This window comes from Hemitrygon akajei, chromosome 17 (genome assembly GCF_048418815.1).
Source record: "Hemitrygon akajei chromosome 17, sHemAka1.3, whole genome shotgun sequence".
NCBI classification, from domain to species: Eukaryota; Metazoa; Chordata; class Chondrichthyes; order Myliobatiformes; family Dasyatidae; genus Hemitrygon; species Hemitrygon akajei.
This window is the reverse complement of record NC_133140.1, coordinates 18,705,462-18,975,724: the sequence shown is the minus strand read 5'-3', so window position 1 is coordinate 18,975,724 and position 270,263 is coordinate 18,705,462. Positions and strand designations below refer to the sequence as shown.

General features: G+C 42.4%; 3 protein-coding genes and 1 non-coding gene across 7 annotated transcripts; 3 read left to right on the top strand and 1 right to left on the bottom strand.

Moving 5' to 3' along the window:
* Positions 1-28,678: 28,678 nt before the first annotated feature.
* Positions 28,679-133,177, top strand: wdr59 (WD repeat domain 59). 4 transcript variants are annotated; one of them, XR_012101874.1, is made up of 27 exons: positions 28,679-28,759; positions 33,901-33,950; positions 34,939-35,074; positions 38,506-38,591; positions 39,221-39,301; positions 41,598-41,635; positions 43,382-43,470; positions 50,483-50,599; positions 50,692-50,769; positions 51,416-51,575; positions 54,857-54,936; positions 56,808-56,943; positions 58,522-58,649; positions 59,318-59,482; positions 64,072-64,167; positions 72,450-72,615; positions 73,381-73,450; positions 76,067-76,220; positions 84,547-84,680; positions 91,227-91,308; positions 104,929-105,041; positions 106,416-106,566; positions 107,531-107,603; positions 117,180-117,303; positions 119,051-119,193; positions 128,053-128,216; positions 130,174-130,278. XR_012101874.1 is itself a non-coding variant. In XM_073069737.1 (27 exons), exons 1-27 carry the CDS (start codon positions 28,706-28,708, stop codon positions 130,407-130,409), a joined length of 2,997 nt encoding a protein of 998 aa, XP_072925838.1. In that variant the 5' UTR covers positions 28,679-28,705; the 3' UTR covers positions 130,410-133,177. The 4 variants fall into 4 exon arrangements, 3 of the variants coding, with proteins under 3 accessions (XP_072925838.1, XP_072925837.1, XP_072925836.1); XM_073069737.1 differs by lacking the exon at positions 128,053-128,216 and adding an exon at positions 80,150-80,206 and having other exon boundaries at positions 130,174-133,177; XM_073069736.1 differs by lacking the exon at positions 128,053-128,216 and having other exon boundaries at positions 64,072-64,098; positions 130,174-133,177.
* Positions 80,198-266,618, bottom strand: LOC140740521 (Y+L amino acid transporter 2-like). The gene is made up of 10 exons (XM_073069739.1): positions 266,607-266,618; positions 257,697-258,263; positions 253,814-253,939; positions 226,597-226,738; positions 219,023-219,146; positions 216,389-216,492; positions 210,815-210,911; positions 182,424-182,573; positions 175,734-175,917; positions 80,198-80,328 (listed from the first exon to the last, which is right to left on the bottom strand). Exons 2-10 carry the CDS (start codon positions 258,226-258,228, stop codon positions 80,219-80,221), a joined length of 1,569 nt encoding a protein of 522 aa, XP_072925840.1. The 5' UTR covers positions 258,229-258,263; positions 266,607-266,618; the 3' UTR covers positions 80,198-80,218.
* Positions 143,822-169,995, top strand: slc7a6os (solute carrier family 7 member 6 opposite strand). The gene is made up of 6 exons (XM_073069740.1): positions 143,822-144,101; positions 145,017-145,277; positions 149,770-149,889; positions 168,142-168,360; positions 169,012-169,141; positions 169,848-169,995. Exons 1-6 carry the CDS (start codon positions 143,943-143,945, stop codon positions 169,886-169,888), a joined length of 930 nt encoding a protein of 309 aa, XP_072925841.1. The 5' UTR covers positions 143,822-143,942; the 3' UTR covers positions 169,889-169,995.
* Positions 158,505-158,611, top strand: LOC140741014 (U6 spliceosomal RNA). The gene has a single exon (XR_012101990.1). It is a non-coding gene; the product is annotated as a U6 spliceosomal RNA (small nuclear RNA).
* Positions 266,619-270,263: the final 3,645 nt, after the last annotated feature.

Below are 270,263 nucleotides of genomic sequence, written 5' to 3'. Positions count from 1 at the left end.
TGAAGGCAGAGGGTAAAATTAATGCAGAAAATACTGGGAAATCTGGAAGGAAAACCTGATGCAGTCTGAAAGAGAAATGCAACTTGGGAGATTTGCTTTCTAGCAGGACAATGGCCCCAAGCATGAAACTAAAGCTAGACAGGAATGGCTTAAAAGCAACAAAGTTAATGCCCTGGAGTGGCCAAGTCAGAGTCCAGACCTCAATCCAACTGAGAATTTGTGGCTGGACTTGAAAAGGGCTGCTCACTCACGATCCCCATGCAATGTGACTTTGACACGAAAGAAACTTTCTTTGTTGATCATTGTCAAAAAAAAGCAAAATTAAATCCACTGTGATTCAGTGTTATAAAACAATAAAACATGAGAACTTTCAAGGGGGGGTGAATACTTTTTATAGGCTCTGTAAGTAAATAAATAGTACTGAGAATATGAGTTGTCGTATCTTTGAGAGTAAGTCCAGAGGTTGTGTTAGCGATCATTTCAGTGTTGTGGTGAGTGAAGTTGTCCACGCTGGTTTCAGGAGTTTGATGGTTGAAGGGTAATAACTGTTCCTGAACCTGGTGATGGTTTCAGACCCATGGACCCTGGACCTTCTGTCAAGTGGCAGCAGCCAGTAGAGATCATGGCTTGGATGGTGGGGACCCTTGATGATGGAGGCTGCTTTCTTGCTCTTTGTCAATGTGTTCAAGGAGCAAGTAGAGTAGGGGGCTAAGGAGTGCAGGAAGCTTCACCAGACTGATTCCTGAAACGGCAGAGAAGAGAATGATAAACATGCCCCATATTCACTCTGTTAGAAGAATAAAAGATTTCAGTGAAACCTGCAACTTTCTGACCAGGTTAAGATGTTTAGGAATAAGACATGGAGAAATTTCTTCACTTAGCAGGCTGTGAAGACAAAAATCTCTGAATACACTTTGAAGGAAATTGATTGATGGACAGTAAACGCATCAAGGGCAGGGGTATTTAGAACTAAGAAGATAAATGATAACATCAAATAGCATGACAGACTGGTCGGGTCAAATAGGCAGAAATACAGTATTTCTCTATTAACGTTTGCAATCTGAAGTGGAATTGAAACCAACTGGTTCTACAACAGGCAGTTAAATAATTTGGTTCTGGTTTCTTTTCCTATCTGAATTAAGGGGGTTGTAGAAGCAATTTTTGGCTGCTGGTGTCACGAGCGGACATGGAATGGACCCAAATGCAGGACGCAGGCACTGAAGTACTAGGGGTAGGACAGGATGGGGATGCCATGGCATGCAAGGGGAAATGCAGGTGGGGCTGGATCCCGGAGGTCAGACAGGCAGGGCAGGATCCCAGAGTTCAGGCGAGGCAGGAGGATCCCTTGGGCGGGGGCATAACTCCTGGGCAGGGCCGCCTCCCAGGCAGGAACACAGAGGCCCAGGCAAGACACGGAACACCTGGGCAGGTGCAGGCACAACCCGTAGGGAGCAATGGGTGGAAAGGGTCGGAGTCCTCAGGGCGGGCCGCATCCTGGGCAGGACTGCCTCCCAGGCGGAGACACAGAGGCTTGGGCAAGGCGCGGACACTTGGGCAGGTGCGGGGCACAACCCACCTGAGGTGAGGGGTAGGAAGGGGACCAAGTCCCCTCGCTGGGCAACAGCAGACAGCCTGGCTTCCCCAGTGGAGGAAAGGGACAGGAAGGGATAGAACCACCCAAGGGGTAACTGCCGACAGAGGCAAGGGAGCTGGGTCCAGGGTGAACAGCAGGACAACCGGGAAACACCGGTAAATAGGGAGAAGCAAGCAGACAGCTCGGGCAAGGAGAATACAGCGGAACAGTGGGACCAGCACACACGAGAGAAGCAGGAAAACAAGACGAACCTGGACAGAACCGACACAGAGCAGGACAGAACCCAGGCAGGGAAAACAGGGTACGGAGCAGGTCAGAACCCAGGCAGGGAAAACAGGGTACGGAGCAGGTCAGAACCCAAGCAGGGAAAACAGGGTACGGAGCAGGTCAGAACCCAGGCAGGGAAAACAGGGTACGGAGCAGGTCAGAACCCAGGCAGGGAAAACAGGGTACGGAGCAGGTCAGAACCCAGGCAGGGTAAACAGGGTACGGAGCAGGTCAGAACCCAGGCAGGGAAAACAGGGTACGGAGCAGGTCAGAACCCAGGCAGGGAAAACAGGGTACGGAGCAGGCCAGAACCCAGGCAGGGAAAACAGGGTACGGAGCAGGTCAGAACCCAGGCAGGGAAAACAGGGTATGGAGCAGGTCAGAACCCAGGCAGGGAAAACAGGGTACGGAGCAGGCCAGAACCCAGGCAGGGAAAACAGGGTACGGAGCAGGTCAGAACCCAGGCAGGGAAAACAGGGTATGGAGCAGGCCAGAACCCAGGCAGGGAAAACGGTACGGAGCAGGCCAGAACCCAGGCAGGGAAAACAGGGTACGGAGCAGGCCAGAACCCAGGCAGGGAAAACAGGGTACGGAGCAGGTCAGAACCCAGGCAGGGAAAACAGGGTATGGAGCAGGCCAGAACCCAGGCAGGGAAAACAGGGTACGGAGCAGGTCAGAACCTGGGCAGAACAGGATACAGGGCAGGCCAGAACCCAGGCAGGGAAAACAGGGTACGGAGCAGGTCAGAACCCAGGCAGGGAAAACAGGGTACGGAGCAGGTCAGAACCCGGGCAGAACAGGATACAGGGCAGGCCAGCAACCAGGGCAGAACAAGATTCGGAGCAGACGAACCAGGTACAAAGCTGGTTAAACCAGCTTCGGAGCAGGACGAACCCCCCCCCAAACTAGGCTCAGTCCCCGAGCCCCTTATAAGCATCTGCCCCCTAATAGGTGACAGGTGTACCTCCTTAAGCCAAGATGATCCAATGGCTCCAGGTGACAGGAGGGCTGTCTGCAAGGCCCAGAGTCTGGAGTCCGTGGACCGGAGCAAGACCCGGAAGGTGGGCTACAGACCGGACCCTAACAGTACACCCCCCCTCCGCCAAAAGGGAGCCTCCTGGCGACCAAGGAGGGTCTGTCGGGCTAGGGACGTTACAGGTGGGTGGGGCGGGAAGTGTACAGGCTGGAGAGAACCCCTGGGGTCATGAGAACTAGACTCCAGTGCCTGCATTGCTGGGTCCATGTCTGGGGGGGTGGGGGGTCATTCTGTCATGAGCAGACATGGAATGGACCCAAATGCAGGACACAGGCACTGAAGTATTAGGGGTAGGACAGGATGGGGATTCCATGGCATGCAAGGGGTAATGAAGGCGGGGCAGGATCCCAGAGTCCAGGCAGGCAGGGCAGGATTCCAGAGTCCAGGCAGGCAGAGCAGGATTCCAGAGTTCAGGCAGGCAGAGCAGGATTCCAGAGTTCAGGCAGGCAAGGCAGGATTCCAGAGTTCCAGTGAGGCAGGGCAGGATTCCAGAGTTCAGGCAGGCAGGGCAGGATTCCAGAGTTCAGGCAAGGCAGAGCAGGATTCCAGAGTTCAGGCAAGGCAGAGCAGGATTCCAGAGTTCAGGCAAGGCAGAGCAGGATTCCAGAGTTCCGGCGAGGCAGGGCAGGATTCCAGAGTTCAGGCAGGCAGGGCAGGATTCCAGAGTTCCAGCGAGGCAGGGCAGGATTCCAGAGTTCCAGTGAGGCAGGGCAGGATTCCAGAGTTCCAGTGAGGCAGAGCAGGATTCCAGAGTTCCAGTGAGGCAGAGCAGGATTCCAGAGTTCCGGCGAGGCAGAGCAGGATTCCAGAGTTCCGGCGAGGCAGGGCAGGATTCCAGAGTTCCGGCGAGGCAGGGCAGGATTCCAGAGTTCCGGCGAGGCAGGGCAGGATTCCAGAGTTCCGGCGAGGCAGGGCAGGATTCCAGAGTTCCGGCGAGGCAGGGCAGGATTCCAGAGTTCAGGCGAGGCAGAGCAGGATTCCAGAGTTCAGGCAGGCAGGGCAGGATTCCAGAGTTCAGGCAGGCAGGGCAGGATTTCAGAGTTCCGGCAAGGCAGGGCAGGATTCCAGAGTTCAGGCAGGCAGGGCAGGATTCCAGAGTTCCAGCGAGGCAGGGCAGGATTCCAGAGTTCCAGCGAGGCAGGGCAGGATTCCAGAGTTCAGGCAGGCAGGGCAGGATTCCAGAGTTCAGGCAAGCAGGGCAGGATTCCAGAGTTCAGGTGAGGCAGGGCAGGATTCCAGAGTTCAGGTGAGGCAGGGCAGGATTCCAGAGTTCAGGCAGGCAGGGCAGGATTCCAGAGTTCCGGCGAGGCAGAGCAGGATTCCAGAGTTCAGGCGAGGCAGAGCAGGATTCCAGAGTTCAGGCAGGCAGGGCAGGATTCCAGAGTTCAGGCAGGCAGGGCAGGATTTCAGAGTTCCGGCAAGGCAGGGCAGGATTCCAGAGTTCAGGCAGGCAGGGCAGGATTCCAGAGTTCCAGCGAGGCAGGGCAGGATTCCAGAGTTCCAGCGAGGCAGGGCAGGATTCCAGAGTTCAGGCAGGCAGGGCAGGATTCCAGAGTTCAGGCAGGCAGGGCAGGATTCCAGAGTTCCAGCGAGGCAGGGCAGGATTCCAGAGTTCCAGCGAGGCAGGGCAGGATTCCAGAGTTCCAGCGAGGCAGGGCAGGATTCCAGAGTTCAGGCAGGCAGGGCAGGATTCCAGAGTTCAGGCAGGCAGGGCAGGATTCCAGAGTTCAGGTGAGGCAGGGCAGGATTCCAGAGTTCAGGCAGGCAGGGCAGGATTCCAGAGTTCCAGCGAGGCAGGGCAGGATTCCAGAGTTCCAGCGAGGCAGGGCAGGATTCCAGAGTTCCAGCGAGGCAGGGCAGGATTCCAGAGTTCAGGCAGGCAGGGCAGGATTCCAGAGTTCAGGTGAGGCAGGGCAGGATTCCAGAGTTCAGGCAGGCAGGGCAGGATTCCAGAGTTCAGGTGAGGCAGAAGAGCCCCCTGGGGCAGGCACATAACTCCTGGGCAAGGCCACCTCCCAGGCAGGAACACAGAGGCCCAGGCAAGACACAGACACCTGGGCAGGTGCAGGCACAACCTGTAGGGAGCAATGGGTGGAAAGGGTCGGAATCCTCAGGGCGGGCCACATCCTGAGTAGGACCACCTCCCAGGCGGAGACACAGAGGCCTGGGCAAGACACAGACACCTGGGCAGGTGCAGGGCAAAACCCATCTGAGGTGAGGGGTAGGAAGGGGACCAAGTTCCCCCACTGGGCAATGGCAGACAGCCTGGCTTCCCCGACAGAGGCAAGGGACAGGAAGGGACAGAACCACCCAAGGGGTAACAGCAACAGCCTGGCTTACCCAACAGAGGCAAGTGAACAGAAGCGAGCTGGGTCTAGGGTGAACAGCAGGACAACCGGGATACACCAGTAAATAGGGAGAAGCAAGCAGACAGCACAACAGTACAGGCAAGGTGAATACAGCAGAACAGCAGGACCAGCACACACGAGAGAAGCAGGAAAACAAGACAAACCTGGACAGAACCGTCACAGAGCAGGACAGGATTCAGAGCAGACAAACCAGGTACAGAGCCAGTTTAAACCAGCTTCAGAGCAGGACAACCCCCCAACTAGGCTCAGTCCCTGAGCCCCTAATAGGTGACAGGTGTACCTCCTTAAGCCAAGATGATCCAATGGCTCCGGGTGACAGGAGTGCTGGCTGCAAGGCCCGGAGTCCGGAGTCCGCAGACTGGAGCAAGACCCGGAAGGCGGGCTCAGGACCGGACCCTAACAGCTGGGGACAGAACCTGGTGGCTAGGAACTGGCCCAGTGTATTGGGCTGATAGCTGAGACAATTTTCACACTGATGTAGTATTTCAGCATTGCCTTGAATTCACCTTTTTTCAGATTGTATTTTCAATTATGGTATATGTTGCAGATCTTTCATTTCCAATTTTTCAATTAAGTCTGCTGAGTAGTTGGGAAGTATTAAGTCATTTGAAGAAACAAAAAATTGTCATAACCACAGACTCTGCCAAGGAGCCTGGGAGCCCTTGTCGGTGGACATTAGGCAACCACGCTCGTGAGCATGCACATTCCGACCAATTAGTGTTTCATTGTGGTGGTGTTTAACTCCCTTCCTTTTGCTTCAGTCTTGTTGGCTGGAGCGAAGCATAGCGACAACAAGGCTCTCTGCTTCCTTGGTCCCCATTAAAGGAAAGAAGATCATAACTTTGATTGAATCGGCAAAGGACTGATATTAGTTTAGTATTAAATTACTACTTCTGAGCCACAGTGATGGTGTAGATTTTAGTTTGAGAGTTTTATCAAGTGACCTTGTCCATGATTTTTTCCCTTCTGCTCTGTATAGTTCTTATTAAAAATCAGTAAACAGCTCATTCTGCTGTTGTGTCTCTCACTCTGCACGTGGACCATAGCCAACACTGTGTCAGCAAGCCAAGACCACTAAAGTGGACCCTGCAGAGAGAGGGCAGCTGAAATCGACCCTGAATTTCACTGGGCAGGTAAAAGAGAAACAGAAGTTAGTAGAGGCTAGGTTTCAGAAGTGGTTGGTGCAGTGTGACGGGTACTCACAGAGTGGCAAGCCCAGTCTATGCTGAGTTTGTTGAGGAGAAGTTGAAATCAATGGAGTCTGGGTTGACAGAAATGGCTCACACACTGCAATAATTGTTTTCAGAGCAGCAAACCTAGTCTGACCAGGAAGAGCAGATAATAGCACTTGCAGAAATAGTTCAGCAGGTCACTACAGATAGCCAGAATCAGGGAGTAGCCATTCTCACTGCCGCAGCACAGCAGGTCACCACAGACAACCAGAATCAGCCATTACCGCTCACACTGCCACAGGTTCTTGGATTGGGAAGGATATGGGTCTTGGGTTCAGGCTCATAACACCTGGACAAGTCTCACACTGGGGACTTTCAGCCTTGAGAGCTGCGTCTAGGGAGAAGACCCTGCCACAACCATGGACTCTGCTGGGGAGTCTGGACACCCTCGCAGGTAAAGAGCTGAATGTGGTCAACAATCACACTTGTGTATGTTCCAGCCAATTAGTGTTTCATTGTGGTTGTATCTAACTTCCTTCCTTTTGTTTCAGTCTTGTTGGGTCTTGACAGAAGCATAGTGATGCCAATACTCTCTGCCTGGGAAAGAAGATTTTAATTTTCATTGACGCTGCAAAAGAGCACAATTAGTCTAATAGCAAGTTAGTACTTCTAAGCTGCAGTGATGGTGTAGGTTTTAGTTTGACAGTTTAAGCTAGTGGTCCTGTTGGCCTAGTGTTCACTATTATTTTCCTTTGGTTCTGTACGGTAGTTATTAAAACTGTGTGAACTGCTCACTCTACCACTGTGTCTCTCCCTCTGCGAACACCATTACCCAACACTTTGCCCATCACCCAACACCGTTTCAGAAATATTTTAAGAAATGGGGAAGAGGTGTATTCTTTGTGATTTGATCTTTAGACAGTGCTGGAAGGGCTGTTCAGTTATACTTTCCTAACACAGTTTTAAAAATGTTGTTAGGTTTTAAATTCTTTCTTCAAACCACATATTTCTGTTATTTAATTTTTATATATGGATAATTCTCCTTCATATTGAGCTTGCAAACACTCAGAAATGCTATTTCTAGCAGAGGTGACATCCTGACATCCCCTCAGGTGGATATAGAGAAGAGCCAAGAACATCTATTTATTCATCATCACTCGCTTTTCATTATTTGAAGGTACTTGGATTTAATTTTTGAGGTTTACTAAGGAGAAGGATATTGAATTGTGTAAGGTAAGGGAAACAAGTAGGGTAGTTATGGAAACTATGATGATTAAAGAGGAGGAAGTACTAGCGTTTTTAAAGAATATGAAAGTGGATAAGTCTCCGAATCCTGACAGGACATTCCCTAGGACCTTGAGGGAGGTTAGTGTAGAAATAGCAGGGGCTCTGACAAAAATATTTCAAATGTCATTAGAAACGGGGATGGTGCCAGAGGATTGGTGTATTGCTCATGTTGTTCCATTGTTTAAAAAGGGTTCTAAGAGTAAACCTAGCAATAATCGGCCTGTAAGTTTGACGTCAGTGGTGGGTAAGTTAATGGAAAGTATTCTTAGAGATGGTATATATAATTATCTGGATAGACAGGGTCTGATTAGGAACAGTCAACATGGATTTGTGCGTGGAAGGTCATATTTGACAAACCTTATTGAATTTTTTGAAGAGGTTATTAGGAAAGTGGACGAGGGTAAAGCAGTGGATGTGTGACTTCAGTAAGGCCTTTGACAAGGTTCCACACGAAAGGTTAGTTAGGAAGGTATTAATATTGAAGTAGTAAAATGGATTCAACAGTGGCTGGATGGGAGATGCCAGAGAGTAGTGGTGGATAACTGTTTGTCAGGTTGGAGGCTGGTGACTAGTGGTGTGCCTCAGGGATCTGTACTGGGTCCAATGTTGTTTGTCATATACATTAATGATCTGGATGATGGAGTGGTAAATTGGATCAGTAAGTATGCAGATGATACTGAGATAGGTGGCGTTGTGGATAATGAAGAAGGTTTTCAAAGTTTGCAGAGAGATTTAGGCCAGTTAGAAGAGTGGGCTGAAAGATGGCAGATGGAGTTTAATGCTGATAAGTGTGAGGTGCTACATTTTGGTAGGACTAATCAAAATAGGACATATATGGTAAATAGTAGGGCATTGAAGAATGCAGTAGAACAAAGTGATCTAGGAATAATGGTGCATAGTTCCCTGAAGGTGGAATCTCATGTGGATAGTGTGGTGAAGAAAGTTTTTGGTATGCTGGCCTTTATAAATCAGAGCATTGAGTATAGGAGTTGGGATGTAATGTTAAGATTGTACAAGGCATTGGTAAGACCAAATTCGGAGTATTGTGTACAGTTCTGGTCACCGAATTATAGGAAAGATGTCAACAAAATAGAGAGAGTACAGAGAAGATTTACTAGAATGTTACCTGGGTTTCAGCACCTAAGTTACAGAGAAAGGTTGAACAAGTTAAGTCTTTATTCTTTGGAGCGTAGAAGGTTGAGGGAGGACTTGATAGAGGTATTTAAAATTATGAGGGGGATAGATAGAGTTGATGTGGATAAGCTTTTTCCATTGAGAGCAGGGGAAATTCAAACAAGAGGACATGAGTTGAGAGTTAGGGGGCAAAAGTTTAGGGGTAACACGAGGGGGAATTTCTTTACTCAGAGAATGGTAGCTGTGTGGAACGAGCTTCCAGTAGAAGAGGTAGAGGCAGTTTCGGTATTGTCATTTAAAGTAAAATTGGACAGGTATATGGACAGGAAAGGAATGGACGGTTATGGGCTGAGTGCAGGTCGGTGGGACTAGGTGAGAGTAAGCATTCGGCATGGACTAGAAGGGCCGAGATGGCCTGTTTCCGTGCTGTAATTGTTATATGGTTATATGGTTTAAAATGAATGGTCCTAGTTACCACACAACCCAGTTTTGTCCACTTCCATAATCTATCAATGTCACTTTTCAATTTTCTGCTCCTGTCTACAGTAGACACTGTGCTACCTAACCTGGAGGCATCAGAAAATTTGTTCAGCTCTCTATTTCTGCAATGTTCAGTGTTTCCCCAATTAGAATGGTGCACCATCAATGGAAGTGCTGCGGATTTTTATAAAATCCTCTGTAGCCATCTGGATCAGTAGGCACCCACTTCTCCTCTGAGTCTTCTCCCCAATGTCATCAGAAAATCACTCCACAAAACTTTTGGTGACAGCGCTCTTCCTAGGTCCTGTTACCCAGACAGCATGCCACTTCCAATGTGACAGTGGAGGTCTACCTGCACCACCAGTGTTCAACAACAAGATATTATGTACTGGGCAGCAGGAAGAAGGGAGAGGGAGATAAACTAAGATGGTGGCTAACCATGAAGTTTTGCATTAGAATCGGATTTTGTAGACAGCAGTAAACAAACAATACTGGTTGTTAATAGCACATCTAAAATAATTTTGAAATAAAATACAGCTATTTAGGAGTCAGAAGAATAAGAAAAAAATAGATTCTATGTTTGCAAAAAATAAATATTCAGTGAGAGACTGTCCAGCGGTAACTAAGAATGAACTATTTTTAATATTTACTCAACTTGAATTGACAAGCCCAATTTTTCTGGAAGTTCAGCATGTTTCTATCATGTAGGAATGAAAGGTTCAGATTTTTCATGTGTTTGAGGGTTGAAGCTCTTGTTGACATGTTATTATAACAAAGGTTCTGGTCCAGCCGGGCAAATGTGAGATGAACTTTACTACTACCACTGCAGACTGAAATGCTGTCTAATAGCTTTGAGTACATATTTACACTGCAAAGCTCAGTTTAATATGTGTTAGGACATATTCTGGAGTTAGCAACTATTAATCTTAACAGCATACATGCTTCTGATTTGAATGTGATTTGCAGATTGAATTAAAACACTCAGAACAACGGGCTTCCTGGAGCTGTAGGGTGGGGTCAATCACAAACAAATAAACACTTCACTTAGACCTCAGATGCCAGCAAGGGTGTCTCGAATTACGATGCCTGCTGCTCATTTTTGCTAAAGAAACACTTCTCCATCCATTATCTTCAGTATCTCTCCAGATACTTCGTTCATTCCACAAAAATGATTTATTGCAGATATACTAAATAAATATGAAAATTCATTGCTCCCGTGATGTATAGGGTAAATTTAAATTGTTTTTATTTATTAATTTTTCAGATTTTGAGCTCAGCTGATAAAGCTTGACTTTAATTTGCTGTTGAGCTTGGCAGATTATTTCAGGGAACTTTTAACAGTCAACCACGTTTGTGTGTCCGGAGTCACGTATTGGCAGGACCAGGCGTGGACAGCAGATTTCCTCCCATGAAGGCATGAGTGACCGACCAGAAGGGCTTTTACAACACCGGCTTTAAACTGATGTTGCAAAAAAAAAGTTTTGTAGTCATTATTACTATGACTAATTCTTTTGAGAATGCCTGATTATCTATCAGAATTTAAACTCCACAGAAGTCATTTCTCTTGCTAATCATGGCCTCTGGATTACTAACCAGTAACTTAACCACTGCACAACAGTTCCTATTTGCAGTTTTAACAATAAGGAAACAGTGCTTGCCATTATCACACTGTGAACTGATTCAACATCTGCAGTGAGGACATGTAAATAAGAAAATACAGAAGTTAACATCAGTGGTTTCCTGCTCTTATGCAAGATGTGGTATTCTGCAGCCTTGTCCGCTGTTTTCTCTGGAAATGAGAGATTTGCCAAAATCCAGCTGCTGAAGAAATATTTTTACTGACAATTACCCTGAAAAAATGTTACATTTTCCTACCTTGGCATGCTGGGTATGAAACTTCGTCAAGTTTCAAAAAGTAAGAGTGAAGCCCAAGACCTTTAATGTTAAATACATTCTTTTTTTTTGATGCAGGTTTGGTTGCAGAGTCAGTTTTTACATAATTGCCTCTGCATGGCTGTACTGTTTGGTTAGCAAAAGGGAATATAGATCAGAATTATTCTCTTTTATTATTGGCTCATGTCCTTGGAGAAATAATAGGCTCCGATTTCTGTTCCAGGATAAACTATTTTTACTGGAGGGTTGCTAATAGAGCTGCTGTCTTACTTCACTAGAAACCCGGGTTTCATCAGGTGCTCTCTGTAACGAGTTTATATTTTGTCCAATTTGATGCTCAGCAACTAAGATGCTTGTCAGTGATGCCCAAATAAAAATTTAAATTGTTGTTTTGCAGAGTGAACTTTTATTAAACAGTTGATGTATGTCTCCAGCAAAAGTCTCCGTGGCTGGGAGGTTTACTTGGGCTATAACAGCACACCAGGTTTTGTTACTTATAGAAACAGTGACTGCTTAAAGAGTAAAAGAGACAAGAGTGCACATTGGCCAGCTGGAAATTGACACCAGAGAGGTAGTAATGATAAACAAAAAAATGGAGGATGAGCTCAATAAATATTTTGTATCAGCTTTTACTGGGGAAGACACCAGCAGCATGCCAAAATGTGAGTGTCAGGGGGTAGAAGTGAGTGAAGTTACTGTTTGAAAGGAGAGGTGCTTTGGAAGCTGAGAGGTCTAAAGTCACCTAGACTCTGGGCTCTGAAAGATCAGCTTTAATTGTCACATGTACATCAAACCATACAGTGCAGTGTGTCAAACAGGACAAACACAATCCGAGGATGTGTGGGGGCAGCTCACAAGCATCTCCACGCTTCCAGCACCAACACAGCGTGCCCACAACTTACTAACCCATACATCTTTGGAATGTGGGAGGAAACTGGAGCACCCGGGGGAAACCCTCATGGTCCCAGGGGGAACATGCAAAGCTCTTTACAGAGAGCGGCGGAATTGAACTGAGGTTGCTGGTGCTGCAGTAGGGTTATACTAACTGCTACACTGCCATGCCAATTGTGCAGATAGAGATTCTGGAGGCAATAGAAGTGATGTTTTAGAATCAATAAATTCTGGAATGGTTTTGGAGGACTGGAAAATTACAAATGTCACTCCACTCTTTAAGGCAGAGAGGCAAAAGACAGGAAATTATGGGCCACTTAGCCTGATTTCAGTGGTTGGGATGATATTGGAATCCATACTTAAGGATGAGGTTTCAGGGTACTTGCAGGTACATGATAAAATAGGCCGAAGTCAGCATGATTTCCTTAAGGGGAAATTTTGCTTGACAAATCTGTCGGAATTCTTTGAAGAAATAACAAAAAGGATGGTCAAAAGAGAATAAGTGGATGTTTACTTGGATTTTCAGAAGGCCTTTGATAAGATGCCACTCATGAAGCTGTTAAACAAGTTAAGAGGCCATGGTATTACAAGAAAGATACTACCATGGACAGGAAATCAGTTAACTAGCAGGAGGCAAGGAGTGGGAATAAAGGAGGCCTTCTCTGGTTGGCTGCTGGTGACTAGTGGTGTTTCACAGGAGTCAGTATTGGATCACATTTTATATTGTGATCTGGATGATGGAATTAGTGGCTTTATGGCCAAGTTTGGAGATGATAAGAAGATAGGTGGAGGGTAGGTAGTGTTGAGAAAGCAGGAAGATTGCAGAAAGACAGGTTAGAAGAATGGGCAAAGGAGTGGCAGATGGAAAACAGTGTAGATAAGTGTATGGTCATGCAGACATAGAATATTTTCTAAACAGGGAGAACATTCAGAAATTAGAGGCACAAAGGGACTTGGGAGTCCCAGTGTAGGATTCCTTAAAAGTTATCTTGCAGTTTGAGACGGTAGTAAGGATGGCAACTGCAATGTTAGCATTCATTTTGAGTGGACTAGAATGTAAAAACAAGGATGTAATGTTGAGACTTAAGGCATTGGTCAGAATCAAATTTAATATCACCTATATGCCGTGAAATTAGCTTTACTGCAGTAGTAATAAAAAACTATAAATTACAATAAGAAATACATATTTAAAAATTACAACAAATAGTGCAAAAAGACCGCAAAAATGTGAGTTAGTGTACATGGATTCATTGTCCACATTTGGAGAACTTTGAGCAGCTTTGGGCCCCATATCTAGGAAAGTATCTGTTAACATGGGAGATGGTCCTGAGGAGGCTCATGAGAATGATCCCAGGAATGAAAGGGTTTACATATAAGGAGTGTTTGTTGGCTCTGAGCTTGTACTCACTGGAGTTCAGAGGAATGTAAGGTAGGGGAGGTTATCTCATTAAAACATACTGAATATTGAAAGGGGTAAATAGAGTTGTTGGAGTAATGTTTCGAATAGTAGGAGAATCTGGGAATAGGAGGCAAAACCTCAGAACAGAAGGACGTCCCTTTAGAACTGTGGTAAACTATGTATACCTGTCTGGACATGCCCCTCTGCTGACTGCTCCTGTGGCTCCTCCCACAGACCCCTGTATAAAGGCGATTGGAGGCACTGCTCCTCCCTCAGTCTCCAAGATGTCATGGTTCCTTTTGCTGCTAATAAAAGCCTATCGTTCACCTCCCGTCTCTGAGAGTTATTGATGGTGCATCAATTTTATTAGCAGCAATTTTAAAACATGGAGAGCATTTTACGACCAGACCGATTGGATCTCGACCCACAATCCCAGGAAGCTGGCGACACTTTCGAACTCTGGCTAGCATGCTTCGAATCGTACCTGGAGGAGATTCATGTGACCGACCCTGCCACAAAGCGCAGGGTTCTCCTCTCCAGAGTCAGTGCAAAGGTCTACTCCATGATCAGAGACCAAACAGACTACCAGGGTGTGATAGATGCCCTCAAAAGACAATACCAGCAGCTGGTGAACACCATCTACGTAAGACATCGCTTAGCGACACGGCGGCAGTGGGCCGGAGAGTCGAGCGCTGAGTTTGTCCAGGCCCTACAGACACTCGTGCGGGCCTGCGACTGCAGGGGACTGACGGCGGAACAGCATGCGGAGCTGCTAGTAAGAGACTCCTTCGTTATGGGGATCAGGTCAGTGTACATGCGCCAGCAGCTGCTGGAACACGCCGATCTTACCTTACATTCGGCAATCGAGCTGGCCAACATGCTGGAGGCCAAGTCCAAACCACGAGCGGGGTCGAGCAGCACCGTGTGTGAGGCATGGGGGTCACCATCTTGGTTGCCGCCATCTTGCTTGCCCGCCGCGTGCGAGGCATGGGGGCGGCCATCTTTGTCAGCGCCACCTCGCCCTGCCTCCGACCCACAGGTACTTACTGGGCACCAAGATGGCAATGCAACTCTGGCCTCCATGACCCTCGACCAAAGCGCTCCACACCAGCTCGCGAGGTCAATGATGGACATCCTGGTGGAGGGGCACAGGACTAGCGCCTGTTTGACACGGGCAACACTGAGAGTTTTATTCACCTGGACACGGTGCAACGCTGCGGACTCGTGACACAGCCGGTAAGCCAGAGGTCACCATGGCTTCTGGGTCGCATTCCACAGACATCCGGGGGAGGGGGGGGTTGTGTAGCGACACTGGTGGTGCAGGGCACAGAATATCGGGACTTTGCGTTACTGGTCATGCCTCAACTGTGTGTCCCTGTGCTATTGGGGCTCGACTTCCAGAGCCACCTGAAAAGTGTGACAATGGAGTATGACAGGCCCCTCTCACCAATCACTGTCAGAAATCCTCAGTTCTGTGGGACTTCGTCATATACCCCGCTACTGACCACACACACACCGACCCGCACATCCCACCTAGCACCATGCCAACAGCCGCGCTACTGACACCACTTGCAGCCTCTCCACCCTCAAGATCCCTCCCCCACCGCTGTTCGCCAACCTGACCCCCGACTGTAAACCTGTGGCAACTAAAAGCAGGAGGTACAGTGCGGGGGACAGGGCCTTCATTCAGTCGGAGGTGCAGCGGCTGCTCAGGGAGGGGATCATTGAGCCAAGCACAAGTCCTTGGAGGGCCCAGGTGGCCGTTGTTCGGACCGGGCAGAAAAATAGGATGGTCGTGGACTATAGCCAGACCATCAATAGGTTCACGCAGCTTGACGTGTACCCACTACCCCGCATCGCGGATATGGTCAATCAGATAGCTCAGTACAAGGTGTACTCGACCATAGACCTGAAATCCGCTTATCACCAGCTCCCCATCCGCCCGGAGGACTGCCCCCACACCGCCTTCGAGGCGGGCGGCAGGCTCTATCACTTCCTGCGTGTCCCATTTGGTGTCACAAATGGTGTCTCTGTCTTCCAGAGGGAAATGGACCAGATGGTGGACCAGTGCCAACTGAAGGCCACGTTCCCATATCTGGATAACATCACCATCTGCGGTCACGACTGGCAGGATCACGACACCAACCTCCAACGATTTTTCCAAGCGGCCAAAGCTCTTAACCTCACCTATAACAGGAACAAGTGTGTGCTCGGAACCACCTGACTTGCTATCCTTGGGTATGTCGTGGAGAACGGGGTCATTGGCCCTGACCCCGACCATATGCGCCCCCTGTTGGAACTCCCTCTTCCCACCACCCTCAGAGCCCTCAAACGGTGCCTGGGCTTCTTTTCCTATTACACCCAATGGGTCCCTCACTACACAGACAAGGCCCGCCCCCTGGTCAAGTCTACTGCATTTCCCCTCTCAGCCGAGGCCCGCGCGGCCTTCAGCCGCATTAAAGGGGATATTGCCAAAGCAACGATGCATGCAATGGATGAGACCATTCCCTTCCAAGTAGAGAGTGACGCCTCCGACTTCGTGCTGGCTGCTACCCTCAATCAGGCAGGCAGGCCAGTAGCATTCTTCTCTCGTACCCTTCAAGGCCCTGAAATTTGGCACTCCGCGGTGGAGAAAGAAACCCAGGCCATAGTGGAAGCTATTAGGCACTGGAGGCACTATCTCACCGGCAAAAGGTTCACCTTGCTGACCGACCAGCGCTCAGTTGCGTTCATGTTTAGCAACCAACAGTGGGGCAAAATCAAAAATGATAAAATTTTGAGGTGGAGAATAGAACTCTCCACCTACAACTATGACATCCTGTACCGGCCTGGAAAGCTCTGGAAGGCCCTGATGCCCTATCCCGGGGAGCGTGTGCCAGAGCGCAGCACTGAAGGACCATGCAGATCTTTGCCACCCGGGGGTCACCCAACTTTACCATTTTGTGAAAGCCTGGAACCTGCCTTACTCCCTTGAGGAAATCCGGATGATGACCAGGGACTGTCAAGTCTGGGCTGAGTGCAAACTGCACTTCTACCATCCTGAAAAGGCACAACTTATCAAGGCCACCCCACCCGCCCCTTTGAGTGACTAAGTGTCGACTTTAAGGGCCCCCTTCCCTCCACCGACCGCAATGTCTACTTTCTCAACATAATCAACAAGTACTCGCGGTTCTCCTTTGCCATCCCCTGCCCCGATACCACTGCCACGTCCATCATAAAAGCCCTGCGCCAGCTCTTCACTCTGTTCGGATATCCCTGCTATATCCACAGTGATAGAGGGTCCTCCTTTATGAGTGACGAGCTGCGCCAGCACCTGCTGGCTAGGGGTATTGCTACTAGTCAGACCACGAGCTATAATCCCCGGGGAAATGGACAGGTGGAGAGGGAGAATGCCACGGTGTGGAAGGCCACACTCTTAGCCCTTAGGTCAAAGGGTTGCCGTTCTCTTGCTGGCAGGAGATCCTCCCCGAGGCACTCCACTCCATCCACTCCCTGTTATGCACGTCCACCAATGCCACCCCTCATGAGTGACTCTTTTCTTTTCCCAGGAAGTTTGCCATTGGGACCACCCTACCGGCTTGGCTGATGTCCCCAGGGCCAGTGCTGCTCCGGAAACATGCGAGGAGCAATAAATACTCCCCGATGGTTGAGAGGGTTCACCTACTTCATGCGAACCCCCAGTATGCCTACGTGGTCTTACCTGATGGGCGGGAGGACATGGTCTCCGTCCGCGACCTGGCACCCGCAGGAGTACCAGACCCCTACCCCAAACACTCCATGGTGACTATGAACCCCGTACCCACCGATGTATATACCCACGAGACACCGCGTACACCAAGCCCTACACAGACTCCTCACGACACTCCCTTACCGAGCGCCACGCACATGCATGAGGGATTACTGATGCCTAACGGGCTGGCACCTCAAGTCAGGCCAGAACCAGCACAACCACCGTCTCCAGTGCAATCACCACCGTCACTGGTGTAATCACCACCGGTGCTACATAGATCGCAGCGACAGACTCGACCACCTGATAGACTTAACCTGTAAATATACGTAAAAAACTTCACCCCGTGGGGACTCTCTTTTAAAACAAAAGGGGGGTGAATGTGGTAAACTATGTATACCTGTCTGGACACGCCCCTCTGCTGACTGCTCCTGTGGCTCCTCCCACAGACCCCTGTATAAAGGCGATCGGAGGCACTGCTCATCCCGCAGTCTCCAAGATGTCGTGGTCCCTTTTGCTGCTAATAAAAGCCTATCGTTCATCTCCCTTCTCCGAGAGTTATTGATGGTGCATCAAGAACATTGATGAGCAGGAATTTTTTTAGCCAGAAGTGGTGAATCTGTAAAGATAGCTGTGGAAACCAAGTCATTAGGATAGATAGGTCCCTGAGGCCTGATGGGATATACCCTAGGTTACTACAGGAAGGGAGGGAAGAGACTGTTGTACCTTTGGTGATGATCTTTTCACCTTTTGGCCACAGGAGTAGTACCATAAGATTGGAGAGCAGCAAATGTTATTCCTTTTTCAAGGTAGCATAAATAATTCCAGAAATTATGGACATTATTATGGAATTATGGTAGGCAAATTATGGAAATTATGGTAGGCAAACTATTCTTAGAGTCAGGATTTACAAGCATTTGGAGAAGAATGGCTTTGTGCCTGACGATCCTGATTTAATTCTTTGAGGAGGCAACAAAACAAATTGATGAAAGTAGAGCAGTGAATGTGGTGTATATGGATTTTAATAAGGCATTCAACAAGGTTCCCCAAGGTAGGCTCATTGAGAAAGCCGGGAGGCATGGGATCCAGGGAAACTTGACTGTGCAGATTCAGAATTGGCTTGCCCAGAGAAGGCAGATAGTCGATGGAGTGTCAGTAGCCAGTGGAGTTTCACAGGGATCTACTCTGATCCCTGCTCTTTGTGATTTTTTATGTGACTTAGATGAGGAAGTGGAATGGTGTGTTATTAAGTTTGCAGATGATACAAACTGCCGAAGGGTCTCCTCAGCCTGAAGCATTGACTGGACTCTTTTCCATAGATGCTGCCTGGCTTGCTGAGTTCCTCCAGCATGTTGTCTGTGTTGCTTGGATTTCCAACATCTGCAGATTTTCTTGTGTAAATGATAAAAACGTTGGTGGAGCTGTGGACAGTGCGGAGGTTTAATGTAGTTTGCAATGGGACATCAATATAGGTTACAGAGCTGTACTGATGGGGCAGATGAAGTTCATTCTGGAAAGCTGTGAAGTGATTCACTTTGGAAGGTCAAATTTGAAGGCAGAATACAGGGTTAATGGCAGGATTCTTGGCTGTGTGTAGGAACAGAGGGATCTTGGGGTTCACGTCTATGGATCCCTCAGAGTTACCACGCAAGTTGATAGGATAGTTAAGAAGATGTATGATGTGCTGGTCTTCATTATTTGGGGAATTTATTTCAAGAGCTGCAAGGTAATGTTACAGCTCTGTGAAACTCTGGTTAGACCACACTTAGGGTATTGTGTTCAGTTCTGGTTGTCTGATTATAGGAAGGATGTGGAATCTTTTGTGAGGATGCAGAGGTTGACCAGGATGCTGCCTGGATTAGAGAGCATGTCTTATGAGGAAAAGTTGAGCAAGATAGGGCTTTTCTGTTTGGAGCGGAGGAGGATGACAGGTTACTAGTTAGAGATGTACAAGATGCTCAGAGGCACAGAAAGAATGGACAGCCAGCACCTTTTATCCAGGGTGGAAATGGCCAATACAAGGATATATAGTGTACAAACACGGCTGTGCTGTCCCAGTCCTGTTCACCAGACCCGGAACACCTTCTGATGAAGTGTTGTCCGTTTTACCTGCCGTGGGGGATTTCAGCCATCATTTTGGTACTCTTCACCTCAGACCAATGTCAACTAAGCTCTAAACGAAATGAGCGATGTGATCAACAGGCATGAAACAGCACATCCTGAAGCCTTTCCCATAATTCTGGGGGATTTTAACCAGGCCAGCTTGAAAAGGTCTCTAAATAATTATTACCAACAAATCACCAGAGAAATCAACAGACTGGACCACTGCTAAACCACCTTCATGAGTGCTTACCGTGTTACCCCACATCCTCATTTTGGAAAGTTTGATCACCTGGCTGAACTTTTACACCCCGAGTATAGGCAGAGATTGAAGACCGCAGCATCAGTAGTGAGGACCAAGAAAGTACAGACAGGGGAGATGCAGGAGAGCTTACAGGACTGCTTTGAATAGGTGGACTGGACTGTATTCAGGGATTCATCTTCGAGTCTGAATGAGTACACCACAGCTGTCACTGACTTCATTAAAACCTGTGTGGACGAGAACTTACAGTACATACCCAAATCAAAAACTATGGATGAACCAGGAGGTTTGTAGTTTGTTGAAGGCTAGATCTGTGACATTGAAGTCTGGTAACCCAGATCTGCACAAGAAAACCAGGTATGACTTGCAGAGGGCTATTTCAAGAGCTAGGAAACAATTCTGAGTGAGGTTGGAAGCGACATTGGATACATATCAACTCTGTCAGGATTTGCAGGACTTTACTTCCTACAAAGTGAAACCCAACATCATGAATGGTAGTGATGCTTCACCTCCAGACGAGCTCAATGCCTTCTACGCCTGCTTTGAAAGGGAGAACAAAACCACAGTTATGAGGATCCTTGCAGCACCCAACGACCCTGTGATCTCTGTCTCAGAAGCTGACAGAGGCTGTCTTTCAGGAGAGTGGACCCTCACAAGGTGGCAGGCCCTGGTAAGGCTCTGAAAACTTGTGCCAACCAACTGATGGGAGCATTCAAAGATATTTTCAATCTCTTATTGTTAGTCGGAAGTTCCCACCTGCTTCAAAAGGGCAACAATTGTACCAGTGCCCAAGCAGAGCAGTGTGAGCTGCCTTAATGACTATCGTCCAGTAGCACTCACATCTACAGTGATGAAGTGCTTTAAGAGGTTGGTCATGGCTAGAATCAACTCCTGCCTCAGCATGGACCTGGACCCACTGCAATTTGCCCATCACCACAATCTCATTGGCTCTCCATGAGGCCTTGGATCATCTGAACAATACTAATACCTCTGTCAGGATTCTGTTTATTGACTGACTGTGTTTAATATCATCATTCCTATGGTCCTGATCAAAAAGCTACAGAACCTGGGCCTCTGTACCTCCCTCTGCAATCAGATCCTAACTGGAAGATCACAATCTGTGTGGATTGGCAGTAACATCTCCACATTGTTGCCAATCAATGCTACCACACCTCAGGGATGAGTGCTTATCCCACTACTCTACTCTTTCTATACCCATGACTATGCAGCGAGGCACAGCTCAAATGCCATCCATGAATTTGCTGATGATACAACCAGTGTTGGCAGAACCTCAGATGGTGACAAGAGGGCGTACAGGAGTGAGATATACCAGCTAGTTGAGTAGTGTCGCATCAGAAAGGGTAAGATAAGGGAACACACACCAGTCCTCATAGAGGGGTCAGAAATGGAGAGAGTGTGCAATTTCAGGTTCCTAGGTGTTAGTATTTCTGAGGACCTAACCTGGACCCAACAATATCACATGGTAGACTTATTCAGAAAGTCAGAAGGCATGGGATCCAGGGAAGTTTGGCCAGGTGGATTCAGAATTGGCTTCCCTGCAGAAAGCAGAGGGTCGTGGTGGAGGGAGTACATTCGGATTGGAGGGTTGTGACTAGTGGTGTCCCACAAGGATTGGTACTGGGACGTCTACTTTTCATGATTTTTATTAATGACCTGGATGTGGGGGTAGAAGGGTGGTTTGGCAAGTTTGCAGACGACACAAAGGTTGGTGGTGTTGTAGATAGTGTAGAGGATTGTTGAAGATTGCAGAGAGACATTGATAGGATGCAGAAGTGGGCTGAGAAGTGGCAGATGGAGTTCAACCCGGAGAAGTGTGAGGTGGTTTTCAACTTTGGAAGGACAAACTCCAAGGCAGAGTTCAAAGTAAATGGCAGGATACTTGGTAGTGTGGCGGAGCAGAGGGATCTGGGGGTACATGTCCACAGATCCCTGAAAGTTGCCTCACAGGTAGATAGAGTAGTTAAGAAAGCTTATGGAGTGTTAGCTTTCATAAGTCAAGGGATAGAGTTGAAGAGTCACGGGGTAATGATGCAGCTGTATAAAACTCTGGTTAGGCCACACTTGGAGTACTGTGTCCAGTTCTGGTCGCCTCACTATAGGAAGGATGTGGAAGCATTGGAAAGGGTACAGAGGAGATTTACCAGGATGCTGCCTGGTTTAGAGAGTATGGATTATGATCAGAGATTAAGGGAGCAAGGGCTTTACTCTCTGGAGAGAAGGAGGATGAGAGGAGACATGATAGAGGTGTACAAGATATTAAGAGGAATAGATAGAGTGGACAGCCAGTGCTTCTTCCCCAGGGCACCACTGCTCAATACAAGAGAACATGGCTTTAAGGTGAAGGGTGGGAAGTTCAAGGGGGATATTAGAGGAAGGTTTTTCACTCAGAGAGTGGTTGGTGCGTGGAATGCACTGCCTGAGTCAGTGGTGGAGGCAGATACACTAGTGAAATTTAAGAGACTACTAGAAAGGTATATGGAGGAATTTAAGGTGGAAGGTTATATGGGAGACAGGGTTTAAGGGTTGGCACAACATTATGGGCCGAAGGGCCTGCACTGTGCTGTATTGTTCTATCTATGTAATATCGATACAGCTATAAAGGAGGCAACATATTGATTATATTTCATTAAAGGATTGAGGAGATACAGTGGTACCATGGAGAGGATTCTGACTGGCTGCACCACCGTCTGGTATGTGGCGGGGACTACTGCACAGGATGGAAGTAAGCTGCAGAGAGTTGTTAAATTAATCAGTACCATCACAGGCACTAGCCTGTGTAGTATCCATGACATCTTCAAGGAGCGGTGCGTCAGAAAGGCAGCGTCCACCACTAAGGACCCCATCACCCAGGACATGCCCTCTTCTTATTGTTACCGTCAGGAAGGAGGCAAACACTCAGCGATTCAGGAACAGCTTCTTCCCCTCTGCCATCCGATTTCTGAATAGACATTGAACCCACAAATACTCCTTTTCTATTTCTGTTCCTGCACTACTTATTAAATGTGACTATTTACTATACAGTGGTTTCCTTTCCTCTCCTACATCATATGTCATGTTATTCCTAGTTTTATCCCAAGCTTCCCTCACTCCTGCCACCCTTCAGAATTCCACTCTCCCACCACCCTTTAAAAATCCCGCCCCAGCTCATCACTCTTTCCTGCTCTCAATAATCTTCAACATTCCACCCTGTCTAAATCTACTGACTCTTCTCTCCCCAAAGGTGAAAGTGTTGGAATTAGCTCTCTGGTCCAGTCAGCTGGAGAACCTCATTTCCACTGGTAGGGCCACCAATTCCCATGGCTTTTTGTCTCCTCCTTTCCAAAGGGATCAGGGACAAGCACGGTCCCATCTTTAGTCGGCACTGACCTGACCTATTTGGGGTTATGTGAAATCTCAAGGAAGAAAAAATCTGCAGATGCTGGAAATCGAAGCAACACACTCAAAATGCTGGAGGAACTCAGCAGGTCAGGCAGCATCTACAGAAAAGAGTAAACAGTCGATGTTTCAGGCCGGGACCCTTCATCAGGACTGGGGAAGGGTCTCAGCCTGTAAAGTCGACTGTTTACTCCTTTCCATAGATGCTGCCTGGCCTGCTGAGTTCCTCCAGCATTTTGTGTGTATTGCTGAGGTTATCTAAATGCTGGGTCATGGAGAATCCCCAATATTGAGACAAATGCTGGAGAAATTCAGCAGGCCAGGCAGCATTTATGGAAAAAAAATACAGTTGATGTTTTGGACTGAGACCTTTTGGCAGGACTGGAGAAAAAAAGTTAAAAGGTGGGCGAAAGGAGAGAGTGAAGCACAAGGTGATAGGTGAAACTGGGAGGAGGAGGGATGAAGTAAAGAGCTGGGAAGTTGATTCGTGAAAGAGATACAGGGTTGGAGAAGGGGAGAGTCTGATAGAAGAGGACAGAAGGCCATGAAAGAAAGAAAAGGGGGGAGGAGCACCAGAGGCAGGCAAGAAGATAAGTGAGAGAGGGAAAAGGGGATGGGATGTGGTGAAGGGGGGGGGGGGTGTTTGGACACTCATGCCATTGGTTGGAGGCTTTCCAGACGGACAGTAGAGGAGACTACAGATTGACATATCGGAATGTGAATGAGAAGTGGAATTAAAATGGGTGGCCACCCAGTATGACTTTCTGTATATTGGTGAGACCCGACATAGATTGGGAGACCGCTTTGCTGAGCTCCTGTGCTCCGTTCACCAGAAGAAGCAGGATTTTCCAGTAGCCACTCATTCTAATTCCACTTACTATTTCCATACGTCAATCCATGGCCTCCTCCATTGTCATGATGAGGCTATATTCATATTGGAGGAACAGCACCTTATAATTCCGTCTGGGCAACCTCCAACTTGATGGGATGAACACTGATCTCTTGAACTTCTGGTAAAGCCTCCTCCCCCTCACCATTCCCCATCGCCTTTTCCCTCTCTCACCTTATCTCCCTGTCTGCCCATTGCCCCTCTCTGGTGCTCCTCCCCACTTTTCATTCTTCCGTGGCCTTCAGTTCTCTCCTTTCAGACTCCCCCTTCTCCAGCCCTGTATCTCTTTCATCAATCAACTTTCCAGCTCTTTACTTCATCCCCCTGCCTCCCAGTTTCACCTTGTGTTTTTTTCTCCCTTCCCCCACCTTTTACATCTACTCCTCATCTTTTTTTCTCCAGTCCTGCTGAAGGGTCTCAGCCTGAAACATCGACTGTACTTTTTTCTGTTGATGCTGCCTGACCTGCTGTGTTCCTCCAGCATTTTGTGTGCGTTGCTTGGATTTCCAGCATCTGCAGATTTTCTCTTGCTTGAGACTAATAATCTATTTGTTCATCCTGAAGGTTAACAAGAACATTTGGGTGTGGCCAAATGATTTAATGACACATCCTTGACTGTAAGACAATAAGCTTGTCAAGAACATAATTCTGCTCCTATGTTTTATGGTCTTGTGTATGAACTTTGTCAAATGCTGTGACATTATCTCACGGCTTATGAACTTAACCCCTGAATAATGAAGACCAACACACCATGACGTTTGGTTCACAAGATGCTGAGAAGTGAAAAGGTAACAGGACAACTGTCACTCTTTAAGAATAGAGGAGACAAAAGAAAGGAAATTATAGGCCAGTTAGCCTAACATCTGTGGTTGGGAAAGTGTTGGAATCCATTATTAAGGATTAAGTTTCCGTGTACTTGGAGACTAATGATAAAATTAGTTAAAGTTAGCATGGTTCCTGCAAAGGGAAATCTTGTCTGACAATTTGTTAGAATTCTTTGAGGAAGGAACAAGCAGACAAAGAAGAGGTAGTGGATGTCATTTACTTGGATTTTCAGAAGGCATTTGATAAAGTGCCCCACATGAGGCTGCTTAACAAGATAAAATCCTATGGTGTTACAGGAAAGATACTGGCATGGATAGAGGAATGGCTGAGGGGCAGGAGTGTAGCGGAAAAGGTATTACTCGGACACAAAGGAGATTGCTTTTGAAAGTGTTTATTATAACATGATATGCATCATGGAGAGCTCAACCTCTTAAAGCAGAGTTCTTGAGACTCTCCCCGAGTACACAGACTTTTCTCATTATATAGACATAGTGTATCTTATCAAAAGCTTCCAAGCACATTTGTGAAATACAGCATGCAAGCAGATAATTCCTTTGCTTAATAATCATGTCTTAGCACAATAAAAATATATATATAATCAGGTTACTGTTTTCTTTATCTATTCAAAGCTACTTCTGCCTACAATCTTGAAGCCAGGACAATTACACAGTTCAGCTATTAAAAAAAACAGAACATCACGTGATTTTGCTTTGATTACTCCCTCTCAAGCTAGTTAGCCCTTTACAGCAGTCGTGCAGAAGCAGTTTAAGTGTGCTGTGAAAAAAAACTCTTTAACTCCTTAGTATCTGGCTAGTAACAAAATTTCTTCCACAAGGAGGCAGTGAGTGGGAATAAAGGGGACCTTTTCTGGTTGGCTGCTGGCGACGAGAGGTGTTCCTCGGGGGTCAGTATTGGGTCTGCTGTTTTCACATTGTTTGTCAATGATTTAGATCATAGAATTGATGGCATTGTGGCAAGTCTGCGGATGATACTAAGTTAGGTGGAGGGGTAGGTAGTGCTGAGGAAGCAATGCGATTGCATCAGGACTTAAACGAATTGGAAGAATGCCAAAAAAGTGGCAGATGGAATACAGTGTTGCAGACATCCCACCTCTCCTGGAAGCATATTGCTAGCGGCTCCCTGATGCCTGCAAATTATATACGATATCCCAGAAATTGATTTTTTTTGACAGCGAGTGAGGGGGGGGGGGGGGGAGGGAGAGAGGGAGAGAGAGAGAGAGAGAGAGACGTAGCGAGAGAGTGACAGAGAGAGCATCCTTTCTTTGTGCTAAGTAGACCTATCAGTTTTCTCTGTGGGCGGGCTTTACAGTTGACCCTTCTCTCTCTCTCATTGTCCATCAGTTCAGTTTAGTGTCCCGCAGCGCCATGGCAGAGTGTTCCAAAAAGAGAAAATATAAAATGTATTTCTCCCCAGACTACACAAAAGTGTACCCCTGCCTAATAGGGGTCAAAAATAATGACAGTGTTGCTCACTGCACTGTTTGCAACAGTGACTTTTCTATTGCCCATGGTGGGTTAAATGACTGTAAAAGACATGTTGAGGTGATTTTAACAGGTGTCATTCATTCATTAGCATAGCTAACGTTATTTAAGCTAGCTGGCCAGCTGCTAAGGAGCTACTCTATTGATGTCTTACATGATGCGGCCAAACTCCCTGTAGACTTTCTTAAAGTTGTAATAGAATAAAAAAAGACTCCATGATAATATAAGTAAATACGAGGGGTGATTGATAAGTTTGTGGCCTAAGGTAGAAAGAGATGAGTTATTAACTTGAAACTTTCTGCATAATCACTCAAAGATTGAACCATGGAACGAGAGCTGTGTAACTCACCTCCTTCTACCTTAGGCCACAAACTTATCAATCACCCCTGCTGTGGACATTTTCTGGAGGTCCAAGATCTATACGCTTCACGACCATTGTATGTGTGTAAATGTAGGAGGGGACTATGTTGGAAAAAAAATGGGCTAGGTTTTCTAAAATTGACTCCTTCTACCTTAGGCCACAAACTTATCAATCACCCCTCATATTTTAATGTCATATTTTCTGCATAAGACAATATAATAAGGATACACCTCATGCTTTTATTTCTTCTAGGCACCACAGCATATCAGGGAGGCTAAGCGCAGGGAAGGCTGCTCAAGTATTTCACAGTTCTTTTCAGCAGAAAACCAAAGTCTGACAGAGAAGGTCACTAGGGCTGAAGTGTACTTTTCTTCTTTCATCGTTAAGCATAACCTGCCATTCCAGGTGTGTAAGCACACAGGCAAGCTATTCAGGAAAATGATTCCTGACTCAGAAATAGCAAAAAACTATGCCTGCTCATCAACCAAGACAGCAGCTATTGTGAGCATGGCACTGGAACCTGAATGTTCAGAGGATCTGTACAAGCTCATCTGGACAGAGAAAAGGCCATACAGTGTTTTGGTTGACGAAAGCAATGATATCATGTGTGAGAAGGAATGTGCCATTTTAGCCAGGTACTATAATGAAACACAGGATAAGGTAAAAGTTGGATTTATAGACATGCCAGTGTGCAATAATGCCAAAGCTGAAAACATATTCAACTGCATTGCATTATCCATGCATGACAAAGGCCTTGAATGGTCTAATTGTGTAGAATTTAGCAGTGATGATTGGCAAAAACAACTCTGTCTTATCAAGAGTGAAAGCACAGGCCCCTCATATTTACAGCATTGGCTGTCCAAGTCACCTGGTCAACATTTGTGCCAAAACTGCTGCTAAGGAGCTCTCAATGTCACCTGAAGAACTGCTCATTGACATCTACTCCTACTCTGAGGAAAGTTCCAAATGAAGAGAAGACCTAAAACAGTTTCAAGTGTTCTGCAATGTTGCCCAGCAGAGAATACAAAAGCATTGTCCTACACGCTGGCTTTCTTTAGGAAAAGATTTGGACCATCTGCTACACCAATGGCCAGTCTTTATTTCACATTTTGAGTCCAAGAGTGAGAATCAGAAGTCATCTCATATTCAGAAGAGGCTGAAAGACCCCCAAATGAAAATATACATATGCTTTCTCCATAAAGTCTAACAATGTTTTGACAAATTCAATTTGATTTTTCAAAACAAGACACCTATCCTCTTCAAGTTGGCGAAGCCAAAGGTATTGAGAGAACAGAACATTCAGGAGTGTTGTGTTCTTTCATAATCAAATGTCCTGTACTGTATACATACACCCTTGGAGATCAACCGGGGGTGGGGGTGGTGCTACCTCTCTGAAATTTGTTTTTGCAGGGTGGTATGTCTGGTGTTGGGAAATGCATGATAATGCATTTTGGTAAAAGGAACAATAGTGCAGACTATTATCTAAATGGGGAGAAGGTTCAAGTATCAGAGATGCAGAGGGACTCATGCAAGCCTCCCAGAAGGTTAATTCACAGGTTGAGTCTGTGGTAAAGATAGCAAATGCAAAATTGGCAGTTATTTCAAGAATAGAATATAAAAACTAGGAGATAATACTTTATAAGACACTAGTCAGGCCACAGTTTAAGTACTGTCAACAGTTTTGGGCCCCATATCTCAGAAAGGATGTGCTGTCATTGAAGAGTCCAGAGGAGGTTCACGAGGATGCTACTTGGAGAAGTGACCTTTTAGAACTGAAAGTAAGGACGACTTTTTTTTAGCCATACAGTGGTGAATCTGATTAATTCTCTGCCACAGACTGCGATGGAGGCCAAGTCCGTGGTTGTATTTAAGGCAGAAATTGCTAGATTCCTGATTGGTCGGGGCATCTCGGGATATGGTAAGAGGGCAGGTGTATGGGGGTTGAATGGGATCCGGGATCAGCCCTGGCTCGATGGGCTAAATAGCCTAATTATGGCCCAGCGAAGCTGTCCCAACAACCCCTGAGCGCCTCTCGGCCGCACGCGCCCGGCGCACGTCGGGTAACGGCTACGCCTGTGACGCAATTACGCCGTGTTATTGTAGGTCTCCGGCTCCACGACAATGGCGGCTCGCTGGAGCAGCGAGAATGTGGTGGTGGAGGTTAGGGACTCGCAGGTAACTCTACGTCCAGCAGCCGCGGGCGCCCTTGGGGCTTTGGAAAGATCGTGTCTGCGGGCGCTGTGGCTGACTGGCTGTGGGAGCCCATGACGCCAAAAGAGTCGCAGGTCCGGAGATCTCTAGTGTTTGGGCCGGGTGAAAGAGCGCATGCGCGGACAGCGCTGCCCGCCCTCCTTCCCTTAAATTGGCTATTCACTTATTGGCAAGGTGGATTTAATTTACAGATTGGCTTTGTTTTAACTTGAAACTGGACATCAGTGTGGCCGTGATATATAAAATCTGCTGCATTTGGGGTGCTTCCTTATTCCTGTCGCCTTCTTTAAGAAAATAATAACCGATACTCCTCAGAACTTCTGGGTCAAGGCAGTAACCAGCAGGTTACGGTAATCTTAGTGACAGGCACTCTCGAAAACATGAGCAGGGAGGGCAAACACGCTTTTCATTTTCACTGCAGACCTCAGCATGAGAAATAGAAGATACTTTTTGTATTTTTCACAAATTGAAACAGTTTGGGTGATACAGTTATCTTGAGAAGTTAACCTCCCTCCTTTTAGTTCATACCTGATTAAAAAGGCCTGTATGACACTAACTGTAAACCTGAGCTACTATATACTAGGGGTTGATGATATGTTAAAGTGACTATGGTTTTAAACACTACTGCTTTGATGTTCTGAAACGAGAGTAATTTAAAATAAAACCTGAGTAGTTTTATCATGCAAAAAGTGCAGTGTATGATGGGTTGTCTTGGGGGAAATGCACAAAAACTGAACTGTGGTTTAAGGTCCAGGAGATCTTGTGGATGCCACACAAAATGTTGGAGGAACTCAGCAAGTCAGGCAACTTCTGTGGAGGGGAATAAATAGTCATTCCTGGTGAAGGGGTTTGGACTATTTATTCCCCTCCATAGATGCTACCTGGATTATTGATATCCTCCAGCATTTTTGGGTGTTGTTCAGTGCTGTAAGGCATGTGCTGCTAACTTGGGAGGAGTGATGACTACATGGTGAATAGTGTGTTAGTGCTCCAGCTCCTGTTTTGGGGGAAGTGATCCCTGCAATAAACACTGAGCTGCTATCCAAGTTCAAAGTACATCATATTTTATACATCCCTGAGATTTGTCTCCTTGCATGCCTTACGTTTGTGTTGGGAAAGCTGTTGGAAAAGATTCTTAGAGATAGGATCTATGGGCATTTAGAGAATCATGGTCTGATCAGGGACAGTCAGCATGGCTTTGTGAAGGGCAGATCGTGCCTGACAAGCCTGATAGAGTACTTTGAGGAGGTGACCAGGCATATAGATGAGGGTAGTGCAGTGGATGTGATCTACATGGATTTTAGTAAGGCATTTGACAAGGTTCCACACGGCTTATTCAGAAAGTCGGAAGGCATGGGATCCAGGGAAGTTAGGCCAGGTGGATTCAGAATTGGCTTGCCTGCAGAAGGCAGAGGGTCGTGGTGGAGGGAGTACATTCAGATTGGAGGGTTGTGACTAGTGGTGTCCCAGAAGGATCTGTTCTGGGACCTCTACTTTTTGTGATGTTTATTAACGACCTGGATGTGGGGTAGAAGGGTGGGTTGGCAAGTTTGCAGACGACACAAAGGTTGGGTGGTGTTGTAGATAGTGTAGAGTATTGTCGAAGATTGCAGAGAGACATTGATAGGATGCAGAAGTGGGCTGAGAAGTGGCAGATGGAGTTCAACCCAGAGAAGTGTGAGGTGGTTTTCAACTTCCAGGGATCTATGGACATGTACCCCCAGATCCCTCTGCTCCTCCACACTGCCAAGTATCCTGCCATTTACTTTGTACTCTGCCTTGGAGTTTGTCCTTCCAAAATGTACCACCTCACACTTCTAAAAAGGGTACAGAGGAGATTTACCGGGATGCTGCCTGGTTTAGAGAGTATGGATTATGATCAGAGATTAAGGGAGCAAGGGCTTTACTCTCTGGAGAGGAGGATGAGAGGAGACATGATAGAGGTGTACAAGATATTAAGAGGAATAGATAGAGTGGACAGCCAGTGCTTCTTCCCCAGGGCACCACTGCTCAGTACAAGAGGACTTGGCTTTAAGGTAAGGGGAGGGAAGTTCAAGGGGGATATTAGAGGAAAGTTTTTCACTCAGAGAGTGATTGGTGTGTGGATGCACTGCCTGAGTCAGTGGTGGAGGCAGATACAGTAGTGAAGTTTAAGAGACTACTAGACAGGTATATGGAGGAATTTAAGGTGGGGGATTATATGGGAGGCAGGGTTTGAGGGACGGCACAACATTGTGGGCCGAAGGGCCTGTAATGTGCTGTACTATTCTATGTTCTATAAACCAAATAGAACCCATTAAAAACAAAACAAGACAGTCAAACTTTTGTCAAAGACTTGTCAAACAAGTGGGCAGAGAGAGAAAATCAAATTGTGTAAACAACAAAAGCAAGTTGAGTGTATTGAGAACTGAAGCTCACAAAGCCAGGCGTCACTGCAGACGATCCAGAAGTCCACCAGTTGCAGGCCACGGCCTCCGTCCAGCACAGAGATGAGCAAACCCGTTGGAGCAGTGAGTCGAATCAGATCGTCCCTCGCGTCTGACCCCAGCACCCTGACGATTTCAATCTGGGCCAGCGCTTAAATTGTCCAAACCTCAGGCCATTCCTCGCTCTCTGCCACTTCAATATGCCCTCAGGCTTGGGCACCACCACTTCAATTCGGCCCAGTACCCGACCTTCCAATTTGGCTCGGCTTTTAAATCGATCAAACCTCAGATTTTTCCTTAACTTTGCCTCAGCCTGGCTGTGCTGCATTGAATTGCCTCTAAGTCCAGTCCAGCAACTCTAGTCTGGACATGCAGCAACCGTCCTTCCTCTCTCAGATCCCACACCACAAAAATGCCAGGTCGTACAGGTGATTCAGCTCAACTTCGACAGGGAAACCACAGGCCACTGTTTGTAGTGATCGTTTACCAGAAAAATTGTGAATAGCTTTGTTTCAGTGCTAAACTTCATCAGTGTTGTCTTAAATCTGTCACCAAGACTGATGAAAATAATGAGCGTATTTTAAACCTGAGCTGCTAAACTACCGGTAATTGTAACACAGTTACCATTTTGTTGTGGGTTTCCGGCTTTTCATTTTCACTGTAATTGCACTTGTTGTGTGACTGTGGAAGCAAAGTCAGTTACGATTGTACAGTGTAGTTCATATTAATCTAGCGTGTTTTCAACAATCCACATGTATTTCAATGCAGAGATTAATGTATTGAGTTCTAATTGGATTCGAATGATCCTGATTAAGTGGAGAGAGATAGTTAGATGGCATCTTTAGCCACCTTTAAGCATTTTAGTGGGAATTCAATATTCTTGTAGTCTTTCTAGGAACCATTATTGCACAATACAAAACAGTGAGTTGTTTCCCTTCTGATAGATCAAAGTATCAAAAGTAAATAATTATTTTCTTTTTATAGAATTGCAGCAGTCTTTTGGCTGTTGCTTTGAAATTTATTACTTAGAATCAGGTTTAGTATCACCCACATACAGTATGTCATGAAATTCATTAACCTTTTTGAGCTGAACTAAGGGTCTCCAATTAATTCAGACCTAACTTTCCTCATAAGGTAATCTGACAATTCTGAGTGGCGTCATAGAACACTACAGCATAAATGCAGGCCCTTTGTCTCCACGAGTCCACGCTGACCCAGCCAGTCCCTGTTTCCTGCATTTAGCTCATGTCACTCTTAGTACTTGCTCTCCATGTACTTTATTAAACGATATTGTTGTGCCTGCCTCATTCACTTCCTTTGCCAGATAATTCCATGAACTCACCATCCTTTGCATGAAAAACTTGCCCATTAGGCCCCTTTTAAATCTTGCCCCTCTCACACTAAACCTTGGCTCCCTACCCTGGGTTAAAGACTGTTGCCATCCACCTTGTCTACACCTCTCATTTTAAACACTTCCATAAGGTCACCTTTCAGTAAAGGCTAACCTTTTCCTAAAACATAGGCCTGCAGTTACCTGAGTGAATCTTCTATCTAAATTGCTTCCAATAATAATCTTTCCTTGAATGGAAAGCAAAAACTATGTAGTTCTCTAAATACAATCTGAATGTCAATGTGGTAATACTTCCCTTTTTACCTAAGCCCACTTGAATTGTTAGCATTCTGCTAGATTTCCCAGTTACACAGAACACCTGTTTTTTCCTTCCTCACATCAATGCAGGGGAATGTTCAGAGGTGACTAAAGTCAATTCATATTGACAAAGGGAGATTTAATCAGAGGCATCAGTGGTTAAACCAGTTCATATATTGTGTAAATTTTAAAAAAATCAGGTCTGCATCAATTTCTGCCAACTTTAGATGGCAAGATAACAGAGATTCACTGTTACGTTTAAAGAGTTGGGGCAAGGGGGTAATTCTTGCATTTGGAATGACAAAAGAGGGGACATTAATTGATCAGGGAAAAATGTGAATGCGGACTTGAACTGAGTGTTTCCGATTCTTTAAATGTACTTTTCCAAAAGAATGCTGCACTTTTGGGGTTTCCATCTTCCAGGTTTGATGATAAACCAAGGGGGTTTTCTATTCTTTTCAATGGAGATTAATGGCACTTAGAGGAGTAGGAAACTGTCAAATATTTATCTCCTATTCAGCGACATTCTTTAGAGGTGATCTGATGATTATCACATTGCTATATTTGGGACATTGTTACGCACAAATGATCCTTTTCCAATGTTCGACAGTCACTGTAATTGAAAGGCAACTTCAAAGAAATTGGCGATAACACCTAGCAGCTCAGGCAACCATGGTAGAGGGAAGCAGAATTAATGTTTTGAGTTGATAAATTTTCATTAGCTCCTATTCTGACCTATTGATTAATTTCAACATTTATTGTTCTATTGCAGATACCAGAAATCCAAGGTATTTTGCAGTTGTAGTTTAGATATATTTTGGGGAAGTCTTAAGTTAGTGAATGGATCTAAATAGATGCGTCTTTTTTAAAATAAGCGGACCAGGTTCATTTGTGAATTGGGGTTGTGCAAAGCAATAGAGCCCAAAATTGGCATAATATTGAGAATTGATGCTTTGTAAGTGTTATAGATTTTGGTTTTTTTTATTGCACTTTTGTTTAAAATGTTAATTTGTTTTTTTTTTACACATCAGGCAACTGCGATGTCTGTGAACTGTCATGGCCAACTTGCAGTGCTCTCTGGGTAAGCAAACCAGCAGGAATAGGTAGCACCTGAATGCAAATACCTTTGTTCCATCCTTCTGTATGTCCTCAGGGATTTGGAATGACTACCAGGCAGCTTTGTATCATTGGGCATATACAGCAAAGGATACTGGAATTGTTCTTTGTAGCTCTGTTGATGTTCTTGAGTATTATTTCAAACTAAAGTTGTATTACATATAACAATAAAATGAACAGCAGAACAACAGGTAATTTTCCTCCAAACCTTAAAACAAGTATGTGGTGTTTAGTGTCCATGAGAGTATAGGGAGCGCTTATGACAAGAAGGATTCCATTTGGAATTTGTACAGCAAGACCCCTAGTACATTATCTTATACATGACTTATCACTCACATGATTCTGCACCCACCTACACAAGGAGCAATATATGCCACTAAATTAACAACAAGCAACATGATGTGGGAGGTATGACTTAGGGTAACCTCATGTGGTCTTATGGCGAATGTGCATACAGACGAACAGGAGGTTAGGATTGAACCAGAATCATTGCTTGATTATGATTAAATTCTTTTTGGCCAAATTGTGTTGAATTTTGGGATCTGTCTGGCCTGGCTTATATTGTACTGGAGTTTCTTCCCAGTGAGTAATCCACAGCAGTCCTTGCTACCGCTACAACTCAAAAGCATCTGCAAGGAGGTGTATTTCATTTTTGCTGCTTGCTGTAAATACTTGATATCTGGTGAGCAGTTCTCTATGGGATAATACAGAAATGTTTGAGGAAGTTAAAACTACAATTCCACTGAAACAGCATATGAGGAATATTAGTTGCTGTGAATCAGAGTTTCCCAGAACAGTGGGAGTCTTTGTGCTGCTATGCTAACCATAGTACGTTGAGGTCTGTTACTATTTACGGTGATGGGTGAGAGGTTGGGATTGGTGATGTGGAGAGGGTTTCCTTTTTGTGGATGAAACATATTGGTTAATCAGTAGAAATGTTGACTTCTTTGTAGGCGCCGCTTCTTGTATGTTATAAATTTAGATGCTCCTTCAGAAGTACCAAAAAAGATTGCAAGGCAGAGTAAGTGGGACATTGGGGCCGTGCAGTGGAATCCACATGAGACCTCCTCTCACTATTTTGCAGCTTCAGTAAGTAGCAAATTACATTTAACTCTTTGGAAATGCTGGAATGTAAAATAGTAAATTTAAAATATCATTCTTCATCTTTGTTACAAAATTAAAAATAAAACTAAATGATGTAGTTTTATAGAAAATGCTTTAAACAGATCTGAAAATACAGGCTGAGTACCCCTTAAATGAATTCCAAATTCCAAATTTTTTTTGAGTGCTGACATGACATCACTAACAGAAAATTCCATTAGATGCTGGGAAAGTTCCCAGGTGACAAGCATGACAGACAGTTCTGAGAAGTGACTGGCCTCACATATGTAATGAACAGAAGTTACTGAAAAATAGAAAAACACTGCACAAAGTGAAAAATTAAGATCTCAGTTGCATATAGTCAGAGTGAACATGTACTGCTTAATGGTATACTGATCATGAAACAGGCAAAGATCTATCACAATGAACTGAAAATTGAAGGCAATTGTGAATAATCAGTGGCTGGTTGCAGAAATTTAAGAAGAGGCACGACATTAGATTTTTAAAGTATTACTGATAAAAATCTTAACACCAGAACTAGTCTATAATGTTGATTGTTATATAACTTACATAAAACCAAAAAATATGTAAAATACAAACACTGTGTACTGTACTTGCCATCGTAAGTGGAGACTGAAAGCCTGCTGTGTTTGTTATTGTTCAACAGCTGATTCAGGTATTCTCCCAATACTGTTGTGCTGCTTTTGTTACCCTGCACACGTTATATTTTCATTATATTAATGGTCTGTACTAATTTTTACATAAACAATGTAAGGCAAAGACTAATTTACTGGTAGTGCATAAATTCATAGTTGGAAATGATGGTGATCCCAAGTTATCATTATATGTTCCAAAATCCAAAAAAAAATCCAAGATCCAGAACTCTTCCTGCCCCAAACATTTTGGATAAGGGTACTTAACCTGTACCTGGTACTTTTGGCTGTCTCACAGTTAGTGATGGGATTAAGGCTGGATGGCAAAATGGGTAGAAACAAATAGACAATTAGCTATCTGAAGAAGAATAACAGTGCTTAATTCTCAGCTGGAATGTTGTGGACATTTTTGGGAATATAATTCATGGAATATATAAGGGTTTACAACATTTACATATTAGTATTTCTAGAATGTTACATTGTTTGGGGTTTCTTCCTTGTGAGACTAAAAATATTATGATTGTATTGGATTAGTGAGGTGTAAGGTGATTTAATAAAGATTGTAAGGCAAGAAGAGATTTACACTGAAAATAGCTACTTTTGATGAGTGGATCATTAAATAGAGGTTATTCCAAAATATATAAGGGGAAGATGTGACGATTTAAAGAACTTAATGGTGTGTAGATGTTAAAGACTCTATGAAAATATGGTGGAAATTGATTTCATAAGCAATATTCAGTGATTTGAAGATTAATGATGAGGAGCCTGCAAGGTTACATGTAAAGTGAACATTCTGGAACTAAGCACACCTGTCTTTCAAAGATCCATAGTTTCCATGATCAAAATGTGACTTTTTATCTATTTTGATACTTAAAAGAATTAGAGTTAAATTTTTTTATTTTTTTGCAAGCTTATTGGCCAGGTAATACAAATGCACTTTCAAATACCTCCAAATAGAACATGTAGAGCATAAACACAGCACAGAACAGGCACACGATGTTGTGCCGACCCTTTAGCTGACTTCCTCTTTCCTCCCACATAGCCCTCCATTTTTCTTTCACCTCTTGTAACGATATCTCTACTACTTCCAAACCCTGTAATAGAGAGGGAATAGTTGCTTTATGTATTTTTTCTAGAAGTTTCACTAACTGTGGTCTTGTTGGTCTAGTGGAAGTCCAAGGAAAGATGTAAGAATCTCTGTAAATGTTATTACAGTGCACTGGATTGATGGATTCTGGGCTTGTGTTAACTTTTCTCAATATGGGTCAGTAATAAAGCTGCAGCATTAATGTGATGCATGTTCAAAACATACCACATGGATAATATTGATTTTATGGCTCGACACACAAGAGACTGCAGATCTGGAGCAACAAACAATCTGCTGGAAGAACTCAGTTTGTCAAGCAGCATCGGTGGGATGATGGAACTGTCAATGTAATGTTTTAGGACTGCTTGGTCCACTGAGTTCCTTCAGCTAATTGTTGATTTTTGTACTTTTGCTTCATTGATTTGGCCATTTGTAAATGAGCACTTTTACGTGTCTGACAACAATATCATTTTTTATTTGCCCATTCTTCTGTCGCATTTATAAAGTAATTGTCTTTGAAATCTGTGTTTCCTGTAGAAATACTTGAAAAGGGATTTCAGATCAAATGTCAGTTGACCAAATATTTGTGAGGCTGGAATCAGGTTTAGTGTTGTTTTGAAGAATGGGGAAAGTAAGTCAGGAGTCTAGTCATTTTTACTCCCAATTTTTCAACTGATAGGAAAGGAAATTGAGAGGCTGGCAAGCTGTTTTGCAAAAGCTGGTGTTTGAAACTAAGCAAGAGAATGGGGAAGTGGGAGGGTTAAATCACAAGGAGATTGGGATATATTTTGAGGAGGGGAAGGATGTGTAAATCATATGGGAGGGGAGGATAAAAGAATAAATTTCTGAAGTTTGATCAGGGGACTGGAGGCTGAAGTTTGGAGATAAATAAGGATGAAGTGTGGAGTTGGGTAGTTTTAGAAGAGGTGGTAGGTTGTGGAAAGATAGCATGAGGAACTGATGATAGAATTCTTGTCCCCTGTGACCCAGAGGTTTTATGAAATTGAATATCAGTTGTTGCTTCACCTTGAGCACTGAGTTTTCTGATCTTTTTAAATTTGGCCCCTGCAGTTAAATCCACATGTTGCTAAAATCTGAGGTAATGCATTATTGCTTGAATGTTATAACTCTGTCCTTGGTTGGATTGGATTTATGATTCAATATAAAGTCTTGCTTGCCTTCACTATCTTCCCTCTGCCCCCTCCCAGCCTATATTTTTGGTAGCTGTGGCTTATTCATTGTCTTTGTACAAATGATGTGGTCTGAGCTTATTTATACCAACAACAGATTAGCAAGAGTTTTATACACAATTTGAAAAAAACACATAGATAATGGCAGAGTGAAGAGCATACTTTGTTTGAATAATATATCATATCAAGTCTAAAGTTCATTTTCTCCCTTCATATCTCTCATCACAGCTGGGAAAAACAGTCAGAAGATCCTATCAGTATGTGCAATAAAGCTAAACATACTCTAATTTCAAATGCATCAGTCATAACACGTGTGTAAAAAGATACTGTTCATTTGAAAAAGTAAAATTATTGGAAGATATGGCTGGTTGTTCTCTGTTGTACACTGCCAGTTAAAAACTCGTTCTAAAACTATTTTGATAGAGAGAAAGTTTTGATGTATATTTGTCTTGTAGTTATTGTGAAATGACATTTGAATGTTTGTTTCAGTGTAATCAACGGGTGGACCTTTACAAATGGCTTGATGGAAATGGTGAGATCCACACTTCACTGCAAGGTCATACCCGTGTTATAAGGTATCTTAATAAAAATAATGTCCACTGCATAAGTAGTGTAGATATACTGTGTTGGCTTTCTTTCCAGATACAACCAGTAGTTAGTTGCTTGGGTCAATTGTCTTAAGCTTTTATTTTGGCTTCTTGAGTAACCAAAATCACATTATTAACATTTCCCAGCATTAAAGAACTTTTGTTTATTTTCTCCTGCTAATCTTTTATCTCCCAACAAAAAGTTCTCTGGCTTTGAGCAATCTCTGACAAAGGAATTAAAAATTGTTCTTGGTGTCTGAGGCTATAACCCCTGTCAGTATACGATTTTGTGTAGGAAAATATGCATTATTTGGCATGAAGATGACAATGTTTTTTGACAAATTGTAATATATGGCATGTGACAGAAAATGATCTATTCTCCCACTATGGGATCTACTTAGTTAGCAACATTAAAAGTAGTGAACTGTGGAAGAGATGATTTCCCTATTGGAAAAAGATACACTATTACAATTCTATTTAAATTTTATTCTGCTATAGAACCTGATTGTAAGCTTGTAGAAATTCTTTTTTCTCTAAAATTGATCACTTTTCTAGAGCCTTGGAAATCCACATAAATCTAAGTTAGCGTGGAATTTTTGTTTCACTTTTGATTCCAGTGATTTGGAGTGGTCGTGGTTTGAACCGGAACTACTTGTTACAAGTTCTGTTGACACCTACATCTACATTTGGGACGTCAAGTAAGTTCATGGCTTTGTTCCTGTTAACAGAAAAAAGGAGACTTATTTTCTTGTTCTAAATTATGAGCACATTTGGGAAATTTGTTCTGCTCAGTAAAGTTTTGGGTATACTTGCTTACTCACAACATGATAATAATTGGAATTCTAAGTAATCTATTTTTGTTAGAAAGTAATTTGAAATAATTCTGAGAGATTGCTTGAATTTAGTACTGTGTAAAGTATGTATTGGGGATTTTTAGCCTGCTTGCTGTAAGGGAAGAGAAATGCAGTTACTATTACAAGAAAGAAGGTGCTCAAAAAGCTGGAAGACCCATGGATACACAAGTCACCTGGACCAGATGAACTGCACCCTAGGGTTCTGAAAGAGGTAGTGGTAGAGATTGTAGAGACATTCGTAATGATCTTTCAAAAATCATAGACTCTGGCATGGTCCAGAGGACTAGAAAATTGTAAATGTCATTCCACTCTTTAAGAAAGGAGGAAGGCAGCAAAAAGGAAATTATAGACCAGTTAGCCTGACCTCAGTAGTTGGGAAGATGTTGGAGTCGATTGTTAATGGTGAGGTTAGGGAATGCTTGGTGACATAGGACAAGATAGGAGAAAGTCAGTGTAGTTTCCTTAAGGGAAAATCCTGCCTGATGAACCTGTTGGAATTCTTTGAGGAGATTACAAGTAGGATAAAGAGGAAGCAGTGGATGTTGTATATTTGGACTTTCAGAAGGCCTTTGACAAGGTGCCACACACGACGCTACTTACCAAGTTAAGAGCCCATGGTATTACAGGAAAGTTACTGGCATGGTTAGGGCATTGGCTGATTGGTAGGAGGCAGCAAGTGGGAAGAAAAGGATCCTTTACTGTTTGGCTGCCAGTGTCTAGTGGTGTTCAGCTGTGGTTGGTGTTGGGACTGCTTTTTATGCTGTATGTCAATTATTTAGATGATGTAATAGATGGCTTTGTTGTCAAGTTTGCAGATGATGTGTAGATTGGTGGGGGTAGGTAATGTTGAGGAAGCAGGTAGGCTGCAGAAGAACTTAAGACAGATTAGGAGAATGGGCAAGGAAGTTGCAAATGGAATACAGTGTCGGAAAATGCATGGTCATGCACTTTGGTAGTAGAAATAAATGTGCAGACTATTTTCTAATAGTCTGAAAATCCAAAAATCTGAGATGCAAAGGGACTTGTGCAGAACACCCTAGAAGTTAACTTGCAGGTCGAGTCAGTGGTGAGGAAGGCAGATGCAATGTTAGCATTCATTTCAAGAAGTCTAGAATTTCAGAGCAGAGATGTGATGCTGAGGCTTTATAAGGCACAGATGAGGCGTCACCTTGAGTGTTGTGAGCAGTTTTGGGCTCCTCGTCTAAGAAAAGATGTGCCGGCATTGGAGAGGGTTCACAAGAATGATTCTGGGAATGAAAAATTTATCATATTAGGAATGTTTGATAGGTCTGGGCCTGTACTCACTGGAATTTAGAAGGATGGGGAGGAGATCTCATTGAAAACTTTAGAATGTTGAAAGGCCTAGACAGCGTAGATGTGGAAAGGATATTTCCCATGGTGGGGAAGTCAAGGAAAAGAGGGCACAGACTCAGGAAAGAGGGGCATCCATTTAAAATAGAGATGTGGAGAAATTTCTTTAGCCAAAGGGTGGTGAATTTGTGGAATTTGTTACCACAGGCAGCTGTGGAGGCCAGTTTGCTGGGTGTATTTAAGGCAGAGCCTGATTAGGTTCTTGATTGGACACGGCATCAAAGGTTACAAGGAGAAGGCTGGGGAGTGGAGCTGAGGAAGGGAAAAAAAGATCAGCCATGATTGAATGGCGGAGCAGACTTGATGGGCCAAATGGACTAATTCTGCTCCTGTATCTCATGGTCTTATGGTCTTGATGGCAGAGGCTGATATAACAACTATAATCCTGTCTAATTATGGGATTGATGTGAGGGATTTGAAATTTGTACCGCAGGAAATGTATCCCTATGTCTTTTTACCTCTCTTCAAAATTTTCCTTAAAATCTGCCTTAATATCTAAAGTTGTGGTCACTTACTCAACCATCTGATGTAACTTTGTTTGATTGTGCTTCTGTGAAGCCTCTTGAGACCTTTTGCTATGATGAAGGTGCTGTTTAAGTACAAATTGTTATATTATTATCAAGATATTGGTATTCATACTTCTCATTCACAGCAAACTGCCAGGCTTAAGTTGTAAAGTTAAGATTTGTATTCATTCATCTGAATGCTAAATGATCATTTTTGTCGTTATGGTTGAGTCTTATGATCGAATGCTTTTTTCTCTCTTTAGAGATACACGAAAGCCATTGGTGTCATTGTCAGCTGTCGGTGAGTTTTCTGTACTGATGCACCAACAAGATGGAAACATGGGAGATTGCAGATGCTGGGATCTGGAACAAGGAAAATAAATTGCTGGAGGATCACAGAAAATCAGGGAATGTCTGTGGAGGGAATGGAGTGCTTGACATTTCAGATTGAGAGCCTCCATTAGCCCAGTTGGAGTCATATGGAGGAGGGGGATAAAACTGGGTGATGGGAGGTGAGAGTAAGGTATAGAAAAATGAAGGGTGCAGGACCAAAATGGGTTAGTAGGAAAGGGAAAGAAATGTGGGGAGCAATGGGTAAGGGTTAAACAAAATTGGATAATTCCATGTTCGTGGAATATGAGATTTCCTTCAGTTGTACCTTTGGCCTGACCCATGCCAAGTGGAGAAAGTCAAGAATGGACAGGTCAGTGTGGGAATATGAAGGGAAGTTGCAGTGGCATGTGACCAGCAGCTCAGGTGACCATTGTGAACAGAACATAAGTGAACCAGTGGCTGAGTCTCTGCTTGTTATCAGTGATGTAGAGAAGGCCACACCCAGAGCACTAAACACAGGTGCATGCTGGGAAGGTGGATTTATCATATGATGTAGAGGAGCAGAAAATAAGAGGAAAGGGACAAATGGTTAAACAGGAACATTTGTATTTGAATATGGGTTAAATGATCAACTAGAACAAGATAGGTCAATATCAATTCATATAGAATGCTGGAGGAAGACAGCATGCCTATAGAGAGGAATAAACAGTTGATGTTTTGGGCTGAGAACCTTTACCACAGCATTGACTGTTATTCCTTACCATTGATGCTGTCTGACTTGCTGAGTTCCTCCAGCATTTTTTGTTTATTGCTCTGGATTTACAACATCTGCACAAGCTCTTGTGTTTAATATCTATTCATTTAGGCATGAAATAATCGAATGGCATGTTCAAGTGCAAAAAAGGTTTAAAAATAATTTAATATTAATTGACTACCTGTCTCTCATAATTCCCCTGCAGCTGGAAGAGAGTTTCTCTTTATTTGGGCTATCATATTCTGTATGACTTAATATTTCTATTAAATCCTTGTACCTTCTGTGCTGTGTGGGAAAATAATGTCAGCTGATTTAGTTTTTAATGTAACTGAAAAATGGTCTGAAGGAGGAGCTGTGCTGAAAATTGGATACAGTACTTCAGCTTAGTCCTAACCTATCACAAACTGCCATGTATATAATTCTGTGTTTTTATTTTTAAAGGAAAGGATCTCCCAATTTTTTTGAGTAGCCAACTTGATTTGTTTCCTATCTTCAATAATTTCAATGTGTAACTGAGATATTCTACTTCATTTTCCCAGCTTAATTACTCGTCTTATTATTGTTCTGTAATTATTTTTTCAAAGTGTAGGTAAACTGATTATTTACAAAGAGAATTTGGTCATCAAAGTTTAGTTCAATCTTTGGAGAAAGTAATCTCTAATCATTGTTAATTCTGTGAACCAGAAATGATGTTTGTGTTCCCCAAGTGATTAGTGCAGGAGAGTTTTCTCCATTAGATAAGGTAGTGTGGTTAAATCCTTCAAGGTGTTTTTATCGGTTATACGGGCGGGCCTCACTTTGCCAGTGCTGGTCTGTGCAGGGTTGATGCAATGGCTGTTGCATTGTGAGAAGGATGAATATTCTTGTGTGTTGGGTTAAATGATATAGGTGAAGAAGAATTGTGATTTAGTTGTGTAATTGGCTATTTAGGTCTCCTTTTGTCTTTTCCATATTATACAGCTGGAGCCTCTCAGGTGAAATGGAACAAAAAAAACTCCTGCTGCTTGGCAACAAGCCATGATGGAGATGTCCGAATCTGGGACAAACGGGTGAGTGATGTGAAAGGTAAAAGTCTAGTTTTGGTGCTGTTAATTTTGAGAGACATTGAGCTTGTGTGCATGAGTAGATTTATTGTAGAAAACCACTTGTGCTGTTTGAATTACATTTCTTGATAACCCTTGATAGACCCCTGTGACTGATAGAGTTCACAAGTGCAGTGACTTTGTTCTGGTATAGCCCATTTGCCAATGGAGGAAAAATCTACAGCACAAGATTGATTGGTCTTAATTAATCTAGAAGTTGCAGCCTGAGAACTTTGTTTAAAGGCATTTCTTAGTGAAAGGATTAGAAATACATCCTAACCCTAACCCTGCACTGCACTGCATGGCTTCTATGGTATATATGATTCATCCTCAGAGTAAACAATATCATGACTAAAATTTGGATGGAAATTCTCAAGTGTTTCCAGTCTCCTATTTGTGAGTTTGTGAACTGAAAAGAGGTCCAAAAATTAAAACAAAGAAGTAACTACTTTAGAAATAGACCTAGCTTGTTGAGAATATAGGGTTTTGGTGGACTTTACATCTGAAGTTTTAACCATTAGAGGAAATGTTTCTAACTTGTCACAATTATGTGCTTTTTATGTTGATGATTTGATTGGAGCAGCTAAATAGTGCAGAACAAAACAATGAATGAATTTACCTGCAGGTAAGATTATGGATCTTGAGGACTTAAGCAAACTTTAAGGAAAATTAATAATTGACTGATTTCAAAGGAAAAAGAGGGAAAAACCTTTTTACCTTTTTACCTGTGGCAAAATCATATATTTGTGATATTGTTGGTGGAAGCGACCACGGCATAATCTTTGTGGGGGACAAAGTTCTGTCTTCACATCAGTGATGCTCTCTGTCAATCCATGTGGCAGTGTAGACATGTTAAATAGCATGTAATCATAGTATATGTAGCAACTCAACAGTGAGGTGTTGAGGACCATCAGAAGCTTTATAAATATAGATCACCATCATCTGAGACTGAAGGCTCACTTGCTTTTACTCTTAAGCCAGGGGGTCAGTGTGGTTCAATGAGTATGGCATTCTGGGAACAACGCCAGGCAAAGCTGAAAACGATAAAGTGAAGCTGCAGTAAAGGACTACCTGTGTGCTGAATAGCAAAAGCAGCGAGCAACAGACAAAACTAAGGAGACTAAGAACCAATAGATCATTTCTACCACATTTAGTTATGAATTGTAGTGACAGTTATGCAGCTTTAAGAGGAGGAGGCTGTACTAAAATCCCCATCATAAACCAGTGCTGAAGAACAAGATGAAGCATTCCCAACTATAATCAGCCAAAGTAATTGAATTAAATTGTAATTAGTTTGATTCACTCCTCACTGAGCTGCAGCTTGATGACTTTTGGCTCATACGGGAAAATGAGAGGTGATAGATAGGAGCTGCAGGGTGGTAGTCACCCCTCGGTTGCAGGAGGCAGGTAACTGGGTGACTGTCAGGAGAAAGAAATGAAATGGGCAGTCAGTGCAGAGTACCCCTTATTATCGTTTCCCGCAATATTAAGTATACCACTTTGGATACTGCTGAGGGGACGGCTTACCTGGGGCAGCCACAGTGACCAGGTCTCTGGCACTGAGTCTAGTGCTGTAGCTCAGAAGAGAGGTAAAGAGGATTTCAGTGGTGATAGGAAATTCTGTAGCCGGAGGCAAGATTTTGTGGACAGGATAGAGACATCCAGATGGTATTGCCTCTCAGGTGTCACATCAGGGATGTTTCAGATTGGGTCCATGGCATCCTATGGGGGGGGGGGGGGGTGGAGAGGGGGAACAGCCAAAATGCCAAAATACTTGGTGTATATTGGCAGCAATGCCGAAGATAGGAAAGGTGAGGAGGTCCTGAAGATCAAATTTAGGGAGCTAGGTAGAAAGCTGAAAAACAGGACCTCCAGGGTGGTAATCTCGATTGCTGTCCGTGCCATGTGCCAGTGAGGGTAAGAATTGTATAATTTGGCAGATGAATGCACGGCTGAGAGTCTGGTGCAGGGGGAAGGGGTGCAGAGTTCTTGATCATTGAGATCTCTTCTGGGGAAGGTAAGACCTGTACAAAAGGGACGCATTAGACCTGAACCCAAGAGGGATCAATATCCTTGTGGGCAGGTTTGCTAGAGCTGTTCGGGAGGGTTTAAACTAATTTGGCAGGTGGATGGGAACTGGAGTGATAGTGCTGATGATGAGATAGTTTACAAACAGTGGAAGTGTGTAGTGAGACTGCTAGCAAGGAGAGACTGATGATAGCGCAAAATTGCAGTCAACAGGATGAGTTGCAAAGTAAAAGACAGACAAAATTGAAAAGGGGGAATGCAGGACTGAAGGTGTTATTTTAATGCGTTCAGTATATGGAATAAGGTAGATGAACTTGTAGTACAGTTACAGATAGGCATATATAATGTTGTGGGCATCACTAAAGCATGGCTGAAATATTATAGCAGGAGATCACAGGTTAAGCGTGCACATTGTATCAAAAGGATAGGCAGGTAGGCGGGAGGAAGCATAGCTCTGTTGGTAAAACATGAAATCAAATCATTAGAAACAGATGACGTAGGGTCAAGGTATTGAGTCATTGTGGATAGAACTAAGAAACTGCAAGGGTAAAAAAGACCCTGAAGGGAGTTATATACAGACCCTCAAACAGTAGTAAAGATGTGGTCTACAAATTACAATGGGAGATGTAAAATGCATGCCAAAGGGACAATGTTATGATAGTCATGGGGGATTTCAATAAGCAGATAGATTGGGAAAATCAGGTTGGTGCTGGATCCCAAGAAGGTGAATTTGTGGAAAGCTTATGAGATGGCTATTTAGAGCAGCTCATGGTTGAGCCCACTAGGGGACCAGCAATTCTAGATTGGGTGATGTGCAGTGAGCTGAAATTGATTAAGAGAGCTTAAGGTATAGGATCCCTTAAGGTAAGGTGATCATGATATGATAGAATTCACCTTGCAATATGAGAAGGAGAAGTTGATGTATCAGTATTACAGTGGAGTACAGGGAATTGCAGAGACATAAAAGAGAAACTGGCCAAAATTGATTGGAAACAGACACTGGCAGGGATGATGGCAGAGTAGCAATGGCTGTAATTTCTGGGAGCAATTCAGAAAGCGCAGGATATATACATCCCAAAAGGAAGAAATATTCTAGTCAGGAAGATATAACTGTGGCTGACAAGAGAAGTGAAAGCCAACATAAAAGCCAAAGAGAGCAAAATAAATTAAAAATTAGTGGGATGTTAGAGGATTGGGAAGTTTTTAAAAACCAACAGAAGGCAACTAAAAAAGTCGCAACAAAGGAAAAGACAGATTATGAAGGTAAGCTAGCCAATAATATTAAAGAGGATACCAAAAGTTTCTTCAGAAGCATACGTGTAAAAGAGAGGTAAGAGTAGATATCAGACCCTTGGAAAATTATGCTGGAAAGGTAGTAATGAGGGGCAAGGAAATGACAGATGAACTGAATAAATATTTTTCATCAGTCTTCACGGTGGAAGACACCGGCAGTATGCCGGAAGTTTGTGAGTGTCAGGCCAGAAGCGTTTGAAGTTGCCATTACTATGGAGAAGGTTGGTCTGAAGGTAGATAAGCCACCTGGACCAGATGGTAAGCACTCAAGGGTTCTGAAAGAGGTGGTTGAAGAGATTGTGGAGGCATTAGTAATTATCTTTCAAGAATCAATTGATTTTTGGCATGGTTCCTGAAGAATAGAAAATTGCAATTTTTACTCTACTGTTCATGAAGGGGAGGAGGCAGAAGAAAGGAAATTATAGTCCAGTTAATCAGACCTCAGTGGTTTGGAAGACGTTGAAGTTGATTGTTAAGGATGTGGTTTCAGGATACTTGAAGGCACATGATAAAATAGGCCAAGGTCAGCATGGTTTCCTCAGGGTTTTCAAAGCTTGCAGAGGGATTTGGACCAGCTGGAAAAATGGGCTGAAAAATTGCAGATGGAGTTTAATACAGATAAGTGTGAGGTATTGCACTTTGGAATGAAAAACCAAGGTAGAACATACAAGGTAAATTGTAGGGCACTGAGGGGTACAGTAGAACAGAGGGATCTAGGAATACAGATACAAAATTCCCTAAAAGTGGCGTCACAGGCAGATAGGGTAGTAAAGAGAGCCTTTGGTACATTGGCCTTTATAAATCAAAGTATTGAGTATAAGAGTTGGAATGTTGTGGTGAGGTTGTATAAGACATTGGTGAGGCCGAATTTGGAGTATTGCGTGCAGTTTTGGTCACCGAATTACAGGAAGGATATTAATAAGGTTGAAAGAGTGCAGAGACAGTTTACAAGGATCTTGCCAGGACTTGAGAAACTGAGTTACAGAGAAAGGTTGAATAGATTAGGACTTTATTCCCTGGAGTGTAGAAGAATGAGGGGAGATTTGATAGAGGTATATAAAATTATGATGGGTATGGATAGAGTGAATGCAAGCAGGCTTTTTCCACTGAGGCTAGGGGAGAAAAAAACCAGAGGACATGGGTTAAAGGTGAAGGGGGAAAAGTTTAAAGGGAGTGTGGAATGAACTGCCAGATGAAGTGGTAAATGCTTATGAAAAACTTGGACAGGTACATGGATGAGAGGTGTATGGAGGGATATGGTCCAGGTGAGGGTCAGTGGGACTAGGCAGAAAAATGGTTTGGCACAGCCAAAAAGGGCCAAAATGCATGTTTCTGTGCTGTAATGTTTCTATGGAAAATCTTGCCTGACAAATTTGTTGGAATTCTTTGAAGAAATAACAAGCAGGATAGACAGAGGAAGATGTTGTGTACTTGGATTTTCAGGAAGCCTTTGACAAGGTGTCACACACGAGTTTGCTTAACAAGTTAAGAGCCCATGGTTTCACAGTAAAGGTACTAGCATTGATAAAGCATAGGCTGATTGGCAGGAGGCAAAGAATGCAAATGGAGGGAGCCTTTTCTGGTTGGCTGCTGGTGACTAGTGGTGTTCCACAAGGTTCTGTGTTGAGACTGATTCTTTTTACATTATATGTCAGTGACTTGGGTGATGGAATTGATTGCTTTCTGGCTAATTTTGTTGGTGATGTGAAGATAGGAAGATAGGTGGAGTGCAGGTAGTTTTGAGAAAGTAGAGAAACTACAGAAGGATTAGACAGATTAGGAGAATGTGCAAAGTGGCAGATGGAATACAGTGTCAGGAAATGCATTTTGGTAGAAGAAATAAAAGGGTAGACTATTTTCTAAATGGAGAGAAAGTTCAAAAATCTGTGGTGCAAAGGGTTCCCCTAAAGGTTAATTTGCAAATTGAATTGATGGTGAGGAACATGAATGTGACGTTAGTAATCATTTTGAGAGGATTAGAGTATAAAAGCAAGGGCATAATGTTGAGGCTTTATAAACCACTAGTGAGGCCTTACTTGGAGTATTGTGATCAGTTTTGGCGCCTTAACTAAGAAAGGATATACTGACATTGAAGAGAGTTCAAAAGAGGTTCACAAAAATGATTCTGTGATTGCAAGGCTTGTCATTTGAGGAGTGTTTGATGGCTCTGGGTCTCTACTCACTGGAATTCATAAGTATAAGGGGTGACCTTATTGAAACCTATCGAATGGTGAAAGGCCTTGATAAGAGAGGATGTGGAGAAGATTTTTCCTATAGTGGTGAAGTCTAAGACCAGAGGACCGGTCTCGAATTGAGCTGCGTCCTGCTAGAACGGAGATGAGAAATTTCTTCAGCCAGAGAGTGATGAATCTGTAGAACTCGTTGTCACAGGGAGATGTAGATTCCAAGTCATTGGGAATATTTAAGGCAGAGGTTGATAGGTTCTTGATTGGTCAAGGCATGAAAGGATAGAAGGACAAAGCTAGAGATTGGGGTTGAAAGGGAAAATGGATCAGCCATGATAAAATGGTAGAGCAAACTCAATGGGCCAAATGGCCTAATTCTGCTCCTATATCTTATGGATATCATGAAATTGCTTAAAGCACCAGATACAGTAGAGACTTATAGAACCAGACAACATTACAGCGCTGCTATTGAAGAGTTGCATTCCAGGACTATTTGTATCTCTAAATGAGGGTGTTCCCAACCTGGGATTTATGGACTCCTCGGTTAATGGTAAGGGTCTATGGCATAAAAAAGGTTGGGAATCACTGCTCTAGACAAACTCCAGTACAGTTGTAACTTTTGCATCGATGTAATTGGAAAATTGTTCTTGTTGATATGTCAGATATATCTTGCTCAAAGAACTTCACTGTTTTCTCAAATTACCTTCCTTTGATAATAAGATCAGAAGGAGAGAGTTCACTGATGACTGCACCATATTCAATCCCTTTTGTAAGTCTTCAACAAGTGTCTGCATGCAGTAAGCTTTAGACAGTATTCAGACATGGACTAATAAATGGCAAGTGACATTTATGTTACAGAAGTGCAAAGCAGTAAGTTTCTCAGATGAAAGTGTCCAGTCACTTTTTAACATTCATTACCATTGCTAAGATACCTTCATCAATATTGTGGGGATCACCTTTAATTAGAAGTCCTATGGACCAAGCATATAAATACCTTTGCTACAAGAGCTGCTCAGAAGTTGAATCTCCTACACTGAGTGATTCATCTGATTCATCAGGACCATGATGAAATGCTCAATTGTCTTGATGACTTGCAGTGCCAACAATTGAGAAGAAGCTCCACATTGTGCAGAAGAAAGCAGGGTGCTTGATTGGGACTGCATCAACCACATTAATTATTGGAAAGATTACCAGAAGCAAATATCATTATTAATACTGATTGGGGGGAAGAAATGTACAGGTGTACAGCAGGGGATGAATGTTGCCTACTACACTTGTACTGGAAAATATGATCTCTGCTGATCAGTCTGCTTCTCCAGAACAGAGAGAGTGTGTAGAGAATGCTAAGGGAAATATCCAAAACTGGACAAAAGGTGATGTAAAACCTTTTGAAGATTTCTGTCTGAAACACAAGCTTTATCAGTTACTTCAAGCAAAATTTATACAGTACCACCTTTATTGCTTTTCCCTAGAAACCTAACACAGCCGTAGAATATATAGCTGCTCACTTATCAAAAATCCATGGGCTGGATTGGCACCCAGAGAATGAACACATCTTTGCTACTTCAAGCCAAGACAACTCAGTCAGGGTAAGTCCTGAATCCTGTAAGTTCTTGGTTTTTATTCCATATGTTAACACAGTGGTACATAAGTCATTTTCTCTCTTTTTTCTGATCTGCAGTTCTGGGATTATCGCCAGCCACGGAAATACCTAAACATCCTCTCATGCCAAGTACCAGTGTGGAAGGCTCGTTACACAGTAAGGAATTTTCCCAATTTGATGTCAGTGTTTGAAAGGTGGATACCTGTAGATCTCTTCCCTATTAATTTTGATATTAATTATATTAAGTTTAATTGTGTATTTAGAACATTAATGAATTTGCATTAGATTTTAGCAGTCAGTGATAAGCTGTTAAGATATAAAAAGATCATCCCAGTCATGGGTAACAAGCGTTGGTGGAATATAAATTCATTGAAAAATTCAATTGGGATTTTTGGTTTGTTGCTCTTTTCGTACCTGTTTTTTTATCTATCTAATTTAGATAATAGCTTACAGTGATGGCAGCTGCTTGGAGATTTTTTAAATTCAAGAGCAGCTGTGGGTAGCTTTTAATTCCTCTTGCCTTCTCTCTGTTGAGAACAAGTTACTAATTAATACTTCCCTTTCATAACACAACAGAAAGCACAACTTGCCAAGTTTCCTGGAGATATTTTACTTAAGTCTTAATAGAAGACTGAAAAGAATAAACTTAACTAATAACGGAACATTCATTGCTGCCAAATGATATGGTAGATACTGAAGAGATTTCTGTGTGTGAATCTTAAGAATGCCATTTTCCTTTTAGAATTAACTGTAGTTTATAGCTAATAAAATTCTCATTAGAATTGCTTTCTATCCTTGGTAGCCTTTCACCAATGGCTTAGTGACAGTGATGGTCCCACAATTACGTCGTGGTGAGAACAGCCTTCTACTCTGGAACATATTAGATTTAAATGTTCCAGTCCATACCTTTGTTGGGCATGATGATGTGGTACTTGAATTTCAGTGGCGTAAACAGATGGAAGGTAAGAGCTCCAATGCAAAAACAAATGGCTCTTAATCCTCAGAGGAGATTTGGTCATTTAATTTGTAAGATACCTTTGATATTTTGTTTATTAATCATTTAACTGTTTCCACCATGATCTATTTTGCTTTATGTCTCCTTTATCTTGAGCTTGGTGGAAGCTTACAATTCAATCCAGCAAAATAATCTGCATCAAGCCTCTTGTGTATACTGAAGACATTTATCTCTTTTGATTCCTCTACTGCTCTTATGCAATTAGATTTACTTCTCTATTGCTGAGTATTCGATGAGGAGTAGTTCTTGTAGCTTACCACAAATCTACAACCTTCATCCAAGAAGCAAAATACTGCCGATTCTGGAAATCTGCTCTAGATACCAGAAATACTTAGCAAGTATGGTGGTATTTGTTCAGAAACAAAAAGAATCAGTGTTTCTCATGATTAACCTTTATTCAGTAATACCATCACCAAAAAAGGCCCATTCTACACCCAGACTATTTGCGACCTGTGGATCTCACTGAATGTTCTCTATTGTGATTGCCTCATCCTCATCCTCAATCTACTGCGCCGATGCAGTCTTGCTTATTTCTGTGACGTTCTGGCCACCTTTTTATCTGTTTAAAAATCAGATGCCCACTTCCTAGTCTACCCCAAGTCATATTCACTCTAAACCTTCTCAGTGAACTTCAACACTTCAGGTTTACTAATTCCTTTTTTGTACTATGTGTGCACACTATTTTAGTAATCTCCTAAATCCCCATTTAAGTTTTCTTTCTTTTGACTTCTATTTCAATGGCCATTATGCAATAATTCCAACACTGAACTATTGCTCTTCTGCTTACTGTCCTTTTACCCGTACACTTTTGAAAAATCCCACAATGTAAAAACATCACTAGATAAATGCAAACTGGTTTAGTTTTCCTAGGTTTATGTATTTCTACAGCTAGTGAGTTGCTTGTCTACAATTAAAATAAAAATAGTTTTATGTTGGGGCTCAATTTATGTTGTTTTACTTAAGACGGGGCTCCTTTTTTCCCATTTTATGTACTTTAATAATATTAAATACTTGTAGGCTGGATATAGTATAGTCAGCAGGGACAAAAAACTTCATTTGTTATATAACCTAAATCTAGAAGAATTATCATTGAAGTTAATGAGTAAGATTGTTCATGTTCTGTAACTTGATTCTTGTATACCAATTTGCTATACTCTCGCTTTACTTGAGAACAACTGTAGTCGTTATCAAAAGTACTTTGTTAGGATTATTTACCTTTAATGAATTTACTGTTAAGGTTTTAATTTGGGTATAATTGGGTGGTCATTAGAGAGAACAGTAGGATTTGAGAGTCCTATAAAATACAGTCTCAATGAACAACATGAAAGCAAAATGATTCTCTAACTCATTGTCTTAGAAAAAGAAACTAGGATAAATCCATGAATATATGTTCTAGCACTGTTAACATTTGAACAGTTTTAAAATCTGAACTTTCATTTGGGGTCTTGTAATGTCTTTGTGCAATTTTAAAGATTTGCACTTTGAGCATTGTACTACCTAAAAAACCCATTTCCAGAAAAGTTGGGATGTTTTCCAAAATGAAATAAAAACAAAAATCTGTGATATGTTAATTCACGTGAACCTTTATTTAACTGACAAAAGTACAAAGAAAAGATTTTCAATAGTTTTACTGACCAACTTAATTGTATTTTGTAAATATACACAAATTTAGAATTTGATGGCTGCAACACACTCAACAAAAGTTGGGGCAGAGTTAAAATAAGATTGAAAAGTGCACAGAATATTCAAGTAACACCGGTTTGGAAGACTCCACATTAAGCAGGCTAATTGGTAGCAGGTGAGGTATCATGACTGGGTATAAAAATAGCATCCATCAAAGGCTCAGTCTTTGCAAGCAAGGATGGGTCGTGGCTCACCCCTTTGTGCCAAAATTCGTGAGAGAATTGTTAGTCAGTTCAAAAGAACATTTCCCAACGCAAGATTGCAGAGAATTTAGGTCTTTCAACATTTACAGTACATAATATTGTGAAAAGATTCAGAGAATTCAGAGACATCTCAGTGCGTAAAGGGCAAGGCCGGAAACCACTGTTGAATGCGCGTGATCTTCAAGCCCTCAGGCGGCACTGCCTAAGAAACCGTCATGCTACTGTGACAATTATAGCCACCTGGGCTCGGGAGTACTTCGGAAAACCATTGTCACTTAACACAGTCCGTCGCTGCATCCAGAAATGCAACTTGAAACTGTATTACACAAGGAGGAAGCCACCCATCAACTCTATGCAGAAACGCTGGCGAGTTCTCTGGGCCTGAGCTCATCTCAGATGGACCGAAAGACTGTGGAACTGTGTGCTGTGGTCAGATGAGTCCACATTTCAGCTAGTTTTCGGAAAAAACGGGCGTCGATGAAAACGACCATCCTGATTGTTATCAGCCAAAGGTGCAAAAGCCAGCATCTGTGATGGTATGGGGGTGCATCAGTGCCCATGGCATGGGTGCGTTGCATGTATGTGAAGGTACCATTGACTCTGAGGCGTATATTAGGATTTTAGAGGGACATATGTTGCCATCAAGGTGACATCTCTTCCCGGGACATCCATGCTTATTTCAGCAGGACAATGCCAGACCACATTCTGCACGGGATACAACAGCATGTCTTTGTAGACACAGAGTGCGTGTGCTTGACTGGCCTGCTGCCAGTCCAGATCTATCTCCTATTGAAAATGTATGGCGCATCATGAAGAGGAGAATCAGACAACGGAGACCACGGACTGCTGAGCAGCTGAAGTCTTATATCAAGCAAGAACGGACAAAATTTCCAATTGCAAATCTACTACAATTAGTATCCTCAGTTCCAAAACCATTAAAAAGTGTTATTAAAAGGAAAGGTGATGTAACACAATGGTAAACATGCCACTGTCCCAACTTTTGTTCAGTGTGTTGCAGCCATCAAATTCTAAATTTTTGTATTTACAAGATACAATTAAGTTGGTCAGTAAAACTATTGACAATCTTTTCTTTCTACTTTTGTCAGTTAAATAAAGGTTCACGTGAATTAACATATCACAGATTTTTGTTTTTATTGCATTTTGGAAAATATCCCAGCTTTTCTGGAAATGGGGTTTGTATATGCAAACACTATTCTACGAGTTTCTGCAATTCATCTTCTGTCTATATGAGAATTTTTGGTTATTTTATTCATGATAGTTATAGATACATGGAATATTTTTGATGGATTTGGATCAAACTCTATTCTCTGATCTGCTGTAGATATGAAGGACTATCAGCTAGTTACCTGGTCACGTGACCAAACACTACGGATGTGGCGGATTGATACACAGTTACACAAGGTAGGTGGTGTTGCACTTATTCAGATAGGGTAAATTGACGCAGTCACCACTGTCAACTATTCCTTTAACTTAACAATAATTGGCAGCTCCCTTGGTGTAGAAAGTGTTCAGAAAGTAGTTTTACAAAGGCTAAAGGGTCATATTAGATTTCTCTATTGACAAGATTGACATTTTGATCTTGACTTTATATTGCATTTCTGTGCTTCACTGGAGGGAAAAAAATCATAGGTGATAGTAGGCAAGCAAATTCCATTTTAGGTTCAGTTGTTACTTCATTACTAACGAGACATGAAGTCACAGACTGAAATTGAAATTGGTTGTATATAGTAAACTAAGATATCACTCAATGCTTATGCATTAGGTTATATTGAGCATACTATGTGGCTTATTTAATAGTTGGAATGTAACAACACATTTAAGTGATGTTAATGTATAAAGGAAATCTTGAGTGATTATGCTTATTAAAGCTTTCCTCATAAACATAAGGATGGAGTAACATATAACTGTAAAGTATCATCTGTCTTCAATGGTATCGCCCATGCCTCTGCTAGTTGCTGGTAAGTTCATGTCCCACTTCAAGGACTTGAGCACAATTGAGGCAGACACTACAGTAGTGACACAATTCTACATTTTTGGAGGTGCAATCTCTGAATGAGGTAATAAATCGTAGCTACAAGTGCTTCCTTAAGTAGACATAAAACATCACATAACACTACTTCGAATAAGAGTTAAGGGAATTATTCCAGATGTCTTGGCCAAAATTTATTCAATATTAGTATTTGGCTGTTGTTAGATAGTTGTTCATAGGGGATTGCCTTATTTCGCAATTGAAATGGGGTAGATGGTGGGTTGGCAGGGTTTGATTGTGTGGCATTTGTAATGTGGAGTCTATACATTCGGCCCTCTTTATCCGCGATGGATTGGTTCCGGGACCCCTCGCAGATACCAAAAAATGTGGATGCTCAAGTCCTTTATTCAACCTGTCTTAATGCGGTACAGCTTAGGATCCAGCGGAACCCCAGACCTTATTTAACCTGTTTAATTGTGGTGGACATTAGGACCCAGTGGCGGAGCTCTGAATCTGCAGCATTTCTGTTCACGAAAATAATCACAATCACGATTGAAAATAAAGTGGAAATAATAAATTGATCGGAAAGAGGTGAAATGCCATCGGTCATTGGAAAAGTGTTAGGCTACAGTCGGTCAACGATCAGAACAATTTTAAAGGATAACGTGAGAAAGGCCCTGCCCCGATGAAAGATACAATTATTACTAAGCAACGCAGTGGTTTAATTTTTGGGTTTTTGGATTTTTGATCCTTCACATCAACCTAGTGGAGAGTGCACTAGGGAGCGATCTGTCACTGGATTGAACTCGGGAGCTTCCGTTCCCAAGCCCGGTGCTGACACATACATTTTAACTTTTTTATATGCATAGAAAGGTAAAATTTCTACTCTATACTAAGACAAACATTTGACAACTGACGCTAAATAATACTGGATGTACTTGTTCCGACTTACTTAGTAAGAGAACTTCCGAGTTTTTCGATCCCAATTTGCGATAACCTACGCACATCCTCCCGTATACTTTAAATCATCTCTAGATTACTTATAATACCTAATACAATGTAAATGCTATGTAAAATAGTTGTTATACTGTATTGTTTAGGGAATAATGACAAGAAAAAAAGTCTGTACATGCTTGAACAACAAGTGCTGGAAGAGCACTTCAGGGTTTTGTGGCTTAGCAGTTGGTTGAATTTGTGCATGTGGAACTCGCTAAGGAGGGCCGACTGTAGTTGTTTGTTTTACTGGTTGAGTTTTCAATGCAACTTCCACAGAATGAGGTCTTGATCAGCTATTTTGTTCCAGCTCTGTGCAAATGACATGTTGGATGGGGAAGAATTAATTGATGGTGTTTCCCTGCTCCCAGAGACAGACAAATCCCTTCATTCACAGGATACAGATTCTCATCCAACAATAAATCATGTGAACGAGGAGGATGAAGGTAAAGTAGTTGCTAACTTCTTATTGGACTTTACAATTCTATGCCTGTTTCTCTGAACCACAGCCTCACAAATTGGAAAATGGAAAGATGAAAACTAAAAGTTAGCACTGAAACTGGTTAAGAATATTAGAAGCTAGCCTGTATAATTTCCTGTTCCTATCTGAACTATTCTTGATCTTCAATTATTTGCCATTGTTCAATTGTCATTCAGATGTGTCCTTTGTACACTATCAATTGGAAGTACAAATGTCTTGCTTTGTATTGGAAGGACAGCAGAATGTGAGATTTAAAAATATTTGTCTTATTTTGCTGTAGTTTAATCATCTTCTAGCCTTTGGCTATCTTGAGTCTGGCTCAGGTTGCTGGCCAGTGATAATATAAAACTGAGGAAGAAATACCAGCTAACTTAGTAGATAATATCGATGCAATGCTCCTCGGACAGGATGAAGAGATCAATACTCCCCAATGCCATTCGGCTTTACAATTCAACCGCCAGGAGTAAGATATGTTAAAGTGCCGGGGTTAGGACTCAATGTATTTAAGTAAACTACTTAAGAACTTTTTAAAAGCTATTATTAATGCTTTTTGAGAGGGTGATTTTAGATGCATATCATATTTTTACTGAGTTAAGTATTGTATGTAATTAGTTTTGCTACAATAAGTGTATGGGACATTGGAAAAAATGTTGAATTTCCCCATGGGGATGAATAAAGTATCTATCTATCTATCTATTGTTGAATTAGAGTGTTTTTTAATCTGATATTTTACTGTGCACATGTCTGCATTGTTGGCCTTCCAATTATCTCAGCATGCATACATATATCAGTCTCTAAACCTGCAGGGGTATCATGTTTGGAATTTGAAAAGTGATATATCTTTGCTGCACTGATTAATTTACAATGTGGTCAACTGCAGTGGCTTACTAAAAGTTCTTGATAATGAGCTGACATAGTAGCAGCTATGATAATGAGCAATAGTCATGTTGGGATTTTATAATCTGTATTGTAGTTTTAACATTTAGAGGGTGGAAAAGCTGATCTAGGTACACTGTCTTCTCAGCCTTTTTTGATCAGTGCATTTTACATGTTTTAAAATTTGAAAGCCAAATTAGGAAAAGGAAAACTTAAACATGGATTACTGCAGATATTTTATTTCTTGACCATGTCCTGAGCATCATTCTCCTGCACTGTGCACTTGGAAGATTTGTATCTATATTGGGTACTTGTTTCTTTTTCCAGTATTTAGAATGTTAATTTTATACTTAATATTTGGTTTCGGTGGCCATTTTAAGCATCTATATAAGGATTTACCTGTGAATTTGAGAGGTAGGAATATTTCAGTAATAAAATTTACCAATTAAATTTCTATTTTATGTTTATGGGCCGTCTACCATAGGCATTCATTGTTTATCTTCCTTTCAAATTAAGGCACATGTCTTGCTCACATCTCTCTTCCACTGCTTTTTTTGAGTGAGGCATAACTGTTCCATGTTGTTGGTCACCATTTTTGTTCTCAGCCTTTAATGAGTTATATACATTGTTTTGGACTATAGTAACTCTCCATATCCCTTTACTTCAGCACTGAGGGAAGATTTTCATAATCATGCAACCATCAATTCTAAACCAGATTACCTTGGACTACCGCAGACATTGCAACAAGAATTCTCATTGGTTAATCTGCAAATCCGCAATGTGATGGTAGATGAGGTATGATTGAAAGCATTGATTCATTGCAGTAGTGATTGGGCTGACCTCTAATCTTCCCATGCCCAACTCAATCTCAAGTAATAGTTCTTAAAATCTCATTTGACAAGGATATATCTATTTTAAAGAAGTTGAAGAGTTTTTAAATTTTTATTTTCCTTTTATTCTGAAATGTATGTGTTGTTGTACAAAATATGTAAGACACTAATGGAAGTACATCTTATTGGACGTACCTGCAGAGAGCACTGTTTTAAAGAATAAGTCAGTGGACAGTTCTTTTTAAGAATTAGATTTTGAATTTAGAAGTTTAGATTTTGGGAAATAGGTCATGGTTTAGAGGAAGGTTTATGTTCATTTACATTCTCCTTTTTCTTCACCTCCACATTCTGATCCACTGACTCTTTTGTTATGGATAGCCAGTTATTTTAATCAAATGGCTTTTGGAAATAAGGATATAGAATGTGCTGTGCCCTTTGTATATCCATATATAGGCTTCTTCAAGTACTGAGTTACTATTTCCAATTTTAATGAAAATTTTCCCTTCAAGAGTGGTGTAAGATATATTCCATTTTAGGTATTAAAATTTTAACAAACATGTTTTTTGATTGTTACAATTTTAATCTTTATGTTGGGCAAATAATACAGTGTTACAATGTTTCTTGTGGGTACAGATGGATGCTATAAATCGCAATTGCACAGTCTCAGTGCATTGTGGAAATTTACGAGTGAAGATGGTCGTGATATTTCCAGTACAGTACCCAAACAACGCTGCTCCTTCTTTCCAGTTTGTCAACCCCACCACCATCAGTTCCAGCATGAAGACTAAACTCCTAAAGGTAAGTCAAGGGTGAAATTAGTTAATCTCATAGGGACTGAAAGTAGGTGTCTATATTCCACGCCACCCACTTCTAAATGAAAAATATTTTGTGAAACAGTTGTAAATACATGCTTTAGCTTGTATACCATTCAAGTACAAAGCTAAGTTTCTGTCTCTGCCGTTTCTGATGGATAAGATGAAGTGTATGGAGCTTTTCTGGTATTCTATCATCACAAAACAGCTTCATCTCTGCACTTTTTTGGGGGGCTTTGCTAATCACCAGATGGCTGCTTTTGCATATAAGCAATCAAGGTAATTCATTGCAAGTAAAATAGAGTCAAAGAGCCACAGAAAAGTACAGCACAGAAACAGGCCCTTCAGCTCATCTAGACCACACCAAAAGATTTAAACTCTCTGCTCCCTTCGACCTGCAACAGGACCAAAGCCTATCATCATATACCTATCCAAACTCCTACCATCATGAACCTATCCAAACTCCTACCATCATGAACCTATCCAAACTCCTACCATCATGAACCTATCCAAACTCCTACCATCATGAACCTATCCAAACTCCTACCATCATGAACCTATCCAAACTCCTACCATCATGAACCTATCCAAACTCCTACCATCATGAACCTATCCAAACTCCTACCATCATGAACCTATCCAAACTCCTACCATCATGAACCTATCCAAACTCCTACCATCATGAACCTATCCAAACTCCTACCATCATGAACCTATCCAAACTCCTACCATCATGAACCTATCCAAACTCCTACCATCATGAACCTATCCAAACTCCTACCATCATGAACCTATCCAAACACCTACCATCATGAACCTATCCAAACTCCTACCATCATGAACCTATCCAAACTCCTACCATCATGAACCTATCCAAACTCCTACCATCATGAACCTATCCAAACTCCTACCATCATGAACCTATCCAAACTCCTACCATCATGAACCTATCCAAACTCCTACCATCATGAACCTATCCAAACTCCTACCATCATGAACCTATCCAAACTCCTACCATCATGAACCTATCCAAACTCCTACCATCATGAACCTATCCAAACTCCTACCATCATGAACCTATCCAAACTCCTACCATCATGAACCTATCCAAACTCCTACCATCATGAACCTATCCAAACTCCTACCATCATGAACCTGCCCAAACTCCTACCATCATGTACCTGACAAACTCCTACCATCATGTACCTTCCCAAACTCCTACCATCATGTACCTACCCAAACTCCTATCCTCATGTACCTACCCAAACTCCTATCCTCATGTACCTACCCAAACTCCTATCCTCATGTACCTATCCAAACTCCTATCCTCATGTACCTATCCAAACTCCTATCCTCATGTACCTATCCAAACTCCAACATCATGAACCTACCCAAACTCCTATCCTCATGTACCTATCCAAACTCCTATCCTCATGTACCTATCCAAACTCCTACCATCATGAACCTATCCAAACTCCTACCATCAAGTACCTGCCCAAACTCCTACCATCAAGTACCTGCCCAAACTCCTGCCATCATGTACCTGCCCAAACTCCTGCCATCATGTACCTGCCCAAACTCCTGCCATCATGTACCTGCCCAAACTCCTGCCATCAAGTACCTGCCCAAACTCCTACCATCAAGTACCTGCCCAAACTCCTACCATCAAGTACCTGCCCAAACTCCTGCCATCATGTACCTGACAAACTCCTACCATCAAGTACCTGCCCAAACTCCTACCATCATGAACCTATCCAAACTCCTACCATCATGAACCTATCCAAACTCCTACCATCATGAACCTATCCAAACTCCTATCCTCATGTACCCATCCAAACTTCTACCATCATGTACCTGCCCAAACTCCTACCATCAAGTACCTACCCAAACTCCTACCATCAAGTACCTACCCAAACTCCTACCATCATGAACCTGCCCAAACACCTACCATCATGTACCTACCCAAACACCTATCATCATGAACCTACCCAAACTCCTACCATCATGTACCTATATTCAAACTCCTATCCTCATGAACCTGTCCAAACTCCTACCATCATGAACCTCTCTAAACTCCTACCATCATGAACCTCTCTAAACTCCTACCATCATGAACCTCTCTAAACTCCTACCATCATGAACCTACCCAAACTCCTACCATCATGAACCTACCCAAACTCCTACCATCATGAACCTACCCAAACTCCTACCATCATGAACCTACCTAAACTCCTACCATCATGTACCTACCCAAACTCCTATCCTCATGTACCCATCCAAAGTCCTATCCTCAAGTACCCATCCAAACTCCTACCATCATGTACCCGCCCAAACTCCTACCATCAAGTACCCGCCCAAACTCCTACCATCAAGTACCTGCCCAAACTCCTACCATCATGTACCTGCCCAAACTCCTACCATCATGTACCCGCCCAAACTCCTACCATCATGTACCTGCCCAAACTCCTACCATCATGAACCTACCCAAACTCCTACCATCATGAACCTACCCAAACTCCTACCATCATGAACCTGCCCAAACACCTACCATCATGTACCTACCCAAACTCCTACCATCATGTACCTACCCAAACTCCTACCATCATGAACCTATCCAAACTCCTACCATCATGAACCTATCCAAACTCCTATCATCATGAACCTACCCAAACTCCTACCATCATGTACCTATATTCAAACTCCTACCATCATGAACCTCTCTAAACTCCTACCATCATGAACCTCTCTAAACTCCTACCATCATGAACCTCTCTAAACTCCTACCATCATGAACCTACCCAAACTCTTACCATCATGAACCTCTCCAAACTCCTACCATCATGAACCTCTCCAAACTCCTACCATCATGAACCTCTCCAAACTCCTACCATCATGAACCTACCCAAACTCTTACCATCATGAACCTATCTAAACTCCTATCCTCATGTACCTATCCAAACTCCTGTCCTCATGAACCTGCCCAAACTCCTGCCATCATGTACCTGCCCAAACTCCTGCCATCATGTACCTGCCCAAACTCCTGCCATCATGTACCTGCCCAAACTCCTGCCATCATGTACCTGCCCAAACTCCTGCCATCATGTACCTGCCCAAACTCCTGCCATCATGTACCTGCCCAAACTCCTGCCATCATGTACCTGCCCAAACTCCTGCCATCATGTTCCTGCCATCATGTACCTGCCCAAACTCCTGCCATCATGTTCCTGCCATCATGTACCTGCCCAAACTCCTGCCATCATGTACCTGCCCAAACTCCTGCCATCATGTACCTGCCCAAACTCCTGCCATCATGTACCTGCCCAAACTCCTGCCATCATGTACCTGCCCAAACTCCTGCCATCATGTACCTGCCCAAACTCCTGCCAAAATGTACCTGCCCAAACTCCTGCCATCATGTACCTGCCCAAACTCCTGCCATCATGTACCTACCCAAACTGCTGGGGCTCCGGCAATTTCTGCATTTGCCTCCCAAAGGGTCCGAGGGAACACCTTGTCAAGCCCTTGGGATTTAACCACCCTAAGTTGCCTCAGGACAGAAGCCCCTCCTCCCCTGAAATCTGTTTAGGGTCCATGACATTGATGCCACTTTGCCTCACTTCTATAGACTGTGCTCTTAACAAATCTATAGAATCCCTTTAGTTTATGCTTTACCTTGTTGCTAGAGCAGCCTCGATGTCTTCTTTTAGGCCTCCTGGTTTCTTTCTTAAGTGTTCTCTTGCATTTCTTGTACTTCATAAGTGCCTCATTTGTTCCCACCTGCTTATTCCTGCTTTGTACCTCCTTTTTTTTTAATTAACTTCTTGAAAACCAAGGTTTCCTATATCTATTCAATTTACCTTTTATTCTGACAGGTACATACAAGCTTTGTACTCTCAAAATTTCACTTTTGAAGACCTCCCACCTACCAAGTACACCTTAGTCAGAATATTGTCTGTCCCAATCCACACTTGCCAGATCCTTTCTGATACCAACAAAATTAGCCTTTCTTCAATTTAGAATCTCAATCGGTGGACCAGACCTTTTTGCCTCACTGGACGAGATCTCCAGTTTCCTGTATCCCACACCTTGGTTGTAACTACCTCTCTTTGTGTCCTGTTTATAACCACCTCAGCCTCCCGAATGATCTGGAGTTCATCTAGTTCCAGCTCTCAACTCCTGAATGTAGTTTGTTAGAAGCTACATCTGGATGCACTTCTCACAGGTGTAGTCATCCATCTTAAGTAGACAATAATGTGTTATATAAATACTTGTAAGTGTATGTACATTACTGGCCGTGCATCTTAGACGACTGAAGTGGCATATCTCTGGTTGATTTCATGTGTGAGTGTTTTCATCCATCTTGTTTGTGTACCTCTACCATTTTCTTTCTTTGTATTTGTCACTATTACTGATGATTAAGTTGTGTATTTTGTGTGTTTCTGAGGAACTACACAACAAAGTATGTTTTTCTATGTAAGTTAGTATCTGTGTTTTTGTCTTGTATGTCATAGGCATGATCTACACAGTTCTTTTGCTTCACTGTGAATTTTATAAGCATGTTAATTTCTGCGACAGATTCTGAAGGACACATCTCTCCAGAAGGTAAAGCGAAATCAGAGCTGCTTGGAACCCTGTCTACGCCAACTGGTGTCCAGCCTGGAAGCCATTGTGGTCAGAGCACTTTGTGTTATATCATTGTTCATTATTGTATGGGAGATAAAATTATTTAATACTTTGAAATTCGAAGTAGCTGAGTGCAGTTGTGCATGAGACAGTGTCACAGAATGAAAAATCACACAGAATTAGAACAATACAGCATTTGCACCAATCCTACATTATTTCCATTTTTTCCACGTTTTCATCAACTTTCCCCAGATTCTTCCACTCATCTTCAAACCTACTATTATCTACACATGTACATCAGTTCTAAAGGGACATCTCTCTGCACTTGTGACAATAGTAAACCAATTTACCAAAATTAGGAGCAACTTAAAATGACCAATCAACCTGTGCCAATCTGCACATATTTGGCCTGCACACACAAAATTAAAGGGTCATGGCCAAAAACATCAACTGTTTATTCCCCTCTGTAGATGCTGCCTGACTTGCTGAGTTCCTCCAGCACTTTGTGTGTGTTGCTCAAAGTTTCCAGCATCTGGGAGGAAACCTGAGCACCCAGATGGACACAGGGAAAATGTGCAAGTGTCACACAGATAAGACACAAAGTCAGGATTGTTTGTTGGACTCTGGTGCTGTGAAGATGAGCCACAGTGCTGTTCTAAAATTGAGGATGAATTGCCCTATTTCAGTTCTGTAGGCTGAGATGTGTTTGTTAAGACATCAGTGGGATCTACATGTTATGCCATATGTGGGTCAGGAGTTAGTTAATGGTGGAGGGGGGTAAGTAAAGCCCTTCCTACCATTGCGCACATCTACATGGAGCACATCAAAAGAAAACAGCATACATCAGGGACCCCCACCATCCAGGTCATGCTTCCTTCTTGCTGTTGCCACTAGGAAGAAGGTATAGGAGCCTCAGGACTCACATCACCAGGTTCAGGAACAGTTATTACCCTTCAACCATCAGGCTCCTGAACCAGAGGCGATAACTTCACTTCCCTGTTACTGAACTGTTCCCCACAACTTAAGAACTCACTTTCAAGGACTCTTTTTGATATTTATTGCTTATTTATATATTATTGTTATTATTTTTTTTTCTTTTTTTATTTGTACAATTTGTTGTCTTTTGCACACTAGTTGTACACCCAGTTGGTGCAGTCTTTCATTGATTCTGTATTGGTTAATGGATTTATTGAGTATGCCCGCAAAACTGAATCTCAGGTTTGTATATGGTAACCTATATTTACTTTGAACTTTGGTTTGATTGGTGAGAAGTACCTTCTTGCTTCCTCCTTTTGCTCCAATCAAAGAGGTTCAAGGTGCTTAGCATGTTCCTGGATGTTCCTTCTCCATTTTGAGGTGTCATGGTCCAGGAAATCCCACAATACAATGAGGATAGAACCATAGAACATTACAGCACAGAAACAGGCCTTTCGGCCCTTCTTGGCTGTGCCGAACCATTTTTCTGCCTAGTCCCACTGACCTGCACCTGGGCCATATCCCTCCAAAACCCTCTCATCCATATACCTGTCCCAAGTTTTTCTTAAATGTCAAAAGTGAGCCCGCATTCACCACTTCATCTGGCAGCTCATTCCACAGTCCCACCACTCTCTGTGTGAAGAAGCCCCCCCAATGTTCCCTTTAAACTTTTCCCCCTTCACCCTTAACCCATGACCTCTGGTTTTTTTCTCCTCTGGCCTCAGTGGAAAAAGCCTGCTTGCATTCACTCTATCTATATCCATCATAATTTTATACACCTCTATCAAATCACCCCTCATTCTTCTACGTTCCATGGAATAAAGTCCTAACCTATTCAACCTTTCTCTGTAACTCAGTTTCTCAAGTCCTGGCAACATCCTTGTAAACCTTCTCTGCACTCTTTCAACCTTATTAATATCCTTCCTGTAATTCGGTGACCAAAACTGCACACAATACTTCCAAATTCGGTCTCATCAATGTCTTATACAACCTTACCATTACATTCCAACTCAGTACTTTGATTTATAAAGGCCAATGCATCAAAAGCTCTCTTTACAACCCTATCTACTTGTGACGCCACTTTTAGGGAATTATGTATCTGTACTCCTAGATTCCTCTGTTCTACTGCACTCCTCAGTGTCCTACCATTTACCTTGTATGTTCTACCTTGGTTTGACCTTCCGAAGTGCAATACCTCACACTTGTCCACATTAAACTCCATCTGCCATTTTTCAGCCCATTCCTCCAACTGGTCCAAATCCCTCTGCAAGCTTTGAAAACCTTCCTCACTGTCCACTACATCTCCAATCTTTGTATCATCGGCAAATTTACTGATCCAATTTGCCACATTATCATCCAGATCATTGATATAGATGACAAATAACAATGGACCCAGCACTGATCCCTGTGGCACACCACTAATCACAGGCCTCCACTCAGAGTAGCAATCCTCCACTACCACTCTCTGACTTCTTCCATTGAGCCAATGTCTAATCCAATTTACTACCTCTCCATGTATACCTAACAACTGAATCTTCCTAACTAACCTCCCATGCAGGACCTTGTCAAAGGCCTTACTGAAGTCCATGTAGACAACATCCACTGCCTTCCCTTCATCCACTTTCCTGGTAGCTTCCTCAAAAAACTCTAATAGATTGGTTAAACATGACCTACCACGCACAAAGCCATGCTGACTTTTTCTAATAAGTCTCTGTCTATCCAAATACTTGTAGATCCTATCTCTTAGTATTCCTTCCATTAATTTACCTATTACTGATGTCAAACTTACTAGCCTATAATTTTCCGGCTTACTTTTTGAGCCTTTTTTAAACAACGGAACTACATGAGCTATCCTCCAATCCTCCGGCACCTGACCCATGGATATCGACATTTTAAATATTTCTGCCAGGGCCCCTGCAGTTTCAACACTAGTCTCCGTCAAGGTCCGAGGGAATACCCTGTCAGGTCCTGGGGATTTATCTACTCTGATTTGCCTCAAGACAGCAAGCACCTCCTCCTCTTCAATCTGTATAAGTTCCATGACCTCCCTACTTGTTTGCCTTGTTTCCATAGACTCCATTCCAGTTTCCTTAGTAAATACAGATGCAAAAAACCCACTTAATATCTCTCCCATTTCTTTTGGTTCCATACATAGCCGACCACTTTGATCTTCAAGAGAACCAATTTTATCCCTTACTCTTAACATACCTGTAGAAGCTCTTAGGATTATCCTTCACCCTGATGTCAAAGCAACCTCATGTCTTCTTTTAGTCCTCCTGATTTCTTTCTTATCTTCTTACTTTTTTTATACTCCTCAAGCATCTTATTTCCTCCCTGTTGCCTATACACGTTATACATCTCTCTCTTCTTCTTTATCAGAGTTCCAATATTCCTCAAGAACCAAGGTTCCTTATTCTTATTCATTTTGCCTTTAACCCTGACAGGAACATACAAACTCTGCACTCTCAACATTTCTCCTTTGAAGGCCTCCCACTTACCAATCACATCCTTGCCAGAGAACAATCTGTCCCAATCTACGCTTTTTAGATCCTTTCTTATTTCTTCAGATTTGGCCTTTTTCCAGTTTAGAACTTCAACCCGAGGACCAGATCTATCTTTATCCATGATCAAGTTGAAACTAAAGACGTTACGATCACTAGAACCAAAGTGTTCCCCTTGTTACGTAACCCCGTAACCAAGTAACTTACCAGCATAGATAGATGGATCAGCTGAGTCGGATGCTACTATTTTCAAACGTTTTATTCGAAAAGGGCACAAACGTATGGTTAATACAAAACATTCAGATCATATACATCGTCAAACTCAATCTAAAACACCGGTGTAACCATAATCAATCAGAAATAAGCTCTACAGTTGTCTAGGGGTTAATACAGAGTCCAATTGAAATATAAAGAGTCACTCAGAAGTTTGCAGGCTTTTCCCTTTTGGGAACCGCTGGGGTTTTCACGTTGTAGAGAGAAAGAGATGATTTGGAAAAGATAAACACTTGCCCGTCGTCTTGGCAGAGCAAATCCTTGGAATCAGGGGAGCAGACTTCCCCGTTGTTAGCTAAAAGCAGTCTTTCGTTGGTTCTAGCCACAGATTCAAAAGTTGGAATCTAACGCACGTGGCTTCCTTCAGAATGGCTTCCCGCTCCCACGGGAATCGATATCGTGCTTCCTTCGTCTCCTGGGTGCGTCTGAGGGTTCCCCCCCCTCAGACCCTCCTTTATACTTCTTCACGGGATCGCAGGTGTCAATCAGGTTGCAGGTGATGCGATCTCTCTCTCAACCAGCCCACTTTGCCCGAGGGCTTTTCACGTGGTCTCCATGAGACAATAGTCAAGGTCACCTTTATTCTGCTTCTTGGGAGAACGTGGTCTCTCTCTCTCTCTCCCATTTCCCTGGGTCTATTCAGCACGTCCCTTCCTCTTTTGGGTCAGCTGACCCCCCTCGACTCGGGTTCTTGAGATTCTCACAAAGGAGGGGGCCGATGGCATAACACCCTACACACACTTCTGTCACTTGCCCTAACTCATTTCCTAATAGGAGATCTAATATTGCATCCTCCCTAGTTGGTACATCCATATATTGATTTAGAAAACTTTCTTGAACACATTTCACAAACACTAACCCATCTAGACCTTTAACAGTATGGGAGCCCCAGTCACTGTGTGGAAAATTAAAATCCCCTACAATCACAACTTTCTGTCTCCTGCAGTTGTCTGTTATCTCTCTGCAGATTTGTTCCTCCAATTCTCGCTGACTATTGGGTGGTCTATAATACAACCCTATTAATGTGGTCATACCTTTCCTGTTTCTCAGCTCCACTCATATGCCCTCAGTAGGCAAGCCCTCTAATCTGTCCTGCCGAAGCACTGCTGCAATATTTTCCCTGACTAGCAAAGCCACCCCCACCCCCCCCACCCTTCATCCCTCTGCCTCTATCACGTCTGAAACATCGGAACCCTGGAACATTGAGCTGCCAGTCCTGCCCCTCCTGTAGCCAAGTTTCAGTAATGGCTATGATGTCATAATTCCACGTGTCAATCCAGGCCCTCAGCTCTTCTGCCTTTCCCACAATACTCCTTGCATTGAAATATACACACCTCAGAAGATTATTACCACCACACACAACCTTACTATTTGTCATTTATTTTTATCCCTGTTCCACTATCTACTCTGGCACTCTGCTTCCCATCCCCCTGCAAATCTAGTTTAAACCCTCCCCAATAACACTAGCAAACCTCCCTGCCAGTATATTGGTCCTCTTGTAGTTCAGGTGTAACCCGTCTCTCTTGTACAGGTCCCACCTACCCCAGAAGAGGTCCCAGTGATGTAGAAATCTGAAATCCTACCCCCTTCACCAGTTTCTCAGCCACATGTTCATCTGCCAGAGAATCCTACTCTTACCCTCACTTGCACGTGGCACAGGCAGCAATCCGGAGATAACTACCCTCGAGGTCCTGTTTTTCACCTTCCTACCAAGCTCTCTGTACTCACTCTTCAGCACCTCCTGACTCTTTCTACCTATGTCATTGGTACCAATGTGTACCACGACGTCTGGCTGATCACCCTCCCATTTCAGAATGCTTTGCACGCGATCAGAGACATCCCTGACCCTGGCACCCGGGAGGCAACAAACCATCTGGGAGTCTCTGTCACGACCACAGACTCTCCTGTCTGTACCCCTGACAATGGAGTCCCCTATCACTACCGCTTTCCTCTTCTTCCTCCCTCCTTTCTGCACTGCAGAACCAGACTCAGTGCCAGAGATCCGGCTGCCACAGCTTGTCCCAGGTAAGCTATCCCCCCTAACAGTATCCAAATCAGTATACCTGTTCTGGAGGGGAATGGCCACTGGGGAACCCTACACTACCTGCCCTTTCCCCTTCCCTCGCCTGACAGTAACCCAATTACCTGTGCCCTGTTCCTTAGGTGTAACTACCTCCTGGAAGCTACTATTTATAAACTGCTCAGTCTCCCGAATGATCCGGAGGTCATCCAGCTCCAGCTCCAGTTCCCTAACGCGGTCTGTTAGGAGCTGCAGCTGAATGCACTTCTTGCAGGTATCGTTGTCAGGGACACCGGAGGTCTGACGAAGGGTCTCGACCCGAAATGTTGACTGCTCCTTTCAACGGATGCTGCCCGACCTGATGAGTTCATCCAGCTTGTTTGTACGTCTTGATTTGACCACAGCATCTGCAATGTACTTTTTACACCGGAGGTCTCCCTGACTTCCCACATCCAGTGCCTGTTTCAGGACTCCAGTGTTAGTTATCCAGATGCGTAGTCCACCTCCAGAGCTGCCAGATGTAATGGAGTTCCAGTGCTGTTTGACTTGGGACAAGACACCTATCCTGCTGATGGACATGAAGAATTTGTGGAGATGGTGTTGATCTGACTTTTCCAGTATCTTGAAATATTTGCTTTTGGAAGTCTGTGTTTCTGAAGTGCACAGAAGGGTAGGGATCAGTGCTTCCAAATAGACATGAGTGTAGTGTTAGGTTTGAGGTTTTGATCTTAGGGCATTCAGTGATTGAATTGTTGTATATAGATGATGTCAATGTTTGCGTGCCATTGGATGCTGAGTTCCAAGTTATTGTTGACTCTCTTACTAAACTTATAAGAGAATAGGCTTTGCTTTAAACATCTGTCAACTTGCCTTGTATATACAGCAACATCTTCCAGCAATAATGATCCAAAATGAGATGTTGGAAAATATAGTTCTCACTTCATATCTCAGGGCAACTTCTCATGAAGGTAAACGTATTCATGATGAAATTATTCTGGAACCAGGGTATGAAGATCAGGATATCAAATCTGGCAGTGACAGACCATTGATGCATTACTGTAGGTCAAGTCTTTGTAATATATCCAGTCATATTTCAGGAGCAATACTTCCATGTTCCATCTGGGTCACCTCTAAACTGACGGCATGAACTTTGATTTTTCTAACTTCTGGTAATTACTCTCCCCTTCCCTTCTCTTTTTCCATTCCCCATTCTGGCTTCCCTCTTCCCTTCCTTCTCTTCTCATCTGCCCATCACCACTCTGGTGCCCTGTCTTTTTCCCTTTCTCCCATGGTCCATGCACCTCTCCTATCAGATTCCTTCTTCAGCCCTTTACATTTTGTACCTATCATCTCCCATCTTCTCACTTCATTGCCCATCCCCCACCTTCTTCCTCACTTGGTTTCATCTATCGCTTGCCAGCTTGTACTACTTCTCCTCCTCCCCTCACCTTATTCTGGCTTCTGCCCCCTTCCTTTCCAGTTCAAATGAAGTGTCTGGGCCCAATATGTTGACTGTTTGTTTCACTTCATGGATGCTGTCTGATCTGCTGAGTTCCTTCAGCTTAAATCATGGGCCTATTTGCTGCCTTGTGTTGCTGAAAAAGAATCACATTTGTGCCAGAATACTGAGTTCTATTAATGTTTTCTCTCAGTGGATAGCATCAAAATTAACTTTGTGAACATTTTGTCAGTGAAACTTAACAATTTGCAGTTTGGTTGTCATATATCAACAGGAGTACAATGATGTTTCTGAAATGTATCATTTTATTTGTTTCGGTGTTTGTAGAAATAAATATGTTAATTTATAACAACTAAATAGAAACTGCAAGAGTAGTGTTTTCATGTTATACAGACATCCCACCCTGCAAATAGAGTAGCTCCTTAGCAGCTAGCCAGCTAGCTTAAATAACGTTAGCTATGCTAATGAACAAATGACACCTGATTTTACTTTGGACAGCTCCCCCCAGAACTCATTAACTGGCAAACTTTTGTAGTTTGGCACCAGTTCTTCAAACTCACCTCAACATGTCTTTTACAGTCATTTAACCCACCACCACCATGGGCAATAGAAAATACACTGTTGTAAACAGCACAGTAAGCAACACTGTTATTATTTTTGACCCCTATTAAGCAGGGGTACACTTTAGTGTAGTCTGGGGTGAAGTACGTTTTATTGGAACACTTTTTTGGAACACTCTGCGCTGCGGGACATTGAACTGGTGGACAATGAGAGAGAGAGAAGGGTCAACTGTAAAGCCCGCCCACAGAGAAAACTGATAGGTCTACTTAGCACAAAGAGAGACTGATCAGAATGCTCTCTCTGTCACTTTCTCGCTACATCTGTCACTCACTCTGTCTGTCTGTCTCCCTCCCTCCCTCCCTCCCCCCCCCCCCCCCCCCCACTCGCTCACTCTCAAAAAAATCGATTTCCAGGCTATTGTATATAATTTGCGGGCTTCAGGGAGCCACTATCAATATGCGGGAGACTCCCGGAACTTCCGGGAGAGGTGGGATGTGTGTGTTATATGACTGTCATTGTAACTATGTTCTTTAACTCCTAGAATCAGGACACCAATGGCTCTGCTAACTCACAAAATCCATTTGTCATTGGAAACTCTGTGACTCCGCCACTGCCAACTTTCCCACGAGTTACGAACACGTATGGTTCCTATCAAGATGCAAACATTCCTTTTCCTCGCACTTCTGGAGCACGCTTCTGCGGAGCTGGTTAGTGAGGATTTAAGGGCAGCACTGTGAAATCAAACCCAATAGAGCATGAATTTAAAATGAAAGGAAATTTTAAGTGAGATTTGAAGAGGAAGTTTTATACGCAGAGAATGGTTGGTATTTGGTATTTGCCCCCAGAGAAGGTACTAGAATTAGGTACAATCACTATATTTAAGAAGCATTTAAATAGATATTTTAAGAATAGGCAAGGCATAGGAACATTATGGTCCTATTTTGAGCAAATGGGATTACAGTAGGGATGGGGAAAAAGATCTGCATGGATGTGGTGGGCCAGTGGACCCACTTCTCTGCTGTAACATGTTTCAGATTATCAAAAGGAGTGCCATTTACATCTGTTGTACTTGTAGCCTTACTGTGAGAAGATTGATAGCTTTCAACATCTTGCTATGTACAACAACTGGTATACCCCGTAAATTCAAGGGTTTACTGTACCTCCTGATACATCAGTTTTTGCATAATAGAGTGTTCTTTGGCAATCTAACCCCTTTATTAGTTAGGGGAGACTTGTTTTCACATTTGCAAAGAGTAGACTAATGCCTGCCAGTCAAAAATTCCCAAGATGTCAGATGATTGGTGATTTCTGTGGTACTTCCTAGCGGAACAGGTCAGGGAAAGAGAAGCAAATAAGTCTGGAGAAATTTGTCAAAATAAGGATAAAAATAATGTAATTTCGGTCTGTTGTTGGCTTGCATGTTGGTTCAAATTCAAACCTTGACAAAATTTAAGTGAATTTATGTTGTTTAGGTTATCTTGTATACTTCATGAGACCAATGACTCTTCATCGGACTGTGTCTCCAACAGAACCCACACCCAGGTAAAGAAGGATTAATATCATTACCTTACATTTCAGTCATTTATTTCAGTAAATGAAGCGTTGAACTTCTATTGTTGCAGATTAGAATCAGCTAGTTGTAATGATAGGATCTGTTCCAGAGGTGCTGTTTTCTCTAATAGCACTGAACCTCAAAGTGACATGTGTTTGAAAGGTCAGGCACAGCGAGGCCAAACAAGCTGCCCAAACTACACAAACAGTCTGTGGGTGATTAAGACCAGAAATGCTAGAATGAGTCCTAAAAATCATTTTTTTCATGTTCATCAGATTAGAAGTGAATAAACAATGCAGAGGGAAGTACCTTGAGAGAGGAGATGATTATCATGGAAGGAAGTTGACCAGTGAGAAACGAGTGCCCTCTGTACATTCCTCACTGTTGGGAGCCCTGTAGCTAAATGTCTATTCCAGTTAGAAATTCATAAGCTATTTACAGCAAAAAATGAAATGTTTCCCATTTTGCTATTGGAACTACTCTTGATTTCTGCAATAAGGCACTGAGCAATAAAGTGGCATGCATGAGCAGAAGCAGCCTGCAGGGATCCTGAGGTGAGGTTTCTGAGATTGCTTGTGATTTTGATTTCCAATTAGGGAGCAGTCTGGGCTTTTTGGTTTGATTGCAAGAACAAATGCAAGTGCCTGCAATATTTTCTGATAATGCTATATTTGACACTGCCTTGCTAATTGCTGCATTGAAAAGTCAGGAATAGCCCTACTGGCAAAAAGATTTTTTTCCTATTTTTGGGTGAATATGACTTCAACATTCCCAGGAAGAGAGACAAAATTCCCAAAGCTACAGTCATTTATGGAGGGTTCTGTTGTCCTTACCCTGGCTTCTTTCTGCAGTAGGTTAAGAGTTGTATGTGAATGCATTTACTTTATTCAATATGATGAAACCCATTGATAAAGGCAGAGCAGTGGATGTGGTATATATGGGTTTTAGTAAGGCAGTTGTCAAGGTTCCCGATAGTGGACTCAAGAAGTAAGGAAACATGGGATCCAGGGAAACTTGACTGTGGATTCAGAATTGGCTTGTCCACAGAAGGCAGAGGGTGGTAGTAGATGGAGGGTATCCTGTCTGGAGGTCAGTGACTTGTGGTGTTCTGGGACCCATGCTTTTGGGGATTTTTATAAATGATGTGGATGAGGAAGTGGAGGGTGGCTTAATAAGTTTGCAGATGACACGAAGGTTGTTGTAATTTACAATAGGCTGTCGATAGGATGCAGAGCTAGGCTGAGAAGTGCAGATGGAGATCATTCTGGAAAAGTGTGAAGTGATTTATTTTGGAAGGTCAAACTGGTAGGCAGAATGCAGGATTCTTAGCATGTGGAAGAACAGAGAGATCTCGGGGTTCTCATATGTAGATCCCTCAGAGTGTAGCTTAAGTTGTTAGGGTGGTTAAGAAGGCATATTGTGTGTTGGCCTTCATTTGTTAGGGTTTGAGTTGAATAGCCCTGAGGTACTGTTGCAATAACTCTGTTTAGACCACACTTGGAATATTGTGTTCTGCTCTGTTCATTATAGGAAGGACGTGGAAGCTTTAGAGAGAACGCAGAGAAGATTTACCAGGATGCTGCCTGGATTAGATATCATGTCTTATGAAGATAGGTTGAGCAGGCTCAGGCTTTTCTCTTAAGAGAGGAGGAGGATGAGAGGTGACTTGATAGAGGTATACAAGGTGATAAGGGGCATAAGGGTTAGATTGCAGAGGCAGAAACATTTTCACAGGGCAGAAATGGCTAAACCAAGGGGGCATAAATTTAAGGTGTTTGGGGGAAAGTATCAGGGAGATCTCAGAGGTAGTTTTTTATACACGGAGAGTGGTGGTTTTGTGGAATGTGCTGCCAGGGATGGTAGTAGAGGCAGATACATTGTGGACATTTAAAAGACTCTTAGATAGGCACATGGATGAAAGAGAAATGATGGGCTATATGGGAGGGGTTAGATTGATCTTGGAGTGGGTTAAAGGATCATTAAAAGATCATTCAATAAAACATTGAAGACTGAAGGATCTGTACTGTGCTGTATTCAATGCTCTATGTTCAATAAGGCTGTTGTCTATGCATGGTTCTTCAGAAGCCTATGCAGGACCCTCTTACCCCCTAGGGGTACTGGGTACTCCATTCTACTATCATTTTATTTTTGCATTTGTTTTTTGCCAACACCATCCTATACTGAAAGAGTGTTGGTTGCTTCGCTTGTAATGCATTAAGGACTTCCTTCTGAGGTCAGAACTGCAAGGAAAGTGCTCCACAATTGTAAAACTTGACCTGTTAATGCCTGACCCTGAAAGAGAAAAGCATTACATGTGATTGCTATTGCTGTTCTGGAGTAGATTTCATAGATTTTAAGATTTTCTTTGTAGTGGAGCTTCTTGAATTAGTATTGGGGATATTGTTAATGTTAAGGTAATGCTGGGAGAACAGGGCATTTGTCTTTCTGGGCATTGCACTTTTATCAGCTAATCCTTTTGCTGTTCTTCAGGCCAAAAATGCTTATTTCTTCAATCTTGTACCTGTGCCAATGGCCAAGATCTCTTTCAAGATGCAGTTTATTGATTTAAATGCTGCTCATCATAGAACTTTGTATTTTATGTTTAGGTCACTCTCAGCACTCTCTGCATATCACAGTGGAGGAATCACACCAATGAAGATTCGTACAGAGTCACAGAGTAACTTGAGATTATATAGTGGGAGTCCAACGCGCAGTGAAAAGGAGCTGGTGTCCATTAGCTCCTTCTATTACAAGGAGCGAGTGAGTAGATAACTATCTGTGACCAGTCACACAATTTATTACCTATTGCCTTTATTTCAGATACCATTCCCTGCTAAGGCCTTGTAGAGCAAGAGTTTCGCGCAATGTGGAACTTAATGTGCACTGCGTGATGATACTTCCAGTGTCACATGACTGAGCTATATGCTGCTGTAGCTGGCCATTCTGCTGCTCCGAGTTTTCTTGCTAGACTGGTTTCATAATCATGGCCCAATTAGTGACTCGTTCTTTTATGTTTGGCTCTCCAGTTCTGAAGTCTCAGCAAGCCAGTTGCTATACTACAAATACATTTTTATGAGTAACAAACCAGGTTTAAGAAAAGAAAAGTGATGTAATGGAATTTTATTGATTTAAGACCATTATATATCCAGAAAGGGATAATTAGTCAAAATCAGATAAAAATGGCAAATTGTGTTTTAAAGTTATGCCCTCAGTTAATAACCAGACCATGGTCTATTATTTGATACATGTCAGTGTTCTTTATTTTTAACAGATTGAAGATTAAACTGCTGCTTTGGTCAGTGGCATGCCAGCACAAATGGGGGCTTGTTATTTTTGTGGTTTTTGATTTGAATCAGAGGCACTCTAGGCAACTTCCTAAATTAGATGTTCTCTGTGAGAACTTTCTTGTCTTTGATAATTACACTCAGGTCAACTTTGCTTTTCTATACCTCTCTTGTAAGATTAGTGGTACAATTCATGTGTTAACTCTGCTTTAATGTTGTGATTGTGAGTTCCTGATCTAACGCTACATCTTGGATGTGACAACAGGAGGGATTATTGATTGCAGATGCATGGTAGTTATAATTTGTTTATATGTGCACAATGTATTGAACAAATATTGTTTCACTTGTTGTGCTGTTATCCATTGCCTGCTGTGTGAACTAGGTTGCCTTCCCTTTAACCCTCTTTTAATCCTTAACCTGGATATTCATGCTTGTTTGGATGCTTTCGTTTACAGCCTCACTGCTAGTCATTTGGCCTCCACTTCCTGCTTGTGCATATGTTGAATGATGTCTTCAAATTCCAAAGTGCTTTCACAGGAAATGTTTTGGTTCTGCGAGCTGACGATTTACAAATCTGACTGGCAGTATCACATGGAGTTTATAAACTAAACTTCCAATATTCCAATGTAGGAAAACAATTAACCATTCAGGGTGCAAAGTGCATAAATGAGGTGTTTGTATTCATGCATGGGATATGTCTGTCATTGGCAGGACCAGGATTTTATGCCAATTTCTGATTTCCCCGAGGGGTAGTTGTGATCTTCCATCTTGAACAGTTTTGCACCCTGCCCTTTGATGAATTGTGGTGTTGAACTCCAGGAATACAGGTGATAGCGAAGAATTAATCTTGTATTTCCAAGTCAATATGCTGAGTGACTTGGAGAGGAACTTGGAATTGGTGGCATTATCAGACAGTTGCAGTCTTAGGATGAGAGTTTATTTAGAAACTTTGGCATTTACCTGCAAATTATTGATCTCCTTGCATTATATCTGAGTAAAATCTCATCACACTTTCTGTGTCTTACGGCTTCAGGTAGTTTGATGATAGCCACGTTATTTATGTTGCTAGCCCAGTTAAGTTTCTGTTCAGATATGATCCCAAAAATATTAAAAGTGGGGGATTTGATGTTGACATTTATGAGCTCAAGGTGGAAATCAGTTGCTTCATTATTTGAGAAATTGTGAACAGAATTGAGTAATGCATTTTTCAGTGCTGATCTTGCAATTGAGAGAAGATGGTTGATGATGGTTGGTCCAAGGAGACTGCTCCATCATTAATGTTGTGGGACTAGGATGATTAATCCCCATATATTGCAGCCATCTTGTTTAGAAACAGGAATGCCTTCAGCCAGTGAAGAACTTTCCTTTTGATCTCTCTTGGCTTCTTCATGCCACACTGAGTCAGATTCTGCAGTTGTATGAAGAGCAGTTATTTTTACTTTGTCTCAGGAAATTAGCTTATTTTCTCTTATTTGGAACAACATTACACTGAGGTCTGGAGCAAACTAAGGTTCTGTTAGCACTATTGTAGAAATTTTCATGAGTGAAAGCAAACTGATGGGGTTCATGTTTGGAGCATTGATGGCCGACTTTCTACCATCAAGTAAATGTCAGTGCTCTGATTTTTGTGGAATGATGTGGCTAGAAGTAAGCCATGGGCATTAGAAATAGGTCGCTGTAAAGGCTCAGAGGTTTTGCTGAATCCTATGCATATAGAGTGAGTGAATCAAGTTTATCAGAGCCTGAAACCTGTGATGTGGGACCTTGGGAAGAGTCACAGATGGACCATCGACTAGGTCCTTTTGGCTTAAGAGTTTTATAAGCACCAGCCTTCTGTGCTCTTTTGCTTGGCCCTGCCATTGTTAAGGATGAGAATGTTTATGCAATTTTCTTAATACATGTCTTTCATAATAGATATAATGGGATCACAGTGCTCTGATCTAAACTGTGTGTAATGAAATCATTTATCTCCGTCTGTAGCTTACAGCTTCCACCGATTAGCTTCATCAGGTTAGCACTTAATTTTATGTATGTCTGATGCTGCTCCTGGCATACGTTTCTATGCTACACATTGAATCAATATTGCCCCCTCCCCGCCAGTTTGATCATAGTTGTAGACTGATGGATATACTGGGCCGTGAGATTATAGGGTGTGGTGAAATACTGTTGTTGCTGATAGTTCAATGTCAGTGGATGCCTCGTTTTGAACTGCTGATTCATTTGTCAGTATATTCTGTTTGTTACACTGGTGGTGATATGCTGTGCTCTGGGGAGCGTAGGGTCAATGTTAGACAGTCTCCATAAGGACTGTGAAGCAGTTACAGTTGACAGGTATATGGTACATCAATGACTGGTAGATTAGAGTAGATATTTATTCTTTTTGTTTGTTCACTCACTTGTTTGTTGTGAGATCAATCTGGCAATTCTCTCCTTGATGCTGGACATTAAAAAAAACCTCTGGTATATTTTAAGCCCTGGTACTTGCATTATTCTTCCAAGTTGATTACAGTGTAAAGGGACAGTGATTCAACAATTGATAGAGAACAATGGGTGGTAATATGGTAATAACCTGGTTTCCTTTGCTGAAGCTTGAAACGCTGTAGGGTCTGGAGTCCACAAGAAATCCCAACTTGTATCAGATTGTACAATTCTTTGCCACCAATTTGTTAAATCTCTCCCCCTGAAGCAAGTCATAGGCAGGTATGATGATGGAAAAACCAAGAAGGTTGGCTGAAAGTAATGATTCTGTGAGTATCTCTGTGTTGCGTAGTTGGTTGAGCGCTCTATACACAGTTATCACAATTTTAGTAGAAGTCCCTAGGTGTGGGGGGGGGGGGGGAGTTTGTAAGGTTTGCTAGTCTGAATATGCCTTTGTCTTGGCACAATTGATGGTGTGGAGTGGTCCCTTCATTTTTATTCTTGATAACAAGAACATGTAGTGTCTCAGGTGAGTGAAGACTATGGTTGTGGGGTGTGAGCATTTAGTGCAGATGTCAGCGGTTAATGAATTTCACACAATATCTTTGAAATCTGGTCTGCTTTAAGTTCATCCATCTCTCCTGGGAACATTTTGATGGAAGATAGAGTGTGGCTGCTTTAAGCTTGTTGTGCAAGAGAAACTTCAATTCTGGAAACATCAGTTGACTGATGAATTTACCTTCATGCTGCTTTATAGTCTTAGTTGTACAGCTTGGGTCTTAATTTTCTATAGATTAGAAACTGACCTATGTTGTTTTTTATAGCTACCTTTTCCCTAAGTGACACTTATGAAGTTTATCTTTTCCGTATGTTTCATTTATTGTGTGTGTGTGTGTGTGTGTGTGTGTGTGTGTTTTTCTTCCTGTTGAGTTTTTTTTATTTTCTTGGTGTTTCTTCTTTATGTTTTGGCGATGTTCATACTTGCAGATGTCTCCTCTCTCCAACTGGCGGCGCTGGTCCATTCAAGCCACTAATGAGTTCCCGGTACTGTGCACATTACCATCCTGCATTTGCGCCTTTGTGACTCTGGGATGGCCAGTTGCCCTCTATCGAGTAACAATTCACCAACAGCCAGCTCTTTCCGCAGAAGGACCATGTAGAGATTCCTACATTTGAATGAAACCAGACAGAATGGATCAGTGGACTATCCAGTTGTAATAGGTTCCAGAGTTGAGCTGTTACACTTACCTGAGCTCTACAGTTATGAGTTTCTTAATAACAAGTACATAGGAAGCCTTGGTTGTGATTTTATTTTTTTCCTTTTCAATCCCAAGGATGTGAAGGACAACTGTAACATTTTAGCTTCTATTCAAGTTAAAGATCACTTATTTCAATATGAGTGAAAATTCTTAGTTGTTCTCCTGATTGAATTGAGATAAGGTGCAGCTGGCCATCCCACTCTTGGGCAGTTCGAAACAACCCCTGCTTTTCACACTAATGTTTTTTCCTTTTGTATGAATTTAATTCCATTAGATAGTTGCTATGAATAAGTAACTGCATGATATGCATGCTGCTGACTGAGAGCTGGACTTTTACTATAAGTACATTTGTTTAAAGACTACATTGTTCCATGTACTCTAGGAGCATTTCTTAGCTCTGCTGTATCAGAGACCCAGTTTTCTTTTGATACCTGCCAAAATTAAATTTGTATTTGAAATCATTCATTCATTCTTTAAATGTGTAAGTGTTCATATGAGCCTTTTACATGCATTTTAGTGAAACTGAGCAGTGATGGAAGTTCAAGACATTGGTTTGTGTGTGAAACTGCATATTCATCATGTCAGTACTTGGTATCAACTGATGACAAACCAAGACCAATGGAGAAACTTCATCCTCCTTGTTGTGTATATTGTGAAGAGTTCACAAAAGTATTCCACAAATGCTCTTAAAGCTTTGAATCACTAGGAAATTACCTGGCTGTGTTGAATCCAAATCATTTATTGCTATTGCTGTAAAGAAACAAATTCTTAATTTGTTTTTCACTCAAACCCACCACTTTGGTTCTTATGTTCAATTTGATGTCTGAAGAACAAGAAACAAATTGCTGGAAAACTCAGTGGTCAAGCAGCATTTGTGGAGGAAAAGGGATAGTTGATATTTTGGGTCATCACCCTGCATCATGACTGAGGGTGTAGAGGGAAGTTAGCCAATATGTAGAAGTGAGATGAGGCGGAGGGTAGAGATAGAGGCTGGTAGGTATCAAGTGGAAACAAAGAAGGGGTGGGGGTAGTAGAATTAGGCAAGTGGAACTAGGAGAGGGAGAAGGTAGAGACAGAGTCTTGCAAACAAAATCCTATAAGGGAGATGCATATAGATCTCTCCAGGGTTGTTTAGATCCTTGGATTGTGGTGAGAGAGGAGGTGAAGGGACAAATGTTGCACCTCTTAAATTTGCACAGGAAAGTGACCAGGGATGATGAAAGGGGAAAGATTGAGCAGACCAGGGAGTCACAGAGAGTGCTCCTTGTGGAAGGGGGTGGGGGTAGGAGGAAGTTGGGACTGATGGTGGGTATCCTGTTGGAGCTGGCAGAAATGGCAAATGATAATACGCTAGGTGTGGAGGCTAGGGATGACTGTTTGAATATCTGTGTATAAGATGTGCTCACATCTGAAAAAGGTTGTCTAGATATTACTTTATATTCTTGTTGGGACTGACTGGAATTACTGAAGCTGAATAATTAGTATCTTAGTTTGTGGCATGATTCCTGCATTTCATGCAGATTAAGTGTACTAGGCTGGGAATCATTAATAGATCCGTTTCTATGGCTCCAGACCTGAAATGGACTTCAGATACCAGGGGGTAATGTTGTCAGATTTGTTTTGATGTTTTTCAGGGATCCTGCCAATCTCATTTCTTCTGAAGGTATTGGCTCTACTCTTTCCACACCGCAGTCTTTTGAGTTTCCAAATCAGTTTTTAATGATTTTGCAACTACAGCTATTTGACAGGCTGAATAATTAAATAATATAACTATGAACATAAAACCTGTACCTGAAATTTCACTTCTTTAAAGATTATACTTAAATATAGTTGTACCTGTTTATATTTAACTCTACTTTATCCTGATCAGATATTCCCCTTCCAAGATGCACTTCAGACTTCTCTCTCTCTCTCTCTCTCTCTCTCTCTCTCTCTCTCTCTCTCTCTCTCTCTCTCTCTCTCTCTCTCTCTCTCTCTCTCTCTCTCTCTCTCTCTCTCTCTCTCTCTCTCGCTCTCTCGCTCTCTCGGTCTCTCTCTCTCTCTCTCTCTCTCTCTCTCTCTCTCTCTCTCTCTTTTCCCCCCCTCCCCCTCCCCTAACTCTATTATTAATTTACACCTCACTCTCTAGGACAAGTGTTTACAACCTTTTTATGCCATGGGCCCCTACCATTAACCGAAGGGGGGTGGGACCCATATCACTTCCTCATTTTTTTCTGCATACAGGCAGTCCCCGGGTTACGAACGAGTTCCATTCCTGAGTCCGCCTTTAAGTCAGATTTGTACGTAAGTCGGAACAGGTACATCCGGTATAGTATTATTTAGCATCAGTTAGTCAAACGTTTGTCTTGGTATATAGTATATATTTTACCTTTCTATGCGTATAAAACACTTAAGAAACATGTATTTCAATAATTAAACCACTGTGTTGCTTAGTAATAATTGTAGCTTTCATCAGGGCAGGGCCTTTCACATGCTCCATTATTCTCACTTTATCCTTTATCCTTTAAAATTGTTCTAATCATTGACTGACTGTAGCCTAATGCTTTTCCTATGATCAACGGCGTTTTACCTCTTTCTGATTGCTTTATTATTTCCACTTTATTTTCAATCGTGGTCGTTTTCCGCTACGGAACAGAAACACTGTGGATTCAGCAGCAGTTGTGGGCGGCGGTAGCTCCCCCAGGTCCTAAAGTCCACCCGCACTGGGACAGATTAAATGGTACAAGTGGGAGCAGTGCTGACTGGAAAAGGGAGATCAGGGTGAATCTTGTTAAGAAAAATTTAAGCCAAATACAAAGTTATACACTCAATATAGTGTTAACGGCCACGTGATCTGACTTAAAATGGCAGATGCCGACTAATTTTTAATATAATAGGCTTTATGGCAGGCCGTTCGTAAGTACGAGTTGTTTGTAAGTCGGACGTTCGTAACTCGGGGACTGCCTATATTTCTGTAATTTCCTTGCAGATTTTCTCCTCTCTTTATCTGTTCTGGGATATTAAATGCTTAATCTTGCCCATTTTTGATCCATCTTGCATTCTAAATTTATTCCACACATATGTGATAGGGTGAAAATTTGAGATACACTGAAGGCTATTACTGTAGAAGCAAGCAAGTGGTGCCACAATATAATCGTGAAGATGGGTTCAGGATCAGTCAAATAAGGAATTTGGAATGAGACCTTAGAATAATTGGAATTTCAGGCTCAGCTTGCATAGCAAGGCTCATCTGCACTTTTTTTAATGACCACTGAATGATAAAACAACAACTTAGGTACAAGGACCATGATTACAGTCCATGTACACTGATTTACACTGTAGAACTACCACTGTGCAATACATACATAAAACCTCCAAGTTCCTGGCTCTTTAAGCTAAAATCAGACAATCCCTACTGATGGAAATCAGCATTTTATTTGTGTACATAGCTTAATACATAATTTATCTTATTTTCATTTGGATACAATCGGTTTGAATCACTGGGTTTAAATAACTATCTGGTTCAAATAACTACAAACATTGCACTAATAAAAAGCTTTTAATTGCACTTCAGGCTTCAGCAATTATTTCCTTCTCAAGCTTTGTGAGTAAAAACAAATAAAATATTTCCTTAGTTTGTCATGGACTTTACCTAAATTCTGTCAAGAACGAAGTGATTCCTTTTGGCAGATGGACATTGAACCTGTGAGTCTCAAAAGGAGCATGGTTGACTTCCACATTTGTTCCAATAATTCTGTGGGACTCTCATTGTGGACAATTTAGTTCATGGAATTTCCAGCGTTCAGTCTGCAGTTGCCAATCCAAGAATGAGTACTGAAAATTCTAGGGGTTTCTCCAGTGGATATTCCATTTAGATTAGAGGCAGGATTACAAACTTTATTAAAGATTTCCCTGTAGTCAGCAAAAGAATGTACAGAATAAAACCCGGTATTATACATGGGGCTAATTGAGATTCAGAAAATTGTTTAAGCTTTCAGAACTCACAAAGCCCAGAGATTTGTTTAATTTCCAATGACTTTAGCATTAATTTCTCAAAATTTTATTTTAATGAGTGTACTGTGATAATGATGCACCTTCTTTGAAGTAATTTTGCAGTTAATGTTGATAAACTTTTTCTGTTCACAGAAATCACGTCGATGGAAAGGAAAACGAGAAGGGACTGATACAAACAACCGACCAATTAAGGCTGCAGGGAAAGTTATCATTCAGGACATCTCCTGTCTTCTTCCAGTACACAAGTCATTGGGGGAATTGTACATGTAAGTGTCAAAGACATTTATCATTGCATTAACATATAAACCTTTCGGCTAGAACAACTTGTATGCATTTCTGGATTTTCCATCACTTTCTCGAGCAGCTGGTGATGGCATTAACTGCTGGCTTTGCCAGCAATATCTACATCCTGAGATTGAATTTCAAAAAGGAATTGGGAATAGATGTTCCAATTGAGTGGTTCCTCCTTTACGAGGCACAATGTTTACCATCCTAATAATTTCAGCCAATATTTTTCTAACGTCTTTCATGACTCAAACTCTGATTTTGAGGTTGAACATTGCATGCAGTGTTGCAGTATTAATATTGCCTCAGTGACAATATTAATATTTTCCTGTTCTATTTCCTTGGATTTGCTTCCATTAGTCTGTGTCTCAGTATCATAAAAACTTTGTACTTCACCAGCCCTAGGATACGAATTCTTGGGCTATGATGCAAAAGGGACAGTATTGGATCTGCCACTTGTTATGTACAGTGCCAGATATTTGAATCTACTGGCTATGGTGGATTTAACTAACTACCATATAAGGTGAATTTCTAGTTTCTAGTCCCTAGTCATACAAATGCTTTTTACAAAGGTTGCCTGAAGATCAAGATTTTCAGTTGCAACCTTCACAGAACAGCTTTGTCAATTTCCTTGTGTAAAGCTAAGCAGATCCTGGCACTGTCAGATCTCAGCAGTTAACTCTCTCAAAAGGTATTATAATACTACAAACGACACTCTTCAACTATAGGGAGCTGATGCTCCTGAATGAATGGATGGAAAGCAAGAAGAGTGTTTCCAGTGGTCAGTAAGTCCCTCTTCAAGAAGATGAAGAACTGTGCCCACAAAAGGCATTTTCCTTGTGTTTGGAAATAAGACCATAAGACATAAGAGCAGAATTAGCCATTTGGCCTATTGAGTCTGCCATTTGATCATGACTGATTTATTTTCTATTTCAACCCCATTCTCTTGTCTCATACCTGTAACCTTGATTCCCTTCCTTAATTTTTTAGCAAATGTGCAGTTGCTGGAGAACAAAATTGAGTACTTCAGGGCAAAATTGCTGTATCATAGAGAAACGAGGAATTGTTGTGTTCTGCATTTTACTGAGACATATGCAAGATACAGCAATTGGACCTGTTGTTGGTCGAAATAGAAATGGTGATAAGTCGGCATATCAGAGGGAGGTTGAAAATCTGGCTGAGTGGTGCCACAACAACAACCCAATGTCAGCAAGACCAAAAATATGATTATTGACTTCAGGAAGAGGGGATTGGAGGTCCATGAGCCAATCCTCATACGGGGATCAGAAGTGGAGAGGGCGAGCAACTTTAAGTTCTTCAGTATCATTTCAGAGGACTTTTCCTGCGCCTAGTACATAAGTGGAATTACAAAGAAAGCATGGCAGTGCCTCTACTTCCTGAGAAGTTTGCAAAGTTTCGGCATGACATCTAAAGCTTTGACAAACTTCTGTAGATGCGTGGAGGAGAGTATATTGACTGGTTGCATCACAGCCTCGTATGGAAACACCAATCCCCCCTTGAACAGAAAATCCTATATAAAATAGTGGATATGGCCCAGTCCGTCAAGTGTTGTCCTGGGAAAGAAGCATCCATCTTCAGGGACCTTCACCATTCTTCTCTCTGCTGCCATAGGAAGAAGGTACAGCACTCTCACCACCAATTTCAGGAACAGTTATTACTCCTCAACCATCAGGCTCTTGAATCAAAGTGGATAACTTCACTCAATTTCACTAGCCCCCATTTCTGAACAGTTCTCACAACTTATGAACTCACTTTCAAGGTCTCTTCATCTCATGTTCTTGATATATATTGTTTATTTATTATTATTATTTTCTTTCTTTTTGTATTTGCACAGTTTGTTGGCTTTTGCACGCTGATTGTCCGCCCTGTTGGTGGATCTTTTATTATGGTTAATGGATTTACTGAGTACGTCTACAAGAAAAGGAATTTCAGGGGTGTGTCTGGAGACATATATCTACCGTAGATGTCGGATTATAAGCCGCTACTTTATTCCCACATTTTGAACAGCTTTGAACACTGCGGCCTTTACTACGGTGCGGCTAATGCATGGTTTTTTTTCATGCCGCCAAAAACATTTTGCCTCGTAACAGTAGACCAATAAAATTGATGAGTAGTTCACAGAGGTCCAATGAAATTGTACGATAAATCAAGCGCACTTTCACAATTAAATTATTGTAAATCAGTCATTTGTACTCACCCTCATCAACATGGAAAACACTCGAAGAAAAGCATTGTGCTGCCTTTATGGCAGTTATTTAGTTTATAATATTTTCGCTTAGTAATTCATTTGTTAGTATTTTCTAGTTAAATTTAGAAGTACTACATCCCGGGATACTATGACGTCACATCTGGTTTCGCCGCGTCTTGTGGGAAATACTGGTTTGCGATAAACGGGAAGGTGGGGGCATTAGACCCGAGCGAGAACGCTGCTTTTAAGTTAAAGGCGATCAATAACTTTTCCTGGTAGGCTGCAGTATATATTTTTTTACCAGTCGTTAGGAGATATTGGAATGTATACGCAACGTAATTTGTGTGTTACCGATACGTATGTATATTTAAAAGTAGCCGTGTTACAGGCACGGTTCGAAAAAAAGCATTTGCAATATGTATTTGTTTATGTTACCATATGGATTTAATTAAAAGTTAAAAAATCCTCACGTGTAATATCTTTCTGTGTAAATATCTCATATTACAACGTGGGACACCTGCGGCCTAAAATCCGGTGCGGCTTGTACAAGTACAAAATTGATTTTCTTTCTAAAATTAGAGCCAGCGGCTTTTAATCAGGTGCGCTCTGTAGTGCGAAATCTACGGTACTTTGATAACACTGGACAACAAAGATTTTGTTTCCTGATGCACTTTGGGTGCATCTTATGAACTTTGGATTGCTGATCTTGAAAATGATTATGAAATTTCCCTATCATGCACCACTTTTTTGAAATTGTCAATATTTATTATTTTAATTCATAATTCAAGTCAATTTAAATGTTACTCACAATGTAAGCTGAAAGGTTTTCTGTCCAAGTATGCTTAAGCAAGGTGGATGCTGCAAGGCAGAACAGGTTTTAGAAAGGCTATAAATATCCATGAAGGATTTTGATATTTGAGACAAATGAAAAAAGATCTAGTGCTTTCCTGGCGTGTATGACACATAAACTCGGGCTTCTAGCCGGGTTCAAGTGTTGATTTTAATCTGCTTAATGATTCAGAGTGGCAAACAATGAGGTGAAATTCTTCCCCTTAGAGGTATTTGTCACTTTGAATCATTGCATAGATTAAAATCGACATCTATACCTGGCCGGAAACCCGAGAAGAGTTTATGTGTAAGAGCAAGAGGATAAGACGTGAGAGAATAGGACCAATCAAGTGTGACAGTGGAAAAGTGTGTATGGAACCGGAGGAGATAGCGGAGATACTTAATGAATACTTTGCTTCAATATTCACTACAAAAAAGGATCTTGGTGATTGTAGGGATGACTTACAGAGGATTGAAAAGCTTGAGCATATAGACATTAAGAAAGAGGATTTGCTGGAACTTTTGGAAAGCATCAAGTTGGATAAGTGTCTGGGACCAGATGAGATGTACCTCAGGTCACTATGGGAGGCAGAGGAGGAGATTGCTGAACCTCTGGCAATGATCTTTGCATTATCAATTGGGATAGAAGAGGTTCCGGAGGATTGGAGGGTTGCAGATATTGTTCACTTATTCAGGAAAGGGAGTAGAAATAGCCCAGGAAATTATAGACCAGTGAGTCTTATTTCAGTGTTTGGTAAGTTGATGGAAAAGATCCTGAGAGGCAGGATATATGAATATTTAGAGAGGCATAATATGATAAGGAATAGTTAGCATGGCTTTGTGAAAGGCAGGTCGTGCCTCACGAGCCTAATTGAATTTTTTGAGGATGTGACTAAACACATTGATGAAGGTAGAGCAGTAGATGTCATGTATATGGATTTCAGCAAGGCATTTGATAAGGTACCCCATGCAAGGCTTATTGAGAAAGTAAGGAGGCATGGGATCCAAGGGGACCTTGTTTTGTGGATCCAGAATTGGCATGCTCACAGAAGGCAAAGAGTGGTTGTAGACGGGTCGTATTCTGCATGGAGGTTGGTGACCAGTGGTGTGCCTCATGGATCTGTTTTAGGACCCCTTCTCTTTGTGATTTTTATAAATGACCTGGCTGAGGAGGTGGAGGGATGGGTTAGTAACTTTGCTGTTGACACAAAGGTTGGGGGTGTTGTGGATAGTGTGGAGGGCTGTCAGAGGTTACAGCTGGACATCGATAGGATGCAAAACTGGGCCAAGAAGTGGCAGATGGAGTTCAACCCAGATAAGCATGAGGTAGTTTATTTTGGTAGGTCAAATATGATGGCAGAATATAGTATTAGTGGTAAGACTCTTTGCATGTGGAGGATCAGAGGGATCTTGGGGTCCGAGTCCATAGGACTCTCAAAGCTGCTGTGCAGGTTGATTGTGTGGTTAAGGAGGCATACAGCATATTGGCCTTCATCAACCGTGGGATTGAGTTCAAAAGCCAAGAGGTAATGTTACAGCTATATAGGACCTTGGTCATAACACGCTTGGAGTACTGCGCTCAGTTCTGGTCACCTCACTACAGGGAAGGATGTGAAACCATAGAAGGGGTGCAGAGGAGATTTACAAGGATGTTGCCTGGATTGGGGAGTATGCCTTATGAGAATAGGTGGAGTGAACTCGGCCTTTTCTCCTTCAAGCGTTGGAGGATGAGAGGTGATCTGATAGAGGTATACAAGGTGATGAGAGGCATTCATTGTGTGGCTAGTCAGAGGTTTTTTCCCAGGGCTGAAATAACTAACATGAGAGAGCACAGTTTTAAGGTGCTTGGAAGTAGGTACAGATGAGATGTCAGGGGTGAGTTTTTTGTGCAAAGTGGCGAGTGTGTGGAATGGGCTGCCGGTAACGGTGGTGGAGGCAGATATGATAGGGTCTTTTAAGAGACTCTTGAATAGGTACATAGAGATTAGAATAATAGAAGGCTATGGGTAACCCTAGGTAATTTCCAAAGTAAGTACATGTTTGGCACAGCATTGTGGGCCGAAGGGCCTGTATTATGCTGCAGGTTTTCTATGTTTCTATGTCATATATGCTGGGAAAGCACTCGATCCCTTTTCATTCACCTCTATGGGGAGGCTGTTCACCACAATATTCGTTGCTTTGAATCATTTCGTAGGTTAAAATCGACTCTTATAGTCAGCTGGAAGCCCAAGAAGAGTTTATGTGTTTGAGACAGATGACTCCCAGGATAACTGTGCATTTTTGTTGGTCCACAAATCAAACAGGTCATTAATGACAGGCAATTTGAAGAACTTCTAGTGGGACCAGAGAAAGTCGCATGGAAAGCATTCAAGGATGTTCTTGAAATTTTTTTTGGCAACTACAGAGCACCAAACTACATGCAGCTGGTTGACAACATGCTTCAAGCACACAAAACCATGAAATACAACATGTCACTAAAATTCATTTTCTGCATTCTCATTTAGACTTCTTCCCTGAAAATCCTGGCCCTGTCAGTGACAAGCATGGTGAAAGGGACATTGTGGTAATGGAGAAACAGTATCAGGGCAATTGGAATCCAACAATGCTGGCTAATTATTGTTGGACACTTAAGTGAGAAGCCATTGAGTACAAACGAAAATCAACAACAAAACATTTTTAGCTTATTGCAAAACGTCAGCACCGTTATACAATTAAATGCATTATATTCACTAAAAATTAATTTCTTTTTTCTCAAATTCCCATGTGATACAAGTAGTCTGAAATTATATTTGTGTTCAGCTTCAAGTGGTCTATCATAAACAAAAAAAAATTCTGAGGAAGCAACGCTTCTGAAAAAATTTATTGTTCAGTGTAATAAATTTACTTTGAACTTTGAGTAACTGAAAGTGCATTTCAATTATTCCTCCACTAGGGGTCTTCCCATTTTACTTTGAGATTTTGTGATGACAGAAACTGGGGTAAAGTTCTCACTAATATTTTATAAGCTTTGGACATCTGAAAGCAATTACATTCAAATAGCTATTTTGGAAACGTAGTGACATCGTAACAAAAGTATAGTTTAAAGCTCTAGGCAGAGTCAAGGTGTTATCAGTTCTGGGTTCCAATTAACAGAGGTGAATGCATTGTAGTTACTTGGGCTGTAGTACAATCCATTGTGTGGAACAGATATCCGACTATTTACTGAGGCAAACTTGAATATTATACAAGCCTTTCTACACACTGGCTTGGACCTTTTCATTATAACTTGAGATATTAATGGAGCTGGAAAATGAAAACATCAGCAAAGAACTTAAATCATACCATTTCGATGGAGAGAAGATAACTGTTGAATTGACTGGATGAAATGTATTCCAGAGGCTCTCATGTAGTGATGTCCTCTATAATGAATGGCTTTTGATAAGTATTTTCAAACAAGTGTTTTACTTTTCATCTATTTGGATTGTTCTCACATTCTTACCATTCTCTGTAGACTGAACGTGCATGACATCCAAGATACTTGTCAGAAGAACGCTGCTGCAGCTTTGTCAGTTGGGCGCAGAGACCTTGTTCAGGTACTGAGCCTGTAAAACTATTCCACCTAATAAATGTGTTTCTACAAAAGAATTTCAACATAATTTCCATCTATTGATTTTAAGGTGACTTATCTGCTGTTTCCTAGATTCCTTCTATTTTCTTTCCGAAATATAATTGTTAAAGTTGAGATTACAGGTAGTCCCCAAGTTACGAACGTCCGACTTACGGACAACTTGTACTTACGAACCGAGGAAGGAGAATGCCGTCCGCCATTTTAAGTCATTGCTGTTGACACTTGTTGAGTGTTTAACTTTGTATTTGGCTTAAGTTTTTCTGAGTAAGATCCACCCTGACTCTTCCCCCCCCCCCCCCCCCCTTTCTGGTCAGCTGGTGGCGCAGTGAGGTCAGTGCTGGGCTGGAGAATGGAGGTTTCCGAGTTCGATCCAGTGACAGACTGCTCCCGTGCCGGGTTGATGTCGATCCAGTGACTCCCGTACCATCCAACCTCGTAAAAAAAAACACTGCCACCTCCAGTTTAAATTCCCACATGGAATATTGTGGATGATCAAATACCCAAACCCAGCACAGCCCCCACTTATCCCATTTAGCCTGTCTCAGTCGGTGGCCCTTAGGACCCAGCAGACCTCGGGAGCCGGCAGAGGTCGGGACCCGCTGCCTGCAGTGTTTCTGTTCCATTGATGGGAAGCGATTGCGATTGAAAATAAAGTGGAAATAATAAAGCGTTTGAAAAGAGGTGAAACGCCATCAGTCATTAGAAGAGTGTTAGGCTACAGTCGGTCAACGATCGGAACAATTTTAAAGGATAACGGATAAAGTGAGAATAATGGAGCATGTGAAAGGCCCTGCCCCGATGAAAGCTACAGTTATTACTAAGCAACACAGTGGTTTAATTATTGGAATACACATGTTTCTTAAGTGTTTTATATGCATAGAAAGGTAAAATATATACTATATACTAAGACAAACATTTGACTAACTGACACTAAATAATACCGGATGTACTTGTTCCGACTTACGTACAAATCCGACTTAAAGACGGACTCAGGAACGGAACTCATACGTAACCCGGGGACTGCCTGTATTGTCAAGTGCACATACATGTGCAGGTGTAATGAAAACCTTACCTAAAACGGCATCACAGAAACAGATTTCACGAGAAAAATATAGAATCATCATAAATCATGCAAACTTTTTACAAGAAAACTGGATTAGAACAAAAACAAGGTGTCCTTTTAGTGCAAAGTAGTCGTAGTGTTGTAAACTGTAGTGATTTGGGTTATGCCAGTTGGTTCAAGAACCAAATGAAGTATCTGTTTTGGAAAATGGTGTGCTGTGGGATTTGAGGATTCTGTACCTCTTGTCTGATGGCAGCTGTGGAAAGATAGCATGGTCCAGGTGGTGGGGATCTTGGCCACTTATTAGGTACATCTGTAAACATGATCGTTAATACAAGTATCTAATCAGCCAATCATGTGACTAACTCACTGCATAAAAGCATGTAGACATGGTCAAGAGGTTCAGTTGTTCTGACCAAAGAAATGTGATCTAAGTGACTTTGACCATGGAATGATTGCTGATTCCAGGCAGGGTGGTTTGAGGGTGCTCTGGTTTCCTCCCACATTACAAAGGTGCGTAGGTCAGTGCATCAATTGGCCACATGGGTCCAACTGGGCGGCATGGTTCATATAGAGAATAGAGCAGGGGCTAAGCACACAGCTTTAAGGTGCACATGTGTTGATGGTCAGAAAGGAAGTGAGGTTATTAACATTCCTACTGATTGAAGTCTTCTGATGAGGAAGTTGAGTATCTAATTGCAATAGGAGGTGCAGAGAACCAGATCTTGAAGCTTGATGAGCTTGGATGGGATGATTATGTTGCATGTGGAGGTGCAGTTGATGAAAAGCAGTCTGACATACACGTTTCTGTTCTTCAAATAGTGCAGGGAAGAGTGAAGAGCCAGAGAAGTTGCACCTGCTGTTGATTTATTGTGGTGGTAGCAAATGGGAGCAGATCGAGGTAATCTCTGAGGCAGATGATTCATGCCGTAACAAATCCCTCAAGTCATTTCATTATGAGTCAGAGTCGGGGACTCCTCCGGAGTACTGGAGGCGGTGTGGCATGGCATCCATGCTGGAGTTGTTGCTGTTCCACAGTGTTCGCTCAGCAGAAGGCAAGCTGTATTCTGCTTGACTGCAGACTGCGGCAACAGTCATGGACTCAGAGTCTTGGGCTATATATTTTTTTGTGTGACTGTACTTTACTGTTATATATACTTGCTATCTTGTATGTCCTATATGTGCCTTGTGCTCTGTAAGACTGTTGGTACTATGTTTTGTAACTTCACCCTGAAATAATGCTGTTTGGCTGTATTCATGGATATTTATGTACAAACTTGAATGTGAACTTGATCATGGTTGATGTAAGTGCCACTGGATGATAGTCACTGAGGTAATTCACACGTTTTTGAGCACTGGTACAATGGATGTCTTTTTGAAGCAGGTGGGAAGTGAGAGGTTGAATATGTATAAGCAGCTAGATGCCGTGGTCCATGTAGGAACCAATGACGTGGATAGGAAGAAGGAGGAAGTCCTGCAAAGAGAGTTTAGGGAATTAGGTGCAAAGTTGAAGGACAGGATCTCCAGGGTTGCAATCTCAGGATTGCTACCCGTGCCACATGCTAGTGAGGCTAGAAATAGGAAGATAATGCAGCTAAATACTTGGCTAAGGAGTTGGTGCAGGAGGGAGGGCTTCATGTTTCTGGACAATTGGGCCTTGTTCCAGGGAAGGTGGGACCTGTTCCGACGGGACAGGTTGCACCTGAACTGGAGAAGGACTAACATCCTTGCAGGAAGGCTTGCTAGTGCTGCTGTGCGGGGGGGGTTTAAGCTAGATTTGCAGGGAGAGGAGAACCAGTGTGTTAGAGCAGATAGTGAGGTGGAGGAGGATAAAGGTCATGCGAGAACTGCAAGTATAGTGCATGGAGTAAAGCCAGATCTAACATATAAAGAGGCTTTGAGGAAAGAGAAGCAGAATAAAGGGTGTAAAGGTAGTAAGGTAGAAGGGCTAAAGTGCGTGTACTTCAATGCAAGAAGCATCAGGAACAAAGGTGATGAACTGAGAGCTTGGATACATACATGGAATTATGATGTAGTGGCCATTACAGAGACTTGGCTGGCACCAGGGCAGGAATGGATTCTCAATATTCCTGGATTTGTGTTTTAAAAGGGATAGAGAGGGGCGAAAAAGGGGAGGAGGAGTGGCATTACTGGTCAGGGATACTATTACAGCTACAGAAAGGGTGGGTAATGTAGCTGGATCCTCTTTTGAGTCTGTATGGGTGGAAGTCAGGAACAGGAAGGGAGCAGTTACTGTATTGGGAGTATTCTATAGGCTCCCTGGTAGCAGCAGAGATACCGAGGAGCAGATTGGGATGCAGATTTTGGAAAGGTGCAAAAATAACAGGGTTGGTATCATGGGTGACCTTAACTTCCCTAATATTGATTGGCACCTGATTAGTTACAACGGTTTAGATGGGGCAGAGTTTGTTAAGTGTGTCCAGGACAGAATCCTGTCACAGTATGTTGACAGGCCGACTAGGGGGAATGCCATACTAGTTCTAGTATTAGGTAACAAACCAGGTCAGGTCACAGATCTGTCAGTGGGTGAGCTTCTGGGGGACAGTGACCACCGCTCCCTGGCCTTTAGCATTATTATGGAAAAGGATAGAATCAGAGAGGACAGGAAAAATTATAATTGGGGAAGGGCAAATTATGAGGCTATAAGGCTACAACTTGCGGGTTGTGAATTGGGATGATGTTTTTGCAGAGAAATGTACTATGGACATGTGGTCGATGTTTAGGGATCTCTTGCAGGATGTTAGGGATAAATTTGTCCCGGTGAGGAAGATAAAGAATGGTATGGTGAAGGAACCATGGGTAACAAGTGAGGTGGAAAATCTAGTCAGGTGGAAGAAGGTAGCAAACATGAGATTTAGGAAGCAAGGATCAGATGGGGCTATTGAGGAATATAGGGTAGCAAGAAAGGAGCTTAAGAAGGGGCTGCGGAGAGCAAGAAGGGGGCATGAGAAGGCCTTGGTGAGTAGGGTAAAGGAAAACCCCAAGGCATTCTTCAATTATGTGAAGAACAAAAAGATGACAGGAGTGAAGGTAAGACCAATTAGAGATAAAGGTGGGAAGATGTGCCTGGAGGCTGTGGAAATGAGCGAGGTCCTCAATGAGTACTTTTCTTCGGTATTCACCAATGAGAGGGAACTTAATGACGATGAGGACAATATGAGTGAGGTTGAAGTTCTGGAGCATGTTGATATTAAGGGAAAGGAGGTGTTGGAGTTGCTAAAATACAATAGGACGGATAAGTCCCCGGGGCCTGAGGGAATATTCCCCAGGCTGCTCCATGAGACGAGGGAAGAGATTGCTGAGCCTCTGGCTAGGACCTTTATGTCCTCATTGTCCACGGGAATGGTACCAGAGTATTGGAGGGAGGCGAATGTTGTCCCCTTGTTCAAAAAAGGTAGTAGGGATAGACCGGGTAATTATAGACCAGTTAGCCTTATGTCTGTGGTGGGAAAGCTGTTGGAAAAGATTCTTAGAGATAGGATCTATGGGCATTTAGAGAATCATGGTCTGATCAGGGACGGTCAGCATGGCTTTGTGAAGGGCAGATCGTGTCTAACAAGCCTGTTACAGTTCTTTGAGGAGGTGACCAGGCATATAGATGAGGGTAGTGCAGTGGATGTGATCTACATGGATTTTAGTAAGACATTTGATAAGGTTCCAGAAAGGCTTATTCAGGAAGTTAGGGATCCAGGGAAGTTTGGCCAGGTGGATTCAGAATTGGCTTGCCTGCAGAAAGCAGAGGGTCATGGTGGTGGGAGTACATTCGGATTGGAGGGTTGTGAGTAGTGGTGTCCCACAAGGATCTGTTCTGGGACCCTTACTTTTCGTGATTTTTATTGACGACCTGGATGTGGGTTAGAAGGGTGGGTTGGCAAGTTTGCAGACGACACAAAGGTTGGTGGTGTTGTGGATAGTGAAGAGGATTGTCGAAGATTACAGAGAGACATTGATAGGATGCAGAAGTGGGCTGAGAAGTGGCAGATGGAGTTCAACCCGGAGAAGTGTGAGGTGGTACACTTTGGAAGGACAAACTCCAAGGCAGAGTTCAAAGTAAATGACAGGATACTTGGTAGTGTGGAGGAGCAGAGGGATCTGTGGGTAACTGTCCACAGATCCCTGAAAGTTGCCTCACAGGTAGATAGAGTAGTTAAGAAAGCTTATGGGGTGTTAGCTTTCTTAAGTCGAGGGATAGAGTTTAAGAGTCATGAGGTAATGATGCAGCTCTATAAAACTGGTTAGGCCACACTTGGAGTACTGTGTCCAGTTCTGGTCGCCTCAGTATAGGAAGGATGTGGAAGCATTGGAAAGGGCACAGAGGAGATTTATCAGGATGTTGCCTGGTTTAGAGAGTATGCATTATGATCAGAGATTAAGGGAGCTAGGGCTTTACTCTTTGGAGAGAAGGAGAATGAGAGGAGACATGATAGAGGTATACAAGATATTAAGAGGAATAGATAGAATGGACAGCCAGCACCTCTTCCCCAGGGCATCACTGCACAAGAGGACATGGCTTTAAGGTAAGGGGTGGGAAGTTCAAGGAGGATATTAGAGGAAGGTTTTTTACTCAGAGTGGTTGGTGCGTGGAATGCATTACCTGAGTCTGTGGTGGAGACAGATACACTAGTGAAATTTAAGAGACTACTAGACAGGTATATGGAGGAATTTAAGGTGGGGGGATATATGGGAGGCTGGGTTTAAGGGTTGGCACAACATTGTGGGCCGAGGGCCCTGTATTAGTCTATGTATGAAAGTACTTCACCAGTTGGTCCACACAAATCTTTAGTACTCAAACAATCTGGACCAGGCACCTTTGGTGGATTAATCCTCTTGAAGGATGCCCAGGTGTCTGCCTCAGAGACTGAAATTAGTATTGGAGTATTTTCATCTGGATATGTGCCAACTTGTGTGGATGTGTCACAGTTCTTTCTATCAAAACGTGCATAAAAGGCATTGAGTTCATCTAGGAGTGATTGGTCATTTACGCTTACGCTACGCAATCTTGCTTTGAAGGAAATAATATTGTGCGAGCCCTGCACAGCTGTAGAACATTCATTAATATGTAACATTAGTGATCCACCAGCGCACTGACACCTCTCTTAACCAGTAACTAAATATATGCAATGTATCTGCCTTTTCTCTGACGTAGAGTCACTCTGCCATTTCATTGTCACCTCCTGTGATTTTGTACAGCTTGTCACTGAACTATTCTGTTTTTAATCTGGCCATGTTTAAGTGCCTGTAGCTCTGAGACCTTGGCCTCAATACCTCTTTGTGCAATTGGATTCTGAATTTCCTCACTTGTAGACCCCAGTTAGTTAAAATTGGCAAAAACAGCTCCACAATCACCATCAGCACCGGTGCACCACAGTGTTGTGTGCATAGCCCCTTGCTCTGCTTGCTTTACATCTATGACTGTGTAAGCACAGTACAGCTCCAACACCATATTCAAGTTTGTTGATAACAGAACTGTTGTGGGCATATCAAATGTGATGATGAAACAGCATACGGGAAGGAGATTGAAAACTTGGCTGAGTGGTGTCAGAACAATAACCTCTTACTCAATGCCAGCAAGAAACTGATTGTAGACTTCAGGAGAGAGAAACCAGAGGTCCATGAGTCTGTATTCATCGGAGGATCAGAGCTAGAGAAGGTTAGCAGCTTTAAATTCCTTGGTGTTACTATTACAGAAGACCTGTCCTGGACCCAGCATATAAATGCAATTGTGAAGAAAGCACGACAGCACCTCTAATTCCTTAGGAGTCTGTGGAGATGTGGTACGTCATCAAAAACTTTTACAAACTTCTATAGATGTGTAGGGAGAGTGTATTGATTGGCTGCATCATGGCTACACTAATGCCTTTGAACGGAAAATCCTACAAAAGAGTGGATTTGCTGTCATAGGAAAGTAGCTTCCATGATCAGAGATCCTCACCACCCACGCCATGCTCTTTTCTCGCTGCTACCATCAGGTGGAAGGTACAAGTACCTCAAGACTGGCAACACCAGGTTCAAGAACAGTTACTGCCCCTCATCCATCAGGCTCTTGAACAAAAGAGGCTAACTATACTCATTTGCCCATCCATTGAGATGTTCCCACCAATGATCTCACTTTAATGATTCTTCATCTTGTTATTTCATGTTCTCGTTATTTATTGCTATCTATTTATATTTGCATTTGTATGTTGTTGTCTTCTGGTTGATCTTTCTTTGATCCGGCTATAGTTAGTACTCTATAGGTATGCCCGCAGAAAAAAATGAATCAGGGTTGTATGTGGTGACATATATGTACTCTGATAATAAAATTTACTTTGTACTTTGAACTTTGCATTCTTAGGAAATTTGTATAACAATGTAATTTTTCCAGTTTTTTGTGTCATGACCAATTAGGTTCCCATTGAGACCTGAGTCATCAATTCTTTATCCATTTTTTCCTCTTCCTTACTCAAACTAGACCCATTCTAAATTGTATAAACAAAAGAAAATCTGCAGATGCTGGAAATCCAAGCAACGGCCACTAAATGCTGGAGGAACTCGGCAGGCCAGACAGCATCTATGGAAAAGAGTACAGTCAATGTTCCAGATCGAGACCCTTCCGCAATTCCTGCTGAGTTCCTCCAGCATTTTGTGTATGTTGCCTAAATCATTTTATGATGTTTTGACCTCTCTCAGACATTTGGCTGTACAAATTCAGTACTCTTCAAGTTTTATACTCTTTTGGTGCCATCCTAGCCTTAATTACTTCTCAGAGAAATTTCTATCCTCCCTGTGCTCTCAGGCATACTTTGAAGGGCTGCTGGAGACAAGTGGACTAGATACAGTGTTAGAGCAATGGGAGATATTCATCAAGGGGATGGTGAGGGTTTAGATTCTGGAAATATGAGGAAAGGAACCTAAAATTCTTAAGTTAGCCAAAGGAAAGGAAATTTATTACAGATGCTGAAATCCCAGCATTGCAGAGAGCCTAGAGGAATTTAGCAGGGGAAAAGAGGGTGCTGGTAAGATTAAGGGAAACCTGAAAACTTTTTATAAAAATATAAGTGGAAACGGGGCTGTAATGGAAAGAGTTGGAGCCAAAAGGGTAATCATGGTGTAGAGGAGGAGTACAGGTCTACTTCTTATTGAATATATTTTGTCTGACTTTACACACGTGGGAAGCAATAAACATTGTTTTTAAGGATGAAGAGTAATAAATAAGGAAGATATTAAACAGCCTAAAATTTCTAAAAATGGATAAATTGTCAGGCTAAGTTGAAATATTTTCCAGGTTCTTGAAAGAGAAGATGCTCTGATTATTTTTGAATGCTTTTTGGGGGATAGGTATAGTGCTGCAGCACTGGAAGATTACTGACACCAAATCCTTGTTTTAAAGGAGAGAAAGGCTACATCAAGTAATCACAGACCATGTAATAGTAATGTTCAAATGACTGGAATGATAACTGAGTAATAAAATAAATTCCCATTTAGAAAGGCACAGTTTAATCAAGGACAGTCGTCTTCAATTTCTTAAGGAAGATCTTGGGTTGAAATGTTTGAAGAGATACAAGGAAGATCAATGAAGATTGTATAGTTGATGTCAACTACATGTGTAGCTGTAAATTTCCTGTGCAACACTTCTAGTTCAAACATGCATATTTGTAAACTACCTTATGAGCACTCTCCTCCCCATCTCTAATCTCTCTGCGGTAATTTAAAAATAGAAAATACGGGAGCTGGTTGTTCAAGGAGCACTTAAGACCGTAAAACCATAAGATATAGGAGCAAAATTAGGTCATTTGGTCCATCAAATTTGCTCTGTCATTTCACTATGTTTGATCAAATATTCCTCTCTGCCCCAATCTCCTTTCTTCTCCCCGTATCCCTTCATGCTCCGACCAGTCAAGAATCTATCAACTTCTGCCCTAAATATACATGAAGGTGTGGCCTCCACAACTGCCTGTGGCAAACAATTCCACAGATTCACTATTGTCTGACTAAAGAAATTCCTCCTCATCTCTGCTCTAAAAGGACGCCCTCTATTCTGTGGCTGTGTCCTCTGGTCTTAGACTCTTCTACCATAGGAAACATCTTCTCCACATTCACTCTAACAAGGCTTTACACCATTCAATAGGTTTCAATTAGGTCATCTTTCATACATCTGAATTCTAGTGAATATAGGCCCAGAGCCATCAAACACACTTCATATGACAAGCCGTTCAATCCTGGAATTATTTTCGTGAATCTCCTTTGAACCCTCTCCAGTTTCAACACGTTTTCTAAGATAAGGGGCCGAAAACTGCTCACAATATTCCAAGTGAGGCCTCACCAGTGCTTTATAAAGTCTCAACATTACATCCTTACTTGTATATTCCAGTCCTCTTGAAATGAATACTAACATCACATTTGCCTTTCTCACCACAGACTCAACCTGCAAATTAACCTTTAGGGAATCCAACACAGGCAACCCCAAGTCCACTTGCGCCTTAGTTTTTTGTATTTTCTCTCCAGTTAGAAAATAGTCAGCCCTTTCTTCTATCCAAGTGCATGACCATGTACTTCCAGTCACCATTTTCCATCTGTTATTTCTTTGCCCATTCTCCTAATCTGTCTAAGTCTTTTTGTAGACTCTCTACTTCCTCAAAATTACCTGCCTCCACCTATCTTCTTATGCTGCAAACTTTGCAACATAGCCAACAATTCCATCATCCAAATCATTGACATATAACATAAAAAGTATCAGTCCCAGCGCAGACCACAGTGGAGCACCACTAGTCACTGGCAGCCAACCAGAAAAGGCTCCCTTTATTTCCACTCTTTGCCTCCTGCCAATCAGCCACTGCTTTATCCATGGTAGAATCTTTCCTGTAATACTATGGACTTGTAGCTTGTTAAGCAGCCTCATGTGTGGCACCTTGTCAAAGGCCTTCTGAAAATTCAAGAACATAACATCAACTGATTCTCCTTTGTCTATCCTGTTTGTTATTTCTTCAGACATTTCCAACAGATTTGTCAGGCAAAGGTTTTCCTTGAGGAAACCATGCTGACTACAGCCTGTTTTATCATGTGCCTACAAGTACCCTGAGACTTAATCCTTAATAATCAACTCCAACATTTTTCGAACCACTGAGGTCAGACTAACTGGCCTATAGTTTCCTTTCTTCTACTTCTCTTCCTTCTTCAAGAGTGGAGTGACATTTGCAATTCTTCAGTCTTCTAGAACCATTTCAGGACCTAGTGATTCTTGAAAGATCATTTCTAATGTCTCACAATCTCTTCACCCACCTCTTTCATAACCTTGGAATGTACACCATCTGGTCCAGGTGACTTAACTGCCTTCAAACCTTTCAGTTTCCCAATAACCTTCTCTCTAGTAATGGTAACCACGCACTTCATGACCCCTGACACCTGGAACTTCCACCATAATGCTAGTGTCTTACACAGTAAAGACTGATACAAAATAACATTCTAACTGGTGCATCACCATCTGGTATAGGGGTGGCATGGGGCTACTGCACAGGATTGAAGTAAGCTTCTGAGAATTGTAAACTTGGTCAGCTCCATCATGGCACTAGCTTCTGTAGTATTCAGCATGTTCACAGAGCAATGCCTCAAAAAGGTGGCTTCCACCATTAAGGACCCCCATCACCCAAAACATGCGCTCTTCTCTTTGATACCATCAGGGATTCAGATCGTCTACCATTTCCTTGACCCCATTACTACCTCTCCAGCATCGTTTTCCAGCGAACTGATAACCACTATCGCCTTTCTTATACATTTTATGTATCTGAAGAAATTTTTGGTATCCTCTTTAATATTATTGACTAACACTTTCATACTCCACCTTTACCTTCTTGATGACTTTTTTAGTTGCCTTCTGTTGGTTTTTAAAGGCTTCCCAGTCCTCTTAACTTCCCATTATTTTTTGCTATATTATATGCCTTCTCTTTGGCTTTGACTTCTCTTGTTACCACAGTTGTGTCATCTTCCCTTTAGAATACTTCTTCCTCTTTGGAATGTATATATCCTGTGCCTTCTGAATTGCTTCCAGAGCTTCCAGCCATTGCTGCTCTGTCGTCATCCCTGCCAGTGTTCTTTACCTGTAAATTCTGGCCATCTCCTCTCTCATTACTCTGTATTTCCCTTTGTTCCACTGTAATACCGATACATCTGACTTTAGCTTCTCCTTCTCAAACTACAGGGTGGATTTGATCATATTATGATCACTTGCCCCTAAGGGTTCTGGTCCATTGCATAACACCCAGTCCAGAATAGCTGATCCCCTAGTTGGCTCAGCCACGAGCTGCTCTAAAAAGCCATCTCGTAGGCACACTAGAAGTTCCCCCTGGTGGAATCCAGCACCAACCTGATTTTCCTAATCTACCTGCATATTCAAATCCTCCATGTCTGTTGTAACATTGTCCTTTTGGCATTCATTTTCAATCTCCTGTTATAATTTGTAGACCACATCCTTACTACTGTTTGGGGGTCTGTATAAAAGTTCCATCAGGGTTTTTTTTACACTTGTGGAGAAATAGATATATTTCAGGTTCATGGCATTTTCAATAAAACTGGGAAGAGCTAGCCAACTCCTTGTGGTACAGAGAAGAGGTGAAATAGAGAAAGGAATAGTACAGTACCTCTTAATGTTTAATGCATCTGTTTCTAGAATGGGATTTGAACTTGTGATTTTCTGGTGGAAGCAAGCAATGTCAATAGATTGTTGAACATTCACAGAATTAATAGATGGGGTCCACCTAGATGGGGTCAGTGGTGCTGTGAGGATTACATTCCTGGACTTCTCTAGTGCCTTTAACACCATCCAGCCCAAGATCTTAAGGCACAAACTAACGGAGATGGGAGTAGACTCTCACATGGTGGATTGGATAGTGGACTACTTGACAGATAGACCTCAGTATGTGCGGTTGGGAGACTGTAGGTCTGACATGGTGGTCAGCAGCACAGGAGCGCCGCAGGGGACCGTGCTCTCTCCGGTCCTGTTCACCCTGTACACATCAGACTTCCAATATAACTCGGAGTCCTGCCATGTGCAGAAGTTCGCTGACGACACGGCCATAGTGGGGTGTGTCAGGAATGGACAGGAGGAGGAGTATAGGAAACTGATACAGGACTTTGTGATATGGTGCAACTCAAACTACCTGCATCTCAATATCACCAAGACCAAGGAGATGGTGGTGGACTTTAGGAGATCTAGGCCTCATATGGAGCCAGTGATCATTAATGGAGAATGTGTGGAGCAGGTTAAGACCTACAAGTATCTGGGAGTACAGTTAGACGAGAAGCTAGACTGGACTGCCAACACAGATGCCTTGTGCAGGAAGGCACAGAGTCAACTGTACTTCCTTAGAAGGTTGGCGTCATTCAATGTCTGTAGTGAGATGCTGAAGATGTTCTATAGGTCAGTTGTGGAGAGCGCCCTCTTCTTTGTGGTGGCGTGTTGGGGAGGCAGCATTAAGAAGAGGGATGCCTCACGTCTTAATAAGCTGGTAAGGAAGGCGGGCTCTGTCGTGGGCAAAGTACTGGAGAGTATAACATCGGTAGCTGAGCGAAGGGCGCTGAGTAGGCTACGGTCAATTATGGAAAACCCTGAACATCCTCTACATAGCACCATCCAGAGACAGAGAAGCAGTTTCAGCGACAGGTTGCTATCGATGCAATGCTCCTCAGACAGGATGAAGAGGTCAATACTCCCCAATGCCATTAGGCTTTACAATTCAACCGCCAGGAGTAAGATATGTTAAAGTGCCGGGGTTGATTGTATTTAATGTATTTAAGTAAACTACTTAAGAACTTTTTAAAAGCTATTATTAATGCTTTTTGAGAGAGTGATTTAGATGCATATCATATTTTTACTGAGTTAAGTATTGTATGTAATTAGTTTTGCTACAACAAGAGTATGGGACATTGGAAAAAAATGTTGAATTTCCCCATGGGGATGAATAAAGTATCTATCTATCTATCTATCTATCTAGTGAAGGGAAGTGGCACTGAGGTAAAAGTTGATCATTCTAATAGTGGAGCAAGCACACACTGTTGAATGGTTAGCATCCATTGCTGTTTCTTATGTTCTTATTTTCCAGCTGAGCCAAGGTTGAAGTTTACTCTCTGAAACTAAAATCCGTGGCACAGACTTTTACTTTGACTTATTCTGTTCTGGATTTCAATTTGTAGAGTTGCCTTGAGTTTTCATCCTGCATCCTGTGTTTTTTAAATTCAGCTTTGATAGCATGAAACTGTTTGGTAATCTGTCTTTGTTTTGATCTCTGATTTTCATTCTAGTTTTTCATTTTTTTTTTGAACTGCAGGCACAACACTGTAAGGTCTATAATCTACAAACCATTGGCACAAGGTTTCTGTCATAGAGAAAATGGTTATTTTTTAATTTCAGTTCAACCAACTGATGAGCCAACTAATCTTGGTTAAACTATGCAGTAGAACCCAGTTCTGTGCTATTTCCTAATTCCTTGCTAACTTACTGATTTCATTCTTCATTTTCTTAAATTCTAGGTATGGTCTTTAGCTGCTGTTGCTACAGACTCCTTCCTTAGTCCACATCCAGATCCTGATGTAGAGACACCATGGGCACGGCATCCATTTGGCAGGCACCTTCTTGAATCGCTGTGAGAATGAGTTTGGTATCTAATAAAGTAATGGCAAAATTGGCAAGTGTTCAGAGACTTAAAATCACCAGAAGCATGATTGCATTCAATCACTAAGCAGGAAGGCTATGTGAGAAACCCCTTTGAAACTATAATAAATGCAGGAAAAATCAAAAACTTCATATTTTTCAGGAACATTATGAATGAAGCGTACTGCTTCTTTGTAATTTTTCAACTATTATTCATTTGTATCTGAAAATTAGGCATCTTTGACAAAGCCAGGATTGTTGTCCATCCCTCATTTCTTTCAGGAAGAGAATGGCCTTCTGGAACAGATGTAGTCCCAGTGGTGAGGAGCTGCAACTATACAGGAAGACAGCATTCATTCATAAAGCTCTTTGAAAATTAAGTTTTAATTGACCTGCATTTAGTATTGTCTTTTACATACCTCATGCATCCTTACTGTTTAATGAAGCTGGTTTCAGGTAATTTAAGATGTAGTGAATACATAGATCTGAGTGCTTGTGCAGTGTTTTTTAGTGTCTTGTCCTAATTCACAGGAAGAAAGCCTATACTTATACAGACCCTTTTGCATTCACAGGAATAAGAAGATTTGTTACTAATTCAGTACTTTTGCAGCTTTATTGTTATTGTCAATGAGCGAGTATGATCTGTGCATTATCAAGTTGCTTATTGCAGGGTCTTGCTTGGCACCCATAGTATTATCACAAGCTGGTGAAATAGCTTCCAGTAAATTGAAATATTTCTTTGCTTTGGTTTTCACTGCACCCCTTCCTTCAGAAGCTGGTGAGTTGGAATGGGGTGCCATTTCCTCAGATGAAGAAGCTCTGAATCTAGATGATGAGCGTTTCTTCAACATGGGTGTGAATCCATTCAGACCGTAACTGACATCTGCAGTGGATGTTGCCTTTTATTTATTATAGATCCACTGGTGAACCTAGCACCTTAGCATTAAATCTGATATCTCCTGGTATGTTTAGCTTGGTGCCATGCAGTGCATTTGCTCCTTGAGCCATGTGGAAAGAGTGGGATGGGGAAAGAAGATGAAATTTTAACTTCCTATTTAAAATCATCCTAATTATTATAATTTTTAATTTGTGTCAGGTCTGGTGATTTAAAACAATCAAATTCAACATGTGTACCTTAGGCTTGGTCAGATAAATGCTTTAATAATGTAAAGTGATTAAATATATCTCAAGTTTTAAATGGTAGGATAAGCTAAATGTGGTAAATGCATGCCCTCATCTGTACTTAATCATAGAACTTATTCAGCCGATCAGGGAAGCATTAAGCAGTGACTGTTTATCGGTACTAAGTAATTTTTAAGTATAGTTCTTCTTGCAGTCATTTATTGATGTGTTGTTTTTTCCACAGCCTGACCCACTACAGCATGATACACGATGTTCAGACTCTAGCGATGCTATGCTGTGTATTTGAGGCCCAGTCCAGGCCTCTGGACTGCTATAGCAGCATGGGCACACAACTGTACCAACGCAATTCTATCTCCACTCCCTTTCTACATTGCGTAAGCCTGTATTTACTGTGTTCTGGTCCAGAATCTGTCCCACTTAAAGCTTTGACTTATAGATATAATTAGGTACAATTGAGGTCAGTCTTGCAGGCTGATCTCTAGTAGTCTCTGTACTGTAGGCAAGGATACTTCGAGATGAAATTCTCATGAAAATTGCATGTGCTGATGGCAGGAACAAGATTCTGATGTGTTGTTGTGCATTGTCCTTCCTTTGGTTATTGAACTGCTTTTAATAAAATTGCCTGGAGCCTAATCAATTTCTATAAGCAGACACTTGGCCGTTGAAGTGATAGCAGATTTCTCCACACTGAGCAGTTCCTCCCACACTAAGGATCCTGTTTTTGTGTGATCACCAATCCTGTGTACTAGAGCAGAATTGGGTTGGTGTTAAGTTTGTACCTGCCTGGGGCATGATAGGCATAGAACTCTTTGGGTTAGACTGGGAGAGCACTAAACAACTGATTTTTCCATTAATGATAAAAGGAGCTTAAAGATACAAAATCTGTTTACTTGTAGCATTGAGTAAGTTACTGCAACACACACAAAATGCTGGTGGAACACAGCAGGCCAGGCAGCATCTATAAGGAGAAGCACTGTTGACGTTTTGGGCCAAGACTGCACGTCAGGACTGCACGAAGGGTCTCGGCCCGAAACGTCGACAGTGCTTCTCCTTATAGATGCTGCCTGGCCTGCTGTGTTCCACCAGCATTTTGTGTGTGTTGTTTGAATTTCCAGCATCTGCAGATTTCCTCGTGGTTGAGTAAGTTACTTCTGTGTTTATCTGCAACAGGTGGTGTTGAACATAATTTCATGTTTTCTGAATATTATCTGTGGCAAATTTAAGCAAATTCTGGTTCTCAGTTGCAAGTTTCCAGTGAGCATTTTATAAACTAATAGTGTCAGTGTTTCTTTACCCTGCTCTGTAGACTGTTCTAAGAATCTTTTTTTTTTACCTCAGTCAGGCTATGCTTCTTCAGGTTCCTATTCAAGCACATCTGAAACTATTGTTGGGTCCAGTGGATGGAACATAGGTAAGATGCTTCTGTAAGGTATTTGAGAAGGAATGGAACAGCAGTTGGCATATTTGTAAAGATTGCCCACCTGAGAGGTTCCTCAGTAATTGGAAAAGGATGCTCAGGAAGCCATTAGGAACAAGATTGAATCAATATTAAGAATTTTCTGCAATGATATTAATAATTAAACGAATTAAAGCCCTTCACTCAGTATTTATATCACTGTATATTCTCCAGAAATGCCCCTCTATCCAATTGTATATCACAGTGTAATCTCTACAGATCTATTTCTGTCTTGTAGTGTATCAGTATCATTTTACAACATACTATCCTATATTCTAGCAATTTGTACTACACCCCATTCTAGGTACAGTATATCCATTTAATTTCCCAAAATATCAAATCAAATTTAATTATACAATCATACATAGATAAAGCCAAATAAAACAGCATTCCTCTGGGGCCAAGGTGCAAAACGTACACAGCATGTTCAAAATAACGAGCAAAAAAAACATATTCATGAATAAAACATATATAGGCCAAGACTCTGAGCAACACGTTCCGCAAGTCTCCCACTGGTGCTCAGACTGTTATTCCACTGATTGAACGCTGGAGGGCAGCTCCAGTGGGAGAGGCCAGCCCCAACCAAACACGGACACCATGCTGCACTGCCCTCAACGTTTCCTCACCTGAAGTTCATTGTAGGCAAGCCGATGGTTTGAGGCCTAGACTTGGCTAAAACCGAGGCTACACAGCTTTCACGTCATCTGTCCTGCCACCAAGTAGGGCAAACGGGCCTGTGGCATCTTACCATATCAATGCCCAACAAGTTCTTGTCACCGCAGGAGAAACGTTCAAGACGATCACCACAGTTGCATGCTGCCTTCACAAACCAACTCCAGTGCCTTTGAGCAGCAGGCAACAACATGGTCTGCACCCAGGTCAGCTCCTCCAAACCCAGTCCGTCTGCTCTGCCATCCCGGCTGGCTCCTTCTCCGACAGGCCAGCCAGCTCCACAATTGGCACTAATCCAGCTACTGCAATCAATGAGCAGCTCACTGATGGAGTAGTTCTAAAGGTGGTGATAACCTGGCCTGAAGGGGCAATATCAGTACTACAGGACTGCTTTGAAAACACAAAGTGGAGAATATTCAGGGTGGCTGCTACCTATGGCAACCACATTAACATTGAGGAATATGTGGACTCTGTGACCATCTACATAGAGAAGTGTACTGAGGATGTTACCATCATGAAAAACATGGGTGAGGGCCAAATGAAAAGCCATGGCTTACTGCAGAGGTCTGTACCCGGCTGAGAGATCATGATGCTGACTATAGATTGGGGGATGTGACAGCTTTCAGCGAAGCAAGAACTAAGCTTTTCCCCCTCCATCAGGAAGGCAAAACAGGAGCATTATCAGAGAATATACAGCCGCTTCTGCGATACCAGAGACATGAGGCACATATGGCAGGGAATTCAAAGGATTACACACTACAAGTCTACCCTGCGCATCAGTGACCAGGATGCCTCACTCCCCGACAGGCTGTATGTCTTTTATGGCTGGTTTGACGCGCAGAACAAAGCGCTGGTGAGGAAGGCTTCGTTGCCCGCAGGAGAGCAGACAGTCCGTCAGGCTGAAGCCAAGGTGAAGAAGACACTGGCCAGAGTCAACCCATGCTAAGCTGCGAGGCCTGATAATATACCAGGTCGAGTTCTGAAAGACTGCGCAGCCCAGCTAACTGATGTGCTGACAGATATCCTCAGCATCTCTCTGGGCAGTTCATTGTCTTGTCAGTTTTTCATTATTCCAGTGCCAAAGAAGGTGACAATAAGCTGCCTAAATGACTATCGTCCAGTGGCATTAACATCAACCATTATGAAATGCTTTGAGCAGCTGACCATGGACCACATTAAAGTCTTACTTCCGGCTACATTGGACCCTTTCCAGTTTGCTTATTTTCTCAAAGTGATCCACTTACGATGCAATAGCCTTTGCCCTCCGCTCTGTCCTGTCCCGCCTGGAAAATGGAGACTTCAGTTCGGTGTTTAACACCATCATACGCCAGAAATAGTGGGGAAACTGTCTTTGCTGGGCCTCAACACCTCCCTCTGCAATAGGATCTTGGATTTCTTAACAGAAAAGCCACAGGCTGAAGGAAATTGTTCCAAGATCAAGCAGAGCCTGTGGGAAACACCATGGTCCCAGTAGCTAAGGTGGATGTGTCTGACAGTATCTGTGGTGATTTTAAAATCACCAACCCAGTACTGAAAGTAGATCAATGCTCTCTGCCAGGATAGAGTATATCTTTACAAACTTTCTGGAGAGAAACACTTCAGCAAAGTGGACTTAGCTGAGGCCTACTTACAGATGGAGATGGAAGAAGAGTTCAAAGTGTTTCACTCACAAAGGGCTTTATTACCATAATAGGCTTATTTTCAGAGTAGCATCTGCACCTGAGCTCTGGCAGAAAACTATGGACCAGGTGTTGTGAGGCTGCCAAAGCACTCTGTTACTGCACAGTATCATTGTTACCAGTCAGGATGACAAAGAATATCACCAAAATCTCAAGGCAGTGTTAAGAAGATTAGAAGATTATGGGCTCAGAGCACGATGTGACAAGTGCAAATGATGGTCACACCATTGAAGCACAAGCATTATACAAGAGTGCTGAAAAATATCAAGCAGGGGTGGATGTCCCAGACCAAAGAACATGTCACACAATTTGCCAATTACTCTAATAGGTTCCTGCCAAGCCTGGGTACAGTACTCTATCCCTTAAACTCATTACTGTTGATCAGGAAGAAATGGCAATGGACAAAGCAGTGTGAGCTGGCTTTCCTAAAGACAAAGAAAATGGTGACATCCACACATTATAATCCATATCGTTCATTGAAGCTTGCCTGTGATGCCTCATCTTATGGTATCCATAGCCTTTGTGTCATATTCCTTTACCACCGCAGAGAAAATTTGTCCAGAGATTGACAGAGAAGCCTTAAATTTGAATTGGCACGTAAAACATTTCAATCAGTACCTGTATGGGAGCGAGTTTACCCTTATTATTGATTATCAACCACTAGTGTCCATTTCCACTCTATAGAAGGGTGTTTCACTACCAGCAGCAGCACAAATCCAGTAATGGACTGTTTCTTGGAGGACATAATTACAAGATCAAATTCAAGAGGATACCTAATAATGGAAATGCTGATGGATTGTCCCATTTACCCTTGGAAAAGGAATTCCCTGAAACATTTACAAAAGAGGACACTCCTTGTAATGTATTCTCCCCAATGCAAATCGAAGTCTCGCTGTTACGGCAGAGATGTGACAATAAAGACCCTACACTATACATGGCAACCCAAAATAGTTGGAACATGCAGCAGTAGGTCCAGCTTGCCCATTTTAGCAGTGCTGGGATAAATTTGCCCTTGACAGTGGTTGCCTTATATGGGGATTCAAAGTTGTTAAGTTGTTATATCATCCAAGCTGAGAGCTGAAATGTTGGAGGAGCTACATGCCGGTCGTCTAGGTGTGGTCAAAGTGAATGTGTTGGCTTGAAGCTTTGTCTGGTGGCCTCAGATAGATCAGCAGATCGAGCACCTCGCCATGCACTGTTTAGGATGCCAGCACGTTCAGAAGATGCCAAGAGCATCCTGGGAGTGGCCTTCATTTGGCAGAGGATTCATGTGAATATCTTGGTAATGGTTGATACTGGTACAAACTGGCCAGAAAAGGTCTCAATAGCCTCCAATACAGCCTCACACACTGTTGATGTGTTGAGCAACCTCTTCTCAAGGACGGGTGTTCCAAATCACTTAGTTGGTGACAATGGACCACAGTTTGTTATGGAACAGTTTCAGTTATTCCTGAAAAGGAATGAAACAAGACCTATAACATCCGCACTGTACCACCCAGCTACAAATGGCTTGGCGGAAAGGTTTGTCCAGAGACTAAAGGATGCACTAGAGCAATGTTAGTAGAACACACTACACTGACACTGAATCAGAAGCTCACCAATTTCCTCCTTGCACATCGCAATGCAGCACACTCCACAACTAACAAATTACCAGCTTTGCTGTTGCTGAGTTGTCCCTTGCTCTCATGCTTGGATCTCCTCAAACATAATGTCAAAAGGAGTATTCAGAACAAACAGCTGAGACAAATTCAGGGCTTCTTAAACAAGGAGGTTTGATGTTTCACTACTAGAGAAGTAGTCCTGGCAAGGGACTACAGTGGTGATCATAAGTGGGTACTAGGAAAGATTAAGGACAGAACTGGACCACTCATCAACACAGTGTGGATTGCGTGTGATATCACCTGGAGAAAACACATTGATCAATTGAGGAGAGCAGAATCAATTGTTAGAGAAGAAAGGTGTCCAGAGCTGTCAGCACCACTTACTGTCCCAGAGTCAACTCCTACAACCACTACAGAGGAGGCCCCGGAACCTGAAAGTATTTTACAGCCACAAATCTTACCTACCAAGCAGAGTGACCCCCCCCCCCCCGTCAGAAAAGATGTTATCCCACAAGAATAAGAAATCCTCCACAGTGGTTAAATCTTTAGGCCTGAATAGGATAATTTAACATTTACTAGCTATGGACGTCTATATAGTAATTGTATTATATAGTATACTGTGTCTACAAGATGACCAGAGAGCAATACACTACATATTTGAGTTGAGATTCATTCTTTGTTGAGTTGGAGTTTATAACTAAGCAGGGAGGAGTGCAGTGTGTTTAATATTTCTTTGTAATTTATTTTTTTATTGAAGTTCATCAAACAAACATTTCCATAAGATGTATTTCAGACATTGTACATATATATCATATAATCATATATATCACAAATCTCCACAAAGTATTTATCTGAGGTATACACTTATAGAAAAGCATCAAAATAAAAAACAAGCAAAAGGAAAACTATGTACAAGTAGGGAGTGATCTTTATTTTACAACAGATTCATTGATTTGTGAGAATAAAATCAGGCCTGTGAGGCATTATGTAGTTAAACCATTTTTCCCAGTATGAATCAAATTGTTCCAGCTTATGATTAACAGATGCTGTTATCTTCTCCATTTTGTAAATGTCCATTGTAATTTCCATCCATGTATTTAAAGTTGGGCTCTCCTGTGATAACCATTTCCTAGTAAGAGTCTTTTTACCAGCCACCAACAGTATATTCATTAAATATTTATCTCTTTTCAACCATTCTTGAGGTATATATCCAAAATATATGGTCTTACTCTCTAAGGGTATTTCACATTCAAAGATGTCCTGTAGGGTAGTATATTTCAGTAATATTTGGATAAATTTATAAATATATTGTTTGATTAAGCATTTAGTAGGGGATTTTACTTTTCCACATATTGATTTGGACTCCCATACTTTTAAAGGTCTAGATGGATTACAGTTTGTAAAATATGTTCAGGAAAGTTTTCTGAATCAATATATAGAGGTACTGACTAGAGAGGATGCAACATTAGATCTTCTATGAGGACACAAGTTAGGACAGGTGACAGAAGTGTGTGTAGGGGAATGCTTTGGTTCCAGTGATCATAACACCATTAGTTTCAACTTGATCATGGATAAAGATAGATCTGGTCCTCGGGTTGAGGTTCTAATCTAGAAAAAGGCCAAATTTGAAGAAATGAGAAAGGATCTGAAGAGTGTGGATTGGACAGGTTGTTCTCTGGCAAGGATGTTGTTGGTAAGTGGAAGGCCTTCAAAGGAGAAATTTCGAGAGTGCAGAGTTTGTCAGGGTTAAAGGCAAAGTGAATAAGAATAAGGAACCTTGGTTCTCTAGGGATATTGGAACTCTGATGAAGAAGAGAGAGATGTATGACATGTATAGGAAACGGAGCAAACAAGGTACTTGAGGAGTATAAAAAGTGCAAAAAAAACTTACAGGAGGGCTAAAAGAAGACATGAGGTAGCTTTGGCAGTCAAGGTGAAGAATAATCCAAAGAGCTTCTACAGGTATATTAAGAGCAAAAGGACAGTAAGGGATAAAATTGGTCCTCTTGAAGATCAGAGTGGTCAGCTATGTTTGGAACCAAAAGAAATGGGGGAGATCTTAAATGGGTTTTTTGCGTCTGTATTTACCAAGGAAACTGGCATGAAGTAAATGGAAATGAGGCAAACAAGTAGTGAGGTCATGGAACCTATACAGATTGAAGAGGTGGAGGTACTTGCTATCTTGAGCCAAATCAGAGTACATAAATCCCCAGGACCTGATAGGGTATTCCCTTGGACCTTGAAGGAGACTAGTGTTGAAATTGCAGGGGCCCTGGCAGATATACAACTTTGTATTTAAAATGTCGGTATCTGCGGTTGAGGTGCTGGAGGATTGGAGGATAGCTCATGTTGTTCCGTTGTTTAAAAAAGGCTCTAAAAGTAATCCGGGAAATTATAGGCCAGTAAGTTTGACGTTGGTAGTAGGTAAATTATTGGAAGGAGTACTAAGAGATCGGATCTACAAGTATTTAGATAGATAGATAGATAGGGTAGTAAAGAGAGCTTTTGGTACATTGGCCTTTATAAATCAAAGTATTGAGTATATGAGTTGGAATGTTATGGTGAGCTTGTATAAGGCATTGGTAAGGCTGAATTTGGAGTATTGTGTGCAGTTTTGGTCACCGAATTACAGGAAGGATATTAATAAGGTTGAAAGAGTGCAGAGAAGGTTTACAAGGATGTTACTGGGACTTGAGAAATTGAGTTACAGAGAAAGGTTGAATAGGTTAGGACTTTATTCCCTGGAGCGTAGAAGAATGAGGGGAGATTTGATAGAGGTGTATAAAATTATGATGGGTATAGATAGAGTGAATGCAAGCAGGCTTTTTCCACTGAGGCTAGGGGAGAAAAAAACCAGAGGACATGGGTTAAAAGTGAAGGGGGAAAAGTTTAAAGGGAACATTAGTGGGGGCTTCTTCACACAGAGAGTGGTTGGAGTGTGGAATGAGCTGCCAGATGAAGTGGTAAATGCCGGCTCACTTTTGACATTTAAGAAAAACTTGGACAGGTACATGGATGAGGGGTGTATGGAGGGATATGGGCCATGTGCAGGTCAGTGGAACTGGGCAAAAAAATGGTTCAGCACAGCCAAGAAGGGCCAGAAGGCCTGTTTCTGTGCTGTAATGTTATATGATTCTATCGTTCATTTACATAATTCGTTATGGGTTAAGTAACAGTTAACATTTCAGGTCGCTGAGGTTTCTTCAGAAGTGGGAAAAGTTAGAAATCAAATAGGTCTTCAGTTGCAGAGAAGGCATGGGGTAGAGGAAATATCCTTTTGGTTTAATATGGCGCGACGAGAGTGCCCCGGCTGCTGTGCTTCACGTCTGTGAACTTCGCAACAATTTGCCCCACTAGTACGGCGAACTGAATACCAAGGCTTTGGGTTTACCCTGGGGTGTGCTGGGGTCTTGGATCTAAGGACTCGATTTAGGTCGGAGTGCTGTTGTTGCTGTTCCTGCTTGCTTTAATGTTTGTGTTATTTGTGTTTTTCCTTTCCCTTTCTGTGCACATTGGGGACTAGTCTTAATTTTTAAAATTGGGTTCTTTCACTTTTCTTGCTTTGCAAGCAGACTAGTTTCAAAGTTGTATAATTTAAACACTTTGATAATAAATTTACTTCGAATAGGATGAAAGCCAAGAGGGACTAAGTAGCACAAGTGCTAGTAATGTTGGTTGAGAGAGAGTAATAAAGGCTTGTTAATTACAGCTGATATGTCTGGAGGAGGATGAGAACTATTGAACATCTTGAGGAGGAAGTACAAAAAGCAAAGGCCAACAGCTCAGTGGAAGCAGGACAGAGAATTAAAGATAAAGGCCGTTGGAAGCTCAGGCTATAATTTCACAGTTGCTGGAGTAACAAATCTATCTGACAATTCTTCATTATCTGAATGACTTCAAACTGTTATAAAGCTCATTCTTGTTGTTTGTGAGTTGTCATTTGCAGTCAATACACTATTTTGCAGTTCTTAACAAAAGTCTGAACTGCAAAATTTAATTTTGCCATAGACAAGCCATTGGGCTATATGGGAAGTGATGTCTGAATGTCATCATATGCTTCAGCAACAATTCAACAGGTCTCAAATGCAATTTGTGATTCTGCAGCCTGTTACTCAGTCCATTCCAGCATTTCACATTTGTGTCTTAGGCCAGAGGTTATTCTTTTAACTTTTCATCTTCTTTCTGAGCTGAATCTGAATGTCTAAGCACAACAAAATAGTGTCATGAAAGACCACAGTATGATCCTGAGGACCTTGTTTCTCTACATCAGATATTCAGGCAATGATATTAGGTGATTTAAAATATTAGCCAGTTAGTGATTGATCTGTTGCCTCCAGTTAATCTATTAATTGTAATACCAGAGTCCATGGTATTACAGGAAAGATACTAACGTGGACAGAAAATTGGATAACTGGCGGGAGGCAAAAAGTGGGAATAAAGGGAGCTTTCTCCAGTCACTAGTGGTGTTTCATAGGGTCAGTATTAGGTCCATTACTTTTCATGTTAATGATCTGGATGACAGAATTGATGGATTTGTGACGAAGTTTGTTGACGGCACAAAGATAGGCAGAAGGGCAGGTAGTGTTGAGGAAGCAGGTAGTGATTAAGTGATTGGGAAAATGAGTTGCAGATGGAATACATTTAGGGAAGTGGATAGCCATGCATTTTAGTAGAAGGAATAAAGGCCTAGACTATTTTCTAAATGGGACAAATTCAGAAATCAGAGGTGTAAAGGACTTGACGAAGAGTCTCGACCCGAAACGTTGACTGCTCCTTTCAACGGATGCTGCCCAACCTGCTGAGTTCATCCAGCTTTTTTGTACGTCTGGATTTGACCACAGCATCTGCAGTGCACTTTGTGTGTAAAGGACTTGGTAGTTCTAGTGCAGGATTCCCTCAAGGTTAACTTGCAGATTGAGTCAGTTGTACGGAAGGCAAATACAGTGTTAGCATTCATTTCAAGACGACTAGAATATTAAAACAAGGATGTAATGCTGAGCCGTTACAAGGCATTGGTGATACTGCATGTGAGGTATTGTGAGATGTTTTGAGCCCCATATCTAAAAAAGGATGTTTTAGCATTGGGGAGTGTCGAAAGGAAGTTTATGAGAATGATCCTGGGAATGGAAAGGTTAACATATGAAGAGTGTCTGATGACTCTGGGCCTTTTCTCACTGGATTGTAGAAGAATGAAAGGAGATCTTATTGAAATAACTGAATATTGAAAGGTGCCGATAGACGTGGAGAGAATGTTTCCAATTATGCAAGAGTCTAGGACCAGAGTGCACAGCCTTAATCTAGAACAAAGATGAGGAGGAATTTCTTTAGCCAGAAGGTGGTGAATCTGTGGAATTCATTGGCACAGATGGTTGTGGAGGCCAAATTATTAGGTATATTTATGAAGGGTTTTTGATCAGTAAGGGAGTCCAAGGTTGCTTCGAGAAGGCGGGAGTTGGGATTGAAAGGCAAAATAAATCAGCAAAGATCAAATGGGGCAGCAGTCTTGGTGGGCTGGATGGCCTGATTCTGCTCTTATGTCTTATGGTCTTATTTTCAATAATGCTGACACTGTATTTCAGTGGGTCGGGAATCAGAACAGTTCAGCTCTTGGTGCTATGAATCACCGGATGACTACCGTTATGGAAACCACATCTATGCTGATCCAAAAGAGCGGGAGAAGGAGCAACATGAAAAGAACAAAAAGTAAGTTTTCTCTTCACTCCTTAAAACATACATTCACCCCATTGTCAATGTTGGCTCTTAAGCAATTCCATCCCTTCCTACTTCTCTTTTCCTTGTAACCTATTCACTTTTACATCACCATTAACTTCCCCTGTTTATCTTGACACTCACCTACACAGGGTTTAATTTACAGTAGCTAATCTGCCTTCCAACCCAGTTTTAGGGTGTGAGAGGAAACTAGAGCACTGGGAAAATCCATGTGGTATCTAAAAGAATGCATAAACTGCACACAGCTCCAGACTGAACCTGGGTCTCTGCAGCTGAGGCAACAGCACTACCTGCTCCATGGCCGTGCACGCGTTACCTGTTACAATATAGAAGCAAGTCAGGAAAACTGATAACCAATCAATTAAGATTTGTTTCAGACTTTTTTAATTATCAAAATTATTTCAGTAGCACAAGCAGTATCACTCAGTATCGCTTCCAGGTGGTTATCGTTTATATTTCAGTTTTGAATGCAAATTATTTTGCCTTGCAAGACATGCTAGGAATGCCCATTCCCTCCCTCTTGGCTACATTTATAGATGTGCTTTCAATAGGAGTTGCTGTGAGCCGAGGGAAAATGGTTGAAGTTTTCAAAGCAATATTAGGGCAGGCCAGTGTTTAAAAATGTAGGTCATTAGCTCATGTATATTTAGTTTTTTTTGTTAATTTGGGCTATGGGCTTAATTGCTGTAGAGCTAGAGCTAGAAGTTTAATAACAAATGAGTATTACCTTGACTTAAAAACGGCTGCAAATAAACTTTCAGAACTTTAAAACTAATAATGTAAAATGAAAATGTATTTTAAGCAATGGGTTTTTTTGCTGGAGCACATGAACATTGCTGGAGGCCAGCTAAATAATAGAGAATCAGCAACTTCAGAAATTCTGTTCAGTTCAAGAAAGTTCAGCTCAGAGTTCGTGGGCTGGAGTCTGAGCATCAAATCTTGTATTCCGCCTCGAACCCTTCTTTCAGAATCTTTTACTGCAAGAACAATCTCAATATTTCCAAGCTTACAATGTCCACTGAATTCCCTTTATTGTACTTCTTTGATACTTAATCTGAAATTGTAGTTACCTGTGTCAAATACAGTCTGATTTTTACAAACATTCCTTAATGCAGACTTCTAAGTGTTCATTTATTTCAGCGATACCAACATTGTATCCAATCAGTGACTTAGCACAGACCCAACTCTGATGTTAATCTGATCAACTGCAGGACATAGTGTAAATATCCTTGCAACCTTTCTTGAACAAAGATGCCACTTCTGCCATTTCTCAGTCCTCTGGGAGCTTGCCTAAGAGAATTGGAAGTTTGGGCTTCCTCTGCCCATTGATTGGATACAGTGTTAGTAACATACAAAAATTTGCATTGACTGCATCAACTTAATGATAAGAGTGAACCAGTGGTCTTTGAAAGGGAGTGTCACTTTAGTGCTAGTAAAAACATGCTACATTATAGAATGACTATCTACCCAGTTATTCCCCCTCTTGATATTGATTAGGTGTCGTCTTGGCTTCCTCTGCTCCAGTGAAAATTAACCCGACTGTCAGTCTTTCCTTTCTTTTCAATATTCTGAGACTTTGGGAGATTTGATTGTAGAGAAAGGAATAACTGAGAGAATCTAACAAAACAGCTTTGCAGATGTAAAGTATGTACATATTTTTTCTACATTGCTTCCATAGTTTCTGAACCAGAGATTCACCCTGCCTTCTCTCAATTTTCAGGCTACTCGATCCAGCCAACATGTTACAATATGATGATTTCAAGAAATGTTATGGCGAGATTCTGTACCGCTGGGGTCTGAGAGAGAAACGAGCAGAGGTCTTAAAGTTTGTCTCTTGCCCTCCAGATTCTCATAAGGGAATTGGTAAGTACAAATCTGAAAAAGCAGTTTAACCATAAGACATAGGAGCAGCATTCGGCCACTTGGCCCATTGAATCTGTTAGGCCATTTGATCATGCCTGATTTCAAGATTCAAAAACTTTATTGTCATTCTAACCGTACATCAGCTCTGCAGGGCAGAATGAGACAGCGTTTCCCAGGGGCAAGTGCAATCATAACATAACAAACGCAACAATAAATAATAAACACAACAATAAATAGTAAAACACAACAGCCATATGTCGGTTAAAATCAAGTTATAAGTGTCCAGTGCAAGTTAAAGTGTCCAAAGCAGAGTCAGGTAGAGCAGCTATCTGGCAGTCTGACTGCCTGTGGGAGGAAGCTGTTTAGTAGCCTTGTGGTTTTTGTTTTGATGTTCCTGTAACATTTGCCTGATGACAGAAGAACAAACAGTTTATGGAGAGGGTGTGAGGGGTCTTTAATGATGTACCGTGTCTTCTAGAGGCATCGACTCTGAAAGAGGTCTTGGATAGAAGGTAGGGAGACCCCAATAACCTTCTCTGCTCCCCTAACCACCCTCTGCAAGGCCTTATTATTTATTATGCCTCTCAATTCTATTCTCCTGCCTTCTCCGTGTAACCTTTGATGCCTTTACTAATCAAAAACTTATCAATCTCTGCTCTAAATATACTCAGTGACTTGGCCTCCACAGTCATCTATGGCAATAAATTCCACAGATTCACCACCCTCTGGCTAAAGAGATTCCTCCTTATTTATGTTCTAAAGGAACATCCTTATATTCTGAGACTGTTCTCTGGTCCTACGATGAGGACCATGATGACTCAGTCAAAAAGTTTTGTGTGTGCGTATAGAAATGCTCGGTCCATTCAGGTCTGCACAAAATGCCTTTGAGCATGGGGCAATTACAGCTTTAACTTTGCACACGGGTTTCCATGAAGCTTGGAATATTCCTGTTTCAGCATGGAATCAAGGTCATCCCCATGTCGGCTTCTGTGATAATATAGACATAGTCCAGCATTTCATGGAAATTGAAGCTTTGGCCATTTAATCTCAAACTGCTGGTGGGCATTACTGGGTGCGTGTTAATATCTGTCATTAAAAATATTGAAGACATGCCTTCTATTTTACTGCAAGCTCACTGGGATTGTTTGGAAAACCTGCTTACCGTGCATCTCCTGCGGTGTGAATCAGGGTGGCAGTGCAGGCTGTACAAGGATTAACTTCATTCTTCAGCATGGAACCCTACTATTCAACGTCACAAGTTTACAAGTTTTACATTAATGATGCATCACAAACTGCATTTAGAAGCAGACATACAGTGCCTATATAAAGTATTCCCCTCCCCTTGGAAGTTTTCATGTTTTATTATTTTACAACATTGAATCACAGGGGATTTAATTTGATTTTTTTGACTCTGACCAACAGAAAAAGACTTTTGTGTCAAAGTGTTAACAGATCTGTACAAAGTGATCTAAATTAATTACATATATAAAATAATTGATTGCATAAGTATTCACCCCCTTCAAGTTAGTTTTTAATAAATGCACCTTTGGCAGCACTTACAGCCTTGAGTCTGTGCGGATAGGCCTTTATATCAGCTTTGCATATCTGGACACTGCAATTTTTCCCCATTCTTCTTTACCAAACTGCTCAAGCTCTATTAGATTGCATGGTAATTGTGAGTGAACAGCCTTCTTCCAAGTCCAGCCACAAATTCTCAATTGAATTGAGGTCTGGACTCTGACTTGGCCACTCCAGGACATTAACTTTGTTGTTTTTAAGTCATTCCTGTGTAGCTTTTGGCTTTATGCTTGGGGTCATTGTCTTAGCGGAAAACAAATCTTCTCCTAAGTCGCAGTTCTCTTGTGGAGTGCATCAGGTTTTCCTCCGGGATTTTCCTGTATTGTGCTGCATTCATTTTATCCTGTACCTTCACGAGCCTGCTGCAGTGAAGCATTCCCACAGCATGAGGCAGCCACCACCATGCTTCACGGTAAAGATGGTGTTTGTGATTATCTGCATAACATTTAGTCTGATGGCCAAGAAACTCAAATTTCATTTAATCAGACCATAGAACTTTCTTCCAGCTGACTTCAGAGTTTCTCACATGCTTCTGGCAAACTAGCTGAGATTTCATGTGAGTTTTTTTCCAACAGTGGCTTTTTCTTTGCCACTTTCTCATAAAGCTGTGACTGGTGAAGCACCCGGGCAACAGTTGTATGTGCAGTCTCTCCCATCTCAGCCACTGAAGCTTGTAACTCCTCCAATGTTGTAATAGGTTTCTTGGTGGCCTTCTTTAGTCCCCTTCTTACACGGTCACTCAGTTTTTGAGGACAGCCTGCTGTAGGCAAATTTACAGCTGTGCCGTATTCTTTCCATTTCTTGATGATTGAATTAACTGTACTCTAAGGGATATTCAGTGACTTGGAAATTTTTTTGTATCCATCTCCTGACTTGTGCTTCTCAATAACTTTTTTGCGGAGTTGCTTGGAGTATTCTTTTGTCTTGATATTGTAGTTTTTGCCAGGATACTGACTCACCGGCAGTTGGATCTTCCAGATACAGGTGCATTTTTACTACAATCAGTTGAAACACCTTGACTGCACACAGGTCTCCAAAAACAAATCTCAACATTTAACTAATTATGTGACTTCTAAAACCAGTTGGCTGCACCAGTGATGATTTGCTGTGTCCTGTTGAAGGGGGAGGGGAGTGAATACTTATGCAACCAATTATTTTGTGTTTTATATTTGTAATTAATTTATATCACTTTGTAGAGATCTGTTTCCACTTTGACATGGATGACTCTTTTTCTGTTGATCAGTGTCAAAAAACCCAAATTAAATCCACTGTGATTCAATGTTGTAAAACAATAAAACATGAAAACTTACAAGGGGGAGGGTGAATACTTTTTATAGGCACTGTAAATGGGGACATGACTGCATTAAAATTATGAACTGCATCAACAAATTTCTATTCTATTTTGTTTAACGTCCAAGAAATTTATTACACAAAAAAGGTATATAGGGTGCGTTGTCCCTCCTCAATTGTATATGCTAAATGATGGGCATTTGTTCATACTTCAGTCAGAAATTTAAACAGGATATGACAGATCTGAGCATAGGAATGAGACTTTTTTTTGAGTCTAAGCATTTGATTTGCTAATTCCTAATTAGCTAGACCTTTAAAGATTAGGGCTGCTCGGGACAGAAAGCAAAGGCTGTTAAGCAGTGCTGGGAACACACACAAAATGCTGGTGGAACACAGCAGATCAGGCAGCATCTATAGGAAGAAGCACTGTCGACGTTTCGGGCTGAGACCCTTCGTCAGGACTAACTGAAAGGAAAGATAGTAAGAGATTTGAAAATAGTGAGGGGAGGGGGAAATGCGAAATGATAGGAGAAGACCAGAGGGGGTGGGGTGAAGCTAAGAGCTGGAAAGGTGATTGACGAAAGGGATACAGAGCTGGAGAAGGGAAAGGATCATGGGACGGGAGGCCTCAGGAGAAAGAAAGGGGGAGGGGAGCACCAGAGGGAGATGGAGAACAGGCAGAGTGATGGGCAGAGAGAGAGAAAAAAAAGGGGAGGGGGAAAAAAACTAAATATATCAGGGATGGGGGTAAGAAGCGGAGGAGGGACATTAATGGAAGTTAGAGAAGTCAACGTTCATGCCATCAGGTGGAGGCTACCGGACGGTATATAAGGTACCTGAGTGTGGCTTCATCTTGACAGTAGAGGAGGCCATGGATAGACATATCAGAATGGGAATGGGACGTGGATTTAAAGTGTGTGGCCACTGGGAGATCGTGCTTTCTCTGGTGGACAGAGAGTAGGTATTCAGCGAAACGGTCTCCCAGTCTGTGTTGGGTCTCACCAATATATAGAAGGCCACACCGAGAGCACTGGACACAGTATACCACACCAGCCGACTCACAGGTAAAGTGTCGCCTCACCTGGAAGGACTGTCTGGGGCCCTGAATGGTGGTGAGGGAAGAAGTGTAAGGGCAGTCCTTCCAGGTGAGGTGACACTTCACCTGTGAGTCAGCTGGTTGTGGTACGCCAGACAGTCCTTTCAGGTGAGGCGACACTTCACCTGTGAGTCGGCTGGTGTGGTGTACTGCGTCAGGTGCTCCCGGTGTGGCCTTTTATATATTGGTGAGACCCCACACAGACTGGGAGACCGTTTCGCTGAACACCTACATTCCGTCTGCCAGAGAAAGCACGATCTCCCAGTGGCCACACATTTTAATTCCACGTCCCATTCCCATTCTGATATGTCTATCCATGGCCTCCTCTACTGTCAAGATGACGCCACACTCAGGTTGGAGGAACAACACCTTATATACCGTTTGGGTAGCCCTCAACCTGATGGCATGAACACTGACTTCTCTAACTTCCGTTATGCCCCTCCTCCCCTTCTTACCGCATCCCTGATATATTTAGCTTTTCTCCCCCTCCTCTTTTTTTCCTCTCTCTCTGCCCATCACTCTGCCTGTTCTCCATCTCCCTCTGGTGCTCCCTCCCCCTTTCTTTCTCCCTAGGCCTCCCGTCCCATGATCCTTCCCCTTCTCCAGCTCTGTATCCCTTTTGCCAATCACCTTTCCAGCTCTTAGCTTCACCCCACCCCCTCCAGTCTTCTCCTATCATTTCGCATTTCCCCCTCCCCCTCCTACTTTCAAACCTCTTACTACCTTTCCTTTCAGTTGGTCCTGACGAAGGGTCTCGGCCCGAAACGTTGACAGTGATTCTTCCTATAGATGCTGCCTGACCTGCTGCGTTCCACCAGCATTTTGTGTGTGTTGTTTGAATTTCCAGCATCTGCAGATTTCCTCATGTAAGTAGTACTGGGACACAGATAGCCTCTCAGATGCAGATAGTCATGGAAGAAGCGGTTAAAAACATGAATAAATTACTCCTTACTTGTAAAGTCTGTAAACAAAGTTTTTTTATTGTGTGCTGCATCTCCAGATTATGCAGTGATTTGGAGAGTTGAGTTTAATATGCACCATTTTGGGTAAATGTTCTTTTACTAATAGCATCAAATATGTGAGTTTAATGAGATGAGTTTTCAACTTTCTTCAAACATGGAAGATTTAATATCTCACTTTAGAGGTAATAAAAATAAATTTCAGTAACTAAAATAAAATGGCCAATTGTCACAAAGATGGGGACCACTATACAGAGCTTTCAGTAACAATCCAACAGGTTTAGCTCTCATTGTCACTTCCTATACTCATGAGGGATGTGATTGAACTATGTTTGGTGGCAAGGTCAGTCTCTCTCCAACTTGAAACAATGTCAGGGCCTGGAGGGTGAGTGGTAGAGAAAAGGAATCATCTCAAACTTTCTATCTTGAACTTTGAACTATCACTGGAGCTTTCTTCAAAGTGAAATCAAAAATGAATATATCATCAGAGAGCTGGCAGCTCACACATGTTTATGTGTCAGAAATAATTACATTGCTCAAAGCTTGCAGAAAATACTTGTTCTCTAATATGAGCATTCCTCTTCAACACCTCTTAGAAACTTGGTTCAAAGGTGGTGAAAATAGTAAAGTTCAAGCCTCAGTTTTGTTTTGGAAGGGTTTATGTATTGTACATCAATCATCATGTACTTTGTTTTATACTATCTGTGCAATTACAAACCCCATTTCCAGCAAAGTTGGGATATTTTCCAAAATGCAATAAAAACAAAAATCTGTGATATTTGTGAAATTCATGTGAACCTTTATTTAACTGGCAAAAGTACAAAGAAAAGATTTTCAATAGTTTTACTGACCAACTTAATTGTATTTTGTAAATATACACAAATTTAGAATTTGATGGCTGCAACACACTCAACAAAAGTTGGGACAGAGGCACGTTTACCATTGTGTTACATCACCTTTCCTTTTAATAACACTTTTTAATGGTTTTGGAACTGAGGATACTAATTGTAGTAGATTTGCAATTGGAAATTTTGTTCATTCTTGCTTGATATAAGACTTCAGCTGCTCAACAGTCCGTGGTCTCCATTGTCTGATTCTCCTCTTCATGATGCGCCATACATTTTCAATAGGAGATAGATCTGAACCGACAGCAGGCCAGTCAAGCACACACACTCTGTGTCTACAAAGACATGCTGTTGTAGCCCGTGCAGAATGTGGTCTGGCATTGTCCTGCTGAAATAAGCATGGATGTCCCAGGAAGAGACGTCACCTTGATGGCAACATATGTCTCTCTAAAATCCTAATATACGCCTCAGAGTCAATGGTACCTTCACATACATGCAACTCACCCATGCCGTGGGCACTGATGCACCCCCATACCATCACCGATGCTGGCTTTTGCACCTTTCGCTGATAACAATCAGGATGGTCGTTTTCATCTTTGGCACGGAGAACTCGATGCCCATTTTTTCCGAAAACTAGCTGAAATGTGGACTCATCTGACCACAGCACACGGTTCCACAGTCTTTTGGTCCATCTGAGATGAGCTCAGGCCCAGAGAACTCACCAGCGTTTCTGCATAGAGTTGATGTATGGCTTCCTCCTTGCGTAATACAGTTTCAAATTGCATTTCTGGATGCAGCGACGGACTGTGTTAAGTGACAATGGTTTTCCGAAGTACTCCCGAGCCCAGGTGGCTATAATTGTCACAGTAGCATGACGGTTTCTTAGGCAGTGCCGCCTGAGGGCTCGAAGATCATGCGCATTCAACAGTGGTTTCTGACCTTGCCCTTTACGCACTGAGATGTCTCTTTGAATTCTCTGAATCTTTCCACAATATTATGTACTGTAGATGTTGAAAGACCTAAATTCTCTGCAATCTTGCGTTGGGAAATGTTCCTTTTGAACTGACTAACAACTCTCTCACGAATTTTGGCATAAAGGGGTGAGCCATGACCCATCCTTGCTTGCAAAGACTGAGCCTTTGATGGACGCTACTTTTATACCCAGTCATGATACCTCACCTGCTACCAATTAGCTTACTTAATGTGGAGTCTTCCAAACCGGTGTTACTTGAATATTCTGTGCACTTTTCAATCTTATTTTAACTCTGTCCTAACTTTTGTTGAGTGTGTTTCAGCCATCAAATTCTAAATTTGTGTATATTTACAAAATACAATTAAGTTAGTCAGTAAAACTATTGAAATCTTTTCTTTGTACTTTTGTCAGTTAAATAAAGATTGACGTGAATTAACATATCACAGATTTTTGTTTTTATTGCATTTTGGAAAATATCCCAACTTTTCTGGAAATGGGGTTTGTAGTATACTTACAAGCACATATACTAAATCTACAATTGCAAGAAAAGGTTTGTGAACTTTTTGCAATTACCTGGTTTTCTGTATTAATTACTCGTAAAATGTGGTCTAATCTCCATCTAAGGCACAATAATAGACAAACAAAATCTGCCTAAACTAATAACATACAAACAATTGTAGTTTTCATGTCTTCATTAAACACATTGTTTAATCATTTACAGTCCATGCTGGAAAAAGTATGTGAACCCTTGTATTTAAGAACTGCTGCTGTAGCTGCTGATCAGACTTGCACAATAGTGAGGAGAAATTTTAGACCATTTCTCCATACAAAATTGTTTCAGTTCATCAGTTTCTGGGATACTTTGCACGAACAGCCCTTTTCAGGTCATGCAACAGCATCTCAGTTGGGTTAAGATCTGGACTCTGACTTGGTCATTCCAAAACACAAATTTTCTTCTTTTTAAAACATTCTGTTGTTGATTTATTCTTGTGTTTCGGATCATCGTCTTGTTGCATCATCTAGTTTCTTTTAAGCTTCAGGTGACGGACCGCTACTCTGACATTCTCCTGTAAAATATGTTGATACAGTTTGAACTCATTGTTCCCTCAACGACTGCAAGCTGTCCAGAACTTGAGGCAGCAAAGCAGCCCCATACCATGCTTCACAGTTGGGATGAAGTTTTGGTGTTGGTGTGCAGTGCCTTTTTCCCTCCAAATACAGCAGTGTGTATTTCTCCAAAAAGTTCAACTTTTGTCTCATCTTTCCATAGAAGTTTGGTGGAATGTTCAGATGGTCTTTTGCAAACTTGAGACGTGGAGCAATGTTTTGTTTTGGAGAGCACTGATGTCCTTCTACGAACACCTTTCTTGTTCAGTGTTTTTTTTTCTTATAGTGGACACATGAATGGAGACTTCAAGTTCTAGGAATTTCTGCAGATCTTTTGCTATTACCCTAGGATTCTTATTCATCTCCTTCAGCATTGCATGTCATGCTCTTGGTGTGATCTTTGCAAGACATCCACTCCTAGGGAGAGTAGCAACAGTACTGAATTTCCTCCATTTGTAGACAGTTTGTCTTACTATGGACTCATGAACACTCAGGTCTTTAGAAATGCTTTTGTAGCCTTTTCCAGCTCCATGCATCTCTACAATTCTTCTCAGGGTCTCTAAAAGTTGTTTTGATCAAGGCTTGGTGCACATAAACAAATCTTTCTTGAAGAGTAGGCTTTGTCAGTAACCTGACTTTGTGTGTCTTTTTATAGGGCAGGGCACCTCTACAATCCAAATCTTCAATCTCAACTCATTGATTGGAACATTAGACTCCAAACAGATTTTGTAGAAGGCATTACCCCTGAGGTTCACATACTTTTTTGAACCTAGACTATGATTGTTTAAATGGTGTACTCAGAATTGACAAGAAGTACAATTGTTTGTGTATTATTAGTTTAGGCAACTTGCATTTGTCTATTATGGTGACTTAGATGAAGATCAGACCACATTTTATGAGTAATTAATGTAGAAAACCAGGTAATTGCAAAGGATTCACAAACTGTTTCTTGCAACTGTACTAAGTGTGGGCAGAGAAGAATGGTCTGATCTTCTGATATTTATTGGAAAGGTGGTGGAAGTCCTCGATGGTTCCTGCCTGTTACTGTTGTAATTGAGAACAATTGTTGGTGCTGATGAGAGGGATGGTTTCCCACTGTGATACACATGGCGGAAGTTGTCAATGTTGTGCTTGGCGCAAAGACATTGGGAAAGTTTGCACAAGGATGTGCCAGGGTAAGGAGGATGCTTCTTAAAATAGAGTGATGCTGGACAAAGAACGTTAATCACAGAGATAAAAGAGATACAAAAATTAATTTTAGATATCATGTGTTGTACTTATTGAAATGTGGCAAATATAATTGAGCTTAAGACAGAAACATTGGGGGAACGTCACGTGATGACGTAGGATCGAGACGCTGGAACCCAGCTCTCCCGTAAAAAGTTAATAAATTAATGTCTAAATGAAGAAAAGTTAGTCAATACTTTCTAAAAGTTACTTATAAACTACTCCGGATTGTGTCAAGCTATGCCTCAAGGAAGGAAGATGAAGAAAACTAATACTGGGAAGACTACGCAAGTTGGAACAAGAACAAGGCCCATGTCTACCGAGGAACCGCAGTCTCAGGTACATTATACCACCGGTGATACGGAACAGGAGACTGCGGCAACATTGGCCATTTCTAAAGGAAAAGGCCATCGTGAACTGCGCAAATGCGAAGGATGGAGCATGCGCAAACGGGAGCAACAAAAACTACAAAGCCCAGCTACCACTGCAACTGAAAGTGATAGCGAATCGGAGGGAGAGTCAGATCTTCCGGAAAGATCAGATGAAGAGGGAGTTAAAAGTCCTTCTAGAAATATAGAAAAGACTTTGAGGCAAATAATGCGTAAATTAGACACATTAAAAGTAATTAAAAATAATCAAAAAATACTCGAAAAAAAAAAGACCAATATGGAGATTATGCTTGATAAAATGACAAAGAGACAGGAAAAAATGGAAAAAAGAATTACGGACTTGGAAACTACAACGGAGGACATGGTTGAAAGAATGGACAAAATGGAAAATGAAAATACTGCTTGGACATCAGAAAGAAAACAATTTATGGAAAAAATTGATAAGCTTGACAATTTCAGTAGACAAAATAATATTAAAATTGTTGGACTTAAAGAAGATATAGAAGGAGAAGATCCAATAAATTTTTTTCAAAAATGGATCCCTGAAAAATTGGAAATGGAAAGAGAAACTCCAATTGAGATCGAAAGGGCTCATAGATCCTTAAGGTCAAGACCTCGAGCTGATCAAAACCCACGATCAATTTTGATAAAATGCTTACGATACCAAGACAAAGAAAAGATCCTGAAGACCGCTGCCCAAAGTGCCAAAAATAGAAACGGGCCACTGATGATAGCAGGGAAACCAGTTCTTTTTTATCCTGATATAAGTTACAACCTGTTGAAGAGAAAGAAGGAATTTAACCCAGCGAAAAAAGCCTTATGGGAAAAGGGTTATAAATTTACAATGCGTCATCCAGCAACACTGATAATTTTTTTGGAGGAGGGAAAAAAAATTTTTTCCGATTATCGAAAAGCGGAGGAGTTTGTACAAGAACTTCCATCTATTCGCTAATTATACATAGAGGCTTCCAAACGTAATGGATTAAAGATGAAGATAGACCCAACGAACAGAAGTGATGGACATTTATGGATATTATAGAAGAGAAAAGCAAAATTTTAGAAATACTAAATGAGAATAGTATTTTTTTTTTCTCTTCTTATACATATACTTTTTTATGTTGCGGGGGGGCTGGGGAGCTTTGGATCGGTTACTGCGGGATTCACGTGTGTAATCATGGCGGTTGCCATGACCCGTACAGCAGAGGGGGGTAATGTGTTTTTTTTCCACAACATTAGTAGGGGGGTATTTTGTTTTTTTCTTTATATTTTAATTTTCTTCTATCTTTTTGCCCGGATGATTGGTGGGGACACACATAGCAACATGGAGATTTTTATAAAGATTTCCCAGGATACCACGAAAGTTGAAAGATTAGGTATTATTATAGATTGGAGTAATATAATAAAAAAGAAATAATGACTAAAAAAAAAGACAGAAACATTTGGATATTATTGGACCTTTTTGCACTGCATTAAACACTTTTGATTCAGTTTAACTTTTCCCTACTTTCTCCTTCAGAATTTGGAGTGTACTGCAGTCACTGCCGCAGTGAGGGACGAGGGACACAGTGTGACATTTGCAAAGGCTTCACCTTTCAATGTGCCATCTGCCACGTTGCTGTCCGAGGATCTGCAAACTTCTGTCTCACCTGCGGGCATGGTGGCCATACAAGTCACATGATGGAGTGGTTTCGGACCCAGGAAGTGTGCCCCACAGGCTGTGGCTGCCATTGTTTGCTTGAAAGCACATTTTGAAAATGGTCTGCTGCCACTATTGGTAGTAGATGACCTTGAATGGCATTCCAAAGTATTCCATCCTTCGCTCTTCACTGAAGCTGTGTCAAGCAGTTGAACCAAGATATGGAGACATAAGCCAGTGGGAGACCTAGACTGGAGTTTTCTTGATCAAAGTTTTGAACTTTGAAGATAAAGTCTTCAGCATTTCAAATTAATCTGGTCTGCTTTCAGTGGATGAGGTGCAGAGTCTCACAACAACAAATGGCCAAATTCAAAAGCAAAACTTATTTATAGAAGCAATATTTTTTAAGAAACATGAACTAATGTGGGTATTTGTTTCCTTGCTGGTAATGGTTAATGTACAATTAATTATGTACACTGACCATGAAAAATGTGCACAACTGAAATTAACACATATGGAGAGACCCGGTTCAACAAAAGTGGCTCATGTAGATAATCTCTCACATCTTTGCTGTTGATCTATTTTCATGCTGTTGGTGCAGTGTTTGACAATTTTCACAAGTTGAAGAGGCATAATTAAATTGGACAGAGGTGCTGACTTCATTTCTAGAAGCAAGATAAAAGTCCAGTACAAATTGGCACTCCATCCACTTATTCAGAATATCAGACTAGAGAATGTACAGTGTTGATTGTCCAATGAGCATGAAACTGGGCTACAGCTTCCTTGAAATTGGCACTAATTTGGAAATGTCATTCAATATGTGGGAAATTGGCAAAACAACTTTCTTTTGGAAATATTCAGGTATGGAATGAGCCAGGATAGCGGTGGCTCTTTCTAATTGTGCAATACTTGGGTCTGACACTTGATGGACTATTTTCAGCAATTATGAAGTGTAGAAGGGCAGTTCTTGAACAGATTAAATGCTCTGCTGTGTATTTCCATCTTTACTGTGATCTTGAACTGTCCTAGCAAAGTTGGCTGCTTTTGGTAGAGTTAATGAATTCTCTGGCAACTGGTTGGTACATTAAACAAAGATTTTGGCATAGATGGATCCATAGTACTGGCAGGCAATTAATTGCCATTGTTACTGGGACAGGAGCTGTTGATTTGTGCAAGCAAGGCAGAGCTCCATTGCTACCATTTTCATTTTCACTGGGCACTTTAAGATCAGATGGAAGCATGTTATTGCCAAGAATATGAGACTCCAATCAGAGCACTTTGTCCACAGAAGCAGTGAATCTTGGGAGAGATACAGCATGCACTTTATCCTCATTTGCAGTTTAATGTGATCATCCTCTATATAGACTCAAGTTTTTGTATTTCTCGGAAGTGCTGAGCCTTTAACTGAGCAGGTTAACAGATTTCTAGCTGTGTCGAAAGTTTGAGAGATACCAGAACTAAACTCCATTTATTCATTAACAATAAAAGCAATGTTTTCTTATAATTTTATTTGCTAAACTATCCCTTTCCCCCCAGCTTCTTCAATAATGCTTAAGTTCAAATCACAAGTCATCAGCTGAAAGCACTGTATGTAGTAGCCTAATATCATTGCTGCATAGCCATGATGACTTTTTGTTTATGTGGGTCAATTAGTTTGTTTTCTGAACAATTGATGACCTGCTTCCTGTTTTAGTATCTTGTGGTCGAGTCAGCTACAGCCCAGAATTGAAACCCAATGTTGTATTGGTATGAAGGGAATTGCATGTTGTGTTGTTACTAAAGTTACCCATTTTAACCATTTGGGATCCAGATGATAAACACTGACCAGGCTGCAGATAGTGCAAGTTCAGAAAAATCCATGACACAGGGAGGATAGTTCTGTTCAAGTGTTAACAGTTGTGTCTTTAGGAAGTTGCTTATGCATAATCCTTTAATTGACAACTGAGAAACGAAGGCCATGTTGGTTTTGCACTGATTTTATAAAGGGAAGAGCCCTTTGGGAAGAAAAAGGAGGAAGAAATCTGTCTTAGTTAGAAGGGAAATATTTAGTATTAAGGATACTTAATTAGTTTGACCTTACAAAGCTTGTTTTTTTTTCCTTATCATTTATCCATCAAGGCAATTCTGATTGCCCACTCTGATTCTAAAGGCTGGTAAAGGAACTGGAGATGAGAACATAGTCTATAAGGACAGCTTCTTCAATAACCAGTTAATTTGTTCGTCGTAAATAAGTTTACAACACTGTTGACTGTTTTAATCCCTAGGAAAGGTGAGTTATCATCAGGCCAGAGTTTTGAGGATGAAGGTTCTAATTTCATCATGTGTTGGTCATTCCGTAATTGTTATAGTTGGCCAGTCTGGGTCTATGTAGCTCTAGAGGTTTCAATACAGTAAGTGATGGTCACTGACATAATACTCTCCCTCCATGAAATGGAACCCTGATTCATCCTCTCCCATTTCCCCATCACTAATATTTTGATAGTTAATAAAAGGACTTAAGCAAAATAAAACAATCCATTTTGATATGATTTCCCATTGTACTGCAACTAGATATTAATCTTTTCAGATTCCAGGACAGCTGTGAAGAATTAGAAACCATAAAAGCTATGCAACTTTGATTATTTATCTGCAATGTTTTATTTGTAGACCTGAGTGCACCAGAGGATTACATTCACAGTCAAGGTTGATTCCCATTCAGTGCACTGGGCTGTGTGTCAGTTAGTGCAAATCCTCATCATGATAACATCATTAACTAGTCTACTGTTTAACTGTTAATATTGCTCCATTTCTGGTGCAAAATTTATGCTAAGTTACCAAATTTTGTAACTAAGATGTAAATTATATACAAAGTAGACTCTGTAAATAAAGTATTGTTGAAAAGAAATGACTCTGCTATGATTTGTTGTCAACTGCCCTTCTATCTCCCATCCAGAAAGGTTTCTGCTTCAAAAAAAAAGCTATGTATTAACTTGGACCTATCAAGAATTATTTATTTATATATATATATATATATATTTTTTTTTAAAATTTGTTTTTCAAAACATTTTACAAAATTAAAAACCCCAAATCCCAATGAGGAGCATTAATACAGTGCAAGATTAAGCATACAATAACAATATGCTACAAAGGAACAGAGTTTAACAAAAAAGCACCTAAATTGAAGACAAGTGAGCTTAGTGTCCTCCCCAAGCCCCACAACACAAGAAAAAAACAACTCCAGACCAACCACCACACAGTATAGAGTATAAGTCTGGACAGTCAAACTCCCAGACTGTGAATACACTTAGCAACAGAGGATAATAATGCCTACTACCAGAAAAAAAAGGAGCTGAAAGCAAGGGACCGAAAAGAAGAAAAAAAACGAAAAAAAAAACCCTAGTCAAGGGGAAGGTTATGAAAGTACTCGATAAAAGGTCCCCAGACCTTATGGAACTTTAGATCCGAATTCAGAACTGAATAATGAATTTTTTCGAGGTCCAAGCAGGCCATAATGTCGTTAAGCCATTGCGCATGAGTGGGCGGGGCAACATCTCTCCATCTAAGGAGGATCAAGCGTCTCGCCAGGAGAGAGGCAAAGGATAGTATTCGGCATTTGGTCGGACCCAGACATAAATCTGTCTCGCCCCAAAAACCGAACAGAGCAATTAAGGGGTTAGGTTCTAGATGCTGATTCAGAATACCCGATAATGTAGTGAAGACATCTTTCCAGAATTTCTCCAAGCTAGGACAGAACCAGTACATATGGATGAGAGAGGCCACGCCCCTCTTGCATTTATCACAGAGCGGACTAATGCCAGGGTAGAATCGAGATAGTTTAGATTTAGACATATGGGCTCTATGAACAATCTTAAACTGTAAAAGGCAATGGCGAGCACAAAGGGAGGTTGAGTTAACCGATTTGAGAACTGAGTCCCAGCTCTCCTTGGATAAGGAGATATTTAAATCCTGCTCCCAGGCCATTTTAATTTTATCCACAGGGGCCCATCGTAAGGCTGCTAGTTTATCTCGGATAATTGAAATTAAACCTTTACCTAGTGGATTAATGGAAAGAAATAGGTCCATAACATTTTTCGTAGGCATTTCAGGAAAGTTAGGAATTAAAGGAGCAGTAAAGTGTCGGATTTGGAGATATCTGAAAAAGTGAGCGTTAGGCAGGTTGAACTTAACGGAGAGCTGCTGAAAAGAAGCGAAGCGATTATCAATGAAGAGATCTTCAAAATGTCTAATGCCCTTCCTGTACCAAACATGGAATGCTGAATCGTACGTAGTAGGTAAAAAAAGGTGATTATGTGCGACAGGGCTAGAAACGGAAAACCCCTGGAAACCATAGCATTTCCTGAACTGAGCCCATATACGCAAAGTGTGTCTAACCAGAGGATTAGCTATTGATCTGGGCAGACTGCTCGGGAGCGCAGAGCCGAGAAGTGCAGATATAGATAATTCTTTAGTGGAGCTCAACTCCATTGCCACCCAATTAGAGCACTCGGGTTGACCGTGGAAGAAAGACCAGAAGGCAGCACAACGTATATTAGCTGCCCAGTAATATAAGCGAAAGTTAGGTAAAGCCATGCCACCCTCTTTTTTAGATTTTTGGAGGTGGATTTTATTAATTCTAGAGCGCTTATTCTGCCACAGATATGACAAAATAATAGAGTCTAAGGAATCAGAAAAAGATTTAGGAATAAAAATTGGGATAGATTGAAATAAGTATAAAAATTTGGGGAGAACATACATTTTAACAACATTAATACGACCTACCAAGGACATAGATAGAGGTGACCATTGTACCAGACTCTGTTTTATAGCATATGAAAGATTGACAAAGTTTTCACGAAAGAGATCTTTAAACTTCCTTGTGACTGTAATTCCAAGATAAGTAAATTGATTATGGACTACTTTAAAAGGGAGATCACAAAATATTAGTTCTTGTGCTTCTTTATTAATTGGGAAAAGTTCACTCTTATGTAAGTTGAGTTTATAGCCAGAGATCTGGCTGAACTGGTCAAGAAGTGAAAACATTAGAGGTAAGGATGTAGACGGATTTGAGAGAAAGAGTAATAAGTCATCAGCATAGAGAGAAACTTCATGCTCAATACCCCCTCTCCAAATCCCGGTCAATTCAGGACAATTTCGAAATGCTATCACCAGAGGTTCTATAGCCAAATCAAAGAGAAAGGGACTTAAGGGGCATCCCTGATGGGTGCCACATTTGAGATTAAATACTTGGGATTTCTGAAAATTAGTTAGAACAGAAGCAGTAGGACACAGGTACAGCAATTGGATCCAAGAGATGAAACTTTGGCCGAAGTCAAATTTTTCTAAGACTGCAAAAAGGTAGTTCCACTCTATACGGTCAAATGCTTTCTCCGCATCAAGGGAGATAACACATTCAGGAGTCCCAGTTGGAACTGAGTATAAAATATTAAATAGACGCCGAATGTTAAAAAAAGGAGACTGTTTTTAATAAAGCCTGTTTGGTCATCAGAGATAATGGAGGGAATAACGGTTTCTAATCTATGAGCCAACACCTTAGCTAAGATCTTTACATCAACATTGAGCAGAGAGATCGGCCTGTACGAGGAACACTCTGTTGGGTCTTTGCCCTTTTTTAAAAGAAGAATAATAGATGCCTCACTGAAAGAGGGTGGCAATTTGCCGTAGTTAAACGAGTCAGATAATACTGAAAGTAACTGAGGGGAAAGAAGTGAGGAGAATGATTTATAAAATTCCACAGGGAACCCATCAGGTCCAGGAGATTTCCCTGAGGACAGTGCAGAAATTGCAAAAGATATTTCTTCTGGTGACATAGGCGCATTGAGTTTGGCTTTGAAATCAGATGAAAGTGAGGGGATGTTCAGATTCTGTAAAAATTGATCCACAGAGATTTTGTCATTCAGGGATTCAGAGGAATAAAGCCAAGAATAAAATTTTTTAAATGCGTCATTAATTTCTAAATGATCCGATGTAAAGTCTCCGTTCTCCTTCCGGATCTTTGTAATATGTTGTTTGGCTTTGGAACGCCTCAGCTGATTGGCTAGGAATTTAACAGACTTATCCCCATGAATGTAAAAGCGGCTCTTGCTTTCGAGAAGTTGGCGTTCGACAGGTTGAGTGGACAGAAGATTAAATTTAGTTTGGAGTTCAACGCGCTTCTTGTATAATTCAGGGTTCTTAGTTTGGGCATATATTTGATCCAAATCTTTAATCTGGTTAATGAGGTCTGCTCGATCTGCACGGGATCTTCTATTGAGATTCGCTGTGTAAGAGATTATTTGACCCCTCAGATATGCTTTCATGGCATCCCAGACAATATGGGATGGCACTTCAGGTGATGTATTAGTGTTAAAATAAAAGGTTTAAGTGCTGGAGTAATAAAATGGATTCAACAGTGGCTAGATGGGAGATGCCAGAGAGTAGTGGTGGATAATTGTTTATCGGGATGGAGGCCGGTGACTAGCGGGGTGCCTCAGGGATCTGTTTTGGGCCCAATGTTGTTTGTAATATACATAAATGATCTGGATGATGGGGTGGTAAATTGGATTAGTAAGTATGCTGATGATACTAAGGTAGGAGGTGTTGTGGATAATGAGGTGGGTTTTCAAAGCTTGCAGGGAGATTTATGCCGGTTAGAAGAATGGGCTGAACGTTGGCAGATGGAGTTTAATGCTGAGAAGTGTGAGGTTCTACATTTTGGCAGGAATAATCCAAATAGAACATACAGGGTAAATGGTAGGGCATTGAGGAATGCAGTGGAACAGAGAGATCTAGGAATAACAGTGCATAGTTCCCTGAAGGTGGAGTCTCATGTAGATAGGGTGGTGAAGAAGGCTTTTGGAACGCTGGCCTTTATAAATCAGAGCATTGAGTACAGAAGTTGGGATGTAATGTTAAAATTGTACAAGGCATTGGTAAGGCAAAATTTGGAATATTGTGTACAGTTCTGGTCACCGAATTATAGGAAAGATATCAATAAATTAGAGAGAGTGCAGAGACGATTTACTAGGATGTTACCTGGGTTTCAGCACTTAAGTTACAGAGAAAGGTTGAACAAGTTAGGTCTCTATTCATTGGAGCGTAGAAGGTTGAGGGGGGATTTGATCGAGGTATTTAAAATGTTGAGAGGGATAGATAGAGTTGACGTGAATAGGCTGTTTCCATTGAGAGTAGGGGAGATTCAAACGAGAGGACATGATTTGAGAGTTAGGGGGCAAAAGTTTAAGGGAAACACGAGGGGGTATTTCTTTACTCAGAGAGTGATAGCTGTGTGGAATGAGCTTCCTGTAGAAGTAGTAGAGGCCAGTTCAGTTGTGTCATTTAAGGTAAAATTGGATAGGTATATGGATAGGAAAGGAGTGGAGGGTTATGGGCTGAGTGCGGGTAGGTGGGACTAGGTGAGATTAAGAGTTCGGCACGGACTAGGAGGGCCGGAATGGCCTGTTTCCGTGCTGTGATTGTTATATGGTTATATGGTTATCTGGTCCTTAATAAATTTTACGAAATCATCATCTGATAGTAAAGTTGAATCGAACCGCCAGTGTTTGTTCCTCTGAGGGAGACCAGGAAAGTTCAGAGAGAGGGTAATTGGGGCATGGTCAGAAATCAGTATACTCTGATAGTCACAAGAGTGGGCAAATGGGATAAGTTGGTTATCGAGTAAGAAATAGTCAATTCTGGTGAAGGTATGGTGAACATGTGAGAAAAAAGAATAGTCTCTCTCCGTAGGATGGAGGAAACGCCATATATCAGAGATACCAAAATTAGAGAGAAATGATTGAATAGCTAAGGCAGATTTAGTAGGTGATCTGGTAACAGAGGACGATCGGTCCAGTTTAGGATCCAACCAACAGTTGAAGTCACCACCCAATATAAGAGAGTATGAGTTTAAGTCTGGTAGTGAGGAAAAAAAACCGTTCAAAAAAGTTAACATCATCAAAGTTGGGGGCATACAGGTTTGCTAGTGCAACTCTAGTGTTATATAGTTTACCAGAAACAGTAATAAAACGGCCATTTGTATCAGATATTTTATTATGGAGTTCAAAAGGAATATTTGAGTTAATAAGAATGGAAACTCCCCTAGCTTTAGCGGCAAAGGATGAATGAAAATGCTGACCCGCCCACTTTGACAGAAGCCGGGAGTTATCAGAACAACGAATATGAGTTTCTTGGAGGAAAACAATGTCAGCTTTGAGTTGTTTGATATCTGAGAATACCTTCCTCCTTTTAACAGGGTGGTTCAGTCCCTTTACATTCCAGCTCACGAATTTAAGTGCACTAGCCATTATCAAATACTAATGCATAAAAGGCAGCAGGCATATAAAAAATCAAGCAGTACAATAGCAGTCTGGAAGCAGAGATGCTTAGATTCAGCATAGATTCGTAAGGTCAAAATATAATCATGTCCTAAGCAATAAAGAGATGTTGGAACTGGAAAATCCACCCCACCCGCACAACCCAAAACTAGATGGCTACCAAAACAAGTAGCTAGCTCTACCAAAAAAAATTAACCCAAGTACAACTTCCAGATCTGTGTCATTAACAACAGTTCCGTATAAATACTATAGCAAATAATAACTAGTTTATGCACTAGAAAACATAACTACAGATTAGAACACCTTCTGCAGAAATATACCACTTAATACAGAGAAAATCGGAAGAAAACCAAAACTAACCTACCCGCGAAAAATTATAGAAGAATAAAGTAAGAGAAAGGGAAAAAAACAGGTAAGAAGGAAAAAGAAAAAAGAAGAGGAAGGGGAAAATTATAAATTCAAGACGAGTATTTATCAATCATTTACAGAGAAAGGAGAGAAAAATTCAGAGATTAGAAAAAGGGTGAAGAAAAGAAAAAGATAAAATAAATAAATATTTAAAGCAAAGGAAAAATAAATCAGCAGTTGAACTGTGAACCGACAAACAGGGAGGCCTTCACTAAAGACTTCGAACCTCCAAAACAAGTTAGAGTTAGTTGTAGAACTCTGTAGGTAAAGTTATACAAGAATAAAAATAGGTTACACACACACCAAATCCCGGGAGAGATTGTCAACAGCCCTTAAAGTTTCAATGAATAATGTCTGAGTGATTCAAGTGAATTCCGAGTCCAGAGAAAGTAATTTTACTACGAGGAGTACTTATCCACCATTTTAGGAGGTCTGATCAGATTCCGAAGATGACTGGATAGCCGGAAGACTTGCCACAAATGCTTCAGCTTCCTTTGCTGATTTGAACCACTTGAATTCCCCGGTATTAAGCTTGATTCGTAGATCAGCAGGATTACGAAGGGAAGGTTTGAAACCACGATCAAAAAGCACTTTCATTACGCCTTTAAACTCAGCGCACATCTTTAAGGTCTGGGGTGCAAAATCTTCCACAAAGCGAATGGTTGTATCCTGGTAAGAAAAAGAACCTCTGCGACGTGCCTCCACAATCAGACTGTGTTTTACCTGGTATTGATGGAAACACAAGACTACTGGTCGCAGACGGGAGCCCAGAATTCTGGGGGGAACGTAAACTCTGTGTGCCCGTTCGAGCTCGGGCGGCTTCGGAAGCAAATCATTCCCGAATAACTCACAGAGAAACTTGGCGAAAAACTTCACGGTTGATCCCTTTTCAGTCGCCTCTGGTAGTCCCAGAATTCTGAGGTTGCAGCGTCTGCTGCGATTTTCGAGATCCACCATTTTGGAAAGGAGTTGGTTACTTTTTTCCTCTAAGCTGGAACAGAGAGTCTCCAAGTATCGAACACGACTTTCTAAATCTTCAGAAGTCGAATCGATGCGAGATAAGTGTTCAGCATGTTTGTCCACTTTATCGTTGATCCGATCCAGTTTGTCTTCTAACTGTTTGAAAGCGGTTTTAAATTCCTTTAAGATTTCGTCTCGGAGCTTTCCCAGCGCAACCAGCGTCTCGTCCGACGCGGTCATAGCTTCTTTTCTCCCGGATTTAGAACTCTTGCCAAACATTGTAAGTTAGATATATTCACAGGCAAGTAAGAGATACTGAAATAATTCCTAACTAAGGTTTAAAAAAATGGAGACATTTAGTGCAAAGGTAGCGACAGTAACGGAACAAAAGTTTGGAGCAGCTAAACAATCGCCATCTTACCGGAAGTCCTCCCCTATCAAGAATTATTAATGAAAAATGTGTGATTCATTTAGGTGAGAAAAGAGGAGATAAAATACAGAATAAATGTCATGATTGAGAAAAACAGTATTTGGTGATCAAAAACTTAGACCAGCTACAAAATTCAGTTTATAAGAGCTCTCTGCCCTCCGATATGCTTCTGAAATTCAGACTATCCATTGCAAGCCTTCCAAACTGGAAAAATACCAATAATGCTGTCTCCCCACAACTATTCAAATTCACTGGAAGGATTAATGAATCTAAGTCGGTAATCTCTCCTTGTCCAACAAGTCTAGTTTTAAGGCTTTAGTTATACTCAGGAAAGCCATACTAGACACCAGACACATCATCCTGAGTTCTATATTGGGGACAAATGACTTAACAGTTTCTCACAATACTTCATTCTTGGATAATCTGTGGGCATCAACACGTTTAGGAACTTGTAAGTTTCCCACAATTTCAAGGTAGAAGAAGACAGTCAATATACCAGTCATGGGCAGTGGAGTCCAGAGCTAATGCAGTTATTGTGCAGGGAGAAGCTGTGGATTCATGGTAGAGCATGGGGGTGCTAGGTGAATCTCCAGATCCAACTTGCATGGTGGAATGGAAGGAGGAGTGAAATTAAAAGTGAGGTCAGAGGGTACTACTAGATGGGCAAGAGGTAAGATTTGGAATTGCAGGTAGTGGTGGCAAGGGTGGGATAAAACTGGATCTTGTGCATGAAGGGACTGTGGGGCAGGGGGGGGGGGGGTGCAGGATGCTCAGGATCCAGCACAAGTAGTGGTTTTTAAATTAATTTGATGGTAAATCACTGGATCTACTGCAAGCAGAGGGCAGGATGTAAGAGGCGACGTAAGAATGTAGCAACTCAAAGCAAGAGTTCCCATTCAGCCTTTTATGTTTGCTCCAGGCTCAGTTAGATCATAACTTTTAAAAATTTTTACTAAGCTTAATATCTAAAATCCAGTTGGCCACTGCCCTAAATATGCTCAAACGGCTGAGCCACTTTGACATTTTTGGGAAAAGAATGCCAACTATTCAGCTTCACAACTCCTTGAGGCAGAGTATTCCAAAGATTTATGACCTTCTGTGATCTGTCCTTTTAATCTGTCTTAAACATGCAGCCACTTATTGTGAAGCTATGTCCCCTAGTTCCATATACAGTGGATTCCAGTTCATTGGTTAATTGGGGCAGATGCTTATTTGGGACAAGTCTTAAAGAACAAAAACTAATCAAGAAAATAGCCGGGTTTCCTTTTGCTTACTTAGGACAATATGCCGCTTATTTGGGACAGGAGACAGTTGTCGAACAGTTTCTAATTAGTGTCAGTCACATGAACTTGTTTGGCCGTTAGACACTATACTGTACTTAGAGCAGTTTTTAAACAGTGTCAGTTGCATATGTTTGTGTTCAAAAAGGCAGTGACTTTTGTCACCGATAGTTGGTGAGAAATAAGCATTCAGGATTGGAGATGCCCAGGAGTGAAAATGAAATGATTTCACTACTTCAACAAGTTTAGGCAATATGAAGAATTTGAAGGTATTGGCAATCATCTTGAATGTTACAATGAAAATAAAGATTTGGAGGATGTAATCATCAAAAGCATTATATGAAGGCACTTGCTGTCTATGCTAATTTTGTTCATTTACTCAATCAGAAGAACATGGCAGCATGTTAGTTTCTATCATATCTGACAATGACAGTGAAACACGTGAGGGGATGTTTTAAAGTGGACAAGCCATTGCACTGGGACATTACCACTCTGGACCTCAGAAGTCTGGGTCCAGTGGTACAAGTAGTTGTGACAAATTTGATTGCAGTGAATACAATGACTTCTGCCCCTTATCATGCCCTTTGCTCTCCACAGAGCGTTGCAGAACCTCCTTCTTTGCTGTTGATCTCATCCACACAGTCTACTGGAGCTGCCTTCACATGCTCGGACTGGCATGTTCCTATTTCACTGGGTATGAGGCTTGCTGGCTACCTTCACCTGGTTTAGCTGCCTGTCGAAACTGTGTACTGGGTTGTGGCCGCTGTCATATGCAAACAGCTACTTAAAGCAACAAATGAGAACTTAGTGTCCGGTGGGGACCAAAGGTGAGTGAGCTGCCTCAAAGTGGACATGCCAATCTCCTTCACCAGAGTACTACTGTTTTCTGGACACTCCATACATTGAAATGTATACTGGATAAATTTCTTTGTTGATAACTATTAGGAACTAATACATAATTTTATAGTACTGTAGTAGCATTGTTCTAATTTGTTTTGTACAGTATTTCATTTCATAATTGGTTACTGTTAAATTGTAGTTTGTCTTTTTAATACTTTGTGGCATCTGCTTAATTGGGCCAAAATGTACTGATCCCAATGTGTCCCAATTAACCTGAATCAACTGTATCTAGGCAGCATCTCAGCACTTGCCTTGTAAGTACCTTCAGACTTGTATGTTTTAATACAATTCCCACTCATCTGTCCAATCTCCAGTCACCCTCTCAGAGCCTCCCTTCATAAATCAACTTCTTCTTGCCAAGAATCAACTTAGTGAGCTTTTTCTGCATTGCCTCCAGTGCAGATATGTCCAATCTTTAACACTTAAGACTGGGGCTGTTCTCTCTCAGAGCTCTAGGTGTGGCCCCACCAGTGTCCTGCAGTCTTGACAAAACCTACCCACTTTTATACTCCATATCTCTTGTAATTAATACCAAAATTCTATTACTTTAACCAGCATGTGAACCTTCTGTGGTTTAGCATTCTTCTCGTTACCCCCACCATCTCTTTGAGCAGCAATGTTATGTAGGCTCAAGGCATTAGAGAAATGTCTTCCTTTTCATTATTCCTTCCAAAGAGGATGACTTCATATTTTCCCTTATTACTCTCCATCTGCCACTTAACCTACCTGTATCCCTTTGCAGGCTCTTTATGTGCTCCTAGCAAAATGTTAGGAGCATAAGGTGTGCTCTTTATGATACTCTAGATCGGTGCAAATGGTGCGTACGTTGGGGGGGAGGGGAGAGGAGCATGCTTTGAGTGTAGTGCTTACTTCGGGGCAAAGCCTGGAACCAATGCAAAGTAAGTATTCAGGGAGTAAAATGGAAGTAAATTGATGCTCTGGATCCAGTGTAGAGTGGGTGGCAGATGGGAGGATGCTCTGGATCGTGTGTGTGTGTAGTGGAGCTAATGCAGTTTAGATTCAGTGCGGTGAATGGCGTGTGGTAGATGGAGTACAAGGTGTAGGTGAGGGGTCGGGGTGTAGTTGATGTTATGGATCCGGTGCCGGGAGTGGGAGAGTGCTCTGCGTCCGATACAATACGTAGGAGAGGTTGAAACTGTATATTTCGAATTGCGGGGCGGGGATTGAGTAAAAGGGAGGCGTTATCCGGCAGCTGATGCTCAGGATTCGCTGTGTGGGAGGGGCAAGGATCGAGTCCATTTAACTGGAGCAAGGAACGTCGGTTCCGGGCTGCCTGTCAGCAGGAGCGTGGAAAGGGTTGCTGTTGTCAAGTCCTGCTGCAATCGGCGCGCCTCCCCGGCCATGGCGGCCGCCGTGCTACGGGTGAAGCGGAAGCGCGGCGCCGACGCTGCGGAGGCCCTGCTTCTGGCCTGTAAACGACCCCGGGCTGGTGGTGAGCCCACCGCAGGAGAGCACGTCGTGCGGACCCTCTTCAGGCTCGCAGCTACTGTCGGCTCCCAGGTAAGAGTCGTACGCTGGAGCCGGCTGGCGTTTTGTTCCTCTGGGCCGGGCCCGTTTGCCGGATCCCTGCGGCTCAGCGGACCCAGCCTGGCGGCCACTGTCAACAACGCTGCGAGAGGGCAGCCAGCGTCCCGAACATGTGGGACCCCCTCGGCCTGTGCCCGCATCTCACCCTTGTTCACCAGCCCAACTGCCCCTAGCCGTTCTGCGGAACCGGCCTACCCCTCACCCATCTCAAGCGCACCGGACTTTGTGCCCATAATGACTTCTTGGGACCGTCTACCTGCCTGAGTCCCCAAGCCCAAGCCCACCTCTCCCAGTGTCCAAATTTCCCTGGTGGCCTCTTCCTTCCTGCCTACCTGCCACTGTTGTTCATTCCTTGTTTATCGATCACATCGGTTCTCATCTGAGGATTGTGCATCCCACTTCCATTACCCCATTCATTCTCCAGACCCCCACCCCCCACCACCACACAAACACACAGTGTTTGCCTCAAATTGTTGCCCAGATAATAGACTCAGCGCGCCAGGAATCTTGAGGTGACCCAAAAACTATTCAGGTTTTTTTCATCCAATAACAACTGGACCTGCAGCCAAATTGATGACATGGATTTCTTTGTGTTGTTTCTCAGCTAAGAAAGCTTTGTGTCAGCTTTGGAGCAAGTCTGAATAGAAAACAATTTGCATTATAATACGTATTTTCAGCACTATTCTTTTAATCAATGAAAATATTGCAGCATAATGTTTTTTTTCATTAATGTGAAATCAACTTTTTTGATATTCTGACTGAAAAGTGGGAAGGGGGGTCTGTTAAGAATAGTTAACTTACCCTTACAAAGTGAATACTGTACACACAAGCAAATTGACAAATTGTACACTGTTACCATGGAAATTTACTGTGGCACTGTCTGTGTAGGATGACACTGTACAGAGGCATTTCAAAGAAGCTATCGCCAAGGACAAGGCACTGTTGGCTTTTCACCCCACTAAGACGAGTGCCCAGCGTGTCCAGCACAGCATGCGAGCCTCTTGCCAGGCGGCCAGCCAAGTGGGCCGCTATAAAGTTGTTGCCAGCCATAGAAGAAATATTTTGAAATCTCATCTGGGCGATGAGACTGATCATGAGTCCAGAACAGAAACCTTTGGAGCTCAGGTTGAAGAAAGAGATAACCAGAAGGTAACTGACTGCCTCTGCTAAAGATTCATCTGTTTTAAGTTTTGGTTATCTGCTTGGGTGATGTAAAGACCTGTGCTGAAGGCAAATTACTGTTAAACATTGATGTTTCTCAAGTGAGGTTTTGAGGGAGTGATGTGGACGTGGTGATCGTAGCTCATTACAGGACAGGATTTATTTATCGATGTTCAAAGTAGGTTTATTATCAAAGTATGTATATCATAAACAACCATGAGATTTGTCTTCTTGCAGGCAGCCACAAAACAATGAAACATAATAGAATCCACAGAAATATACCCACACAACAAAGAACGTCAAACATGAGTGAAAAAGAACAAATCGTGCAATTTTTTAAAAAGTAAACAAATAACACACAGATGTGAACTGCTGAGTCCTGAAAGTGAGTTCACAGCCATGAAGCGAGTTCAGCTTTGCAGCTAGTCCAGGAGCCCGATAGCTGCACACCATAACTATGGAGTCGGTCTAGGAGCCTGATAGCTGTATGCTGTAAACATGTTGTTGGTGCAGGAGCCCGATAGCTGCACGCCGTAACAATGGAGTCGATCCAGGAGCCCGATAGCTGCACGCCGTAACAATGGAGTCGATCCAGGAGCCCGATAGCTGCACGCCATAACAATGGACTCGATCCAGGAGCCCGATAGCTGCACGCCGTAACAATGGAGTCGATCCAGGAGCCCGATAGCTGCACGCCGTAACAATGGAGTCGATCCAGGAGCCCGATAGCTGCACGCCGTAACAATGGAGTCGATCCAGGAGCCCGATAGCTGCACGCCGTAACAATGGACTCGATCCAGGAGCCCGATAGCTGCACGCCGTAACAATGGAGTAGATCCAGGAGCCTGATAGCTGCACGCCGTAACAATGGAGTCGATCCAGGAGCCTGATACCTGCACGCCGTAACAATGGAGTCGATCCAGGAGCCCGATAGCTGCACGCCGTAACAATGGAGTCGATCCAGGAGCCCGATAGCTGCACGCCGTAACAATGGAGTCGATCCAGGAGCCCGATAGCTGCACGCCGTAACAATGGAGTCGATCCAGGAGCCCGATAGCTGCACGCCGTAACAATGGAGTCGATCCAGGAGTCCGATAGCTGCACGCCGTAACAATGGAGTCGATCCAGGAGCCCGATAGCTGCACGCCGTAACAATGGAGTCGGTCCAGGAGCCCGATAGCTGCACGCCGTAACAATGGAGTCGGTCCAGGAGCCCGATAGCTGCACGCCGTAACAATGGAGTCGGTCCAGGAGCCCGATAGCTGCACGCCGTAACAATGGAGTCGGTCCAGGAGCCCGATAGCTGCACGCCGTAACAATGGAGTCGGTCCAGGAGCCCGATAGCTGCACGCCGTAACAATGGAGTCGATCCAGGAGCCCGATAGCTGCACGCCGTAACAATGGAGTCGGTCCAGGAGCCTGATAGCTGCACTCACTATGATTCCACCAGTCCACACTTAAAGCTGCAGGAGCAGATTTCTTTATGAGAGTGGCAGTAGCTTTTTGCACCTTGCACAAACAGGCATTTTCCATTCCTAATTCTGAATAATGAGCATTTTTAGAGATATTTAGAGATCCTAGGAAGCCTTTCATAACAGAAGAGTAACTCTGAACCCAAGAATAGGAAATGCACATTATTTTTATGTTCATATTCCTAGCCTTGATTAAACCTGTTGTGTCCCTACCATCTTCTTAGCTAAGATCAGGAACGGTGTTCACCCCCCACCATGAAAATGCTTATGTTTTATTGTTTTACAACACTGAATCACAGTGGATTTAATTTGGTGCTTTTTTTTTTACATGATCAACAAAAAAAGACTCACATCAAAGTGAAAACAGATCTCTACAAAGTGATCTAAATTAATTACAAATATAAAACACAAAATAATTGATTGCTTAAGTATTCACCCTCTTCAAGTCAGTATTTAGCAGATGCACTTTTGGTAGCAACTACAGCTTGAGTCTGGTTGGATAGGTCTCTATCAGCTTTGCACATCTGGACACTGCATTTTTTCCCCATTCTTCTTTACAAAACTGCTGAAGCTCTGTCAGATTACATGGGGATTGTGAGTGAACAGCCCTTTTCAAGTCCAGCCACAAATTCTCAATTGGATTGAGGTCTGGACTCTGTCTTGGTCACATGAGGACAATACCTTTGTTGTTTTTAAGCCATTCTTGTGTTGCTTTGGCTTTATGCTTGGGGTCATTGTCTTGCTGGAAAACAAATCTTCTCCCAAGTCGCATTCTCTCGCGGACTGCATCAGGATTTCCCTGTGATTTGCTGTATTAGTTTTACCCTTCACAAGCCTTCCAGGGCCTGCTGCAGTGAAGCATTCCCACAGCATGATGCTGCCACCACCATGCTTCACGGTAGGGATGGTATGTTTTTGATGATGTGCGATGTTTGGTTTACACCAAACATAGCATTTAGTCTGAAGGCCAAAAAGCACAACTGAGATTTAATCAGAGTTCTGGCAAACTCTAGCCGAGATTTCATGGGATTATTTTTTCAACGGGTTTTCTCTTTGCCACTATACCATAAAGTTCTGACTGGTGAGGCACCCAGATGACAGTTGTATGCACAGTCTCCCCATCTCAGCCACTGAAGCTTGCAACTCCTCCAGAGTTGTCATAGGTCTCTTGGTGGCCTCCGTCACTAGTCCTTGCACAGTCACTCAGTTTTTGTGGATGGTCTGCTCTAGGCAGATTTACAGCTGTGCCATATTCTTTCCATTTCTGAATTGTGCTTTTCAGTAACCTTTTCGCGGAGTTGCTTGGAGTGTTCTTTTGTCTTTATGGTGTAGTTTTTACCAGGATACTGACTCAACAGCAGTTGGACCTTCCAGATACAGGTGTACTTTTATAACAATCAATTGAAACACTTTGACTGCACACGGTGATCTCCATTTATGTGACTTCTAAAACCAGTTGGCTGCACCAGTGATGATTTGTTGTGTCATATTAAAGGGGATGAATACTTATACAATCAATTATTTTGTGTTGTACATTTGTAATTAATTTAGATCACTTTGTAGAGATCTGTTTTCACCTTGACATGAAGATGTCTTTTTCTGTTGATTTTTTTTTAAAGCGCCAAAATGCATCTACTGAGAGTTAACATTGAAAAACAATAAAACATGGAAACTTCCGGTGGGGTGGGGGGGGTGAATACTTCTTATAGCACTGTAACTACTGAAAGTAGGGCTCAAACTGCACTATGCCGCCTAGCCAAACTATAATCCATGGGAAATTGTCTCTAACACAGTTGTAGCTGCAGCAGTGTGGATTTTTAATAGACATCATTTTTATTCAGGATTTAATTGAACGAGCAAAATAACTATGGCAATAGATCCTTTTTTTAAGCACTATATCACTTTTCAACTGTGGCAATAGTTCACAATTTCTGCTGTTGGTCCTAGAATGTCTTCACTGACATTAAGCTTTATTCCCCAAAACGTCAGGAGTCTTGACCAAGGCAGGTCATGTAACATAATTGAGCAATGTGGGTGTTACAGTGAATGGACACAGGCCTTTTAACCTGTGTATGATTGTGTGGCATCAGGTCTTCACCTTGGGGAGAGATCACTGAGAGGGGATCATGTGAAAATAGAAAGAGTGATGAGGGATTATTTTTAAAACTTGCCAATAAACTTGAACTAGATTAAAATTTGTGATTTTAGTAAAAGGAGAGAAAGATCTTGGGAAAGTCGTCTTACAAGAGTTTCCTGTCTGTAAATGTAAAATACCCTTCTGGATAAAGTAGAAATGAGAGGGTCCTTACGATTGTACTCATCAGAGGGAAGAGTTTGCTTGTTAGGAATGAATGAAGTCTGATGTCCAGATACTGGGATAAGTGTTGTAGTGCTGAGTGTTTCAGGAATGTATGCAAGGAGTAGTTAGAGACTGAACTTCCTGATTCAGATAGCATTTGTTTTTAAATATGCTTCAAGACTTTGTGTAGCTTAGTTTCTACATCCTGAGGAGGATAAACTTGTTTTGGAGTCACTGTAACACAGATTTAATAAACTCTTTCGTGATTTGAGGGGGTTGTCCATTAAAGAGAAAATGAAGAAGATTGGCCTAATTTAGTAGAATTCTGGGGGAGGGGGAAGAGACAATATCATGTGCTGAACAAAACTGAGGTATTGATAAGGAGGCCTTAAGAGCTATTTACTGCGTATAGAGAGCCTAAAGTAGGGCCATTTTGTCATTTAGGACTGAGACAATATATTTATGCAGAGCGTAAATCTTCTTATCGTAGATCAGAGACCTGTGGTTGCCCCATTGTTGAGTATACTTGGAACTGAGGTTAATAGATTTCTGGAAATTAAGAAAATCAGAATAAATGACTTGAGGCACAGACAAGCTATAGCCTCTTTAACTGATTGGGTAGTATTTACAGGCCACATAATGTACTATTGCTTTTTACAATGTTCTGAGTTTTTCTGAATAATATATTGCTGGTGACTTCTTTTTTAAGAAAAGCAATACAGCTTCTGGAAGTAGCCAAGATAGCAATGGGTCTTCAGAGGAAATTGAAGTGTTTGACATTGTCCAGCATGAAGAGGACAAAACTGACTCAAAGCACAGACATTGTGAGGTAAGGTCAGGATTCAAAGTTCAAAGTACATATATGTCACCATATATAACACTAAGATTCATTTTCTTGCAGGCATCTTGTTACGTTCCCCAGTAACCGGGTAATTTACCAGCAAAGATAGATGGGTCCGCTGAAGCCTGATGGTACTATTTTCAAACGTTTTTATTTATAAAGGGGCACAAACGTATGGTTAATACAAAACATTCAGATCATATACGTCGTCACAACTCAATCTAAAGCACAGGTATAGTAATAATCAATCAGAAATAAGCTCTATCGTTGTCTAGGGGTAATGTAGATATATATTGTTTACTGGATATCTAAAAGTCTTTTGCGGTCACTGCAGTTCCACCAGCTGCCGTCGTTGTGGTGTCGCGTTGGTGCACTTTTGTTAGAAAGAGAGAGAGAGATGGGATGAAACAGTTACCCGTGGTTTTCCAACCTGGAGGAGTTCGGTTTTTCGGAGCCTCGCTGGGGGAATGAACGCTCATCTGTGGCCTCCCCTGTAGCTAAGCCGTTCTTCCGTTGTGGGGTCGCCAATCCCAGGCAAGGAAAAGACGCACACGAACCCCACCACCGGCTGTCGCTATCAAAATGCTGTCACAGGATTTCTAGCGTCTCTTCTGGTGCGTCTGAAGGGGTCCTCCCCCCCCCAGACCCTCCTTTATACTTCCTCACGGGATCGCCGGTGCCAATCTCTCTCTCAACCAGCCCACTTTGCCCGAGGGCTTTAGACGTGGTCTTCATGAGACAATAGTCAAAGAGTCGCTTTATTCTGCTTCCCGGAGGAACGTGGTCTTCAGCACGTCTCCCTCTCTCTCTTGGGTCATTTGACCCCCCCTTGACTAGGGCTCTTGCGAATCTCACAAAGGAGGGGGCTGGGGTCATAACACCTCCCCTCTTAAAAGTTTTTAACCAGCGGTTAAAAACAAGTTGGTACAGAGTCTTATAGGATTTATTTTTTTTCTAACACAATACACAAGCTCCTCTCTTCACAGAGTACTACCATTATACATTCAAGTCAGTATCTAAACAGGTAACAATTACAGTGTCCCTTTCTTTAATATCTTAACATCGCGTACTGTACTAAAGTCTGGTAGCATCAAACTTCAGCTCAATAACCACCTATTTATTTATTTTCTTCAGCAACAAAACTAAGGAGGTGTGATCTTAGCTTAGGTGCATCTACAAAAGTTTATACAAATACTAATCGTTTCGGTCGTGTTATTTCACCGACAGGTCTCCGAAGGGGTTGTCTTTATTATTCACAGGCTTTGGCGCAAACCCGTACAACCGGCGTTGCTGTTTAAAAATGGCATTTTCTATTAGCCATCGCCTCTTTTCCGGAGAGTCCCCCCGTGGGGAACTTGAGTAATTTGGCGAGGTATTCTCCTGCCTTTCCTTTCCACGAGGGTTATTCTCTTAACTCCGTGTCCCCAACCTAGTCCATCATGGGAATTTCCACCCAATTCTTTAATGCTACACAGGTAGTTAACCCTTTTGTCAAGACCATGCAGGCTGATGTGTTTCAGTTCGAACCTTTTTCTCCGGCCGCATTTAAATTTTGGCTTCCTCACAGCGCTTTCTTGAATAACAATAGCGTGTGAGGCACCCTTACATTCCAAATCAACCTGTAATCGATGCGCAGGCATCAATCTAGACTTTAACTTTTTTTCATTCGATTTGGGAACTACAGATTTACCGTTCTCCTCCACAACAACAGTTATCTCCCCATTCGTAAACTCCACATTAACTCGGAACACCCTCTTCAGCACAACCATCTGGGAACCCACACTTCCCAAGGTTAACCCCTTTTTTCCCGAACCAAGTCTATCTGCTCCAAAAGGACGACCGTCTCGTCCAGCTGAGTCAAATACCTCAGACTTTTTCTGAGCTCCGTGACTAGGTTCAGGACCACGTGCATCCCCATCTTGGACACACTCAAACGGGGCATTGGCCTCTTCCAGGCTTTCAATACCCATACCCTTTTCAAATTCTAAATTCCCCTGATCCTCCCAGTTACTCTCTGGGCAACTCACTTCCGGAGTAAACTCAACCCCGCGGGCTGAAACAACCCCATCTGCCAACCCAGCCGACTTCTTCAAGGTAATGGCATCCTTTTCATCTAGGACTGCCCTCATTTCATTATCGGGAACACCTTTAGAATCATCCATGTCCAACCCTGGACCTTTTAACAGCTTTATCTGTTTCTCATCTTTATTTCCTACCTCTAGGACCTTTTTCTTCACTAAGGGCAGTTCTACCTTCTCTCCCTTACCCCCTTTTACGTTACTATTCCTCGTTTTACCACCCTCGAAACCCTCGTGGCACAGGGTCGGTAAAGATGTCTGGGCCAAATCAAAACTGGCCAATTTTAAACTGCTCGCTTTCTCAGCTGCCGCTCTCGACAGGCTGCGAGTGTCCGCGCATGCGGGATAGCTCAGGGACTCTATGGGCGGGGCCTCAACACGCACCGGTCGGCGGGTCATAGTCATGGCCGACCAAACTTTTCCTCCTGCTAAATCGTTCCCAAGGAGGACATCCACGTCAGTTCTCGGGAATTCTGATGGCACCCCCATTTCAACTGATCCATACACCAGCTCACAATCCAAAATGACCCTACACAAAGACACCCTTTCTGTCCCTTTTCCTATTCCTCTCAGGGCTACCTCGCCCGTTGGAGGTCCGAATTGTAATACGTTACGGCTAATTAATGATAGCTCCGCCCCCGTGTCTCTCCAAATCCGTACGAGAATTGGCGGGTCCCCCTTCCTCACAGACACGGTTCCGTGTGACAGATAAATCTCCGACCCCTCGCACGCTCTGCTCCCCTGGGACCCTCTTGCCAATTTTCTGATTACCACTGCACACCCGATAGGGATCGCTGTTTTCCCTCTCTCTGGCTCCTTTCTTGGAGCAAAGCATTTAGATGCAATATGACCCACCTTTCCACAATTAAAACAGGTTAAGCCAGGACCTCTCCTGCCGTCTTGCCTCTCCTCCTCAATTTTACCACTAGCTCCCAGCAGGATCTCCGCCTCAGCCGGCGGGCTTTCTCTACTGTTCCCACGGTCTCTCTGGTAACTTTTTTGCAAGGAAAACTTTGTCTTGTGGGTTAGGGCATATTCATCTGCGAACCTAGCAATTTCTGAGATGGACTGATTCGTCCTCTCATTCAAATACATCCGGATCTCTTCCGGAACACAACCTTTAAATTCCTCAATCAAAAATAACTCCCTGAGACGCCCATAATTCTCGGCCACCTTTTCCGCGGTGCACCAACGGTCCAAGAGCACACCCTTCTCATGGGCTAGCTCGGTATACGTTTGATTCCATCCTTTTCTTAAATTTCGGAACCTTTGTCTATACGCCTCAGGTACTAACTCGTAACCTCGGAGAATGGCCTCCTTTACTTGATCATAATTCCCTTCCCCTTCTGGGGGCAACGCTGCATATGCCCGCTGTGCTTTCCCTCGTAACACACTTTGTAACAATGCCACCCACTGCTCTCTGGGCCACTTCTGATTCACTGCCACCTTTTCAAAAAGCAAGAAATAACTATCAACATCCGTCTCCTCGAAGGGGGGGACCAACCTCAACGCCCGACTAACATCAAACCCCTCCTCCCTCTCTTGCCCTTGAGCTCTTCGCTCTTGCTTTCGCCTGTCCAGCTCCAATTCATGGCTCCTTTGTTTCTCTTTCTCTTCTGCTTCTGCTTCTAGCTGCTTTAGCTGGAGCTCATGACCCTGTTTCATCTCTAATTCCTTTAGTTTGAACACCTGCTCCCTTTCCTCAGCCTTTTCCTTTGCAGCCCGTTCCTCAGCCTTTTCCTTTGCAACTCGTTCCTCAGCCTTTTCCTTTGCAACTCGTTCCTCAGCCTTTTCCTTTGCAACTCGTTCCTCAGCCTTTTCCTTTGCAACTCGTTCCTCAGCCTTTTCCTTTGCAGCTCGTTCCTCAGCCTTTTCCTTTGCAGCCCGTTCCTCAGCCTTTACCTTTGCAGCCCGTTCCTCAGCCTTTTCCTTTGCAGCTCATTCCTCAGCCTTTTCCTTTGCAGCTGCTTCTAGCTGCTTTACTTGAAGATCATGTTCCAACCTTACTTTCTCCAACTCTACCAGATCTGTCCCACTCGCTAATCTCTTTTCGGGGATATTTTCCAAATCCTCTGCTGCAAACACCTCCTTTTCAATGTAATACTGATTTATGACCCCTCACACTTCCTGCTTTTTCATTGATGACCTCACCTCTGCGAGGCCTAACCCCTTTGCCAGATTTACCAAGTCTGATTTGGTAGCCGTCCCTAGCGCCTCTACAGTCGGATTTCTCATAAATTCACCCACATCCATCTTTGCTGGTTTCCTGTCTGGCTACCTGCGTAACCAGATTTAAGTTTGGACTTACAGCCCGATTCACTGACCCTCCCCTTTGGTTTCAAATCCGGGACGAGCAACCCACTTGTTACGTTCCCCAGTAACCGGGTAATTTACCAGCAAAGATAGATGGGTCCGCTGAAGCCTGATGCTACTATTTTCAAACGTTTTTATTTATAAAGGGGCACAAATGTATGGTTAATACAAAACATTCAGATCATATATGTCGTCACAACTCAATCTAAAGCACAGGTATAGTAATAATCAATCAGAAATAAGCTCTATCGTTGTCTAGGGGTAATGTAGATATATATTGTTTACTGGATATCTAAAAGTCTTTTGCGGTCACTGCAGTTCCACCAGCTGCCGTCGTTGTGGTGTCGCGTTGGTGCACTTTTGTTAGAAAGAGAGAGAGAGATGGGATGAAACAGTTACCCGTGGTTTTCCAACCTGGAGGAGTTCGGTTTTTCGGAGCCTCGTTGGGGGATGAACGCTCATCTGTGGCCTCCCCTGTAGCTAAGCCGTTCTTCCGTTGTGGGGTCGCCAATCCCAGGCAAGGAAAAGACGCACACGAACCCCACCACCGGCTGTTGCTATCAAAACGCTGTCACAGGATTTCTAGCGTCTCTTCTGGTGCGTCTGAAGGGGTCCTCCCCCCCCCCCCCCCCCAGACCCTCCTTTATACTTCCTCACGGGATCGCCGGTGTCAATCTCTCTCTCAACCAGCCCACTTTGCCCGAGGGCTTTACACGTGGTCTTCATGAGACAATAGTCAAAGAGTCGCTTTATTCTGCTTCCCGGGGGAACGTGGTCTTCAGCACGTCTTCCGCTCTCTCTCCCATTTTCCTGTGTCTATTCAGCACATCTCTCCCCCTCTTGGGTCATTTGACCCCCCCTTGACTAGGGCTCTTGCGAATCTCACAAAGGAAGGGGGCTGGGGTCATAACAATATATACTCAATAAATTGAGTAACCATAATAGAATCAATGAAAGACTGCACCAATCTGCGTGCAAAAGTGAACAAACTCTGCAAATACAAAAAGAAATAGAAAACGTATGTGGCCCACGCGGCAAGCAAACCGGCTCCAGCAGTTGCAGGCGAGTCCACAGCCAGCAGCAACCGAGAGGGCTCTGAGTGCAGGGCAGACCTTGGCCCGGAAGCCAACGTCACTTCTGCCCCGCAAAGAGCGGGGATGCTGGGAGCGGGGACGTAAGTGTGCGCTGATTGAAACAGTAAACAGTTCAACCAGACCCTGCTCGACTCAGTGTGTTGCTTTCACTTGTTGCGTATCAGCGTGACCACATTGGTGACCCCGACGGTCCAACGGCATTCGGACCCAGCATGAACGACTCAGCTCTGCAGAATGCAGTTTCCCTTAAACTGCAAACCTTCTGGACCACTCAACCCCTGGTCTGGTTCGAGCAAGCAGAGGCCCAGTTCCAAGTCAGGCAAATTGTCTCAGATGCCACCAGATATTACTACGTGGTGGGCGCCCTTGATCAGGAGACAGCAGGCCGCGTTATTGACTTTCTGCATCAGCCCCTGACAACAGACAAGGCCCTATTAATCCACACATTTGGCCTCTCCCGCCGCAAATGGGCTGTGCGGTTACTGCATATGGACAGCCTGGGCGACCGCGCGCAATCAGCCCTGATGAGCAACGTGCCAGCACTGGCAGACGGCCATAAGCCTTGCCTCCTTTTTGAACAGATCTTCTTGGAGCAAATACCAGAAGACATCTGCCTACTGCTAGCAGATGAAGACTTTGAAGACCCGCGCAGGGTCACTGCCCGTGCAGATGTGCTTTGGTGTGCCAAACAAAATGGCAGAACCACCATCGAAATTACTGCTGTGGCACAGCCGAAAGCCCAGCCCTCCCACACCCCAGCAGTGGAGCACGTAACACCCACACCAAGGGGCGGTACCACTTCTGAGTTTTGGTGTTTTTATCATCAAAGGTGGGGTTCCGGGGCCCGCCACTGCCGACTGCCATGCTCCTTTCAGGGAAACGCCAGGACCAGCCCTCGCTGATGGCTACAGCGGCTGATCACCGTGATAGCCTCCTCTACGTTTGGAGCAAGCACTCCAGGCGTAGGTTCCTGGTGGATACAGGGGCAGAAATCAGTGACCTACCCCCCTCGAGCCACGATATCCGAACTAGAAGAACAGGACCGGAACTTACGGCAGCCAACAGCAGCACCATCCGCACCTATGGAACAAGAAACATCCCCTTGCAGCTCAGTTCCAACCGCTTTACATGGACATTTACGCTGGCCACAGTATCACAGCCATTGCTGGGTGCGGACTTCCTCCGTGGATTTGAAGGGACGACGATTGGTCAACGCGAAGACGTTCCAGACTTTCTCACTCAGTGAGGCCAGGTTACCGGCCCTGCACCTGGACTCCGTCACTTATTCCAACAACGAGTTCGCCAGAGTGTTATCAGAGTTCCCATCTATCATCATGCCGCAGTTTTCCTCAACAGACCCCAAGCACGGCGTGATGCACCACATCCCCACACAGGGACCTCCCCTTCACGCCCGGGCCCGCAGGCTACCGCCCGAAAGAGGAATTCAAGAAGATGGAGGAGATGGGGATTGTGCGGCATTCCAACAGCCCGTGGACCCCCCCACTCCATATGGTGCCCAAGTCCGCGGGAGGGTGGAGACCGGGCGGCGACTATAGGAGGTTGAACGACGCCACCACGTCCGATTGCTATCCAGTACCACACACCCAGGACTTTACGGCCAAACTACATCTTTTAGAAGATTGACCTGGTTGGAGGGTATCATCAGATCCCAGTCCACTCGGATGTACCCAAGACGGCCCTCATTACCCCCTTTGGCCTGTTTGAGTTCCTCAGGATGTCGTTTGGGCTCAAAAACGCAGTGCAGACATTCCAGCGCCTAATGGACGCAGTAGGACGAGATCTGGACTTTCTGTTCATCTACCTGGATGGCATACTTATCGCCAGCCACTCCAGCCAGGAACATTAGCACATTTATGCCTGCTCTGCTGCCGCCTAAGCGACTACGGCCTGGCTATCAACCCCGCCAAGTGCCAGTTTGGCCTACCCGCCATCGACTTCATGGGACACCGGATCTACCGCCATGGAGCTGTGCCCCTGCCGGCAAAAGTTGAAGCCATCTGCCAATTCGCCAGACCCAGCACTGTTAAAGGCCTGCAGGAATTTGTTGGGATGGTTAACTTTTACCACCGTTTCCTGCCCTCAGCGGCCCGGATCATGCGGCCCCTTTTCGGCTTGATGTCTGGCAAGGCCAAAGAGGTCACCTGGACAGAGGAGGCGACGGCGGCTTTCGAGCAAACCAAGAACATACTAGCAAACGCCACACTCCTCATCCACCCCCGGGTCGACATCCCCATTGCCCTCACTGTGGATGCCTCTGACGCAGCAGTTGGCAGCGTGCTCGAGCAGCTCATCGAAGGCCAGTGGAAGCTGCTCGCTTTTGTCAGCCGGCACCTACGACCCCCGGAACGCTTTCGACAGGGAGCTGCTGGCCCTGCACCTTGCCATCTGGCACTTCAGGTATTTCCTGGAAGGGAGGGAGTTCACGGTCTTCACAGACCACAAGGCCCTCACTTTCGCGTTTGCCAAAGTGTCGGACCCATGGTCGGGCTGCCGGCAACGCCACCTGTCATACATCTCGGAGTTTACCACCATGATCAAGCACACCTCCGGGAAGAACAACGTGGTAGCTGACGCGCTGTCACGCACCTCGTCCAATCAGTGCACTCTCTGTCTCCAGGGGTGGGTTATGTGGCGTTAGCTAAGGTGCAACGACTGGACAGTGAGATGCCGGCGTACCGAACTACAGTCTCAGGACTCCACCTCGAAGACATACCCATTGGGCCAGAAGGTCAGGAGCTCCTGTGCAATGTGTCCACCAGGCAACCTTGGCCCATTGTCCCGAACGCTTGAAGGCGCTGCAATTTTGACAACTTGCACGGTTTAGCCCACCCTTCCATCCGGGCGACCATTCGGCTGATCGCAGACAGGTTTGTGTGGCATGGCCTACGCAAGCGTGTCGGACATACACGCACTGTCAAACCTCTAAAATCCAGAGGCACGTGAGGCACTGCAACCCTTCCAGCCGACACATAGGAGGTTTGAATTGAGAGAAGAAATCGCGGGAGCATTAGCCATGATCTTTGAATCCTCTTTGGCTACAGGGGAAGTGCCGGAGGACTGGAGAATGGCAAATGTAGTTCTCTTGTTTAAAAAAGGTGTGCTCGCTTCGGCAGCACATATACTAAAATTGGAACGATACAGAGAAGATTAGCATGGCCCCTGCGCAAGGATGACACGCAAATTCGTGAAGCATTCCATATTTTTTTTAAAAAGAAAAAAAAAAGGTAATAGACTGGGAATAAACCTGGGAACTATAGACTGGTGAGTCTTAGAACATAGAATAGTACAGCACATTACAGGCCCTTTGGCCCACAATGTTGTGCCAACCCTCAAACCCTGCCTCCCATATAATCCCCCACCTTAAATTTCTCCATATACCTGTCTAGTAGTCTCTTAAACTTCACTAGTGTATCTGCCTCCATCACTGACTCAGGCAGTGCATTCCACGTGCCAACCACTCTCTGAGTGAAAAACCTTCCTCTAATATCCCCCTTGAACTTCCCTCCCCTTACCTTAAAGCCATGTCCTCTTGTACTGAGCAGTGGTGCCCTGGGGAAGAGGCGCTGGCTGTCCACTCTGTCTATTCCTCTTAATATCTTGTATACCTCTATCATGTCTCCTCTCATCCTCCTTCTGTCCAAAGAGTAAAGCCCTAGCTCCCTAAATCTCTGATCATAATCCATACTCTCTAAACCAGGCAGCATCCTGGTAAATCTCCTCTGTACCCTTTCCAATGCATCCACATCCTTCCGATAGTGAGGCGACCAGAACTGGACACAGTACTCCAAGTGTGGCCCAACTAGAGTTTTATAGAGTTGCATCATTACATCGCGTCTCTTAAACTCTATCCATCGACTTAAGAAAGCTAACACCCATAAGCTTTCTTAACTACCCTATCTACCTGTGAGGCAACTTACAGGGATCTGTAGACATGTACCCCCAGATCCCTCTGCTCCTCCAAACTACCAAGTATCCTGCCATTTACTTTGCACTCTGCGTTGGAGTTTGTCCTTCTAAAGTGTACCACCTCACACTTCTCTGGGTTGAACTCCATCTGCCACTTCTCAGCCCACTTCTGCATCTAATCAATGTCTCTCTGCAACCTTCGACAATCCTCTACACTGTCTACAACACCACCAATCTTTGTGTCATCTGCAAACTTGCCAACCCACCCTTCTATCCCCACATCCAGGTCGGTACTAAAAATCACAAAAAGTAGAGGTCCCAGAACAGATCCTTGTGGGACACCACTAGTCATAACCCTCCAATCTGAATATACTCCCTCCACCACAATCCTCTGCCTTGTGCAGGCAAGCCAATTCTGAATCCACCTGGCCAAACTTCCCTGGATCCCATGCCTTCTGACTTTCTGAATAAGCCTACCGTATGGAACCTTGTCAATGCCTTACTAAAATCCATGTAGATCACATCCACTGCACTACCCTCATCTATATGCCTGGTCATCTCCTCAAAGAACTCTATCAGGCTTGTTAGGCACGATCTGCCCTTCACAAAGCCATGTTGACTGTCCCCGATCAGAACATGATTCTCTAAATGCCCATAGATCCTATCTCTAAGAATCTTTTCCAACAGCTTTCCCACCACAGACGTAAGGCTCACTGGTCTATAATTACCCGGACTATCCCTACTACCTTTTTTGAACAAGGGAACAACATTCGCCTCCCTCCAATCCTCCGGTACCATTCCCGTGGACGACGAGGACATAAAAATCCTAGCCAGAGGTTCAGCAATCTCTTCCCTCGCCTCGTGGAGCAGCCTAGGGAATATTCCCTCAGGCCCCGGGGACTTATCCATCCCAATGTATTTTAACAACTCCAACACCTCCTCTCCCTTAATATCAACATGCTCCAGAACATCAAACTCACTCATATTGTCCTCACTGTCATCAAGTTCCCTCTCAGTGGTGAATACTGAAGAGAAGTATTCATTGAGGAGCTCACTCACTTCACAGCCTCCAGGCACATCTTCCCACTTTTATCTCTAATCAGTCCTACCTTCACTCCTGTCATCCTTTTGTTCTTCACAAAATTGAAGAATGCCTTGGGGTTTTCCTTTACCCTACTTGCCAAGGCCTTCTCATGCCCCCTTGTTCTCCTCAGCCCCTTTTTAAGCTCCTTTCTTGCTACCCTATATTCCTCAATAGACCCATCTGATCCTTGCTTCCTAAACCTCATGTATGCTGCCTTTTTCCACCTGACTAAATTTTCCAATTCACTTGTCACCCATGGTTCCTTCACCCTACCATCCTTTATCTTCCTTACCGGGACAAATTTATCCCTAACATCCTGCAAGATACCCTTAAACATCGACCACAAGTGCATAGTACATTTCTCTGCAAAAACATCATCAGAATTCACACCCATAAGTTCTAGCCTTATAGCCTCATAATTTGCCCTTCCCCAATTAAAAATTTTCCTTTCCTCTCTGATTCTATCCATGATAATGCTAAAGGCCACTGTCCCCCAGATGCTCACCCACTGACAGATCTGTGACCTGACCCAGTTCATTACCTAATACTAGATCTAGCATGGCATTCCCCCAGTTGGCCTGTCAACATACTGTGACGGGAATCCATCCTGGACACACTTAACAAACTCTGCCCCATCTAAACCCTTGGAACTAATCAGGTGCTAATCAATATTAGGGAAGTTAAAGTCACCCATGATAACAACCCTGTTATTTTTGCACCTTTCCAAAATCTGCATCCCAATCTGCTCCTCGGTATCTCTGCTGCTACCAGGGGGCCTATAGAATACCCCCAGTAGAGTAATTGCTCCCTTCCTGTTCCTGACTTCCACCCATACTGACTCAAAAGAGGATCCTGCTACATTACTCACCCTTTCTGCAGCTGTAATAGTATCCCTGACCAGTAATGCCACCCCTCCTCCCCTTTTTCGCCCCTCTCTATCTCTTTTAAAGCACTGAAATCCAGGAATATTGAGAATCCATTCCTGCCCTGGTGCTAGCCAAGTCTCTGTAATGGCCACTACATCGTAATTCCATCTATGTATCCAAACTCTCAGTTCATCATCTTTGTTCCTGATGCTTCTTGCATTGAAGTACACGCACTTTAGCCCTTCTACCTTACTACCTTTACACCCTTTATTCTGCTGCTCTTTCCTCAAAGCCTCTCTATATGTTAGATCTGGCTTTACTCCATGCACTTCTTTCACTGCTCTATCGCTCCGGGTCCCATCCCCCTTGCAAATTAGTTTAAACCCTCCTGAACCATGCTAGCAAACCTACCAGCAAGGATATTGCTCCCCCTCAAGTTCAGGTGCAACCCATCCAATCTGTACAGGTCCCACCTTCCCCAGAAGAAATCCCAATGATCCAAAAATCTAAAACCCTGCCCCCTGCACCAACTCTTCAGCCACGCTTTCAACTGCCATCTCCTCCAATTCTTTACCATCACTATCACGTAGCACTGACAGCAATCCTGAGAACGCCACCCTTGAGGTCCTGTTCTCCAGCCTTCTGCTTCGTTCCCCAAAACTCTCACTTCAGGACCTCATCCCTCTTCCTGCCTATGTCATTGGTCCCAACATGTATCATGACTTCTGGTTGCTTTCCCTCTCATACCAGGATGTTATGCACCTGGTCAGAGACATCCCGGACCCTGGCACCCGGGAGGCAACAAACCATGCGAGTGTCCTTCTCACGTCCACAAAATCTCCTGTCTGCTTCCCTGACTATAGAGTCTTCAATGATGACAGCTTTCCTCTTCTCCATCCCATCCTTCTGCACCACAGGGTCAGACTCAGTGCCAGAGGCCCTGCCACCGTGGCTCACACCTGGTCGGTCATCCTCGCCAACAGCATCCAAGACAGTAAACTTATTATTCAGGGGAATGGCTACAGGGGTGCTCTGCACTACCTGTCTACTCTCCTTCACTTTCCCCCCTCGGACTGTCACCTAACGACCTGGTTCCGGCAGCCTAGGTGTGACTACCTCCCTGTAGCTCTCATCTATGACTGCCTCATTCTCCCTTATGAGTCGATGGTCATCCAGCTGCTGCTCCAGATTCCTCACACGGGCTTCCAGATGGCCCAGCCGCAAGCACTTCTGGCAGATGTGACTCTGCGGGAGAGGGGAGCTCCCCCAAGACTGCCACATCTCACAGGAGAGGCACATCACCATCTCAGGAGGCATTGTAAAGACTAACTGGGAACAAGTTCGTCCTCCGCCTCTTCTTGTCAAAGCCTCTCAAGTCAAGGCCTCAAATCTCCACTCCTTCACTGGCCCACTCACTCACTGGCCGCTTTCCACAAGTCTTACGTTGGTGGTATGCAAACTACTGGAAAGGATTCTTAAGGATAGGATCTACGAGCATTTGGAGAAATGCAGTCTACTCGTGGATAGTCAACATGGCTTTGTGAAGGGTAGATAGTGCCTCACAAGTCTGATTGAGTTTTTTGAAGAGGTAATAAAAGAAATTGATGAGGGTAGGGCAGTGGATGTGGTCTACATGGACTTTAGCAAAGCATTTGACAAGGTCCCTCATGAGAGCCTCATCCAGAAAGTCACGAGGCATGGGATAAGTGTAACCTTAGCTGTTTGGATAAAAAATTGGCTTAAAGGAACAAAGCAGAGGGTAGTTGTGGAAGGAAAGTATTCTGCCTGGAGGTCAGTGACTAGTGGAGTGCTGCAGTGATCTGTCCTGGGACCCCTGCTATTTGTGATTTTTATAGATGATCTGGATGTAGAGGCGGAAGGATGGGTGAGTAAGTTTGCAGATGACACGAAGATTGGAGGAGTTGTGGATGGAGCTGTAGGTTGTTGAAGGTTACAAGAGGATATAGACAGGCTGCAGAGTTGGGCAGAAAAATGGCAGATGGAGTTCAATCTGGATAAGTGTGAGGTGATGCATTTTGGAAGGACAAAACAGAAGACTGAGTACAGGATTAATGGTCAGTTACTTAAGAGTGTGGATGAACAAAAGGACCTTGGGGTTCAAATCCATACATCCCTCAAGGTTGCTGCACAGGTTGATAGGGTAGTTAAGATCGCCTGTGGGATGCTAGGCTTCATTAACAGGGGGATTGAATTCAAGCGTAGAGAGGTCATGTTGCAACTCTACAAATCTCTGGTGAGACCGCACTTAAGAGTATTGTGTTCAGTTCTGGTCACCTCATTATAGGAAGGATGTGGAAGCTATGGAGAGGGTGCAGAGGAGATTTACCAGGATGTTGCCTGGTTTGGAGAAGAAGTCATACGAAGCAAGGTTAGCAGAGCTGGGACTTTTCTCTTTGGAGCATAGAAGAATGAGAGGGGACTTGATAAAGGTCTACAAGATTATGAGAGGCATAGATAGGGTGGATAGTCAGTCGTTTCCCGGGGCACCAGAGGGCATATGTACAACATTAAGGGAGGGAAGTTTTGGGGAGACATCAGGGGTAAGTTTTTCACACAGAGAGTTGTGGGTGCCTGGAGTGACTTGTCAGGGATGGTGGTGGAGGCTAGGGTATTTAAGAGCCTCTTGGACAGGCACATGGATGAAAGAAAAATGGAGGGTTATGGGGTAGTGTGGATTTAGTACTTTTTTTAAGGATTATATGGGTCGGCACAACATGGAGGGCTGAAGGGCCTGTACTGTGCTGTAGTGTTCTATGGTTCTATGTCCACGTGGACATCGTCGCCCACTGCCGGTTTTGAGAGGAGCGATATACCTGTTCACCATGGTGGACAGGTTCACGAGGTGGCCGTAAGCTATCCCACTCGCTGATACGGCCACGGAGACATGCGCCAGAACCCTGATTACCACCTGGATGGTACGGTTTGGACTCACAGGCCACGTCACTTCAGACGGGTGTGCAGTTCACATGGGCTTTGTGATCTGCACTGGCACAACTCCTTGGAACCCAGCTCCACCGAACAATTGCTTACCACCCGCAGTCCAACGGCCTGGTGGAACGTTTCCACAGGCAGTTGAAATGATGGCACGCCTCCGAGGGCCAGACTGGGTTGCTTGGCATCCGCACGGCACCCAAGGAGGACCTGGCCACATCATTGGCCAAACTTGTTTACGGTGCCCTGCTCACAGTTCCTGGTGAGTTTGTGCCAGCACCCCGTGGCCAGGAGGACACACCTACGGTAGTCCTAACTAAACTCCGGGAGCAGCTTGGAACACTTGCCCTAGTCCTGACGTCCCATCACGGAACAGCACCCTCTTTTGTACCCAAGGACCTACAACAGAGCAAGTATGTTTTCATTCGCCAAGGTGCACACAGACCACCCCTGCAGCGACCGTACGAAGGACCCTACAAGGCGGTTCACCATAATGGGACGACCTGTGTTCTCGACATTGGCGGTTGTGAAGAGACTTTTACCATTGACCGTCTCAAACCAGCACATCTAGACCTTGAATGCCCGGTTGCGGTGCCACCCCACGATGACGAGGCCGGCCACCTAAAAGAACTGACAGTGTGCAGGCAGTGGACTCTGCACCTCCTAGTGCCGGTTCTGGGGGGGGGGGGGGGCGTGGGGTAGGGGGTCATGAGGCAGCTCGCCCACACGGCAAGTGAGCCGGCTCCAGCAGTCGCGGTCAAGTCCGCAGCCAGCAGCAGCCGAGAGGGCTCTGAGTGCGGGGCAGACCTCAGCCCGGAAGCCAATGTCACTTATGCCCTGCAAAGAGCGGGGATGCTGGGAGTGGGCTCTGAAGCGTGCGCTGATTGAAACAGTAAACAATTCAACCAATACCTGCTTGACTCAGTGTGTTGATTTCACTCGCTGCGTATCAGCGCGATTACACGTAATAATAAACAATAAATATTGTGAACATGAAATGAAGAGTTCTTGAAAGTGAGTCAATAGGTTGTGGGAACAGTTGAGTGATGGGGCAAGTTATAACTTTTCTGGAACCTGATGCTATGAGTCCTGAGGCTCCTGTAGCATCTTGATAGCAGCAGTAAGAAGAGAGCATGCTTTGGGGGGTGGGGGGGAATTTCTGATGACTATACTCTATATAGATGTGCTCAGTGATAAGGAGGGCTTCACCCATGATGGACTGGGTCATAGTCACTATTTTCTGCAAGATTTTCGGTTTAAGAGCATTTACTTTTCTGTACCAGGCTGTGATGCCAATGAAATTGACCAGTGTATACACAAAATTGTTGAATGGCACATCACAGATAGAGGCCTTGAAGTTCATCCTGACTGTACTCACTCACTGAAGAGCTATCCAATTAGATCCCCTCTGGTCTTACTTCCATTTATGTTCAGTTCCCTTTGGAAAGTAACTTGCCATCAAATTAAAATGAAATCGCTTCCCCTTTGGTTATTAGGACAATTTCTTTCATTCAGTGCCCTTTTGTAACCTCCTGTCATTGGCACGATCTAATGCTATTTACTCTTCCTAAAACTCTCATGAATTTTCCAGTCGTAGCGTTGAAAGGCTCTTAAGACACGAGTATGTAGAGAATTGGGGGGGATATGGATCATGTACGGACACAAAGTATTACCGGGTAGTTACTTTTTCAAGTAACAGGCTTGGCAGAGACATCATAGGCTAAAGGGCCTGTACCTGTGCTGTACCTATGTTCTAAGTTTTGTTTTCCAGTTTTGAGAAAGTTTTCAATCTGAAACTTCACCTGTTTTTTCTACCCAGAAATGCTGCCTGACGTGGTTTCAACAATTTCTGTTTTAATTTACATAAAAATATCCTACAGGCATTTAAATAAAGGCAATTTAATAACAGGATAGTTCAGCGATAGGCAGTACAATATCACCGGCAGAAGATAGATAGATAGATACTTTATTCATCCCCATGGGGAAATTCAACTTTTTTCCAATGTCCCATACACTTGTTGTAGCAAAACTAATTACATACAATACTTAACTCAGTAAAAAACATGATATGCATCTAAATCACTATCTCAAAAAGCATTAATAATAGCTTTTAAAAAGTTCTTAAGTCCTGGCGGTAGAATTGTAAAGCCTAATGGCATTGGGAAGTATTGACCTCTTCATCCTGTCTGAGGAGCATTGCATCGATAGTAACCTGTCGCTGAAACTGCTTCTCTGTCTCTGGATGGTGCTATGTAGAGGATGTTCAGAGTTATCCATAATTGACCGTAGCCTACTCAGCGCCCTTCGCTCAGCTACCGATGTTAAACTCTCCAGTACTTTGCCCACGACAGAGCCCGCCTTCCTTACCAGCTTATTAAGACGTGAGGCGTCCCTCTTCTTAATGCTTCCTCCCCAACACGCCACCACAAAGAAGAGGGCGCTCTCCACAACTGACCTATAGAACATCTTCAGCATCTCACTACAGACATTGAATGACGCCAACCTTCTTAGGAAGTACAGTCGACTCTGTGCCTTCCTGCACAAGGCATCTGTGTTGGCAGTCCAGTCTAGCTTCTCGTCTAACTGTACTCCCAGATACTTGTAGGTCTTAACCTGCTCCACACATTCTCCATTAATGATCACTGGCTCCATATGAGGCCTAGATCTCCTAAAGTCCACCACCATCTCCTTGGTCTTGGTGATATTGAGACGCAGGTAGTTTGAGTTGCACCATATCACAAAGTCCTGTATCAGTTTCCTATACTCCTCCTCCTGTCCATTCCTGACACACCCCACTATGGCCGTGTCATCAGCGAACTTCTGCACATGGCAGGACTCCGAGTTATATTGGAAGTCTGATGTGTACAGGGTGAACAGGACCGGAGCGAGTACGGTTCCCTGCGGCGAATATTAATTTTATTTTCAAATGTAGCAGGCAGAATGATTAGGCAGCTCTGATTGGTTTGATGTACCTTCATTTAAATAAAACTGAAGCAATCAAAGCAAGAAGGCAGGTATGTATATTGCATATATTTAGTAATTGGTTAAAAGAGGTGGGAATGTCAGAAAGCTGCTACAATTGTATTTAGGAAGGAAAATAGAATTAATCCTGGAACTTGTGTAGAGTCATCTTAAAACTTGACTAGATACCAAAGTATAAAATTCAAATTAGGGAATGTTGTGTAACAAACTTCATCAAATTCTTTGTAAATTAATTTGTGTGAAAATGTATGAGGTATAACATATTAGTTCCCAAGTCACAGAATCTTTCCTCCAAGACAACCACTTTAAAACAAGTCGCCGAGGCTCTGGCAGAGTATAGCACACACAAAAAAAATAACATATTAGTAAGAAAAGTAAGAACATCACAATCTGGAAAGTAAGAATCTAATTGGGGTAGGGAAGCAAAGAGTCCTGAAAGTACAAATATGTAAGTCATGAGAAGTGAATATATTAACTAGGCATACATTTAAAAACAACTGCAATATGTACTTCTAGAAGGAATAAATGTGGAAAGCAGAGTAGTCACTAAATGAGTTTGCACCACTCGATCATTTAAACGTGATGTAGGGTCAATGGCAAGGAAGCAAGAGTAGAATTTAAGAGTGATGCCAGAACCATGGGTTTTGTCCCAGATTGGTAAGAAAAGGGGAGGGGATCTCATTTTTGAGGGATAAGATTAACGGGAAGGAAACATAGACCACCTGTAACTGTAACACTGACTCATTTGGTCATTTCTCTGCCAAAGATTACATTCTTGATTTCTTTCCCACCTTCTTTGCAATTGAAAACCTTTCTCTCTTTCCCAAAAAACAGGGTGTCTAATCTGAAATTTTCTTCCCAGAGATGCTCCTCAACTTGCTGACATTTTCCAGCATTCTTAGTTTTTATTCCACTATCTTATCTGTTGGGTGTTCACTATTTAGGATTCTGGTCCAGGAGAGGATGATCCACAGACAATTCTGTGTAATTCTGTTAAGATGATCCGGGAGAAACTTGCTGTGTCAGATTGTGGACTTGGGGCAGAGCACCGAGAGAATATGGAGGAGTATGTTTATGACATATATTATACTGACGGCTACATTAGCGGAGGTGGAATCCAAGACATTCTCTCAGTGGTACCATATAATGAAGAGAATGAACTGGTGAGTTAGCAATTTGTTGCATGTTGAGTTCTTAATAGGTGCCTTTAGTAAAATTTAATTCTTTGTTTAGTAAAGTAGAATATTTGTTTCAAAGCGGGGCCGGATTGTAAGTTGTCACACTTGACTACAGATACCAGAATCAGTGACTGAAGTTACCGGTGGTGTGATTTCTGGTTGCCCATTACAGTTGATAGCCCTTGGACAAGTTATACTGGCTGTGGTCTGTGGTCAGTCTTTAGCCATATCCTCTTCAGAACTCAGTCTTGTTGAGTCTCCTCAGCCAAGCCAAAGCTAGCATAGAATGGCTGGCCATAATCAATGGGATTTGAACATGTGGAGTAGTAGTTTTCTGTTAAATTTACCTTAGTTTAATATTTTCCTTGTTTTGTTAATTTTAGAAGTACATCACTTTAGATTATTTTCCCCCTAATAGTCTCTTAAAAACAAGATTCCAACAAAATTCCACCCACGTATCTGTACCAGGTAAACATGGATTAGAAATTTGTATGATAGCCTACCAGGTGTAGCGAGGTAAAGAACATCTTCAGCAGAAAATGATAAAACAATGTGAGACTGAGAATTTTGGCAGTGCTATGTTGGCACAATCCCACAGCTGGTTCCTGGTACTCAGTGTGATACTGTTCCTATTAGATTAGTGATGAGGTGACTATGGATGAAACATATGAGGATGAAGATGATGAGAATGAAGAAAATAATTGGCGGAATGATTATCCTGATGAGGATGACTGGAATCGAGAAGAGAATACAGATGGAGAATATGGTAAAGTTTGGCAACACATATAACTATTTTAGCTGTCTCGTAATACAGCTGACATAAAGCTACATTTGGTTCAATTACTTGTGTTTTACAAGTGGAAAATGGTTCTAAAGCAATTGTATATGCTTTTTCATATATATCTTTTGAAAGAGAAAGAGTTGTGAACAACTATACAAGTGGGCGGGGGAAGTGGAAGGTGGCACCCTGTTTATATTCTATAGCTGTCTTCTTGGAGCTTGGTTAGAAGTTGAGTGAACCTAGCCCACAGAAACAATGATTATGGTTGCTGAAGGATTCCTTGTAAGTGTACTGTGAGAATTCTAAATATTTTTGTCCTCAATGGAAGTATTAACGATTACTGGGATACATTATTAGGGATGCAGAAAGCCCTCCTGTATCTTGTCCATGTAGTAACTCTTTACACATTGAAAAGTAATGAACCTAACAGTGATATTTTATTACTGCACACACTCCTTTTACCATCAAGTTACTGGTGTCCACCTTCCATGTGACATTCTCTCATCATTGTAGGTAGCTTGAACTCACTTTACTGGTTTCTGTCAATATCATGATTACATTTTATTTGTACTAATTTGCAGAGTCACATTAGGAATTAACTTTATGACTTGAAGTATTTAAAAATATTGAAAATACATTGTTCAACCAATTGCTAAATTATGTTAAAACTAAGTTTATAATAATATTCCAGGCCACTTCTCCAGTGAAGAAGAGGATTCATGTAATTTCTGAAATCAGTTCTCTCTCAATGAAAAATGGATATTGGATCAAAATTGGAAGGCAGTTTCTATAAATATTACTTTTGGATTCATAATAATAAAAATCAAAATTTGCTTGAATTGAAGACTGTTGAATAAAGTTAGTAGTTATTACATCTGCATCATCTCCTTTATAGTAGATTCAGAACATTTTACATTGAGCTGTAAGCAATTTCAGATGTTCAGCTCTTCATTATAAATCCAGAGAACACTTAGGTTTTTTTTTAAACTAGTTTCTTCTTTAAGGGAATTGTTTGATCCATTTGACCTATGGACTTTGGGCACTTACTTTCCAAGAAGCATTTTCCCAATTATACAATATTCTGTTTTGAAAATAAAGGTCCATAAAGAAATTCTTTAAAACATGAATTACTTCCCGCATCTTCAGAGCTACCTCTGAAGGCAGGCACAAATCTCACCGTTGCCTTCAGTATACTAGGCTCATGATCTACAAGGCAGCAGTGATCCCTGCTATTTGTATCTCGAAGAGTACCACCAACAGTGCTTCCAGATTCTTTGGCAGGATAAGTGAGCCATCATGAGCATTTGTTTCCAGAACAATATTCACAGCATTGACATCTTAATTATTTGCATGTCCTGCATAGATTCGATTCCAAGTGCTGCGACAGCAAGAAATTACAAGGAAAAACAGAGGAAAACATGTTCTTAAAGCCTCTTTCAAAAAAATGTAATAACCCTACTGACTTATGGGGATTCCTGGACCATGGCTGGTGAAATTGGAGGAAAATTTGGGATGTTACTGACCATTTCATCCGTTCACTGTAAGGCCTAAATGATTGAAGAAGCGTGAGCTCGCAGCTATCAATATGCTCACCCAACAAGCGTTTGTAGTGCTCAAAAATCTCCTTAGCTTTCATAGAACTCGAGTTACAATAAATCATCCTATGAAGTAAACTATGGTTTAGATCACATTATGGGAAAGGTATGATCACAGTGAGAGGATGTGTCCAGCATGGGAGAACAAGAACTATGAGGAATTATATCCACTGGATTTGAAGAGGAATGAGACTTAAATGAGAAAGTAGGAAGGACACACTTCTCTTAAAGGGGACAAAAGCCAGAGAACATAGATTGGCAGAAGGGTCTGGAACTCTGCCTGAAAGAGTGATAGAGGCAAAATCTTCATTGAGTTTACTTGAACTATGACCTGGATGGTTAAAAACAAATGGCTGAACGATTGTTTCCGGTTAGGTAGATCTTTCTGGACTAGCACTGAAATGTTGGATTAAATGACCACCTTATGATAAAGTTTTCTATTACTTCTAATCTAGGTGTAAGAAACAACTTCTCAGCACCTACATTGACAATTTCTCTTGGACCATCAGATTTTTAATGAGGGTTATCTTGCACAATTTAATAAACTTAGTCAAGCAAGATATATTTAGAAACACATCTGTACTTCTGATTTAGCTGGAAAACCAAAGAATAAATATGGAATTTTCATTTTGTTTGCTTCTCTATTGCAGAAGAAAACACTTTTAGAAAGAAATGCAGACACAATTCTAAAATTAACATGTAATGAAAAGAGCATTACAAATATTCCTTGCTAAACTTGTAATGTACTATTTGCTTGAATTAATTCATCTCGTATTAAATGTCAGTATGGGGAATTACACCTTTATTCGGTCAATTTATAGTTTTGTGCCTTACAATTTGAAAGAGTCTGGAAGTGTGAATTTAATGTATTTCTAAAGTAACAAACATACCAAAATACTCATTTGAGTAGTTGACTTGTACCAAGGTATTTCTGCCTGGAATCAATTCTTCATGTTAATAAGTGCTTGTAGCATGCAGGCTGAATAGATTATATGAAAACGTGTATACTCACCTCACCTGAAAAGTACAGCCCCATGGTTAATGTCCTGTTTAATATTAAGAATCATTTCATTGAAGACATTATACTACTAGCGATGTTTTAAAATCTCAACAGTGAGGCTTCATTTTTTAGGATCTACATTTTCACCAATTACTCGGAAAGACCTAATTTGACTAGCAAGCAAAAAATCAATTCTTTGGAATTTGAGGGTAAAAGGAAATATTTCAGCAATAGTTTCTTTATTGCACTAGCACTTACACAGCAGGTATTTCCTCTCACATATACCATTGTCAGTTGTAAACATTACTGAGCAAAGAGAACCCAGAAAAATTACTCTACATACAAATAATGAAAGAATAAAATTTAGAGTAGGGCAATTACAACAAAACTGGAGAGAAAAATAATTTAATCCAAATTTCAGTTTATAGGGCTGAATAATATCCTCTGCTGGAGGCAGTTTTTTAAAATTAACTCATTCCTCTATGGGTGTTTTGGATAAGCCACTGGCTCCTAGAGCAATAAAGCTAAATACCATCATCCATTGTCTACGTTGCTCTGTACCTCCCCAATTAATCCTGCAGCAGATAAGCCTCACAAACTTTAACATTAGGTTTTACAAAATACTGAATTCTTGTTTTTACAAAGTTAAATAAGTTACTTAAAATTAAGATTTAACTTGAAGACTAAATAGCAGAGTAGAAATTCATTCAGTTTGACATTATTGAGCTCTGGTGTTTTTATGAGATGGTTTTATTGATTGTCAGTCAGTCATTTGTTTATTAGTTTCATTTTCCTGTTCTGTGATATCTTTCTCAATCAGCACACTGAAAAAGAGCAACTGGGTGCATCTAATGAATTTAGCTGTGGAGAAAAATAGAGTGATTTAGGACTCAAAAATGGAAAAAACAAAAATTACTTACTAAAATTTAAAAATTCTCTCACAAAGAAGCTGTTTGTGAACTACAGGAGAAATGGAGACAGGCTAGCCCCTATTGATATCAATGGATCTGAGGTTGAGAGGGTGAACATCTTTAAAGTCCCTCGGCATACACATCACCAAGGATCTCAAGTGGTCTGTACATACCGTCTGTGTGTGAAAAGGGCATAACAGTACCTCTTTCACCTTATATGGTTTAAGAAGTTTGGTGTGGGCCCCCAAATCCCAAGAACTTTCTATAGGGGCACAATTGGGAGCATCTTGACTGGCTGCATCACTGCCTGGGATGGGAACCGTACTTCCCTCAAAATTACAGAGAGAGGATGAGTAGGTGAACTGAATTTGTTCTGGTAAAGAGCCGTTGTAGATGCAGTGTGACTCTTTTTGAGTTGAATCCATTCTCTGATAACATCAGGTCCGCTATTGTAAATTTCTGAAGTAATGTACATTTCAGAGCATAAAATGGGCTGTTCAACCTCCTTGTCCTGCTCTGCAGAGAGTAGATGTAGATGTGAACATCCCACTATTCAGGATATTTACAAAGTCAAGTGTATAAAAAGGGCCTGAAGAATCATAGGGGACCCAAGTCACCCCAACCACAAACTGTTCCAGCTGTTACCATCCAGAAAACGGTACAGCAACATAAAAGCCAAGACCAACAGGCTCTGGGACAGCTTCTGTCACCACACCATCAGACTACTTAACTCATGCTGATGAAACTGTATTTCTATGTTATATTGACTATCCTGTTGTACATAATATTTATTATAAATTACTATAAATTGTACATAGCACATTTAGATGGAGACAGAACGTAAAGATTTTTACTCCTCATGTATATGAAGCATGTAAGTAATACAGTCAATTCAATTCATAGCTTCACTTCCCCCAATCTTTCATCTCCATTTTAAATATTCTTTTTCTCCTCCATCACCTGCCATTAGTGACCTTTAGATAATCTAGCCCATGAATTGAAATTTACTTCCAGCAGGTCTTGTCTTCTGATTTTTCTTAGGATCACCTAATATTTCTTTTTTTCCATACATAACGATCTTAACGAGGTTACTTTAAACCATTCTATATGGATACAAGTTGTTATACTTCCATGCACAGCAAAAACAGAACAAAACCTTCTGTTGCAGTGATCTTGATTGACACCAGGAGTGTATATGATTCTTGTGAAATTCTAGCCCAGTACAGAGCAAATGCCTTAAAATAAACGGAAAATATAAAATAATGGCAGATGCTAAGTTAGCATTTGCAGAATTTGCATAGATTGATACTAAACCTCTCTTTATTCAGGAAATACACCCTTTCTGTTTTTAAAAACAAAACACTATTTCAAGGCCTAATTCCACCTTTTATCAAGCAGTAGCGAATTAGTTAAGGATTTCATTGCAATTACATTTTTTTTGTTTTGGTTCAATTGATGAGCTACATTTCACTCAAAGACATATTTACCACCATATCAACTGACAACGTTTAATCTTTTTTGTTTGATAATTTGCCCTTTATGTTTAGAAAAAAACATTGTCTCATTAAGTTGGCATGGATCTTTGGGCAGGAAGAGGACAGCAGTGTAAGACCATAAGACAAAGGAGCAGAAGTCGGCCATTTGGCCCATTGAGTCTGCTCCGCCATTTCATCATGAGCTGATCCATTCTCCCATTTAGTTCCACTCCTCCACCTTCTCACCATAACCGTTGATGCCCTGGCTACTCAGATACCTATCAATCTCTGCCTTAAATACACCCAATGACTTGACCTCCACTGCCACCCGTGGCAACAAATTCCACAGATTCACCACCCTCTGGCTAAAAAAATTTCTTTGCATCTCTGTTCTGAATGGGTGCCCTTCAATCCTTAAGTCATGTCCTCTCGTATTAGACTCCCCCACCATGGGAAACAACTTTGCCACATCCACTCTGTCAACATTCGAAATATTTCTATGAGGTCCCCCCTCTTTCTTCTAAACTCCAAGCAGTACAGTCCAAGAGCGGTCAAATGTTTCTCATATGTTAACCCTCTAATTCCCGGAATCATTCTAGTGAATCTTCTCTGAACCCTCTCCAACGTCAGCACGTCCTTTCTTAAATAAGGAGCCCAAAACTGCACACAGTGCTCCAAGAGAGGTCTTAACAGTGCCTTATAGAGCCTCAACATCACATCCCTGCTCCTATACTCTGTTCCTCTAAGAAATGAATGCCAACATTGCATTCGCCTTCTTCACCACCGACTCAACCTGGAGGTTAACCTTAAGGGTATCCTGCACGAGGACTCCCAAGACCCGTTGCATCTCAGAACTTTGACTTCTCTCCCCATTTAAATAACAGTCTGCCCGTTTATTTCTTCTACCGAAGTGCATGACCATACACTTTCCAACATTGTATTTCATTTGCCACTTCTTTACCCATTCTCCCAATCTATCCAAGTCTCTCTGCAGACTCTCTGTTTTCTCAGCACTACTGGCCCCTCCACCTATCTTTGTATCATCAGCAAACTTAGCCACAAAGCCATCTATTCCATAATCCAAATCGTTGATATACAACGTAAAACAAAGCGGCCCCAACACGGACCCCTGTGGAACACCACTGGTAACCGGCAGCCAACCAGAATGGGATCCCTTCACTCCCACTCTATTTCCTGCCATTCAGCCAATGCTCCATCCACGTATGTAACTTTCCCATAATTCCATGGGCTCTTATCTTGTTTAGCGGCCTCATGTGCGGCACCTTGTCAAAGGCCTTCTGAAACTCCCAAATACACAACATCCATTGCATCTCCCTTGTCTAGCCTACTTGTATGGCAGGGTTGGGGATAAGGGAACTGCTCTTCAGTTCATCACCTAATTACTTTTCTCATGGCAGAAATAAGAGACTAGTCACAAAACTAGAATGCAACTTCTGTTTCACTTCAAATTCACTATTCCAGAAATATTTAATATATTTTAATAGTATGCAGGTAGCAAATTTTATGTTGTGCACAAATTTAAAGAAACAAATATAATGAGGCTTTTATGTACTCATTATTTATTAATCATCTTACCTGAAATTATCTGTAAGAATGTAGGGTATCTCAGCTTTGATGCCATTCGTCCTACAATATACACGGGGACTCCTATCAGTCCAATTGCAACCCCAATTAGAGAATTGATAGTGTCGGTGTATGCAGGCACTGCTATTAAGGCTAAAATGCATACACAGAAGAATGCTGGAAAAATCACGTGGATCTGAAATTAAGAATGAGAAAATGATCAAATTCCTAAACAAAGATAAATCAAGGCAATTTCAAGCTGCTGGTAAAGAGCATCAAGTTCTAGGCTGCACACCCCAGAAGGATTGGTTGGCCATAGACCACCCAGACAGAAGAATCTACCTATTTAAAGTTTAAATATGAATCAAAGAACTCACTTCCTGTAGAAAATTAAGGATCATCTGTTTGAAGAGCTTAAGAATAAAGGATATGCCATTCACTGCTGTTGGGGAGAGTCCGACAGAGGAGAAATAACCTCAATATTAAAACCAATCATTCAGGGGCTGTTAGGAAGCATTTTGTACAAATGTATAGCAAAAATCTGGAATTCCTACTTCAAAAATAATTGATGTTTGGACATCTAATATGCAATCTTTTTGTTAGGCAAGGATATTAAAGCATATGAAACCAAAGTGAGGAAAAGTTGTTAATATACAGCCTACTAGAATGGCAGAGCAGGACAAGGAGGTTGAACAGCCCATTTTACTACTCTCAAATATACATTACTTCAGAAATTTACATTCGCAGACCTGATGTTATTAAAGAATGGATTCAACTCAAAAAAAAGGCACACTGTATCTACAATAGCTCTCTACCAGAACAAATTCAGTTCACCTACTCATCCTCTCTCTGTAGTTTTGAAAACTTCTGCCTGCCGTACAAGTGGATTCCAGTTAATTGATTCAAATTGGGACCAATACATTTTGACCCAATTAAATGGCTGTTCCAATTAGCTGAAGTTTCATGGAAATGGTTAAAAGGGTTATAAAAAAAGACAAGCTAACATTTAATTGAATAACAAATGTTGTATCTAAATAAAATACAAAACTAATTATATCACTTCCAATAAGATGGTTGTCCATCTTATCTGATGATGACATGTGCAGGAGAGTTTTTAAAGTGGAAGCGACATTGCACTGGGGCAGTTCCACTCTCTCAACTTTAAAAGTCTGTGTCTAGTGGTACCATTCTCTGGTTTCAGTGGATGATTAGGACCTCGTCGTGCCCTTCACTCTTCACGTAATGTTGCAGAATCGCTGTTGGATCTGACTGTAGATCTCATCTGCCCAGACTGCCACAGAGCCTACTTCATGTTAGGAGAGACATGTATCTCCTATTTCGCCAGGATATGAGACCTGATGGCTGTCTTCACTGGGCTTAGCCTGCCTGTTGAAGTGGTGTGCTAGGGTTTGGCCACTGTCACATGCAAACAGCTACTTGGAGCCAGAGGTGAGAGCTGAGTGTCTGGCGAGGAACCAAAGGTAACATTCAAGATGATTGTCAATATCTTCAAAATCTTCATAGTTCCTAACTTGTTGAAGTAGTGAGACTGTTTCATTTTCATTCTGTGCTGTTTCTAACATTTCCAAATCTGAATGCTTAAAACTGCAGTGAGGAACACAGTTCTGAATGGTCTTACTACTAATTTGTCAGGAACTATCAGTGACAAAAATCACTGTTTTTTGAACACACACACGCAACTGACAGTGTTTAAAAACTTTGCTGTAAGCACGTTGTGTCTAACAGCTACGCAAGCGAACACGATTGACTCTAGTTAGAAACTGTTTGACAACAATCTCCTGTCCAATTAAGCAGCATAGTGTCCCAAATAAATGAAGAGAATCCTGGCTGTTTTTTTCAATTAGATATTGTTCTTTTAGAGTTGTCCCATATAAGCTGCTGCCCCATTAACCAATGACCCACTTAACCAGAATCCACTGTATTTATTCAATTCACACTTTATCGCACAATGAAATCTGCTTCCTTCATATTTGCAGGTAGTGTGTTCTGTATTCCGGCTATTTTTTCGTCAAGTTTCTCCTGTTTCTCTTGCCCAATATTTTATACTTCTGTCCTTCAGTCTTTGATCCCTACATCAAATACAACAGCTTGCCATGATCCATCTTATAATTTTACATAATAATATAAAAATTCATCTCAGACTTCTCTGTTCTAAAGTAAACAGCTCCAGCCTCACTAACTTGTAACTGTAGTCAAGAATTCCAGGAACCATTCTTACTAATCTCTTCTAGATTCAAAAACCCTTACATTTTTACTATCACATCCAGCTATCAAAGGGACAGTTGATGTTTCAGGTTGAAACCCTGTATAAGGGTTTTTGACAATTCATTTCCTCCCACAGATGCTACTTGGTCTTCTGTGTTCTTCCAGCAAATTATTTGTTGAAGCTATAAAATGTGTCTTTTGTATTAAGCACTTTCTCAATCTACCCAGCTAATTTCAATAATTTATGCATTACAACATCTGCACTCTCTAAAGGACCCTAGGGGACAGACTAGATGGAATTAGTTGGAGAAGTTACAGTATGTTTGTAAATTATTCACAATGAAATATTCTGAGCACTGACATACAAAAATAAATAAGATCAGGTTACAAAAAGAGTTTGCCCTATGTTCATAGTTCATTGCCCACATTTCAGAAAGGTTATGGTAGAACTGGGAATTCATATTTTCCTATCTATAAATGCCTTGACTTCTCTAGTGCAGATTACTTAATCTGGAGTGGAAGGCTTTATTTAGAAGGAGAGATTGGATAAATTGGGATTGTGCTCACTGGAGTGCAGGAGACTGAGAAGAAGGCGAGTCTAAAACCAGAGGACATAAGTTTAAGCTAAGAAGGAAAATATTTAAAGGAGATCTGAGGGGGCAAGCTTTTCCATACAGGTGGTGCTGTGTTATAGAACAAGCTGTCAAAAGAGATGGTAGAGGTGGGCACATTTAAACATTTCAAAAACACTTGGACAGGTAGATAGATAGGAAAGGAATACAGGATTGTGGGCCAGATGCAGGAAGATGGGATTAGCACAGACTCTATGACTAAGTGTACCATTTAATAGTCAGAAAAAGTTGTGAGCTTGGGAGGTGGGACCAAAGGTCAAGCAAGTTGTGTTACCTTTTGTAGATGGCATAAACTACAAACAGATTATTTTTAAATGTCCCCTGAATGAAATGGTATTCCAGAAGGCAGTGAGGAGTCAATAAGGTGAATAGATTAAATTGGGTATGAAAGACTAATTTCTTGAAAACATTAATACACCAGATGAGTTATTAGGATATTCTGTTAGCTTTTATGATCACCATTAAGTTAACCATTTATTTCAGATTTACTGTATGTTATTATCTGAATCACCTGCAATCTAGGATTTTAACTTGTATCTCTGGTTTGTGGCCTATGGACACAGGACCATTTAAACATAAACCCTGTTTGAAAAAGGATCTTGTGCTTTCATGACATATACAGTGCCTATAAAAAGTATTCCCCCCCCCCCCAGAAGTTTTCATGTTTTATTGTTTTGCAAGATTGCATCAAAGTGTATTTAATTTGGCTTTGTTAACACTGATCAACAGCAAAAAGTAAAAAACAGATCTCTACAAAGTGATCAAAATTAATTACAAATATTAAACACAAAATAATTGATTGCATAAATATTCACCCTCCTTTAATATGATGCATCAGTTCATCATTGGTGCAGCCAATTGGTTTTAGAAGTCACATAATTAGTTAAGTGGAGATCTGTTTTTGGAGATACACCTGTATCTGGAAGGTTGAATTGTTGGTGAGTCAGTATCCTGACAAAAACTACACCATGAAGACAAAAGAATACTCCAAGCAACTTTGCGAAGAGGTTATTGAAAAGCATAAGTCAGGAGATGGATACAAGAAAATTTCTAACTCACTGAATATCCCTTGAACAGTTAAGTCAATCATCAAGAAGTGGAAGGAATATGGCACAGATGTAAATCTGCCTAGAGTAGGCCATCCTCAAAAACTGAGTGACCATGCAAGAAGGGGACTAGGGAGGGAGAGACTGCGCATACAATTGTTGCCCAGATGCTTCCCCAGTCATAGCCTAATGGGAGAGAGGCAAAGAAAAAGCCACTGTTGAAAAAAATTCACATTAAATCTTGGCTAGAGTTTGCCAGAAGGCATGTGGGAGACTCTGAAGTCAGCTGGAAGAAGGTTATATGGTCTGATGAAACCAAAATTGAGTTTTTTGGCCATCAGACTAAATGCTATCTTCGGTGTAAACCAAACACCACACATCATCAAAATCACACCATCCCTACTGTGAAACATGGTGGCGGCTGCATCATGCTGTGGAAATGCTACACTGCAGCAGGCCCTGGAAGGCTTATGAGAGGGTAAAATGAATGCAGCACAATACAGGGAAATCCTGGAAGAAAACCTGATGCAGTCTGCAAGAGAACTGTGACTTAGGAGAAGATTTGTTTTCCAGCAAGACAATGACCCCAAGCCAAAGCTACACAGGAATAGCCTTAAAACAACAAAGTTCATGTCTTAGAATTGGCAAATCAGAGTCCAGACTTCAATCCAATTGAGAATTTGTGGCTGATTTGAAAAGGGCTGTTCACTCACGATCCCCAATTGAACAGAGCTTGATCAGTTTTGTAAAGAAGAGTGGGGAAAATTGCAGTGTCCAGATATGCAAAGCTGATAGAGACCTATCCACAACACTCAAGACTGTAATTGCTGCCAAATGTGCATTTACTAAATGCTGACTTGAAGGGGGTGAATACTTATGCAATCAATTATTTTGTGTTTTATATTTGTAATTAATTTAGGTTACTTTGTAGAGATCTGTTTTCACTTTGACATGAAAGAGTCCTATTTTGTTGATCAGTGTAAAAAAAAGCCAAATTAAATCCAATATGATTCAATGCTGTAAAACAATAAAACATGAAAAATTCCAAGGGGGGACTTTTTACAGGCACTGTATGACGAATAAAATCTTGGGCTTCTAGCTGAGTACAGATGTTGATTTTAATCAACGCTTCAATGACAAATTCTGCCATATTCTTCAGGGATAACACCTAGGCATGTCTAGTTTAGTGTTATACGTACCCCTGAATTCCAGTTCTTACTTAGAGCCAGACCTTCATCATTGTTAAAATTCTTTTTCTCTAGATTTATTTCAATTGCTTCCTTAACCAGGTGGTCCCAAAAGCCATTGATGTGGCACAGTAGTTTTGTGCCATCAAAGTCAATCCTATAGCCATTGCGAATGCAATGTTCTGCTACTGCCAATTTCTCTAGGTAACCCAAATGGATATACCTCTTGTGCTTCTTGATGCAAGTTTCCCCATCTGGCTGATATGCTCTGCTTTGCATTCGCAGGGAATCCTATAAACACCAGCCGTCCCAAGTCCCAGGTCATCTTTGACCTGCATAGGCTGTGATTTGAGCCTCCTTAAAGGTTTGTGAATGGTTTTGATTCCGTATTTCTTTGGGATCCTGGTGATTCTTTCAGAAAGCATGGAAGTATAGGACAGACAGGCGGTATCAATGGGTTTCTCCTCATTGTAGGTTTCCTGGTTTTTCTATTGGCCCTTTTAAGGGCCCCAATTGATTTCCTTCACCTTGTAGTCATTCTGTAGGAATGTGTATAATCGTCTTATTTCCTTGGGGAGACTCTCCAGGTCCAAGATAGTTTTTACATGGTTAACCAAAGTAGAAAGAACCGTTCTATGTTTGGAGGTGTAGTGACTGTGATTGTTGAGCTACAGGTCCATGTGAGTGGGTTTCCAATAAACGTCATGACTGAGGCTACTGTCCAGTTTCTGTTGTATCCGAACGTCCAGGAATGGGAGGCAATCCTTCTTCATCCCCATTGTAAATTTAATATTTAGATGTATGCTGTTCAGATGGTCATGGATTTGTTGGAGTGCCAGGTGTTCATGAGGCCACACCACAAAGGTGTCATCAACATATCTTAAGAAGCATTTGGGGTGTAAGCATTCGAAGCATTTGACTTTGATGGCACAAAACTGCTGTGCCATGCCAACGGCTTTTGGGACTGCCTGGTGAAAGAAGCCATTGAAATAAAACTAGAGAAAAAGAATTTTAAGAAGGATGAAGGTCTCGCTGAAGCATGAATTGGCATTTGATTGTAAACAAAGACTAATCAATCAGGAGGGATGGATTACGGAGGTATTTACACCATCAGACTGGACATGCCCAGGCATGATGAAGATGGTAGAGTTTGTCATTGATATGTCATTTAAAATTGATAATTGTACATGGCTAGAAGCTTGAGATGAGTTTAATCATGAACTCTTTTTCTTTTTCCACATATTTTATTTGACCTGAGGTTTTTTTTCTTTTTCTGTTTCATATTTCCAGCATCTGTATTTCTTTTGCTGCAGATATTGTGAAACTGACTGGGAATGTGAACTTGGCATTGAGGATCCATGTGTGCTACCACCAAGTCATTATGGTCATGGCTGATGCTGTTCTCATCTCATATTTACACATGTACTTTGCAGCAGATCTTAATAGGTTAGAATGATGTCAGGAACACCAGCTGACTTCTTTCCTCCTTTAGTCCAAGAAAATAAATGCATTTGCTGTGATTGTGGCAGACAACATTTCAAGAACATTGTCTGCCTGCCTTAAAATGTTGAACTCTTGGTTTTTACTTAAGCCTTTAGTACTAGGTCTTACCTTGAAAGGCCTGTGTCGATTTGGCTCCTTCCAGCGTAGGTATAATTGCCCAATAATGGTAAGTCCAATAAACAGCCAATAACTGAAGCTGAAGTAGTAAATGAGTCTATATATGTCCTCGACACTTAGATAGATAATCGCTAATAGACCCTGTCAACATTGAATATCATCATCAATTATAGAAATCAGAATATTACATTATTAAAAAGGATGGAAGGAGTTTTCTTTTGATCCTGCTCTGTAAGTGGATGGTATTAAAATTATGCGTGTGCTCTGCTTCATAAAGACGTGGATCACCCCTAGCATTCTGGACAGAATACGCCAGTCTGAAGGTTTCACCATCCCCACATTGACCTGATGGTGGTGGCATCAGGTGAAGGCAGAGGTGTTTGCTTTATTATTAACTCTTCATGTTGCACAGACAGAGTGTTTCTGTCTCAGTTCTGTTCTCTCGATCTGGAACATCATACTGTCTATTCCACCCACCAAGGTACTTGTCTGCCATCATCCTGTTTGCAGTGTAATTCCACCCTGGCAGACATAAAGCTGGCACTGGAGGAGCTGAGCACCACGTTCAAGAGTCACAAAACAATACACCTTAATGCCTTCCTAATCATCATGGGGGGACTTCAGGTTTGCTAGCTTGAAGAAGTCTCTGATCAACTACCACCAAAACGTCAGCCACAGAATCAGAGGAGTGAAAAAACTTGATCACTGTTACACCACCATCAAGAACACTTACCATGCCTACACTCTGGCAAATCTAATTACCTGGCTGTATGTCAAATTTCTGTAGATGTACAGTGGACAGCATTCTGCTGGTTGTATCATAGCCTGATGTGGAACCTCCAATGCATAAGATTGCAAGAGGCTGCAAAATGTTGTAGACCCAGCAGGCCCATTAGTGCATAATCCATCCCATCATCAAGGCTATCTTCGAGAGGCAGCGCCTCAAAAAGGCAGCATCCATCATTAAAGACCCTCACCATTTGGAATATGCTCTCTTCTCACTAATACCAATAGGAGGGAAGTACAAGAGCCTGAATTATTACTCAACAATTAGGAACAGCTTTTCCCCCTCCACCATCAAATTTCTGAATTGTCCACGAATGCTTCCTTGTTAATCCCTTTTTTTGCACTATTTATTATAATTTATTACTTTTCCCTGCCTTTTCACTGTACTGCTACCCTAAAACAACAAAATGTAAGTCATATATCAATAATCTGATTACAAAAAAATTGCAGCAGTTCAAATTTGCTTCAAGTGAAAGGAATGGTGGCTGAGGTTCTGCAATACCACAGAAGTTGATCCAGATAAAGACAGCTACAATAGATCATAATTCTGACTAATGTACAATACAATCTAATCAAGCTGTATCTGTAAAAAAAACACTAATGTGTGAGGAGAGAGTGAGGAAAGTAAGCAGTGGATGCTTATGCATTCTGCAGCTATTAAGAATGAGAGAAAGAGGGGGTTAAGAATGAAGATGGGGGATAAGAGGATAACAATCTTCAAAAAATTCTATCCCACCAATGGCCACAGCCCCAATTATATTTGATTAATTTATGGACAGTATGGTCACCTCAGAGGGAGATAATAGTGGAGACATGCCTGTCCCTTGCTGGTTTGTTAATACTGTCACAATAAAATGCAAATTTGACCAGCAAGATTTTGGATGTGAGCATTCCACAATGGGTTTGAATAATGTGCCTAAATTGGTTGAATACTTAGGTAAGTAAGCTAGCTGTGAAATGTACCTGATGTCTTGTAGCCTTGAAAGTGAATGAGGAACAGTAGCATATGAACATTAGAGATAGAAATTGTTGGTAGATAAGTAATGGGAGGGAGTGTGTGCATTGTGCAGAGTTGGAGGCATATACTGCTGTTGCTGCTGTGCCAGTGATGTGGTTTTTCACTAACCGCAACTATATATGTAATGTCATTGACATTTTGTGCATCTTTGCATAATACTCTTCAATGTTTGACTATGGAAGTTCATTTGAGCTCTCTCCTCCCATTGCCTTAATTGTTTGCACCTATTGACTCTTTGCCTAGGGGGACATAATTTCCACTTACTTGACCAATACCTTTGAGTACAGCATTGGAAAAGCATAGATATCATACTCAAGTTTGTTGTACCATGTCTGCTTCAACAAGTCACATTCATCATTATACTTAGACCCAACAGTTCATAAGCCACAAAGCATTAACCTTTTAAAGAGATGCGCATTTCCTTTAAGGCTAAGGTCAACTGAATTAGCTGCTCCTAAACTTTAGACTCCCTTGTGAAGACCTAATTAACTTAACTAAACACTGGCTAAACATTTAATTATATTAATGAGCCAGTAGCATAAAGTTTGAATGGTGCCTGCATTCTATTTTAAAGTACTATCTAATGTACTAATGTCTCTAAAAGGAAGATCTACTTTTTATTTGGCACCTTTCATGACATCAGAATACCTGAAGAAAGAAATTATTTTGAAATACTGTTACCATGTAATGTTTGGCCTAACAAAAATTTCAGGGCATTTAATAGTTCTTTTTAGTTTATAATAATATTAAATTAAAATTATCCTTCTAAACTTTCCTAGCATGTTTTAACCTGATTTCCCAATCAAAAATACCTATTTTACAAATTTGCACATTTTTACAGTGAAGTAATCATGATAAGTGTGTTGATTAATTTATAATCTACATACAGAGCAAGTTTATACCAAGTGTCATTGATGGGGAATCAGATTAAAAGATATGACAATCTACAGTACAAACAATGGTATACATTCAAAATAATATTTCATATTTCTGAATAAATAGACAAGGCTTTGAGAAATATAGTTGCTAGTCAAAATGTTCTTTCTGAAATCTGATGGCTGAGGGGAAGAAGCTGTTACTGAGTGTGTGTTTTCAGACTTCTGTACCTCCTCTTTGATAGCAATGAGAAAAGGGCATGTCTTTCTTAAAGGGGTCCTTAATGATGGATGCTGCCTTTTTAAAATTTTAAATAATTCATTATGTAGAAGTATGTGAATGGTCTATATCATCATGCCACTATATCATACATGGATGCCTCACTTCAAATAAAAACAACATTAATGTACATGAGTTAACCCAGTTCTGTATCTTCATCCAATTAGTTTTATTTTGGAGTTACAAAACATAACAATAGTGAGGAGTAAGTTTTAAATGAACCTGAGTCCACTCCCTACCTGTTGAAGTGCAGCAAGACGTTCAAGTTATTAAAAAAATCGCAGTGAGAAGTCCAAGTTTAAAAAAAAGTAGCAAAGCAAGTGCTTCTTTATAAGGGGACAGAAATGTCAAGTTGAAAAAGAAGGCAGAAATTTAAAAAAACAGAAATACCTGGCTACATCAGAAAGATAGATGTGTTCACTGCACAAGATATAACTGGATTTTTATCTAGTGAAATTTAAGGGATTACTAGACAGGTATATGGAGGAATTTATGGTGGGGGGATATATGGGAGGCAGGGTTTAAGGGTCAGCACAACATTGTGGGCCAAAGGGCCTTACTGTGCTGTACTATTCTATGTTCTATGGATTTTGTATACTGAATGGATTGAACAGTATTTTAAAGCCAATGGAATCGCCGATGAGAAATGATGCCAATTTTGCTGAGTGTACTGGGTTTAAAGTCATACAGTTTGCTTAGAAGTCCAGCTGCTCTAACAAAACTAGCCAAAATGATCTTCGCTAATATTATGAAAGTAATGCAGGAACATTTAAAACCGAACCCATTGATGATTGCAGAACGCTTTAGGTTTCATAAGCGGACTCAAAAGGAAGGGACGTCCATTTCAGTGTATGTGGCATTCTCGGTTTGGAAATGGGCTTAACGATGCATTGAGAGATTGTTCAGTTTGTGGAATCTGACAAGAAAGCATTCAAAAACAGCACTTAATTGAAGCACTACTTAACAGTGCCTATAAAGAATATACACCCCCCTTGGAAGTTTTCAATAGACAATAGACAGTAGGTGCAGGAGTAGGCCATTTGGCCCTTCTAGCCAGCACCGCCATTCACTGTGATCATGGCTGATCATACACAATCAGTATCCCGTTCCTGCCCTCTCCCCATATCCCTTGACCCCGCTATCTATAAGAGCTCTATCTAACTCTCTCTTGAATGCATCCAGAGACTTGGCCTCCACTGCCTTCTGGGGCAGAGCATTCCACAGAAAAAGCCACTGTTGAAAGAAGCTCACATTAAATTTCTTTCAGCAGTGGCTTTTTCTTTGCCACTGTCCCATAAAACTGCAACTGGTGAAGCACCTGGGCAACAGTTTTATGTGCAGTCTCTCCCATCTCAGCCACTGAAGCTTGTAACTCCTCCAGAGTTGTCATAGGTCTCTAGTGGCCTTCCTCACTAGTCCCCTTCTTGCACAGTCACTCAGTTCTTGCGGATGCCCTGCTCTAGGCAGATTTACAGCTGTGCCATATTCTTTTCATTTCTGGATGATTGACCACTACTCCAAGGGATATTCAGTGACTAGGAAGTTTTCTTGTATCCATCTCCCGACTTGTGCTTTTCAATAACCTTTTTGCAGAGTTGCTTGGAGTATTTTTTCTTCATGGATCAGTTTTTGCCAGGATACTGACTCACCAGCAGTTGGACCTTACAGATACAGGTGTAATTTTACTAAAATCAATTGAAACACCTTGACTGCACACAGGTCTCCAAAAACAGATCTCCATTTAACCAACTAACTTCTAAAACCAGTGATGATTCGATGATGTGCCATATTAAAGGGGGGGGGGGGGGGGAGAATACTTATGCAATCAATTATTTTGTGTTTTATATTTGTAATTAATTTAGATCAGTTGAGGAGATCTGTCTTCTCTTTTACAAAAAAAGTCTTTTTCTATTAATCAGTGTCAAAAAAGCCAAATTAGATCCACGGTGATTCAATATTGTAAAATTAAAAACTTCCAAGGGGAGTGAACACTTTTTATAGGCACTGTACATTTAGCATGTAAAAACTAACAATAGACAAACATTATGGCTTACACCAAAAGTGAACGGCAAATTAATTAAGATAGAATCGGATGTTGGCTCAACTGTTTCAGTCATTCCACGAAATGAGTTTGAACTACATTTCAAAGGTACTGAACTGAAGCCTGCAGGTCTCCGGCTAAGAGCTTACACTGGAGAAAAGATATTTCCTGTGGAATAACATCTGTAACAGTGAAATACAACAACCAACAAGCCACATTTGGCTTCAATGTGGTAAAAACAGACGAGCCAGCATTGTGGGGTTGTGATTGGCAGACTACAATTCGATTGGCGATCCATCCACCACTTGCATGCCACAACCTGCTACAATAGGGTCAACTGAAAGCAAATTAAGCAAGATACTGGATGAAGCCACTGCAGTATTCAAGGATTGAATTGGAAAACTGAAACATATAAAGGATAAAATCATGTAAATGAAAATGCTATAGCCAAGTTTTACAAAACATGTCTGGTTCCTTATACTATTGGTGATAAAATTATCAGTGAACTAGATCACATTGAGGCTGAAGGAATTCTTTCCAATGTTGAGTGGAACCCATGGTCTCAGTAGCCAAGAAGAATGGGTCTATCAGGATCTGTAGTGGTTTTAAGGTCACCATCAACCCAGTACTGAAAGTAGATCAATACCCTCTGCCCAGGATAGAGGATATCTTTGCAAACATTTCTGGAGAAAAACACTTAAGCAATGTGGAAGAGTCCAAAGTGTTTCTCATCATAAATACTAATAAAAGGCTTTATCATTATTATAGGGTTATTTTTAGAGTAGTATCTACACCCACACTCCAGCAGTAAGCTATGGACCAGGTGCTGCATGGCTGACCCAGGCACTCAGTGTTACCTGGATGACATCATTGTAACCAGTAAGGATGACAAGGAATATCTCCAAAATCTCAAGATTGTTAAAAAGGTTAGAAGATCAGAACACAACGTAACAACTGTGAACCTGTTAAACCAAGCATCACTTACTGTGGTCCCACCATCAATGCACAAGGATTACACAAGTGTGCTGAGAATATTCAAGCAGTAGTGATTACCCTGAGACTAAGAACATGTCACAGCTGTAGTCCTTTTTAGGATCAGTGAACTACTATAGCAGATTCCTGCTAAACCTGGCTACTGTGCTCCACTCCTTGAACTCATTACTACAGATTGGGAAGAAATGGCAATGGACAAAGCAGTGAGAAGTGGCTTTCAAAAAGGTAAAAGAAATAGTGACTTCAGACTCTGTACTCTCATATTATGAAATACATTGTCCAGTGAAGCTCACTGTTAGGGATGCCAACATGTCCAGAAGAAGGTATCCAGAGCTGACAGAACCACTTCCTGCAGTACCAGATTCAACTCCTACAATTACCATGGAGGAGGCCCCAGAACCCAAAATTGTTTCACAGCCACAAGTCTCAACTGCCAAGCAGAGTGACACCACCCCCACACCCCTGTCAGGAATGATGTTATCCCACAAGAGTAAGAATTCCTCCACAGTGATTAGATCTTTATCAGAAACAGGTTTATTATTATCGGCATGGGACGTAAAATTTGTTAACTTAGCAGCAGCAGTTCAATGCAATACGTGATAATATAGAATCTTATTGAAATTTTTGAAGAGGTTACTAGGAAAGTTGATGAGGGTAAAGCAGTGGATGTTGTCTATGTGGACTTCAGTAAGGCCTTTGACAAGGTTCCACACGGAAGGTTAGTTAGGAGGGTTCAATCGTTAGGTACTAATACTGAAGTAGTAAAATGGATTCAACAGTGGCTGGATGGGAGATGCCAGAGAGTAGTGGTGGATAACTGTCAGGTTAAGGGCCGGTGACTAGTGGTGTGCCTCAGGGATCTGTACTGGGTCCAATGTTGTTTGTCATATACATTAATGATCTGGATGTTGGGATAGTAAATTGGATTAGTAAGTATGTAGATGATACGAAGATAAGTGGCGCTGTGGATAATGAAGTAGGTTTTCAAAGCTTGCAGAGAGATTTAGGCCAGTTAGAAGAGTGGGCTGAAAGATGGCAGATGGAGTTTAATGCTGATAAGTGTGAGGTGCTACATTTTGGTAGGACTAATCAAAATAGGACATACATGGTAAATGGTAGGGCATTGAGGAATGCAGTAGAACAGAGTGATCTAGGAATGATGGTGCATAGTTCCCTGAAGGTGGAATCTCATGTGGATAGGGAGGTGAAGAAAGCTTTTGGTATGCTGGCCTTTATAAATCAGAGCATTGAGTATAGGAGTTGGGATGTAATGTTAAAATTGTATAAGGCATTGGTGAGGCCAAATTTGGAGTATTGTGTACAGTTCTGGTCACTGAATTATAGGAAAGATGTCAACAAAATAGAGAGAGTACAGAGGAGATTTACTAGAATGTTACCTGGGTTTCAGCACCTAAGTTACAGAGAAAGGTTGAATAAGTTAGGTCTTTATTCTTTGGAGCGTAGAAGGTTGAGGGGGGACTTGATAGAGGTATTTAAAATTATGAGGGTGATAGATAGAGTTGACGTGGATAGACTTTTTCCGTTGAGAGTAGGGGAGATTCAAACAAGAGGACATGAGTTGAGAGTTAAGTCAAGTCAAGTCAACTTTTATTGTCATTTCGACCATAACTGTTGGTACAGTGCATAGTAAAAATGAGACAAAATTTTTCAGGACCATGGTTTACATGACACAGTACAAAAACTAGACTGAACTACATAATAAAAAAAACCAGAGAAAGCTATACTAGACTACAGACCTACACTGGACTGCATAAAGTGCACAAAAACAGTACCGGCATTACAATAAATAATAAACAGAACAGTAGGGCAAGGTGTCAGTCCAGGCTTCGGTTATTGAGGAGTGCGATAGCTTGGGGGAAGTAGCTGTTATATAGTCTGGTCGTAAGAGCCCGAATGCTTCGGAGCCTTTTCCCAGACGGCAGGAGGGAGAAGAGATTGTATGAGGGGTGCATGGGGTCCTTCATAATGCTGTTTCCTTTGCAAATGCAGCGTGTAGTGTAAATGTCTGTGATGGCAGGAAGAGAGACCCCGATGATCTTCTCAGCTGACCTCACTATCCGCTGCAGGGTCTTGCGATCCGAGATGGTACAATTTCCGAACCAGGCAGTGATGCAGTTGCTCAGGACGCTCTCAATACAACCCCTGTAGAATGTGATGAGGATGGCGGGTGGGAGATGGACTTTCCTCTGCCTTTGCAAAAAGTAGAGACGCTGCTGGGCTTTCTTTGCTATGGAGCTGGTGTTGAGGGACCAGGTGAGATTCTCCGTCAGGTGAACACCAAGAAATTTGGTGCTCTTTACGATCTCTACCGAGGAGCCGTCGATGTTCAGCGGGGAGTGGTCACTCCGTGCCCTCTTGAAGTCAACAACCATCTCTTTTATTTTGTTCACATTAAGAGACAGGTTGTTAGCTCTGCACCTGTCTGTTAGCCGCTGCACCTCCTCTCTGTAAGCTGACTCGTCGTTCTTGCTGATAAGACCCACCACGGTCGTGTCATTGGCGAACTTGATGATATGGTTCGAGCTGTGTGTTGCAGCACAGTCGTGGGTTAGCAGAGTGAACAGCAGTGGACTGAGCACGCAACCCTGGGGAGCCCCTGTGCTCAGTGTGATGGCGTTGGAGATGCTGCTCCCGATCTGGACTGACTGAGATCTCCCAGTCAGTAAGTCTAGGATCCAGTTGCAGAGGGAGGTGTTCAGGCCCAATAGGCTCAGCTTTCCAATCAGTTTCTGAGGGATGATTGTGTTGAATGCTGAACTAAAGTCTATGAACAGCATCCGAACGTATGTGTCTTTTTTGTCCAAGTGGGTTAGGGCCAGGTGGAGGGTGGTGGCAATGGCGTCATCTGTTGAGCGGTTGGGACGGTACACAAACTGCAGGGGGTCCAGTGAGGGAGGCAGCAGGGTCTTGATATGCCTCATGACGAGCCTCTCAAAACACTTCATGATGATGGATGTAAGTGTAACGGGACTGTAGTCATTTAGTCACTGAAGACTTCTTCGGCATGGGGACGATGGTGGCGGCCTTGAAGCACGTTGGAATGGTGGCGCTGCTCAGGGAGATGTTGAAGATGTCAGTGAGGACATCTGCTAGCTGGTCTGCACACCCTCTGAGCACTCTACCAGGGATGTTGTCTGGTCCAGCAGCCTTCCGTGGGTTGACCCTGCACAGGGTTCTTCTCACGTCGGCCACGGAGAGACACAGCTCCTGGTCATTTGCAGGAGGGGTGGACTTGCTTGCCACCACGTCATTTTCCACCTCAAACCGGGCGTAGAAGTTATTCAGCGTATTTGGGAGGGAGGCATCACCTGCACAGTCAGATGTTGTCTTGTAATTGGTGATGTCCTGGATGCCCTTCCACATGCACCGCGTGTCGCCGCTGTCCTGGAAGTAACTGGATTAGCTGGGCATGTGCACGCTTTGCCCCTCTGATGGCTTGGGACAGTTTGGCCCTTGCTGTTTAAGCTGCCTTGTCGCCTGCTCTGAAGGCGGAGTCACGGGACCTCAGCAGCGCACGCACCTCCGCGGTCATCCATGGCTTCTGGTTGGCACGTATAGTGTTGGTCTTGGACAGAGTAACATCATCAATGCACTTGCTGATGTAGCTGGTTACTGATGCTGTGTACTCCTCTAAGTTGGTAGAGTCGCCATCGGTTGCAGCCTCCTTGAACATGTGCCAGTCAGTGTTCTCAAAGCAATCTTGAAGAGAAGAGATGGCTCCTGCTGGCCAGGTTTTCACCTGCTTCTGAACTGGTCTGGAGCGCCTGACGAGCAGTCTGTATGCTGGGATTAGCATAACAGAGATGTGGTCTGAGTATCCGAGGTGGGGGCGGGGCTCTGCCCGGTACACGTCAGAAATGTTTGTGTAAACCAGGTCCAATGCGTTCTCCCCCCTCATTGCAAAGTCCACATACTGATGGAATTTGGGGAGCACTGACTTAAGGTTTGCGTGGTTAAAATCACTGGTGACAATAAACAGACCATCAGGGTGTGCGTTCTGCATTTCGCTAATAGCCCTGTACAGTTCACAGAGCTCCTCCTTAGCATTAGTGCTGGGGGGAATGTAGACACCGAATATAAGGACAGAGGTGAATTCCCGTGGCAAATAAAATGGTCTGCATCAAACTGCCACAAACTCCACTAACGATGAGCAGTGTCTGGAAGCCAGCACAGAGTTCTGACACCATTCTGTGTCGATATAAACACAGACACCGCTACCGCGGACCTTACCGGAGACAGCTGCATCTCTGTCCGAACGAAACAAAGCTAGCCCGTCTAGCTGGATGGCAGCATCCGAAACCCCAACAGTGAGCCACGTCTCTGTGAAGACATACACGGAGCAAACTCTGTACTCCCGCTGAGTATTACGTTGGAGTCAGATGTAGTCCATTTTATTGTCCAGGGAGCAGACATTGGAGAGCAGAATGGACGGGAGAGCCGGCTGGCTAGGGTTTGCTTTTAGCCTGGCACGGACCCCTGCCCGTTTTCCTCGCTTCTGCTTCCTCGCACATCACTTTCGATGTCTCCATCTCCGGCTCCCAACATCAGGCAAGTCCGAGGATTGTAGGCCCGTTCCCCTCAGCAAGCCGACGTCGCGTAATTCAGCCAGCAGATCGTTATGGAGGTTTGTTTTTGGGCGATCTCTGTATTGTAGTAGTATCTGTATAAGGGGCAAAAGTTTAGGGGTAACACGAGGGGGAACTTCTTCACTCAGAGAGTGGTAGCTGTGTGGAACAAGCTTCCAGTAGAAGTGGTAGAGGCAGGTTCAATTTTGTCATTTAAAATAAAATTGGATAGGTATATGGACAGGAAAGGAATGGAGGGTTATGGGCTGAGTGCAGGTAGGTGGGACTCGGTGAGAGTAAGCGTTCGGCACGGACCAGAAGGGCCAATATGGCCTGCTTCCGTGCTGTAATTGTTCTATATGTTATATGGTTATATAGAAGAAAAAATTAATAATATGTAAATCTTACTCAGTACACTTTATACAGTATATGTATATTAAATAGATTAAAAATAGTGCAAAAAATAGAAATACTATACATTTAAATAAAGTGAGGTAGTGTCCAAGGCTTCAATGTCCATTTAGGAATCAGATGGCAGAGAAGAAGAAGCTGTTCCTGAATCGCTGAGTGTGTGCCTTCAGGCTTCAGTACCTTGTACATGATGGTAACAGTAAGAAAAGGGCATACCCTGGGTGCTGTAGGTCCCTAATAATGGACGCTGCCTCGAAGATGTCCTGGGTACTTTGTAGGCTAGTACCCAAGATGCAGCTCACTAAATTTACAACCCTCTGCAGCTTTCGATCCTGTCTAGTAGCACCCCCACCCCCCCACACCAGACGGTGATGCAGCCTGTCAGAAAGCTCTCCATGGTACATCTATAGAAGTTTTTGAGTATATTTGTTGACATACCAAATCTCTTCAAACTTCTAATAAGGTATAGCCGCTGTCTTGCCTTCTTTATAACTACATTGATATGTTGGGACCAGATGAGATCCTCGGAGATCTTGACACCCAGAAGCTCTCCACTTCTGATCCTTCTATGAGTATTGGTATGTGTTCCTTTGCCTTACCCTGCCGGAAGTCCAGAATCAGCTCTTTTGTCTTCCTTGACGTTGAGTGCCAGGTTGTTACTGCGGCACCAATCCACTAGTTGCAATATCTCACACCTGTACGCCCTCTCATCACCACCTGAGGTTCTACCAACAACGGTTGTGTTGTCAGTAGATTTATAGATGGTATTTGAACTATGCCTAGCCACACAGTCATGGGTATATAGAGAGTAGAGCAGTGGGCTAAGCACACACCCCTGCAGTGCACCAGTATTGATCGTCAGTGAGGAGATGTTATCACCAATCCATACAGACTGTGGTCTTCTGATTAGGAAATCAAGGATCCAATTGCAGAGGGAGTTACAGTGGCCTAGGTTTTGCAACTTCTCAATCAGGATTGTGAGAATGATGATATTAAATGCTGAGTGAAAGTCGAACAGCATCCTGACTTAGATGTTTGTGTTGTCCAGGTGGTCTAAAGCTGTGTGGAGAGCCATTGAGATTGTATCTGCCATTGACCTATTGTGGCGATAGGCAAATTGCAACAGGCCCAGGTCCTTGCTGAGGCAGGTGTTCAGTCTAGTCATGACCAACCTCTCAAAGCATTTCATCACTGAAGATGTGAGTGCTACCAGGCAATAGTCATTAAGGCAGCTCATGTTATTCTTCTTAGGCACTAGTGTAATTGTTTCCTTTTTGAAGGAAGTGGGAACTTCCACCCGTAGCAGTGAGAGGTTGAAAATGTCCTTGAATACTCCCGCCAGTTAGTTGGCACAGGTTTTCAGAGCCTTACCATCAGGACCTTCCACCTTGTAAGGGTTCACTCTCTTTAAAGACAGCCTAACTTTGGCCTCTGAGACAGAGATCACAGTGTCATCAGATGCAGCAGGGATCTTCACAGCTGTAGTTGTATTCTCCCTTTCAAAGCGGGCATAAAAGGCGTTGAGTTCATCTGGTAGTGAAGCATTGCTGCCATTCAAGCTATTGGGTTTCACTTTGTAGGAAGTAATGTCTTGCAGACCCTGCCAGAGTTGTCATGCATCCGATGTCACCGCCAACCTTGTTTGAAATTGTCTCTTTGCCCTTGAAATAGCCCTCTGCAAATCATACCTGGATTTCTGGTACATGGCTGGGTCACCAGACTTGAATGCCACAGATCTAGCCTTCAACAGACAATGTACCTCCTGGTTCATCCACAGCTTTTGATTTGGGAATGAGCAGTAAGTCTTTGTAGGCACATACTCATTCACACAGGTGTAGGGTTCTCAGAACCAGTAACAGTGGTGTTAACTGTTCAGGCTAACGAAATGGGTTCTCTGTATTTTATAATGAAATGGCTTCTCTGTAATGCTGTAATGGAATCCTGCGTTTCATATGTTTGGGTTATGGGTATTGATAAGGGGAAAACTAACCAATGGAGAATTGTTACGCTACCTTGTCTGTGTAAGCTGAATGGGAGTTCATGGTCTTTTTCGGGAGGAAAGCAAGGAGGACTGACATGTGTGGAGCGGGCAGTGGTTCCAGAGCAACGGATACTCGATATTGGCGGTTCTGACGGTGGCCGAAAGCTCGGGAGGTCGTTGTGGAAGGGAACCGGAGGCGTGAGCTCCAACATATTAAAATATGTGCAAAAACTGATTATTACTTTGGCACCTTTAGGTTATCTGTTTCTACTAACCCATCACTAAGAAATCACTATAAAGTTGTAATTATTTACTCGCTTTTGGATATTGTCTGATATTTGTCTTGTGAGCGTGTACTGGGGTGGGCATTAAACCGTATTTGCACAGAAGTATTGCACTACTGGCGGGGTGACGGCAGTTTACCCTAGGCGAACTAGGGTCAATTGGGGGCAGGGAGGCTACATTGTAGGGGCTTGTCCGGGATTGAATTTGTCACATACGGGGTAATTCGCCCCAATTTAAACAAGGGGAGATGGATTCGGATAAGACTGAACTTTGGTGTGAGATCGACGACATACCAGTTAATCGTGCCTGCGTAATAAGTGGGGTGGACATGCGTACCTCAGACTAAGTGTTAATTCGATGTTTGAATTGTACGGTCAGAGCTATTGGTAGGGTCAAAATCGTAGGCAGAAAGATTGGCAAAATGGGGGATTTAGGCTATGTGTTAGCGCGGATTGGTGCTGATGGCTTGGCGGTGGGACTGCCACCGTCTATCGGTGACCTCAGTGACCCGGGGCCATGGGGCGTGCACATTGTCACACAGGAAAGGTTTGACAGGTCTGTTGGGACACCAGAGGAGTTGCCAGCAGCTGGGGGCGGAGATTTTCGAGAGCGGGTCCTATCATTTTTGAAGGATGAAGGAAGGGAGTGGTCAGATTTGGAAAATCTCATTGGTCCCCCTCTCCCACAGAAGGGGGAGGGTTCGGAGTTGGCATCAGCCATTAACTCCTTGGTGAACAAGTCCGCGAGTCCTCATCAGATGTAAAGAATTTTCTCAGGGTGCACCCCTATCCCGGATGGGGAAGAAGATTATGAGTCTTGGGTAGAGCATGTCTCTCAGCTGCTGGGTGAGTGGCAGTGTTCTGAGGAAGAGAAGCAGCAGAGATTGGTTGACAGTTTGCGAGGGGTGCTAGCTGAGGTAGTGAAAGACGTGAAGGGCAGCAACCCCTTGGCTACCTGGAGGGAGTATCTAGAAGCATTGGAGGAGGCTTTTGGTCTGATGGGGGACAGGGTGGAGCTTTTAGGGGGACTTCGGGGCTTACGTCAGGAGAAAGGGGAAAAGCTCTCTGAGTATCTTTTCTGGGTAGAGCGAAGGATAAATTGTTTGAGACGACAGGAGGTCATTTTGGAATTGGAGGTGAATCAGATTAGGATAGACCAGGTAGCCCGGGGTGCCCAGAAGCATGATGTGATTGCTACGAGTCTCCGGCACTCCCATAGATCACGGGGCCCCCATCTTTTGTTTAGCTGCTCAGAGAGGTGAGGGAGGAGGAGGATGCATTGGAGTCGGAAGAGGGCTCCATCAGAACAGTGCAATCCTCTGTGTTAGCTCCTTGTAGTGAAGTGACTGGGGCCAGTCCAATCGGGAAATAGTGAGGGGGGGTCCCTTCGCGTGAGGAGACTGGCAGAGATGGCCTCTCCCTGAAGGGACAGACTGCACAGAGGCCCCTCGGGGGGAGACTCCACAGGCATCCAAGCAGGAAGTGGGGTCAGGGAACTTAGAGGAGACCCAGTGAGGGAACGGCCTGGAGTCTCAGGGAAAACACATTCCCAGCAATGTGCCACAGGACCCCTGAGAGGAGAGGACCCTATCCCCGAAGAATTGGTGGGACCCCGATCCAGGGTGTCAATCCGGATAGAGGGAATAGATGCAAAAGCTATACTGGACATGGGGTCAAAAGCTATACTGGACATGGGGTCACAGGTCACGCTATTGTACTGGTCATTCTTCGATCAGCATTTGTTGCATTTACCCTTGACGCCCTTCAGTGCCCTGGAAATTTGGGGTATCAGTGCTGGTGATTACCCATACGATGGGTATTTGTCCGTGAGGCTGGAGTTCCTCGAGGCCGAGGTGGGAGTGTCTGAGGCTCATAAGGCCTTGGTACTGGTTTGCCTAGACCCTGTTGCGACTACAGGTGTGTCGATTCTGGTAGGGACCAACACCCCTACTGTGTGAAGACTCCTGGGGGCCTGCAAAGAGAAGGCGGGTGAGGACTTTTTGCAGACTCTGTCGGTACACCCCGTGTTTCAAGCTGCCTTTAAGGAAGTATGTGGTCACACCGGGTGGGACACAGCATTGGAAAGAGGAACTGTATGGTGTGCCCAGTCGAAGCCCAGGATGGTACAGCCCGGTGAAGTAGTGAGAGTGATGGGGATTCCCAGACACTCCGGAGTGCCTGAGGGTGAAGCCTTTTTAGTGGACACCCCGGAGGATCTCGAGGGGGAATCGAGATTCCCAGCTGGGGTGCTGGTGAGGCCTGAGCTACAGAAGCTCTCGGTGGTGCAGGCACCCTGTGTGGTAGTGAACATCAGCAACACCACGCAACGGGAGATCACTTTTAAACGAGGGATGCCCCTGGCGCATTTTTCCCTGGTGACGGTGGTGCATAGTGCCCCCGTGAAGCTCGCTGGGAGAGAACCATTGGAAAACAGGGATAAGTTGACCGCTGAGGCGTTTTAACTTTGGGGCCTTGATTATGCCGGAGAGTTGGAAGCGGAGGATGGTGGAGAAGATGTTGATGTTGAAAGATGTTTTTTCCCTAGATGAGTTTGACGTGGGCTGTTCCAGGAGCACTCGCCATACCATCCGGGTGACTGAAGACACCCCGTTTCGAGAAAGGTTGCAGCGACTGGCCCCTGCAGAAGTGGACGATGTGCAGCAGCATTTGAGTAAGCTGAAGGAAGCTGGGATAATTTCGGAGTCCCGCAACCCTTATGCGTCCCCAATAGTCATGGCCAGGAAGAAAAATGGGGAAGATTCGTATGTGTGTGGACTATAGGACCCTGAATAGGCGCACCATCCCTGACCAGTATACGGCCCCCAGGGTCGAAGACGCGCTGGCCTGTCTGAGTGGGGCGAAGTGGTTCAGTATGTTGGATTTGAGGAGTGGATATTACCAGATCCCAATGACTGAGGCAGATAAGGAGAAGACAGCCTTTATATGCCCTCTGGGGTTTTACCAGTTCGAAAGGATGCCCCAGGGCATATCGGGGGCCCCTGCCACCTTCCAGAGGGTCATGGAGAAGACCGTGGGGTCATGAACCTGCTTGAAGTGCTGGTATATTTGGACAACCTAATAGTATTTAGATCCACCTCGGAAGAACACGAAGCGAGGCTAATGAAGGTGCTCAACCAGCTGAAGGATGAAGGGTTAAAACTTTCCCTGGACAAGTGCCAGTTTTGCCAGACGTCTGTTAGCTATGTTGGACATATAATCTCGCGGAATGGGGTAGCTACAGACCCGAGTAAAATAGAAGCTGTGACCACCTGGCCGAGACCCCAGACTGTAAGCACTCTGCGCTCATTTTTGGTGTTCTATGGATATTACTGGAGATTCGTGAAGGGCTACGCCAAGGTGAGCCATCTCTTGAACCAGCTTCTGCGTGGCTACCCCCCTCTGGGACTGAAAGGGAAAGTGAGAGGAGGAAGGGAGGCTGGAGAATATTTGAACCCGGCAGAGCCCTTCGGACAGAGATGGGGTGACCAATGTGAAGCGGCTTTTCAGTCCCTGAAGGAGATGCTGACTCAGGCGCCAGTGCTGGCTCTTGTGGACCCCCGATTGCCCTATGTGCTACATACTGATGCCAGTCGAGAGGGGTTAGGGGCCATCTTGTATCAGGATCAGGGCACCGGACTGAGGCCAGTAGCGTTTGTCAGCCGGAGTTTGTCACCATCCGAAAGGAACTACCCCACCCACAAGTTGGAGTTTCTGGCGTTGAAATGGGCGGTGGTGGATAAGCTGAGTGACCATCTCTACGGGGCCAAGTTTGAGGTACAGACGGACAACAACCCGCTTACCAAAATCCTGACCTCGACAAAACTGGACGTCACCATTCATCGTTGGTTAGCCGCCCTGTCTGCATATGATTTTAGCCTGAAGTACTGGCTGGGAAGCAGGAATGTCGATGCGGATGCTCTGTCGTGACGGAAGCATGAGGACGAGGAATGGGAGAGCGTTCCTGCATCCGGGATGAAGGTCATGTGTCAGTTTGCTATCACCGCGCAGGCCAAGGAAAAGGAGAGGCCAGAGCATGCGGTGGACCGACACCCTACACCTAGTTTACTGTGACATGACTGCTCTGAAGACCCTGCAGCTGCCAGAGTTGAGTCCTGGGGAAATTACAGCTGCTCAGCGAGATGACCCTGACATTGGCACTATTTGGGACGCAGTGGAGAAGGGGGAAGTGGCCCGGGTGGAGAAGACACAACACGGCTCAGTGTCTCTGTTACTGAGAGAATGGCCTCAGTTGAGGTTGAAGAACCAAATGTTATACCGGGTAACATCACCCCCGGACCGACCCCAGCGTTGGCAGCTGGTCCTGTCTGAGAAGTATCAGAGGGTTGTGATGAAGTCACTGCATGATGACTCTGGGCACTTGGGGGTGGAGAAGACCTATGGGTTGCTCAAGGACCGGTTTTATTGGCCCCGAATGAGGTCAGAGGTCAACATGTATTGCAAGTCTGGCATACGTTGCATATGCCTGTGCAGGCTGCTCTGTTGTCGCACTTGCAGAGGGTGGGGCCTTTGGACCTGGTGTGTATGGATTTCCTCTGTTTCGGGACGGCTGCGGGTGAAGTATCGCTGAAATCTTGAAGTATGTGGCTGATATGAAGAAGGAGCTGCAAAGGGCTTATGAGTTAGCTGGGGAGGCGGCCGCCAAGCAGAATCGGGGAAATAAGAAGAGGTATGACCAGAAGGTGAAGTTCTCCCAGCTCCTGCTGGGAGACCGAGTCCTCATAAGGAATCTGGGATTGCCTGGGAAGCACAAGCTGGCTGGTCGCTGGTCGGGCACACCGTATGTGGTGGAGAGCCCAACTTACCGGTCTTCCAAGTGCAGCCCGAGGATGGGAAGGGGCCCGTCAAGATTCTCCACCGGAATCATCTGTTGCCTCTGGGGCGAGACGTACAAGTAGAGTGGGAGCCCGAGGTGCCAGCTGCACCTGGTACCAGGACTTTGCATCCAAGCAGGGTGGAGGAAGAGCCCACACCAGGAGAGGCGGGCCCGGGCCCAGCCCCCGTAAGGGATACTGACTCGGAGGAAGATGACTCAGATGATTGGTACATGCTGCCATTTGCTGATGCCCCCGTGGGAAGGAGACTCCTGGTCCTTCCCCCATTGGGTTAGACTGCGCAGGCGCGTGACGTAGCGCACCAAAGGTTTAAAAAGGATAAGTTTCCAACAGTCTTTTAAATCGAAGCAAGAGGCGGAGAGGGAAGAGGTAAAAAAAAAAGCTCGGAGAGAAGCCGTTTTGTTTTTTAACTGATCGGGGCAAAGAGGCTAGACCGCAGGCGCGTGATGCAGCGCGCCAAAGGTTTAACAGAGAGACCGCCATATACAGCGGCCATCGTTGGAGTGGACTGAGGCAGAGTGGGACGGCTTTGACTCAATCAGGTTTCAGCAAGAACAGGCAGAGGCAAGGTTTGAACGGGGCACGACTGCATAAGCGCGTGAAAGTCAGCCTCTGAGATCAGCGGGAGAATTTTAAAAGCGAGCAGAGGCTGAGTATGAGCTTCACTCCAGGTGAAGTAAGGCCGGGTAAGCTCCTTTAATTAATTTAATTAGCTTAGGAGTAGGTAATGGAGGCAGCAGTTAGGGCAGTTGAGTGCTCCGTTTGCAGTATGTGGGAAGTCAGGACAAGCACAATTGTCCCTGATGACTACACCTGTAAAAGGTGCATCCAGCTGCAGCTCCTGACAAACCGTGTGAGGGAACTGCAGCTGGAGCTGGATGAACTTCGGACCATTTGGGAGGCAGAGGCAGAAATAGACAGGAGTTTCAGGGAGATAGTCACCCCTAAGAGTCAGGAGACAGGTAGCTGGGTGACTGTCAGGAGAGGGAAGGGGAATAGACAGGAAGAGCAGAGCACCCCTGTGGCTGTTCCCATCAACAATAAGTATACCATTTTGGATACTGTTGGTGGGGATGACCTACCAGGGACAAGTTGCAGTGGTTGCGTCTCTGGCACCGAGACTGGACCCTCAGCTCAGAAGGGAAGGAGGGAAAAGAGGAAAGCAGTAGTGATAGGAGATTCAATAGTTAGGGGGGCAGATAGGAGGTTCTGTGGAAGAGATCAAGAATCCTAGATGGTCTGTTGTCTCCCTGGTGCCAGGGTCTGCGATATCTTGGATCAAGTTCTCAGTATTCTCAAGAGGGAGGGTGAGCAGCCGGATGTCATGGTCCTTGTAGGGACCAATGACGTGGGTAGGAAGAGTGAGGAGGTCCTGAAAGGTGAGTTTAGGGAGCTAGGCGCCAAGTTAAAAGACAGGACCTCCAGGATAGCAATCTCAGGATTGCTACAGTGCCACGTGCAGGTGGGTTTAGAAATAGTAAGATAGCGCAGATCAACATGTGGCTGAAGACATGGTGCAGGAGGGAGAGCTTCAGATTTATAGATAATTGGGCAATTTTCCAGGGAAGGTGAGACCTGTTCCGGCAGGACGGTTTACATCTAAACTGGAGGGGGACAAATATTCTTGCAGGTAGGTTTGCTAGAGAGGCTCCAGTGAATTTAAACGAGATATGAGGGGGGACGGGAACTAGAGTGTAGGAACAGATGTATGGGAGAAGGAAGAAAAAGAAGACAGCAAAGTTGTTTGTACCATTAGAGATAAACAGAGAGGAAGAGGTGGAGAATTTCTTAAATGCATTTATTTTAATGCTAGGAGCATTGTAAGAAAGGTGGATGAGCTTAGAGCATGGATTGATACCTGGAAATATGATGTTGTAGCTATTAGTGAAACATGGTTGCAGGAGGGGTGTGATTGGCAATTAAATATTCCTGGATTTCATTGCTTCAGGTGTGATAGAATTGGAGGGACAAGAGGGGGAGGTGTTGCGTTGCTTGTCAGAGAAAATATTACAGCGGTGCTCTGGCAGGATAGATTAGAGGGCTCGTCTAGGGATTCTATTTGGGTGGAATTGAGGAATGGGAGAGGTGTAGTAACACTTATAGGGGTATATTATAGACCACCTAATGGGGAGCGAGAATTGGAGGAGCAAATTTACAAGGAGAGAGCAGCTATTTGTAGTAAGCACAGGGTTGTGATTGTGGGAGATTTTAATTTTCCACACATGGACTGGGAAGCCCTTACTGTAAAAGGGATGGAAGGTTTGGAGTTTGTAAAATATGTGCAGGATAGTTTTTGCAGCAATACACAGAGGTACTGACTAGAGAAGGGGTAGTGTTGGATCTTCTGTTAGGGAATGAAATAGGTCAGGTGATGGAGGTGTGTGTTGGGGAGCACTTTGGGTCCAATGATCACAATGCCATTAGTTTCAATATAATTATGGAGAAGGATAGGACTGGACCCAGGGTTGAGATTTTTGATTGGAGAAGGCTAACTTTGAGGAGATGCAAAAGGATTTAGAAGGAGTGAATTGGGACAATTTGTTTTATGGGATGGATGTAATAGAGAAATGGAGGTCATTTAAAGCTAAAATTTTGAGGGTACAGAATCTTTATGTTCCTGTTAGTTTGAAAGGAAAGGTTAAAAGTTTGAGAGAGCGATGATTTTCAAGGGATACTGGAAACTTGGTTCGGAAAAAGAGAGTCTACAATAAATATAAGCAGCATCGAGTAAATGAGGTGCTCGAGGAATATAAAGAATGTAAGAAGAATCTTAAGAAAGAAATTAGAAAAGCTAAAAGAAGATATGAGGTTGTTTTGGCAAGTAAGGTGAAAATAAATCCAAAGTGTTTCTACAGTTATATTAATAGCAAAAGGATAGTGAGGGATAAAATTGGTCCCTTAGAGAATCAGAGTGAACAGCTATATGTGGAGCCGAAAGAGATTGGGGAGATTTTGAACAATTTATTTTCTTCGGTATTCACTAAGGAGAAGGATATTGAATTGTATAAGGTAAGGGAAACAAGTAGGGAAGTTATGGAAACTATTACGATTAAAGAGGAGGAAGTACTGGCGCTTTTAAAGACTATAAAAGTGGATAAATCTCCAGGTCCTGACAGGATCTTCCCTAGGACCTTGAGGGAAGTTACTGTAGAAATAACAGGAGCTCTGACAGAAATATTTCAAATGTCATTAGAAACGGGGATGGTGCCGGAGGATTGGCGTATTGCTCATGTGGTTCCATTGTTTAAAAAGGGTTCTAAGAGTAAACCTAGCAATTATAGGCCTGTCAGTTTGACGTCAGTGGAGGGTAAATTAATGGAAAGTATTCTTAGAGATGGTAGATATAATTATCTGGATAGACAGGGTCTGATTAGGAACAGTCAACATGGATTTGTGCGTGGAAGGTCATGTTTGACAAATCTTATTGAATATTTTGAAGAGGTTACGAGGAAAGTCGACGAGGGTAAAGCCGTGGATGTTGTCTATATGGACTTCGATAAGGCCTTTGACAAGGTTCCGCATGGAAGGTTAGTTAGGAAGGTTCAATCATTGGGTATTAATACTGAAGTAGTAAAATGGATTCAACAGTGGCTGGATGGGAGATGCCAGATAGTAGTGGTGGATAACTTTTTGTCAGGTTGGAGGCCGGTGACTGGAGGTGTGCCTCAAGGATCTGTACTGGGTCCAATGTTGTTTGACATATACATTAAGGATCTGGATGATGGGGTGGTAAATTGGATTAGTAAGTATGCAGATGATACTAAGATAGGTGGCGTTGTGGATAATGAAGTAGGTTTTCAGAGCTTACAGAGAGATTTAGGCCAGTCAGAAGAGTGAGCTGAAAGATGGCAGATGGAGTTTAATGCTGATAAGTGTGAGGTGCTACATTTTGGTAGGAATAATCCAAATAGGACATACATGGTAAACGGTAGGGCACTGAAGAATGCAGTAGAACAGAGTGATCTAGGAATAATGGTGCATAGTTCCCTGAAGGTGGAATCTCACGTGGATAGGTTGGTGAAGAAAGCTTTTGGTATGCTGGCCTTTATAAATCAGAGCATTGAGTGTAGGAGTTGGGATGTAATGTTAAAATTGTACAAGGCATTGGTGAGGCCGAATTCGGAGTATTGTGTACAGTTCTGGTCACCGAATTATAGGAAAGATGTCAACAAAATAGAGAGAGTACAGAGAAGAGTTACTAGAATGTTACCTGGGTTTCAGCACCTAAGTTACAGGGAAAGGTTGAACAAAGTAGGTCTTTATTCTTTGGAGCATAGAAGGTTGAGGGGGGACTTGATAGAGCTATTTAAAATTATGAGGGGGATAGATAGAGTTGACGTGGATAGGCTTTTTCCATTGAGAGTAGGGGATATTCAAACAAGAGGACATGCGTTGAGAGTTAGGGGGCAAAAGTTTAGGGGTAACACGAGGGGGAATTTCTTTACTCAGAGAGTGGTAGCTGTGTGGAATGAGCTTCCAGTAGAAGTAGTAGAGGCAGGCTCGGTATTGTCATTTAAAGTAAAATTGGATAGGTATATGGACAGGAAAGGAATGGAGGGTTATGGGCTGAATGCGGGTCAGTGGGACTAGGTGAGATTAAGTGTTCGGCACGTACTAGAAGGGCCGAGATGGCCTGTTTCCGTGCTGTAATTGTTATATGGTTATAGACGGGGTGGGGGGGGGGCTAGTGATGGGCTGTCAGGAGTGCCAAAGGGCATTGGCGAGGAGGATGTGGGGCCTGAGCAAGAGATGGAGGGTTCCGAGGTGCAGAGGGGTTTGGGTGACCGCTTGCAGGAGGGTTCGCCTCCTAGTTTCCATGAGCCTTCTGTAGTGTCTGAAGTGGAGGAGTTAGAAGAGGGAGTGCACAGGTCGCAGAGAAGTAGGCACCCTCCCGACAGGTTGGCCTATGTTGCACCCATTGAACAGTGTGTGATCTCCACTGTTTTGGGGAGTTATGTTACTGCTTTCTGCACTTGGGTTGGGTTTTGTGTTTTGCAGAAAAGGTTGGCAAATTATCTGAGCATCATGAGGGCATGACTAAATTTGGTAGGGGGAGAATGTAGGGTTCTCAGTACCAGTAACAGTGGTGTTAACTGTTCAGGCTAACAAAATGGCTTCTCTGTAATGCTGTAATGGGATCCTGTGTCTCACATGTTTGGGTTATGGGTATTGATAAGGGGAAAACTAACCAATGGAGAATTGTTATGCTATCTTGTCTGTGTAAGCTGAGCGGGAGCTTGCGGTCATTTTCCGGAGGAAAGCGAGGAGGACGGACGTGTGTGGAGTGGGCAGCGGTTCCAGAACAACAGATACTGGAGGTCGGCGGTTCGCACGGTGGCCGAAGGCTCGGGAGGTCGTTGTGGAAGGGAACCGGAGGCGTGAACTCCAACGTATTAAAATATGTGCACAAACTGATTATTACTTTGGCACCTTTAGGTTATCCGTTTCTACTAACCCATCACTAAGAAATCACTATAAAGTTGCAATTATTTACTCGCTTTTGGGTATTGTCTGGTATTTATCTTGTGAGCGTGTACTGGGGGGGGGCATTACACCGTATTTGCACAGAAGTATTGCACTACTGGCGGGGCGACGGCAGTTTACCCTAGGCGAATGGGGGTCAACTGGGGGCACGGAGGCTACACAGGTTTTTAATGAAGTCGGTAATAACTGCAGTACAGTCGGCCCTCCTTATCTGCGGATTCCATATGCACGGATTCAACCAACCGTGGATCGGGAAAACCTGGAAGTGCTCTCACCAGCACTCATTGCTTGAGCATGTACAGATATTTTTTCTCATCATTATTCCCTAAACAATACAGTATAACAACTATTTACATAGCATTTACATTGCAGTCCCGGGGTTATGAATGAGTTCCATTCCTGAGTCCGTCTTTAAGTCGGATTTGAAGTCGGAACAGGTACGTCCGGTATTATTTAGCGTCAGTTATTCAAACGTTTTTCTTAGTATATAGTACATATTTTACCTTTCTATGCATATAAAACACTTAAGAGACATACATATTTCAATAATTTAACCACCGCGTTGCCTGGTAATAATTGTAGCTTTCATCGGGGCAGGGCCTTTCACATGCTCCATTAAAATTGTTCCAATCATTGACCAACTGTAGCCTAACGCTTTTCCAATGACCGATGGTGTTTCACCTCTTTCCAATCGCTTTATTACTTACACCTTATTTTCAATCGTGATCATGATTATTTTCATGAACAGAAACACTGCGGATTCAGAGCTGCACACCAGGTCCGAATGTCCACTGCACTGATACATGTTAAATAAGGGACTTGAGCAACCGCGAATTTTGGTATCCGCAGGGGGTATACTCATCCAGATTTGAAGACAAAATTATTCTATTTAGGCCTAAATAGAACAATTTAAAATTTACTGTGTTGTGGATGTGTATATAGTTGTATTATATACTATACTGTTGATATGGATTCTATATTGAGTTGGAGTATGTAGCTAAGCAGGAAGAGTGTCATGTATTTGAATAATATTGTAAATATATTGTTTAATTAAGCATTTTTAAATAATGTAAATGAACATGACTGGTATACGTCAACACACCACTACATCTTACGTATGTGCCTCGCTCTGCACTTCAGTCCAGTTAGTTTTATGTTTTGGAATTAGCAAACATACTAGTGACTTCTTTGTAATTGCATCAATATGTTGGGCCCAGGATAGATCTCCAGAGACATTGGCACCCAGGAACTTGAAACTGCTCATCCTTTCCACTGCTGATCCCTCGATGAGGACTGGTGTGTGTTCCTTCAACTTCCCCTTCCTGAAGTCCACAGTTAGTTCCTTGGTCTTACTGATATTGAGTGCAAGGTTGTTGTTGGGACCTCCCTCAACCAGCTGATATACTTCCTTGTTATCATTTGAAATTCTGCCAACAATAGTTGTGTTGTTGGCAATTTTATAGATGGCATTTTAGCTGTGCCTAGCCACACAATCGAGGGTGTAGAGAGTAGTGCAGTGCACTAAGCATGCATCTTTGAGAATGCCAGTGTTGATTGTCAACAAGGAGGAGATGTTATCACCAATCACACAGACTGTGGTCCCCCAGTGAGGATGTCAAGGATCCAGTTACAGAGGGATGTACAGAGGCCCAGGTTTTGAACTAAGGGTATGATTGCGTTGAACGCTGAGGTGTAATCAATAAATAGCAGCCTGATGTACGTAATACTATTGTCCAGGTGATCCAAGGCCAAGTGGAGAGCCAGTGAGATTGCATTAACTGTAGACCTTTTGTGACAATAGGCAAATGCAATAGGTTCAGGTCCTTGCTTAGGCAGGAGTTTATTTTGGCCGTGACCAACCTCTAAAAGTACTTCATCACTATATATGTGAGTGCCACTAGATGATAGTCATTGAAGCAGCTCACCTTGTGCTTCTTGGACACTAATATATTTGTTACCCTTTTGAATCAGGTGGGAGTCAACTACAGCAGTGAGAGATTGAAGATGTCTGTGAACACTCCCGCCAATTGTTTGGCACAGGTTTTCAGAGCCCTACCAAGTACACCATCAGGATCTGATGTCTCGAGAGGGTTCACCCTCTTGAAAAATGTTCTGACGTCAGCCTATGATAGAGATCATGAGGTCATGAGATGCTGCAGGGATTTGCACGTGTAGTTTTAGTATGCATAAAAGGTGTTGGGCTGATCTGGGAGTGAAGCATCACAGCCATTAATGATGCTAGTTTTCACTTTGTAGGAAGTAATGGTCTGCAAACCCTGCCAGAGCTGACATGCATCCAATTCCATCTCTAACCTCAATCAAAATTGTTTTTTCGCTCTTAAGATAGCCTTCTGTAGATCATACCTGGTCGTCTTGTATAGTTCCGGATCACTGGTCTTAATTGCCACTGATCTGGCCCTCAACAGAATTTGAATCTCCTGTTTCATCTATGGCTTTTGGTTTGGGTAAATTTGGCACGTTCTCAAAGGTACACAGTCATCCGTACAGGTTTTGATGAAGTTGATGTCAACTGTGGCTTATTCATTCAGATTCGAAGATGAGTCCCTGAATATTGTCTAATCCACCAACTCAAAGCAGTCCTGTAAGCATTCCTCTGCCTCCCTTGAGCATAATATTTTGGTCCTCACAACTGGTGCTGTGGTCTTTAGTCTCTGCCTCTACACTGGGATTAAAAGTACAGCCAAGTGATTGGACTTGATACAGGTGCGGGATGGCATGGTTAAGTGCTTTTGATGCTGGTATAACAGTTCTCAAATGTGTTGGCTCCTCTGGTTCCATAGGTGATATGTTCATATAGTTGTTCAGAGACTTCAAGCTGGCTTGCTTGAACTCCTCCACAATGATAGGGAAGGCATCAGGATGCACTGTTTTGTGTCTGTTGATTACGGTGCTCAGCTCCTTCAGTGCCTGCCTGACATTGGCTTGAGGTGGAATGTACACCGCTGCCAGGATGATGGGGAAAAACTCTCTCAGCAAATAAAGTAAATGACACTTGACCACTAGGTGTTCCAGGTTGCGTAAGCAGGACTGAGACAGAACCATCAAGCCAGTGCCCCATGATAAGTTAATCATGAAGAATACCCTTCTTCTCTCCCTTTAAAAGACCCAACTGATCTGCCTTTGCATTCCAATCCTACACAGTAATGCTCCCAAACCCTTTATCAGCTACACTACCCACTGCATTAGTGGTGCTTCATGGATCTCATCAATTATATCAACTTTGTTACCAACTTCCACCCTGCCCTCAGATTTATTTAATTAATCTCTGACACCTCTCTTCTCTTTCTTGATCTCTCCCTCTCCACCAGTACTGTGTTACATATTGACTGTTAATTTTCCAACATAGATGCTCCCTGACCTGTCATCTTCCTCTAGCACTTTTTGTGTCTTGTTCCATTCCAGCATATGCAGTCTTTCTTGAATCTGATTAAAGAATGTACATAATTTTGGAGTGTATCTGTGGAAGAATGTATTTAGAGGGATTACAAGTAGTTTCTATATTGAACTCTGGTATTGAGTAAGGTTATTGTGTCAGGATTGATTATAATGGCTCAGTGGTATATGGAGTGTAGAAAGAAAGGTAAACTCACTGAAATTTATGAGATACATAATAATGAGAGGATTTTTTTCTAGCCAGAGAGTCAAGAATGAAGGATAAGTGTATGATCATCAGAATCAGAATCAGGTTTAATATCAACAGCATATGTCCTGAAATTTGTTAACTTTGTGGCAGCAGTACAATGTAATACATGATAAATAAAAAATCTGAATTACAGTAAATATATATATGTATATTAAATAGTTTAATTAAGATAAGTTGAGCAAAAAAAGGAAATTAAAAAAAGGTTCAATGCCTATTTAGAAATCAGATGGCAGAGGGGAAGAAGCTGTTCCTGAATCACTGAGTGTGTGCCTTCAGGCTCCTGTAAGTCCTTCCTGATGGTAACATGGAGAAGAGCATGTCTTGGGTGACTGAGATGAAGAGATCATTTCTACTCAGAGGATTGTGAATTTTTAGAATGTTAGAGTGCTGTGGATGTTCAGTAACAGAGTATATTCAAAGGACTTTAAGATTCTATGTTGGAATCTGGTAGAAAAGTGAAAATGAGTTTGTGAATCAGGCAGGATCTTACTGAAAATTAAACAGGTTTGTTATTCCATATGACCTTCTTCTACTACTTATTTTCAATACTTTCTTCTTTTAAACAATACTTTACATCACAACATAACTAAACTCCAAAAGTATTTTGCCAGGTACTAAGGGTCACGGAAGTTACCCACTTTCCTTTTTGAAGACTGTCTAAATTGTTTAGTATTCAGTGAAAATTAAACACCGTGGAGAACAGCTTTTAATTTCAGAGAATACTTTCAGGCATGTGAAATCACAAAAAAACTTCTTCAGTCACCACTTCTACCTTATAGTTATGCCATTCTCATATTTTGTCCAAGACTTCAAACAAATATATCCAAAATTTGATTGTCCAGGTCAACTTTTCATGCCACTCACAAATTTCACTCCTTTACATGAAGAAATTTTCTTCCGGCATTGTCAGGGTTATGACTGACATAATTTTATGTTGCCCAGCCATAATGGAATTAAATTTATGCCCTGTGTTATTATACATAAAATAGACATTTGCCATCATAATTATACATTATATTGCCCTGTATGGATTTACATTCTGTAACTACCTAAACATCCACAATTTTATTACGATTGTAGTTGGAGAAAAAGGATATGTGATGACAACAGCAAAAATAATTCTTACATTTATGAGTAGAGCTGGGATTGGCGTGAATCGTGTTACATGGATCATTGCCAGTATTTGAGGGATATATCCTTCACGGGCTGCAACGAAGTATAACCTGCCATACAAAACAGAAAACATAGTTAAGCTAAAGAATCTACTAGGGTAATGACATTCCCTCAATAAGTGACTTACCAATAGAGTTGATGCCACACTAAGTAACTGGAATCATCCAATGAATTTAATTAAGCAAACCTTATCGGAGGGAATTTCATATCAAAAGTCAACTACAGTACAAGATTATTTATCTTTGCTATGTGAATAAATTACATTAATTTCACATAATATATACAACAGTCCAAAACTTCATGAGGTCTGTGAGCTGCTGCTTGTAAGATAAATCTACTTTTACCTTAAGTTGATACCCAGTGAGGCAAAGACACTTTTGACCTTCATGAGGAATTCACGACAGACTACAATGGCAGCATTGGCAGCAAAGAACCTTTGGGAGTTTTGGAACTTTCATATTTGTACAAAAGAGGAGAGGAGAGGGGAGGGGAGGGGAGGGCAGAGGAGGGGAGGGGAGGGGAAGGAGAATTCAGATATATCATTTTACAGTGGAGTTAAAGGGCATGATAGAGGCACGACAGAGGAGCTGACTGAAAGTTGATTGGACAAGAATACTAGCAGGAATGATGGCAGGACAGCAATGACTGGAGTTTCAGGGAGCAATTCAGAAAGCACAGGATAAATGCATCCCAAAGATGAATAGGTATGCTAAAGGGAGAATGAGGCAACCATGGCTGACAATCTGTTAAGAGTCCTTTGTGGAAGTAACAAGCAGGGTGGACAAAGGAGAGGCAGTGAATGTTGTTTACTTAGATATTCAGAAGGCATTTGATAAGATGCCACACATGAGGCTGCTTAACAAGATAAAACCCTATGGGTTTACAGGAAAGATACTGGCATGGATAGAGGAATAGCTGACAGCCAGGAGGCACTGAGTGGGAATAAAGGGGACCTTTTCTGGTTGGCTCCTAGTAACTAGTGGTGTTCTCAGGGCTCAGTATTGGGACTACTACTTTTCACATTGTTAGTCAATGATCTGGATAATGGGATTTATGTCTTTGTAGCAAAGAAAGGTGGAGTGGAAGGTAGTGCTGAGGAAGCAATGCCATTACAGCAGGACTTAAGATTAGTTGGAAGAATATGCAAAAATGTGGCAGATGGAATGCAGTGTTGGGCAATATATGATGATGTATTTTGGTAAAAGGAACGATAATGCGGACTATTATCTAAATGGAGAGAATGTTCAAACATCAGAAGTACAGAGAGACTTAGGAGTCTTCATGCAAGACTCCTAGAAGATTAATTTACAGGTTGAGTCTGTGGTGAAGAAGGCAAATGCAATATTGGCATTTATTTCAAGGGGAATAGAATATAAAAGCAAGGAGATAATGTTGAGGCTTTATAAGACACTAGTCAGGCCGCACATGGAGTATTGCCAACTGATTTGCGCCCCACATCTCAGAAAGGATATGTTGTCATTGGAGAGAGTCCAGGAGTGAAGGGGTTGACATATGAGGATATGAGGAGCATTTGGCAGCTTTGGGCCTGTACTCTATGGAATTTAGAAGAAGGTGGGGGGATCTCATTGAAACCTATTGAATGTTGAAAGGATAGGATGGATGTGGAGAGGATGTTTCCTATGGTGAGGGTATCCAGAACTAGAGGGTACAGCCTCAAAACTGAGGGGAAATCTTTTAGAAGGGAGAATTTGTTAAGCCAGAGGGTAGTGAATCAGTGCCAGAGTCTGCAGTGGAGGCCAAGTCCATGGGTATATTTAAGTTGGAAGTTGATAGTTTCCTGATCGGTCAGGGCATCAAAGGATATGGTAAAAATGCAGGTGAATGGGGTTGAGTGAGATCCAGGATCAGCCATGATGGAATGGCAGAGCAGACTCGATGAGATAAATGGCCCAATTCTGCACCTATGTCTCATGGTCTTAGAAAAACAACAATATACTGCTAAGGCTTTATATGGTATTGGTCAGGCCACACTTGGAATATTGTGAACACTTTTGGGCCTCTAATCTAAGAAGGATGCACCGGCATTGGAGTGGGTCCAGAGTAACTTCATGAGAATAATCTTGGGAATGAAAGCGTTAATGTATGTGGAATTTTTGATGGCTCTGGGTCTGTATTTGCTGGAGTTCAGAAGAATGGGGGTGTGGGGTGGGTGTTGAATCTCACTGAAACCTGCCAAATATTGAAAAATAGTGTGGATGTGGAGAGAATGTTACCGCCAGGAGTAAGATATGTTAAAGTGCCGGGGTTAGGACTCAATGTACCGTAGATTTCGCACTACAGAGCGCACCTGATTAAAAGCCGCTGGCTCTAATTTTAGAAAGAAAATCAATTTTGTACTTGTACAAGCCGCACCGGATTTTAGGCCGCACCGGATTTTCGGCCGCAGGTGTCCCACGTTGTAATATGAGATATTTACACAGAAAGATATTACACGTGAGGATTTTTTAACTTTTAATTAAATCCATATGGTAACATAAACAAATACATATTGCAAATGCTTTTTTTCGAACCGTGCCTGTAACGCGGCTACTTTTAAATATACATACGTATCGGTAACACACAAATTACGTTGCGTATACTTTTTTACTGAACAACATTCCAATATCTCCTAACGACTGGTAAAAAATATATATACTGCAGCCTACCAGGAAAAGTTATTGATCGCCTTTAACTTAAAAGCAGCGTTTTCGCTCGGGTAATGTGCTCGGCTAATGTGCTCCCCCCACCTTCCCGTTTATCGCAAACCGGTATTTCCCACAAGACGCAGCGAAACCGGATGTGACGTCATAGTATCCCGGGATGTACAGAAAACAAATAGATAGATAGATACTTTATTCAACTAGAAAATACTAACAAATGAATTACTAAGCGAAAATATTATAAACTAAATAACTGCCATAAAGGCAGCACAATGCTTTTCTTCGAGTGTTTTCCATGTTGATGAGGGTGAGTACAAATGACTGATTTACAATAATTTAATTGTGAAAGTGCGCTTGATTTATCGTACAATTTCATTGGACCTCTGTGAACTACTCATCAATTTTATTGGTCTACTGTTACGAGGCAAAATGTTTTTGGCGGCATGAAAAAAAATCATGCATTAGCCGCACCGTAGTAAAGGCCGCAGTGTTCAAAGCTGTTCAAAATGTGGGAAAAAAGTAGCGGCTTATAATCCAACATCTACGGTATTTAAGTAAACTACTTAAGAACTTTTTAAAAGCTATTATTAATGCTTTTGAGAGGGTGATTTTAGATGCATATCATATTTTTACTGAGTTAAGTATTGTATGTAATTAGTTTTGCTACAATAAGTGTATGGGACATTGGAAAAAATGTTGAATTTCCCCATGGGGATGAATAAAGTATCTATCTATCTATCTATTGTGTGAAGACCAGGATGTCCCTTTAGAACAGAGATGAGGAGGAAATTCAATAGCCAGAGGGTGGTGAATCTGTAGAATTCATCGCCACTGAAGGTTGTCAAGGCCAAGTCAGAGTATCTTTGAAGCAGAGGTTGATACGTTCTTGATTAGAAAGGATGTCAAAGGTTATGGGAGGAAGGCAGGAAAATGGGATTGTGTGGTCAGAAATGATTAGGGCATAGAGGCATGGTTACTAGTACTGGTTTTAAATATTTATTGCAGTTTATTTGACTGCTGTCTTGAAAAAAACTGCAGGATGTAGAAAGTCAAAAAAGAAAATCCAGTGAAATAAAAACATGGGATACAATGCAATGGAGTTAAACAAATGAAAATAACCAAATGTTTATATTGGTTAGACTAGTTGGTTGACCAACAATACATTAAAACATGTATCTGAGATTGTGCATTTAATATCCTTTAAAGTAGCCCACTAGAAGAACCTGATCTTTAGAGTTCTCAGGAGATACTTCTAAGTTCCATGGCAAAGATGTACAAGCCTATCAGGTTTATTATCACTGACATACATCATGCAATTTATTGTTCCATCGCAGCAGTACTATACCAGACATAAAAATTACTGTTACTAAAGTAAATAAATAGTGTAAAAGACAAATAACAAGGGTTATGAATGATTCAGAAATCAGATGCCGAAGGGAAAGAAGCTATTCTTAGACTATTGAGTGTGGGTCTTCATGCTTCTGTACTTCCTCCCCAACAATAGTAACGCAAAGACAGTCCATCCCAGATGGTGAGGGTCTTTTTGGGGCACCACCTCTCGAAGAAATTCTCAGTTGTGGGAGGGTTGTGCCTGTGATGGAAATGGCCATATCTACAACTTTCTTCAGCCTTTTGCGATCCTGTGTGTTGGATACCGTACCAGGCTATGATGCAACCAGTAAGAATACTCTGCACTGTACATCTGTAGAAATTTGCAGGAGCCTTTGGTTACATACCAAATTTCCTCATAATCCGAATGAAGTATAGCTGCTAGCATACCTTCTTTGTGATTGCAACAATGTGTTAAGTCCAGGACTGATCCTTTAAGATGTTAGTGTGCCAGTAACTTGAAGCTGCTCACCTTTTTCACTGCCAACCCCTTAATGAAGACTGGAGTGTGTTCTACAGGCTTACCTTTCCTGAAGTCCACAATCACTTCCTTGACCTTGCTGGCGTGGAGTGCGAGGTTTTTGTAACACCAGTCAACCAGCCAATCTATGTTACTCTTGTATGCCCCCTCATTGCCAACTGAGATTCCAACAGCACTTGTGTCATTGGTAAATTGACAGATGCTATTTCAACTGTGTCTAACCACACAGACCTGATGACTGGTCTTAGCCCAAAACATCGACTATCTACTCTCCTCCATGGATGTTGCATGACTTGCTGTGTTTCTCCAACGTTTTGTGTGTACTGCTCTAGATTTCCAGCATCTGCAGAATCCCTCATGTTTATGAGCATAGAAAGAGTAGAGCAATGGACTAAGCATGCATCATTGAGGTGCATCCATGTTGATTGTCAGCAAAGAGATGTTATTACCAATCCAGAATAGCAGAGAGATTAAAATGATACAGAAAATGGAAAGATATACCATTGTGGTTACCAACTGATATAATTTTTGCTAGGATTTGGAATGCAAGATTGATTGGAATTAATTGAAAAGAGGGAAATAACAGTTAACAACTGATGGCAGAGATCGCTGTTGGTACTTCAATGGTAGTTCTGGTTTGATTATATGCAGATGATTTTTCTTTTTGCTTAAATCTTAAATCTCTGAATAATACAACTATTAAAAATATATATGGATATGTTAAAAAAGTAGTTTCTGTGTAGAGTAATCCTGTAGAACTGTAAGGTGAAGCAAAGCTATGCAAATGTATACATCATATGAAGTAAAATAATTTCAATACCACAGTAATCTTACCAATTGTTAAATTAAGAACTAACTAATATAAGTAAAGTACATTATTATAGTTGAAAGTTGCCAATTGCTTCAAAGGCAAATAGGTTTTAATAGATAACAATAAATATAACAAGACTAATGAATATTATTTTAGCATGAAATGAATCTTTGGCTAAAAACTTACCTTGAGCTTAATATAATTGATGCATTAAGGGTGCTATAACAAGACAGAGCTACTACTATTGAGATAGCCCACTTCATTATTCCTAGTGTATCTTCTGCAAATGTCTGAAAGGGATATAAATATTATATTCCACACTGTATATTTAGAGTAGCAAACTGATTCAGTGATTTTCTTTTTATAAAGTCTAATTAATTACATGAAATTCATTATGTGTGAAAGAAATTTGACTCTACTTGACTGTCCACTGTCAGTTTTTGCTTGGGTCTCATTTCTAGAAATATACCATTTTAAAAGATGTATTTAAAAATCTTCTCAAATCTTCTACCTTCATGTTGCCTGATAGTTATTATTCTGGAATCCTTACCTTGATCTTTGAGTTATATGTACTCTACTTTTTTTATTTCTCCATTTCTGTCATTCTACTCAAACTAGTTGATTCACATCACTGCTAAAATTTGTTTTAAGACAGAGGAAATCAGGAGCAAAGAGGTCAGGATGCATGGTAGTATGTAAAACCAAAGGCAGAAAGATAGAACAAACAAAAAAGCAATAAAGGTATATTTTAATTACTGCAATAATCCATTCCCATAGTTGTTAGTTAAGATTCAGTTTTTAAGGCTGATCTCTTAAAAGTACAGAAAATGTGCAGTTCTGTAGACAAGATCATGAAGAGATAGATTGTGAAGTTAAGAGTGCATTTTATCATACTAGGGAACTATTCAATAGTCTTATAACAGCTGGATAAAAGTTGCCATTGAGCATGATAGTGTTACGAATGTGCCACAGCTCTGAGGGGCCGAAGGGTGCGGGGTAGCCCCCTCCTTTGTGAGAATCGCAAGATCACTATTAAGTCAGTTCAGGGGACACAGGAAATGAGAGAAAGACATGCAGAATCCACAAAAGGGTTGGAATGTGTCCTGGCCTCCGAAAGGCGGACCCATTGATACCGGCTATTGTCTCTTGGAGACGGACTTGTGTATTGCATCCTGTACTATGCATCGAAGCCCCAGGCAATGAACCGAGGGGGAGGTTGGTGGAGGGGTTGCATCATCCCAACCTGATTGACACCTGAGACCCTGTGAGTCAGGATAAAAGAGGGTCTGTGGGAACAGCCCCTCAGGCACACCAGAAGAAACGCTAGCGATCCCGTAATAGCGAAAGCCGGTGGAAGGCCACGTGTGTCCGCTTCCATTTGCCCCGGAATCGGTGGCCTTTGCCACGGAAAAACGGTTTTTAGCTAACAACGGGGAACTCAACTTCCCAACGACTCTCGAAGGATTGACATCATAAAAAGAATCGGCAAGTTTTTCTCTAAATCTCTCTCTCCCCAACGGCTGCAGCCTGTATGAACTGAACAAACTATATATTTCCATCGGACAATTCATTATCCCCTAGACAACGATACAGCTTATTTCTTATTGATTATTATTATACCCCCACCTTTAGATTTAGTATTGACGACGGATAGTATCTGTATATTTGCATTGATATTATTTTTGTGTCTTTTTACTAATAAATACTGTTTAAAAATAGTATCATCAGACTTCTACGGACCTCTCTATCTTTGCTGGTAAGTGACCCAGTTACGGGGTACGTAACAATAGTATGTGTACTCAGGCCTTTGTATCTTCTGCCTGATGGGAGGGGAGAAAAGAGAGATTGTTAGGGTGGGTGGGGTCTTTGATTATGCTGGCTGCTTTACCACAGCCGTGAGAAGTGTAGACAAGAGTCCATGGTGGAGAAGCTGGTTTCCATGATGTGCTGAGCTGTGTCCACAACCCTCTGTAGTTATACAAATTTTTATCCAAATTGTGATGGATAAAATTGGTGAGTAAATTTATTTTGCCTTCTGAGGAAGTAGAAGCACTGGTGAGCTTTCTTGGCGATGGTGTCAATGTTGTTGGACAGGACAGCTGTTAGTGATGTTTACTCCTAGGAACTTGAAGCTCACAACCTTTGTATGTTGATGTAAACAGTGACATGTGTATCATCTCCTTCCTTAAGTCAATGACCAGCTCGTTAGTTTTGCTGACATTGTGAGAAAGATTGTTGTCATGACACCATGTCATTAGGCTATCTATATTCTTCATATACTCTGACTTATTATCATTGTCCCTACTTCCATTAGGTGGCACAGTAGTGTAGTGGCTGGTCCCAGCTGTAAGATCAGAGTTCAGTTCCCGCGTTTGTCTGTAGGGACTTTGTACTTTCTCCCCGTGGCCGCGTGTACTTCTGGTGCTCCAGTTTCCTCTCACCACATTTCAAAGACATACAATTTAGGGTTAGTAAGTTGTAGGAATGCTATGTTAGTACTGGAAGCACATCGACACCTGCTGGCTGTCTCCAACACATCTCAGACTGTGTTGGCCATTGATGCAAACCACGCATTTCACTGTATATTTGAGTGTACATGTGACAAATAAAGCTAATCTAATTTAATTACATTAAATACCAACAATATTTGTTAACCATTCACACTTTAGATTTTATCATCCTAACCCAGCAAAAAATACTTTTCCATGCAGCCATCTTAATTTGAAATTCAACAACCACATTCAACTCAAGTAACCAAAGTATATACAGTCTGAAAAAAATACTTAAAGCAGCTAACAGCATTATGATGAATGTACTTACCATAACTACAGCATTGCTAGAGATGATGATACTTGGTTCCAACACTATGTAATAACTCAGAATTGTCAATATATATAAGGTGGTGACCAGTGGCACTGAAATAAGAATGGCTAGGGGTAGATTCCTGAAGAACAAGGAAAGATAACAGTGAGGAGTGATCATTCCCTCAATACAATTCAGTGTTCAATTAATTTTGTTAAAATGTCACCAAATCTATACATGAATCAATCATTTGTAAATTGTGTTTAACACCAGCCACAAGTGTAAATAAAGCATGTTTGTGCTGTGATTGTTTTCATAAATATCTATTTACTATGAAATGTATCAGTGCAATAGCTCATTATCTTCACACAGGTAGAACAGTTGATATGGCATGATGCATAATTAATGCTGTTTACTCAACACATCAGCAAATGACTGTATCAGAAAAGTATAATTGTTATAATATTTTATGTTGCATATTGTCCATTCATTAGTTCCTGCTTTAGGACAGATTTAATTTGATCGTGCATAAGAAATGTATGAAACCAATGTAAATAGAAATTACGAAAGATAAAAGCAGGCTGGTAAATCCCTGTTCCTTTTCAATCACAATCACACAAAGTCAATGCTAATTTTATGATGTAAGATATGTAATGAAAAGAAACAATTAAGAAAATGCAAGGAAAACGCCACTAATGATTAAATTAAAATAGATATTTACCTGAAATTATGTTATTTACCTGAAATGCTGTACCTCAGGTGATTTTACACTGGTTCTTTCCATAACCGTGATCGTTCTTGGCAAATTTTTCTAAAGAACTGATTTGCCATTGCCTTTCTCTGGACAGTGTCTTTACAAAACAGGTGACCGAGTCATTATCAACACACTTCAGAGATTGTCTGTCTGGCATCAGTGGTCACATAACAGGACTTATGATATGCACCAATTGCTCATACAACCATACACCACCTGCTCACCTTGCTTCAGCTGCAGGGACAGCTGCAGGGTGCTAAGCAGGTACTACACCTTGCCCAAGGGTGACCTGCAGGCAAGTGGAGGGAAGAAGTGTCTTACACCTCCTTTGATAGAGTCGTATCTCCACACACCACCCTGAAGTACACATGATAGAGTTTGAATCTTGAATGCCAAAGCAGTCTTGAAAGACCACTTGGCTTACTCCTGATCCTGTTTCTTAGCATTGTCAATATTTCATTTTTAAATGTGGAAAAGCATTGATGAGTCAAAGTTATGTCATTACATTTGTGTAAAATAGCTATTAGGAGGCTGATTTAACTCTCACCATTGGGAATGTAATTTCAATTAATTATATAGATTTCACATAAAGGGCTAGCATCACTGAAGGTAACCTTGACATAATTGGTTTGGTGTAAAAGCCATCCAGTTCATTAATATCCTGTAGGTACAGAAAGCTGCCAAATTTATTCATATTGGTACAAACCTGGCTCTTTATCCACAGCAAAATGGTTGATCTGATCATGCTTAATGTTCTAGGTTATAGATTTTGATAAAAATAATCAGCAAAACATAACATTCTCTGGCTAAAGAAATCCCTCTTCATCTCCATTCTAAAAGGACACCCCTCTATTCTGAGTGTGTGTCCTCTGGTCTTAGACTTTCCCATCAAAGGAAACATCCTCTCCACATCCACCCCATCAAAGCTTTTAGCCATGTAGTTGAGGGAAAACAAAAATCTCAAAGAATCTTACCACGCTGTAAATAATATCCTTGAATCTTTAACATTCTCTATATTGGAACCACCAAAACACATGTAAGGGCTTTAATTTCATTGCTTTATGACAAAAGAGCATGTTTAACAATAGTCACACACAAAATGCTGATGGAACACAGCAGGCCAGGCAGCATCTATAGGAAGAAGCACTGTTGACATTTCGGGCCGAGACCCTTCGTCAGGACTTTGTCGGGTCTCAGATCCAAAGGGGGGAAAGGGGCCACAGTGGTTGACAAAGGAAGTCAGAGATTGCATAGCATTAAAAAAAGAAATATGACAGAGCTAAGGTGAGTGGGAGGACAAATGATTGGGAAATTTTTAAGAAACAACAGAACTTAACTAAAAAGGCAATACAGGGAGAGAAAATGAGGTACGAGCGCAAGCTAGCCAGGAGTATAAAGGAAGATAGCAAAAGCTTTTTTAGGTATGTGAAGAGAAAGAAGATAGTTAAGAACAATGTTGGGCCCTTGAAGAATGAATTGGGTGAAATTGTTATGGGAAACAAGAGAAATGGCAGAAGAATTTAATAAGTACTTTAGATCTGTCTTCACTAGGGAAGACACAAGCAATCTCCCAGATGTGTGGATGGGCCAAGGACATAGGGTAACAGAGGAAATGAAACAGATTGACATTAGGAAGGAAACGGTGATGAGTAGACTGATGGGACTGAAGGCTGACAAATCCCCAGGTCCAGATGGTCTGCATCCTAGGGTACTAAAGGAGGTGGCCCTGGAAATTGCGGATGCATTGGTAATCATTTTCCAATGTTCCTTAGATTCAGGATCAGTTCCAGAGGATTGGAGAATGGCTAATGTTATCCCACTTTTTAAAAAGGAGGCAGGGAGAAAACAGAGAACTATCGTCCTGTCAGCCTAACATCAGTAGAGGGGAAGATGCTAGAGTCCATTATTAAAGATGAAATAGTGGCATATCTAGATAGCAGTGATAGGATAGAGCCGAGCCAGCATGGATTTACCAAGGGCAAATCATGCTTGACTAATCTATTGGAGTTTTTCGAGGATGTAACCAGGGAGTTAGACAAGGGAGATCCAGTGGATGTAGCGTACCTCGATTTTCAGAAGGCATTTGATAAGGTCCCACATAGGAGATCGGTGGGTAAAATCAGAGCTCATGGCATTGGGGGGAAGATATTGACATGGATAGAAAACTGGTTGGCAGATAGAAAGCAAAGGGTAACGGTGAACGGGTGTTTCTTGGAATGGCAGGTGGTGACTAGTGGGGTGCCACAGGGCTCGGTATTTGGACCACAGCTGTTTACGATTTACATCAATGATTTAGATGAAGGCATTGAGAATAACATCAGCAAGTTTGCTGATGATACTAAGCTGGGTGGCAGTGTGACATGTGATGAGGATGTTAGGAGAATTCAGGGTGACTTGGATAGGCTGAGTGAGTGGGCAGATACTTGGCAGATGACGTTTAATGTGAATAAGTGTGAGGTTATCCACTTTGGGAGTAAGAACAGGAAGGCAGATTATTATCTGAACGGTGTAGAGTTAGGTAAGGGAGAAATACAAAGAGATCTAGGAGTCCTTGTTCATCAGTCACTGAAGGTGAATGAGCAAGTGCAGCAGGCAGTGAAGAAGGCTAATGGAATGTTGGCCTTTATTACAAACAGAATTGAGTACAAGAGCAAGGAAATCCTTTTGCATTTGTACAGGGCCCTGGTGAGACCACACCTGGAGTATTGTGTACAGTTTTGGTCTCCAGGGTTAAGGAAGGACATCCTGGCTGTAGAGGAAGTGAAGCATAGATTCATGAGGTTAATTCCTGGGATGTCCGGACTGTCTTAGACAGAGAGGTTAGAGAGACTGCGCTTGTACACGCTGGAATTAAGGAGATTGAGAGGGGATCTGATTGCAACATATAAGATTATTAAGGGATTGGACAAGATAGAGGCAGGAAATATGTTCCAGATGCTGGGAGAGTCCAGTTCCAGAGGGCATGGTTTGAGAATAAGGGGTAGGTCATTTAGGACAGAGTTAAGGAAAAACTTCTTCTCCCAGAGTTGTGGGGGTCTGGAATGCACTGCCTCGGAAGGCAGTGGAGGCCAATTCTCTGGATGCTTTCAAGAAGGAGCTAGATAGGTATCTTATGGATAGGGGAATCAAGGGATATGGGGACAAGGCAGGAACTGGGTATTGATAGTAGATGATCAGCCATGATCTCAGAATGGCAGTGCACGCTCAAAGGGCCGAATGGTCTACTTCTGCACCTATTGTCTATTGTCTTTTTAATAGGTGAAGGAACACTCAGAATTCTTGAGTTAGTTTTTGCAGAATGCTAGCAAGACTGTCAAATCTGTGACACTGGAAATAACCCTGCATTTTATACAAATGCCATGTTAATTCGGTATAGGTAGCTTAGTATTGCAACATTTTAAACAGGTATGTTCAAGACTGGTGAATAACCTGTCAAAGTCACAGTAGTTTATACTTTGAAGCTATGAATTATGCTGAACAGTTACTAGATGTAGTAATTAAGCATCTGTAAGAGAACAAGAAAAACTATAAACAGGCTAAACCAAAAAAACACAAACATGAGAAAATCTGCAGATACTAGAAATCCAAAGCAAAACACACATTTCGTGTATGTTGCTAAACCAAAAAAGGAAAAGGTTCCTGAAAAGTGGAATAGAAAAAAAAAACAAGTAGATACAGATGCTCTTAACAAGGGAAAATCTACATTTGCTGGAAATCCAAGCAACACACACAAAATGCTGGAGGGACTCAGTAGGCCAGGCAGCATCGATGGTAAAAAGTACAGTCGCCATTGCAGGCCGAAACCCTTCAGCTGAACTGGAGAAAAAAAAAACTGAGGAGTAGATTTAAAAGGTGAGGAAGGAGAGAGAGAACCACTGAGTCATAGGTGAAACCTGGAGGGGTGAAATAAAGAGTTGATTGGTGAAAGAGGTGGAAGGCCATGGAAGAAAGAAAAAAGGGGAAGGAACATCAGAGAGAGGCAATGGGCGGGCAAGGAGATGAGGTAAGAGAGGGAAAAGGGGATGGGAAATGGAGAGTGGGGGGCGCGGTTGGGGGGGGGGGATTATCCGAAGTTTGAGAAATTGATGGTAATACCATCAGGTTGGAGGCTAAACATGCGGAAAACAAGGTGTCGTTCTCCAACCTAAGTGTGGCCTCATCATGACAGTGGAGGAGGCCATGGATGGACATATCGAAATGGGAAGTGGAATTAAAATGGGTGGCCACTGGGAAATCCCACTTGTTCTGGTGGATGAAGCGTAAATGCTCGGTGAAGTGGTCTCCCAATCTACTTCAGGTCTCATCGATGAACCACAACGGCCACAACGGGACCACTGAAAACAGTAAATGACCCCAACAGACTCACAGGCAAAGTGCTGCCTCACCTGGCAGGACTGTTTAGGGCAACACACTCAAAATGCAGGAGAAACTCAGCAGGCCAGGCAGCGTCTATGGAAAAAAGTACAGTCGACGTTTCGGGCTTGGTGGTGGGATTCTGTTGGAGGTGGCGGAAGTTTCAGAGAATTATGTGCTGGACACAGAAGCTGGTGGGGTGGTGGGTGAGGATGAGGAACCCTATCCATCGTAGGGTGGTGGGAGGATGGAGTAAGAGCAGATGCGGTTGCGGACACCGTTGATGGTGTAGGAAGGGAAGCTTCTTTCTTTGAAAAAGGACATCTCCTACATTCTAGAATGAAAAGCCTCATCCTGAGGGAAAGTGTGGTGGAGACGGAGGAATTGAGAGAAAGGGATGGCGTCTTTACAAGTAACAGAATAGGGCAAGGTGTAGTCTAGGTAGCTGTGAGAGTCCATGGAATTGTAATAGACATTGGTGGATAAGCTGTCTCTGGAGATAGAGACAATGAGATCGAGAAAGGGGAGGGAGGTGTCGGAAATGGACCAGGTGAATTTGAGGGCAGAGTGGAAGTTGGAGGCAAAGTGGATGAAGTCGACGAGTTCAGCAGGTGCAGGAAGCAGCAACAATGCAGTTGTCAATGTAGTATCGGAAAAGTGTGGAGTGGTCACCAGTGTAGGCTTGGAACATAGACTATTCCAAATAACCAACAAACAGGTATAGCTGGGGGCCCATGTGAGTGCCCATTGCTAACCCTTTTGTTTAAAGGAAGTAGGAAGAGCCAATGGAGAAATTATTGAGAGAACAAGTTCCACTAGGCAGAGGAGAGTGGTGGTGGAGGGGAACTGGTTAGGTCTGGTGTCTAGAAATAAAAATGGAAAGCTTTGAGGCCTTCCTATGGAGGTGTATCTAAACTGAACATCCATAGTAAAGATGAGATGATGGGGGCCAGGGAATCTGAAATCCTTGAAAAGATCAAGAGCATGTGAGGCGTCATGGATGTAAATAGGAAGGGACTGAACAGGGGAGATAAACAATCGGGGTAAGCCGATATGAATTCAGTGGGGCAGGAACAAGCTGAAACAATGGGTCTATCTGGACAAGCATGTTTGTAGATCTTGAGTAGGAGGTAGAAACAGGACATGGGGGGTGCAGGAACAATAAGGTTGGTGGCAGTGGATGGGGGATCCCCAGAGTCCATAAGATTGGTGATGGTGTGCAAGATGATGGCCTGGTGTTCCTTAGTGGGGCCCTGCTTGAGGGGTAAGTAAGTGGAGGTGTCTGACAGTTGGCACTTGGCCTCGGCAAGGTAGAGGTCAGTATGCCAGACTACTACAGCACCACCAACCTTATCTGCGGGGTTTGATGGTGAGGTTAAGATTAGTGCAGAGGAAATGGAGAGCAGAGCATTCGGAAGGAGTGAGATTGGAATTAGAGAGGAGTATTGGTCTAGACAGTTAATGTACCGTCAGCAGTTGGCAACAAGAAGGTCCAAAATGGGGTGTCCAGGAAGAGGAGGAGGGTTGAAGACGGAGAAGGGGTCTTCGGTGCAGGTTGGAGAGCCCTTGCCAAGAAATAGGCTTGGAGACGGAGGCAGCGGAAGAAGAGCTCAGTGTCATGGCGAGTGCGGAACTCACTGAGGTGTGGGTGCAGGGGGGCAAAGGTGAGGCCCTTACTGAACCTTCTGCCTCAGAGAGGGGAATGGTGAAGACCCGGCATGGATGAGAGCTGGGATCAGAGGGAGGAAGGGGGTTGGTAGTGTCTGAGGGGAAAGGAGGTTAGGAGTGCTCAGGGATGGTGGGGTGAGAGGAAGATGGAGTATCCAAGTGCCCAAGGGCTGGCGGTGGGACCTGAGAGAGAAGGGATTGTGGAGTGGTGGTGGGGGAAGGGGAGACAGGGGTTCCTGCGGCTGCACGTGAAGACCAGTTTGTAGGGCAAGGTTGGAGTTGGAGGTTGTGCAGTCCGCACGCCGGTTGTGAGTCAGGTCAGGATCGTTAGAGCTGTTGAGGTCAACAGCAGGGATCGCAGTCTGGAGACATCGAGTCCTGCCAGCTTTGGAATCAGCAGGTTCGGTGGTCTGTAGACGGGTGATCTTCCAGTTCTTGCAAGACATGAGACAGTCAAAGAACCGGTGATTAAAAGCGTGGATCCGGCAGTGGATAAAGAAGCATACAGGCCCATTACAGGGGGCGGAGAGGGAAACCTGGAGTTGTGGAAGTGACAGATGGTTACATATTTTATAACTAGATTGTCAAAAACCTGGCAATATGTGTGGTACAGAGGGATCTATTGAATATAATGAGAAAAAGGCACAACATTAATATTCTCCCAATAAGCTGATGTAGAAATATGCTTTAAAAGTTGTTGTTTCATAGATCATCACAGATAATTCAGTCTACAGGGTGTGGTCGATCATTATGGTTCAACAATATGCATAACAATGCAGTTCCACACATAAAATAGATACAGTATATACAGTCCTACCTTTCAGAATTTCTAACTTCCTCTGAAACAAAGTTAAGTGTGTCCCAACCAGTGTAGGAGAATAGTACAAAATAAAATGATAGAATGATCTTCCCAGGATCCCACAATGAGCCACTGAATGCAGAACTGAAATGAGTTCTATCTGAAAGAAAGGAAGAATGAACATGGGAGAAAAAAAATCACGTTTCTTTTAACACACCGTGAAAGAGTATGGAAAAATCTAATATTTTTGTAACATTAAGTACGTATTCCACTTGAAGCCTACTTGACTAATAAGTATATTTCTGATTTGTTAAGGCATAAAAAGGTGTTTGCCCAATTGATAGCTTCTGTTTTAGAATTTCTGCTTAAGCAGACAACGCAATACTTAACAACAAAGTAAATGGTAATATTTGTGGATTCTCTTTATTCATAATCAAGTATTTTCAAGGATAATGTGTGACTTTGAGAACACATTGCAGGTGTTACAGTACCCCTGTTAAATCATTTCTAGCCCTTCCATGTTGTAAAACTTGAAACTTTGCATCTGCTGCCAATGAACCCTTAATAAGTTTCTTGAATCTAATAGGTAGTACACACTGTGGTCAGTCTTTCAAAGGGAACAGCAACAAATTTTGATAGAAACATAGAAAACCTACAGCACAATACAGGCCCTTCAGCCCACAAAGTTGTGCCAAACATGTCCCTACCTTAGAAATTACTAGGCTTACCCATAGCCCTCTATTTTTCTAAGCTCCATGTACCTACCCAAAAGTCTTTTAAAAAACCCTATCATATCCACCTCCACCACTGCTGCCAGTAGCCCATTCCACGCACTCACCACTCTCTGTGTAAAAAACTTACCCCTGACATCTCCTCTGTACCTACTCCCCAGCACCTTAAACCTGTGTTCTCCTGTGGCAACCATTTCAGCCCTGGGAAAAAGTCTCTGACTATTCACATGATCAATGCCTCTCATCATCTTATAGACCTCTATCAAGTCACCTCTCATCCTCCGTTGCTCCAAGGAGAAAAGGCCGAGTTCACTCAACCTGTTTTCATAAGGCATGCTCCTCAATCCAGGCAACATCCTTGTAAATCTCCATAGAAATCTACCCTTTCTATGGCTTCCACATCCTTCCTGTAGTGAGGTGACCGGAACTGAGCACAGTACTCCAAGTGGGGTCTGACCAGGGTCCTATATAGCTGCAACATTACCTCTCAGCTCCTAAATTCAATTCCACGATTAATGAAGGCCAATACACCGTATGTCTTCTTCACTACAGATTCAACCCATGCAGCTGCTTTGAGCGTCCCATGGACTCAGACCCCAAGATCCCTCTGATCCTCCACACTACCAAGAGTCTTACCATTAATACTATATTCTGCCATCATATCTGACCTACCAAAATGAACCACTTCACACTTAAATGGGTTTGCGAGATTAGACTGGCACTGGGGATTATTATACCACCCTGAATGAATTCAATCTTCTTTAACATCCTTGGACTGCAAGTACAGTTTTCATGCCTTTGGACCAGCAGTCACTGAGGTCAGCATTATATTCACAAAGAAAAATAGAGGGCATATCATACAGTGAAAATTAGAAGAATGTGACGTTTTTAAAAACCAACAGAAGGAAACAAAAATAAAAGCCATAAGGAGAAAAAAGATGAAATATGACAGTAAACTAGCCATAATACAAAACAGTACACCAAAAACATTTCTTTCCGATATATAAAGAGTAAAAAGAGAGGTGAGAGTGGATATCATAACGCTGGAGAGGTAGCAATAAGGGACGAAGAAATAGCAATGAACTTAATAAGTATCTTGCATTAGTCTTCATTGTGGAAGACATGAGCAGTATGCCAAAATTTCAAGAGTGTCAGGGGACAGAAGTGAGTGTTGTTGCTATTACTAAAGAGAAGATGCTTAGAAAGCTGAAAGGTCTGAAGGTAGTTAAGTCACTGGGTATACCAGTACACCAGATCGTGTACACCCATAGTTCTGCCAGGTAGCTGAAGAGATTGTGGAGGCATTAGTAATGATCTTTCAAGAATCATTAGATTCTTGGTTGACTGTTACAAACCAGAAGACTGTAAAATTGTAAATGACACCCACTCTTTAAAGGAAGGAGGCAGAAGAAAGCAAATTATAGGTCAGCTAGCTGGACTTCAGTGGTTGGGAACATGTTGGAGTACTTTTATTAAGGATGATTTTTCGGGATACAATACTTGGAGGCACATAATAAAAACAGACCAAAGTCAGCATGTTTTCCTTAAGGGGAAATCTTGCCTGACAAATCTGTTATAATTCTTTGAGGGAATAACTGACAGGATAAACAAATGAAAGTCAGTGGATATTGTTTACCTGGATTTCCAGAAGGCCTTTAACAAGATACCACTCATATGCTTAACAAGATGAGAGCCCATGGTATTGCAAGAAATAAACTAGCATGGATAGAAGATTGGCTGACTGACAGGAAGCAACGAGTGGGAATAAAGGGAGCCTTCTTTGGTTGGCTATTGGTGACTAGTGGTGTCCACATAGGTCGGTATTGGGACCACTCCTTTTCATGTTATTTGTCGAGGATTTGAATGACGGAATTGATGGCTAAGTTTGCAAGTGATACATAGATAGATGAAGTAGTAGTAGTACTGAGGAAGCAGGGAGTATGCAGAAGGAATTAGACAGATTGGGAGAATGGGCAAAGAAGTGGTTGATGGAATATAGTGTAGGGAAGTGTATGATGATGCATTTTGTAGAAGGAATAAAGGTGTGGATTATTTTCCAAATGGAGAGAAAATTCAAAAATCAGAGGTTCAAAGGGATTTGGGAGTCCTTATGTAGGATTTCTTGTATGTAGGTTAACATACAGGTTAAATCAGTAGTAAGGAATATTAGCATTCATTTCAAGAGGACTAGCAAGGATAAATGCTGAGGCTTTATAAGACATTGGTCTGGGTCCCTTATCTAAGAAAAGATGTGCTACCATTGGAGAGGGTCCAGAGAAGGTTCATGAGAATGATTCTTAGAATGAAAGGGTCAGCATATGAGGAGAATTTGACGGCTTTCGGCCTGTATTCACTGGAGTTTAGAAGAATGAGTTCAGGACAATCCATACTGCCACACTGTCAATAAATTAGTCTTCAAAGAGTCAAACTTCCCTCTTGAGAAGAAAGTGTCTGTCATATTATATACACGCGTTGTAAACTGCGAAACTGGTCGGGATTTTTTTGCCTTAGAATACTTAAACTTTGCAGACATTTTGTACCCTACTGAGTATTCCCAGCACTTTGTTTTCATTGATGGCAGAATAAATGATAGTTCATAACAGTCAACCAAGATACCTATCTTCAACATCTTAGGTTTAAAATAAATAACAGGGAAAACTGCACTCACTAGCTGGGTGGTCTGCAGTCCAGAGCCTGTCAATTTTGAAGACGGCTAGTTCCTTAAATATCTTTAAACTATGTTGCTTACTGAAGCACCTATGGCTGTCACTGTAGATTTCAGCTGTAGTAAAACTAAATGGGAAGTTAACTAATTACAGTGGATTCCACGTAATTGGTCCTTCATTTAATTGGAGAGCTGCTTATTTGGAACAACTCTTAATGAACAAAACTAATCAAGAAAATAGCTGGGATTCCCTTTATTTATTTGGAACACCATGCATGCTGCTTAATTGGGATAGGAGACTGTTGCCGAACAGTTTCTAACTAGCATCAGTTCAGATTCAGATTCAGTTTATTGTCATTTAGAAACCACAAATGCAATGCAGTTAAAAAATGAGACAACGTTCCTCCAAAATGATATCACAAAAGCATATGACAAAACAGACTACACCAGAAAATCCACATAACGTTTGGCAATCCCCAATCCAGAGTCCGGAGAGGCTGCTGCATATTAATATCGCTCTACCATCTTAGCGTGTTCCCCGGAAAGGAGCTCCAAATCCACCAGACAAACAAGACCAAAAATTAAAGCTACAAGACCTGCACAAGATCACATAGTTACAACAGTGCAAACAATAGCATAATTGATAAAAAGCAGACCATGGGCACAGTAAAAATAGTCCAAAGATGTTAAAGGACTATAAGTTCAAAAGAAATCACCACACAGTTTCCATAAGTCCCCAGGGTCCTCCGGGAGATTTCCAGATGTTCCTCCGTGCTCCCACGTCCATTTTCAATCGATTATGATTGCGCATGGCACCCCACTTCACAAATAACAGATAATCAGCTCTGGAGTGGCCGCTGCAAGCTGTGTTGTGCCGCCATCTTGGAAATAGAATCAGTTGCATGCGTTTGTGTTCAAAAGGCAGTGATTTTTGTCACTGATAATTGGCGAGAAATAAGTATTTAGAATTACTTTGCTCACAGCGGTTTCAAGGATTGAGGCTTGGAGATGCCAGAAAAGGCCAGGAGTGAAAATGAAATAATTTCACGACTTCACAAGTTAGAAACTATGAAGAATTTGAAGGTATCGACAATCATCTTAAAAATTACAATGAAAATGAAGATTTGGAGGATGTAAAACATTGTGTGAAGACACGCGGTGTCAGTGCTATTTTATTTCATTTACAGGCAACACGGCATTGTGTTGGCTGTCCATTATATCTGACAAAACAGCGAAATCTGTGAGCGAGAGCTTCTAAAGTGAATTGCCATTACTCTGGAGCAGCTCCACACTCTCGACCTTGGAAGTCCGGGTCCAGTGGTATGAGTAGTGGTCACAAACTGAGGTCTTCCTTGGTTGCAGTGAATAACCATGACTTCTATGCCTTGTCATGGCCATTGCTCTCCATGAAGCTTCTCCGTGAAGAATGCCTTCTTTGGCATTGAATCTCACTGTTGATCTCATCCGCCCAGTCCGCTGGAGTTGACTTTACATGCTAGGACAGACATGTCCCAATTTCACCAGGATATGAGGCCTGCTGGATACCCTCACTTGGTTTAGCCCCCATATGTTTGCTGCTGTCTCATGCAAACAGCTACTTTGAGCCACAGGTGAGAGGTGAGTGTCCAGTGGGGGGCCAATGGTGAGTGAGCTGCCCCAGATGGTCACAAGTCCCTTCACCAGAGGTGCTACCCCTCCATAGACACCCCAAAAATGATAGTGTACAATGGATGAATTCCTCTGTGGTAGAAATGGTATGATAGGATACTTGACCATTCTGGAGCAGCTGGACTTAAGACAATTGATGCAAATCGAGAAAAGCCTTGAATGATAAGTGCAGCGCCAGGAATTCAAATAAACAGGATATTAAGCCCCTGGGACCAGGAGGGTGGATGTGTCTGGAAGTAAATTGCGAGTCTTGATAACAGAGAATAAACAGGTCTGTTATACTCGCGCTGAGGCAATTGACATATCTTTTCAACAATTGATCATAAACTGACTGCGATGCTAAACAAATTATGTGAAAGTTGTTCGTCTTTCTATATAAATTTGAGCGCTGTATAACCAAAAAAAATCAAAATTCTGGTGGCGATGGAGACTGCTACACATTCTCCATGATATCGTGTTAATGAACTCGAAATCACTCTGGTGTTTTTAGTTAGTGTTTCCACAACAGAATCTGGCGACGAGGATGGGATCTCCAATAAGCGAGATCCAAAGAAAAACTAAGGAGACCAGATAAAAATAAGGGACTGCCCTAGCTAACAGAGGGTAGTTGCCAAAGACCTTCCTGGGAGAAGGGAAGACAGTCGGCCGGTGACTCAGAGTAAGCCAAGGCGCCTGCACAGCTGAGGCTGGAAGAAGACCTTAGAAGAAAACAAGCTAGGGCTATAAAAGAAAAATACAGAGAGAAAAAGGTAGGAGGAGATTTCGAGGTTCATAGATGGAGATTCAGTAAGCCTTCATTGTTTACATAGTGTGTATAAAGAAACTTTGTGCTGTCTTAACTGAAATTAAAATCCTAAACAGGAAAAAATGACAAGCGACGGTAGTCGATCGGCTGGCGTTGATCCTGCCAATAAACCGAAGAGGTCCGGAGGTAAGATGAAGGCTTTGAACTCTCAACTGCAGTTAGGAGAAAAGAATTCCAAAAAAGATGAAAAAGTAAAACGGCACCGCCAGCAAATGGGAGACCCCTAGTCCTGCCTGGATCCCCGGCAGATATGGTCATCAGAGAAACTGGAGATGATCGTTATGCGGTAACATTTAGTAGTGATTTGTATGGGTGGTCACATGGAGATTGGCCGTATGGAGGAAGTTTTAATTTGAGACTAATCCAAAACTGGGAGGACGCCACCCGAAACGGGGACGACGACCCAAATTGGGATGTAGATTACATATTAAGATGTTTTAAAATGGAAGAAGGTGCCAAAAAGACACCAACCTCGAAAGAAAAAGGAGAGTAAGCAGCCTGCAACAGAAAAGGCTGAGGCTGAAAAGAAACCTGCCATGGGAATTTATCCCCGGATCCCCATACCGGTCAGTGCCCCATTGGCACCCAATAATGAAATAGACAATTTAATGATGACGGCTGCCTTGGTATGACCAGCACTCCCTCCATACAACCCCCCTATTTCAGAAGTTCAAGTACCTGATAACCCCAGGGGAGCAGACATCACTGTAACGAGAGAAGGGGCTCAGGGAAGAGGACTTGAAGCTGAGAGAGCTGAAGGAAGTGTTAGCAGTACTAATGATAACTAAAAAAATGTCTGAGAAGGCAGAGACAAAAAAGACTGGAAAAGATGAACTGTTAGAGGCATTGCAGGTTCCGCTTATGATAGGCGTTAAACCATGGACACCCGCAGAGGCAAGAGCTATGGTAGTGGAGGCCGGGATCTGTTAAAGAAACCCAATCCGTTCCATAATTGACTTGCGCAAATGTGTACTATCTATCCGCTCTTGCCCGGGGATGTGCAAATACTCTTAAAATGTGCATATGGAAATAAGTCTCTGGACCATTGGCTGAAAAATAGGGGAAAGGAAGCTATAATAGGGCCACCGGGCCAGAGATTGTAAATCAGTGAAATATCCAAAACGTAGCTGGGAAGCTAATCCCCAAGGGGAAAGCTTATTTTCAGAACAGGCCCCGATGCCCAGAGAGATCCCAGCTCCGATTACGGGAACAGCATCTTTTTCTTTTAGCCACCCTAACACATCAGCCTAGGGATGCCACAGAGGCAAAGTGTTACAGACGGCGGTAATCAGATTGTCCATAAACATGAAAGAAGAACCCACGACCACTGTAAGAATAGGGAATAGTTATTTGGATTGTCCGATTAATACCGGTGCCACCATGTCCTCTGTACCCACCCCCACCGCGGACATCCCCGTGAGTGGTACAGATGTTGAAACCATTGAAATAGCCGGTAGACAGAGCCTGTCTCCACACCAACCTCTATGCAGGTGAAGGATAAACTTTTAACAGACACCTTCATTATATCTAAAGCAGTCCCATTTCCCCTGCTGGATCGACAGACCCTTTGTAAATTAGGTGCCATACTGCTCTGTACGGCTGGAGATACACGTATGGAGCTTTCTCATATTAGGCTCCCTCAAATGCTAAAATTAATCAATGGGCCAGAAAAGGACCAAAAAAAAGCCCATATTATACTGTCGGCAGCTGGATAGCAATCCCTATTCTTGGCAAGCAGAGACTGTATGACACCTTGATAGGACAAGCCAACCTCTACATACAAAATCTGTAATGTTTGATTAATGGCAGCTGAGAAAAGAAGCAGCTCCATTGCACGGCCTATCACATTCTGCAGAATGACCCGCTCTATGATCAAGCTGTACACCCTTATTTGAATGATAAAAAAAATGCTGAAGGCAACACCGTATGTGTATTTTGATCCTGATGGATTGCGGTTCCTGATAAGACAGTGGAAGATCAGGAAGAAAAATACCAACTGGAGGACTCCTCAATGTCCCATTTGACAGTGGCCGTAAAACCACCAGCAAAACATAAAGATAGCAGGACGATGTAAAACGATTGATGAAAGACACTGAGGCTGTTTGTACTATAACTCTGCCTGTATTGGGACAAGAAGTGTGAATAGAATTGTTTAATGAAAAGGAGGGGAGGATTATATTAAAGTCAGATTTCTAAGAAACAACCTTTGAAAAGCAACAGCTACTGGCAGAAGACCTTCTACTTCTCCCTGGAGCTTTAGCACGGGTACCAGTGAACCTACGGGCCCAACATAAAAATCAGGTGGGTAACAGCTCTGGAGCATAGTTACTCCAAAAAAAAGAATGTGCCACCGCCCTGTATTAAACAGTGCCATATAGCTACTGAAGCTGAAGGTATTGCTCCAGTAATTGACTCATCATTGCAGCAAGGGATGCTGGTGAAGACACAAAGACTATGTAATATCCCTATATTACTTATCCCAAAAGCGGGCAGAAGAAATGAGTGGCGTTTTGTGCAGGACCTAAGAGCCATTAACATGATAGTCATCCCTATTGCCCCGCTGGTACCTGACACCAACATTATATCTACGGGAGCTAGTACCTTTACTGTAGTCAGCATTTTTCTCCATACCTTTGCACAAGGATAGCCAGTATTTACTTGCCTTTACTTATAAGAATCAGCAATATAAGTGGACACGTCTGCCCCAGGGGTATACTGACAGCCCCGCAGTTTATGCCACAGCAGTTAAAAATGATTTGGCCGAATGTCAGCTGTCCAAATATTCCACTTTAATTCAGTATTGAATTGAATTGAATTGACTTTATTTCTTACATCCTTCACATACGCGACAAGTAAAAATCTTTAAGTTATGTCTCCATTTAAATGTGCCATGTGCAATCACAGTAATTCATAATAAATAGAACAGTCAATGTAATATACAGTACACTCAAATCAGCGTGAGTTCATCAGTCTGATGGTCTGGTCAAAGAAGCTGTCCCGGAGCCTGTTGGTCATGGCTTTTATGCTGCGGTACCACTTCCCAGATGGTAGCTGGAATAGACTGTGGTTGGCATGACTTGGGTTCCCAATGATCCTACACACCTGTCCTTATAAATGTCCTGAATCATGGAAAGTTCACAACTACAGATGTGCTGGGCTGTCTGCACCACTCTCTGCAGAGTCCAGCGATTAAGGGAGGTACAGTTCCAATATTAGGTCAATATAGATGCTCTCAATTGTGTCCCTGTAGAGAGCTCTTAGGATTTGGGGGCCCATACCAAACTTCCTCAAACGTCTGAGGTGAAAGAGGCACTGTTGTGCCTTTTTCACCACACAGCTGGTGTGTGCAGACTACGTGAGGTCCTCGGTGATGAGGACACCAAGAAACTTGAATGTGTTTACTCTCTCAACACTCTCTCCATTCCTCCTGTAATCCCCAACCAACTCCTTTGATTTTGCAACATTGAGGGGGAGGTTGTCTTCTTGACACCAATGTGTCAGAGAGATAACTTCTTCCCTGTAGGCCACCTTGTTATTGTTTGAGATAAGGCCAATCAATGTAGCGTTGTTGGCAAATTTAATTAGCAGATTTGAGCTGTGGGTGGCGATTCAGACATGGGTATACAGGGAGTAAAGGAGGGGACTCAGTACACAGCCTTGAGGGGCTCCTGTATTGAGAGTCAGAGGGTTGAAGGTGAGGGAGCCCACTCTTACAACCTGTTGGCGATCTGACAGGAAGTCCAGGATCCAGCTGCACAAGGCAGGGTCAAGACCAAGGTCTCTGAAAGTATGTGTTGAATGCTGAACTGTAGTCCAAGAACAGCATTCTCACATAAGCATCCTTCTTTTCCAAATGTGTAAGGACGGTACGTAGAGCAGTGGCTATTGCATCATCTGTCGATCAGTTGTGTTGGTAGGCAAATTGTAGGGGGTCCAGTTTGGGTGGACCCCTCAAAGCATTTGCTTATTATTGAGGTGAGTGCAACAGGATGCCAGTCGTTCAGCATGCTACTTTGATCATGTTTAGTACAGGGACAATGGTGGATAATTTGAAGCAAGAGGGCACTCTACACTGGGAGAAGGAGAGATTAAAAATATCAGTAAACACACCTGCTAGTTGTGCTGTGCACATCTTGAGCACTCACCCTGGGATGCCGTCCAGTCCCTTAGCCTTGCGACTGTCCACTCGTTGGAAACATCTGCGTACCTCAGTGTCAGAGATGATCAGGTTGCAGGTTGTAATGATGGCTTTCCTCAGAGGCTCAGAGTTAGTGACATTGAACCCAGCATAACAGCGAATGAGCTCATCTGGGAGAGAAGCCATGAGGTTGGCAGCATCACAACATTTGGCTTTGAAGTCTGCAATGGTATGCAGCTCTCACTGTAAGTCACGTGTGCTTTTCGTTGTGAATCTTTGCTCAGTCTTCTCCCTATATTGTTGTTTCACAGCCTTGATCGCTTTGCGCAGATCATAGCTACCGTAGATGTCGGATTATAAGCCGCTACTTTTTTCCCACATTTTGAACAGCTTTGAACACTGCGGCCTTTACTACGGTGCGGCTAATGCATGATTTCTTTTCATGCCGCCAAAAACATTTTGCCTCGTAACAGTAGACCAATAAAATTGATGAGTAGTTCACAGAGGTCCAATGAAATTGTACGATAAATCAAGCGCACTTTCACAATTAAATTATTGTAAATCAGTCATTTGTACTCACCCTCATCAACATGGAAAACACTCGAAGAAAAGCATTGTGCTGCCTTTCTGGCAGTTATTTAGTTTATAATATTTTCGCTTAGTAATTCATTTGTTAGTATTTTCTAGTTGAATAAAGTATCTATCTATCTATTTGTTTTCTGTACATCCCGGGATACTATGATGTCACATCCGGTTTCGCCGCGTCTTGTGGGAAATACCGGTTTGCGATAAACGGGAAGGTGGGGGGGAGCACATTAGCCGAGCACATTACCCGAGCGAAAACGCTGCTTTTAAGTTAAAGGCGATCAATAACTTTTCCTGGTAGGCTGCAGTATATATATTTTTTACCAGTCGTTAGGAGATATTGGAACGTTGTTCAGTAAAAAAGTATACGCAACGTAATTTGTGTGTTACCAATACGTATGTATATTTAAAAGTAGCCGCGTTACAGGCACGGTTCGAAAAAAAGCATTTGCAATATGTATTTGTTTATGTTACCATATGGATTTAATTAAAAGTTAAAAAATCCTCACGTGTAATATCTTTCTGTGTAAATATCTCATATTACAACGTGGGACACCTGCGGCCGAAAATCCGGTGCGGCCTAAAATCCGGTGCGGCTTGTACAAGTACAAAATTGATTTTCTTTCTAAAATTAGAGCCAGTGGCTTTTAATCAGGTGCGCTCTGTAGTGCGAAATCTACGGTACTTTTCTTGAGCTCTAGTTGACTGCCAGCGATGTAAGCTCGATGTTGGTCTGTAAATGCTGCTCGCACAGAACTACTGATCCAGGGTTTCTGGTTCAAGAAGACCCTTACCGACTTCTGGGGGACATCGTCGATGCACTTCCAGATGAAGCATGTGACTCCATCAGTGAACTTGGAGACATCCTCATCATGGAAGACATTCCAGTCGACATCATCGAAGCAGTCCTGCAGCGCCAACTGGTCGGACCAACAGTGGATGGTTTTAACTATGTGGACGGTTTTAAATCTTGTTTCAGCTTCTGCCTGTACGTCCGCAAAAGCAGGATCTAAGAGTGATCTGATTTTCCAAAAGCTGGGTGAAGGAGAGCTTTGTATGCAGAAAACATCCTGATAGCTTCCACTACATTGTCTAAATCCTTGAACAATCGGCAAGAAGAGGGCACTGGGTGTCTTTGGAGAAAATACAGTGTTACCAAGAGACTGTCCCATACCTTGGATTCTAGCTCAGTAATGTTTGGGAAGGGATAGAATAAAAGCAGAAAGCGGGCCCCAGTCCCCAAAATGAAAAGGGACATCCTTTCTTTCCTGGGTATGGTAGGGTACTGCCGACAATGGATTCCTGAATATCGGGAGAGGGATGTAGTATTACATTCTGCTACGTTGCAAACTGAGCACCCCCCCCCCCCCCATTGTAGAATGGACACCTGAAAGGGAGAAAGCTTTCCATGATCTAAAGCAGGTTTTAGTCATGGCAGCTATGCTAGGATTACCTAACTATAGCAAGCCCTTTCAACTATATGTGAATGGATTGCGAGGGTTTGCTACGGGCATCCTATGCAAGAGTACGGAGGAGGAAAGAGACCAGTAGCTTATTATTCTGCGGCATTACCAGCCATTGTTAAGGGAATGCCCGCCATAGCCGCCACCACTGTAATGGTGGAAAAGTCTATTCCTGTTGTATTGGATCATCCGTGTAATGTGATAGTACCCCATGCCGTAATGCTACTGTTGAATTCCGCTGCTATTCAGCATTTTACCAATGCCATAAGGACAGGCTATGAGATGATTCTTCTCTCTCGATCCAACTATTCGTACAAGAGATCTCCGGCTATTAATCCAACTCCGGCCATTTGTGTTAGCCGTGGAGATCATTGTGAAAGCTGCAGAATCAGTGGGACCAGGTGTTGCACTTGATGGTGGAGGGGAGTTACCACCAATACGAATGTTCATGGATGATCTCACCCTTTTGGGTCCTAGTACGGAGGCAGTGGAAAGTGTACTATCTAGACTCAAGGAGCTAATGGATTGGGGAAGAATGAAGTGCAAGACCAAGAAGTCAAGGAGCATTGTTCTTAGAGGAAAGCTGGTTGACTTTCATTTCACTCTTTGTGGAGAGGAGATTCCATCCATTCAGGACCAACCAGTTAAGAGTCTCGGGCGATGGTACACAGAGACACCAAGAGGGTTCCAGAGACAGGAGAACAGATCGGCAGAAGTCTGATGTCTGTCGACAAGTGTGGCTTGCCTGGCAAGTTAAAGTTGTGGTGCTTGCAGTACGGATTGATGCCACGGATAATGTGGCCACTAACTGTCTATGAAGTGGCAATGTCCCATGTTGAGGCAATGGAATGGAAGATCAACAAGTATGTGAAGAAGTGGCTTGGAGTACTGAGCAGCCTCACCAATGTTGCAAGCCGCAGTAGCCAGACAAAGCTTACCATCTCCGTGCAATCCCTTGTTGAAGGGGTCAAGGTAGCCAAGATAAGATCATTTTTGATGCTTCGAGACTCAAAAGACCCTGTAATCAAGAACATCCAGCCGGATGTGAGATCAGGCAGGAAGTGGTCAGCCCATGTAGCAGTTGATGAGGCAAAATCTAGGTTGAAGCACAAGGAGACAGGGCTACCCAGCTAGGCTGCCAGGGACTTGGATGGACAACCCACAAGCGGTGGTCATCTTCTACAGGTAAGGAGTGCTGTGAGCTTGTATCGCAAGAAATACGAGAGGTAGAAGAGAAGAGGTTAGCTACAACAGCTGGCCTGGCCAAACAAGGGGCTTGGAGCTGGTGGGAAAATATTGAACAACAACATTTCTTCTTGGAATGTTCTGTGGCAGATGGAACTGCTCCACATCTCTTTTCTATGCAGAGCAGTGTATGACCTGCTCCCAACACCTGCCAACCTCAGCACCTGGTATGAAGATAAGACAGACAGGTGTGCTGCTTGTGGCGAGAAGGGAACAGTTCAACATATTTTGAGTCCATGCAGAGTCAATCTTTCCAGCGGCATGTACACTTTGAGACATAACAATGTTCTCAAAGTTGTAACAGAAGCGGTTGAACAGAGAGTACTGTAGCACAACTTATCTCATGCCCCATGCTGCACAGAACATCGCATATCATTTGTGAAAGAAGGCTCCAAGTCAAGGGTGTACAGCACAAGCCCACGATCAAGCATACTTTCTTCAACCAATGATTGGTGTGTCAAGGCCGACCTGGACGGGAAAGGCAGTTTCCCAGAGCAAATAGCTTTTACCACATTGCGTCCAGATATAATCGTATGGTCTGACACCAGTAGAGAAGTAGTTATTGGTGAACTCACAGTCCCCTGGGAAGACAACATTGATGAAGCCCATGAGCGCAAGTTAACCAAGTATACAGAATTAAGATCAGAGTGCAGAGACAGAGGGTGGAAGCTCTCATGCTATCTATTTGAAGTAGGTTGTCATGACTTTATTGTGTTCACTTTCCAGAAGTGGCTGCGTGAGCTTGGCTTCACTAGAAGAGAGATCAAGTCAACAGCAATCCTGTAGCTGAGACAGCAGAAACAGGATCATGATGGGTGTGGGCCAAGTACGTCCAGAGGGGCAGATAGTCGGACAGTGTATCCATCTTTTGCAAACCCTTCAATAGTTGCATAGGCACCTGCAGAGTAGACTATCTGTTGGATGTAAGTGACCAACAACTCTGATAGAGGCAGATGCCAGGTTGTTGAGGTCACCTGTGGGAGGTGGTGCTTTAGCACTGCAGGCCCACAACCTTGAGGGAGTCTTGGTGGCAGATCAACTGATGATCCCACTGGTGATAGTACAGGACAGGACAGCTCAGAAGGGAAGGAGGGAAAAGAGGAGAGCAGTAGTGATAGGGGATTCAATAGTTAGGGGGACAGATAAGAGGTTCTGTGGAAGAGATCGAGAATCCCGGATGATCTGTTGCCTCCCTGGTGCCAGGGTCCGCAATATCTCAGATCGAGTTCTCAATATTCTCAAGAGGGAGGGTGAGCAGCCGGATGTCGTGGTCCATGTAGGGACCAATGACGTGGGTAGGAAGAGTGAGGAGGTCCTGAAAGGTGAGTTTAGGGAGTTAGGCGCCAAGTTAAAGGTCAGGACCTCCAGGATAGCAATCTCAGGATTGCCACCAGTGCCACGTGCAAGCGGGTTTAGAAATAGTAAGATAGTGCAGATCAACACGTGGCTGAAGACATGGTGCAGGAGGGAGAGCTTCAGATTTATAGATAATTGGACAGTTTTCCAGGGAAGGTGGGACCTGTTCCAGTGGAGCATCTGAACTGGAGGGGAACAAATATTCTTGCAGGTAGGTTTGCTAGAGAGGCTCCAGTGGATTTAAACTAGATACAAGGGGGGAGGGGAACCAGAGTGTAGGAACAAATGTGTGGGAGAAGGAAAAGAAGATAGTAAAGTTGTTTGCACCGTTAGAGATAAACAGAGAGTAAGAGGTGGAGAATTTCTTAAATGCATTTATTTTAATGCTAGGAGCATTGTAAGAAAGGTGGATGAGTTTAGAGCATGGATTGATACCTGGAAATATGATGTTGTAGCTATTAGTGAAACATGGCTGCAGGAGGGGTGTGATTGGCAACTCAATATTCCTGGATTCCATTGCTTTAGGTGTGACTGAATCGGAGGGACAAGAGGGGGAGGTGTTGCTTTGTTTATCAGAGAAAATATTACAGCAGTGCTCTGGCAGGATAGATTAGAGGGCTTGTCTATTTGGGTGGAATTGAGGAATGGGAAAGGTGTAGTAACACTTATAGGGCAGTATTATAGACCACCTAATGGGGAGCGAGAATAGGAGGAGCAAATTTGCAAGGAAATAGCAGATATTTGTAGTAAGCACAGGGTTGTGATTGTGGGAGATTTTAATTTTCCATACATAAACTGGGAAGCCCATACTGTAAAAGGGCTGGATGGTTTGGAGTTTGTAAAATGTGTGCAGGATAGTTTTTTTGCAGCAATATATAGAGGTACCAACTAGAGAAGGGGCAGTGTTGGATCTCCTGTTAGGGAATGAGATAGGTCAGGTGACGGAGGTATGCGCTGGGGAACACTTCGGTTCCAGTGATCACAATGCCATTAGTTTCAATATAATTATGGAGAAGGATAGGACTAGACCCAGGGTTGAAATTTTTGATTGGAGAAAGGCTAACTTTGAGGAGATGCGAAAGGATTTAGAAGGAGTGGATTGGGACAATTTGTTTTATGGGAAGGATGTAATAGAGAAATGGAGGTCATTTAAAGGTGAAATTTTGAGGGTACAGAATCTTTATGTTCCTGTTAGGTTGAAAGGAAAGGTTAAAAGTTTGAGAGAGCGATGATTTTCAAGGGATATTGGAAACTTGGTTTGGAAAAAGAGTGAGATCTACAATAAATATAAGCAGCATCGAGTAAATGAGGTGCTCGAGGAATATAAAGAATGTAAGAAGAATCTTAAAAAAGAAATTAGAAAAGCTAAAAGAAGATATGAGGTTGCTTTGGCAAGTAAGGTGAAAATAAATCCAAGGTTTTCTACAGTTATATATTAATAGCAAAAGGATAGTGAGGGATAAAATTGGTCCCTTAGAGAATCAGAGTGGACAATTATGTGTGGAGCCAAGAGAGATGGGGGAGATTTTGAACAATTTCTTTTCTTCGGTATTCAGTAAGGAGAAGGATATTGAATTGTGTAAGGTAAGGGAAACAAGTAGGGAAGTTATGGAAACTATGATGATTTAAGAGGAGGAAGTACTGGCGCTTTTAAGGAATATAAAAGTGGATAAATCTCCAAGTCCTGACAGGATATTCCTTAGGACATTGAGGGAAGTTAGTGTAGAAATAGCAGGGGCTCTGAAAGAAATATTTCAAATGTCATTAGAAATGGGGATGTACTACCTTTTGTTTTAATAATTGATAATAGTTAGCTGAAATTTATATGCTGGAATGTAAAGGGATTGAACCATCCTGTCAAAAGAAGGAAGGTGTTTACCATCTTAAGCAACTTAAAGCTGACATTGCCTTCCTGCAAGAAACTCACATTCAAAGTTTCAACAATTCTCGGCTTATGTCAAGATGGGTGAGTCAGCACTTCCATTTTTCCTTCCCGGCCAAAGCCAGCGGGGGTTTCTATCCTTATTAATCAAAATGTTCCTTTTGAGCTCCACAGTAAGATATCTGATACAAATGGTCGTTTTATTATTGTTTCTGGCAAATTATATAATACTAAGGTAATATTAGCTAATTTGTATGCTCCTAATTTGGATGATGTGAACTTTTTTGAATGTTCTTTTCCTTATTACCTGATCTGAATTCAGGTAATTCAAATCAGGGTGACTTTATTTGTTGGTTAGATCCAGCTTTGGATCGATCGTCCTCTGCTCCTAGATTACCTACTAAATCTGCTTTAGCTATTCATTCTTTCCTTTCTAACTATGGTATCTCCAATGTGTGGTTTTTTCATCTTACTGAGAGAGATTATTCCTTTTTTTCACATGTCCACCATACTTTTACTAGAATTATTTTTTAATTGATAATCAGCTGATTTCATTTGTTCACTCTTGTGATTATCAGAGTATATTGATCTCAGATCATGCTCCAGTTACTTTGTCTTTAAATTTCCCCAGTCTCCCTCAAATGAATAAACATTGGCGTTTTAATCCGACTTTGTTATCGGATGATGATTTTGTAAAATTTATGAAGGATCAGATAATTTTTTTCCTAAACACCAATACGTCATCTGAAATTTCATCCCAGATTGTCAGGGATGCTATGAAAGCGTATCTAAGGGGGTCAAATAATTTCATATACAGTGAATCTCAAAAGAAAGACCCATTTAGAGCAATTAGATTTGATCAGTCAGATTAAAGTACTAGACCAACTATATGCTCAGACTAAAAATCCTGAATTGTACAAGCAGCGAGTAGAATTTCAAACTAAATTTGACTTTATCTCCACTCAACCAGTTGAACGTCAATTTATTGAAAGCAAGAGCCGCTTTTATATTCATGGTGATAAATCTGGCAAGTTTCTAGTTAATCAATTGAGACGCTCTAAAGCCAAGCAATATTACAAAGATTTGAATGGAGAATGGGAATATTACATTGAATCATTCTGAAATTAATGACTCATTTAAGAACTTTTATTCTCCACTTTACACCTTTGAATCTTTAAATAATAATATCTGTTGACCTTTTTTAAATAGTTTGAATATTCCTTCGCTCTCCTCTGACTTTAAAGCAAAACTTAATGAGCCAATATCACAAGAAGTAGTATCTTCTGCCATTTCTGCACTGTCGTCGGGCAAATCACCGGGACCTGATGGGTTCTCTGCAGAATTTTATAAATCATTTTCCTCACTTCTTTCATCTCCATTACTTTTAGTTCTATTTGATTTGTTTAAACATGGTAATTTGCCACTATCATTTAATGAGGCATGTATTATTCTTTTACCTAAAAAAGGTAAAGATCCAACAGAGTGTTCCTCCTATAGGCCGATTTCTTTGTTAAATGTTGATGTTAAAATTTTGGCCAAAGTTTTGGCCCACAGATTGGAAAATATTATACTTTCTATTATTTCTGATGACCAAACCGGTTTTATTAAAAATCATCTTCCCTTTTTTAATATACGATGTTTATTTAATATTTTATATTCACCCTCATTTGGGACTCCTGAATGTGTTATTTCTCTTGATGAGGAGAAAGTGTTTGATCGTGTAGAGTGGAATTGCCTTTTTGCGGTTTTAGAAAAATTTGATCTTGGTCAAAGTTTTATTTCTTGGATTAAATTGTTATACCTATGTCCTACCGCTTCTGTTCTGACTAACTCGCAGCAATCCCAGTCGTTTAGCCTTAAACGTGGCACCCGTCAAGGATGCCCTTTAAGTCCCTTCCTTTTTGATTTGGCTATAGAGCCACTGGCGATTGCATTTCGAAGTTGCCCTGAACTGACGGGGATTTGGAGGGGGGTGTTGAGCATAAAGTTTCTCTTTATGCCGACAATTTATTACTTTTTCTATCAAATCCATCCACTTCCTTACTCCCAATGTTTTTACTTCTTGATCAATTCAGCCAGCTTTCTGGCTATAAACTCAATCTATACAAGAGTGAACTCTTTCCAATTAATAAAGAAGCACAAGCATTAGTATTTTGTGACTTCCCTTTTAAAGTAGTTAATAATCGATTTACTTACCTTGGCATTACAGTTACAAGGAATTTCAAGGATCTTTTTTGTGAAAATTTTACTAATCTTTTGAACTCTACAAAACAGAGTTTGTCACAATGGTCACCCTTATCTATGTCTCTGGTAGGTTGTGTTAATGTTATTAAAGTGTATATCCTTCCTAAAGTTTTATACTTATTTCAATCTATTCCAATTTTTATTTCTAAAGCTTTTTTTGATTCCTTAGATTCTATTATTTTGTCCTATCTATGGAAGGGTAAACGTTCTAGACTTAATAAAGCTTACCTGCAAAAATCTAAAAAAGGTGGTATGGCTTTACCTAACTTCCACTTATACTATTGGACAGCTAATATTCGCTGTCTTACTGTTTGGTCCTTTTTTCATAACCAGTCTGATTGTCCTAAATGGGTGGCAATGGAGTTGAATTCTGCACTCCCTTGTCGCTTGCCTAGACTAATTGTTAATCCTCTTATTAGACATACTCCGAGAATTTGGGCCCAGTTTAGAAAATTTAATGGTCTTCATGGTTTCTCTCTTTCTAGTCCTATCTTGCATAATCACCTTTTCTTACCTTCTATGCAAGATTCAACATTTCATGATGGCTATAGAAGGGGCATTAGGCACTTTGAAGATCTTTTCATTGATAATCGTTTCACAACTTTCCAGCAATTTTCTGCAAAATTCAATCTACCTAATGCCCACTTCTTTAGATACCTTCAAATTAGACATTTCATTAATTCTTTATTATCCAATTTTCCTGTGATGCCTGAGAAAAACATTGTGGACCTGTTTCTTTCTATTAATCCATTGGGCAAAGGCTTAATATCTTTTATTCGTGATAAATTAGTGACCCTAAGGCATGCCCCCTTTGATAAAATTAGAACCGCTTGGGAGCATGACTTAAACATTTCTTTATCTGATGCAGTTTGGGACTCAATTCTCAAGTCAGTTAATTCAACCTCTCTTTGTGCTCGCCACTGTCTTTTACAGTTTAAGGTTGTACATAGGGCTCACATGTCCAAATCTAAATTGTCCTGATTTTACCCTAACATTAGTCCTGTTGGCGAGGCTTCTGTTAACCATATGTACTGGGCCTGTCCTAGTCTGGAGAAATTTTGGAGAGAAGTTTTCTTAACTTTATTCTATATTCTTAATTGCCACTTAGAACATAATCCTCTGATTGCTCTTTATGGTACCTTGGGTGAGCAAAATACATTTGAGTCTGACTAAACGTCGAACATTATCTTTTGGCTAGACACTTAATTCTTCTTAGGTGGAGAGATGTTGCCCCACCCACCCATGCTCAATGGCTTAATGATATTATGTCCTGTTTAGACCTTGAAAAAATTCACTACTCACTTCTCAACTCGGACGTAACACTTCACAAGATGTGGGGACCTTTTCTTGAATATTTTCATAACTCCTCTTTAGATTAAGTCTATTTTTTTTACAATCCCTTACTTTCAGCTTTTTTTTCTTTCTTTCTTAGGTAGTAGGCATTACTATTCTTTGTTTTTACTTTCATTTACAGTTTTGGGGGTTTGAATGCTCCGATTAATATTTTTTACATCTTGCAATGATTGGCCTGGAGTTTTTTTTTTCTGTGGGAGGTGGGGAGGATACTAACTTTATATGATTTTATTTTGGGTGCTCTTTCATCATTGTTTTGAAATATATTATTGTTATGTTTATTTTGCACTGTATTAATCATTTTGCTGTTGGGTTTTTGCTGTAGTAATTGTAGAAATGCATAAAAAAGATCAATTTAAAAAAAGAAACGGGGATGGTGCCGGAGGATTGGCGTATTGCTCATGTTGTTCTATTGTTTAAAAGGGTTCTAAAAGTAAACCTAGCAATTATAGGCCTGTAAGTTTGACGTCAGTGGTGGGTAAATTAATGGAAAGTATTCTTAGAGATGGTATATATAATTATCTGGATAGACAGGGTCTGATTAGGAACAGTCAACGTGGATTTGTGCATGGAAGGTCATGTTTGACAAATCTTATTGAATTTTTGAAGAGGTTACTAGGAAAATTGACAAGGGTAAAGCAGTGGATATTGTCTATATGGACTTCAGTAAGGCCTTTGACATGGTTCCGCACAGAAGGTTAGTTAGGAAGGTTCAATCTTTAGGTATTAATATTGAAGTAGTAAAATGGATTCAGCAGTGGCTGGATGGGAGATGCCAGATAGTAGTGGTGGATAACTGTTTGTCAGGTTAAGGGCTGGTGACTACAGGTGTGCCTCAGGGTACTGGGTCCAATGTTGTTTATCATATACATTAATGATCTGGATGATGGGGTGGTAAATTGGATTAGTAAGTATGCAGATGATACTGAGATAGGTGGCATTGTGGATAATGAAGTAGGTTTTCAAAGCTCGCAGAGAGATTTAGGCCAGTTAGAAGAGTGGGCTGAAAGTTGGCAGATGGAGTTTAATGCTGATAAGTATGAGGTGCTACATTTTGGTAGGACTAATCAAAATAGGACATACATGGTAAATGGTAGGGCATTGAGGAATGCAGTAGAACAGAGTGATCTAGGAATAATGGTGCATAGTTCCCCGAAGGTGGAATCTCATGTGGATAGGGTGGTGAAGAAAGCTTTTGGTATGCTGGCCTTTATAAATCAGAGCATTGAGTATAGGAGTTGGGATGTAATGTTAAAATTGTACAATGCATTGGTGAGGCCAAATTTGGAGTATTGTGTACAGTTCTGGTCACCGAATTATAGGAAAGATGTCAACAAAATAGAGAGAGTACAGAGGAGATTTACTAGAATGTTACCTGGGTTTCAGCACCTAAGTTACAGAGAAAGGTAGAACAAGTTAGGACTTTATTCTTTGGCGCGTAGAAGGTTGAGGGGGGACTTGACAGAGGTAGTTAAAATTATGAGGGGGATAGATAGAGTTGACGTGGATAGGCTTTTCCCATTGAGAGTAGGGGAGATTCAAACAAGAGGACATGAGTTGAGTTAGGGGGCAAAAGTTTAGGGGTAACATGAGGGGGAACTTCTTTACTCAGAGAGTGGTAGCTGTGTGGAACAAGCTTCCAGTAAAAGTGGTAGAGGCAGGTTCGATATTGTCATTTAATGTAAAATTGGATAGGTATATGGACAGGAAAGGAATGGAGGGTTATGGGCTGAGTGCAGGTCAGTGGGACTAGGTGAGCAGCACAGACTAGAAGGGCCGAGATGGCCTGTTTCCGTGCTGTAGTTGTTATATGGTTATATATGGTTAACATCTTAGTCCACGTGTATTTTCAATTCATTTGCACAGCAGAATGAGGATGACTATGACTGTCAGTGGAAGCCACTACTATTCCCCAACCAGATCTGAGAAACGAACCTATTGATAACCCTGATTTTATTATTCTCTTAGACGGCTCTTTGCACCGCCCAAAAGGTGATCTGTTGCTGGTAGGGTATGTTATAGTAACTCCCTACGAGGTAATAGAAGCTTATTCCTTGCCAATAGGAACACCAGCACAGGCAGCAGAACTTTATGCAGTGACCCGTGCTTGCATTTTGGCGGAAGTAAATACTGTCAATATTTATACTGGCTCACGTTATGTGTTTGGGGTAGCACATGACCTTGGACAATTGTGCAAAAAAATAGAAGATTTACCTGCTCATCGTGAAAAGTGATTAAACATGCCTCCCTAGTGCTTAACCTTTTAGAAGGTTTAGCTGCCACAGGAGTTAGCAATAATTAACTGCAAGGCACACACCTCAGCCAAGGATGAGGTCTCCAAGGGAAATCAGTTTGCAGACAAAGTGGCAAGACAGGTGGCTCTTCAGCAACAGCCTGTGCTACAAGCCCCTCAGGCTGAATCGGAAGGGAAGGAGCTCCCTGTGTCAATTGATGTCCAGCATTTGCAGGAAGCCCAAAATCTTGCCTCACAGCAAGAGAAATATACCTGGAGCAAATCTGGATGCTACCAGGATACCAGTTTATGGCATCACCCAAACAACAGAGTAGTGTGCCCGTAGTTTAATTTTGCCCCTGGCTCGCCTGGCACATGGCTAGGCTCACATGGGCAAAGGAGGGATGCAGCGATTCAACGATGGTATGCCCCAGGGATTACATCACTATCGAGAAGGTAGCATGAACTTGCTTAGCTTGCCAGCAAAACAACAGAGGAAAAAGGGGGTTTAAGTATATATTAGTAATAGCAGACATGTTTTCCAGAAGGGTGGAGGCCTATCCAACTAGGAGGGATGATACAATAACTGTGGTGAACGTATTGATGAAAGAAATTATACCTAAGTTTGGAATTCCCAGAAGGATAAATAGCGACCGGGGAATCAATTTTACAAAGTTAGTGCAGGGACTGAAGGAAGCCTTGGGGTTCCAGTGGAAATTCCATATCCCCTATCAGCCCCAGTCCTCAGGTATGGTGGAAAGAGTAAATGGAGAAATAAAAGCAGCGTTGACAAAAGTTTGTCAGCGAAACGGCCTCAGATTGCCAGAAGCATTACCCTTAGTAATGTACACTTGCAAAACCAGAATAGAAATCCAGGACTTAACCCTCATGAAATTTTGATGGGGCGACCTATGACGACAGGAACTAAACCTCTCACGACCCCAGGAAAGGTAGCACTAATATGGAATGATGAGAAGACTCTGAAATATGCACAGCATTGTGTCAGGAGGCAGGAAATTGTATGAGAGGGTCCAGCAAGTGCAGGTACCTTTAACCGAAGGTAACATGCATCCATATAAGCCGGAGATAGAATATATGTGAGATCAATGAATAAAGATTCTTTCTCTCCCAGGTGGAAAGGCCCCTACCTAGTGCTACTGATGACCTGTACAACAGTTAAGGTGAAGGAGAAACCTGATTGGACACACACCACCAGGTGCAAGTTGCACTACGATGGAGGAGAAATAAACGCTGAAAAAGTGAAATCTTCCCCGAGAAAGGAACGACGCTGAGAACTAAGAACCAAGTGTTATTAAAAGACTGAAGAAAAAAATATAATCTAACCTGTAGCTCATGTTACATGTATTTAGTGACTGTAATTATTAACAAAGTATATACTCCATAAAGGACTGACATGAGAGAAGTAGTGTTAATAACCATATTGGGGGTACGATTGACTCAGTGTAACAGCGTCAGAGGATAAATACGGAGAAGTGGAGAAAAAGTTTTGAGCCTGTGAAGGAACGACACGGTCACCCACACTTACACAATACATGGTGGCAATTAGCTAATTATATGGCCTACCGCACAAATTTAAACAACTGTTATGTTTGCATGGCAGTTCCCCATTCAGCGCACAGTCCGGTAAATCTTAAATCCTTGTCAGTGGGAAAAGAGCCCTTGTTATGTATATCGGTAGGATTACAGGTACTATTTCAGGCAGCGAGTCTGCTCGAAATTGTCTCAACTCTGTAAAGTAGCTGGACTTGAATAATCTTAAGTTATGGGGAAACACCGCCACTATATTGACAACCAAGAGAAAGTCTGCAGATGCTGGAAATCCGAGCAACACTCACAAAATGCTGGAGGAACTCGGCAGGCCAGGCAGCATCTATGGTAAAAAGTAGAGTCGACATTTCGGGCCGAAACCCTTCAGCAGGACTGGAGAAAAAAACAGCCGAGGAGTAGATTGTAAAGGTGGGGGGAGAGGAGAGAGAAATGCCAGGCGATAGGTGAAACTTGGAGGGGGAGGGATGAAGCAAAGAGCTAGGAAGTTGATTGGTGAAAGAGACAGAAGGCCATGAAAGAAAGAAGGGTGGGGGGGGAGCACCAGAGGGAGGCGATGGATGGGCAAGGAGATAACACGAGAGAGAGAGAGAGAAGGGATGGGATATGGTGAAGAGGGGGGGGGTTAGTGGAGGCATTACTGGAAGTTTCAGAAATCAAATTTTCATGTCATCAGGTTGGAGGCTGCCCCCAAACAACTTTCACAGGATGTGCTCCCTCTATTGTCTCTTAAGTTCGGGCCTTAGACAATAGCTTCAACACCACCGCCACACCACTGCCAAGAGGGATGTATGTAAAAACCCATGTAGCCCCAGCTCTGGTCTGTTTGTGTTCAGGACTTGGGTCTAAGAAAAACTGGTTAGAATTTTCCTTGTGTGATAGGTCCTTTGTGCCTCTAATGCAGTGGTCCAATCAACCCAACAATGTGACCAACAGAGAGTACTGGACAGGTAAAAATTGGACCAACGTTACTGTTCACCACTTCTATAATATATGGATGGCAATGGGAATATACAGGATGCTGGATTTGTGGGTCTAGGGCATATCTGTGGCTCCCTAGGCAATAGGCTGGGTGTTGCTATTTGGGAAAGTTGTCTACCCCTGTTACAGATATAGTCTCACCACTCCATGTTTCTCCTGCAGACCACCTACACTCATGAACTAGACAAGATCTTCAGATTTCTGTGGGGAATAAGTTTTTAGGGGTTACTCCCCTGTTAGGGTAAAGTAAATAATGCCCATATACTAGATAATATAAGTGTAGAACTAGAACAGTTGACCAATGAGACAATGGAGGGATTCACCATTAACAAGGAAATGCAAAATCTTCCTCTGGTGACCTTACAGAACAGAATGGCCCTAGACTATGTATTAGCCATGGAAGGAGGGGTCTGTGCACTAATAGAGAAAGAATGTTGCACCTATGTACCCGATGCTTCAGAAAATATGACCCATGTGTTAGAACATATGGCCCAGCTGCGAGACGAAATACATAGACTTAAGTATCAAGTCCCTCCAGAAGGCTGGGATTTATTTAGATTGGTTAAATCAGTGTTAGGAGAAGAATTTTCCTGGTTACAGACCCTCTTTACCAGCTCATTGCCCTGATCTGTTTAGCGGTGGTAGTTCATTGTATCATTCAATTATGCATTTACTGGGTCTGTGCCCCTCCAAAGTCAAAGCAGGGGAGACAGTAGCATGATTGTATGTGCAATCTCACAACACGGGAGAGGGAAGAAGAGGATCATTACGATTTAGAGGAATGTTTAAGAATGCCCCCTTACCTAGTGAATTATGAGCCCCCTTTTCAGAACAAAGGGAATACAAATCTTTAAGTGTTGATCAGAAAGACTAACAAGGAGGGATTTGTGGTAAAAATGGTTAAAACTAGTGTATGATGGGATACCTGACCATTCTAGAACCAGCTAGATTTAAGACTGCTGATGCAAGTCAGGAATAACCTTGAATGATCAGCGCAGTGCCAGAAATTCAAATACATGAGATATAAAGTCCTAGGACACAAAAGTACACTGCAGATGCTGGGGTCAAAGCAACATGTACAACACACTGGAGGAACTCAGCGGGTCGGGCAGTATCCGTGGAAACGAGCAGCCAACATTTCGGGCCGAGACCCTTCATCAGGACTGAAGAGGCGGGGGCAGGGGCCCTATAAAGAAGGGGGGTAGGGTAGGAAGAAGGCTGGTAGGTACCTGTTGAGAGACCAATGAGAGGAAAGATCAAGGGGTGGGGGAGGGGAAGCAGGGAGGGGATAGGCAGGAAAGGTGAAGAAGGAAGGTAAGGGGAAAGCATTATGTGTAGTAGAAGAAGGCAGCATCATGAGAGAGGTGATAGGCAGCTGGAATGGGGGAAGGGCGAGGGAGGGAATTACCAGAAGTTGGAGAATTCAATGTTCATGCCAAGGGGCTGGAGACTATCCCCTCCCTGCTTCCCCTCCCCCACCCCTTGATCTTTCCTCTCACTCGTCTCTCAACTGGCACCTACCAGTTTTCTCCTTCCCACCCTCCCCCTACCTTCTTTATAGGGCCCCTGCCCCCTCCCTCTTCAGTCCTGACGAAAGGTCTCAGCCCGAAATGTTGACTGCTCATTTCCACGGATGCTGCCCGACCTGCTGAGTTCCATTAAGTCCTAGGAACCAGGAGGGAGGATATGTTTGGGAGTAAATCGTGAGTCCTGATAACAGAAAATAAAGAGGACTAGTAGACTCGTGCTGATAGACAATTGACATATCTTCTCAACAATTGATCATATACTGACTGTGGGATATGAAACAAAGTTTTGTGAAAGTTGTTTGTCTTACTACAATATATAAATATGAGCACTGTATAACCAAAAAATCAGAGTTCTGGTGGCAGTGGAGGCTACTGCAGACTCTCCACAATATTATGTTAATAAACTCTGGTGTTCTTAGTTAGTGTTTCCACAACATCCTCTATCAATACCGATTATGAACTAATACACAGTTTTATAATACTGTATTGGTAGTGTTCTAATTTGTTTTGTATTTCATTTAAATACATAATTGTTAATCAGTTAAACAGCAGTTTGTCTTTTGAATACCTTTTTAACTATTGCTATGAAACTGCTAATTGGCCAAAAGGTACTGAGCACGATGTGTCACAATCAACCAGAATTCACTGTATACCAAGAAGAAAGGAATAACAGTTATATACCAATACGGTTAAATAAAGAGTGATGGGAAGAGATTTGCAAAACATTAGCTGACATGGAGAAACTGGATAAATGGCTTGAATATCTACATTATAGTACACAGTTCTCTTACCTTTGGCTAGTCTAACCATCCCTGTAATAATAATAATGACTAGACCGCCAATTTTGGCAAATGAGAGCACATCCTGGATTCTGGTTCCCCATTTTACGCTGGCACAGTTTATAAGAGTAAGCGTGCCTATATATGAAAAAGTACAAGCAGATTTCAATAGAACAACTTTTTTTTAAGATACACTTTTATCTCCTTATTTGAATTGCATTCTGGTTCAATGGTTATTACATTAAGCATTTACTACACAGTCATGGTATAATAATTCAATGAACCATTCATTGGGTTAGTCTAAAACATAGCATGTTTCATCCATTTCATCCATTGTTCTTGTGCCAGCTCTTTGAACAAACTACCCAGTTTAAATGGATGCACTTCATCTTTGATTTTGTTAATTCTTTTGAATTTTTGCTCTCTGGTTGCCAAACTTAATAATGAAAACAGCTTACTATTTTTCAAACCCTATTAAAATCTCCACGATTTTGAACATTTCTGTCTAAACTGCCCTAAATTTTCTCTGCATTAAGGAGCAGAATCCCAGTTTCTGCGCAGTCTTTTTCCATAACTAAAATCTTACATCTCTGGTACCATTCCAGTAAATTTACTCCAAGCCACGAGCTTTGACTTACTTGGAGAAATGTAGTATCCAGAATTTCAATATTCAAACCAAATTATCTACCTGGGTTCAAAGCTGGTTTACAAAGAATTAACATATTTGATGTCCATCCTATCATTTTCAAAGACTTATGTATGCACATTCACAAGTCAATGTTCCTGAACTCCTTTAAAAATTGTACAGTATTCCTCCTACCGACATTTTGCACTTCTGAATGTAAATCTAATCTGCCCTTCATATTATCCTGAAAAACACACACAAAATACTGGAGGAACTCAGCAGGTTAGGAGGCATCTCTAGAAATGAATTATCAGTTGATGTTACAGGCCGAGATCCTTCTTCAAGACTGGAAAGGAAGGGGGAAGGTGCCAGAATAAAAAGGTGGAGGGAAGATTAGCTAGGTGATAGGTGAAGCCAAGTGTGTAGGAAAGGTAGAGGGCTGGACAAGAAGGAGCCTGATAGGAAAGGAGTGTGGACAATGGGAGAAAGGGAAGGGAGAGGAGAATCAGGGACATGTGAGGAGAAGTAAGAGGCCAGAGAGAGGAATAGAAAAAGAGGGAAGGGGAAGGGAAAATAAAACTACCTGAAGGAAAAATCAATGTTCATGCCTTCAGGTTGAAGTTTACCTGGATGGAATATAAGATGTTGCTCCTCCATCCTGAGAGAGGCCTCATCATGGCAAAAGAGGAGGACATGGACCAAACACGAGGAAATCTGCAGATGCTGGAAATTCAAACAACAACACACACAAAATACTGGTAGAACACAGCAGGCTAGGCAGCATCTATAGGGAGAAGCGATGTCGACGTTTCGGGCCGAGACGTCGACATCGCTTCTCCCTATAGATGCTGCCTAGCCTGCTGTGTTCTACCAGCATTTTGTGGACATGGACCAATATGTTAAAACGGGAATGGGAAAATGAATTAAAATGGTTGGATATTGGGAAATTCCACATTTGGTAGCAGATAGAGCAGAACTGCTCGACAAAACAATCCCCCAATATATATAAGGAATCACCAATGTAGAGGAGGCCACATTGAGAACATCTGATACAAAAGATGGCCCCAGCAGATTCACAGTTTTAGTGCTGCCTCACCTGCAAGGACAGATTGGGATCCTGATGGAGGTAATGGAGGAGGTGAATGGGCAGTTGTATCATTTCTGTTGCTTGCAGGGATATTTGCCAGGAGGGGGATTAGTGAGGAGGGATGAATAAACAAGAGAATCACAGAGGGAGTGACCCCTGTGGAAAGCGGAGTTAAAGATGTGTTTGGTGACAGGATCCCATTGAAGCTGGCAGAAGTTGCAGAGAATGATGATGTCTTGGATGCAGAGGCTCATGGGATGGTAAGTGAGGATAAGAGGAACTCTACCCCTGTTAAGGCAGCAGGGAGATGCTGTGAGTGTGGATATCAGGGAAATGGTGGTGGAGGAAGGGGAACCCTATTCTTTGAAGGAAGAGGTATCTCTGAAGTCCTGGAAAGGAAAGCCTCATCCTCAGAACAGATATCGTGGAGATGAAGGAAATGAGAAAAAGGAATAGTAAGGAGACATGGCATGGTGGGAAGAAGTATAGTGAAGATAGCTGTGGGAATTCGTAGGTTTATAAAAGACATCAGTAGACAGTTTGTCTTCAGAAATGGAGGCAGAGATTGAGAAAGAGAGAGTGGTAACAAATAGACCTAATGAATTTAAAAGCAAGGTAGAAGTTGGAGGCAAAGTTGATAAATTTGCTGAACTGTAGTCGTCAATGTAGCATAGGAAGAGTTGAGGATCATTGCCAGGGATAGCTTAGAACATGAACTATTGTATGCAGCCAACAAAAAGGCAGGCATAGCTGGGGCATATGGCTGTCCCTTGAGTTTGGAGAAAATGGGAGGAGCCGAGAATTGTTGATGGTGAGGACAGGTTCTGTCAGATGGAGGAAGGTGGTAGTAAAGGGGCACTGGTTGGGTTTTTTGTTGAGAAAGAAGCGGAGAGCTTTAAGGCCTTCTTGATAGGGAGACACAAGTGTATAGGGATTAGAAAATGGGGCAGTCAGGGCCAGGGAATTGAAAGTTGTTGGAGAGATCGAGAGCACGTGAAGTGTTGCAGATGTAGATGGGAAGGTACTGAACCAAGGGGGGTAAGACAAGGTATGTGGACATGAGCTCAGAGGGCAAGGAACAGGCAGTGACAGTGGGCCTACTCAGACAGTCAGGTTTGTGGATCTTGGATAGAGGGTAAAAATGAGCAGTGTGGGACAAGGGAACTATGAGTTTGGTGGCAGTGGATGGGAGTTCTCCAAAGTTAATGAGATTAGTGATGGTGTTGGAAACAATTTTCTGATGGTTAGGAGTGGGATCCTTTGTAAGTGGAGGTGTCTGAGAATGGCTGCCTGGCTTCAGCCAGGTAGAGGTCAGTTCACCACACCACAATAGCAGCAATTCTCATGAAATCCATTATCATCTTTGTAAAGTTTATTTAAAGGTTTGTGTCATTGGTAAAGGGTCTGGATACCTAAGCTCAGATCATACCAATAAATTAACACCACTGTTCAATGTTCATGCCTTCACCACTGTATTGACCTCAGGCAAACATTTGCTCTCTCTCATCAGGAAAACAATTACTCACTACTAATTTACTATATTCATACTACCATATCTATAATGCAGTATATTGCCAGCACCTTCTAAAAGTCCAAAAAATGCACCCTTTCATCAATCCTCTTCATTCTAGCAAATAACATACACCAGATTATTATTTTTTTTTAAAAAATCTATGCTAGCTCTATTTAAACTGATGGATTTTCAAGTGAACATTATTTTTTGTCGAATATTGTCCTTAAATGTTCTCCATGATTCACAGTACTTTGGCAGAACCACAATCAAAATTTACCTCTATTTATTTTTATGACCGGAGATTTAAAAATATGCTGTCTTCCAGTCTTTTGGCATTATTGTCAAACCCAAAGAAGTTTGGAAGATTGTGACTAAAGCATTTTTACCTGCATATTTACTTTCTTCAATAATCTATGATGCATCATATCTGAACTGGTGATATTTCTGCTGAATATAATCCATATTTTAAACATATTACTGTAAGTACATTTTTAATCCAATTTCCAATTATCCTACCAATTTTTTGTTGCTCAATGTAATTGCTCAAAATTAAATTAATTTAATTTTAATTAAAGTTGGTAACAACAAACATTCTTGGTGTTTATTATTATTTAAATTGATATTTATCTAAGTACAAAACGGTCAATGGATAATACATCATGACACTTACTGATGCAAGCAGCTCCAAGTAGTTGTTGTGCTAAATATGGTGTAGGACAGTTTCCAAAGATAGGCTGCACCAGGTAGTTGCCAAATGTTAAGGCAATAACAGCTTGTGCAGAGGGCCTAATAATAAGTATTGACATCCAGAGTTTAAGAAAAGCAACAAATCCTCCATATACTTCCAAAATATATGCATAGCTTGCACCAGATTTTCTAATGGTTGTACCCAATTCAGCATAGCAGAGGCCTCCAATAATTGAAAAAATACCCCCAAAAGCCCAAATAATCAGGGACAGACCATAGGAGCCACTTTGCTCTAAGACTCCACCTGGAGAAATAAAAATCCCCGATCCAATCATGCCTCCAACTATAAGAGAGACACCATTCCTTAAGGATATCTCTGCTTTTAGTTTTACTAACACATCACTGACGTGGTCAGTTTTTACTCTAAGCTTGGGATTGGGAGTGTGAGGTGAATCAGAGCCTGGGATAAAACTGTTGTCTGTAACTGGCTGAAAACCAACATGTTGCTTGTCCATATTGAAGTATGAATTGTTACTTGGGAAGCAGCTACCTAGAAAGACAGAAAAAAAAAACAACTGGAGTATTTTTGATTATTATATATTTTTATTTTTAGATTTTCAACTATGAAGATATATGGATCAAAACAGTCTTGAGTTGATGTGTATTGAAATCAGCTACACATAAGTACAGCAAAGAGTAATTTTCCTCTCAAGAATTAGTGGGTGTATCTTCTACCCTGACACAGAATCTTTGATATATGGGTAAAATTCAGACCATTTGAGTATCATAGAGAGATACAGTACAGAAACAGGCCACTCAACCCCAGAGTCTTGCTGACTCATTTAAACTAATCCCACTATAACCCATTTATTTCTCATTGCATGTAACTGTGTTCTTAACATGATCTTCCAAGGTAACCACTCACACATCCAATAATGAAGTCATGACAGTAATGAGAATGTGATAAATATGACACAATGAATGGATATAATGAACTGAGTCATGAAAGGCACCAAATAAGTCAAAGACTCATTGATAGATACAGAGCAGAAATTGGTTCTTTGGCCAGCTATGTCCAAACTGGACATCAATCATTTCCACTAATCCCATACCTAATCCATTTTATTCTCCCAATATTCCCATCAACTCTCCCACAGATTCCACATTCACCTATCTACAAGGAGCAATTCACAGCTGTCTTGTGGCAGCACTTCTTTTAGATGTGTTCAGTGGTGGGGAGGGCTTTTCCCGTGATGGAATGGGCAGTATCCCCTACATTTAAGTTACAGATCTTTGGACTGTGTCTGGAAACTGGAGTACCCAGGAAAACGGGAGCGATAGTAGATTGATAAAAGAGTGGTATATCCCTGACTTCATTATGTTTTCAGCTGAAGACTGGCTAGTTTCATGTTCTTTTATATCTGTAATCCATTTTAAATTTAAAGTAAATCTGAATTATGTAAAAACAAAGTTCTTTCTGCTGATTATTTTCCAATCATTCAAAGGTAAATACAATTTCAAATGAAGGACAGTGAAATCTAGGGAAAGAAACGTCAAAAAAACCTTATAAATATTTTCCAAAACTTTACACTATCCCAATTGTTTGGAATACAGAGGAATTCTTTGTCCCACCATAATAGTGTGTCATACCTGAGCACTGGTCAAACACAGACCAGAAAATATCCTTGGTCAGTATGTGTTGTATTAGCTGAATCTCACTTGATTAAGATGGTTCAATTGGCCAACATCTTAAGGCTAAGGAGGTAACTGGGGATTGCTCTCCAAAATGACAATGCTCAATACATATGATACATTATGTTAGAGTTTTTTTGGGGGGTTAGCACACACAGCAAATAACTTCAGCAACTGACTTCAGCCACCAGTCTTCAGGCTTGAATATGAACTATAGATTAAATGCAGCTCTGAACAATGGGCCGTGAACCACAGTTAATTAGAAGACTAGACAATGCTGATTAAATTTGTTATTTGGGTTCTATTTGGGTGTTTGTCATGTGGGTGCAACGAGGGAGGTGTGAGAGTGGTGTGTAGTTCAAAGGAAGCATTGTAAATATGGAATTGTCCTTTGATCTTTAGCCTGAATTGTACTTTAATCTTCAGCACATAAAATGTTGTGCATAGTTGGGGTAGGCAGGCCTTTTTCCTCTGAAAGGGGTCTCAATATGAAACCTGCTCTGTCTCATTTTGTCAAATAAAGAAACTGGTTCATATCTACCAATACTTCTCTCCAGTAACTTTGTTCACGCGACAACATTTGGGGGTTCATCTGGGATGCCTTTGTGACCTATTTTGTGGCCAGAGATCTCAGCAGTCTAAATGGGTGCATATTTTCAAAATCAGCACTCACACTTGGATCTGTTTGGGTCAGTGGCCATAGAAAATCGCTAGGTATCACAAATTTGCGAAGGGTGGGTACTGAAGGTTCAAGGAACCAGTGTAAATTTGATTCAGGAACTGTATTTTAGCAAACACTTTTGTGAGTGTGCATGCCTTGGTGTAACAGTCATATGCAAAGGAATACATCAGTCATCATGTGCTTAGACACACATAAATAGCATACATACTCTGCGGTTTTAAGTATGTACTGTTTAACTGGCCCCCATCATTTATATTTTGCATAGGGTGTGGATATTTAAGGGAGTGGCTTTACCCAGATACATCTGTCAGGATGGCACCTGTTTAAGTCAGGCACTGTCAGACTGATAACCCTGAAGACCCAAGTCAGCCCTTGACCCTGATTGCAACCATTCATAAGCCCTGGGGAAAAACAGCACATTTTGTCGGAATTGCCCTCACTTAAAGTTGTATGTGGTAATTCAGAATTCCGGCGAAAGCTTGAGGAAATGGTTGAAATTCACCAGATGCACCTTAAAGATATACATGTGTTAGAAAAGTGCCCAAGGAACATGTGGGATAGTATGGCCCATGGGATGCAGGATGGTACATGGGCAAGCAACTACTGGGAACGCCAGCAATGAAGAGAGATATCACTTCTTTAAAGGGGAAGTGAGGTAGTGAGATGAGAGCAATTGGGGAATGTCAGTGATTCAAAGTGCCAGTAAGCTAGCAATGTAATATGCAGAATGTAAATATCGAACATATGATGAGTAATCAGGTTGGATAATCCAGGAAAGGACAACCCAGTCTTCCTGAAAATGCTGAAGGAAGGCCTGAGTTTAGCCCACTAGGAAGTTTTAGATTTGAGAATAGTGGTGGGATCGACCTACTCTGCTATAGTTTCATGGGCTGGTGAGATAGACCAGAGGAAAGGCAAGAGAAGTTGTAAAGTGGCTGTAGTGAATGCAGCTGCTATGATGTTACAGAGAACTTGCTTTGTGTGCTGGCAGCTGGGGCACAAAGCAAGGAAATGCTGGAATAGACATGGAAGTGGAAAGATGATTTGTTATAGCTGTGGCTTCTCAGGTGATGTTTGGAGGCAGTGCTCTGAAAAACAAGCAAAATGTAAATATCACCTACCAAAGCAAGCAGAACTCACAGGAGCACTTTCTCTTTTCAGTTTGGCTACTGACCAAATTATAGAGTTGGCGAGGTTGGACAAACGACAAATAGCAGCCTCTGTTGCCTGTGGTGGTCATCCACAGATGTACACAAGAAGTTTATTAGGGGGTTAGCAATGCAAAATATTCATGGACACAGGATCATCAGTAACGATAACTGATCTACCCTTGCCCATGACCAGAGAGGTGATTTACATTACCAGAGCAGGAGGTGAAACAATAAGGGCATAGAGAAGACAACTCCAGGTACTTCAGACTGAGGGAGTATAGCTTTCTGTTGATTTCTGGGTGTGCCCAAACAACGAAGAAACTATCTGGGAATAGACACACTGATTAAGTGAGGCAAGACTGAGACTCCGGAAAAGGAGAAATAACAAGGACTAGACATGGACAGTGGTCACATGTGAGCCACAAAGCAGCTAACATGGCCCACAGAGAGACAGCAACCCCAAGCAGTGAGAAGAGACAGGGTGATGTGCAGGAGTCATGTCAGGTGGTCCCAAGGGGAGGGGCCAAGCATAGTCAAGCGCTGCTAGTAGTGCAGCTGCGTGAGGTGATTACAGTAAAAGCTCACCAGAAAGGGGCAGAAAGGGAATGAGTGGGCAGACATCAGTGTGGGAAGGGCAGCAGAAGAACAAAAAGCAACAGAAATTACAAGTGTACAGAAAGAAACTACAACTGCCAATTTAACAAGATTACATGGAGATGTGAGGGACCACTGTAACCAGGGTAAAGGACTGAGCAAAACGTCAACAGCATATTGCTAATCAGAGAGAGCTGGAGGGAAAGGAGATAGTTGTCCCAGGCCAGATGACCAAGTCATGGTGAGGGTTCTGCCTGAAAGGGCAGGGCTTGCCCCCAGATGGATAGGGTCACAGATAGTATTTTTAACAAATGACACTCATATCTGTGTGCAGACTTGGCAAGGCAGCCAGTGGAAACACTGGACTCAGATTAAACTGTACAACTCACCTTCTTGTTGCCCCCCACAGACAGAGCAGGAGATCAGGTGTGCCCAGTAACTGTGTAATTACAGAGAACCTAAGAGAGGAACACCAGCCAGTCACACCAGACCTGACCACAGGTGATGGAAGCAGACCCACAGCAAATGTGAAGGCAGAGGATATCCAGAGAATGAAATAGAAAGCTGAGAATAGAATGTTAAAGTGCAATGGTAATGGTACTCTGTAATGAAGGCAGGTTGCTGAAGGTACCTGATTAGTTGTATAGCATAAAATAGAAAAGATACTGAGGAAATAGATAGGAAGGGATTTAAGCTATAGCAGAGACATCAGGTTCCGTAACTTCAATGGCATGGCAGACTGAGAAAGAGAAGAAATTGCACACAGCATCTGAAGTCAGTCACAACAGCCTGAATGTGGAGCGAATACAAATGAGCTGGGCCCTTTCAGCAGCTGGGCCAGTGCTTGACTGGACGGTTCAGAACGGGGTGCCTCTGGGGAGAGATCCTTGCAGTTATTCAAATAGAGACTACCCCAACCCCTTTCTGTACATCGATGAGAGGGCTTGTGAGCCCAATACTTTTACCTTGCTGATACCCCTGGAAAGCAAAAGTTTTAGCTTTCAGAGAATGAAGGGCTGAAGACAAGGAATGTGATTAAACTGCCATGGGCCATCAGGAAAGACATATGAACGAAGCTGCATTTTTAAAAGACTGTTATTCAAATCTCTAGAACAATCTCTCTGCTTGGTGTTTTGTGGGTAGCCTTTAGGGATGACAGGGTAGATGTAGGTGCACATTAAGTAATTGGGGGGAACTCTGAGGCAGAGCATTTTTGCTGCCTTATTTTAGATCCTCCTCAAGTTTGGCCTTTCTTGGTACAAATATATTTTTGTCCAGGAGGGCCAAGAGGAGGGACTGTTAGAGCGCCTTTGAAAATAACTTCAACTTCAAATAACTTCAGCCACCAGTCTTCAAATACAAATATAAAATGTGGATTAAATCTAAAATGCAGCTCTGAACAATGGGTTTCTAAGACCGTGAACCACAGAATTGGAAGACCAGACAATGCTGATTAAATTTGTTATATGGGTATCTGTTGTGTAGGTGCAAAGAGAGAGGTGTGAGGGTGATGTTTAGTTCAAAGGAAGCATTGTAAATATGGAATTGTACTTTGATCTTTAGCCTGAATTGTCCTTTGGTCTGTAGCCTTGGGTTAGGCAGGCTATCTTCCTCTGAAAGGGGTCTCAATATGAAGCCTGCTTTGTCTCATCTTGTTGAATAAAGAGAATGTTTCATATCTACCAGTACTTCTCTCCCGTGACTTCATTCATGCGACAACACATTATACCGTGATATTTAAAGTGGAATAATGCACCAACACTCACAAAATGCTATTTGTGCATACTGAACACTGCAACAGCTGTGTACCGTATCATAATCAATCCATAACTTTTAAGGAAAAAAATTGATCATTGATCAGTTGTATGCTATCCACAACTGATAATTCTACAAAACACACAAACATATAAATTTTGATAGAAATAACCAACTTACTCTTCAAAAATGTTACACCATTTAGAAAAATCACAGCTGATCTGATTGTTACACTAATTCTGCATCAATGTCAGATAATCTCTCACCCATTTGTCTATCAGGTACCTATTTATTTCCTTCCTTAAAAATACTCAAAGACTCAGGTTTTATTTTGAGGGAGATCTGGAAAGTCACAACACTCTACAGCAAGGTTTCTCAAGCTGTGACTTTGAACCCCACAGTTAATGATAGGGGTCCATGGCAATAAAAGGATAAGAACCCCTGCTCTCGAGCAAAGGTATCACTTCATCTCATGCTTAAATAGGCAAACTGTTACGTACCCGTGACACGTGACGGGTGACTGGGGTTGAAGCTATTCTGGACTTGAGGTAATGGTCTTGTGATGGTGGAGTGACGTCATTTTCCTGCCAGTAGAGGTCATGTGACAGGTTTTTTTTTAAACAGGGTATAAAAGGAGGACCCCTCCCTGTGAGGAGGGGCAGTTCGTGGCTGGATTTGCCATGTTGACTTCATGCCGCTGCGTGATTTAATGTTATGACGCAGTTGAGTTGAAAGATGAAGTTTTATCTAATGCCTAAAGTTTAAAAGGTCATTGCCAGCAGTTTCTTTACAATACTGCTAGTTGAGAATCAGTGGAGAGTGAAGATCGGAGTTCGGGAGTTAAAGATCGAGAAGAATCGATTTCGACGGTGAAACAGGTTCGACCTTGTTTGATCCTTATTCGGAAGGAGTTCATTAACTGTTCTCGTGTTAATCCCTGTGAAATAGCAGAAAGGATTGGGAATAGTTCTGTAAAGGAAAGATCAGTGCCTTTAAGCCGTTTCGTTTCGTTACGTAAATTCTTCGTGGGAAAAAGTTCGATCTTGGGAACCGAAGCAACACGACGTGAAAGAGAATTTAAATCGTCTTAAAAAGTCTCTCCCTTAAATGGACTGTGAGCATTCTGAACTTTTGGCAATACTACTTTGAAGAACTGTTTTTGCAACATCACTTTAAGAACTGTTTAAGCTGCCGCACAGCAGCTGATTTCCGGTTACGTTAGTGTTTTGTTTACTTTTGGGGGGTTTGTTTTCAGTGTTTAATAAACGTGTTATTTGTTATAAAAACCCCTGCCTAACTCATATATTTATTATTGCCTGAATCCGTAACACAAACACTTATTTTTAAACAGTAACCCCAAGTTCTACATTCTTCCATAAAAGGAAACATTCTTTCCATCAACCCTGTCAAGGCACCACAGTTATCATCAAGCCTTTCTTCATAACACTCCATTCTAGGTATTGGTCTAGCAAACCTAATCTGACAACTTCCAAAGCATTTACGTCCTTCCCTGAAGGAGGAGACCAATTTACACATGGTACTCTAGATGGGGCCTCACAAATCCCACATAAAACTGAAGCATAATCTGCCTACTTTTGCATTTAATTCTCCAGCACTAAATTATAACATTCTATTAGCCTTCTTAATTACCTGCTGTATCTGAATACAAGCCATTTGCAAACAATGCATGAGGGTCTGTAATCTCTACTACATAGTTAACCTACATTGTTTAAAGAAATCCTGCCAAAGTGTCAATTTTCACATTTCTCTATGTTTAACTTTATTTGTACATTTTTGCCATATAACATTTGATGTGCCTCTCTACCAAATGCTTTCTGGAGATCTATTTATAGTACATCAGCTGGTTCCCCAGTAGATGGCATTTCTCATGTAAATACAATGAATTGGTCAAACAGGTCAGACATGTCTTCTCTTTCAGAATGCAATGTTGACTTTACATGATTTCATTGCATTTTAAGCACCCTACTGTAATATTTTAAATAGAATTTCTAATATTTCCAGTAATTTCTTCTGTCTCCCTCCATTTTTGAACAATGAAGTTACCCCTGCTATTTGGCAATCAAATGCAATCTTCCCCAAATCCAGGCAGTTTTGGAAACCATAAGACAATTCACCAACCGGCCACTACCTATGAGACTCTGAAATTATGTCCAATAGCACCTAGTTCCAACAATTGGACCATAAATACTTTTTCTGCAATTCTTTCTTTGAAATCCTGCAGCAAAGCATATTACCAATATCCTCCAAAGCAAGAGTTCCCAACCTTTTTTTGCCATTACCAATGCCATTAAGCAAGAAGTCAGTGGACCCCAAGTTGGGAACTCCTGCTCTAAAGACTGGATTTTTATCGTCAGTCCCCCAGTTTCACACTTTTATAGGACCAACACTCATTTCCTTAAAATATCGACAGAAATTTTATTCATTTTAAGAAGTTATTGCCAAAATAATGTAAACAAAACAAATACTAAATGGTAATTTTTTCAATCCTAATTGTTCCAAATTAGGTTAAATTGACAATTTGAAATACAATGGTAATAGCCCTGAATAATGAATGGGCAAGCTGAAGTAGTTTCTCCTCAGAAGAAACGCCCACATCTCTCATCCACTCATTTGAAACATCTTCGGGTGTTAAAGGCCAGTTGGACAATTTCTCCTTGTTGAAGGGTATAGTGTACAGTACCTATAACTGAAGCATGTTGGTAATTCACTGCATCTGGTGACTTGAAACAATCCTAAATCCACAATCATGGACATAGTCTGTAGAGTAGATCAGAACCATCCGTCCTTTCAGCGCTCTGACTGGAGACTTAGGCCTTTTCGAACACTATTCTCTCTTTACAGGGCTTTCGACTACAAATTTAAACTTAACAGCTCGCTAATTTAACGGCTGAGGAGAAAGGAACCGAAAAGAAACTTCTTAAGCCGAAAATTTCAATGAGACATTTCAATTAATAACTCATTTCTATCTGTAGGTACGGCGACTGAACGCGCTCCTCACCTGAACATCCGCCGCAACGTTCACCGCGCACGCGCAGTGCCAAACCGCCAACCCCGGCGGCGGGAGAGGGACGAAGCGTCCGGTGAGGCGGGAGCGCGCCATGTCGCCAGAAAGCGGGAGAGAAGCTGCGAGAATCAGGGGAAGGAGGGTCGGAAACACAACGCGGTTAATATTAGAATTGGGAAAGAGAAAAAAAAACGGTTTGAAGTTTAAGAGCGGAAGGTCAGGAATGCGATGGGTATAAATTTAGGGGTCATCAATTAACGGGGACAGTTGGAGAATAGGAATAAAGTTATGAAATTAAGTGATAAAAGACCATCCTTCAACTCAACTGTCCTTTAGAATACAATAATAAAGATAAACAGCCTTAATTTAGGTTTAATAAAATACTCAAGCCTTCTGAAGCATAACAACTCACCTCGGACTCAATCCACAACAAGCCTGCATATTGGTTCAAAGACCGTTCAGAAATCTGATGGCAGAGGGGAAGAAGCTGTTCCTCTCTTCCCTTCTTCGTTTACCCAAAAAACTTCCCAATAACTTCCTAAAAACACAAAATGCTGGCAGAACTCAGCAGGCCAGACAGCATCTATGGAAGGAGGTAGTGACGACGTTTCGGGCCGAAACCCTTCATCAGAACTTCTGCCAGCATTTTGTGTTTTTATTTATTTCCAGCATCTTCAGATTCACTCGTGTTGCCCAATGACTCCTCATCACTTCGATCATTACCTGTGGTAGTGAGTTCTGTATCATTACTATTCCACGAGTAAAGACATTTTAAATTCTAATTTTTTGAAGATTCTTAATGCATCATCCTTCAGCCATTTTTAAAGAGAAGAATGTGCATTCTGTTATCTTTTCATGATACAAGTATATTGTTGAGGCCCTCTATTGGTCAACCATGGATGTTGTATCCTAGCTATCTACAAGCCAGGGCACAGAACAATATGGAGAGAAAGTTGTCACCCATGTAGCAGGCTCACCCTCTCCATGCAGCTGGTGAATCCAAAGGAATGGCAGAGACTGAGGCAGTGTGGCACCAGCAGCATAGCAGGAGTTGCCAGTGTTACGAATGTGCCGCAACTCTGAGGGGCCGAAGGGTACAAAGTCGCCCCCTCCTTTTTGAGAATCGCAAGATCGCTATTAATTCGGGTCTGGGACCCAGGAAATGAGAGAGAGACATGCAGAATCCACAAGGTTTGGAATGTGTCCTGGCCTCAGTGAAACAAAGCCACTGACTCTTGGAGACGGAATTGTGTATTGAGTACTGTACTATTCATTGAAGCCCCTCAGGGGACGACCAGAGTGGGCTGGTTGAGGGATTGCATCATCCCAACCTGATTGACATCTGAGACCCCGTGAGTAAGGATAAAAGAGGGTCTGGGGAACACACCAGGAGAAATGCTAGAAATCCCGTGACAGCGTTTAATACCGACAGCCGGTGGGGGCTCGTGTGCGTCCTTCCCTTGCCTGGGATTGGCGGGCTCATCACGGAAGAACAGCTTAGCTAAAGAAGAGGCCATAAGTGAACGGCCACACCAACGAGACTCCGACGGATCGAAATCATAAAGGAAAAGCCGGCAAGTTTTTCTCCCAAAAATCTCTCTCTCTCTCCAACCATTGCAACCCCAGCAGTCCCCAAAGGCTGCAGCCTGCATGAACTGAGTGAACTTTATATTTCCATCGGACAATACATTATCCCCTAGACAACGATAGAGCTTATTTCTTATTGATTATTATTATACCCGCACTTTTAGAGTTAGTATTGACGACGTATATTATCTGTATATTTGCATTGATATTATTTTTGTGTATTTTTACTAATAAATACTGTTAAAAATAGTATCATCAGACTTCAATGGACCTCTCTATCTTTGCTGGTAAGTGACCCAGTTACGGGGTTCGTAACAAAGTGGAGGCCTCGTCTCGAGATTTGATACCAAATTGGAGGGTCAGTGAATCGGGCTTTTAAGTCCAAATGTGGGTCTGGTTGCGCGGGTAACCAGACGGGAAACCAGCAAAGATGGACATTGACGAATTCATAGAAAACCCGACTCTGGAGGCGCTAGAGGCCGCCACAAAGTCGGACTTGATCAATATTGCGAAAGGACTAAATCTCGCAGAGGTGAGGTTGTCGATGAAAAAGCGGGAGGTGTGGAGGGCCATAACTCAGTATTATATTGTGAAGTATGTGTTTTCGGCTGAGGTATTGGAAAATATCCCTGAAAAGGCACCAGCTAGTGGGACGGCTCAGTTAGAGTTGGAGAAATTAAGGTTGGAACATGAAATTAAGTTAAAACAGCTGGAAACAGCCGAAAAAGAGCAGGAAAGAGCTGAGAAGTAGAGGGAGCATGAAATTAAGTTGAATCAGCTGGAAGCAGCTGAAAAGCAGAAGGAAAGAGCTGAAAAAGAAAGGGAAAGAGCTGAGAACCAAAGGGAGAAGGAGAAACAGAGGCAACATGACTTGGACATGGAGGAGTTAAGGCAAGAGCGAAGAGCTCAAGGGTCAGACCGAGAGGAGCGGTTTAATGTTAGTAGGGAGTTTAGGTTAATACCTCCGTATGAGGAGGCAGATGTTGATAGTTATTTCTTGCATTTTGAAAAGGTGGCAGTGAGTCAGAAGTGGCCCAAAGATCAGTGGGTGGTGTTGTTACAAAGTGAGTTAAAAGGGAAGGCACAACGGGCATATGTGGCATTGTCCATGGAGGAGGAGGAGTCTGAGAATTATGAGAAAGTAAAGGAGGTCATTCTTTGGACCTATGAATTGGTACCTGAAGCGTATAGACAAAAGTTCAGAAATTTAAAGAAAGGGTGGAATCAGACGTATGCAGAGTTTGCCTATGAGAAGGGTGTGCTCTTGGATCGTTGGTGTGCAGCAGAAATGGTGGAAGAAGATTTTTGGCGTCTCAGGGAGTTAATTCTGATTGAGGAATTTAAAGGTTGTGTTTCGGATGATATCCGGATGTATTTGAACGAGAAGCCGAATAAGTCCATATCCAAATTTGCTAAGTTCGCAGATGAATATGCCCTAACCCACAAGACAAAGTTTTCCTCGAATAAAAGTTACCAGAGAGACCATGGGAACTGTAGAGAAAGCCCGCCGACTGAGGCAGAGATTCAGCCAGGAGCTAGCGGTAAAATTAAGGAGGAGGAAAGGCAAGACGGCAGGAGAGGTCCTGGCTTGACCTGTTTTAATTGTGGAAAGGTGGGTCATATTGCATCTAAGTGCCTTGCTCCGAGGATGGAGACAGGAAAATGGAAAGCAGCAGTCCCTACAGGATGTATTGTGGTGATCAGTAAATCAACGAGAAAGCCCCAGGTAGACAGAATACGAGAGGGGCTTGAGAAATTTATTGCAAAAGGAACCGTGTCTGTGAAAGAGGGAGACACACCAGTTCCAGTGCGGATCTGGAGAGACACGGGAGCTGAACTGTCATTGATTCGCAATACAGTGCTAGATTTTGGTCCTCAGACTGGAGAGGTGGCTTTGAGAGGCATAGGAAAAGGGACAGAAGCGGTGCCTTTGCATAGGATCGTTATAAATTGTGAGCTGGTATCTGGACCAGTTGAAATAGGGGTGCGATCAGAATTCCCGAGAACTGACGTAGACATCCTTCTGGGTAACGATTTAGCTGGTGGTGACGTTTGGTCGGCCAT

What these genes read in the sequence shown, in the direction of transcription:
- wdr59 (XM_073069737.1), top strand. Translation starts at nt 28,706, where the DNA reads ATGGCGGCTCGCTGGAGCAGCGAGAATGTGGTGGTGGAGGTTAGGGAC. An exon ending in GGTGTCATTGTCAGCTGTCG is followed by an intron (nt 41,636 to 43,381) that starts GTGAGTTTTCTG and finishes CATATTATACAG; the next exon opens with CTGGAGCCTCTCAGGTGAAA. An exon ending in TCCGAATCTGGGACAAACGG is followed by an intron (nt 43,471 to 50,482) that starts GTGAGTGATGTG and finishes GCTTTTCCCTAG; the next exon opens with AAACCTAACACAGCCGTAGA.
- slc7a6os (XM_073069740.1), top strand. Translation starts at nt 143,943, where the DNA reads ATGGCGGCCGCCGTGCTACGGGTGAAGCGGAAGCGCGGCGCCGACGCT. An exon ending in CAAAGCACAGACATTGTGAG is followed by an intron (nt 149,890 to 168,141) that starts GTAAGGTCAGGA and finishes TTCACTATTTAG; the next exon opens with GATTCTGGTCCAGGAGAGGA. An exon ending in ATAATGAAGAGAATGAACTG is followed by an intron (nt 168,361 to 169,011) that starts GTGAGTTAGCAA and finishes TGTTCCTATTAG; the next exon opens with ATTAGTGATGAGGTGACTAT.
- LOC140740521 (XM_073069739.1), bottom strand. Translation starts at nt 258,228, where the DNA reads ATGGACAAGCAACATGTTGGTTTTCAGCCAGTTACAGACAACAGTTTT. An exon ending in GATGGTTAGACTAGCCAAAG is followed by an intron (nt 226,739 to 253,813) that starts GTAAGAGAACTG and finishes CCTTTCTTTCAG; the next exon opens with ATAGAACTCATTTCAGTTCT. An exon ending in CTAGCAATGCTGTAGTTATG is followed by an intron (nt 216,493 to 219,022) that starts GTAAGTACATTC and finishes TATCCCTTTCAG; the next exon opens with ACATTTGCAGAAGATACACT.